General features: G+C 36.9%; 1 protein-coding gene across 1 annotated transcript; it reads right to left on the minus strand.

Moving 5' to 3' along the window:
- Positions 1-26,728: 26,728 nt before the first annotated feature.
- Positions 26,729-225,696, minus strand: SPOCK3 (SPARC (osteonectin), cwcv and kazal like domains proteoglycan 3). Its single transcript, XM_086746456.1, has 11 exons — positions 225,611-225,696; positions 225,175-225,354; positions 144,242-144,287; positions 129,216-129,330; positions 106,955-107,081; positions 85,528-85,642; positions 49,019-49,138; positions 37,024-37,245; positions 30,252-30,314; positions 29,471-29,608; positions 26,729-28,464 (listed from the first exon to the last, which is right to left on the minus strand). Exons 2-11 carry the CDS (start codon positions 225,352-225,354, stop codon positions 28,292-28,294), a joined length of 1,299 nt encoding a protein of 432 aa, XP_086602582.1. The 5' UTR covers positions 225,611-225,696; the 3' UTR covers positions 26,729-28,291.
- Positions 225,697-288,358: the final 62,662 nt, after the last annotated feature.

Consider the following 288,358-nt stretch of genomic DNA (forward strand, 5'->3'; position numbering starts at 1 on the left):
CTAATCTTTTCTCACCTCACAGAAAACACATATCTTGGTTAAAGAAATGCCAAATTCTGCTGCAATAGCTTTCATTCAATCATACTCAAGAAATAGGAAATATCTTAGCATATTTAAACCCATTTCTTCATGCAGGCGATCATAAGGTAAAATATTCAAGGAGACGGCCTACATTACTTGTTAGTAAACTGCAACTCAGAAAGTATTTGCTAATTTTACTTCTAAAGCCAGTCTGCCAAACGCTATCTGCCCGAGAGGACGCTTACTGTTGTCTGCTTGCAGCTGTTAAATGACATCACAAGATGCTAAATGATGCTAAATGATGCACTGAGGGCTTTCATAATATTATGTTTCAAATTGCTGCCATTGGTACACAAATTCACTTGGTGGTAAACACCAGAGGGGCTGGCTTGGGAGGTTGCCATTGTAGCCTGTCTGGATGAAAAGGTCTGTTGTTCCTCATTCCTCCTACTCTCTCAATAGCACTGAGTTGTATGTACTGAATTTACAATTGCACCTTCCAAAACACTCAAATTTTAACATACTAGGTTTTCCTGGAAGGAATTTAAAGAAAGGACTACAAACACCCACATCCCAGTCTGTTTCAATGTTATTATTTAATCTAGGAATATTTTTCACCCCAAAGATCTATTAGTTTTAATAAACCTTTAATGTTGGACAAAATGTCATTTTGTTATCTTAAAAATAAAATAAACAGGGAAAGGAGGGTGGAGGGAAGACACTTTTGCCATTCCTTTTTTCATTTCATGAACTAGGGGTCATGAAAGGGCTCTGAAAACTCTGGACTCTTTCTTTCCTTAAAAGTAAGTGTTCTATCCTCACAGAGCCATTAAATATTTTTTCTTGCACTTAGAAAAAGTGAGGAAAATTCTGCTGCAGAGAAAAGCCACAGTCTAAATCCAAATACTGGCAGGTGAAAAGGTGGGGGCTTTTTCTTTCCTGTTTGTTAGTCTTGGCAAATAAATGAAATTGCTATCTGAGGAGGATCACAGCAGTGTATTGCACTTTTCACACTTAGCAGAGCCATGAACATAGTGACTGAAGAGAGTAACTTTTTTCTTCGTAAAACATCTGACTTATTCTGAAAAAAAAATGACAGATTAATAGCTGGAATCAGGTTGAAAAAAAAACCCTGCTATACATGTTGGTTTATATTTTTGTTTTGTAACATTCAGCTCTAAGGAATGTCTTCCTTTTGTTGTACACTGATGGCAGATGGTTTCTCACAAGTTTTTTTTTTCCAACTAAATATCTGAAATAAATAGTAAATAATGTCATACCATTATGCAAAGTCATGCAAGGCATTTAGGTATTTGAAAGTACAACAACATGGCACTTTAAAAACCTTTTAGAGAGCTCACTTTCATCTACGCACCATGAAAACAAAATAAATTCTGCTTAAAAATAACATAAGTGATCTAGTAATTGAAGCAATCTTCACAATAGAGCTTGTGCAGTGACAGGAGAAAATGCAAGATATTTTTTATTTTCTGGAAAATGGCTCAAAGGCAAAGTGAGCGTAGCCCTTTGAGACCTGCAATAACCTACAATGAGGGCAACAGCCATCATACAGAAAATATAACAGATGGTAGCATGGTTGCCTTACTCTCAGATACAGGTTACTGAACAGATGCCTTTAGGGCTTAATATTATATATTTTTTTCCCTTCTTCTATGCTTTCTTCCTTCCCTTCTATGCTTTGTGCATATGTCATTTATAAAACAAATGTAAAACAGCATAGGGAAATTAATAAAGTTTCAAATAGTAAAACGTCAACAGAAATACAAATTTATGGAGGATAATGTGATTATCAATGTTTCTAATAGAGACTGAAACATAACCTTACCCTTTGCAGTACACTGTATCTATCACATATTATTTTGAGCTATGTTACCACAGTTCAAAAAGCAGGCATGTAAAATCTGTTATAAACCCTCCATTTGCTTTACCAGAAAGGTCAGGCACCTAATAGGCTAAAAGTCACCTGTCTTGCTTACCAGCTTTAAACACTTAAAAGCAGCAAGGCTAGAATAGGGAGAGAAATTGTCATACACAGCTAGCATGAGGATTTCTACAAATATCTCAAAAGTTAAATCACAGAGAAAAATAGGTCATCCATTGGTGAAATAGATAATAACAAGAGAGATTATTTCCAACTCCTCAGGTACCACAGAATTCACAACTTAACCAAGTGAAAAATACATCATCAAAATGAGTTAATGTATTTATGCAGATCAGCTTTCTAACACGGATTCAGTCTTGATGGATGGCTGTGATGCGTTACAAGACCCCTAAGGACTTACTAGGTTTTTCAGGTCCTGAGTATTTTTCAAAACTCCTTTTGTCTTCAATAAGACTGGAATTTCATCTTACATATGCATACAAAAATGCATGCAGGCACAGGCACATATTTTTTTCTAAAATACTTTTAGAATAAATTACAACTATGTTCAGAAAATGAAAGAATCTTCTAGTGATTACTCCAGTCTCCCTTTCACAGTGGGATGTTTCAGTATTAGTAATGGTGCATTCTTCAGAGCGTTTTAGTAAAAGTTCCTTAGTTAGAACTGTATTTGTTCTACTAAAACTGCATTCCTTAACAAGAATAGCATTTAGCAAAGAAACTGACTTCCTTGTTTTAAAACAATGCACTTTTTTTTTTTGGAGTAAAGAAGCATTCAGATGGAAAGTGTAGTGAGAAGTGGGCATTACTGTCACTTCCACCATTTTCCCTGTAGGAAAAGAAAGTGTATTTTTATTGGTCTAACTAATAAAATCAGAGGAAAGACAGAGGAATAGTGAAATACCTGAAAGCAAATATTATGTGTCAGAGAACTGTAGCTTACCCTGCTTTGACAGAAACGTGGTGTCAGAAACACCGCAGGGAACCTTTCCTAAGTTTCATAGAAATTTTGACATGATACATTTTCCTAGGGAAAGCAGGATAACCTTCAGCTGAGGATGAATAGAGATAGTTTGCTTTCATTTTACTATGACCTTACATAATCTATTTTCTCTGCCACAATTTTCCTTCAGTGTTGCAGCTACTTTTAAACTCTTTACTAAGTGGTTGGACAGTGTGGCTTTGAAGGTTGATGGAAATCCATAAGCAAGGCAAATTTCAAAGGCTATCTGAAAATACTTTAAGTGCTCCTGAGGAAATAAAGTAATCTAGGTTTAGGGAAATAGTGTTAGCAAAAGACAATTTAGTACATGAATCAGTGAAAAGAGAAGAACTTTCTACTTCTATAGTTTTTCTGGGATCACCAAAACATTAGCTTCTAAACAGAAGCCAATTTATTTCCCCGGAAGTCAATTATGGACACATCATCATTCTTATAATCTTATTGGACTTATTAAAAGAAAACATTATGGAAATAAACTATAAGAGAAAACCCATCCAACCTGCCCTACAGGAAATGTCTCAAGTAGCTACAGACTATGTTTCCCTCTTTTCTCAAAGTATTTCATTTCCATAGTAACCAGACTGACATTAACAGACTGGCTTGATAATAAAAGGCTTTGACTTAAAAAAATTCTTTCACCTAATAGACTCACAAGCAGAAAGCTTATATCATGAGTGGTTAATCTACATAGGAAAGGAGGATAGTTTATGGGAATCAATATAACGTATTGTAATGGTTTCCATCATCATTAATCATTACAATAAGGTAATAAACACCCCAGAATGATATATAAAGATTAAGCCAAAATGGAAGTGGACACAAAACATTAAAAAAGAGAAACAAAACAAAACAACTGAACTACAGAAAATCACCCAGTAAATTAAATTTTAGAGAAATATTAGCCACTTAATCTTTAGATAAATCAGGAAAACATATTCTATAGAAGTGACATAGATACTAAATGCAAATGTTGAAAAATAACTGATAGTTGAAAGAATTTTAAACTGAAGATATGAAAGTCTCACCCAACGTGAGCCAAAAGAAACAAGTGCACCTCAGCTGTAGCAGGAACACCATGCTTCATTTCCAAATACAAGAAAAGTATTGAGTAAGTGGAAGAGGAGAGTAATCTGTATGATTATCAAGAAAGAGGGAGAAGGAAAAAAACTGTAGAGAAGCTGGCACTCAAGTTGCCACGGTAGGACTTGCAATGCTCTCAAGAGCGCATAATATGATACTGTACGTATTTGAAAGATATAAATCCCAATGGGGTACAGCAGTAGTGGTATGAACACACCCCTGTAAAAGGAGCTGAGTTTGTCATGCGCTCGGATTTACTTTGAATGAGCAGATCCTTAACCAGATTGTCCACAATCCAGACACAGAAAACACAACTTCTTCTTGCCTCCTTTTGAATCAGAGTCCTCTTTCTTTCTATGCCTGTACGCAAAAGGTTAAAAATGTGCAAACTAACATGGGGAACTCCTTGATTTGACATTCAGACACTATCTTGCCTTGAGCCAGCAATATAAATAAAATTCAAGGTCTGTTCTCTAATGAGTAAGTTCCATGGTGGGTGATAAAACCCACCACAAATTACATGCCTCATCTAGTTGAAGAAACGTAGGCTGACTTTGCTAGCGAAGTGCAGCAGCTGACTTCAGCCTGCAGGGACAATTGATTCTACGTTTAAACTATGACAATGGCTATATTATAAACTGCAACACGAATTTAAGATGTTTACAGATTATTTTCTTCTTTCTCTCCCCATAATTTCTTACCCAAAGCATGTACTACACTGCAGATTGAAAATTATTTTGAAGAGAGGGAGAAACATCTGGCTAAAAATGATTGCTCTTTTTCCGTTTATGTTTACAGTCACTCATTGTGTGTTACCAGACTGTTTTAGTGCTCTGCTTCTAAAGAAAATAGTTTAGTTGTCTTCTGAATCCATTTCAGCTTTTCAGTGTTAATTGCCTTTTCCCCATATGTTCATTATTCTGTGCTTCACAGGTTTTAGTTTACTTTGTTTCTCCGGATTTAGGTTGTGTTGATTTAGTTTCTTAATTTGCTACTAGCACATAGGAGGTAATATTCTCAGTAGTTAGCCCTTGCCATAACCGACATATTTTTGAAAAGCCACATATTGGGCAGATCTTTTTAAAATAGTAACCAGGATTCTAAGACCACAGATTTTCTTTCCCTCACTTCCTCCTTGCCTCCCTCTTTCATATGAATGCTTTCAGACCTAAGAGTGGGTAAGCAAATATGCCTCTCATTTTCCTGTTCCAACCATGCCTTCTCTTATTCAGATGCAGTAAAAACATACCTGCTGATATTTTATTAAAGAATAATCCATACCATCAGGCCATAAACTAGATTAATTTGTGCATCCAGAATTTGTTTGAGACTATATTCCTTTTGTAAAGCAAATGGCAAGTGATAAAATGTTTCCAATAGCATTGGTTTAAGTAGAGGTGATAAGACCATCTCCATGACAGCATAGGAATGATTTGTACCTAACAAAGGCACAATCCCATCGTAGCGTTTCAGAGCTGTCAGGGCAGAGGACCTTGCCTAAGCAGCTTAACATCTCTGAGGCACACGCAAATGTACCTGACAGTTTCTGTGGTACCTCGCGTTCCCTATATGTGGTGCTATGATGAACACTTGGTGGAGATCTGGGCACTCTGTATATGGGGTAATACAGATTATTCTTTCTGGGCTCCTTCTCCTTCCTTCTACTTCTCCTCCTTCTAATTAGGAACAACAACAAAATCCCCAAGAAAATCTACCCAAGAGCCACCCGTCCACTTATAATTTATAAAAGGCAGCAATCCTGGGGCAGAGCGGCTGACCAGGTAGGCACAGCCATGAACAGACCACGTATTTCACTGCCTGAAGTTGAGTCATCACCAAGGTCAGTTTTTTATATCATGATATATCAGGGTACAATAGTAATTTGGAAAGACTGCTACGTCTAACTTCGGATTTACAGTACAGTTATAGTCCAGGGGCCATGAAAACTGTGCTTAATATTGCAGCTTTAGTCCTTGACATCCATGTGCTAGTTTCTATCCTGTGCTCAATATCTGCTGGTTATAAGTCATGACACAGAAAATTCTCATAGGCATTTTGCAGACATATCCCAGTGGTAGCTATAGGAATTTTGCCTAATTCATCAAGCTTATGCCTAACAGGTGTCATCACTACACACATATCTTGTAGGCTATCACCAAATTGGAATGTGATAACTGCATAAAAGTATTTGTGCTCATGTTTTGTAGGAAAAATATTAAATATGATAATCTACACATGTTCATATTTCCCAACATTGTCAGTTTATTACTGTCTAAATTCATTGTTCCATCTATTGGGTTTTCTGTTTTTTTTTTTTTTTTTTTCCTAACAACAGGCAACAGTATTATGTAAAAAAAAAACCCAGAGCAGAACTCAGGTTAATAGATTTTTAAGTCCTAAGGGATCTGTATAGTCCCTTAGTCTGACCTGAATAAAACAGAAGTTGAAACTTCCTCAAATTTCTGCCTCGAGTCTGAATCCTCTAGTTGAACTGAGCTGCTAGAGCAGGCAGCAGCCTGCCTCGACTGCAGCAGCTGAGTGGAGGAACTCCTTCATGTCCTGTGGCAAACTGTTTCAGCAGCTTCCTCTTCTCACTATTGACATTCTACAACATCAAGCAAGACAGAGTTCATATTGCTTGAGCTTCTGGTTAGCAATCCTTATAGCTTTAATTATTTACAGAACTTAACACTGGTTAAAGCCAGGGGCAAACTTGTGAAGTGTGATCCTTCTCAACCTGTGAGTCACCGCAACTACTGATGGCACATGTTATGAGGGGTACAGATTCATTCATCCTATAAATCACTTAGGCTGACAGTACAGCAAGGCCGTACAATGTCCTGAAGCTCATGGTTGGATACCCCAGACACATTGACATAGTCATCTTACTCAACATTCTACTATTTGTAAAACGACATTTACATCCATGGGGTGTTTGGCCACAACATCACTCTGTGATCTTGTCAGTCAGTGGTACAGGTGGAGACAGTTAGAGAGCTCCTTCTCCATCTGGACTGCCACAAGTCCATGGGACCGGACGGGCTCCATCCTAGGGTGCTAAGGGAGTTGGTGGGGGTAATTGCCGAGCCGCTCTCGGCCATCTACCAGCGGTCCTGGTTATCTGGGGAGGTCCTGGAGGACTGGAGGCTTGCCGATGTGACTCCCATCTACAAGAAGGGCCGTAAGGAGGATCCGGGGAACTACAGGCCTGTCAGCCTGACCTCAGTACCTGGGAAAGTTATGGAGCAAATCATCTTGGGTGAGATCACTCGGCATATGAGTGGCATCCAGGGGATCAGGCCCAGCCAGCACGGGTTCACGAAAGGCAGGTCGTGCTTGACCAACCTCATTTCCTTTTACGACTGGGTGACCAGACTGGTGGATGAAGGAAAGGCTGTTGATGTGGTCTACCTGGACTTCAGCAAGGCCTTTGACACGGTCTCTTACAGTATTCTCTTAGGGAAACTGACTGCCTGTGGACTGGGATAAAGAATTGACTAGGGGGCCTTGCCCAGCGGGTGGTGGTTAATGGAGTCAAGTCCAGCTGGCAGCCTGTTACAAGTGGTGTCCCCCAGGGGTCGGTACTTGGGCCCATCTTGTTCAATATCTTTATTGATGACCTAGACGAGGGGATTGAGTGTACCCTCAGTAAGTTTGCAGATGACACCAAGTTGGGTGGCGGTGTTGATCTGCCTGAGGGGAGGGAGGCCCTTCAGAGGGATCTGGATAGGCTGGATCACTGGGCTGAGCTGAATGGCATGAGGTTCAACAAGGCCAAGTGTCGGGTCCTGCACTTTGGCCACAATAACCCCATGCAGCGCTATAGGCTCGGAGCTGAGTGGCTGGAGGACTGTGAAGAGGAAAGGGACCTGCGGGTGTTGGTTGATGCTCAGCTGAACATGAGCCGACAGTGTGCCCAGGTGGCCAAGAGGGCCAACGGCATCCTGGCCTGCATTAGAAATAGTGTGGCCAGCAGGAGCAGGGAGGTAATCATCCCCCTGTATTCGGCACTGGTGAGGCCGCACCTTGAGTATTGTGTTCGGTTTTGGGCCCCTCACTACAAGAAAGACATTGAAGCCCTGGAACGTGTCCAGAGAAGGGCAACAAAGCTGGTGAGGGGTCTGGAGCACAAGTCTTATGAGGAGCGGCTGAGAGAGTTGGGATTGTTTAGTCTGAAGAAGAGGAGGCTCAGGGGAGACCTCATTGCACTCTATAGCTTCCTGAAGGCAGGTTGTGATGAGCAGGGGTTTGGCCTCTTCTTCCAGGCAACAAGCAGGACCCGAGGAAATGGCCACAAGTTGTACCAGAGGAGGTTTAGATTGGACTTGAGGAAAAACTTTTTCTCTCAAAGAGTGGTAAGGCACTGGAACGGCCTGCCCAGGGAGGTGGTGGAGTCTCCATCCCTGGCAGTGTTCAAGAGGCGGCTTGATGAGAAGCTACAGGATATGGTTTAGTAGCTGTGGCAGCAATGGTAGTGGGAAGACGGTTGGACTAGATGATCTTATAGGTCCCATCCAACCATGTGATTCTATGATTCTATGATTCTATGATTCTAATTATTCTTCACAAGACCTTTTCAGAAAGACTTCTGCCTAAGAGAGAAACACCCATCCTGTACATGATGGGCTTCTTTCTTTCTTCCCCAGATACATGGCTGAACTGTTGCATATGTTAAAATTATTGCAGGAAGTTTAAGTCAACCTAACTAGGGGACTCTGACTTGTCTTCTTCACTATTTATCACTCCATCAGTCTTTGTGTTGTTTGCAGAATTTCATTGGTATTGGCAAAAAAACTCCAACAAAGTACATACACAAAAAAAATAAATAGTTTATATGGGTCCCCAATAACAAAGAATTAATGGAAGGTGAAATAAGAGGTGCCTACCTGTTTGAGTCTATACCAAATATACTTCTATAATATCTACAAACTAATTTGTAATATCATCAGAAATTATGAACACTTTATTAAGAGAGTCACACTATTATCAGTGACACATTTCCCTCCACAGAAATCAATATTTGACTGGCAGGCCTATAATCAGGTTATGACATTATTCTTCTCAAATGCGGGCTCAAAACTTTTTTTCATTTAGTTAGAATGTCATTAGTTGTCCAAATTTTACAAGTCTGTTTTCTTAAACTTCTAAAAACAATTTAGTATTAACTCATATAGGTACTGCTACAATTTCTTTTGAGCATTGAATCTTTTAAAAATATACTCTTTGTCTTTCAAGGTTAAAGGGAAAAAAACATATTTGATATCTTTTATACAGATGAATAAATGAGTGATAGTGAGATGAATTACCAGATACATACAGAGGACACTGTGGGACTGAAGCAGAATCTATGTCAACAACTGCAGTTCTGTAAAAAAAAAATTTACTTCTTCTCTATACCATTTTGTTATTCCCAGGTGCATCAAGTCCTTTTGCAATGCTCCTCAATGACAGATTGAGTAAATGAGTATCTATCTTATGGTTTAGCCTGGGGCTGAATTCAGAAAACAGGAACTTGTTTAGTCCCTTCTCTTAGGACTTTAAATAAAAAACACCTAAATATCCCCAGAAATGCTCGTATTTCCCCTCAAAATTTTGTTCCATGGGTCAGAAGTGTAGAAATATGAGTATTGCCACACTAAAAATTACTCTGATTGATAGGTTCTGTAACAGAGCAGGGAACTGAAAAGGAATTTCTGGTTTCCAGGCAAGCCTTTATCACTGGACCACTGTATCTCTCCCTGGTATGATCCATGCAGCTTGTGAATTGTTTGCCCAATTCTCCAGTTATGGTCTATGGGCTTTTATTCTATGCTACCGTTTTTCTTCGAAGATCCCTCCTACTAGTGGCAGTTTTCTTTTGGTTTTTGTTCCTCCGCCCCCTCCGCCCCCCCCAATTTCAGTTGTGTAAATGCAGGTCCTCCAAACACACTGTCTTTACCTGTGTCTTTATCTGTTTTTGTGTGAATTAGCTACTGCTTTGGATTATTTTTATGCCTGCTACCTTAAAAAAAAAAAAGGTACTATGAGAAGGTGAGTTGTCTGAAGGTGAATTGCCTGAAGGTTAGTTTAAATGTGTTATGGCAAGATCCTTTGCTGACTTTACAGCCTGTATAACCCTCATGGACTGCTTCAGTGATTATCCTGAAGCTGCATCCATGCTGCTGAGATAAAAAAAAAACACAAACCAGTAACATATTCTGTGGTTTTATAAGTTCCATCATTGAAACATACTTCAGAGCAGCAGGTGTACTAATACGATGAAGACAACTTTCACTCATTAACTTCAGTGGTTTAAGTTAGGATAAGATTTGGCCGTAGAGCAGTATCTTATAGTCTCTGGATGAAAGCAGGAAAAGCTACTTATGACATACCAGTACACAGAAACAGATGTCAGCTGTTGACCACAAACCAAGTCTTTGATATGCCAAAAAAAAGGGAGTACTTTCCAGAAATCCCTAGTAACTCTCACTTTCGAGGGCATCTCTGACTTTGAAAGTGTCCACCTACTGACATAAGCCCAAAAATATATATATATATATATTTCATTCTGGGTTATATGTAAACTCTAACCTGTTTCACTTCAGACTGTACACAGATAAATCATTTTCTATGGTGAAGAATTTTTCAAACTTATCTTATTTAAGAGGTGTTATTGAATTTCAAAAGATGATGAGGGTATCTTCAGCATCAATAACTTCAGCAAACACTGTATTCTGCAGTTACAACTGTCAATTCTTTACAGCTGGTGTGCTTGTGCTGTCAAATATTAAAAAAAAAAAAGAAAAGTATGCTTCTTCTTCAGACGCTCTGTCACACACAAGCCCTTCTTTTGTGTTTTTCCTTCAGCTAAGATCTCATTTCGGGCATATAAATGGGGAATTAATAGCACAATCCAGTAACAGTTATAGGTATTTCATCTATATTTAGGGAAAAAAACAAAACAAAACAAAACAATTTCCTGTGCACACACACTCTTCAGAAGATATTTTGAGGAACTTTGTCAGACAGTGTATTAATGGACACAAAGAAGAGACAAAGTGAACCTGCATGAGTAGTTTAGTTCAGACCTGGAGTGCTTCCTGAGGACGTGCTAATTTGTCCTCAGCTACTGACCTGTGCCCAAAGGCAAGGTCTGTCCTGGGGCACACAAGCAGAACTTCTTATAGCTGAAGGTATATAACTGTATGCATTTTAATGTTAGGAAGTCTGCAGCTGCTGTACATTGTGGTGTTTCCCTACCAAATTCAGAAAAACATTCAGCCCAGTACAGGTTTTATTTGCTGACTACACTCAAAATTACATGTGCAAAATCAGTGATGTGCTGTACTCACTGGTCTCAAAAACAAGTTTGAAAGATGTGGCTGGACTTTGGTAAGAAAAATCTTTTTTTTTTTTCTTTCTTCCCATATAAACCTAGAAGCTTTTAACACACTAAAAAACTATGAAGCTAGAAGTAGGAGATGAAAGCCTCCACTGTGTGGAGACTCAGAACAAGTAGGACTGTTCTGACTTGGCACAAGAGTGAAAGCCGCTATTTTCTGCTTTTTCCATTAGTGTTAGAGAAGGAGCGAGTTTGCTTCCGTGCTTGCTGGCTTGGTGTGTTTACAAGGAGGCTCATCAAGACCTTTTAGTAAAAGCTTGTTGAGAAGAGTAACTTAATCACTGGCCACACACAGAATTACTGACTAGGTTTGAAGTGTTCATGCATCTTTTATGTTATAGATAAAGATTTTAATCACATGTATGTTTACTCTGTTTTCCTTTAATATTCCCAGATGAAAAAAATAACTAGAAAGGTTATATGATAGTGACAAAATAGACAGACACTGCCTAAATTATTTTCTGTGCTTCTTAAGTAAGGCAAAAAACTTTTTTCTAGAGGTTCTGTTTTCATCATTCACCCCTTGGATGGCATCTGCAATAGCTCATAACGTTAACAGCAGCCTGGCAATTACTTTGATACGTTTCATTTCTCTACAATACAGTTTTAAAGAATTTGCATCAGCAGTACTCTAATCTGTAGTGGCAGAGACCACACCACCACTAAGGTTCAGTGTGACATACCCATGTATTTCTCTGTGTTTTCCTCTATGCCTCCTAGGTAAGTACTGCTTACACATGCACCAGGAAAAGGTATAATTTGAGCCAGGGCAAAGCCATTGAGGATCAAGGCCATCAATAGTGAGTAATTCTTATCATTAATCAATGACGTAAAATATGGATCCAGGGGAAACAGTTTCTTAATACTAGGACAGAACTCGCCTGGCAAAATTAATTGTTATCCCCTTCAGCCCCATCCAGATTGATGCCATCTTTCCTATTACTAAAAGGATCCATACATTCTTCCGACCACCAGCTCTGACAATTCTGCTGAGAACTATTTTTCCCAGTACATAATTATAAGTTTGCCTTTAAAATGAGTTATAAGTATCTAAGCCTGAAATATGCCAGAACAGCAGTTAAGGAAGTTCAGAGGAAGAGAAAAAGGTGCTAAGCCTGTCAAGCTGAGGCAGCGGAGTGTTATGAATGCAACTACCCAGCAAATCAGTCACAGGAGAAAGCAGCACTCTTCTTGAACTCCACAGTAAATCTGAGTGTGGAGTATTGACTGTCCACTAGAAAAAAAAGTTTAGAAACTTTTTATTGAGACTATCGAAGAAATTATTACATGGTAAGCCCAAAAATGCCAAGGTCAGGTAATTATTTTGAAAAAAATTTCCAGTAAAATCGTCCCTACATGTTTATAAATTTGCCAAAATAGCACAAAATTTAAAGCTGCACAATGACTTCAGTTTGAAAAGTAACTGAGAAGCAAGGGATTCAAGTTAATGCAAATACTTGGTACCAAAGCTTGAGTCTGAATAACTGAGAAAAAAAACACATAAAACTTCCAGGATTTTTCTTTCTTCAAAACATAAATATTTGAATACACATCTCTTTCAGATAACACATTATCTCTAATTGGAAATGGAGGAGGTGAGAGTAACTAATGATAATTTTTTATTGTGGGTATTATTACTTGTATAAAATGAGTTGAAGTCTTCACATTAAACTAATGTAAATGGACAACTGCAGAAAACTTGTTTCAAGCAATCTCTTTGCTGATGGCCTCAGTAAACCTTTCCAAATCCTTGTAACTATAGAGAATACAAAATCATTTTACCCTGATAGTGTTTTTTGCAGGTAAATACATTTATACATGACAACACATTTTGGGAAAGCAAGCCTCAGCCTACAGATTAATCCCTTAGTCTCCCTGGGCTTCAAACTTCACTTACTAAAAAACAGTTGGAGGAAAGGCCAGTCAACATGTGAAGGGGAAAACATCTATCTCCTCAGCAAGTGAATGTCTGGTAGATGTTTCAGACCTCCCACAGTCATTAGAGAAGGACAGTTAACCAGTCTCAAGAGTTCAGCTATGCTTGAAGTTTGACTTACTGAGGCTTTCTTCTTTGTTTGTTTCAAAAAGAGAAAACCAAATTGGTCAGGACCACTACATTATCCATACCTGCTTTAGGCTGTAGAGAGAAAAAAAGTACAAATCTGCATGTTTTAGAAAGAGGATGGCTAAGGAGATTTTTCTTTCCTCGTGGTTTTCATCTAGAGCTAGAAATGCACAAGTAGGAAAGCGTGATCAGCTTATTACTATAACAGCAAGATATTGGCATTTCTTTGCGATTAAGTTCTCACTTTATACACCAAGATTGCAAAATTCTGAACGTGAAATACCTGTGCTCTCCCACCTTTCTACAGAACTAAATGTGATAAAAGAGGGCATTAGACCCTTTCAAAATTTTCAACTCAAAGTGCTCTAAATGAGAGATGAATTAGACTTCTGGCTTAGGGAATTCAAATAACTTCCCACTTGCACTGGATTTTTAACTATAATTGACCCATATATCTGAAACTTTTCACTACAGCAACAAAAATGCTGCTTTTGTCCTGTATTTCTGCCCTTGCACATCACTGTGCAGTTCCAAAAACACAGCTCTGCTGTTCCCTTGCTGTCCACAGTATATTTTCACAAGAAGAACTTGGAAGTCTGAAAATAAAAATATTTTCCAAACCTGCTATTCACTCCAAAGAGGAGTAGATCAAGCTTCCCATGCAATGTAACATCACCACCCTATAGCAGAGCAGCATGGGGGATAAAGAGAGTCCTGTTAGGTGTGGAGAGCTGAGAACAACCGTAGGGTTGATCTGTAGCTGAAGGGACTCATGGTGCCCATGGACTCCAGAAGTGGCATGTGATAACAAATATGGTTCACACATGTTAATGTCCATTTTGTATTTGACTTCACAGCATAGCCACCTTGTCACAGCAGGAATAGACTGAAATCATCCTGTAAGGGATATTCATTGCTTCTCTGTGCATATATTCTAGGCACTGCATAGACTCATTTGCCAGTAACTTCATTCCAGGGCATTTCCAAATTAATAGAGAAAATTAATAGAGTGATTTTTTTTAAGTTCTTTTTAGGCCAATTTCCATATGTTTTACAGCAATTCAGGTGTAAAAATGTGCAAACTTTCTAATTATTATGTGTTTAGGAGATTAGCTAGACTTCTTTTTCTTACATTTGACAGGCAAATCAGCTTCTCAAGGCTGTGAAGTCGTCAGTGGTAAAATGCTCCTGTGCGTGTTGTCATTAATTTGTTGGGGTTTTTTTTTTTTTTGGCTGCAAAGCAAAGGAAAGTTCCTTAGACCCATTAGGGGCTTTTTTCCAGGATGGTGGAAGAATTAAGAAATTTGCTCTCCTACCAGTCCAGTGGCAACTCATCAAACTACCATGGGGGAGACTGAAGTTCAAGAATGGCGTTAAAAAAAAAAAAATCCCACAGTGAAGGAATCTGACCTTAGAGCCAATATAACCTGCAGCACTTATCTAACAAGGAACTTTAATTAGTATATTCTGTGATATTTCAGTAATAAAACAGGACTAACTTCTACTCCGGACAGATTCTTCAGTTTTTTCTCAGGTAGAAATATAATTTACTAAATGACAAGGTATTACTTCCAAATGGTGTAATGGCTTCTGTATTTTGCTTTTGAATCACAAAAATTTGTGAAAAATAGGGAAAAAAATATCTGGCAGCCCGTAAATCATTCTTTTCACTGGAAATAGTACAAAAAGAGTTTCTTCTTTTATCCTTAAGCTGCCACATCACATTGTAACTACAGTCTTAATCAGAGATCTCACAGCGTGCTGCCAGTCTATCCCAGTCCCTGCTGTCACTAACAAACACATCTGTTTCTGTCAAAAGTGTGGAATGAAATCCCGATTCTCTTTATTGCTTAGCCACAATAACCTTTCTTTCCTGACAGCTAACATACAACAAATATTTAAGGTACCTAATAAACACAGACAGTAGGAAAAAAATAAATAAGTAAAGGTTTCTCTAGCTCTTGCCTTGGTACTGGCTAAGAACCTGCTATTGAGAGTTGTAGTGTCCAAGAAATACGGAAAGGATGGCTCTCTCCTGTCACAGCACTTCCCAGTGACATCTGCTTCAGTATTTCTGGGTGAATTCCAAATTTCTTTCATATGTAGCCCAATGAACCTACAACTATCTGTTCCTGGATGGTGAAATAAAATGAAGCTTTTAATCCCAGATTTGTTTTAAGGTCAGAGCTGTAGTGAAATAAATCAAGTAGCAGAGTAAAGAAGCTGATTACAAAAACCATTGGCAGGCAAGGTACGTAGACACAAAACACAGTGACATGGAAAAATTAGCAGTAAAGGCATGCACTCCACAAAGATGGAAATGCTAAAAAAAAAAAAAAAGGATAAAAAGTATCAATATAGTAACAATTACAATTACAATTTTGAATAAAGTTTTGTTGGACAGTAATGGTACATGGACTACAGTAATCCTTGGCAAATGCAGCAGTTTGCTTGTATTTTTTGAGTTTAAAAGCATAAATAGCATGTGCTACACAGAACATCTCTGTTGTGGGATGGGAGGCAAGTCCTGTAAGTTTCTTTATACCAGCTTTTGGCCCATTACTTCTCTTAAACTTCTTCTTTCTGGAACTCTCATTTCCCCCCCTTTATCTCCTGTCTTCACTAAAAAAAAAAAAAGGGAAAAAAAAATTCTCCTAAATCAACAAAAACAATGAAACCCCTACTGATGTCTCCTCTTCCAGGTCTTACACATTACTCAGGAGCACTGTCACTATATTGTCATAGCATTTAAAACATTTGTCTTCATCTTATGTTGTGTAAAATCCACAGCGCAGTCCTGAAATGACAGTCCCATCGACATTAACTAGATAGTAGGCTATTTGGCCAACTTGCATTTTTCCTGGGACACCACTCTTCATTCCAAAAATACAAAAACATTCAATTGTAATTCATATCTCAACCTTCAAAAGTTTGAGTCTATCTAGCTATCGGCATTTTCTAACTGGGAAGAATTGTTTTATTAATTCCTAATAGACATTATTCTCTGGAATTCACCAGTGGCAAGATAGACATTCACATCAAATAGCAACATGTGTCTGCTTTACATATGAAGCAGTAGATTATCCTGATTTGTGTCACAGCAACACATGGATGCCCTAGAAAGATCTTGGCTCCGTTTCAGTAAGCGGCATTTAAATAATGTGGGCCTTCTAGTACTTTCTAATAGGAAATAGATGAGGAAGAAGGGTTGGTATGTGCTAAAACCCATCTAAGATCAATGACAAGTGGTAAATAGAAAATGGCTTTCTGATTTCCATTTCACAGAATCACAGAATGGCTGAGGTTAGAAGGGACCTCTGGAGGTCATCTTGTCCAACCCTCTGCTCAAGCAGGATCACCTAGATCAGATTGTCCAGGACCATGTCCAGCTGGCTTTTGAATGCCTCCAAGGATGGAGATTCTACCACATCTCTGAGTTCATTTCAGAGCTCTGTTCTCCAGACACATTACAAAGCTCACTTTAAAAAAAAAAACGTAAAAAGGAAAATAAATAGTGATTTTAAAAATTTCTAAAAACAAAATTTTTCCCAAGTATTTTTGTTGTGGCTTTTTAATTGTTTTTAGGGCATTCACTGAAAGTCAAGATTTTGACAAGATTAGTAGTCTATACAAGTAGGAGCAGAACTCAAAGACAAATAGAATATTGACAGGTTTTTCCAAGCTACTGCACAGTACACATTTAATATTTAATACACTAACACTTACACAGTATTTTGCACATGTTAAAAGAAAAATGGGCAATTGTGCAACTATTTAATTGTACAAAAATCTGGAACATATGCTACATAATAAAAACTTTAATTACCACAATTACTACTCTTTATTTATTTCTCTGTGTAGAAACAAGGCCTTCCTTTTTGTGTATTGCAAAGGAGAATTTATGACCACTCTTTTCTAAGTAAAAGAAGATAAAATTTATCTTCTGGGTAGCAAACATACGCATGTAATATTCTGTTTGTTCTGTCATCTAGCATTCATCCAAGAGTAGTCACTACCATAGCCTTTCTGGAATCACCTCCTCATAGAATAAAATCCATTCTGAAGTTAGCAACCGTGGCGTTATCCTTGTCTACTGAAAACTTTCATTAGACATTGCCTTCACAGATGATAGTATACTGATCCTAACCTTGCAAACTCAAATAAATTAAAAGAATAATAGAATTACCTTTTAATTACATTGAAAAGAAGTTGCATACTTTTCCCTCAAAAATTAAGATGATAAAATTTTGTGCCTCAGAGATACTACAATCAATAGACCTAAATCTGCAGAGCGCAAGAAGACACTTACTAACACTTTTGTGGAATGACAGCTAAGAAACTTTTCTACATCTGCATGCCAAATCAGTGTTTTCTCATGGACTACAGACTAGCAACAGACAAAGAACAAATTCTAAGAACAAACTATTACAAAGCATCACTGTCACCACATGAAACACCTTTGGTCACTCCAAGCAAGCAAGAAAATTAGAAAAGGAAAGAGGCATCATCAGGGGAAAAAAAGTCTTCAAAGGAAATTAACAATTTCTTCATAGGTGCAGTCTTGTATCTGAAGAAACATCTTCCTAAAAATGCATACAAAAAAAAAAAAAGCAGACCTGAAGGCAGATCCTTCTTCTCTTCCATGCATCGACACTCATATTCAGTCTTATAAATGAATCCCCAAAGAAAAGAAGGAGCCCAAAAGTGCTAAATCTTACAAATTCTAGAGACAGATCTGTCTTCTTTCTCTGCAAGGTCCCCGTGGGGACGTAAACAGGATTTGACCCCAGCTGAACTTGGCCTTGTCCCTAAATACACGCTCTACACATTGAAGAAAAGCACTTAATCTGAAATGAGCAAGTGCCAAATGAGAAAATTTTGAGGTTTCACTCTAAGAAGTAAAGTTTGGCAGCTAGTGAAAACTTTTATGTCTAGAAATTGTAAGAGAAGGTTTCCAGATGAGATCTGCAGTGTTTCCTAGTGTTAGCAAGGCTAACAGATTCAAGTGATTTCTAACGTTGTCTGCACAGTCACTGTGGTGTTATACTACTTCCATTATGGGATGTGGCAGATGGCAGCAAGTGAAGTTACTCATAGACCTTTTTTTTTTCTTAAATTAAATTAAATTAAAGTAAGAAAGAAATGTAATTTTTTTTTGTATGTGTATACTTTGTCTTCTAGAAAAAAAAAGGGAGAAAGAAAAAGTAAGAAAATCTCTTAAAATTCCTTTAGTTAAAAATGCATTATATAATTTTTCTCCAGTAATAAAAAAGCCAAATAAATGAGTTTGAAATAAACTTTTAGCACTTATCCAAGTATGAAATAGATATCCAGGGTGACAAATGATCCTGGGGTATTAAATGATTCTCAAGAAAAAAATAATACTACATTTGAGCTGCTAGAAAGTTCTTTTTCTTCACAAGCATGTTAGAGTAAATTATCAGTGACTCCTTTATGCCAATCAAATGCTATTAATGTCAAAAAGCTTTGTGAAAGGAAAGCTTACTATTTTTACATCCATTTTTAATACCACTGGATGAGATCCTTAAGTAAGATATTACACAGAATACCAATTTCAGCCCATAGGTCATGCAATTCCATTCCATATGTGGCTTTCCCAGTCCTAATACTCAACCAATAAAAGGAAAGGGCAATAACTCCTCAGGAGCTCTTGCCTAACACTAGGTTACCCTTTGAAGAATTTGCAAAGAAGTTCAACAATTGCAAGATGTATGGCCTGATTATTTGGACTTTTTATAAAGCATTTGACAAATTTCCACTAGACAAGGGAAGAAATGACAGTACCTTGTCTAAAAACAGTATCTGGTCTGGTAAGATTCAGAAAGTAGGGCTCAGATCATCTCTACAATTAGGTCACACACTGAAGAACTTGTTGTTCCACTGGACAAACAGAAAAAGTAACTATTCTCATAACAATTAATCATTTTCGTATATTTCCTTCTTTACTATTTGCCAGGTAGTGTCTGCTAGATAACACCACTTAGGCATAATGCCTTTTCCTAAATGGCAAGTGTTATGGTCTTCCACAGGGTAAAGGCAAAATCCAATGGGCATCGGTGCCTTTCATTCAATGTGTACCATTTTAGATGCATTGGTGAGCGTATAGTGAGTGAGTCAGTACCTTTAGCGGCATGTGAAATGGCTCCTCCGGAACGCAAGGAAATTTGAAAAACTGATATTCACTTTCTCTAAGGCACCTATGATTCATACTCTATCATACCTCCACTTATCACCTCTACTCCAGGACTGAGCTTTTCATATGAAGGAAACTTACCTTTGATCATCCTCATCATCCTTTCCTATAACTTTTATACTCTTTGGAAACAAGGAAGACAAGATTAGCACAGAGACAGAGCAGCATGTGCTTCTACAGTGATATAAATTACGTTCTTTGGGTCTTATTCTCTATTTCTTTCCATTGCCTGCAAAACAATTCTTGATATAATTTATTTTCTATGACTGTCATTGAACATTCAAGTGATTTTTTTTAAAGAACTTTTTTTTTGTGTAAATCTATTCTAAGTTATTCTCCATTTCTGAACTGGTAATACTTAATTTAGACCTTGCCATGTATGTAAAGTTAGTGCCTAAACACCATTTTATATTTCAGAGATGGGAAAAAAAATTCAGCTTGCACCTTCCAAACATGTATTGTTGAGTGGAAAATTCAACAGCTACAGGCAGTCTGTGAGGTGGACTGTGAAAATCTGGAAAGGATTTCAGCTCTGACAATAACTTAAGCCAGGATGGAACATAACATTGTATTACATATCTCTGTCTAATTGTTGCTGATATTCTTGCTAAACGTTTCTTAACTTTCATTTGTGATGATTTCAAATTTAAAGTCTCCTTGAAACTGTATAATTCAGCTAATTTCTTAGCAACATATCTATGAAAAAAAAATTAGAGTGCTCTGGAAATTTCACTGCAGTGTTTTGATGCAGTTATCACTTGATGACACCAAGCTGAGTGGTGCAGCCGACATGCCGGAAGAATGGATGCCATTCAGAGGGACCTTGAGAAGCTTGAAAAGTGGGCCCATGTGAAATTCATGAGGTTCAGCAAGTCCAAGTGCAAGATCCTGCACACGAGTTGGGGCAACCCTCGGTATCAATACTAGCTGGGGGATGAAAGGATTGAAAGCAGCCCTGAAGAGAAGGACTTGTGGGTACTGGTGGATGAAAAGCTGGACATGAGCCAACAATGCCTACTTGCAGCCCAGAAAGCCAACTGCATCCTATTGGGACTATTGGACTCGATGACCTTTAAGGGTGCCTTCCAACCTAAACCATTCTCTGATTCAATGATCATTTCAAAAATCAACATTTTTGGGTCCTGGATTCCACTACAGGAAATTATTGGAAGCCGTTGCTTTCTAAGCAAAACACCCGACATGCTCTAATATCAGCATTCTTAAGATGAAAAAAAAAGACAGTAATAATTAGGTTTAAGACAATGATTGCAATGTATAATTCTCAACATGTAATTATTTTCAAAGTGTTCTTATCACAAAAAAAAAGGTGTTATGCAGAAGAAAAACTGCAGCTTTTAAATTTTTTGTGTAAACGTGCTGCAGTATCATTTCTTCCGTCACAAAGGAGAGTGACTGGAATTTCACTCCACGTGAAAAATTTGCTCCATGAGCAGGTGTAATCCCAGAAGTATGGGATAAAGCGCTGGCTACAGAATGATACAGGTAAAGATCACAAGACTAACAAATCCTTTAGAAAAAAGTAGGGGGGAGCAAGCATGGTGTGGGGCTTTCTCACCCTCACCAGATTACTATTTGTCAGAACTCTGCCTTGGCAGTTTACTATTTTTTAGACTTCTGCCTTGGTTTTTCTCCCTTTTGCTGTAATTTCTTTATTTTTCTAAAAATAGCTGGACCAAGAACACTAAAAGTGAAGTTAAGAAGGAAAAGTAGAAACAACCTCACAAGCACAATATTTATTTCTATTTGAGACAGGTAAAATGGTAGGGAAAAGCAGCTAGCTCTTCTGTGTTTACAGTCCAGCCAGGAGAAACAGAAAGTTGCATAACCATGCAAAAAGAGAAATATCTTTCCCCTTCTTTCACCACCCCCAGGCAAGCAGCAGCACTACTGTAAAGCCCTTCGGCTGATGCAATTCCCCTTCAGGAAATCTGTACTTTGTCACAGAGCTGATCCCTCTGTAGTCAGGTCTCAACAGAACTCCATCAGCTGCATAGGAGCACAGAGAAAGGTAACACAGAGATGAGACGTGCCAGGCGACAGAGGTTTCTGAACCCCTGTGCTGCTGACGATAGCGACACTCCCTCTGTTGTGTCAAAGGAGATGGGGGCTGCATGGCAAGGTTTCTATCTGCGCATAGAAAGAACAAGATCTATCTATCCCTGTACGGCAGCAAATAACAGGAATTTTATGCAATTTTATTCCTGCTATTGAGGATTAATAGGCCTTTTTCCCCCCCATTGTTATGTAGTGGTATTCAAAGAGCAGTGGAGTGGGAGAGAATTTTTCTTAAATTGACCCCTAATTAACAGTAAAATTCATGTACTACACATTTGAAAAGAGAAAGAAGGAGCTTCTTTCACTCACTTTCTCATAATAATTGAAATCTAAATATGGCCAGAGAACAGTTAACCAGGCAGCTTGTGGTGCAAGTCAGATTTATGAATCATAGGGGTGAACTGCAAATTAGAGGATCTACTCATTACCTGCTTGGCATACCTTGTGCCAGTACTGCTATTCCTTTTATCTTTACAAAACTGAGACAGGAAATTTACTTAGATGGCAATGCTTTTTCTGCCAGTATTGCAAATTCAAATGAAAAATACCATGCAGAGAGATAAAATAGTAATGCAATTTCTACTACATAAAAATCAAGCTATCTTAGTGGACAAGATAGACAACTTTCAATGCCATTATTCCACTTTTACATCAGAATCTAAGTAAATTACCATTTATTAACAACAACTCTGGACAATTCCCTGCACTGAGTCAGGCAAGCATTTCTAATGGATGTACTAGATTACATCTGGGCAGACACCTGCTATAAGCTCCTTCTGAGGGACTCTGTAATGTGCCAGTAACAGGTTCTCAGCCTCTAGGCTGGTCAGTGGTGGACTTGCCTGCAGACGCTTTGTGCCACGATGCCACTATGGGAGCTGAACTCATCTCAGCACTCCCATGTAATTTCTGAGGTGAATAGTATGCTATAAAGCTACACAGCCTAATGAAAACATATGTGTGGGGAAATTATGAGGGGAAAGAGCAGCACGAGCAATGAATTTAGAATTCTCACACTTTTTTATCTAGTGATAGGATCAGTCAGCTCCTCAAATATATAGATGCTGCCTCAACACTGTCTCATTCTAATTTTTCTCTGAAAAAACATGGACTGGTATAAACATCTTGTGCTGTTGTAGTGTCATTTCACATTGTATATTCTCTCATTTGAGTCATACTAACATATAAACTTGTAACATCTGTTTGGTCAAAATTAATTACAAGGAAGACACAGCCCAGTGACATTAGCTTTGCACAAATCTTTTCATGACACTGAGCAAGCACAAAAATTTCCCAGCACAGAATACATAAACTTCCATATAGATACAACTGCACTTTTCGCATAGCTGCCAAAGATGTTAGAGCAATACAAATTCTTAAGAGTTTTTAGCCGTTTCAATATAAATTATAAAATGCATGCCTCATATGAACCAAGCATGTTTTAATAGGAATTTTTTACTTTGGGTGATTTGTCTGGGATTTATACTGATGACATCTTTAAAATCATCTCTAGATTTTGTTTTCTTCAAGAATGAATGTTTACGTTATAAAACTGATAAACATCTTCACACAACACAGATTTTGAATCAAAGTGTGTTTCAGTTCCTTAACAGTAATGCAGCACAATGGAATATACAGAAGTGTAGTAAAACTCAGCAAGCCCCAAAGAAGTTTAGCATAATTCTCAAAACCAATCGATTTTGAATTACAGTACACTTTCAACTAATCACATTATTCTTGAGAAATAAGAAAAAAGAATCTCAGTGTTATGGCTGCAAAATTGGACTCCCGCTATTGATTGCTATTGCTGGGGTTTTTCTGAAAGAAGAGAAAACCTCAGTAATGTTTGCTAGCTTTCAAACAAAATCAATAAAGTGTTTTGTTAATCACTACTGTTCTACACCTCAAAGTCAGTAAAATTTGGTGTGGCCCTCCAGCCCCCTCAGGCACGTGGAAATCAATCAGAAACACTGCAGTTACAGTACAAGAGATTCAATCTCTTCTTCACAGGGACTGAAGTCCAGCAGACAATCTAATCTCACGAAAACGTGTCGGTACATAAGCCTGTGAGGTAAATAAACTATGAAAAGGGAAAGGAATTGAAGTCTTCCTAAAACCAGGTATCCGAGGTTAACAGCAAGACCTATAGAGCACACACACAGTACCCTTGTGCTGGGTACAGCCAGCTCCTTTAAAACGGCACTTGCCTTATGAGCAGTATAATGACCTGAGTTGAAGGGACATGTATTTTTATTTTTATTTATTTATTTTTTTAATTCAGCAGCCTGCAGAATATTCTATGAGTTTACAAAGGAGCTGTGAATGCTATGGGCAGACAGGGACAGCAGGGCACCTCTCTATCCATCTTGATTTGAACTGATAAATTTCAACCATCTTGGTAAAAATGGTTACAGGCACGAGCATGAGTTTTGTGGATACCTTTGCCCGAAGTTTTAATCCATCTTTTTTTTATGAGGTCACGTGGAAAGCTGGTGAAGAGATGTAAAAGGCTCTGCGCTATTGCTAACATTACAGCATGGAGATTCTTTTTAAAAAGAGGCACATACATTTCACTTGTAGAACTCACCTTCAAGAGGACAGATTGTGCAGTAGTCTTTTTTTTTTTTTTCAGGATTTGGTTCAACTAGCATTTAAAACACAACAAAAAATTCAAGCAGAAGTGTCATCTTTTAGGCTAGGTAACTCTGTTTCCCATTCTTGCTCTGGTTCCTTAACTTCAAAGAGTAATTTCTACTGTCATTTCACTAGATGAATCAACAAGTTAGCAAAATGCACACACCCTGTACGAGTTCAATGACACTGGGTTAGTGGAGACCTACTTATGACAAAGGGTTACCTTATTACTTCAGCACGTGCAAGATGATGCTTGCCTTCAAGTGGGTTGGTGTTTTTTTAAACTTTTGATATTTTAAATTTTAATTACTTCCCCAGCGATAATTGGGTAAGTTGGAGATTCTTCCAATCCATTATATTGTCATTTATGTTTATCATTATATTTTTCTTCAAACAGAGACTTGGTGACAAACTACTTAGTGTCCACTGAACTACCTGAAATAAAGCTGTGAATTAATTGTTACTAATATACGTAGATTAGTGGAAAAACAGTAAAAAGGATTATTCTATTTCAAACAAATTTGTGCTTCCACGGCTGTATTTAAATCCAATTTTTAAAAGCACTTAGTATTTAGAAATTGATACATAGTTCTAATTAAGACAACCTGTACAAACAGATATTTTTATGTTTCCTATGAAGCATAAAATTAATCCTCTTTCTGATAAATTTTTATTATTCCACCTGCACACTGGATTCTTTAATAATAAAAGAAATTCAGCTCTTGTTTATATGCACAAAACAAGTAAAAATTTTCCTACTATCATTATAGTCCACCTTCCTCAGTCTTGTACAATAATCCAATTTTCGTACAAGCAAATTGATGATGCTAATTCATTTGCTTTTAAACCAAGCATATCTATGTGGTTTGAGCTGAAATATTCCCGTCAAAGATGATATACTAATTGATTTCATTAAACTTGGTATTCCTTATGTTTCAATGTATATGAGAATAATAATTCCACACATTTTCAGGAAAACAGAAGGATTAATCACTGTGTTTGAAAATCTCCAAATTTATATCAATATCTTTGCATATTTATAAGTACTTCTACATATGCACAATTAAGATCAAGAAAAAACAAAAACAAATGACAGCGACACTGTCAATACAATGAGGTTTTAAAATCAAGGGCTCTCTACTGTTTTCTGCCTGACTGTACTCATGAGGACACACCTTTGTGCAAATTTTTGGATGGAAATAAAGAAAAAGCTTCTGAATGGTGTAGTTATTTAGTGATATTATATTATCAGTTTTTGCCTTTATTTGTTCTATCTGCTGCTGATTTCACACATTTCTTCAATGCTTCAGTGCAGTAGTTTCCAGTTCATTTGGCATAATGAAAGCAAATCGACACCATAATATTAATCCATAGACAAATGTACCTATTTTTAAAAAGGAAGGATGTTTTCAAAGGCAGTCTCACACTACTAATCTCTTCTCCGGCTTTTCCTCAGGAATGAGGAACACTTTAAGTGTTTGCTGCCGTTTTAGTTTTGTACCACCAAAAAAAAAATCTCCAAAACAACCTTGAATCTCCATTGATACTGTTCTTTAGTAAAATCTGCTATCTTGACTTCTGATTTTATGTTAGGTAGCTTTGGTATTTAGGGACTAAAACCCATGCTTATTCCCTCCTTTTCCAGTTCAATGGGGAATTTTCAGGGAAGAAAGAATACAAACTTATTTCGTGCTCCTTTGCATGACAGTTGATTTTAGAGTGGTCTTCATATTTTAATCCCATTAGGCTAAATATATTATGAATTCCCTTTCCATACTTTAATTCTCCTAATACAATAAATTTTAATTAAATTAATTTTTAGTTTGTCATCTAATGACCATTTGTCACATCAGAAAAAACCCAACACAACAGTACTTGCTACATCAGCCAATAATGACAACATTTTTTTCTTTTAGCTTCTTTATTTAAAATCAATTTATATATCAGTTAATTTCAGCCATAAGAAACTGTTCTCTGATAAAATCCCATTATATTGGAACGGTAAACTCTTAACTACTTTTATTTAAGAAAATAATACAACTGTGCCCCACAAATTATGACAGAGTTTGAAAAGAAATCTCTCTCTCTCTTTACTATGTAATGAAGACAATGTCATAAAAGTACATAACAAAGCTATAGAATATTCAGGAAAAATACAGAAAAATAAAAGCTCCCTATAGGTTTTGCCTTAGTCAAAAATTCTTTACTGGAAATAAAACATTAATAAATGGCTTTATACAAATAAATACATATTTTAATAGGTGAAATGTATCTGAAACATTAATTCTTCCTGTTTCAAAATTTCAAACTATTTCAAACTGTTCAGAATGATGGGCTATACTGGCCAAAGGTTGGTTACAAGAGTCTTTTATTTTTCAAACTATACAGAAACAGTAAAAAAGAAAATGCATTATTCTTTCAAATATTACATAGGGTAAACATTAAATTTAATATTTAATGTGTAGAAATTAATTTAAATAAGAAATGGATTTTCCTTTTAATTAACGATGGGAAATGAGTGAGCCAATTTTGAAATTATACAACCTGTATTATTACATTATACAGGTCACGTCAATTTTATTGCGGGCAGAAAGCAATAGATATGATATGAACAAAGATGGTGGAGTCCCAAAATGTCTACACAATTAACTAACATGCTAACATAAATACAGTGATTAAAGTAATTTTCTCTACAGTCAGATCTTAAGTGCTACTCTACACAATAATTATAATCTAGTTCACATGGTAATTACATAACAATAGGAAAAAAATTAAAATAATCAATTTTCTTCATTCCAGCAGCAGTACCTATACTGGTATCAATTTGGTAATTGGGTGTGCTTAGCTATTGCCTAAATCTTATACTGGTATGCATGCTAAAACCTCTCTATTTCTATTTTGCAAGGCACCTTACAATACGTTCTCTAAAATTCTGCACTAGTAACAGAAAACAACATGAGTTAAGATAAAGATGCAAAACTATTTCCCGAATTAAGAAAATAAAAAGTATCATTATACATTTATTAAAAACTACGTTGGGGCCAATGCCAATATTCTGAAATACAGTCAAGTAAAAAGGTAATATAAGTTTAAGCAAATTTTTCCCCATGTAAAATATTTTATGCTAATCTGATAAGAGAGAAATACAGAGAAACAACAAAGGGTGAAGCAATGTTTGAGTAAATAATGATAAAGTCTATATGACCTTGACATGAAAGAAAAAAAATTAAGGAAGGACAAGAAGACTTTAGAATTACAGAACCGGTGCTTGTCCATGCTACAGCTTTTGAAAACCTCCTTTTAATAACCTAGCCATTTCCTAATAAAAAATACAACTATAAATGCAAACACAAAGGAGGACTTTGCTTTAGTTTTCCCTCCTGATAATTTTTCTCCCTACCTTTGGTTAATTAAAGGCTGGTGAGATGCTATTCTTGCATCATTTTTTTTCTACTGTAGTACATTTTTTATTTATTAAATGGACAATTTGCAAGGCCCGTAGGGTCTAAAACACAGGCAGAACTAAAGTTAAGTTATAGTATGTGTTCTGAAGAGGACATGCACAGTTCCAAGTAAGGGCAGGTATCTTTTCAGTGGAGTTTTAAAGAGACTGGTTGTCTTCATAGTGTATTTTGCACATTTATATTCTCAGTAGCACATAACATTTCTTTCTTCAGGCTAGACTTCCAATGTGTTTTCTTCAGCGCAAAGGCATTTAAAAACTCAAAAGCACATAATATAATTATTCTCATTTAAACAAAAAAAAGTCTATGACTCCAGCTGCAATGTTTCAAACAATCATACAAAATATACATGTTTGTTAGAATCCTTTTGATCTTGGAGAGCAAAGGGATTTTATGAAATGTCATCTTGTGAATTTCAGAAAGGTACAATTCATGGACCCCCTAATATCATCAAATATATCCATCATGATCATCATCATCATCAACATCATCATCTCCTTCATCTTCATCATCATCTTCAATTTCGTCTTCATCATTCATTATTTCATCTTCATCATCTTCATCATCTGTCCATTCGTGGAAATCACCAGAGGCAAAGTCACCTGAAGTCTCTAAATCGACAGCTACAAAGGTATGACAGTTATAGAAAAGACACACAAGACACGCTACATATTTACAGTATAATATACATCAGCTACAAAAGGCACACCAGAATATTTGGTTTCAGGCCAATTACTTGTTTTAAACTACACAGTGTGATGCAGAAATAAAACATAAATAATACAAAAATTCTTGTCTTAAAAGAAAGTAACTTTCAATAGGGATTAATTTCTCAATGTTAACAAAAAGAGACAAATTTTATGGATTAGTAGAACTATAATGAGTGCCAGGAACAACTGAAAGAGATTTAAGTCCAACTTACAGATGACAGTAAGGACTACTGATAATATACACTGCCTATTGTTCAGTTCTTACATCTTATCTCGAACTATCTAGAAAGGATCATGGATTAGATGGTCAATAGGTCTGAGCTTGTATGTCAAATATTGTGTTAAATTCACCCTTTGTTTCAGGCTATGTTCTTCTGTTGCAAAAGAAGTGGAAAGGAGTAATGTAAGACTATTTTTTAAAAAAGGAAAATATTTTATTCCATTTTTTGTCTCTGGGACATCAAATAAAGGTGACACGGGAATTCTTGGAAGAAGTTGCACAGTGGTGCAGAGAAGGGAAAAATAAGGGAAGATTTAATGTGCTAGGAACTTTTGGCAATTCCGTCAAACATAAGTTGAAAAAAGTGTCTAATTGAATTCACTAGTGTGCTGATTACCCAAAGGGATTTCATCAAGCATTCTGGGGCTTGTCTAATGCTGCTCTAGATAATTAACTTTCCCTAGGTTTATATACACTATGCCAAGCACATATATGGGGTCTATTAATAGCTGACACATTGATAGGAGTTACAAAAAAATAATGAAGTAACAAGAGTAACACACTAAAATTTGTTCTTTTTTGTTTCAAAATCCACGTAGTTGGGTCCCACATCTATTCTTACTGAATAAATTTAATCTGGTTGGTAATCAGAGGGAATAACAGCTCTAAATCAAATGCCACAAAGGGTTCTTAACTTACCACATTCTGCTGCACCATTTGTTCTGGATCCTGTTACCTCATTACCGTATCTGTCAACACACCAGCACTGCCCTACACTTCCATGGCACTGACTTGGTTTGTAATACCCATCTTCATCACATAAGGGGATGTACTGCCCTGTGATATACAAATATTGAATAAGAGACACAATCAGGGACTTATTTTGTGAGGCAGTGACTTGCCTAAGGTTGAATAATCCACTGTTTTTCAGTTGGAACAAAGAGAAACTTTTTGAAAGAAATATAAAATGTAAGCAAATCACAATGAAAAAAAAAAACAGTCATATGAAAGCATTTTGAAGGGTATAGTTGTTAGGAACCATGCGTAGCAGAAATACAGTTTTGACGACTTTGGGTCAAGCCTTTTATCACAGTTTTTATAGAGTGACTAACTGTAAAACGAAGATTTTTCATTTCAGTAATATTGATACAGTATAAACTGATTCACAACAAAGACTTCAATTACTTGAAGAACATTACAGGTAAAGGATCAGTGGAGATACTAATTTAGGAGTGCCTTAGACTGTCCCCTCCATGACTGTAGAAATGTACATTCTATCAGGGTAATAAAACAGATGTAATATCTTTTGATAGGTAAGGTAATAAAACTAAGTTTAATAGCTTTCAAAAACTTCATAAATTTTGTTGCTGGAATTTACTGCGGTCTATCTTTGTTGGATTAATATTGATTTTATGTTGCTGTTTCACTAGGGTTATTTATGTAAGCAATAAAACCTTCAAAAGAATGATCTATGGCTCACCTAGGAGCTTCTTTCCTCCTTGCTGCTTCTGGATATTGCTGAGCTCTGTCTGGCAAGGTGGATCTAAAACGACAAAAAATGTTAAACAGATTACATGGTATCTAGGAAGCACAGCATATGACTCAGTTTTCAGAGTTTGCTACATTCTAACGTCACTCTAACTAGTGATCTCAAGAAACACACATGCATTCTGCATTAGCAGTCATGCTCTAAGCTCTGAAATAAAAGAATTACTGCACCTTGATACAGCTCCAGAATTATGAATTAGAGCAACACCATAGATTTGTGCAGAAGGCCACTCCCAGTTAACACATCTGTAAGTGAGCATCTGGTCATCAGTCTGGAGGACTGAGGAATGCTAGACCAAACCAGTAACTCTATCACACCCTATTTTATCAGGCTACAGGAATTAGAGTGTGGCTGTGAAGATTGCCTCACATATTGGTTAGAAACAGGATGGGTCTTCTAATTCTTTCCCTTTTGTCCTTGTTAGAAGTCATGTTCAAGTTTTGCATTTCACATACTGCACTAAGAAAATAAGAATTGTCTCCACTGGAGTCTGCAAGATTGTGATTCTATTGCAACAATTTAAGACTGAATCCCATGGGTACAAAGCCTCACGTTCAGCAAATTAAATTAAAAACAGTGGCCAAAGTTTAGATGGCTCTAACAGGCAGAATAACTATTAAAATTCAGTTTTCCATTCTTCAGAGTTATAGCTTACTCCAGTTCTGAATAATTTAATTTTCTACTGTCTATAAAAGCAGTATAGTATGCCCCATGAATGGGAAGGAAATAACACATGAATGTGTACACATTATTGTTGAATAAGTAAAAGAATCAAAACCAGCAAAGTACTAATCTTTCAACAGTGATATTGTGTACTACATTAGACCGTCAGCACAAAGGCGTTTCTCATTCGGAATCAGCAGTAGTATTACTGAGTTTACTCACATGTGTCTTTAGCTTATACTGTTCCCAGGCAATATTCTGTTAACATGTCACTAAAATCTCACATTCTGTGAATATGAAATGCATTTTGCAGTTTAGCAGACTCTGATTATTTAGAATACATCTTGGCCTGGCAATTAACTCAAGGCTCCCTTCTGAAATACAGTGAAACTACTTTTTTTTTCCATGCACACAGGAAAAACATGCTGTGCTAGTTTAAAGTTAAGAAAACTGGTCTAGCTTATTGATGAAGCACACACTTAGACCAGAAGCCAGTCACTGTGTAGGGCAATGGATAGGCCAAGATCACTTGAGTGGTGATGATCCAAGGCAGCGTTTCCTGAATTCCTCCTAAAGGAAAACAGAAGTGTTCACCCTTCACCCAGCTGAGAGCAGCACAGGATGCACAAAGGCGGGCAAGGAACAAAAAGCACACGTGTTACAACACATGGAGGTGCCTTCCTTGTGGAAATGCTCAAACGCTGGTGACAAATGCCTAGATCAATCAGGGATCAAAAATGTACTTCTGGTGAACATAGATTCTCTTGGCTGGTATAGACTACATATACCCAATAGGCCTTTGGTACTATTCATGAGCTCTTATCTAACAGAATAAATAGAAACTGAAGACCACGACAACCCCTTACTGAGAGCAGGCTGTTAATTTCTCTTGTCTTTACATTTTAAGTGCTATTTACATATCTCATACATTTAAAGAAGTTTATAAACGTTTAGAGTGGCCTTGACTCTAGTGGGACAGGTTTTCACACTAAATCTATAATGATTCTTTTTAGAGTTAAGGCCTTAAAAGTAGGCTCTGCTTTTAAAATACTGTTCACAGGAGTCTTAGTGCCTGAACAAGCTTTTCAAGAGATGTCTTTCCAGACCACCAAGCAATTTTCTGTGTGTGCTCTTGAAAACCAGAGACTTGACAACATTGAGTGGGTATTGGGTTTAAGTATTTAGTCTTTGAGTATTTGCTAAGGCTATATGAAGTTTTACATTTCTTGTTGGAAAAAGTGCTTTGATGATGATCACGCTCCCTATTATGCCAGAGATGTTCATTATCTTTCAAAACTAAGGTTTCTGTCTTTCCTGATATTTAAAGAGCTAAGCTCTTGTACAACATTCTGAGGTTCAATTATTTCTTAAACCAAAGGTATTTCCAATTATCTGTAACTAAAAAATTGTAGTCATCTATGCACACAAATACCAGAGGCTAGAAGGATCTTTCAAATACAGGAAATATGCTGAAGAAGGAGAACTAGTCTAACAGGAAAAATACAGGTATTTTGTTCTATGGAAAAAAAATTTCTAAATTAGAAACACAGAGTTGCACACATGAGCATTAACATGTGGAAATGTAAAAATTATGGACTCCGTATAAATAAATAAAAAAAAAATCTTCATTTACAGCTGTAAATCTTTGGTGGTATGATTACAAAAAAGAATACCGCTAACCAAAAAGCAAAAAGGCAATATGAGAAAGTTACTTACCCAAAATTCTTCTCAGAAGCTAGGTCTTCAAGATTCACACTTAAGCTTTGCTTCTCAGGATAAAAACAGCAATAACTCTTAACAATACTAAATCACTCTTGTGCTTAAAACTATCAAAGAGAATGGCAGGCTAGAAGTTCAACCAATTCTTTTTGGTCCACAGCATATCCTTTTTCCTCTCTCCCCAAATGATAATGCTTCCCTCTTTATTTTCCAGTTAGTTTCTGAGTTTGGAAAAGCTTTCTTTTAATTTCTGAACTTACTTCAATTAAAAAAGCAGTGTCACTGGACAACTTTTGGCAGTCTTGAGCCAAGGAGAAAAAATTCCTTTACAAAAAATCAGTGTGCTGGCTTCCGTTGAAATAGAAGAGAATCTGACATCCTGATAATCTGAATACAAATAAGAGACTTAATAATCTTAATTCTTAATCTACTTTCAGAGATGTGGCAGAAATTGTCTTTCTGATAATATCACTGCATTGCTATGAGTGATTCATGAACCACTTAACAGCAGACATCCACAGCTCTTCAGTGCTCAGGGTACTGATGTACACCAGAGTATCCCATGTTATTAATACTGGCCCTTGAGACACCAGTATTCAGTTGTGCCAAGAGGTGCTGCAAGGCTAGTGCAATTAAGCTTCAATTTACCAAAAAGAGGCACATTAACAGAGCAGTGGGACTAGAATTGGTAGATTTGACAAAGAATGTAGAGGATTTTTAACAAAGATGTCTCAAGGAGCTGCTACCCACACAGTGAGCCTCCAGCTTTCATAGATTCTCCATCTTATTCAATAAAAACCCAGTGATTTTCCATCTATCAAGTAGACCATATCTGGCAGAACTCTTAGCTACAAGCATATGGTCCACTGCAGATTAGGCTGTCATATCGTGCCTTGCCTGTGCTTGCGGTCAAGTGTTATAATTGTTCTTGGACAAGTGAGCCTTGAACTTCAGGGATTTGAAACAGTCAATACTGCACTTCAAGAAATCTTTCTGGGGAACTCAATTATGTGTTAAGACACATTACACCCTTCTTTAGAACAATCTATAAACATATTTGAAGTCCTGCAATCTGAAAAGACTGATGTAACAAATACGAATCACAATAATTATCATTCTTCTGTAAGATGGACCAGTTTTAAAGTCATAAACATGTCGTCCAGCCTTGACAGACAGAGCCTGTAAGAAAAAGGCATCTAGAGAAGTGCTGGACTAATAGATCCATGCAGAGGCCTGCAGTAAAGAAATGCTTAGGTGCTAAGCATTAATATTCCCAGCAAAATTGGGTACTCTCCTACTCTGATGCAACAAAAACAAGGTTGTAATAATAATGACGTGCTGGCAGAAAGAATTTCAGTCTGTAAAAAGGCCAACACTGCAAGTGTCTCAGTTTTTAGTTAAGCACTAAAGTGTTAAGCGTGTTAAGCTGGCGTCACAAAAATAAGAAAATAAGTTTTGAAGATGGGTACCGAAGCACTTGCATGAATTGTTGTTGAAACTAGAGGGCAACAGCGACCAAAGCATATAGGATGACTTGCAAAGAGCACCGGCAAATTGCAGATTTTGAAGTATTGCAGAAACGCATTGTAGTGTCTTGGATGTATCTCAGAAAAAATAAACTACACTTAAAGCAGAATAAGGCCAAGAAAAATTGCAATAACCACCACTGAGCTGTATATAATTGTTTAAGCATTAGTCAAGGCGGGACAGCTATTACAGAAAGATCTTTTTCTGAGCAAGAAAGATCTGACTTAAGCATTCATAAGAAGTTGCTTATATTGACTAACATTTGTGAGTAATGTGTAGCAATGGGTCTAGTGTACTCTAATGCATCATGATAGACCTCAAGCAGAAAGAAAGAATGAAGTTGCAAGAACTTCTCTGATGTGACAGTCTTGAACTGTGAAGATTGAAGAGCAAGAAGGCTTCTCAGCTAATGGCTTAAGCAAATAATATGTTTTAAAAAAGCACAACGGAATTTTTATCCCAGTATGATACGTATTGTTAACTAAATTTTGTATTGACTTTGAACATCATTAATCAACAGCAATGCTGTAAAACTGTAGATCTGCCCAGAAAGCACCTACTAAGCTCAGTGAATACAGAGCTGTTTACATAGCCTGAAGCATTCTGTTAGTATCAACTTAATTTATTAAACATCAGAAATAAGCCACTGAATTTCTCTATCTAGCCATCTCTTTGCTATTAATAGCAAAGGTCTAGCTAACAGTCTTATTTAGATTATTCAATCAAGTAAGAAATAACCAAACATGAACGTATTACAAGGTTTAGCATAAAACTGCAAATTCTGAATTGAGAACTCAGTGGGTTGCTCCTACACTAGGAAGTTAGGACTCTGACAGTTGTACAAGAGCTAGTAACACGAAATGACAAAAGACAAGTTTTTTTTTTTTTCTCCCTACGCCTTTAAAAAAGGAGAAGAGTACAGATTTTGTTGACAGTGTTAATTTGGAGGGATGAAGTGCATGTTTAATGTGCCAGGATTGCTAAAACTGAGATTTCACCTTATTTACAATGTTGAGGATAGACCTTTTTCACTATATGCTCAAATACACTGTGGTATCAAAAGCTATTCAGTACCTTACCACAACACCACGGTCAAGACAGTAAGGAAACTAGTAAAAAGTGAAGAAATGCTTGAGAATGTTGGATTCTGCAATAGGGGAGAATCAGCGTCACTTGAAAGCCTGATCCCAGATTTTTAGCCTTTGAGGTACCTTTAATATAATTCAGTAGTGTTTAGATCAGTCTTTACAATACCATCCTTGGGTTCTAACAGGACACTGAGCAAATATTTAGACAAACAGTATTTATAGGCTACAGAATGCAAAACTACTTGAAATTAATCTGTGCAAGTGCTTTCTCAATGCCCTGGTTATGCTGTACATGCATTATATGAAATTGGTGGAAGAGTCAATTAGTAGAAGAACCTTGGTCATGCTAGGCCACATGTTATGTGCTGTACTTTATCTGACAATTGAAAAGAATTATCCAAAGACTAAGGTTATTTACATATTAAGCTGAAATGATTGTGGTCGTGGTTTTTTTTTTTTTTTTTTTTTTTAAAGACAACCAAACAAAATATGTTACGTTCTTTAAGAACTACTTTACTTCTGGGATAGGTTATTTTTCATTTACTTTTTTTTTGTAGCAGTACATACATGCTTGTAGAAATGAAAGCCAAAATATTGTTCTACTGTAAAACAAACAAGGTGTTTTGAAAGATTAAATACTAACTTTTTAACTACAAAGTTATCAAAGAAAAGTCTGCTATCTAGTATGTATCTACAGAAGTATAGCTTTGTTTTTGTTCAGATTTACAACTGGCAGATGTGGCATGATAAAAATCTTTATTTCTGCAGAAATCAGAGTCAAACCATCGATGCTGAGTGCTAATGGGAATTTATCGGGAGAGTTTTAAGGACACAAGTGAGATTTAAAAACTGACATTAAAATTTTCAACAAGACTGTACTGGCTTTGCAAACTTTCCACCAAATCATTTTTATCTCCTCTACTGGCAGTAGAATTTGGACCCTGGTTGCTATTTATCCCTTTGAAAATATCCCTCATGTTAGTAAGAAAAATGAAGGGACAATTCTGCCCAGTTTAGTCAATATTTAATGAGTAAACATTACATTCATTACAACTAGTTTGATGATATAATTTATGTGATGTCTCACCTAGATCTAAAATTGTTATAAGATCCTCAGGAAAGCAATGCTTATAGGTTGTGTTTATTCGTTTAACCAAATCACATCAGGACGTTAACAAGAGATTCATTTAGGCAGTAAAAATCAACTGGTTTTATGTCCAAATGACTGCAAATAACTTTATTCATAATGTTAATTCAATTATTTTAATAGGCTCACAAAATAGAACATTAAGAAGCCCTACTTAAGCAATAAAAAAGTTTATTTTATAATGTAGGTGAAATAGATAGGGAAAGAAATAATGTAAGTAATTTTGCTCTTTATTTTGTTCTATTTCCTCTACATACCTGCTGGAATTTAGCATGAGAAACAATATTGCTGTAAAAGCATTAGCTGCTGTTTTGCATTTTACTTAGAATCCTTGAATTTCTAGCAAGCCTTTCTATTTAGCTTGGGTTGTTTGTTGTTGGGTTTTTTTTTTTTTACTTCATTTTAGGTATTCACAATAAGTCCAAAGCCTTAACCCAAATTCATGGTACACCATTTAAGAGCTTGTGGTTCACTGTAATCTTCTTAATACATTAAAAAAAGATAAAAGCATTACAAAAGTATCAGTCATATACATATGCAGGTTGTTCTTATCTTTTACCTTGCTGTCTTTGGAAGCAGTAGCACCACTCATTGTTAGATATCAAACTGTCCTTGTAAGTGTCACAAGAATTGAAGAATGCCCTGGTGCATGGCTCATTCTTGTCAAGGTAAATGCTTCCAAGTTCTGACTGGTCCAACAACAGGTCATAGTTTGTATCAAGCCTGTTAAACATCCAGCCAAGGGAGTCTTTGCAAATTGGCAAAATGCTGGTATCAAATCCTAGGAGGCAAAAAAAAAAAAAATCATATTGCAGGAAAGATATGCAGCTGTTGAGCTCAGCCACCACAAAAGAATGCTGCATCATGGAAATTGCTCCAGTGGTATGCAGATACAGTACAGAAATAGGGTATACTATTGAAATACTATGTATAAATTATTTTTTTAAAATTTTTTATTTTTAAAAAAATCATTAAATTAACACGCTAAAAAAAATTAATCCCCACCATCAGTCTCAAAGCACTTAGAAATATGAGTCTTCTTGTCAAACATTATACCTATAGCACATATACTATGTACAGTAATAAATGATCTAGAGTGATTTCCTGGAAAATAATTCTGTTGAGGAATTTTAGTGATATTATAAATCAGGAGAGTGAAGCTTAAGTGGTTTGCAGTATTTACATAACTAAGAAGAAAATAAATTCCAAGCAACTTCCTTGAGTTCATTTGTTTCTTCCTAAAACATATATTCAGTTCTATGAAAAAGGGACACAATACTCAAGCCTCAGCAATGCCTTTAAAGTTATGATATTTTATCTTTACCTGATGTACTTCACATCTTGGAGGAAGTCACAGAAAATAGTATTTCTAAGAGCAGCCAGGTGCCTAATACAGCTTGCATCTTTCTGAATTGTTGCTTGGAATAAGCGCCATCAGGAAGAGGCTGAGTTAATGATTCCTGTAGCCAGAGCTCAGACCTCATGTCTGTTTTTCCTGCATCAGCTGTAAAGTACACGTGGATGTGCATATGGACTTGGACGGAAAATTCAGAAATTGCCAGGCCTCTCTGCATTTGATATGCATACATAATTTTTCCTGTCCATGTCCTATGGGTCCTACCACAGGCTTATGGTGCACGTGGCCAGGCAGTTGAGTATACATCCTAATAGAGAATGAGACTTAGTGCTACTAAATACCATTCTTCTAAAAACCTTTAAGTTAAAACTGAGCACTGAAAAAATGTGATTGGTAAATATTGCTATAGAAAAGTGGACATGAGAGCACACAGGAATTTCCAGTTTCCACTGCTGTTAAAATCAAGCCTGCCTGCCTTATTTGTTGTTCTGAAAACAATAAGATACCTGAAAACAATAAGATACCTGAAAAGTGTTTCTATGCTGCTAAAACAGGTTAACTTGGATAACTAAGTAATCAGATTTAGAAATGTTCCTTCAGAAATATATTTATGTGGAAATGTCCATCCTATGGTAAAACGACCATTTCAGAAAGGAAAAGAAGAAAGGTAATAGCATCAAAAATTCCCTGTGGAAGTCAGACAACCACATAAATGCCCCTTTCCCAGCAATCCTAAATTAACTGTGACTTTCTATCAGGACAGTATCACTTTTTCTTGTTCTGTGTTGATCTGTCATATTCATTATTATTTCTGCTTGACAGAAAGAAAAGAAAAAAAGTAAAAAAGAAAGCAAGTTGTTTGATAATGATGATCTTTTTGATGTGTTTAACTCAATGTAAAAATATAGCCTAGTTTTCAACCAACAGGCTTGCTCTTCCTTCCTCTCCAGCCCCTGATGAAACATCAAAACAACTTCTTTTTGTGTGGATTAGGAAAAGCAGAGAGAGACAGGACCCAACAGAATGAATAAGGATATACAGTAGATATGTTATTAAACTCTATCTGTAAAAGATATCAACATTATTTAACAGATATTTATGATTTGAAAAATTCTGGAAGGTTCCTCCACCTTAAAACATTTTGTCTAAGGCTGAATGTTTAGTGTAATGTTATTTACCTCTAAGGCTCTGTTCCTGAAGGCCTCTTAACACACTTCCCAGATACTTTTTTTCTGCTAGTCCTGCTTTTAGCTAGAGACCCTCCTGAAGACCTTGGACTCAGAAAGTGGTAAATGTGAAACATACTGTTTCCTATCCTAACTTTTGTGTACCTGCATGAAGGGAGGAATTATTCTTGTGCTTACAATTTTTTTTTTTAATTTGTCATTCTGGCCAGCTCACCAAACTGCAAGACAAGTTGCAGAAAAAGAGCAGCCATGAGGAGACAGATTTTAATGAATAAGATGCCAGCCAGAACGGAATATAAGATAAAAGCCTTTCATATAAGACGAAAGATGTATTCAGGGATGGATTTTGTGGGCCAAAGTCAATAATTGTATCTAATACATCTGCATGTATTATTGAAAGAGGCATCACTTTCAAGCTTGGGACACTATTTTTAAATTAGTATTTGTGGTCCATGCTGGAAAGCTCACATCACTCACTACTTTGTATTTTAGGGCACTAGGAGCTAGTGTTATGTATTTAAAAAACTCTCCTAAGGAAAAGGGGAAAAAACCCTAACACCTGCTTATTATATTTCTCTCAGCCAGTTTCAAATTTTATTCTTAAAATAAATAAATGTATCTGAAGCACAGTGAAGGACCACTGAACATTTTTAGGGTTTTATGCATGACTAAATTACGGCTGTAGTATATGCCTCCAGAAGATTTTATCTCTGTTTTCATCTTAATTGCCTTACCTAGCATTAGCCTGTGAATTGAGTTCATGCTCTATTCCCATTCCTCGTTTTTTTTTTTTTCACTTCTTTCTATATAGCTTTTTGATTTTTTTTAGAAGTGTCACATAGTGATGTCCCACTGGATTTTAGTCTATTACATTTGTCACAGTTAAGGACAGAGCTTGAAATGAAACCATTTGCATTGGAGTCAGCAATATAATTAAAAATTAGATTATTTTATTATAAATCACTGATATCAACAGGAAAGCACCAGAAAAATGTCATTATATTCTAATAATTTCTATAAATCTAGGTAAAGTTCAACATAACTACAGTTTAATGTTTAAATATAGAGTCTGAAGTCTGATATTTATGATATAAACTTCCTAGTAAACAGGAATATATTATAACTGGCACATCGAATTAATGAAGCTACTTCAAACAGTAACATTTTATATAACAAATTTCTTTTGTTGTTTGCAAGCCTGAAAAATAGTGTTTACATATATTAAAGCTGTCATAAACTATCTATTAAATAGCATCATATAGTATGGAAAAACCACTGTGGGCATGAAGTGTAGCTTTCTACTAAACAACTGTTTGATGCAAAAATTTCAAAAACTGCTCATGCTTTATCTCGAAAGTAATTTATGCTTCTTTTTTCAGAATTTGCTTCTGAAGTAGTTTTACAGTTTTATTTGCAGCCCAGGTATATTTTGTTGTTGTTCTTACAGATTTTTTTTTTTCAGTTCTTTCTCTTCTCTGGTATTTACAGTTTTATTGTTTTAAATAGAGAAAATCACATCTCTTCTTAGTTTTTACTGGCTTGTTTCACCAAGCCAAACTCTCTCACGACCATCAGTTACTGCAGTATACTGTAAAAATGTCTGAAATCTAATCTAATATTAGTCTAGTCTAATACTAGTCTAGGTGAAACAAATAAAAATGGCTAATGTACTTCAGAGGTAAGCCAGGCACATGTTGACAGAGATAGAAGCAGCTTTGTTTGATCTAAACCGGAGCTGTCCACTTCCTCCAGAACTGCTACATCAAACAAAGATCATCACCTCAGTGCCATGTTCCCAGTACAAACCCTTAAGAGATCACTGTGGTAAAGTAAAATTCTTGGTTCGATTTTAAAGAACCTTTAAGGAACTGTCCAAACTTAAGCTTATCAGAAGCGCTTTCTCTCTGCAATGACTTCTTCTACTATAATATTGATGAAATAATCATAGAATCATAGAATGGTTAGGGTTGGAAGGGATCTTCAAAGGTCATCTAGTCCAACCCCCCTGCCAGAAGCAGGGACATCCCCCACTAGACCAGGTTGCTCAGAGCCTCATCCAACCCGGCCTTGAATGTTTCCAGGGATGGGGCAGCAACCACCTCTCTGGGCAACCTGTTCCAGTGTTCTACAACTCACATTGTAAAAAATTTTTTCCCAATATCCAATCTAAATCTATCCCCCTCTATTTTAAAACCATTACTGCTCGTCCTATCACAACAGGCCCTACCGAACAGCCTTTCCCCATCTTTCTTGTAGGCCCCCTTGAGGTACTGGAAGACCGCTATCAGGTCTCTCTGGAGCCTCCTCTTCTCCAGGCTGAACAGCCCCAACTCTCTCAGCCTGTTCTCATAGGAAAGGTGCTCCAGCTCTCTTATCTTCGTGGCCCTCCTCTGGACCGTCTCCAACTGGTCCATGTCCTTCTGATGCTGGGGGCTCCAGAACTGGACGCAGTAGTCTAGGTGGACTCACTCTTGAAGGTGCTATACTTTAGAAAAAGAGTCACGAAAGCACTTAAGTATATACCTACAGTTTAACAACTGCTAACATGGTTTGACACATTAGGGGGGTCAGGTGATCCAGAACTAAGAATCATGACCTAGAACTAGGAAATTAATTACCCCAAATCACAGACAACATATATTGTCACTTTGAGCACCAACTGGAATGCTGTTCTTACACATTTCACAGTTGCGACACAAAACAAAAAGCAGAAAGTAAAGGGGGAAAACTAGTATGGTTCACGGATAGTAATTTATTCTTGATGATGAAGTACCAGGACATTATACTGAGGAGAGTAAAAATTTTGTCTCAGATGTCTAAATCATAAAAGAAGATTTTATCTTTCTCTCATTTTAACCACTTATTTGAAATCTATTTCCATATACCATAATGAAATGAAATTTTATGCAGCTTTTTTTGAACATTGTCTAAAACTAGTGGAAGTGAGCAAAAGAAGTATTTTGTGTTTAGCTGAATTTCCCCTAATGCATATACTGCAAGGTAACTTGAGCCTGAAAAATGTGAAGTATCAGATTAAGCCCTTTTCCTCAGCCAAAAAAATACCAAGGGAAATATTACTGAAAAATATACCGATCCTCTATGGCTTACACACTAGCATTCGAAGCATTTCCTCAAAAGGAATCAACAGAAATGTTCCTGTGTTTCTGATTATTTCTTAGGGGAGAATTTCAACTCTTATTAAATATAATCTATTTTTCAAGGTAACACTATTGTTTGCCTGCTTATTAAGCTCGTAAGTAATGAATCCTTCTGTACTTTGAAGAAGGTAGCTTTTGACATTATGTGGAAATCAAACCAGCAGACATACATATGGCTCACATATAGCATTATACAAAAATTCTTTATCTAATATGCCAAGACAAGTAAAGTGGATGATTCTTTCCAATACTAGCACACTGTCCAGTACAATAAAAGCCATTGACAAATCATACATGTGAATAAATACACACGCACTCTGCTAGAGTCCCCACTGCCCTCTAGACCACGACTTTTACTTGTTCAGCCTGCAAGCTACATAGCAAGAAGTTTTTCACTTGTGATATATTTGTCTTATGTTTTGGCTATCAGAAAATCTTCAGTTAACAGCATCTCACAACTGAGACCTGCCATGCATAAGCTGGGAACAAGTTTTCCTTCCTCACTTAGTTTTATCAGGCCAGACATGAGCTGAAAGGACTAAACTAAACAGAGGACTAAGCAGACGTGAATGATTTTTGTCATATTTGCTGTTCACAGATGTGCTGATTTAGATGAGACTCATTTGGCTCCATACTAGTCCAAGAAGGAGAAAGCATTAAGGCATAACATTCTCTGTCACCTGTCTAAACTTGTAATGTACTCCTGCTCACTATGATTACACAGATAGGAGCGGAGTCTGGCTTAGGGCAAGACATGGGGAAGGTATCAAAGGTCTTGCAACAAACCTAGGATAACCAACTCTCATTTTACAACAAAAGACATGAGGGAAAGAAACAAAGCACAGCTGCAATGGCCCTTACACACCTGTGGAAGTTTGCATCCTGAAGTCTCTCCTTTTCTAGAAATTGTTTTAGAGAACTCTAAAACAGAATAGAGGTTGGGGCCAGGAGGGGAAACCAAGATAAATCCTATTGCTGGAGGCTACCAGTTTGCTAACAGATTGACAGTTCAGATAAAATGTATTCTGACAGACACCAGGCTGACCATTTTATTAATAGCAGTGACTGTTAAGGAAAAATAGAAGATACCTGATGAAGGAGAAATAAACTAAAAAGCTACAATAAACATTAAATGTATTTCATTGCATATAAGGATAATTCTGTACAAAAGACTGAGTCAAAACAAACTTCAGTCAACAATACTGATTTAGTTCATTCAAAGTCTTAGTTTTAAGCAAAGATGGATTAATTTAAAATTTCTCTTCAGAATTACTTCTAGGCTGGATTTCTTCTTCTAGACTCTTGCTTTAAGGATGCCTGGGCTTACACTAACACGACAGATGCAGAAACTCATTAGAAGAACCACTTCTTTCTAGCAAACTAGAACGGTGGTTCAGGTTTCCAGCCTGTACACCTTTGTGGTACAGCCTATGGAACATTTTCTGAGATAATCTTAAGAAGTAGTCAAATTCTCAGGCAGCCAGCATTTTCAAGACATCAAAAATGATGTTTAAAACTGCAATTCTTTTTATCTCTTGTAACTATACAATGGCTGTATGGGAGAGTACTGCCAGGAGTAATAAAAAACTTATTGTTCTACTTACCAGTTCTGTCTGTACATTGGGGTTCCCAAACGCAGAATCATTGAATCGTTTAGGTTGGAGAACACCTTTAAGACCATCAAGTCCAACCATTAACCTAGCACTGCAAAGTTCACCACTAAACGATGTCCCTAAGCACCACATCTACACATCTTTTAAATACCTCAAGGGATGGTCACTCAACCACTTCCCTGGGCAGCCTGACAACCCTTTTGGTGAAGGAATTTTTCCTAATATCCAGTGTAAACCTTTCCTGGCACAACTTGAGGCTGTTTCCTTTTGTCCTATCTCTTGTTACTTATGAATGAAAATCAGGGAAATGTAATTTATCTATGTATAATGTCAGCTGTGTGTCTTCACTGATAAGAAACCTAGGATAGTCAGAATGAAGTAAGAGCCTCCAAGCAAAGATCTGAAATTCTTAATTTTATTTACACTTTTCTACACCAAATCAGTCTTTTCCTTCTGCAAGTTTGTAAGGGTATTTGGCAATTTTAGTATAATAATATCTCACTATACTTGTTCTAGACAAGCCAATTATAAGCAATTTTCTTTCAGACTTCTTGTATTTTTCTGTTATTTTCAAAATTATTAGTGTATTAGACTCCAAATAATCATATTATTCCCAAGCCATAAGAAGATTCTCTGTTACCTTTGGTCTCGGGTCTTTCATCTGCTAACATGACAAGGTGCACAAGTATTCTTCAGAAATAGACTGTCTGTTAGAAGAAATATTTGTGGGACTATGGTATTTTTTTTGTCCTTTGTGTTTGATGCATTAATTTCCTAGGGTTTTATCACACAAAATTAATATAGATACAGAACAAGTATTTTAAAGGACTTTGAACAGGTACATAAAATCTCACTTTTGATCTCCTTATTTCCACATCCACAAGAGAATAATAATAGGGGCATTGTAGTATGGAGATAAAATATCCTTTTCCCCTTTGTGTCTTAGACCATAAATGGTCCAAGGACAAGATTTAAGTGTTTATATAGCATTTACAGTAATCATATTTAATTTGAATACATCTGGACACTAATGGGATTTTGGAAATAAAAATAAAACCCCTTTAATTATTTGAAATACTCTAGTCTGCACTACTGATAAGATTCAGCTTTGGAAATAAATAAGTGTCAATTAAACAAAATTATGTAACTCCTGTAAACACACAACAATGTAGGCACCTTGCATTTTTCACTTTTTATGAGTATATTGATGGCTGTAGCAGAACAGCTTAAATACTATTGTTTAGTTTGTTTAGAAATAATATTGTATGATTGTATGGATCAATGTGGATTATTTAATAGCTGGAACAACTCTGAAAAGCACCAGCAAGGCACTATAAACTTGCACCACATCTGACCGTGGTCAGAAGAACTATGGCCAGGCCTTTTAATAAATCCTGTCCCAAGTGCCACCACAGAGACTGAAATATGAAAAATCCTAAATGCAAACAGACAACCAGAAAGGATGTCACAAATTGCTTTTTTAAATGCAGAATGGTTTTTCAGTGAGGAAGGAACTTTATGACAAGAATAAAGGACAGCCTGGGGGAAAGTGTGCCAAAAGAGATTTTTAACTCCCCAAGGGTAATGAACAATTCCAGGGATCTGCTAGAATAATTAGGACTCTGAAAGGGGAAGGTGCATTCAGGTGGCTTTTTTGTTGTCGCTGTTGTCCTATATAGATCGCTAAGTCAAATGTGCTAAATATAAGGTTGTTACACATGATTAAGGAGTTCTTTGCAGAATTTATTTCTAAATGTAGCTCTCACACATCCCAAAAATAGGGGCTGGACTCCCTGGTATACTTCAAAATTCATGTGCCTGATATCTTGGACCTACCATGATTTTGGAGACTGACTTTGAGGGATTTCACTAGGGATAGTACTCGAGAGCTTAGCTCTTGAAGAACAGTTTGAAAAATTTCTTAACAGTACTAGAAAGGGTATTACCACATTGAATGGTTATAATTATTTTTGTTTCTTTGTGTGTTTACAAGGGCATAGGGACACAGTATTTTCCTCTAAACCACAGACATGTTAATTTCTCATAAGATGCAGTATCTTTTGCTGCCTCAAATAAGATATTTTGAACTTCAGAAACCTACATACCAGAAAAAAGGTATGATTGCATTAATGAAATAAGTTTTTAAACAATTTTTGCATCCCCAAATCCACAAATAAAAAAACCAACTACTGATTGTATAATAATTTGATCACTTTCTCTCTACAGATGGACTGCCTTTTTGCACTAGCCTATCAAATTAATTCAATCAAGTAAATATTGGCTATTTATAAAATTGAATGTATATTACTCAGATAGGATCTTTATTTGAAAGTAATTTTTTTTTCACAATTAGCTATATTAAATTTGAGTAACTGACCACAGTACTAAACCACTAGACTCTAAACACTTATTGTTCAAATGTTTTTTGTTAAACAATGTTACAATGTTACAGTGTTGTGAAAACTGTGGGTTTTGTCAAAAAAGAATCTTTTTTAAAGAGAAAAAGAAAACACGAAAAGGTAAGACAAACTGAATGTCTTGCATGTAACCATTCTCTACAATTTGATTTGCTTTGTTTTAGTAAAAAGAAAGTAAACATGCCAAAGACTATCATCAAACTTCCTTGTTTACATCCTAGCATTCCTGCTACAAACAGCAAACTTCAACATTCTTGTAACAATATTACCTCTGTTTTAAGGTTGATGAGGTATAACTCTTTGAAACAGAAAATCAAATTTAAAACTGGCATAGTAATCAATTAATATTTTGTACAACATTCTAGTTGTTTAGGATTTATTTCTGGTACCATGTTACAAGCGTAAGTCAAACATTTCTCACAGCACCATGTTCACAGGGAATTTAAAGTCAGTAGTACAATAAAAATAGATTTTTCCACACAGATTATATTTCCTCATCTGTTACTGAAAAACAGCCCTGAAAAGACTATTCTTAGCCATCCAAATCATATCTTGATTCTGTCTCTCAAAAAACTGGTAGGGTAGGATCCAGTCTAACTTGTGCCTAAAATTTCAGATACCTCCTAAATTACATGTGAATTCTTTGTACCATCAAAGGAGCGACCTTCATGACTTAGAAGGCTTTCAAAAGGAAATTCTGAAAACTGGGTCAGAAACTCATTTTTTTCCCCTTAATTGGAACAATTGTATTTGTAGATAAGATCCTCATCTGAAGGCTTTTAAAGGTAAATACATCTCTCTACCTGCCTTAAAAAAATTCTTTACTACTTCACATCAGGTGGGAAAGATCCCACAGATCCTAAAACTTTGGAGAAAGCTAATCAGAAAGGGACCATAACATTTTCTGGAGAAGAGTTTCTCACGCTCACAGACCTCACAGACCAAAGTGCTTTGTGCAGTTGAACAATCTTCTAAAAAACCCCACATATCTCACAACTACTCTCCTCTACATAATCTAAACAGATGGTTATTATCTTCCGCATTGTACATGAAGTGCCAAAACATGAACAGTTAGGATGTACTACATGTAAAATCAACATTAGGTAGACACCACTCAATCTTAAGAGTGTTCCTAATTTTATAGTAAGTGATCATCGAAGTCTGAAAATAAAACAACCAGTTTGGATCATATAACATGTAAGTCCAAAAATTGATGAGGTCTGAAAATCTACTCTTGCATTTTTAGACTCACATACTAAAATCTTAGATCTTAAGATTAATACAGTCTTTGACTGCTATTACAAAGTAAAAATGTAATATCTGTACAGTTGCATCTTTTATCATTGACCAAATTTATTTTCAAACTTTTACTGCATTATCAGGCTTCTAAACAGCTCTGCTGCTTTTTTCGACCTTACCTATTCAGTATGTTACCCTCAACAAAATAAGTATTCAGCAAGAAATAGAACCCTACACAATGTATCAGCTGACCTTTAACTGAGCATTGTGCCAACACTAGCTATATTATTAAATATATTTTATTTATTACTATACAATAAATGCTTACTTAAGGGCTGCAAACTTTGTATTTCTGTTGTTTTAATTACTGGATGAGAAGCAGATCACATGCCAGTTATGGGCATCAACCAGAATGTAATTTGGAAATACATGTTTCTAAATGTGTTTTTTTCAATATCAATAAAAAGTGACATTACTGTATTACTGCCTTACCTCAGAAACATTTTTCTCGATGTTAAAAGAAGTATTTCTAGATAACATAAAATCATCTTTAATTTATTGTGTTTTACAGAATCATTCGTATTTCCTCAGCCCTAAAAATTCACACAAAGGAATGCCATTTCCAATTAAATGAAATAAATGGAAAAAAGCAGAAGTAATGCTACAAATAGCAGTCAAACAAAAGTTAAAAATTCTGAAATACTTAAGAAGTTAATAATGAAGGAACTAAGGTAAGCAGACAGTGGTGGCCAACTTCTGCAAAACATACCCGGAGGAATTCATAGTTTGCTCTTCATATTAATGAAAGATAGAGTTTTACAGCTTACGAAATCTAATTTCACTCCCCTTCACAGTAGGAAATCACTCTTAAAAGTATTATTGCACACTTATTTAAATTGCTATTTTAAATAAGTGCTTTGATAATTACATTTTAAAACTTTACCCCCTTCCACAACAAAAAACCTATTTAAATACTTGAGGGGGTTAAAAACAAATTATGCCCCCTACTGTTTCCACTTCATTAGTAGTCCTGAGTCTTTTCCAATTTGAAGTATATCCTTGAAAATTCCTTCTTACTTACAAGCTTCTTTTCCACATGTTTTTCTGTACCAGTACCTACAGTGGCACCAACTAGTAAGGACAGGTCATACATAATTACATCTCCTGTACATTATTTCTTAGGGCTAGCCATTCAGCAACTCACTTTTTTTTCTATGGAAAAGTTACTCAAAATCCCTACTTGCGTCTTCTGTTTTGTCTCGTTATAGAGCAGCTAATTATGAAGGTCTAGCAAACAGACAATTTGATAGCATTCACAAATGAAAGCACTGTGAACGGTAGCTGCCGTACATTCTTACAAGCAAGACTCCCGCCAAATAACACTGAAAGTTTAAAGTGAACATCTTATATCAGTACTAAGCCATACATAAAAAAATTAACTTTAGAAAAGCACAAAGTTTTGATTTCATACACATCCTTATTTAAAGCACATGAGAATAAGGCAAGTCTTAACATATAGGAAATACAAAAGTACAAAAACGTGTTAAAGAGAACATCAAATAAGACAAGTAGAAATCTCTTACTGATTCTCTCAGGCCTTTGAACAATCCTAGCTTTCTTATTCTGAATTCCACTTTCATGAAGTGCCTTAAACCAGTCTCTCAATCTGTTTGCAACCTCCCTGAATTCCAGGTCACTGCATGCTGGAAAACAAAATGCAGAGTTGTTTAATGTTTTTCTCCTGGGTGCTAAGTAGAACTTTTCAAACTATGCATAAAAAATTAAAACATATAAAATAATATAAACAGATATCTTCTATAGCTTTCTTTAATTCATAAAGTTCGGTTTCATTACTTACATATGCCTTCAAAACCCAGGAGAAGGTTAAGGTCCTCAGAAATAAACACCTCTTGTATAGAGCAATTATTAAATTATGTATATCTAGAATTAAAAAAAAAAACATTCTTTCCAAACTACTGCAAGCTACTATAGACAGTACTAGCACAGGTATTTTCACATCTTACTGAAGGTAAGGCTGTGTGGCACAGACACACACGAGAGTCTTTTGGAGTTTCATTTCTACGTTCATTAAGGCAACAAATAAATTTAATTAGTATTAACAGAGTACATGAAACAGTTCACCTTGGAATAACTTGCTTCCATGTTAAGCTATAAACACATATAACCAGAAATTGTGTATTTTTTTGCATGTTCTTACATCAGGAAAATAATCTGGAAGCTCTTCTACAGCAGTCACATGTATGCATAGCAAATTGCAAAACTGAATATAACTGTAATGTTATATGGCAGAAGCCATATTGTACAAGTCTCCATTAAAGTGTTTTTGTATGGTATGCATGAATAGCTAAAAGCAAATTGCAGGGCAATTCAAGATCAATGTTATTCTTTAACAGTTTTTTGTACAGTTGTACTTAAGGAGTTTATGGTTTATAAGTTTATGGTTCAAACTTATTCATAAGAACAGCGGTTACCATATCCTAATATATCAGGAACACTGCTTGTTTTAATGTTGATTCAAGCCTTAACTTTTTTTTTTTTTTAATTTGGATTAATCTGATCAGAGTACTCAGAATCCCACAAGTGTAAGCGGCACATCGAGCAGTCATTCTCAAGTTCTGAAAACAGCATGATTTCTGACTTACAGGGGAACTACCATACTCAGATACAGTCTAGGGGGAAACCTTGCCTTAAGAACTTACATATGTAGTAAAAATTACCTGTGTTTCTCTATCAATCAGCTGAACAGAGATGTCTCAAGTCTCATCATCTTGCAAAAAGCTCAATTTTTTTAAAAAAATATTTTTTCAGGAAAAATATATTTTTGATTATAAAAGAAAAAAATTGGGGGACAGTAAGTCTGGGAAGTAGCACAGAAACTTTTTGGAAGGTCAACTTTAACATTAAGCAAGGTTAAATGAGACATAGGGAAGATTCACTGTTTTGAGACTTTTGGACAAAATCTTTTCCTTTTCTCTCCCTTCCTAAAAAAAATCCTCTGCTTTCTGCTTGTCCTCTCAATTTCCTATTCTTCCCACCCCGGAAAAGGCAGGGCCCAAGGTCTGGATAACATGCAGCCAATGTAAGAAGTAGGAGTGGGACAGGATGTAGCAGCTTTCTGTTCTCCTTCCCATCCCTGTCTCAGGTACACAAATGACTGTTTCAGGAAAGTAGCTGTCACTGTCACTACTCCTGCTTCACTACCTTAGCTCTTCCAGAAGAGCAGCAGAGACATCTCCAGAGAAACTGTGGGATGGGCTACTTGGGCTAGGATCCTGCTTCTGCTGCATCCTGCCACCCCAGTCTCTTCCTTCTTTTACCAGTACCTTGAACTGGGCTTGTACAGTAGCAGACTGATTACAGCACAATGGTGTTACATTGTGCATCAGGCTAGGGTAAGATTATTTACTCTGTAAAACATCTTATAATTTCGATGAACCAGACAGCCAGTAATACAATTCATGTCTGAAATTGCTTGAAAATTATATGGAAATTAAAATAGTCTCGGCTTAAATTTTAAAAAGTAGGAAGCATCCAACTTTCATAGCACAAAAGAAAGAAAAGACAATAAAATAAAACACACAAAGTTCAGATTACTTAACAGACAATTCATCACCAAAAGAATACATGTGATAAATATGGTAGTTTTATTTAAGAAGCATAAAGCAAGCAGAGTTGATAAAAAGTTAGAGAAACCTACCTCCATTTTTTCATAGGTTTTTAGTTAGTAAATTAATTGATGAAAAAATACATACCTAGAGGATAGCCAGCAATTACTTCATTGTACCTTAGTCACTATGGATAGGCAAATTTTTGGCAACAAGAGATATTTCTGCCTACATGAAATATGAGTATAGACTAACTGCTCACACATTCAGTCCAGGAAAAAAAAATACTGCATACACAGAAGTAACCCTAAAAAGTGCATTGATTTTTGCCACATGTATCAGTGGCCCATGAACATATATTATTAAAATTGCTGGAAAATAATAGAATTTGTTAGGTCATTCAAAGAATAAAAAATGGTCACGCTTAGGTATTAGTTTTATTTGTCATCAGCTCTTTGAGTATTTCTATATTAAATTAGTACATAGATTCCACATTACTTCTTAATATAATACTGTATTACTATGGCATTTTCCCTTCCTTTTTGTTTCACAATAAAGTAATATTTCTACACTGTAGTCAAAATGACTACGGTAATATTTGTACATTTTGAGTAAACTAAGGGCCTAAGACTAGAGAAAGAATCCCATTTAATATTCCCTGTATCTAGTCAGCCTTACACAGGCAGACAAACTGAAGATTCCTTACACGTGGATTATTAAAAAAAAAAGCATAAAATGGTTTCTGCCATATGTTAAAGGTATGATTTTGTATGTCAAATGGCATCAACAATGCTTTTTTCTAAAAGCACTTATCACACTTAAGATTTTTGTTCCTATTTTGACATGTAAAAAAAAGTAGCGAAATAACCTTTAAAATAGTAGAATAAACAATCTAATTTCCACTCACACAGAAACTTATAAATAAGCTGGGTTCAACTTTCCGAGAACATTCAGATGAACACAGAACAGATGGAAAAGACTTCAGTCTAAAAAGCAGCTTTCATAAAGGCCTAAGAGGCAGAGAAGAATATTCTTCTCTGAATGAGAACATTATCAGTTACAAACATAATTTTTCAGAGGAGCTGGGCTACACAATGTAATCCTGACTTATGCTTACGTAAAATCTTTAAGACCCAAAAGGATTCAGGTATATTTACTGAATATGTCTGCATTTGGCTTTGTGTCTGATCTGTATCCTGCCTCAGTACAGTACCTGCCTCCGCACTCCACCTTAATTCCCATGGATTTATGTGAATAAACCTTGCATTCTGTAACAGAGAGGATCAGCCTAACACTCCATTCACTAGAACGCTATTTACCATTGAAATGTGCTTGCTCAGGGTTATGCTATATGACGAAAAATTATATTAATTAATGAGTTGATGCATTCTAGAATACATTTAGGGACTTTTTGTCCCGGTGATCAGCTTCTAAAGATACACGCTACTGAAATTATTGTATGCATTTGTCTGTACTGATTTAAAACAGGTCAAGATGAGTTAATTCAGATCTATTCAGACTATTATTTCACCTGATAGACTGGGAGATGAATCTTTAATGGCGAAAGACAGACAGTAAAGGTTGTAGAAGGTTAGACAGTAATCAAAAAATGCATATTAAATCACACGAATCCACCCAGGAAACTGCCAAGAAGCACTTCTGGTTTTGTCTAATGCTAATGCAAGGCATTCCTGCTATTACAATCAATTCTAATAGCCATTAAGAGAATTAGTATGGGGTAAAATGAAGTCACCAGCTCAAAGGTTACTGGAGTCTCCTGTCATCTGAAGTAATAAATACTGACTGTCTTTTAAAACCAACATATACAGCTACGCAAAAAATGAAGGGATCTGAAAACTTATAGGTATCCAATCCAGAAATATCTTTATAATAAACATTATTTAAATGTTAGGTGAAACCAACTGTTCAATTTGTTTTCACATACGGTAAACGTTACAATTTGTTTTGGCATTTGATTATAATTTACTGATTGGAAGTGGAATATTTGAAAATGCTAATCAGTATGTGTTCTCTCAGTGCCTTTCAACTCAAACTAATTGATGAAGAAGTGAAAATAGTGCTACTGAAAGCTATAAAGACATGCAGAACATATTTTGGGACTAGCATAACAGACTGAATTCCCCAACACATTTAAACCAGTTTTAGCTTTCTGATATAACAGAAAATAAATTATTTTAACAGTGTATAATTTTATATGAACAGAGACATATATATAAAATTATTTGTGGTTTAACAAGTGTAAATCATTACCTTATGATATAATAAGCACACTGAAATACTGTAGCTTAAAGGAGTAGCTTTTGTTAAGTGAAGTGTCGAAAAGTGATTTAGGAAAAAAAAAAGCAATAAACACACCCCATACTATGTAGCATCATTCACAATAATATATGAGATCACAAGGCTGCAGATAGAACCTGTGTTTCTGTTTACATCGAGAAGAGATACTTTCACCTGCTTTTTCAGCAGCAAACCTCAGTTCAATATTCAATTCTAAGAGCAGAAAGTCTGACAATTCTGCAGGAAACAAATTATTAGCACACAATTTAACAGTAATTTAAGTGCAGAACTCACCCATTGATCTATCTTCTTTTATGCCCCTCAGCCAGAATATTCCTAAAGGCTTTACATAACATAACATGATATGACACTTTCATTCCCAAATCCAAAATGGCCAGTTAGCCAGAAAACTGTGATTTACTGACAATATGGCCAGTGGGATTAAGCTGTAGGAGAAAGATTAAGGCTTTGTTTCAAAGTGAGGTATGAAGAACTTTGCCCTGCCAAAAGGCACACTTGCATGATGTGGTCGTGCTTTTGACACAACTCTATTGTGTGTTTCAAGACACATGCTCCCTGCAATCAGAACTGCAGATCATCCCCAGCACATAGAATCTCATACAACTGGGCAGAACACTAATAAATTCACGTGTATAATAAAGTAACCAAGAAATCAATATACAGAGAGCATATGGACAATTGGAAGAACAGGGTATACGTCAACCACCTCCTACAGTAAACTAAGAATTACACCATGTGAAATGGGTAACTTAACAATCAGCGCATGCTGAAGCAAGACTTCTGATCATCCCAACTTTTTCTATGTGTTGGAATCACTACATAGCATCACAGAATCACAGAATAATTCATGTTGGAAGGGAACTCCAGAAGTCATTCAACCTTGCTCTCTGCTAAAACTACATCAGGTTGCTCAGGGCAGTGTCCAGTTATTCATGTCCTGTGATCACCATGCCATTCACATCAAGGTTCCTCACTATATGAAAGACTACCCCTCTTTAAAAGGAACAACATACTACTATCTACTACCTTGGAACTCTATATTGTTTTACCTGAAAAGTACAAGAGCATTTTCTCATGCTGTAACTTGAGGATGGCACCCATCTGTCCAGGATGCTAGACATCCAGAACCTTGGTTACAGCAGCAATTCTGACCCAACTGTGAGAAGGATTATGTAGAGCAGTCCACAGCTGATGCTTATATAGTTCAATGCCCTTTGAATGCATTACCTGCTACTCAAGTACTACTGTATGGCTGTGTACCAAATCTTACGCGTCTCAGATGCACTGATTAACTGCACATCCAGTACGTACATTTAAATTCATTTTCCAGAGGGCCCTGTGTGAAAATACAGCCACCCTAATACTGCCATTAGAATTCAGTGCTGCCTTTAAAGACAGTATCCCTTAAAGTAAACTCAAGCGTTATATAAAGCCTACCTACTCAGCATCAGTACGCTGTAAGGCTGCCATCCTGCATAGGCTCATGAATTTAGCCCCGAGGAACCGATTGCTCAAACTGAAAATTCTTGGCTCCAGACTAAGGGTTAGTCCCCATTTGGCTAACTCTAAATGTCTAAGAACATCAAAACTAAAATTGTATGCAAACAGCCTTACAGTTCCTGCAATATAAGGCAGCATTTCTAGCTCTGTATCACCTCTGTCACAAATGGGAAGAATCACATATGGCAAAAAGGAATACGGTCACAAAACACAATAAATTTGGCAGAAGGACAAAAAAGCCTTTGAACTTGTAACTAAAGGATGGGACAGTCATTTCACTTATCTTTTTACAGTCGCATGTGCATAAACAGAACTTTTTTTTAAAAAAAAAAGGCTGTAAATTGAAAAACTTCATATGTATATTTCTATTTTTATAAGCGTGTTAAGTTTATTAGCCATCTGTTACCTCTAGGGTCAACGATTTTAGGAAGATACCTTGAAACTAACAAATAAAAGCATTCTGATTTCCTTACTATTTAACTAAACATAATGAATTTTCTACTTCAGTTAGTCTATGTTACGAGATAATTAATATAAATGCTGCAGATACCATATCAGGGAACTGCAGCTGCTTATTTTACTGCCTCAAATTAATGTTCCATACAGACATTCTGCTCATGATTAATGTTTCATAAAATTTAAAATGATTTCAATTAAATTACATTTTCATAAAATAAATCTGATCTTTTTGTGTCCTCACAGTTTTAAGGAGTTCATATTTAAATAAAATGACCATTTCTGAATGCAGGAAAAATAGTAGTAAGTACAACATACAGTATTTATATGCTAGGATATTATTTTCTACTTCAAATATATAAACTTACTAAAACATTGCAATTAAATAAGACAGTAGCAATTCTTTAATCTGTCAGAAGTATCACAGAACTATTGTGGAATCTGTTAATTTATTTTTTGGAGGACAGTCAATACATGTGGCTTCCTTTGCTAACTGCTGCTAAACTTTAGTGTTGGTTATAATTTCTCATTGTGCTTTGTTATTCTGAACTACTAATTTCTGAGGATGAAAATAATGTTATTAATCTGTAAACTGCCTACTTATGAAGCTAGATAGTCAGCAAAAAAATAGATAGCAAGGAGACGTTCCACTGCAACGTGCTAAGATCTTTTCATTTCCAAATATTTTTATATATTCAGCTGAATCCAGTATTTCACATAATAGAAGATATGGAAAGTATCAAATAGGGACAGAACAGCAATTTTGTCAGTGGTGAAAGCTTTCCAGCCAACAGTACCCCAAAAGTGAGGTAGTTTTCCAAATTCAGTTCCAAGGGTTCCTGAAAGCACTACACAGCTCTGGTGCAACGGCAGGATACTTTCTTCCTTCCAAGGACAAGATTGACACAGACCCTCAAACAGCTTTTTACATTTGACATAAAAACCCTTGAGACCCAGCAGACAAGGATAAAAAGACCACCGAGCAATGCTCTTTATAAAGAAAACACACATATATATATATATATATATGATTTCAGTACTTCAAATCAGACATTTTCTGAAATCAGAAATGTTCTGTGCTGATAAGAAGCTTCAAAGCTCTACCACAGCAGGTAATTCTCCGCATAGAACCTGGAAGGGACTGATGGACCTTTCTTTCTATTGTGAGATAAAATTACCATTGTGCCTTGCCAGGACTGACTACTGGTTTGCACCTTTTCTCTTGCAAGGAAGGACAGTAGAATCGAACATTGGGCTGAACAATCTCCAATTAATAGAAATTAACTAAACTCTGTCCTGCAAGTGTCTGGCATAAAGGAATTTTACATCACATTGGATCTCACTAAAATCTGACAGATTTAAGGCTGCCATTGCAGCAGTTTTCTTCTTTTCATATTTAGATTGTGATCTGATGCTTTAAACCACTTTGGACTTACCATAACATGCATGTGCGTCCTTCTTGAATGCTTAATTGCTAACATTGCTTTTAATCACATAAAATTGTCCATTAAAGAGCACAGTTGCCTGTAGACCTCTCAGTGAGGACTGAGAGGGTGGAACCACTCCAATTTAGCTAATTATCTGTGTCTTTGTAAAGTGAGGACATCAGAGGCAGACAAGCTCTTTCTCTACTACTGGAGAAAACTATGGCAGTCAAACCGTTATATCAGTAATACAACAGCAGGACTCACTCCACGTGGCACAGGAATCACATGGACTGAGATGCAAAATCTACTATACTGTACCACCACCTCATTGAAATCAGAACTCTAGCTAAGTAAATGTAATCTGCAGCTGTGCCTCCACACCAATTCACTAATCAAAAGTTGGAAGGAGAAACGAGGAAAGCAATAATTTAAAAAAGATGATTAGGGTACAATTACCTGAAATGTCTACACATGCATACATGAAATATGTTAGCAAAGTGCAATTAGGTTTTGCTAGTCTATGCAATGAACTGCCACTGGATTGTTCATGAACGTCTGATGTAGATCAGATAATTTTTATGAGATGTATATGAATATTCATACAGATAAGAATTTATTTAGTCTTGGTAATTTCTAATGTGGTTATATCTTTTAAATAAAAAATACTGCATTACCAACAGTGACTCTACTGAATTACAATTATTATTTTTGGAGTGGAAGGGGAAAGTTGTTCAAAGTGCTGTTTTATAATTAAGTTACAAACAAGAGAGAAGCATGCACTGGTGAGGCATGTGGGTGTGTGAAAATGTTGGAGAGTACAAAGTCTGATATGATACTGTTTGCAAATTAAGGGACTGTAACTTTGATGCTTTTTCATTCATATAATCTGCAGGAAGAAGACCATGGAGAAAACTATTGCCAGATGTATATCTGAAAGGGGAACAGCTACTTTACCTCAGCAGAGTGTCAGCAGAGAACTTATGTAGTGTGGATAACCAACGACAAGAGCCAATGAGCTACATTATTTGACAGTGCAAATATACCCTTATGTGCTCTCCCATATTCCTTAATCCCAAGTTTGTGGCCCAGAAATGGAGACCATGTCATGCTCTGTATAAGAAGAAATGGCTCCAGAGCAACTTAATGGTCACTGAACTATTTTGCAAGGCATGACAACATTCAGAAAATAAATATATTTTGAGTGCTCTCTTAGTTTAAGGGACAGATTTAACACCTTTTCCTCAGAGGAGATACTGAACTGCAATGCTGAAGATGTACTGAGTATCCTAATAAACTGCTTCATCATAAAGCAGTTATTAAATAAATGTGTGTCAGTTTACCCTCAGTAAAGCTTTCAACTTTCTACAGGAGAAGAGAAAATATGACTTCCAGAGGTTGGTACTCTTCTTTCAAAATAATTGTCAAGATAGAATTGAGGAAAAAAGGGAAGAATTTCCACCAAGAACTTGTCTTTTTTTTTTCATTAAAATATTTGGGGTTTTTAACCTGTTCTACTGACTGATGTACTGAGACAATACAATTTTGTCTCAGCTGGCTGGATTCTAAGCCCAGGGTTGCTGTTTTCCCACTACAGATCAGGGTCCATGTATGTAGACACAATACAGATATCCAGTTGAACCCAGCAACAGCATGTGTTTTTTGGAAAGCTTAAACTATGCTTTTCAGCTCTAACATATCCTGTCAGTGAGAAAAAAAAAAAATACAAAGTTCCTCATTTATACAGCCTTTCGACTTAGATTGAACAAGGACTAGAAGGGAAGAAGTAGAAGACATTTGCCATTTAACCAGCTGCATTGAATAACTCTCCTAAACTCTTTTGAAGACCTCTTCTTCAACACAATGATAAAAAGTTGTCACCTGAGACAACAAAAATAGAAACTAAGTTATCTGAATTGGCAACAGAAGACTCTGTAGAAGTTTAACAAAACCAAAACACTCAGTGAAGTTAATGTGCAAGGCCATGAGAGACTTTGTAGCATCTGTCACTTGCAATAACACCAAATACAATGTTGAAGAAATCTACAGTTATAATAGTGCCACTTAAGATTTCAGAAATCTATAAACTTTCTCCAGAAGAATGAATGGCATTTCTTTTCTTAAGATGAATGCTTGGTCTCCACATGGCCCAGTGCATTCTCCTGGTATCTGTACACCTCCTATAGCATCTAGGAAACACATGGTGTTCCTTGGGAACACTGTAGTAACTGAACAAGAACCATGGTATGTATTACAATTTGAGTCCATCAAAGAGGAAAATCAAGCTTTAATCAGAAAATCTGCAAAAGGAAGAAAAACTAAGGAAATGACTGTACAACTGCAAGTGAATGTGCTCCATTAACCTCCCCTACAGTGAGAACAAGCTTACCAGACAGGAAAAGGACACAGAAGAAAACTTTGACTACAGCAAATACAGGAATGCAGTAACACTCCATCATTAAGAATGACAATTCAGTGGCTGCAGAGCCATACATGGCTATTTTGCAAGTACAAAAGTTTTTAAAAGGAGTTGCTTACAGCAGGCACAAATCAGCAGAACAGGAAAAAAAAAAAAGTTAATATTGCTAACAAGGAGCACTACATCTCTAAATTTCTTATGTTAGGGTATGTTCAGGATCCTGACATGTTTTCTGACATTTAGAGAAATTATTATCATATTGAAATCAGGAGTAAAATTCTTGCTGATTTCAGTACAGCCAGAATTACATCCCCCTTTCGTGCTGTTTAGACCAACTACTTGGTCCTTTGAAGAGGAAGAGAATGTTAACACTGATCAACAGACATCTTGGTGGTTGTTTAAACAATTTTGTTGGCATTTTTCACAATGAAAAGTGATGTTTCATAAGTTACAGTCCATTGAAAGAAAACAAAAAATATAACCTTTTTGCTTAAAGAAATATGACATTATTTTAAAAAAAAAAAATAAATCTATACAATAACATTTATTGTACTGTAAACAAAATCTAGGCAATAAGAATGCATATTGCTTTTCCATAGGGTGATTAAGGACCTTTCAAGACAAAGAGTATGGACAATTAGAGATGCCAGGCAGTAATTTATTCAGTTATAATTTTCCTTGTTAATCATAAAGCATGAAAGGTATTTGAACTAACTGGATGTGCTGATTATCAGCACCACTGCCTGCAACTGAAAAGAACTGTCAAATGTCATCAACTGCGAACCCTTTCACCACTGCATCTGAGACTTCGAAAAAACTATTATCCCTTATAATGGCATCACTGTTCTGTACTGTTTGCAGAACTCACAAAACTGTTTAAGCTGTCAGTGACATCAGTTCTTCTTCAAAAAGAATCTGAAAATAATGCATCAGGAACTGTGGCTTTGAAAGTAAAAACCAAAAGTAGTATTTTGTTATTTTAAGAAATAATCAAATGTCTACTGATAATGGTTTTGAAGATATCTTAGTAAGAGCAGTAAGAAATATTAGTAGCATGAAATTATTTAAATTTTTCACAGAATCTTCTGTTCTCTGTCAAAAGATTTTTAACATAATTTTCTAGTTATTATTCAGATAGCACTATATTTTATGTTATTGAACTTCAATTTCATGCATGTTTCTCTTCTGCCCTTTGTGCACTGTGCTGTTAAAAGTGTTTTGTATTTCTCAAAACACATCATTAACTGCAGAGAAATGTGGAGAAACAGATCACAGTGATATCTGAATTTTGGTGGTCACATAAAAGTAGCAAAAATGATAGCCTCAGGTCTTCCTTCAGCAATGATCACCATTAAGATCACCATGGCACTACACAGTCTTGAGAAACTATTATATTCTATTGGGCCAGCTGGATCACTAGGCTAGTCAGGTAGTTTTTAAAGATACAGGTATTGACAGCCACATGTGAACCAACTGTGGTCAAACCATGTGGTTTCTGCACAGAGCTCAGAACGATGTTGCTTTCCTGTCTGCACGACTCATTGCCTCAGTTTCAAGATGCTGATACTGCATCTCAATGCCTTGCAGACTACAGCAGATTCCTGTTTAGCAAGGTGAAGCTGAGGTACAGTAAATGTGCAGACAGAGATTACTGGATTCAGTAGCAGGTACCACCACCACAAAAATTTACTTGCAGAGCAACAGTTTAAGAGTTTATCCATAGCTCTTACTTCATTAAACAAAAAGAAATCTTGGTTCCATTTAGTGGGAGTGTTGTCGCTGATTTCAGCAAGGCCAGTTTTCCTTTCAATGAATATGAAAAACCTCATTACTCTATTGCATAAAGCTCACCTTCCCTCCTGGTTTGACAGTTGTCATTTGAAGGCTGCAGTGTGCCTGTTGCTTGAATACCTGAGTGGACTTGGCATTTTATTCAGTTGTTGCTGTCTGTATGTATTACAAACGGATATCGTCAATATATATCTCTAGTTTAAGAGCCAAAATTGCTGTTATTTCTTAATATGCAAGCTACTTATATTGAAAAATGCTGATTTAGTCTCATTTTATATTTCATTCCTGTTTTAGCAACAAAAAAATTCCTATGGCTGCTCATGGATTAATAGAAGTTGGTAACTATGACAAAGAATAAATATAATAATCCTATAATATACTGTACACAACACAGAGTACCTTTTTAATAATTTAAAGTCAATCTTGGAAGACTAATTTACGGTTTTATTGTTTTAAGAAGGACTGGATGTAGCAAGTACTTTGGAAAGGTCATTAAGTATAGAGAACAATTTTATTTAAAATAATACTATACAGCAATTACTGAACTACAGTATTAGATCAGCAGGAAATTGCTTTAAGTAATATTTGACAACTAAAATGTGACCACTGTGAAGTTTTTTTTTTTATTTAACTTGATTTAACATCTGTGCAAACTTGACTTATAAGCTTGGTTGTTCCTATAACGTTAAGACACTTGCAAGTTTTGGTTTTGGGTGTTGTGGTGTGGGTTTTTTTAACAGTTCCTACTGTAGCACCTAGAATACAAATCCAAAATGGATTAAAGATGTTATTTTAATCACAGACAGGGCCAAAGAAGAGCAGGCCCTACACGTACTGCTTTGCCACAGTGCCACAGAACAGCAGCTCAGCACATGCGGCAGAACAGGCTCTGAGTGTTCCTGGTCCTCTTCAATAGAAAACTCAATTAGTTTACATTTATTGATACTTTATGTTTAAATCTTATAAAAGTAAAGGGTATGTGACTCTGTGCAGAACCAGTGGAAGAACACAGCATTCCTTTTGTCTGCTCAGCCCTGACAGCAGCAGTAGAGAGTAGACACATTTAAAGCATCACCACTAATTCTGCAGTGATTATAGGACTGCAGTGTACCCAAAAAAAAAATTATAGCCACTTTTAAGCTTTTGCCAGAGTTGACTTAAGACCTGTTAAAAAGTCTGATGATACACGAGTAAGTGAAAAATTATAATCTAAGAAGACTAAATAAATTTCTTGCAGGACATGATGTACCATGGCCAGCAGTTGCCATTATGGTAATCTAGTTTAACTTTCTGTGAAAAAAATTCAGTACAACTTTAACCACTGGTTAATTTCTTAAATTAACCAGTAACTTGAGCTATGGAAAGATTTATTTTAAAAAAAAATGACATTGAATCCTATAATTTCCAAGTTGATATGAGAAGTTAGAATCTGAACAGACTGCCCACCAAACCCAAATGTATTTCCTTTGCTATCTAAGATGGTATCATAACCATATCATTGTTTAAGCCTCAGAATATAAAAATAAAACATAAAAACTCATTAATACTTTAAACTCTACAAGAAATTACTTTTCCTGTGCAGGCTGAGAAGAAAAAACATTTACAAACCACATAACAGAATTTGATTTTATTATTGTCCAGACACTAGAAAGTAAATTTGTGAATTTTGCTGTTGATGTCTCAAGACATGTTATACCATATTTTGGGCAAATCTATTAAACAAGAAAGTAAGTGGACAGATTCATAAAGAGAACTTACCAATAAGTTTAAAATAATGCCTACTGACTTAGAATATAATATAATACACTATTTCAGTTGGAAGGGACCTACAGTGATCATTTAGTCCAAGTGTCTGACCAAGTCAGGGCTGACCAAAAGCTGAAGCCTGTTATTAAGGACATTGTCCAAATGTCTCTTAAACACCGGCAGGCTTGGGATATCAACGACCTCTCTAGAAGCCTGTTCCAGGGTTTGACCATCCTCTTGGTAAATAAATACTTCCTAATGTGCAGTCTAAACCTCCCCAATGCAGCTTTGAACCTTTCCCACGCATTCTGTCACTGGATATCAGGGAGAAGAGGTCAGCACCTCGCTCTCCACTTCCCCTCCTCAGGAAGCTGTAAAGAGCAATGAGATTGTTCTTTTCTCCAAACTAGACAAGCCAAAGTCCTTAGCAGCTCCTCATAGGACATTCCTTCCAGCCCTTTCAGGAGCTTTGTTCACCTGCTCTGGACACATTCAAGGACCTTCACATCCTTCTTAAACTGCAGTGCCCAGAACTGCACAAGGTATTCGAGGTGAAGCTGCACCAATGCTGAGTGCAGTAGGATAATCCCCTCTGTTGACCGGCTTGTTATGCTGTGTTTGATGCACCCCAGGATGCAGTTTGCCCTCTTAGCTGCCGGGGCATGCTGCTGGCTCCTATTGAGCCTGCTGTTGACCAGCACCCCACATCCCTTTCCACAGGGCTGTTCTCCATCTGCTCCTCTCCCAATTTATACTTGTGCTCAGCATTACTTAGTAACCTTGGTTCTTTCAATACCAGTCAGCATGAAGGAGATGTGTCCAAATAATAACACTGTACAATACCTGTTCCATTATGCTAAAAAACACTCCCTCTACCACCATGACATTGCTGGATAAAATATCTGAATGAAGTAAATAGCTTACTAAAATAAAATAAATGAATACTGAATATCTAGTCACTGCTTTAAGCCCAAATATGTCAGAGAATTAGACAGGTATCTTAGTAGGAATTATTAAACAAGGAAACAGAACACATGACATTTTCATAAGACATTGACATCAATCACCTGTGAAGAAGATGTAGGCAACAGCTCCTCTGATTATTCAATCACTCAACACTGATGATAATCAGAAGAAACTTCCTGAGTATATAGGCAGTGATAACAGCCTGCAGGGGAGCAATTCACACAAACTCTCCAAAATCTCTCTGAAAGGCGGTCAACTAGGTACATTAGCTATCTAGATTTGATTTGTTTCTCATTTACCACACACATACACACACACACACACAAAAAGGTAAGCTCTTCAGTAGAAGTTAGGAATGTAAATACATGATTGAATCTAGACATAAAAAACCCCAGAGAGTTCCTCTCCTCTCTTCTTTCTACACAAGGCAGCCAAGCACCTGCCCGGTGGGCACAAAACTGCACTCCCGAGCCAAAGGTGTAATGGTATTCACATTTTCATTTCCACCCTTCTCCCCCTTCCAAGCTGTTTCTTTCTTTAGTCCTTCACATTTTGAAGTGTCAAGTGGCTAATGAGACACACATTTTAAAATACTTTTTTTTTTGTACAACACAATGAGGTGTCCCATTTAATCACTTTGGTCTTGAAAAGTTTTCTGTGAAATTAATTATTTCTTACTCTACACTTATTTCTGTATCAAAATACCTTTTACAATTATCATATTCTGACTGAGTGAATTTTGTTCTGGAGCAAAGTAATATGCATTCTTTTTGGAAAAATATTAAAATGTAAAATATTTTTTCACAGAAAGGCAAGATGCTGAGCATTTTAATCTAAATTAATTGATTGACACTTATGCAATTGCTATAAAGGAAACAAATGTAGATACGGATAATTTTTGAGTCCAGGTCTAACTGCGTTGCCTTACAGCATTGGAAGAAGCAAGGAAATAGAGTTTTTAGGAAAATATACATTTTTGTATGATACAGTATTTCACGGATTAAGTTTATTCAAAGTTTAAAAAAAACAATGCAGTTTACACTGACAGACTGATAGCAAAAAGTAAGATATCAGTGATAATCACTATTACCAAAAATAAATACTTCAAACTCTTTACTTTGGATTCTATTTTGTTTTAGGGTATTCATTTATATGTTAGTTCCTTGAAAAGCTTACATTCAGTATTTTCAGTTTGTTATACTGTGAAGATCACAACAGGCACTTTGTTTTCATAGTTACTCTTTGGCTTCCACTGCAAAAATGAGTTTTCATCATTGAGAATAATGTTGATGAGAATTTATAATGTTTGATAAGAATTTTTATTCCCTTTTTATTTTATTTATCAGAATGACTCGTGTCTGCCTCCATGTGATAAACTGGAACAAACTGCTCAACTATATAGGACAAGGGTTACCATATTTCAATTTTTTAGAATTCTGTTCTTTATCTACCCCAAAGCTCTGGGAATAAAAAAGGAATTTCAGACCGCCTCAGAGCAAGTGCATTACTTCTAATCAGGCTCAGCTTTCCCAGAAGAGTGTACAATTCATGTCTTGTATTGTCTGGGCTGTACCAGACTCACTGCATACATAGTGCAACTGATCTGCACATATGCATTGGCTATCTGCTTAGCGCTTAAAAAATGCATGCCAACATCATCAATCTCTTTGCAAATACCTTCTTAATGGATACATGCATTCCTATTTCCATTACAGAAGTCCTAAAAGGCATAAGGGGCATTCTTCCGGTCTGAAGAAATCATAGTTAGAGGTAGAGTAAAAGTAACAAGGAATAGAAGATTCGGCAATTATTTGATGACCTCTGCAGTAATGAAATTCAGTATAATTTTATCCTTACGCTGTGCATAGTCAACATTCTTCTAAATTTAAAAATTTCCTCCCAGGCTCCTTGTGTCCTTTGTCCAAATGTCAAGAAAAAATCATTACCTTATTAAAAAGCCTATGTCATATTAAATTGAATGTTACATCACTGTAGCTAGAACAGATGGAAAGCAAAGGCTATTTTGTAGGCTTTATTATTTGCAAACACTTTTTATGAGCTCATGCTCTAGAAAATATGTAAAGTTTCTAGACTACTACTAATAATCATACTTTTGTGTATATCTTGTACGTGTTACGTTATCCTCCAAAGTAAATTATAATACTCAGTTCCACAGAATAGTTTCAACGTTCTAGTTGCTACTGGAAAAGACTTACTTGTGTTTGGCATATAAAGCTGAAATTTATTTATGTACTTCTATAGATATATATATGAAATATTATAGACTTTGGCATTGTGTGTGCATGTAAGCAAACTATTTTTTTTTCGCAAGACATTACTCATAATTAGGAATTCCGATGTAAGTTAACATATAAACCTAGCAGCATTGTAAATTGTATCAAGCTTTCTAGGAAATGTATGGATTTTCATCACCACTTTAGAATGACACAGGATTTTTGGTGATAAACGTATTTTTGAGCTATAAATCACATTTTTGTTATTATATTTCACATTATACACTAAGAAACACATTTCTCAATTTGTTCCTTAGAAACGTGAGTTGAGTCTGTATTTCCTTCCCTATGTTTTGGCCAAAGGAGTGTCGTAGTTCAGCCCTGATCAGGACCAGACTACGCAGTCTGTCTCCCGCTCCCCCCACCCTCCGAGAGAATAGGAGGAGATGATATATGAAAGAAAAAGCTCAAGGTTTGAGATAAGGACAGGGAGAAATCCTTAAAGTTACCATCATGGGCAAAACAGACTCGACTTGGGGAAAACTATTCATTTATTTCTAAAATTAGCAGGAGAATGAGACAGGGAACAAGATAACCTCCCCCCACCCCTCCCTCTTCCCGGGCTTAACATTATCTCTACTACCTTCCCCTCCCGAGCGGCACGGGGGGGGAAAAGGGAATGGGGGTCGCGGTCAGTTCATCACGTGTTGTTTTACGCCGCTGTATCATCGTCGGGGGAAGAACTCCTTGCATTCCTCCTCTGCTCCAGCGTGGGGTCCCTCCCACGGGCCACAGTCCTTCATGAAACTGCTCCGGCGTGGGTCATCTCTTCCACGGGTGCAGTCCCTCTAGAACAGCTGTCCCAGCGGGCCCTCCACGGGCCACAGCCTCCTTCAGGCCTCCACCTGCTCCGGCGTGGGGTCCTCCACGGGCTGCAGGTGGATCTCTGCCCCTCCGTGGACCTCCATGGGCTGCAGGGGGACAACCCGCTCCACCATGGTCTTCACCACGAGTTGCAGAGGAATCTTGGCCAGAAGCCGTATTACTCCTCCCCCTCCTTCTTCACTGACCTTGGCGTCTGCAGCCATTCCTCACAACAGGCTGGCAGACGCCTCTCAGGATCCTTTTTACATCTTATTCACTTCTCATCTCCTCTCCACTTCTTGCAGCCGGGCCGGGCCGAGTTGGGCCCAGTCAGCTGCCTGGCGGGAGGCCAGAGGGTGAGGCTTGCAAGGCCCATGAGGCTCGCGCCTCCCCCTCTCTGGCCCCCGCTCAGCTTCTTCACATCTTCTCCTCCTTTTTTTTCCTGTTTTCCCCTACTTAAATACGTTATCGCAGAGGCGTTATCACGGGACATTCTGCTACCAATTGGCTCGGCCTTGGCCAGCAGCGGGTCCGCCCTAGGCCCGGCCGAGTCCACTGAACAAAAGGGGAGCGACTTCTAGCAGTTTCCTACAGAAGCTACCACCTTAGGCCCCCCCTCACTAACAAAACCAGAACAAGGAGGAATATATACATTTGCACACAGAAGCACAGTGAACTAAGTTTAATATTCATTAATATAGATACATACTCTATACTTGTCAGACCATTTTTTAAAAGCTTTGTCTCTTTCACAGGTCTCCACAGCTAACCAAAATTGTCCAAACTCTGTTGTTACAAAACACAATTGATTTTAAAGCTCTCCCAATATTCTGGAGAAATTTAGAAACAGTTACAATTACAAAAAAAAAAAAGAAAATAAAAGAAAAAGTGAACAACTTTACTTTCAATCTTTATAACATTAGGCATCACTTATTATAAACCATTATGTGAAAGACTGAAGTAACTTCAAATGATATAAACAACCTAAAATATCAAAACAAACAATTTTAGATAAGCAAATCATAGAATCATAGAATGGTTAGGGTTGGAAGGGACCTTCAAAGGTCATCTAGTCCAACACCCCTGCAAGGAGCAGGGACATCCCCAACTAGATCAGGTTGCTCAGAACCTCATCCAGCCTGGCCTTGAACATTTCCAGGGATGGGGCCTCCACCACCTCTCTGGGCAACCTGTTCCAGTGTTCTATAACTCACATCGTAAAAAAATTTTTCCTAATTTCTAATCTAAATCTACCCCCCTCTATTTTAAACACAATTAACCCTAGTCCTATTGCAACAGGCCCTACTAAACAGCCTTTCCCCATCTTTCTTGTAGGCCCCCGTGAGGTACTGGAAGACCGCTATCAGGTCTCCCCGGAGCCTCCTCTTCTCCAGGCTGAACAGCCCCAACTCTCTCAGCCTGTCCTCATAGGAAAGGTGCTCCAGCCCTTTTATCATCTTTGTGGCCCTCCTCTGGACCTTCTCCAACTGGTCCATGTCCTTCTTGTGTTGCGGGCTCCAGAACTGGACACAGTACTCCGGGGGGGTCTCATCAGGGCAGAGTAGAGGGGGAGAATCACCTCCCTCGACCTGCTGGCCACGCTCCTCTTGATGCAGCCCAGGATGCGGTTGGCCTTCTGGGCCACAAGGGCACATTGCCTGCTCACGTTAAACTTCTCATCTACCATCGCTCCCAAGTCCTTCTCCTCAGGGCTGCTCTCAATCCATTCTCTGCCCAGCCTGTATTTGTGCCTGGGATTGCCATGACCCAGGTGCAGGACCTTGCACTTGGCCTGGTTGAATTTCATGAGGTTGGCATGGGCCCACCTCTCCAGCCTGTCAAGGTCCCTCTGGATGGCATCCCTCCCTTCCAGCGTGTCGAATAACTTAATGCTTATCATTCACCCTAACTCTCTTACCCTAATTTACAAGGTTTAATACCTTACATTCTTACATGCAAAGTGTGTTACACAGTACGTGCAAAAATAGTAGAAAGTGGCCTACAAAAAGGAAAAAGACAAGGAAAATAGTAATGTATAGATCTTCAACATAAGAAAATTAGGATGTTCTCGGGAAAGGGGTCAAACTGTTATAAACCTGCTTAAAACTTCCATCTACACCTAAATTCAGATAAGGAGACAATCCCGCTGAAAAGACAAAACAGAAGAAAATAATCTTAATTACTTACTTTCCCTAAATCTGGGTTTACAACTCTCTTTTTAAATGTTTCATGCTCTCCTGCTATTAAGAATCTCAGGAATTTATGACAGATGTCTATTATACATAGGATAAATAATGCAGATAGTTTTGACAAGATTTATTATTCAGTATGTACCAAATCTAGGATTTCTTTTGACTTGCCTTACACTCTTATCAATGGTAAACAGAAGTTTTTCTTTTTCTACAAAAGTACATTTCAGTACTAGTAAATCACAACACAAACCTGTTTTTCAAAGCCATTTAATTCTAGAGGTTAGTTATGTTTTAAAGCTGAATGATTTTCATTAAGGATTCAGACTATTATAAAGGTGCCACCATGCTAATGATCCAAAGCTCACAATTTGATACAACTGAACAACTGCTGACGCTTGCATGCAAGGTGGCTATAGCACTTGATCTTGCAGTATCAGCAAGAACAACAATTAAAACAGATGTCACAGTTAATTTCATGGATCTTGGTGCCTTCAGGGAAGAAGTTGGATTTTTCCTTTTCCATTAAGACTTTAATGTTTTATTTAGAGGATTCCTGACATGTCAAGTGGCCTGCATCTGGGATATAAAATTAAGATATCAAGAAAAAACAAAAATTAATATTGTATTTTGTGAAGTAGATAAAAAGCAACACAGCTGGGCAGTTATGATACTTGGAGCCACAGAGTATCTAATAATTTTATTAATATATGTTTTCATAATGCTGACTCATCAAGAGTACACAAAAAAACCCCACCTATTTTTTAATTTACAAATAAAAAAAAAAATCTGCCTTCTTGGTAGTGAAAGTACTGGAGATATAAAAGCATATCACCTGAAATAGATTTAGATCATGCCGCTACTAGTGAATATGCGTTTAACTTTTCTTACCAAGACTGAGTAAAGCTATAGGAACCTACATGAAGACTCAAACCTGGCAGGACTTGAAGAAAATTGTAAAATTATAATCAGGCATGAACAACAAGGCTGGGGTTTTTTAAAGGAAGAGGAAGATGTATTTTCAAAGACAAACACTCAGAAGCGTGTAAGGATTGCCCTGGAGAGGAGGCACATTCTTACATCTCTTTTTAGCACTGCATCATATTTTTGAACTTTTAGAAATTATCACAACTTGAAATTAGGATAATCAGATGATGTGAACATGGCCTAAGTGTCATCGTACTTTCACTGCACAGATAAAATGTTTTCAGTGCATCAGTGAATATGCACCAGTCACATAAACTGTTCCATTAGTGCCTCAAAACATTACAGCAACAAGAACAACACTGGTTCTCAATTGTTAGTGTTCAGATATTTATGCAAAGAAAGTAAAAGTGAAACAATAAACCAATATTGTTCTTCTCTCTGTATGCTCAGGAGAGGTGAGCAAGTTTTTTAGTGAAAATTTGTACTTTTATGTGTAATATTATATTTTAATTATTAGAAGAAAGAGCAAAATGTGTACCCAAGTAAAGGCATGCTGATACCAACTGCAATTATTTTCTTCCATAATAAGTTATTGGCATATTTGCCTAAAGCTCACTTAAGTAGAAGTTCATTTTCATGGTAGAGGTCAGCTTCAGAAAATAAATGTTTAAAATTTTGCCTGAGACCCAACATGCATCTTAAAAAAAAAAAGTAACAAAAACCAATTCAGAAAGTGACATCACTGTAACTAGCACATTTTATTTCTGTCAATGTCAATGTGATAACTATAGAAACACTAACAATAGCTGCCAAAGGCAGACTTTTTAATCTCTGGCTTTTAAAGGACTTTGATATTTTAAAGAAAATATCAAAATTCTACCAGCTGTTAAAACAGTCATTTCAGAAAAGTGATACTGCAACTATTTAACAGGGAGCATAGATAGCACAGTTGAAGTTGTACAGTAAACAGGAAACTAAACTACTAAAGATTCAATTACTGTTATTGAGAACTGCCTGCAAAATGAGTATTGCATGTTGTTTAAATACCATTTGGTTTACATCCTACTTGAAGACAACTCAGTGAAACTCACTGATTCAACACTCCTTCAGAGCACTACTGAATCATCATCAGTCCCTTCCTGAGTTTCCTAAGGCTCTCAAGTAGCTTCACTATCCAATAAGCTCTGACACACTTACAGCACAAAATAACTCAGCAGCGGGTTATACAATTAGCACCACATGTTTTACTTTCCAAAAATAAGCAGGAGGGGCAAATGAACTAGTTTAAAATAATTATCTGATAAAGAAAATATTTTTCTAGCAGTTACCTCCCATTGATGAGCGATGAAACACTTCTAAATATAACTGCATATTGATGGTATAAAAATAGTATTGGTAAAAAATATTGCCATCACATCAGTAATTGAGACACAAACATAGCAGCATCCTGTTAGCTTATTCGTACATTGCATGCACAGAAAGATAAGGCTGATCCAGATACTTAGCATATGATCTGCATCTCTTTGGTTATTTATTCTCAACAGAACTACTGTGACACAATTCTAAAGCCTTTAATGTATCATAAGATTGGCAAGGCCCCTTCATTTACATAATTAAGGCAATTATAGCCATTATAATCGAATGTAACACCATTTTAATGGTCTGGACTATATTTAAGCTTCCAGCTTTATAATCCATAAAAGCTTGTTGGCAGAGAGCAAAAGAAGATAATGAACATATCCTAAAAAAAACCATGCTCTCATGACTATCTAAAATAGTTTAATAGAATTTGTTGTGCTACACAGACTAAACTTTCTTAACAATCTGGATGTTCTGGGGACTCTAGGACTGAAATTGTTCATTGTTTAATGACCTAGGTTAATATTAATGATTATCATATATAAAATCCATATATAAAATAATGAAAATCACATATATATATAAACAGCATTAATTATCTTCTTTCATCTCTTGAAATTGCAGCAGCACACAAAACCACAAGATGATACACTGAAAGTAACATTTTTGCCTCTAAAGACCTATTTATCATGACTGATTTCTCATCCTGCACATACTTAATCTTTACCTAAAAAGAACCAGAGTACCTAAACGGTCCTGAGTGTCTGAACAGTCCCATAGAAATCAAGGATTAAAAATAAGGTGATGCATCCTAAGTCTTAAGCGTATAGTCCATCCCATGCTGTAAGCTGACTCTCACATACTGATTTGTAGTGAACTAGCCAGTTTTGCTTTAGATGAAATTTGGGAAGTTCACCCTGAAGTTGCTCCCTATGCACAGGACGGACAAGGCAACTGAGGAATCCCAGCTGTGCTTGTCTCCTCAAACACTCGTTTTCAAATCTGCAACCGGCACAGGACATACAGGCCTTTGGTGTCCTGGGATAAAAATATAGAGTGAGTAGAGATGCAGCACTCACATTATTTTAGACCTATAGAAATTAAAAACTATTATTCAAATACTTTTAACACAGGGCCAGATTGGCCAGTCTCATGCCCATTTGCTGGTAACAGAAGAAACATGAGAAGCACCTTCTCAAAGTGCAGCCCACCACAGCAGGCTAGAACTGCTTTCCACAGCCTTGACATCCAAGGAATTTTCCACTTAAATCTAGATTCGAGGACACGATATATCTGGATTTGACAAAGCTATGTAGATTTGAGTATCCAAGACTGCCAAAAGCAGCCATAAAAAGTGGAAGGACTTGGAAATAACAAAGCAGCCCAAAGGAAAACCAAGGAGGAAGAGGTTCTGTGAAACAGTGCTGTTGCAAAGACGCTTTGAACCGTGAGCAAAGAGCTGTTTCCAGCAATAGGTATGTAATACTCCAGCTTACCTTACAGTGTTACAGCTCTTTGTAGCATTGACAACAAACACTTAGCTAACAATCCTTTCTAAGAATTTCACTTAATCCTGGCAACAATAAAATGTTCTTTTTCACAGCATTCTTGAATATGCTGTGCAGTGTTATGGGGGTTATTTCTCATAAATACAGTGTAAACACTTTCCTGCATTCTAGCCTTTCTTATATAAACTATACTATTATGGAACGGTAAGCCTCTCCTTAATCCTTCAGTTCTTTCTTCTAACAGTCAATTTCAACGGAATTTTAATTTGTTCTGCAATTATGACTTCATCATAGAAAAATTAAAAAATATAAACCACTGTTCAAGTACATGCTACCTTCTTTCTTTCCCCCTTCTTTCTTTTCCCTGCGAGCTCCACTGATTCAAATCATAGCACACTTTTTACTGGAATGGCTCTGCTTCATTGCTGTACTTGCATTTGTGGTATCACTTATTTTCTGCAAGATGTATATTTCTATCCCTTGTTCCCAAATATTTTAACCACTGTAAGAACAGAAAGACACAGCAAACATTTATTTTTAGCCAAAAGATCACCTATTAATGACTAACCAATTCCAGTTATCTTTTTTGAACTATAAGGGTGTTTAAAATAAAATGAACGCATCCTGTTCCATGCAAGAGAAGTTTGAAATTACAGGAGAAACTCATGCATTTGAAGCAAAAGTGACAAATGAAGTCACCTCTGCAGCCCAACAATAGGTTACAGAGCTACATCTCCTGGTCTTTTAAACAAAGCCACAGGCCCTTTGTATTTCTCACACATTTTACCATTTAGTCTCAACCATCTGACTAAATCGTGGGGTCTTCAAAGCTTCCCATCTGCCAAGTTCAAGTGTGCTTTTCCACCTCACACATGGACAACACCTGTCAAGCAGCCTACACACCCCTCATTTCCAACCTCTCCCTGGGTTCCAGGGGAAGGAAGCCTGGGTATGTGGTGTGCCCTGGCTAAGCCCCAGGCTAGACAAGAGGACCAGGAGATTGTGGGCATGCAGGTCAAGTACATCTTCCCATTCCAAACATTCTCTGTTATTCCACATGACATTAGGTTGCTACCAATCACACTACATTAGATTACTACTAATTATGATGGAGAAGTCTCTTTTTAGGAAGTCTTAACATGGAGTTTGATTAATGAAAGAAAAAACTGCTGACAATTTTACTTGGCTCAGCATCACTCAACCAAAAAAAAAAAAAAATTCTGTTTAAGAATCTACAAAGGATTCATGCAGAAAATTTATCTTAACATTGAAGGAATAAACGATAAAATTGGCTCCATTAAGTTTGTGTTATTACACAAACATAGGAATGAATATTAAATAAATGTCTTTTACAAATACAATAACACAGTATTTTTGTGCTAGCAAATTTTCATTCTGTCATATTCTATAAAATACTTTACAGATACAAATGAATTCTTGCTAAGATTAGTTTGCTATCTTAGAAAAAACCCTAACATCTATAAACTATAAAGATACTAAAGCAATAAAACGTGATTAAACAATAGTATTTCCTACTAAAAATAAAAAAGTGGTCTATAATTCACCTTATATACAACACAGAGAAAAAAAAAAAAGACATTCTTAATGAATTAGCCTGACTGAATTTCAAAGCATAAAAATCTACAATGCATAAATTTTCACTTTACCTTCAAAGTGCTTCTGTTTATACACAATGCATACTTACAGCTTAACATTACTATAAATGTATATAATGAATTAAACAAAGTGAAAAACACTATTTTAGCTTGTATGCCTGGACAGATAAAGGTCAAAGATGAACAGTTTTGAATTTTAGAAGTGAATACAATGTACTATAGTATAAAAAGCAATAAAAGCAAAATGGACATTTACTGCTAAGTCAATACCCTCTAAAGAACTAGCATCGATATACTATAATACGTTTCAGTTTTGTAGTGTCTTTAAAACCACAAAAGGTTTCAGAAACATTAGTAAAGTAGAGTTCAGAAACATTAGTAGAGTAAGAAAGCTTACCTATAGATAATGCCTTTTCCTCTAACAAGGAAACTGAGTCACAGTGTTAGAGCCTACTTACATTTAAACCAATAGCAAGATTCATATTGATGGCAGTCATAAAGGCAGGAGCAGAAATACTAGCCTAGATCTGATTTTTGTGGTCAGCCCACAGTGACATGAATCTCAACCAGTACACGCCAAAACAGACGAGACAAATTCCTGGTTTTGAGTGCTTCCACCAATAGGTGTGCACTTGTATTTCAGGGTTCATCTAAAGACTATTTTGAGAAAAATCAGCAAAGTTTTCTAATGAAAATTAAGCAACTAAAAAGCATAGAGGTTGTTATTTAATGTTGCATTCTATAGAATTGCAGTAGCAATTACATAACAAAATGTTTTACTGAATCATAAATATATGGCTAAGAAAAATAGTAGACTAGAAAGCTGACAATTACCTAACACAAATTTAACTCACATCTATAAAATATTGCTACTGTTTATATGCCCAAACTAAGATCTCCTCCTTCCATTTACTGTGCATATTCTTCAGAGAAAGCTAACAACTGAGAGTAGTTTCTCCATGACAAAAACTCACATGCTTCTCTTTGTACTTCTTTTATAGGCAAGTCACTTATTTTCTGTAGCAAGCATGTCAGTGTAAAATTAGATGCTATCATTAGATCTTTTGAGAAGTATTTTAAAACAAACTAATATATTTGTAAATAAACCTCAAACAGCACTATAACATAACAGCCATTTTCTTTGGGGAGTTATTTTTGTCTTGAGCTTTGAAAGTTACATTTTTATCTTTGACCACACAGCATTAACTTCTTCATCTTATAGATGGGAATTTTCCTCATTGTCTCATAGAAATGGCTTTTCCTGGCTACCCCGTAACTGATCTCTGATAATATTAGGCCTCATTGGTCTAGTATATGTTGTTTTGGTTACTGATTTTATTCTATTCGTCTCCTGGAGTCAATCTTGCAGAAGAGAAAAATTACAAAATAGTACAATCTGTCCTTGAAGGTAATAATACAAAGTACAGATTAAGGAGTTAACACAAATGTTATTTTTGGCCCTAAATAACTTTATTTGCTAAGTCTGTACATTCAATGTTCTCTGTGAAAGCAAACAAAACAAAAGCTCATTTTTGGCATCTATACTCGTATTATAGAAGAGTGGCTGAGGTCACGTATTGAGAAGACGCTGATATATAAATAAAATAAGAGGATTTGGGAGAGTGCTGTTTCACTGTTTATTTAAAAAGAGTCCCTATATTTGTTTTTCAAGCACTGATGCACACAGAATGAAACAGAATCCATAGCGTCTTTAATCCTACTGTTACTTAGCTCTCCATAGCAATTAACAATTCGGCGGTATTCAGCATAAAATAGGACGCAGCTGAATGAGCAGCTATGTTCTGTGGTTAAAATCTTTCAGATAGGTTAACTGAAAACACTTTAAGCTTGCAATGTTGCCTTTTCTCTTCCTTCTGGCACATGTTTAGACTCAAAGAGCATGACATTTTATAGCACCTTCCTGTGTTACCTATTTAGTCTTCAGATGATCAGATAAAGAGAAGCACTTTTTTTTTTCATGAATATAAGTCCACCTTTGTTAATTTACTGAAAATATCAAGTGAGGTCTTACCACAGGATTTATCAGACATTAACTCAAAAATTGTTGAAAGCAAATTCTTCTATTTTGGTAGCTAATGAAAATGGATATTTAATACTTTACCCACAACGTTACAGCCTTTACAATCTAAACTGCAGGATCAACTGATTCTGAGCTGTCGGTATGACTGCATGTCTGGGCTGCATCTTGACTCTATGTTAGGGCAGAATGGCAAACTGGTTTCTATGAAGAGGATATTCAAAGACAAAATCCAGGAGGATTCAGTAGCACACATCAGCCAAATCTTTGAAATAGACTGTTTGGGAAACCAGGATCCTGGGCATGTCACAGCACACATTTATCACAGTTTTAGCGTAGCTCAACAAGGACATAAACCACAGGAACTCTTGTGAAGCTTTTTGGATTTAAGGATAATTAAACTTTGTACATACTCATTAAACAATGTACATACTCTAGAGTAGAAGAAATTCAAGCCAACTGACAGTGGCTGCTTTTCTTAGACATCTTTGGAAGGTCTTTGACCACAGTTATGTGTTTTCAGCCATACACTTATCTGCTGCCCTGGCATTCAAAACATGTTTAGTGAGAATCCTCCCATAAATGCAGAAATGCCATGCCTGTCTTCGTTGAGCATATTCCTTTAAACTGACATACCCAGTAGGATCTTGTCAACTACATTGCCAAATGCCTCATACTAACGTGCTGTGACAAAGAAGAGAGACACATCCCAGGTATTTGGTCCAGGCCAGGAAAAAACAAACAAACAACAACAACAACAAAAACAACCAAAACACACCAGAAGCATCATCTTGTGTCTTGAAGGTTTTAATTGTTACTAATATCTTATGCAATTTTTTTTTCAATTTAGTCAATAAACCTCTACATAACCTATATGACAAGTAAAAGAGAAACAGAAGGAAACACCTGCAATGATGCAATGAGTGCAGTATCATTTAAGGCAGTAAATAATCTTTCTATCTCAGCTTCTGAAGGGACGTGAAACAATTTTATTTCAGAGACTGACATAGTCCTACCTCTGCATCATTCTGTAGCTTTTGAGAGATGTTAAATTCCCTAGCTGATCACAGAGAAGGCTGTTGTCTGGGACCTTTTTTTTTTTCTGGAAGGTGGGGTATAACACTAATTTTTTTTTTCCTGAGAAATACTTACCAATCTAATATAATTAATTTTTCATGTCTCAACTAATAATAAAAAAGGAGCTTCTCAACTAATAGTAAAAAAAGGAAATTCAAGGAAATACTAAGACCAGAAACAATGTAAATTTCATACAGAAAGAGATTATAGATGAATCCAAATCCTGGCTCATGACAGTCCTACCCTGATTCCTCAACCAGTATCCAATATAAGGCAGAACTGTTCTTTCAGTCAGCTAGAAAATGTAAGGTATTATACTGTAAAAAAAAAAAATACATATATATATATAAGCCTCATATATATTACATTAAATGATATATAAGAAGTAAACATAGTTAAAATTTTATATCCTTATTTCCAGTGCATATATTCCACAGACTGCCTTTTTTCTTTATGAAGAAAAATCAGACAACATGGGTCTTAACCTGTACCATGAGAATTAAATAACAGTACGAAGTGACTTTCACTGCCCCATCTTTTTTTTTTTTCTTGAAATGTCTTGGACTAATATTTTTTGTTATTAAAAACTCTAAGGATTTTGTTGCTGGCATTCATTCCTCCTTCTGAATTAACAAAACCTCTTAATAAACCTGGCCTTGTAGACCCTGCAAGACACAAACTAAGAAGGCACACGTATTTTGCAAACTAAAGTAAATAAATTTTTAATGCTTGCCACACCCAAACATGAAAATATACAAAAAAGTGAAGACATTTCACCCACTTAATGCAAAAATAAGTTGCTTGGTAATTATGTAATATATTGGGCCAGCAATGCGCCCCTATGGCCCAGAAGGCCAACCGCATCCTGGGCTGCATCAAGAGAAGCGTGGCCAGCAGGTCGAGGGAGGTGATTCTCCCCCTCTACTCTGCCCTGGTGAGACCCCACCTGGAGTACTGTGTCGTGTTCTGGAGCCCCCAACACAAGAAGGACATGGACCAGTTGGAGAAGGTCCAGAGGAGGGCCACGAAGATGATAAAAGGGCTGGAGCACCTCTCCTATGAGGACAGGCTGAGAGAGTTGGGGCTGTTCAGCCTGGAAAAGAGAAGGCTCCGGTGAGACCTGATAGCGGTCTTCCAGTACCTCAAGGGGGCCTACAGGAAAGATGGGGAGAGGCTGTTCAGTAGGGCCTGTTGTGATAGGACAAGGGGTAATGGTTTTAAAATAGAGAGAGGTAGATTTAGATTGGATATTAGGAAAATTTTTTACAATGAGGGTTGAACACTGGAACAGGTTGCCCAGAGAGGTGGTGGAGGCCCCATCCCTGGAAACGTTCAAGGCCAGGCTGGATGAGGCTCTGAGCAACCTGATCTAGTCAGGGATGTCCCTGCTCCTTGCAGGGGGGTTGGACTAGATGACCTTTTAAGGTCCCTTCCAACTCTAATCATTCTATGATTCTATGATTCTTATCTTCCTTCTAACTACAGCTTGAGCTACACACATCAAAAATCAAATTCTGACTTTATTGGGTGAGGCAGGTACTCAAGTGTTCACATCTAGTAACTTTCTAATTAAGATGAATGGTATATAATTTTTTTCTCTAGTATATCCTAAAGGACATTCAGGATCATTTTTCCACACTTATATAATAAGCCACTGTCATGGTTTTGTTTAGTGAGGGGGGGCCTAAGGTGGTAGCTTCTGTAGGAAACTGCTAGAAGTCGCTCCCCTTTGTTCAGGGGACTTGGCCAGGCCTAGGGCAGACCCACTGCTGGCCAAGGCCGAGCCGATTGGTAGCAGAATGTCCCGTGATAACGCCTCTGCGATAACGTATTTAAGAATGGGAAAACAGAAAAAAAGAGAGAGGAGAGAAGATGTGAAGAAGCTGAGCGGGGGCAGAGGCGCAGAGGGGGAGGCGCAGGCCTCATGGGCCTTGCAGGCCTCACCCTCTGGCCTCTCGACAGGCAGCCGATTGGGCCCGACTTGGTCCGGCCCGGCTGCAAGAAGTGGAAAGGAGATGAGAAATGAATAAGATGTAAAAAAAGATCCTGAGAGACATCTACCAGCCTGTTGTGAGGAATGGCTGCAGACGCCAAGGTCAGTTCAGAAGGAGGGGGAGGAGTAATGCGGCTCCTGGCCAAGATTCCCCTGCAGCCTGTGGTGACGACCATGGTGGAGCAGGTTGTCCCCCTGCAGCCCATGGAGGTCCACGGAGGAGCAGAGATCCACTTGGAGCCCATGAAGGACCCCATACCGGGGGAGGTGGATGCCTGAAGGCAGCTGTGGCCCGTGGAGGGCCCGCTGGGACAGCTGTTCTAGAGGGACTGCACCCGTGGAAGAGATGACCCACGCCAGAGCAGTTCCACGAAGGACTGTGGCCCGTGGGAGGGACCCCACGCTGGAGCAGGGGAGGAATGTGAGGAGTTCTTCCCCCGACCATGAAGCAGCGGCGTAGAACAACATATGATGAACTGACTGCAACCCCCATTCCCTCTTCCCCCCCTGTGCCACTCGGGGGGGGAAGGTAGTAGAGATAATGTTAAGCTTGGGAAGAGGGAGGGGTGGATGGAGGTTATCTTGTTCTCTGTCTCATTATCCTGCTGTTTGTAGTAATAAATGAATAGTTTTCCCCAAGTCGAGTCTGTTTTGCCCGTGATGGTAACTTTAAGGATTTCTCCCTGTCCTTATCTCAAACCTTGAGCCATTTTTCCTTATATTTTCTCTCCCTGTTCTCTCGGAGTGTGGGGGGAGTGAGAGAGAGACTGCGTAGTCTGGTCCGATCAGGGCTGAACTACGACAGCCACTTATTAAACTTTTGTAGAAATTCACGGAAGACTACAGTTAGTAGGTGACATTACTATGGTGTAACACTATAAACAGTGGGCCAGACATTTTCAGAGTAATTTCACTACAGTTGGAACAGCCAAAGTCACTAATCAAAGTTGAACTATCCCTAAAGTAGAAAGCTTCGTGTCACTTTTACAACAGCTTTTTTTTTTTGCCTGCCTTTTTCAATCATGCAGAAAGAGAGAGAAGAAAAATGGAACTTTACATTATATATCTAGAAGCTTTTGTTACAAACATATTGCTAAGTATATCTTCATTCATTAAAGGTTTTCATCACAACATTTGAATTGCATCACATATAATGCAAGCAATGAAGCAACATCTGCTATCTCCTGAATTAGTACCATTTCAAATATAAACTCAGAAAATATAAAATGTAACAGGTTTCAAGTCCATATGGCATGTTCAGTAAATGGATTGTAAAGAGTTATTTGAGAATAAGAATACACTGCTATAGAGAGATATATTTTACATTTTGTTAAAAATTCTAACTAGTAAAAGCAACAATAAACCAAAAAGACAATTCTTCGGGGATCATGACAAGGTATCACTGAGTTTGTTCGGCAATTGTAATGGTCATTAATGATGTTCATTAACATCAAAAGAAACTCATGCACCTGAGAAAAGTATTTTGAATATATTAACCTGCAAAATAAAACATTATAATGAAGCAGAAAGTTCAGTTGTGACTACAGTTCACGCAACTTTTTGTTCTTGCTGTTTTACATCCTTTAAGATTACAAAATGAATTTTTTTTTTTCTAATGGTATAGTAAAATTCCTGTACCAAAGCCTTTAAATCAGTTAACAACTTGAAAGAAATCTCCCACAACCTCACTCTTTCAATCAGATTTTAAAACTTCAATTTTTATTTTCTTTGAGGAATGCTGGCAATATGTACTTATGTTACCATTTGAGTGTCTATTTATAGATTTCAAATAAATTCAGTACAAATCAAACATGAATCAGTACAGGACTAGAAAACTGGAAATTAAACTGAAATAAAATTCACTCTTACTTAAAATATTGACTGGAAAAAACACAGCTGAAAAAAGAATAAGTTAAAATTACCAAAAAGTGCCAAATGACAGAAGAACATTCGATAAAGTTATTTTTGTTTTCAACCTCACACTTTTAATGGAAACAAATCACATTAAATAAAATGAAAATCTGTCAATGGGAGAAGAAAACATTCCAATAGAAAAGTCTTATCTTCTTCACCTCTGGTTCTCTATTACTAAGTTACCTAACTTTTTCCAAATAAATTTTGCTGTTGGTATTTTAATGTCAAGTTGGCTGAAAGGAAACATGACTTAAATAAAGTCAAAATAGCCAACTATCAAAAGCTTTATAATACTCTTTAAATTACTGAAAGAGTAGATGTAGGTTGGTGAATTGTACATTACTAAATAAACGTAACACAACTTCAAATAAATGTGCTATTGCAGTAGGTGAAAAAATAGTTTAAAATGTGAATATTAACCAGTAGCAAGTAAGTCTATGTGTGTGCCTACGTGTGTGCCTACGTGTGAATGTCTAAAACTGAGCTTTTGAACTCTCAAGCATCAGGCCGCTACTTGCTAGCTGCAATTGGTATGGACTGGTGCAAATTTTGGTAAAACAGAAGTGGCATTTCCTGAGTTACCCATTAAAGAAAGAGACATGGGACAGAACTAACAATTAGGAGGCTGATCACACATTGTGCCTCTGCACACAGACTCTTTAGATTAGGAAAATGGGGGCAGGGGTTATGGGGGTGGCAAGGACTGAAAGAATGGGTCCTAGCAGAAGGGTGGCTTCCCAGGAAGAAGAAGGGGTCCCTGAAAGAAGACAGTTTAAGAACCTGGCTGGTGGAAAGGTGGTGGAAGTGAGGAGAAATGCTGGAGATCAGTAAGATGCATTGAGACAAAGGCTGGAGGACTCCCAGGGACTGTGGCCAGTAACACCTGATAGGTAACTGCATGCAACTGCACAGCAGAAACCAACATGATTTTTTGCCTAACTGTCCCAGGTCAGCAGCAACCTCCCTGCTTGGAAGGTAAGCCGAGATCTAGTGAAGGCAGTGCTGTGTGGTCAGGTGACAGAGTGACTGTGAGAGATGAAATCAAGTTGAGCAAAAGCTCTGATCTCTTAAGTTCTTAAACAAACCTCAGTATCCAGATGCACCACAGATTCTTGTCTACTTTGTCTTGCCTGTGATAGTTACAGAACACAGAAACTTCATTGCAAATAGTAGGTATACATGTTCCTATTCATTTTAGATAGCTGAATATGGAAGTTAAGTATGCTTCATACCCAAAAGAGAAGCAGAAAAAGGATTGATCTGGTGCTTGTTTCCTAGGCAGTTGGGGATGGGTGATCTGAATTGCCAGAAGGTAAAGCAGATGAGGTGTGCAGAGGTAAGTGTTAAAAGTTAACAGGACTTGGTATATCCTTAAAAATGAGTGCAACTTGTGCATTTACTCCATTGACTGGTCTCATCTCCTTATCCCAGTGATGCAGTTGGTAAGCCTACACTGTGTATCATGCGTATTTTGCTCCTCTCCATCAGACTGAAGAGCAGGACTAGCTCCTCTACAACAGCTGAGGGACAGGACTCAGTATGTCTCTGAGCAAAAAGATCCTAACTACTATTTGAAAAAAAAAAACCAGTGCCCAGACACTGCCAAGGGGACAGAAGTCTCCCCCGTCTTGTAAAATGTGCAGTGCACAGAAGCCTTCCTAGTTTCTAGTTCCACTTAAGCACTGGAAAAAAAAGACTCAGAAGAGCTTCAGAAAACAAAGACCTGTAGATTCCAGCTCAGTGAAATCCCTACATTCACAACTGTGCAACGCAGTATGACCTAGATGCCTCAAATCCTGGCACATACTTAAAAAGGAGATTAGGGCAAAAAGAGGACATGAGGCAATGGCTACGCCTGGGAAAGTAAGATAGGGTCCTATAAGTGCTTCCTCACTTGTCTCTTAATTAACACATCTCTCACTAGTGGTGGTGCCTCCCATTCATTCTGGTTTATCTTTCTTTCTCATTCTGTTTCTACACAACTTCCTAAGCCATCCCTCTCTTCCATACTGCCCGTCTTCATCTATTTCTAACTTTGTGTGATCCTACCCTCTAACACTGCCTCAAGTGCTCTTCAGATTTTCTCCTGGCCTTTGACCTTGCAAAGAAATGATATTCACATTTTGATGTTGCAGGAAAATGTAGCAGTTGGAAAAGCCCTGTATTTTGCTTGCCCTGACAATCCATCAGGACAGGATTAGTGCTAATTCCCATACTTCTATAGGATCTTTTTTCTTTCTCTTTTACATAACTATGCACAAGTAATCTTGATCCCTTGGCAGTATAAATCTCCAAGAAGTGTTCATTCCTAGGAGTTCATTCCTAATTAAAAACAATTCCATTTTGCTGCAGCCGTAAAATCTGTGTATAGTTTGTTTTCAGTGTTCAAGTACAGGAGTACCAAAAATAGAACATGCTTGAAAGAACACACACAAAGACAAAAATAACTGCATCAGGTGAAAGAGCTTCCAGCAGAGAAAATGCTATATTTATTTTGGTAAAAACTGAGAACAATGATACCATCTTAAAAAACTAACACTGGAGAATGGTAGGCCTACTACTCACAAAGATGCTTTTTGGCTCATTATCTTAATTCCATTTCATGCCCACTGTTAAGCAAATGTCCCCATATCTATGCTGGAGATGCAGAAATTGTTGCTGGTGAAAACTGCAGCCACATTAATGCGACACTATATGTCTTATAAAAGGGGCCACATGAACCATATAAGGCTGGGTCTTTCAGTGTTTTTCATTCAGGCTGGCAATGTGAGCAGATAACAGATTTATCTATTTGTTTACAGTTACTATATTAAATTGAAAATTAATGCTTAAAAAAACCTCAAAGCCGTATCATTTTGTAGAAGGGTGATAGCATACGAAATACTTAATTACACATATTCAACTAATATACAATTACACAATCAATGATACTGCCGAAGACCAAAAAAAGTGACCTAAGGGACTTTTTCAGAGCAGTTTTTTTAATTTACTTGTACGCCTGAACACAGCTCAGTGTTTACAGTGGTCATCTCTATTCATTGTTAAAAGATCATTAATTCTTTTTTTAAACGAGGAATAAAAAACAGTTTTGGCACTAGCTACAGCTTATCATGGAAACGATAAGATTCTCTTGCACAATAAATTTGGAATAGTGCATCAAACCATAATGAAATACCAACACTAATATAATCCAGTAATGTAATGCTAGTTTCTTTTATCTTTATAAGGTTGCTACAGGAAGAAAAAAAAATCTTCAAAAGCTAATTTCAGTGTATTTCCAATGGGTATATAGGACACTTGTGTACAAAGATTTTAGCTGACTCATTAAAAGTGCGACTATCCAGAAAGAAGAAAAAAATACCTCTAACAGAGATCAGTCTAAAGAAATTAAAAAATTCAGACACCCAGTCGTGCTGCTCTGGGTAAATTCAAGTCCATGATGGCCTAAACTTCATGCTACGACAGCGCTCTATTCAGAAGCATCAAAAACAGTATCCTGTTTTGCTTAACAACAACATTCCAAAGTCACCTGGAAGTCACTGAAATACAAATAGGCTTAGACACAATTATTTCTTTTCCAGTTACAAGAAGCAGTGCAAAGTAACTGCATTTTTCAGCAGCCTAATCTCAAGCATGGCCCGAAAGGAAGCTAATTTATTCCTATCAAACAAAGAACTCACTTTTATATGATAGGACAGTCTTTCCTAATGGTTCCATAGTTTAAGTGCAACTGCTTGCTCCTATGAGCAGTAACAAGGACTTTTAAGTTTCCTTTTTTTCTATCACACTTCACTTTCTTGAATATTCAGTTGAAAACACTGAGGAGCAAGGAATGAATTTTTCTTTGTTTTAAGTACAGCCACAAGCATCTCGAGGAGTATTAAAGAGTAGAAAAAGAACACCAATAACTCATACTACAATAGCTGCCCTTGAAAAATACAGTGGTATTTCACTATAGGCACAATTTCAAAACCTATGGCAAAGAGAACAACCTTCAATAAAAAAAAAAGATGGTTTTATTCAAGAATAATCAGCGTTTGTGATCACTGTACTCTTCTGTGAGCAAAATCTTATTTCCTTCTAGAGACAAGCTGTTAAAAATATCACACAAATTACCATCACTCACCTCTCCTATCACTTCTGCCTGCAATTGTGGATTTGTCAGAAGGGCAAGGGCAACGTCCTTCGCATTTCACTGAGATTTGTTTTCCTGAGACACAGGCTTGATAGTCTAATTTGCACTGTAAGGAGAGAGAATGACTATCATTAATATAAACATCCTTTGTAATAAAAATGATAGGTCTTTAAGTATTTTGAAGCAATCTTTCACAAAATGCTTAAATATTTGCAGACGTAGGTGCTAGGAAAAATTTTCTGTAGTATATTCATATTTTAATACCTTTGTACTAAGAATTAGATTAGATAAAGGTACAAAGTTTTTGTTCACTGATCTGACTACAGTTTCAGGCTCAGTTCAAGCATGAATACACTTGTGGTGTTAGACAGACTTGAATATGCATACAAAATGGAAACAGACTGCATTAGTTTTATTTGCATTATACAAGCAAATAAACAATGCAACAATATTAATTATTGATAGGAAACAACTCACAGTGAATTATTATAGAATTTATCACTTAATTTCTACCTTGATGGTGACAGTATCCTAGTAAAAAGGCAATAACAAATAAAATGGAAAGCTGTGCCTGATGCAACTGTGCACAGTGCCAGTCTTTTCTGATATAGAAACAGATTAATTTGTGTGGTTCTGATCTGTGGTTCTGACTCTCACAGCTCCAATTCAGAAAACCTACAAAAATTAACTAAATTTAACCAGAAAATGGAATTGTTGTTTCAAACATATAAAATAACATACTTAAAGACCACATACATAGAAAAAAACATTAAGGTTAGCATTGTCATTCTTACTCAAAAGCTGAATTTTACTGCAAAAAAAAAAGTTCTTGACATACAAATCTTTCTTGCAGGACGTTTTGACAATGTAGTATCAGGAAACACACAAATCAAAACAAAGGAAGAAAAAATAAAGTTAAGTATCTACAAAGAGCTTTTCCAGAAAAGGAAAGAAAGAGGAAGATAGTTATGGTGTACACTTCATCCTTGAGTAAAAGATGAAAGATATCTCATCAGTCAGGTAAGGGACATAAAACTTAAAAGCGTAAGAGTCAGAAAACTAGTTCAAGTAACAAAAGTATGAATTTTTTTCTATGCATCACAACCCTTCAGAAGAAAATCTCAACAGAATTTGTGCCTTCTACTCTCTGACTCATCTTCTGTTTGGATATCTAACTTCAGTTTAATGCAATTCCCTTTACAATTATCAGGATTTCTGGTAAACCCTAAAGTTGAACTTTCTACCTCTCTCATAAAAACGAGTAAGGGGTGGGAGCGCTGTAACTATGTGAGAATAAATGAGCCTCCTGAAAGACTGCACTTGTTCCCACTACCGTGCAGATATAAGCACAGTGAATTTACAGAACTTTATCAATCTTTCTTGTAGTCAGACTTCTTCTGTCACACTGTAGTCTAGTTCTCTACCTAGCACAAGCTGAACTGCATCGCTGTGTTGAAATAGCACCTTCTTGCACCACTGCCAATACCCAATAAGAAATATTAGAAGAGAGAAAAAAGAATACCTCAAATTTTGTGTGTTTACATAAAATCAACATTATAGTTCAGTTCTGAATGTGCTACCTTCTGTCAAAAAGGTATGGTTAAAGGACAACGAGGCTAAAAGAATCTTCTAATTCTAACTAAAAAGAACAACAGATTTTCTCCCATTGAAAGCAACAGGAATAGCCCTAGTGTCTCATAAAGGACCAGAAAATTGAAGCAAAGCAAACAGTTCTGCCCATGTTGACTATGAAACAACTGAATAACTTTTGTGTCCCTGCAGAATTATGTTGGCTGTACAGGAGAGTGCTTGCATTAGCCATGATGCCCATCAGACATCTTCCCAGACAGGGCATGACCTCATTCATATTTTAATACTTGAAACAGTCTCCAGAGTCAGGAGAACGGATCATAGCCCAAGTTTAATATGTGTTTCTGTCAAAAAGAGATATCCTCCCTTTTTTAAGATCTGAGAATTTTTATTGTTCAATCTTAGTAGCTTAAGAGTCAAACTTACAAATACCTGTGCTTTAAGCTTTGATCACTCCTGTTGGTGACTGAACTTAAGGAGACCATAATTTAAAACTGGAGATATAAACCTGTTTCAGGTTTGTTTTACGGAGAATCAGAATATGAAGAGTGCAAAACAAATAGATTTTTTAAAATTATTTTTTAAAGATTTCATAAATCCTTTCCTTGAGAGATCTTTTACAGACTGCAGTACTTCTATTTTGTTTCACTCAAATGTTGCTGAAGAAACTAGTAAATACTTCAAAGCTGCTCCAGCTAACATACCGAGTTATGAGTTTAGTCCTCTTGATTTCTTTTTCTTTAAAGTTGTCTACTCAGTCCTATTTGCAAATAAATTGCCCTTTTAAATATTAAGAAAAACTTAATGCTCAACACCTGCCACAGGCACTGATACCTGAGTCAGTGAGTGCAAGGTCAGCACATAACACTTCAAATCAGTACTCCCATCCACAAGTATGCTAGAATTCTACTCTCACTGAACTCATTCTATGGACAGGCAGGCAGCAGAGTTAGATTCCTTGTCTCTAGAAATGAAGCAAAATTATGGTCCTTTTATAAATCAGAAATGAACCAACAGGCTATCCTGATAATTTCAAACCAGCAGCTAATGACAGCAGGAATATAATTCTGGTTCAAATCTCTTGTCCTTGTTCCCCAAATAAACAATGCACTCCGATATTAAAAAGGCAGCTCAGCTAAATAAAGGCAGCTCAGACTTCCCTCAACTTTGCTCTTAAACTGGTAGAAGAGCAAGCAATGTACCTGAAAAACTCCATAGGAAAAGAAATCTGTGGCATACAGAATATGAAGACACAATGAGAAGTAGTGGTACAAAGGAGAGGTAGAGCTGGGAACAGTGATGAAATAATTAGTTTTGTGGGGAATATATCTGAATAGCTTAACAGCAGAAAAATATGGGAACAATTATATATATAGCATTAAAATAATTCAAATTTATTTGGCTTTATTAGTGACTTTTCTATATGGGGAAAACATGTCACAAAATTTTCAAGAAACTCATCTCTTGGATTTCATAATACTCCTTATTTATATTGGTTTTATAAACTGTTAACTGCTTGTGCTACCTTCATCATAATCCCTTATGTGCATAAAAAAAAAAAATTACTTCTGAATATATCTAGCATTTTATCTTCTGATCTTGATTGCCCTTTCTTCTTAGTGTATCAGTTTTCTACACTTTTTTTACCATGTCTCATTTGTATGTTTGATTCTAAGGATGCTTCAACTGTTTGAATTTTCATACTTTTTCTTACAAGACAGAATAGATATAGTTCTAACTTCAGAGCAATACACTGTACAGTGCTTAAAAAAAATCATTTCAATACAGATAAAGAATATGCACCCTGTTAGGGTCACTTGGGAATATATTTCGTCATGAAAAATTCCTCATTTCTGTACCATCAAGTGTTCCATAGAAAAATGCAATTTGTTTACACATATTCTTCCTGTTTAAAACCTGTTCAGTCTTAAGTGGACTCAACATTCTTTAACATTTGCCCAAAGCAGTTGTTTAGTGAACTAGAGACAAATAATTAAAATCTGTGGGAAGAACAACAAAGAATATATGTAATCTTCAGACATGACTCACACAGTTTTACTTTTATTACAGTAAAGATGAGAACAGTTGTATTTCTGGAACAGCTACTACAGTGCATGTTATTTTGATGTACGTGAGCTCTGCTCTAAGAATTAGTAAAAAGAGTTGGAAAGATTAAATGACAGTAATATATTTCATCAAGCTCTGCCACCTTCCATTCAAAAGTAGCTACCTGTCAAAGGCTGCCGAACAGATCTCTGTATACTGTACATATAAAGAACCTACTTTTACACTAAAATGGAAAAAACTCATCTACTTTTCTATGGCAAAATAATGAAAATACAAGGAAAAAAACCCTAGAGTTTTTGTGTGCTTTTGATTGGCATGAATACAAGCACAGGATACACCTTATTTATTACATAAAGATCCAAACCATCCCAATTTCCCTTATATTTTTAAACCAAGTTCCAGGTAAATATCATACATTTCCATATATACATGTCTGCCTTGACCATCATCCTCCTGTGACCAACTGATCTAATTTTTCAAGTGTGAATGACAGTATGCATGTCATTAATACACAGGGAAGACACTGATAAAACCTGTGACTTGGGAAAACTTTTTGATTACTTCAAATACACAGGAAACCACAACAGAAGAGAGTAATATGTCAGCATGAGTGCCACATATTCCTCTATGTTGAGGAAAAAGAATATGCAGAATATATTTATGCAGTCTAGAAGTTTTCAAATTAGTTGAATTTGATATTTACATCCTTGAATACTTGAACTGGCTGGGCAAATTTACAGCCATTGAGAAACTGTGAAGGACAGAGAATGTACTATCAGACTGGAAATGAGTGAAAGATGAAGAAAATAAATAAGAAAGGAAAAGATGATCTCAGAAATTATAGAAAAACCAGCTTTTAACTTTGATTTCTGGGCACCTAGAAAAAGAAAGGAGATGGACCATAAGGTTTTATCAGGTAAATTATAATAGATCTAGTCTTATTCTATGGATGAATTTCTAGAAAACAGAGATATATTAGATTGTAAGTACCTCGATTTTACCAAGACTTGTCATACTCTTTTAGATTGCCAGCTAGTAAGCCATACTGGGAATGTTATTTGTGTGCTGATATTGTAAGATGAGCACAAAACTAGGTGAAAGTGATCCTCAGAGAGTATCTCATGGTTACGATGGAAGGCTGTGCTGAGTGGACTTTTGCAAGGGTAAGTCACAACCCTGGAACTATTCCATCCTTTCATTAATGGCTTAGGAGATGAAACAAAAGATCCCTTATTAAACATGGTAGAGGTTGGAATAACTTTATAAGAATATAATAAAAAATACTCATATTATTTAAATAGGCTAAAATATAATGTAATTCAATAGATAAAACAGCTATGTTCTACTCTTAGAGAGACATAATAATCACATTTAAAATATAAGCTATGGAACAACTGGCTAGACATCCATTCCAAAGGAAAAATAAAAGCCTAGTGAACAACTGAATGGTGTTTAAAAACATTACCATACCAGGATATATAAACAGGACCGCAACCTACAAAACATGTAAAATAATTCCACACAGTTCTGGCAATGCTTAAAATGGAGCACTCCGTCCAGCTTTGTGATAAAGTTTCAAATAAGAAAGGAACTAATCAGTAAAAGTCAAAAAAAAAAAAAAAAAAAAAAAAAAAAAAAAAAAGAGTAACAGAAATGATCAAAAGCCTAGAAAGCAGTCACTGAGAAAGAGGACCAAGGAGTGGCAATGTTCAGTCTTGAGAAAAGAGGATTCATATAACAGCTCTCACTAAAAGGCACAAGAAAGATACCTGAAAAGAATACCATGACAAATGTTACAAGAAATAATTGGCTTAAATTGCTGCAGAAAAAAAATCAGATTAGATACTAGGAAGGTTTTCTAATAATAAGGGTAGTGAAGTACTAAAATAAATTGTTGGAGAAGTTTATTGAATCTTAATCATTGTCTTTACAACTAGGATTAGATAAATTTGTCAGGAATGGCACCTGTGTCATTTATATTGCTTTGAGAAAATGGGTGGACCAGATGGCATCAAGCTTATTGAATGAGAAAGTACAGGATAGACCTCCTCTGGGAATGAACCAGTGTCAAGATACTATTGCTTACATAAATCTTGTTCATTTGCTGGAGAGATTGAAAGATGTGTAGTGAATGAACTAGGGAGATCGCATGAAAGAAAAGGAAAATAATGGTTATGCTGGTCCACGGATCTTAGATAACCTACTTGAGCAAACTTCTGATTGGTACTGAGTGTATTTGTGTTCTCCTGAGATCTTGAAAATGTGAGATCTGATTTGGGAACACGCAAAATATTTTTAGATAAACTAAACCAAAAATAAATTGAACACATAATTGCTTTGCAACATGAAACACGAAAAAACGAATCCTTTAGTTGGACATCCAGATCTCACAAATAATTTTTTTTCTTCCATCTATCTGCAGAACCACCTTCTATTTGTAAAGCAACACTCACATACCACAGAGAGGGACTGTGCGTGTGAGATAGTGTAAATTAGTTACTATTTGCAGACATTCTCAAAATCTACAGGGAAAAAAGACATACTCAGGCAGATGAGGCATTTAGTTTAACTGTATGGTATAATAAAAGACGTAGGATTATACCAAAAAGTGCAGAGAAAGCTAATTACTGATTAAATACAAGAAAGGTCTGTCCATTCTGTGAGTTGTGAGTGAAGAGCCCTGTGGAAGAAATGGTAACAGAATTAAGTTAAGATTGCACTATATGTCTACCCAAAAGGAAAGACAAACAGTGCTTGTGCAACATTAACTTTGGCATTTCTCAGCATTTTATCAATTTGCTTTTTCTCATAGACTTAATTCTCTTCCTTTTCAAGAATGCTACTACCTCAGTGGCAAGGGAACATATTTTTCCACAGTAGTACTGTCTCACCAGGAATAGTGAGTGGCTTTTAAACACACTAACTAAAGGTAAGTAATGAGGATACATGAGATTTCTCTCAAAAGTAAGGAACAGAAGCTCATGCAGGTGCAGCCTGCAGCTACTCCTCCAATTCCTCCTTTCCTTCACCTTATACATATTGGACAGCTGGAAGCAGATCTGGTACACCCTTACAGCATACAAGTCAGCAGAAGTTAGCTGCCGGGGCATTCATCTAGATCTCCAATGCATACTGCATCCATTATGTGCTTCAAGCTCTTGATACTGAATGACTGAAGTTAGGCCAGACATGTCAACACACCCTTTGCTACCTCACAAACATAATTTCACAATATTGGATTAAGTGTGAATTCAATGTGAATTAAAGTCTTTTAGAAACTTTCATGTGCTGAGGTATATGACACAGAAATGCTTTCTGGAACACCATTACGTTTAATGTTGAGCATTTACTAAATTACTTTTTAGACAAGTAATAACTAATACTTATGCAACTGTAAAAAGTGTTTCATCTTTAGTTGTACTTTATCTCAATAATGAGAGCTCTGTAGAAGTCCATGACATTTTTGTGCATTTAAAATTAAACAAGGCAGGTTATCTAATTCTAAGAAAAAACATGAATTTTTGATGAATAATTAAATTCAGATTAATCTGATAATTTTTAGTTCATATGCTATAAATACTAATTTGAACATATATTTCCATATAGGGAAAAAGTTAATAGGGTTTTTTTTTTTTTCTTACTTTTACTGACTGTGGTCACGGAAAATGGTTCTGACACTAACCAATGAGAGAGAAGAGAATAAGAGGTGCTCCTGTGTCTGACTCCTCAACTCTTCCAAACTCCTGTTCACTCACCTCTAACCAACCTTCCAGTGTACAGAAGAGAAGTGATTTAGTGCAAGCGAAACTAGGGATATGAGTAGGCACTGGAGAACTCCAAGATCTTACCACTATAGTCTACAAGCTGTACACCACAGCTTTCTGTGCTGCTACTTAACAACCGAACGGTTCATAGGTCGAGCAGAGAAACCTAGCTGTTATAGTATAAATAAGTAGAATGGCTGAGAGAAATTGGTATATCCTCTGAAATTTACATGTTCCTACCAAAAAAGCTCACAGTTCTTCCTTCCCTATCTATTTTCTAGATGATCAACAATGAGTGGTTAGGAGATCTTTGTATGATCCAATCAACAGGATCTCTGATAAAAGAGCTCTTTGCTAGAGTCCCACAAAGTTAGATGCTGAAGAAGAGAATGAAATGTTAAATATGTCTTCCAGTATCATGTGTCTTATTGGTAGAAACCTCTCCTGTAGAGCTCCACATTCATGCATCAATATAGATCACTGTTTTCTCTCTGTTTTTAGAATGTGTTATCTCTGACAGCTGAATAGATAATATCTGATTACCAGTACTCAGTACTGTGTGCTTTCAACTTAATTTCATGTTATTTTGCTTATTCATGTTCCTCATTTTCTCACTTTTTCCCCATTTCAGAAAGCTTACATACATTCCTCTGCTCAAATTTGCTTTTACTGTATTTTATGTAAACTACCATGTGAAATTATAGCCTCAGATTTGAGGCTCCTAAAGTAAAATACGTAAGAAACCAGAATATGCTTTAACCGCCTTGGTGATTCCTGTCACCAATCATGATGGCAGGGTGGGTAGAGTGAGTGTTGATCAGATTATGTTCCAGGTCCAGTTCAACACGGAGCATTACTTGGTAACGGAATATGGAAGAGAGGTAAAGGACTGCTTGATGCAAGGGGCTGATTCCAGGCAATGGCTAGTACTGCTTCTTTGTACAGTCATGTCACTTTAGGTTGGCTTAAAATAGAAGTGAAAATATGGCCAGAGTTAGTGACATTAATGTGATAAACTTAATTTTGACATTATTATCCATTTTATAATTCTTTACAAAAAGTAGCCAAGAAAGCACAACCAGCTAGACATAATGTTTAGATATCACATTTTTAACTAATTCAAGCTTTAGAAATTAAAAATTAACATGCAAATTTAGGTATGAAGTGTCATCCAGATCTACAGATGACCCTTTGTCCCATCAGTAACCTGTTAATCATGTGTATAACTTAGTTAAACAATAGGAGTATGATTTAAAAGCTTTTCAGCAAACAAGTACTACTATTTAGAATGAAAATAACATTTAAAAAATATTAACCATAAAGAAATTCAACTAGCATTTTGACCAGAGAACAAAAGGAAATGTGCCTATTGAATCAAGACCCTAGCAAAGAGAATCCTTCGTGGTTGAAAGAGAACTGATGAATCGTTATTTATAAAGCTATGAATAAGAGAAAGTAATTTACATGAAAAAAATGAAAATCTGTTTGCACAGGTTTTTTTCCTGTTCACCTCTCTAGTTCTTGTCTATTTTCTTCAGCATTCTGCAGCGTAATGACACGAAAAGAAAAGCATGAAATCAGATCAACTAGTTGTTCAATCTTTTTCGGACATTCTAGAAAACATATTAAACACAGAAACATGCAGATAGATGCCTACAGGGATAATTTAAATTAGGCACCTACCTGTATTTGCTTTCATACTTAAGAGGCTTTTAGAGAGACACAATGCTTATGGAGCTTCTGAAAATCCTTTTAGGGACCTATCTGCTTTCTACATCAGTCATCTGAATTTTTAGGCATCTACTCAGTTTGGTAAATATATACCCCACCATTTTATTCTATACATTTAGCAAATGGGTAAACTAATATTTTATAACATCAAATGAGAATGTAAAGCTTAATTAATGCTAAAGACAAAACCCTGTGATATCCCAACCTGAATCATCTTACTTTTGTAAACTAAGAAGTATTAATAATAATGTCTCTAGTCGCTTTTTCTGTAAAAAAAGCATAATGCAATACTTCATGTCCAAATTAATATCTCAATATTCCTTGATGAAAACAAATTCTGTAAAAACCAAAATATTTCAAATATTAAAACAAATTTTAAAATTTAGACAGTTTTTTTAAAAAAACAGATTAACAAAAGGAGTAAAAACATATAACCATATTACTCCTACCTATATTATTCCTTCTGATCTTGGCTTATTCCAAAATTATAAACACTGATCTAGTTTAAAAATACACTAACAGTTTTTTGTAAGCACGCTTAATAAAAAAAAAAAAAAAAATCTTTCTGATACACACATATACTTGTCTATAAATTCTAGCTCTTATTCAGAGCTTTCATCCATGTAGTCCAAATTTCAGCACTTCATCAGGCTCCTTGTTTCAAACTTCATCATTTTTACCAGACCCAGGCTACAGACGCACAGAATGTCACCCATCACTGTATGCACATGAGATCCTTGGTGCACCTCATTGCTAGCATTCAGTTTTGTAATGTGGAGAAAATTTCTTGAGAGATAGAAAAAGGAATATTGCTCAGACAAAACTGACTTAACATTTTTCAAGTTCGCATTTCAAATTTGAAAATTAATATTCAAAGAAAAATTTAAAATGTGAGCAAGAACATTTAATTCTCCTAAACCATCATCTTAAAAACAGCTGACTATTTTGGTTCTAAATCAGTCAGGAAAGATCTTCACTGACTTTCAGCTGACATGCAAATTTCTGAGTAATGGCAATGGTAAAACAAAAGTAATGGTAAAGATATAAAGCCTTGTAATAAGACACAAATGACTTGTAAAACCATGGAATTTTTTGTTAAAAGAATCTGCTTATTGCTTATTAACATGCATTATCTCTGTATTTTTAATGTGATATGGCTTCCTAAGCCATGCTGGCTGATTGCATTACTAATTAAACAAGTTCAATTTATCTAATTATATCTAAGTTGAAATATTTATAAAGTTATATGTGAACTAAAATGGCATCTAAAGGACGTGCTCATTAGTCTTCAATTACAGCAAAAATAATGAAAATAATAAAGTAATGTGCATGGACCTAGAGCTAGTCCATGCTGGGCTATCCCATCCAAGTTTCTAAGACATTTAAACTATACTACGTCAACTGAGAAAAAACAAAGAAAGCAAAAAAGAAATTCTGCATAGTTACTTACATTTAGAGCTACAAATTTTGTTAAACAAACTCTTATTTTTCTCTTTCAGTAAGTCCATCGTGGCCTACGATGATTCTTTTTTTTTCTTTTCTTTTTGAAACTTTGCTATGATGCTGTGGACCTACCTCTGATACTCAGTCATATTTTTCAGATTCCCATCTCTCTCAGTTCTCATTAATGTCCAGATCTGTTCTTTTGGGACTTAAGTTGTTTTACTATCATACTTTTTTTCTCAAGATCTCATCCAAGAGTTTGTTAAGAAATACTTTGTTTCACTTTGATCTCAAGATTAATGTAGAAAAACAAGCAAACAGAGCAAACAGCAATGTCTTAACTTGTGGAAGAAAGATCTATTATTATTTGCGGCTTCAAAATTTAGCAGAAAGCAGACATTGGACACGTAAATAAACATATTGGACAGTTCTTCTCTTTGCTAGAAATTACTGAAGCTAGGTTAGATCACAACCACACCCCGGAAGAAAGCTGATGAAGGTTAAAGAAGGTTTCTTGAAGGACTCCCTATTCTCAGGAGAACCATAAGGATCTGAGTTGGCTAAAATATTTTGAACATTTCTGAATATCAACTATTCATTTCTTCAAGGTTTCTTCTTCTTTGGGTTGTTGGGCTTTTTTTTTTCCACCAAGAAACAAGGTGGTAGGTGTATATTAAAGCTTCAAAGAATCTTGAAGTGAACAGGAACTTCACAGTAACACACATCGTTGTGAAATTCTCACAACCCAGAAACTTCTGGCTCTGTGTTTCCATATGTGACTTTGGATATTTTTAAGTGACACGATTTGGAGAGGGAAGTGAATGTGGTTACCAAACATTCCATTAGAAAAACTAAATCCCAGAGTTTTCTGTGGTTCAACTGAAGAACTGTATTATTTTACAGCCATAAACAATACGCCTGAGCTGTGATAACATGTATTTGTTTAACATCACAATGTTGAATGCTAAATGTGTCTTATTAAAGCCCATTAAATAAGATTAGGATGCATATAGCGGAAGACCACACAAGCATAATCCTCCTTTCAATAATAATTTTAAAATTCTAAATGGCAGATATATTCTAAGCAGAGAATCTAAGTAAATAAAAACATAGTATACTGGCATTAGAGCATCAGAAATACTAAAAACTTGAAATAATATTTGAACAATCTTAATATGTCTGAATTTGTTTTCAGTGAAATATCTAAATAGTAATTGGTTCATGTTTACAATATTTAATTATGAACTTTTCAAAATTACAAATTAAAAAAAGAGTGAGACTTAAAATACGATTCTTTAACGTTACAGATATTTTACCTCATGGACATCTAAATTACTATGACTGAAGCTTTCTTTTTCTCTGGGACAGCATAATCAGTTTATATCACTGCTGGTCTAAATTTCTGTTATGATGTCTGATGTTACTACTTGAAACTTCAAAGTATCTCAGTTTCTTGGTAAGTGCAACTGTGACCTACATCAAGAGTGTGTAAGAATATCTTTTTAGAAGCTAAACACTTTGTTCTGTTTGATTACTAAATATAATGGCAAGTTCTAAAAAAATTTAGTTTGAATAATTACATTTTTTTCTAGTCATTTTCACTTCATTTGCAGTTCTGTAGCTTTTCAAACACTCACTGTTCTGTTAATTGCTAAAGAAACCTGTAACAGTAAGTAATGTTAAGTACTTCTTTTGTGCCTGGTAATGTTGTTCCAAAACTCTTCTATAAAAGAAAAACAGAATTAATTTTAAGAAAACTAAAGATACAGAAAAAGGGAAATAAATTAGAACCAATTTACATTTATTATAACTCTCCATTAACACACAGTACATGGAACAGGCTGTATTTTAAAGCAACAAAATGATCCAGGGGTTCACTGCTACCTGATAAGCATATAGTTAAATTCAATTGTGACCAAAAGACAAGGAGAGACATTTAAGAAAAAGAACAAAAAAACAACAAAATCCCACGGTTCAGTGCATGGGGAAATGATGTCTGGTTTAAATATACATGAAAAAACAAATGGTGCATCGGAATTAAGACACAGTAACAGAGGGGAAAAAATATAGCAAGTATTTATGTTAGAGTTTTGAGGGTTTTTTTTCTTTTTATTTTAAGGTATGATTATGTAGTTACATATTTTATCCAATGGGATAAATTTAAGTAAATAATCCCTTTTAAGCACCTAAACTTACTAACTTCCATGGCACACTGGTGATAGGGAGAAAAAGAGAACCTGCTTTCTGAAACAAACAAACAAACAAAAAAGTATAATAATCCCATTCAAATAACTATAGCAAAATCAGAAATGTCTTTGTTGTTACATTTTCTTCCATTTCATCATGTATCTGGAGTGCAAGGACAACTTAGGTGGCCATGGGCCTCCCTTGCCCCTGGGACATGGGAAGGAATGTTCCAAGGAGAAGGGAATTACATGCCCAGGTTGGGATGTAAGGATGTCAGAGACATGAGAACTGAAATACACCACACCCCACTAAACGTCTTCCTTTCTAGTAAGTTGTTCTGGTTTTGTTTAGTGAGAAGGGGCCTAAAGTGGTAGCTTCTGTAGGAAACTGCTAGAAGTCGCTCCCGTTTGTTCAGTCGACTCGGCCGGGCCTAGGGCGGACCCGCTGCTGGCCAAGGCCAAACCGATTGGTAGCAGAATGTTCCCTGATAACACCTCGGTTATAACGCATTTAAGAAGGGGAAAACAGGAAAAAAAAAAAAAAAAGAGAAGATGTGAAGCAGCTGAGCGGGAGCAGAGATGGGGAGGCGCGAGCCTTGTGGGCCATGCAGGCCTCACCCTCTGGCCTCCAGCCGTTCGGCCGACTGGGCCCGACTTGACTTGGCCTGGCTGCAAGAAAGTGGAGAGGAGATGAGATGTGAATGAGATGCAAAAAGGATCCTGAGAGGCATCTGCCTGCCTATTGGGAAGAATTTTTCTTGTGAGAGGAACGGCTGCAGACGCCAAGGTCAGTGAAGAAGGAGGGGGAGGAGTAATGTGGCTCCTGGTCAAGATTCCCCTGCAGCCTGTGGTGGTGACCATGGTGGAGCAGGTTGTCCCCCTGCAGTCCATGGGGGTCCATGGAGGAGCAGAGATCCATCTGCAGCCTGTGGAAGACCCCATGCCAGGGCAGGCAGATGCCTGAATGAGGTTGTGGCCCATGGAGGGCCCGCTGGGACAGCTGTTCTGAAGGGACTGCACCCCATGGAAGAGATGACCCACGCCGGAGCAATTTCACGAAGGACTGTGGCCCATGGGAGGGACCCCACAATGGAGCAGGGGAGGAATGCGAGGAGTTCTTCCCCTGACAACGCAGCAGCGGCGTAAAACAACATGTGATGAACTGACCATGACCCCCATTCCCTCTTCCTCCCTGTGCCACTCGAGGGTGGGGGAGAAGGTAGTAGAGATAATGTTAAGCGTGGGAAGAGGGAGGGGTGAGGGGAACTTATCTTGTTCTCTGTCTCATTCTCCTGTTAGTTTTAGAAATAAATGAATAGTTTTCCCCAAGTCGAGTCTGTTTTGCCCGTAAAGGTAACTTTAAGGATTTTTCTCCCTGTCCTTATCTCAGACCTCGAGCTGTTTTTCTTGTATTGTCTCCCCCTGTTCTCTCGGAGGGTGGGGAAAGTGAGAGAGAGAGACTGCGTAATCTGGTCCTGATCGGGGCTGAACTACGACATAAGTGCTTGTATGTATTTTCCATGCCATCTCCTACACTGGCACAATCTTTGGGGTCTTCCTTCAGAGAATTATTAATGTAATATTTTAATGTTTTCACTGGACCAAGACCTGAGCCAGTTTTCTTGTTTGCCACTTGTCACTTTCAATCTCATCTTCTTTAATCCCATTCTTATAACAGATTGTCTGCTACTAACTCTCAAAATTTGTTCCCTAGGTTAACATCATCTTGTTTCATGCCCACTGTCTTCAACTGCTCTCTCTCTTCCTTTATAAAAAGGTTATTTTCCACTTATTTTTTTTAAAAATGCCCAAACAAAATCCTCCCAAGATTATAAAAATCCTCTTATCCCATCTACCTACCTCTTCCATTACAACCTTCTTTATCCTCCACTCCACTGAAATGACGCTCACTAACGAGCTTCCGCTTTTTAAATCTGAGACAATCTTCTCTTTTGATCCCCTTCTTGCAACCAACACAGCTCATCATTATTTTCTCCACTGTTTTCTCAGGTGCCTTAATGTTTCAAACAGCTACACAAACCTAAGAACATTATTTATTGTCTCTTAATGCTCCAGACTCATCTTCCTATTGGTCTCAGAACTGTTTTCTGCTCCCCACCATCACTTCACAAGTGAGTCAGTTCAGCTCCTATACATTTCTGCCTGCATATGATGTGGACACAGTTTCATGGAAAATAATTATTATGCCAAAATGACTGATTATTTTATCTGTAATTCTAGTTGTAACATTTTGAATACTATTTTCAAAAGATTAAGTTCTGCTGGTTAAAGCTACCATCCAGAAGGAGGATTGTTGTCCAGATAAGTACGGATGACTAACATAATCTAGCAGTTTAAGAAATTTGAATCTTTAATTACTTTCTTAACTTCACTTTAAGCAATTTTCTTTAAGAATTTTTTCATTTTTTTTCTTGTTTTACTGTCTGTCCTGTTTGACACTTAAGATATAAATTTAGATTTTCATCAGTAGGTTCTGGTTCTAAGTTCTTTCTACATTCGTTATTTTGTATCCATATATTGCTGCTGTGATACGAGTTACTTAATAAACACCAGCAATTGTTTCACTTTCCCCTGTTTGTCCTATTCTTTTATTGGTTTGTCCTTCCACCCTATATTGTTTATATTCCAGAAAAAACGTAATATTGTTTTAAAATACTGTGTAAAAGCATTAAACAAATAAAGGCTTATGAATTTTTTCCAGTCCATTTAGCAGCATTTTTTAAACTTTTACTGAAGATTTAAAGTTTATGTATATTTTAATGTAAATCAACATATGATATTATATTAAACACACTATTCTAGAATGAAAAAGGGAACCAAATTCAATTCGTGCTAGTATAAATACATCACCTTGTCTAAGAAATACTAAGCTGCTCAGAATTTCAAAATATTGAAGGTTCAAGAAAGTAATTTGTCATCTAAGCTACCATCTCCATTCTCTACAGCTTTAGCAGCTATTTATTTTGAATGCAGTTGATAAAAAGAGATCAGTTATATATAATCTGGAATTTTTAGTAAATCAGTCTATTTGGAAACCAGATTAAGTAAAGTGAGTCACTCTTCTGACATTTCTCTGCCTTTTTTTGAATATCACATTCTATCAATTTAAAAGTTCCAGATGAAATTTCAGGCATTACTGCCAAAACTCGTTGATGGCAGAAGCTAGAAAACCAACCTCATTCCCTGATTTTTTTTATTAGCTGTCTTTTTTTAAGTATTTAAACAACAAACAAGGAGTTTCCAGAATTTCTGTAAAGATCAGTTTATCCCGATAAAAGTATATCCAATGGACGAACCAAGCAAGATACATTTTATCTCACTGACTACTGGTCAGTCTCAAGAAAGATTTCTTACAGACTTTTTTTTGTTTGTTTTTGTTTGTTTGTTTGGTGGGGTTTTGGGTTGTTTTCGTTTGTTTGTTTGTTTGTTTTGTGGGGGGAGAGGGTGGAATGGAAGGAAGGCTGATCATGGTTTGGTTCTGGTTTTGGTTTTTTTTTTCCATTTGCCAAAAAGTTTATTTGCCAGTTTACCTCAGCCACAAGCCCTTCACTGTAACAGTCCAATGTATATTTGGTTTGCAAAATACTTTAAAGTTGTCCACTTGAACAGGGTGATTTTGGCTGGGTCTTGCTTGGGAACTGGATAGAGACATGAAACATAGTTTTGAGAGGCCTCTTTTGACAAAACCTACTTTTATTAGAAAACCAAATTGCTGCTGGCATAGCACCTGGAAGAAGCTGCTTCTTCCAGCTGCAAAAATACCGACCAGCATGTTGTCAAATAATTTATTTCAGAGAGATTACACTATTTTATCATTAAAGACGGCAGGCAGTGATTTAACATTATTATATCTGGCTACGTTTCAACTGACAGTTAAGTCTACAACAGATTACTCAGTAGCAATGCAGACAAAAAACGAAAGGCATAGTGGATTCGCCCAATTTAAAAAGTAAGAGTGACAGATATTGAATCAGGTTTGTGAAAATTACTTCCATTTATTATTACAAAATACATATATACATATATTTTGTAATAGTAAGTCTATTTCTAGCAATCTTTTCTGAAGTAGAAAGGAACTGTCAACAGCTTAGGCATGTGACCTGAAAACTCACAATAAGTTAATAAATAAATTTAAATTAATTAAAATTTTATAATAGGACAATGTTTAACATAACATCAAAAATTAAAAATGTTAATACTTATGTTTTATGCTTCCTCCAATCTGTCTTACAGTAAACACAGTGCTAAGAGATACAGATTAAGTAAAAGTCTTTAAAATATCTGAAATGAATACAACTAGCAATGATTTTTAAAATAAAAGTGTTAAATATGGGATACTCTGAGAATAAAAATATAGGAATTTAGGCTCATGTAAAATTATAAACAACATTTGGATAGAGTAAGCAACCAGTACCCAATTCCCCACTCCACACAGTGTGATGTTATCCACTGTCTCTCTTTCATTATTGTAATGACAATGGAATCATAATTTGGGAGACTAAAGAAAGCATTTGAATATTAAAAAAAAAATCAAAATTCTAACACCTACCTATCTGTAAAGTATATCAAAATTCATATCCTTTTTCTGACTCTTTGCTTTTCTATAGCTTTTCCATCTTAGTCTGAGAAGCTAGTTTAGACCCATTATTTTTGCAAAATACGAGTTTTATTGTTATTTATATCTATAGGGATGTCATCAATCACATTAAGTTTTTACAGGCAGGAGAAAAAATATTTCATAAAAATTCACCATCAATACGAAACAAACTTGAGTAAATTATTGCTAACAATAAAACTGATCTAGGACTTCCTGCCAAGACGACTCTGGAATATAATCACAGAGCAATGGGCATATTCTAAGGATTAATTTATTTCTATGGTGTTTTCCTTTCAAAATACTCAAAGCGTTGCTCAATGATCTTATTTAAGGTTAGATTTTGTTTAAGTTGGACTACTTGCCAACCATGTTCAACCTAACAGAGAAAACTTCTGCCTATTGTATCAGACACCACAGCTGTAACGTAAAATATGTAAAAACCACTCAGAAGACAATTCATCTAATGTGTGACCATATTTTTTTCCTTGTGGTCATGTGTCAGAAGGCTCAGTTATAATACAGCACAATGTGGGAGAACTGTTCCAACAGAAGTATCCAAGCCTGAGCATCATTATCTCATCCACAGTTACACCAGTTTTACCATATGCATGCTGGACAGCAGCGAGTTGCATCCCTAGGTAAAATAAGGGCAGGAGATGGGTTGCTGCCACAAAACATCCCACCTGAGCTGCACTCCACGAACTTTTTATTTCCTTATTAATCCCAGCAAAGATGATGCTAGAAATAGGCTGCAGTGACTGTATTTTTCCTGGAGAATGGATGGGGCGTCAAATATAGGGGTACCAAAGCGCTACACTACAGCACTGCTTGAGAATTCCTAGAGTTTAATGAACAATGTACTTACAAGTGCCAAAGTTTAGAGAAATGTACAAGGTAAACTAGACTAATGAAGTGTAAAACACATGCAGTATTATTTAAAGGGTATTGACTGAAAATTGTAACACCACCCTGGTAAGGAAATGGCAGGATGTCTTTATACTGAATTTCTTCTCACATAATAATTAATGTTCACTTTGATTACTCAATATTTCAGCATGTAATATTTCTTTTTCAATATTCTTGTAATTCAAATAATTAATGTCTTACACCTGTTATTTTTCCTTTACAATGACTGCATGAGATTAATTTTGGGCTGAGAGCATAGTAAACCTAACCTGGTCTGTTAAAATGAATGGGAAACAGAACATCCTTACCTGACTCTGGCTAAGCTCATTTTACAGGTTAATCTTTCTTTCTACATTGTCTACCCATTATGTAATCTTTCCCCTCCCTACCCCACAGCAAAAAACATGTATGAAATAGCTATAGTTATATAATTTAATACAAACATTTGTATGGGCTTGGCCTGAAAAGGGAGGGCATATTCCCAAAGTACTGTCCATCCGATAACTGTCAGCTGCCTGGTTGTGTTCTGCAATACTATTGCTATTTACTGACTTATTTTCAGCAAATGTATTCTACAATTTGCCACAGTCATTGACAAATGCATTCTAAATACAAGAAAATTGCTATATAAACTCCTATGGGAGCTTGATGATGCAATGAAACAAAACTTTGCCTGGAGTAAAGGAACACAAATATTCATCTTTATGTCAATTTTTAAAATGACTGCTCCTGAAATAAACTTGCAAGGACTTCTATTTTGATGCAACTGCACTATAGAATATGAAATCATAACATCATGGAAAGGAAATAAAAATAAATATAGGCTAACATAGATCTTCCCTGGTCATTAACTGTTTTCTAGCATTTTGCTGCCATAAAACTAGATTTGAAATCTACCATTACAAGGTAGTGGAAGAAAAAAGCAAAACCCTGCAAAAGCTCTCTAACACTACATCACTTCTGCATTACATGCATGTAAGGGACATAGAGGTTGGACAATACGTGCTATTGCACTGACTGCAGCTCTGATAATGCACTGGAGTGGAAGCAGAGTGCATCTATTTAATCCACTCATTTCTCGTCATTCTGTTTGAGAAGCGCACCCTCACCTTTAACACATGAACTGGTGTAAAAATATCTGCATCTCATCACTAGTTATAAACTTCTGTACATCTACTTCAGACTAGATGACAAGAGGCCCTAAGGGTCACTTCTGTCTATAGGACTATTTAGAATACAGCATTCCTATATGACAAAATAGGAAATAAACAACGAGGTTAAAGCTCGCTCTGATGTTTCGATTACATTAGAAAGAATATAGGGAAAGATTGCAATGGATAAAGTATACAGTATTTTAAAAATCACAAACAGTTGCTCATTCAGTATTACCTACATCAAGTTATCTACCTTGTCTACTTAAACTGCAAAATAATAGAGACTACATCTTTTACATCTATCTGCAGGCTAGAGTTGGCACTTAAAGATTGATTGAACCTTCACATGGCACAGCAAAAAAAAGCTAAATGACAGTATCATCTAATGCCTAGTAAGATGCAAGCACATTTCAAGCTCTTTATAAAACATAGACAGGAGATTACTGTGAATGAAAATAAGAATATTTTAAAATTCCTAAGTTAAAACTTTAAGTCATATCATCACTGGAAAGGAATTATTTTTCTGCTAAGTCAAAGAGTTCAAAATTCACACGTAGGGCCTCAGATATCCTGGTGTGAGAGTTAGAATTTTTCTTTTTTTAAAGGAAAATTAAGATTGTTCACAAGTTCCCTATAACTAAATATTCAGTTTGTAAGAAAAACTTTTTCTAATGTAAAATTTAGGATAAAAGCATAACAATTATCAAGGTTGAGGAAGCACTACTTCTGATGTTTTTATTTTATGAAGAAGAGAATACTCTTGGAGAGGATACTTAGTATTCAATCCAATAGACAGCCACTTCTGAAAACTCCAATCCTTTTTTTTTTTTGTAAAATTCAGACGTAGTTTGTGATTGCAGTAAAAAACAAAAGAAAATTCAATATAGCAAATACTAACTCTAAGATCTTTAAATACTCGGAAATATCCTAAAAATATTTTGCTTCAAATGCTATATGGATTTTTTTCTTTATAAGTAATGAACACAGAGCTTCTCCATCTCTGTCAATTTAATCTACTACAATCAGCATTATCATTATTACTATATTTCACTTGAAGCACTGGATATTATCTAATATTAGAAAGATTTTTTGAAGGACATGATGCCAGAATGACAGAATACAGTAGCTCCTCTTGCACTACTGAACCGCATGCCGTTTCTAACAAAAATGGGTTCATCAAGAGCACACATTTGTTTCTCCTAGAGAGGATTCAGTTGTTAGCATCTGCTGAACACTCTTCTACTGAATGTTTAAGAGAGGATGCTAAACAAATTGATTTGTTTTCAGTATTATGAAGTCACTGTATCTCACAAGTTCCACCTGAGCACTGTAATAATGCAGTCCAATGGTTTCTGGAGTCAAGCATGACCAGCACAAAATCTTTTATCCAAAAAAGACTGGGTAAACTGAGAGAAGCATTTCTTAATTACTATTCTGTCTCCAAATAAGTATGACAAAAAAGATAGGAGGGTTCTGGAATACAGAATGAAAATTTGATTATGGTCTTAAAATACATAAAATGCTATTGCAACAACTACTTATATTACTGCATTTTTTATCTGGATGTATTACATTTATGTTTGGTGCCTGTAATGTGAAGCATCCACTCAACTGTTAACCGGAAAATCTGACTTAACATCTTTACCTGACCCCAAATTGGGGATACACAACATTTATTTCCTTATTCAAAACCCTGCCTTGGTGTTTGTCTATTATATTATAGAGCACTCTTACACTGTGCTGCTTTGGGTACTACTGTTTCATGCTGCTTAGGATTTGCTAGCATTTTGCTTTCTTGTGTTACAATATACTAGAATTGCTTAGGCTGCAGTCTGTAATATATATTTTGGTCAAAACAAATAAATGTTGATTTGTGTTACAATACCGTATTTTATTTTCCAAGAGCTGGAATTGACTGGAACAAAGAAAGAATAATTTAGTTCTTTATTTGATTCTTACCTGAGAAGAATATGTGTGACCATCTGATCCACAAACAGGATTGGTATAAACTACTGGACACTGCTTGCAGTTTGATGAAATGGGACCACCCCTCCACTGTTTATGGCCTAAACCAGCCTCTTTCATACTGTAAGTAAACAAAAAGTATGTAATTCTGATAAGCAGTAGTAAAAATAGAACATATTCAGGGTATTTTAATGAGCCTTTACAAACAGTAAGCCATACATAGTTTCAGTCATAAAGTTTTCTTCCAAGTAAAGAGCTGCCACAATCCTTGGTACACACTCGTTCACCTTTGTACATTACTCACTGTAGTGATACTTGATGCCTGCATATTATTACACTTTCTAAGACATTTTAGTAGAAAAAGATGATTAAAATGATGCTTTGGTGACTATTACACTTATTCATCAGTGAAAGACTTTTTTTTTTTTGTTGTTGTTATTAAATTGTATGAATGGAGTTGTATTAATACTCGTGTTTGAGGAGGTAACATTTAACTATTAGAAAATTATATCAGAAATACTTCTATAGAAACAGGTAGGTGGTCTTTGAGTACTGTTTGCCCCACTTTGACCACTGCCTTTCACAGCTTGCTTTTCATAAAATTCAAACTCTAGCACCCAATGCAAAGTTCAAAGGAAAAAATAAGGGTAATCCACTGGAGTACGGAATTTATCTGCATAAGCATATCTGTGTATGCTTATACAAACAAATAGATATAGCAAGAGGGATCAATTTAACCCAGGAAAAAAACCTACACTGAATCAGACTAAAAGCCTGAAATAAATTACTGACACGTCCTCAGAATACTCTCCTAACCTTCAGTAATTTGTGGTATGTGGCCACCATCAGACAAACATATTTTCTCTCTGTAGCTTTGAATTAATTTTTATTTGTGAATTTTTCTAGTTGCTTTTTGCAACTATGAAAGCATTTAGCAGCCATTGTATCCTGAAACAGCTGTTTTATGAGAGCTGACTGATTCATACACTGACCTACAATATGCTTTATATATTAACAGCTTCTAAATAAATAAGAACATAGAACAATAATGCATGAGTTTTATATTGTGCTTTCTGCTTGGAATCTTAATGAGGGATCTAAAAATGATTATGCTTAGAATACAGGAATGACTTATCAGGACACTCAAGTAGTAAATGCTCAGACTTATATAAAACTCAAATCAAATCTTTAATGCAGCAGAACTCTTTCAGCTTGGTTCACCTACAGATAGTCAATAACTATTTTGCTAATTAGTCATGGACCACTGTTTGAGAAGAACATGTCTAGAGTAATAAAAAGAAATTAAATTAGAAAAAATTCTCATCCTCTGGTTTTATGTTGCGCAGAGTAAAAGATTAAAACTACATACCTAACTGTAAACTATTGCTGATCAAAACCAAAACTCTGTTTTCTCAGCTATGCTAACATTTTCATGCTGTTCATAATTTTAACTGTTAATGTGTTCTTTAAGAAAAAAAAAAGTTATATAAGTTTACATTCGGATTACACTGTGTGGCTAAATTTTGAAATGCACAGATTTTTTAAAGTGTAAACAGGAATCTAAAATGTTGTACACAGAAGTTATCAGTTACTGCTGAAAAATTCAGTAATAGCTTCAATTACATGTAGCATAATGAGTGGTAAAATATCCATACAGGAAGTTTTTACATCCATCAGGAAGTATAAAAAAAAAAAGCAAACAATTTAAACATACCACTAATTAACAATGAATAACAATCCTTTCTGCTGAGTTGCATCATTTGAAAACTAAGCACAGACCATTTCATTTCTATTACAGTAAAGAAAAGCTAAGTTGAACTGTATCTTTGCTTATGTATAACATATACTAATAATCTGACTACTCCTGCTCCTCTCACTTGACTGAGAGCTTTTCAATCATCCACATGAGCTCCAACATAATTAGATTATTTAGATGGCTGCATCTTTCTCTTATTTCTTGTTACTATTACAGCTCACAATTTTCCAGAAGTGCCCCAGTAGCCTGAGGCTACTGACAGGACCAGAATTCCAGCTATCAATCTGGTGCAATTTCTGTTTATCACAGCTATAGTAACTTTGAAACACTGCATAAGTTGATTGCAAAAGCTACAGACTTCAACAGGGAGGACTTCATTGATACCGGCAAAAAAACAAAAATTGGAAGTAGGATTTGTGAGACACACAGAGGCTGTTGAGTGTAGATGCTTAAAACATATCAAAGAAAGGAGTAGTGGTGAATACAGGGGTTTAGCATATCTGCAGCCTTGTACATACCCTCAATGAAGTTTAAAGACAAGACAGAGGGGAAGAAATAAGGAAAAAAAAAAGAAGAATAAAGCCCTTTTAGATGGAGGAAAATGGCTAAGTAAAATCACCTAAAGGAAGAAAAAGAGAACGATGTCAAGGTAGGTGGACATTAAAACAAGCTCAGGGCACTGAAATCACAGGTCTGAGACAATCAGTGGAGAGGTATGAAGAAAATGGGAAATATTTTATGTAGTCAGATAGATTATCTTCTCTCAACTAACCTTTATTTTGTCAGGCTTTTAAATGCAGGCTGTCCCAGGGTACTCATTTACGGTGAAGAGAGACAAGTTTCCTGTTACACACAGAAATCACCCGAGACCTTCAGCAGATCACTCTACTCAAAATCTTGGTTTCTATATAACTAATAATAATTTTCCACAAAACAGAAATATCTGTATCTTTTCAAACTTGGAATGGAAGATATAAAGACAAATATTTATAATAAGTTATAAATAATGATACTTTGAAAGTATCAGTCCAGAGATACCTGGTCATGGAAATGCTTTGGATGGACATCTGTCCAGAAGCTGTAGCACAGTGATATACAAACTACATTCTGTATTATCAGAGCTGCCAAAGAGCTATTTTTTGATTGTCAGTCACTGAGATGGCAGGCAGATATGAAAAGTCAATTTAAAATATTTTTAATATTAGTTATGGTAGACGTGCATTTCATAGAATATATCAATAATGCCTTTTACTTATGTATTCAAACATTTCCTTTCACCATTATTTAATGGCATCAGATTTGTTCCCATCGACTACTTCTTTTTTACCAGGTATTGCATTTTTTTTTAACAGCTAGGCAATGAGCGTACATACAAACTATTGATATGGAAATAACTGAGAAACTACTGTGATGATGTAAATCATCTTGAATTAAGATCATTATTGTATGTCCACAACATTATGAAATAAGATACAGAAAGACCACTTAATTCATTTACTTGAAACGTGCAGATAAAGCAATATATTTTTACATTTTAAAATGTTAGAGAGGAAAACAAATAGTAAACACATAAATCAGTTACTTCACTATAAGAAACCGCTTTTATTTTTCTCTTCCTTACATTTATTATTTTTCGACTCAGTATGTAAGAAGAAAACAAAGATCACTGTAACTTGCAGTTACTAAAATTCTGCCACTTAATTTTGTGATTCTACTGCAATCACTATAAACATTCTTGCACTTGGTAGTATTATGCCACAATAAATAGATGATGCCACATAAAAGTCAACCTCTTCCACTGACAAGTTTTACACTTCTAAATTTCCTGAAAAGGGCTTTGGGATCTGTCTAGTAATAAAATAACTATTACTGAATACACAAGCTCCACCTTATCTGACACTGTTGACATCTAAACGGTAAACTTAAATATACAGGTTTCATTTCCCAGCAATGCTTGTGATTGCACTAATTTGCATACACCAAATTGTGCATATGCTTTTAGATTGCATATGCAACTGCATGTCTAGAAACATAATTAGCCAATCTGCCCAATTACTCTAGCCTATGTACCTGTTTGCATACATAAACTTACCTTCCTGTATACACAGTGATCGTGCCTGCAAGTACTTTGAGACTGCTTAATGAAACCCATTGAAAATTTACCTGCAAGCAAGTCTTTGGCAACATGACTTATTTAATGATATCTAAAAAATGCATGAGTGTCCAATTCACTTGAAAAAAATATTTTATAGCTAGATTTGAGACTCTTCAAACACAGTTCTTCAAATACAGGCTGTCAAAACCAAATCTGAGTTACTAAATCCCTAATATTTCAAAGAATTCATGTAACTCCTCTCTGATAACTACATTTGCATTTTTTAGAGATTTTAGAATTATTCCAGTTTAGAGACTGCCTGATTATGTTTTGCCATGGCCTTTGAGGGACACAATCACGCTGTATCAGATTAACATAATCAGAAAAAAACCACTTGTATTGCAAAATCTAATTTGCTTTTGTTAGAATTGACTGGATTTCCTTCAAAGTTCCCTTTTCATGGGGAAGCATCCTGGAAGAAAACTGTAACTGTCAATATATTGTTGAGAATATTCTTTTAAATATTAAAAGAAAACAAGACATTACTGCCAGTCTCTTTGTATGTATGTCTATATTATTTTGATTTCTTTCATTATTTTGCGCTAGTCCTAACAAATCCATTCAAATCTCTCAAGAAACTAATAATAATTGAATAAATCTGAGAGAAATAAAGCAAACATTAAGAAAGTTAATATGAGAATCAAAATACAATATATTTTAGCAAAACTAAATTAGCAGTGTTGGCAAGATGTATGTATTTGTTGACGGACCATCATAATATTTAGCAGGTTCATGTGAGATTATATAAATTCAGCTATGATTTTTCCCTAGCATCTGCACCCAGGACATTAGATTAGAAAATCATGTATGAGCTACCATTTTTGTCAGGATCACTAAGCTTACATACTTAGTATTATTTCAGAATCTAGAAGAATATTTCTTTCCGTGCATGTAAAAAGAAAGCGCTATTCACTCATTTGCAACAGAGAAGGAAAACAAGTAGATATCTTAAGGATACAAATTCTTACTACCCCCTTCCACCTACATGTATTATTAAAAAGATAAAAGGTGGTTTCTTGCCTTTTGTCATACAGCTCCATTATTTTCAGTACTGTTCTGCCTACTTTTGCCAAGCAAAGAAACCAGAATTTTATTCCAAATGTCTATATAATAAACTAAAATGTAAACAAAGCAGTCTTATGCATTTAAAAAAAAAACAGTTTTAAGTAATGCTGCTGAAATTTCCTGGAATAGTATTTGCTCCATTTTGATTGAGTGAAGTTAGCTAGTATAGTATTTTAATGAGACAGAAAAGCGAAGAACACACAGCAACACAGAAGTGACTCATTATTTCACTTACCTGGAGTTGCTATTAGGGACCTAATACATGAACACCTGAAGGCAGTGTTCATGCCAACCATCTTCTCCATTAGCCTGGCAAATGATACAGGCATTTCAAGGAGTAATTTGTTAGAAATTACTATGCAAATCACCAGGGGATAAGGATGGTGAAGATTTGAAATGTTAAGTCTAAAAAGTGCCTATTGGAGATATCAATAGTGTTTTTTTTTTTTTAAAAAAGGGTATCAGCACAAAGTAGACTGAAGTTTTTTCTTAGGACCTCTCAAATTCCCATGTAATTTTCATAGTTAGGCACTGATTTGCATATACTTTTCTAACACGCTCAAAATATAACTTAGAAAAAAGGAACAAAGTCAACAAAGCTTAAGTCAAAATCATTACATGCTATCATAGTTTTCTGATTAGAACTGCTATATGGTCAGTCACATCTTTAGAAGACATACAGCTACCAGAAAGTCATAAAGAAAATCCAAATTACCTAAATGAAGAAAAAAAAAAATGAGACCTAAGAGTATGCATTAAACTATCTATGTATTGGTTGACCTCTAGTATATCAATATATTTTTCAGTTCATGCTGAGATGATGCAATTCCACTCAGGAGAAAAAAATAACAAAACCAAACCAAAACAAACAACACAGCAACCAACAAAACCCTTTCACACTTTCCTATATATTCTTTTTGTGGATTTTTTCACACATACACCAATGACTGAAAAACTCTCAGCTAACTTTAAAGCTGTTATGAATATTGATGTGCTTTTATATTACATATAAAAACACTAATATCTTTATTTTAAGATTAAAAATTACATTGTATAGTCAGAGCAGGTAATATTTGGGACTGCCTACTGACAGCAGCATGATCTCAGACCTGCTTTATTTTCAGATCATGGAATAAAGAAGAGTCTAAGATCATCTTATTTAAACTGTGGTAAAATTCAGCTTTTTACAAAAAGAATCCAAGGACACAGTAATCAGTGAGCTAATAAAACAGTAAACACCAAACAGCAGTAAACACCTGAGGAAATGGTTTTAGCCTTCTTTTAGAATTTCTGTTTCACATTTGTTAATTCTCTCAGACAAATGTATTTGTTATTCTTGGCTTTATAATGTCAGTCCAATCTGTTTAAAAAACACCAATTTCACTAAAACCAGCTTTACTTGTCAGCACAGGAAGAAATCAAATGCATCCTGATATGACCCAGGACACTTATCAGTGAAGACATGTAAAGAAGTACGAGTTTCTACAAAATCAAACTGATGCTTTTCAGCCTAAAGTAGACTGGGGTAGGGAGAAGTGGAATATATATATATAATATATATATATTTTTTTTTTTTACTTAAAATGAACAAATACAGTTCAACAATAGTGCCATTACGTGTCAGAATGGTTACTCATACTTTCTACAATGTTGTGACACTGAGGCAGATGAATGAGACAGCAATGTCATCAACTTTAATAAGATCATCTTTTTCTATTTTGAATAACATTGATAATCCCTGTATCCTCACTGTTCGTCAGTAATGTGAAATGTTTGTACCAATATTGTCTCAGTCCTGCGATGCCTCTTCCCACACAGAAGCACTTGTAAGAATAAGGCTTCTGGCAGGGAATATGAGCATATATTTTCCATTTACACAGAACTTACAAGACACTGTCTTCGTATCTTATAATTTATTCTCAGTAACTAATTTACCACCTCACTCATTTCCAAACTGTGTATTTTAAAATGCCTCTACAGCTTTTGCAAAAGCTGACCTACAATAGCTACAAAACAAAGAACACTTTATCCCATCTTCATACTCATACAACATTGATAAATGCATTTTTTGCAAACAAGATTTACTAATCCATTCTTATTTTTGAACTTGGTTATTTCTGGACTTGCTAATGGAATTTAAATTTTCTTCTTCAATTTTTTACCCTTTCTTAAGGACAACTTAAAACAACAACAGAGGCCTATGGTCCAATCAGCATTGCTGCTAATTCATATGCATTTTATTGAACTCATTTTTAGTAGACAACTTTGTTGTGAAAAGAACATCAACAGTATCAAAGATGTAAGAATCACCATCACAATCAAGGGCAAAAGCCTAGTTCTCAATAAAAAATGCTACAGTTAATTATAATTAAACACAGCGTATCATCACAAGGAGCTTGCTGACCATCCTCCTGTATGGTAGACTTTGCGGTCATGAATTGATTGTAAACTTCAAAGCACACTTGGACACTTCTCAAACATATTTGGATTTGAGATATCACCATCATCAATGTAAATCAGGTATAAACAGCTGAATACAATACACAAACAAATCAGAACATCTGGTGATAAAGAATGAGGCCCTTATATATATTCTTATCATCTTGACTTCCACTTTACAGAGTTCATTCCAGAAAAACTTCATTATGGTCACAGACATTAGTTTTAAAGTTTTTTCATACAGCATGCTTCTTTCTTGTGTTTACAATTTGATATATTAATACTAAAATGTATATTAATATGTATTGAGATATACACACATGGATGCATTTATATTGCAAATCCACTTGAGTTCTGTGGTCTTGATTCCTTAGTGCACAGCTTGTGATAATTTTTTGCAGTTACCAGCAGAATACATGCTATCTCTGTTCATATATCTTGCTTAAACAACAAGTCACCGATTTATAATGAGCAAAGCAAAAGTTGACTCTTCTCCATCACATACCAGGTTTAACTGACAAAATCGTGAGACTACAGGGGAAAACAAATGAAAACTAATACAGTATGGATATATTAATGGATGCAGCTTGCACTTGTACAAGCTTTCTCTTTCTGTTCCCTTGCCAGAAGCTACCATAAAAATTCCTCAGTTGCCTTTTTTCCCCCTCCTCCATAAAGCGAAAATGAAGCATATATTTTAATAACTGTTCAAGTGGCAAATTGATTTGCTGCACTATTTATCTTTGAATGTTTTACTCTATTGATACATTTTCATATTTTATTGTTTTTAACTACATTAGTTTTAGTTTTAGCACTTCCCTACAAAAAGAGTATGGCACAATATAACTTCCTGAGTATTCTAAAACCAGCATGTTCCACTTGAGACTCTTAGCTCTGAATTTAAAACAAATTTGTATTGCATTCACTACAGTTGCTGTTTGTCTCTCCTTTTCCACCTTATTGATATTGATGACATTTCCACCCTCACCATGTCTTTTCTCACATCAGCTGAGATATGGGGAGAACAAAAGAGAGTAAGTTGTTCTTCAGAGGACAAAATTCACCTGGAATTGTCTTCTAACACCACACACAGAAGCGTATTTCAAGCTTAGCAGCTTATTTTCTTATGATGTATATGTAACATAGAACTATTTTGAGCCAAAATTGAAAAATTCAAGGAAAGGTATAAGGACGTATCTGCCTCTTCACACTGTATTTAGCAATTCCAAGCTCCTCATTACACCTGCGAGGAATAATAAGACACTTTTACAAAGAATACATCCAAAGTATTCCTCTTCAGGGATCTGAGGATCCCTTAATTGCATAATCAAGGTTCCTTCAGAGTCTCTTTATGGCACACAACCTTGCAGCCATCCATTTTAATAAATGTTCTTTGCTCTGTATCACAGCTTTACAGTGAGTATTATTTGTTTTTTGGTTCCCCACCCCACCCCTGCTTTGGCTTTCACTCTACAGTCCTTAACTCTATTCATCAGTGTGTTCCTCTGAGTGGCTGATGCTGCTCAACTTCTTAAACGTACCAGTTTTAATTTATTGTTCTCCCCATCTCCAGGAGTACCCCATCTGTTTTGCTTAAACAGTAAAAATTTATTTTCTTTTTACATTAATCTGTGCTATTACAGATACTGTGTAATATAATTCTGCCTACACAGGACACTTTTTTTCAATTAAATAGCTTTGAACTGGACTCATACTAATCTAAATCAAGAATAATTCTGCTAAACAAGAAAACCCCATAACAGAACTAAGCCTCTTTATATACTATCTACTGCCTGGTGCTAAGAAGCAATAAGGCTTGAAATGGGCCAGCTGTCTTGATAATTCCAGTGCCAGTATTACTTGCCCTTTATTCTACAGCCAAAGTGCTAAATCATTATCATCCTAAAATTATTTCAAAAGCATCACAATATCATGCCTGTAGTTATAGTTCATATATGTATATGCACACACTTGGACAGAAAATTGTCTTATGTAACACTGCTCAGGATTACAAGTAATCTCTATATGGTATTTACATTAAAAATGAAGTAGTATTAACTTGAACTGATTCGGCTGTTGTGATTACGTTAACTCACTTGTGACAAAGGCTGTGATGTTTTTTAGATGATGTTGTTAATCAGGTGTTAGAGGAGCACTTGCAAGCTGCAAACAACACTGCTTTATATCATCAGTTTTTAAGAGAATGATGTATGCCTGTGTATCAGTGCTTCACAAAACTGAATGTCTGTATTCTGGAATTGGTTAACAGCTATAGCATTTTTATGAAAAACAGAATTCCTTTAGATCATCTAACCAACTGTCAACTTATTGTAATCTGCCAAGTGCTCTTTAGACATATGGAAGTACGCGGATCAGCACCACTTTTCTCGCACCCCCAGAGGGAGGGGAAGAAGAGAAAGACCAAACAAAGAAGAGACAGAAAAGCTTTCAATTTGGTATTATCTTTTCTATCTGTCAGCACGGTATCTTCTGAATTAATGAATGGTGTCTGATAACATCAGAAAATGGGAAGACAGAGCTGACAATCTGATGTAGAGGTCTCCTCAGAAAAAAATATACAGCAACAAGTGTATAGTAAGATGATAGTTGAGCAAAAATGAGTGGATCATCTGCTGAATTGTACTATACTATTCTATTGATATTCTTTTACATTAAAAAACTCAATATTTTCCTTTTTTTTTCTTTTTAATTTTACTTACTACTGAAGACAGGCCAAGTTTCTCATCGGTCGAGTGTTTCTCCTTAAATCTCAGATAGCTAATTCATCTCAGAGTCTGCCTACACAATGAAATTCATATACACACATGGCAAGCCCGGAGAAAAGAGTACAATTTCTATTACACATTCACTGTGCAACACATCTGTACACTGCAGTCAACCATACTGCCAAATATGCAGAAATTTCCCCAACGAATATCAAAATCTGTGTTAACCAACTCTGATAAAGAAAAAAACCAACACGATAAATATAAAATCTAATTCAACACAGCACTGCACCAGCTAAACTACTAAAAGAAACAGTAACACTTGTGCAGCATCCATTTTGGCCCCATATTGCTCGTGTTTGTCCTTATTCTTTGAAACTTAACCCTATTTTGCAACAATATTAATGCTCTTCAAAAGATAGCTTTAATTTATAATACTCTTTTCGCTCTCTGATCAAATTCAAGGATAAACAACAGTGAAGCTCATACTAAGAGAAAAAAATGTTCCCTTCATAGTTAGGAAATAATTTAGCATTTTTTATATACTGTAAGTGCGGAATTTTACAGCTTGAAAAAGTTCAAATTTAAATTAATTCATAGTTGGTTTTATTTATTAGCCTGCTTTTGTCATAGACTTATTAAACCCACAGAGATAGACAGGGATATTGCTGTATTGGAAAAAAACCAAACAATTTAAACCAAAACTTTGCTATTTACATTGGTATCTATAAATAAAGCTGTTTTTAAAACATAAAGTATTATTTGTGCTGTTGCTTGAGGCAAGAAAATCAAATACATTAAAAGTGTGAGGTTTTCCTGGCTGCTGATTCATACATACAAATAAAATAGATCATTTTAAAGATGAAAAATTAATATTAAAGAGATATCCATGATGAAAGATCTGTGCCAGGATATGAAAGAGAAACAAACTGTCACTTAGACAATCAAAATAAGTTTAACTAACTGTAATGTTGTCTCACGTTATTTAGTCTAGCAGAACAGAAGTTCTCTTTTATGTGTGTCGGCATTATATTGCCCATTATGTTTTTTAAAAAAAATCCCAACTTGATTCCATGAATAACTTGGTAGCCAGAAAGCTAGATATAACTTGTTCTTCAGTCATTAAGAAAGTTGGTAAGCTTCCTACTTTTTTTTTTTTTTCTATTAATGTACATAAGCATCCTCAGTCTGGCCTCTTCCTTTTTCTTCCTTCCTTCCTTAATTACTCTCATGTGGGTTCTACAGGTACCTACAGGATAACACATAATCTATTCCTTTTCCATTCAAGCCCCTGTAAAGCATCTCTTACTAGGGCTTATTTCAGGTTTGCAGGCACGACTGCATGAACATCAAGTCATGCTGAGAGAAAATATGAAGTACTGTGAAAGAGCAAAGTAGTACATAAAAATGGAGAAGAGTTATTTGAAGACAGAGAAGAACAGTAAAGAAAACTACAAGAAAAATGTCAAAGGATCAAATCTTAAAGAAAAAAAAAACATGCTATAAAAGGTGAAATAGCAATAATAAATATTTATACAAAGGTAACACCAACAAAATTGTGGTTCAACTGTCAGGGTTTTGTTTAAACTTTGACTTTTTCATTCTGCATCATGCGGAGCTTGGCAAATTTCCTAAATATTTTGAAAAATATTTCAAGCTGTTCAGAAAAACTGCAAAATAAGATACTTCATCAGGCCCCAGCCTTTGCTTTGCTCAGTTGCTCCTAGAGGGCCTCCATCTTCATACAACTAGGGCCCTTGCTGGTGCCTCAGCTAGGCACTCCTGGTATTCTGCATACGAAAACACATTTATCCTAGTTTAGCTGCCTAATTTCATCTTCAAAGTCATGATTCTGCAAAAGAATGAATTTACCACTCAGCTTCAGAGCTGAACATGTTTCCAAACACTTTATTTTAAAAGACCAATCACAAATCCGGCGTTAAAGTCCCAAAATTGCAATGTTGTCAGAGTGATAAAAAGGCTGTGGCTACACAAGGGAAGGAAAAAAGTAATCTATTGAGAGATGACATAAATGGTATCACATATTTTCTGCCCCCACAGTGCAGCACCAAAAACATTTCTTAATTTACTTGGAAAAGCATCTGTTTCCACAAAAGCATGACTTTTTTGCTTTTAAAAATCCTTAAAGCAGACAGTGCTGCTTTTTCCAGCATTATTTTTCTCTCTGTAAGTCATAGTTTAGCTCAATTTCTATTACTATTGCAGTCTTTATAGGTCCAAGCATATACAGATGACTGTATCTTCTGGTGTCCTAATAGCTTTGGTAAGTAAGTAAATTGTGGTATCTAAGTGTACTAGTGTCCAGTCTGCTGATCAAATATAGCACCTCCTGTTAGACAGCAGCCATACTAAAAATTTAACAGTAAAGTGACTAAAGGCAAAACTTACACCTATGTTGGCAAGAACAGCTTTGCCACTGTCGTAGTTCAGCCCCGATCGGACCAGACTACGCAGTCTCTCTCTCACTCCCCCCACACTCCGAGAGAACAGGGAGAGAAAATATAAGGAAAAACGGCTCAAGGTTTGAGATAAGGACAGGGAGAAATCCTTAAAGTTACCGTCACGGGCAAAACAGACTCAACTTGGGGAAAACTATTCATTTATTACTACAAACAGCAGGATAATGAGACAGAGAACAAGATAACCTCCCCCCACCCCTCCCTCTTCCCAAGCTTAACATTATCTCTACTACCTTCCCCCCCTGAGCGGCGCAGGGGGGGAAGAGGGAATGGGGGTTGCAGTCAGTTCATCATACGTTGTTTCAGGCCGCTGCTTCATGGTCAGGGGAAGAACTCCTCACATTCCTCCCCTGCTCCAGCGTGGGGTCCCTCCCACGGGCCACAGTCCTTCGTGGAACTGCTCCGGCGTGGGTCATCTCTTCCACGGGTGCAGTCCCTCTAGAACAGCTGTCCCAGCGGGCCCTCCACGGGCCACAGCTGCCTTCAGGCATCCACCTCCCCCGATATGGGGTCCTTCACGGGCTCCAAGTGGATCTCTGCCCCTCCGTGGACCTCCATGGGCTGCAGGGGGACAACCTGCTCCACCATGGTCGTCACCACAGGCTGCAGGGGAATCTTGGCCAGGAGCCGCATTACTCCTCCCCCTCCTTCTGAACTGACCTTGGCGTCTGCAGCCGTTCCTCACAACAGGCTGGTAGATGTCTCTCAGGATCTTTTTTACATCTTATTCACTTCTCATCTCCTCTCCACTTCTGGCAGCCGGGCTGGCCTGAGTCGGGCCCAGTCGGCTGCCTGGCGAGAGGCCAGAGGGTGAGGCCTGCAAGGCCCATGAGGCCTGCGCCTCCCCCTCTGCTCCTCTGCCCCTGCTCAGCTCCTTCACATTTTCTCTCCTCTCTTTTTTTTTTTTCTGTTTTCCCATTCTTAAATACGTTATCGCAGAGGCATTATCACGGGACATTCTGCTACCAATTGGCTCAGCCTTGGCCAGCAGCAGGTCCGCCCTAGGCCCGGCCGAGTCCACTGAAGAAAGGGGAGCGACTTCTAGCAGTTTCCTACAGAAGCTACCACCTTAGGCCCCCCCTCACTAACAAAACCACGACAGCCACATATCAGAAAAATTACTTGGCTTACATGTATGCTAGCTTAGAGGACTCTTCTAGCTTTCCAGACACATTTCTAAACCTTCCTTGTAACCACAGTGCTGACCAAGAGCTCTGTGGTAGTAGTGTCATGTCAAAATTAAACAGTTTCCTCAAATTTGTTTTGAATCTGCTACCTCATCTTTGCTACTATTATCTTTGTCATTCTTTACAAATTTCAATAGCTTTTATAACTATGGTATCTGCGTACGTTTTCTGATCTCTTCATAATGGTGATTTTGTGCTTGTTCCTCTGTAGAACATATAGACAACATTCATTCTAACATAAATTACCTTGTTTTACAATTGGAAGATAGGAGAGGTGAATTAGACCATGACAAGTCTTGCAGTGTAGACAAATAAACCCTCAAAGTACAAACCAGCATTTGTACTTTGAAGTAAACAGTTATACGATGTCCATAAAATGACAAAAAAAAAGATATATTTTCTTTTTAGGCAGTGAAGATTTGATATATATAGTAGTCTGTGGAAGAAGCCATACCTGTAAGTACAATACTTCTGTTCTCTTGTAGCAAAGTACAGTGAAAAATACCTGTTCTGATAAGTAGAACAGGGAAGTTCTGTTTAGGTCTCTTATTTCAAGATTGCTTTTATCTCCTAGAAAACATATATTACATACCAAGGAAAAAAAAATACATTAAAGCCTAAAAAATTTCTATTTTACACTTCTAAAGACACAAGTTGGGGTGGGGAGGATGATTTTTTTTTTCTTACTTAGTTACTTAGAGAGAGAGAGAATCCATTCCATGAGAAGATCCTGTTTTCCTCTAGCTGTGTATCCATAACTCCCACTAAAATGAATGGAAGAAACACTTGAACAAGAAAAGAATGGGCCCTGACAACACATGGAAAGTGTATGATGCATAGTGTTAGTCACCCTTTTTCCTTCTCAATGTAATGAAAGAGCTAGTAAAGTGTCACTTTTTTCCCCTTAATAAATTAAATTGCATTACATATAAAAATCTTAAAAATATTCGCATTTTCACCTCTCTCTTAAGCACATGAAAGTCCAATTTATTCTCTGAACAAGCTCAATTAAGCTATGGCTAAGCATATTTCCTTTTCAGTACTTTGTAGAGTGTAAGTATGATCACAACGGCGTAGTTACACAATAATTGGACTAATCAAAGCTATATAATGTTAGTATTGTGAATGAAGTAGTGTTGCTCATTAGCCTATTACAAAAGAATTACTGTAAATTCAGCCTACGTGCAGCATCACTTCCTGTGCAAACAAATATAGATAATGCAACAAGCTTGAAACACTGCCAAGCTGGCAGACTGGCAGCACAAATTATGCAAAGAACCAGAATGCCTTCAGTGGATTCAATAGAGCTTGGAGCATAAGAATGATTAAGTGTTTCTGTGTATAACTACAAATCACAGTAATGAATCAGACTAAAATTTCCAATAAGGGACTTAACTGCACCAGCTGGTCTTCTTCAGCAGCATTATAATGTGAAATGATGACATGCTAAATAGTAGTGTTTGCAACTTTCACACAATCTGCCCAATGCAAATCCTTTGTTTTGCTTCGGTTTTTTGGAAGTGTTTTTTTTTTTAAATGATAATAAAATGCTGTAGCACCTAAAGGTATAGAAAAGCTACAAAGCTATACTCTTCCCTCTTCTCTACTTCTTTTCCTTTTTTTTTTTTTTTAATCAAATGAGAGCTCTAACAGGCTCTTTCAAAACTGCCCCTTACTACTTAATACAACTACAGATTTGCAATTATAGCTTTTGGGTTTTTTTTGTTTGTTTGTTTGTTTTTTAAATCAAGTCTAAAATGAAAACTCTCTTTCTTTTATTGTAAAATGAGAGGGATAGTAAAATACCTCAAATTCCAAAGTATGGTATTTTAGAAAGCTGAGATACATGTGTTCATACGATATGAACACAAAAAATACATACACATGTGTTCATATTTATTTATATCTATGCACATGCAGGCATGTATGCACATACGTGCACGTATGTATACTTTTGCTTTTTTTCATTGAATGGGCTTGTACTTGGACTTGGTCACTTTTTATATCTGGGGACATAATTTCAACCATGCAGTACCACAGCATGGAAACAAAAGAGGTTTTGGTTTGCTTTCACAGCAGAACCAGTGTTAAAGTTCCACAGCACTTGAAATTTACTCTGGGTTTCTGTCACATCATCCATAACAGGAAAAGGTTAGCCCTTCTTATGCTTCAGGGCCCAACACTGATCACTTCAAAGCAGAGATGAAACATTTTCCTCATGTTATAATACTACGGTGAATACACCTAGGGAGGAACTTCTGATAATCCAGCTCATATTAGAAAGTATTTATACTGGTTTTCCACATTCTTCAAAAACACTTTAAGAAGGCAGGAGTTCAAGGCAAGATAATGCACTAGATGACCAATGATTTGAACCACATCACCATTTGGAAATGTCATTTAACTCAAAAGCCTAAAAGGAAGTTGTAATAAAATTAAGTGCTAGCACAAAATCTATCAAACTATCCAACTACTCTACTTTAGTAAATTATATTGATTAAGTGATATAACATTTTTATCACTACCAGCTCCTGTAAGTCTATAATAAAGTGATGTTTTTTTAACATTCTTTAATATTGAAATCATGGTAACTTGAAAATTTCACCTACAGGCAGAAAAACCAGAAAATTTTTGTTAATCCTTACATTCAGGTCCTATTCTTCACAAGCTTAGAGGCAGGAAACAATTCTCACTAAACCTAGCTTCATGTCATAGAACTCTTCAGAAAGAGCAGAGGAAACATTTTACCCAGATAGCACTCACCACTCTTGCCTTAATTCTTAAAATAATGAATTCTGTATCATTAGGCCCTCTATAGTGCTCACCTCCTACCCAGCTTCACATTTTCTAAAGGTCTAGTCCGAATACTTCTCTGGAACCTGCCCTGTGGAGCTCTAATATAAAAAGAATTATAATTTTTTGTTTCTTTGTTTTAACTTAGTTAAATGCTTACTTGTTATAACCCTCTACCCCAAACTAGTGAATTCCTGTCATTTTCTAGGTAAATCATGATCTGTAACTGAAATGCTTTTAGCATTGTTAAGTCACCTCTCCTACCTTAACCTTTACTTTAACCAAATGGGTTACTTTTCTCAGAATTGCTAGTATCATCAGAATCTATTGGTTAGTTAACATTTATTGGGAATCAGTTACTCATAAAGAAGAAAAAAAGTTGCACATCTCTACAACAAGGCAACTTTATTCCCCTTATGAACACCTTCCCTACATTGTTAAAATGACATTGGTATAGGCTGCTAATATAAACAAGAAAGAAAAAACAGTACAAAAATAAGACGAAGGGATTGTAAATGACTGTAAGGCATAATCTGCAAAAAGAAAGAAAATAAATCATAAATAAAAAGATGTGCTACAAAAGGAATGATCCCTTATTTCTAAGAATCTCTCTGATGATATTTCCTATACCCAGTATGTGAAATAAAAACCAGATCTAGAATACCTGAATTGTGTTACAATTGATTCCTACTCTGAAATCTAAGAATAAATGATTGGACAGGATGAGAAAAACAATAGAAAGAAAAAGTACGTTCAAGATCCTTACAAAAGTAATAGCTGTTAGTCTATAAACATTTTAGTTCCATCTTAACATTCTTTGGATATAACATGGCAGAGACGTGCAATCTACTTCTTCCATAGCAGGGAATTGTTGTGTTGATCTGCACATTTTACATAAACAAACCTATAAAAAGCACAGCAGAACCTTGAAGGGGGCATGATGTATGGTGGGGAATTCATAAAAGAGACCTTTAAGCATTAGGCCTTAAATATTTGTGCTTTGACAAACATGCAGTAGCAAAATTAATTCCAGTAAAAGTAATTCAACTGAAACCACAGGCACTATCCCATGTTTACCATGACACTTACATTAGAATTCTCTGTTACAGCCCTGCTCCATTTTTTCAAGTTGCCTAGAGTCCTGCTCTTCACCTGCAGCTAACCTACTTAGAACTTCACCTATACACTGCTTACTTTGAAACAGTTGCCTATGATTCACAGAATGTTATTTTTAGACCAAAGTTCATGATGTGTCACTTCATATTATATTTGTCTGTTTCAAATCTAAGGTGAAGTGAACAGACAATTTATCAGGACCTGCAAATCTATGATAGCTTGTTGCTGAACTAACTTTTCAATTTTTCTGAGCCTGGTTAGCTACCAGCTTTCCATGGCCTTAATTAGCTCCTACATGTTGTGGTGTCACCATAAAGTCTTTCTTTCTTTCCTCAAAGTGGAAACCACAAGTATGTGAAGATGTAAGAATTTATCTTCACCACCTGCTGTTCCACATATACAAAGACCACAAATTCCATTACAGGTGTTCTGAAATATCCATTACCATCTACAGCCCTCCTCCTTTGACTAATCTCTTTTTATTACAATTCTCTGTACAATGTACAATTCTCTTCTGGCTGAACATCCAGGAAACTGTTTTCCTTTTCCCCAAGCTCACAGAGGTGAACTAATAGTTCCCAGAGATTCTCAGTACCTCAGATTCAAGTAATCAAATCTCCAGAAAGTGAAGTGATTGAAAACTAACACAAGTAGACAAATTTCTATCAGTATGATGAATATCCTGCTTGTCACCATAACATTCACATCACTGCATCATAGTATTGGCAATACTGTATTCCAATATTCTACAAGTTGTATTTGTAACTGAATGAAGTATGCTCCAAATTATTTCATTGTTGCATGTACAGACACTTTACAGGTTTTCTCCCTCACCACAAAGCCTATCACATAACCAACAAAGATAAATTGGAAAGCACAAAGGGATGGTAAAACACCATTTAGGGAAAAGGAAAAGTTAATGTCAATCTCCAGAGTTTCAAAGGATCAATGAAAAATTCTATTTTACACCAGACTTTGAATTATTTGCTTATCATGCATTCCAGTGCAGACAGCTACTCCCTTCCCACAGCAGTTCACATGGAAGTTACTTAGATAAATAACATTAATATATACCCTGCATATTTTCCCCTCTTAAAGGACTTCTTCTTTCTTTCATAGGGCACAGCTAAGAGTATAGCACACAGAACACAGCTTCCAACACAGTTATAGCCAGCAGACATGCAAGTACTGTTACCTGCTACCAACAAAAATCTAGCACCTCTAGCCATGCCCCCATACTTTCTCAAGCTCTGGTACTCTGAAATACTCTCATGACCAACGATCTACAACACTTATTTCACCTTTTTGTCAAATACTGTTCAGTCTTTCCAGGACAGTACATAAAGGAAGCTCCTGGATCAGGATGCTGTGGCATTGCAGAAGTGTGCTAGAAGATGACTTGCTATCTTGGCAGTCTCCCAAAAAAGGAAATGAGCCCTGTGTGCAGTACCTCCAGACTGAGGGGAAGCCAAGATCTCTGCTGGCATAGAAACTGGAGAAACAGCAAAACCATAGGCTTGCCTGACCCACAATACCATGAAAAGGACAGTAAGATGCAGTAGCTGGTTTTGAAACCAAGCAAAGGCCAGAATGCTGCAGCAGGAGCACAGTGCTGAGATCTCCAAGCTAATACAAATTTTAATACTTCTGAAAGTACAGATAGAATTATCACATCAGTAGAGTGTACTGTCACGTTAATTAATCCTGTTGGGGCCGTGTCATATCGTGTCACTAACTGCCTTGCAGATGGCTAGGATATCCACCACTCACATGCCTCACTGCACTAAGGTACCCTCAGTAATCCATACAGGGCTACAACAGTTTGGAAATTGTACTGTACAGATAAGAACATCTAGGAGAGCATGAGCTGAATAACAGAATGTCCATGTCTAAGTGTTTTTCCTGAAAGTCAATTTCTAACAAAACAACAAAAGAAACTACTAATGTGATTTCTCCATTTGATACCATTATCAGCCTTCACTGAGTAGCAACCTGTCTATGCTATTACCTCAGAGTGACAGAATTTAGATACAGAAATCTATGAACAAAGTAATAGGGCTGCTTGGAAATGCTGCTTCTAATAACAGAGAATTTAACTGTAAATCTGAGAATTTCAGCTTCATGACATGACAGAATAATGTATTCAGCTATAAATGTATTTCATGTTTCTTTCCCTAGGGTAGCCCAAAGGTGCCCATAAACCTTTATCTTGGAGGTATGCAGTCTCCTCTTCCCTGACTGTCTCTTGAGGATAGTCTTTGTCACTGTATCAGTTCACATACTTAAAACTCCTTTTCCTATGCAAGAGTCTTGGGAATAATCATCTCTGGAACATCTATGGATCTATACCACAAATGTGAATCTATGGGCAAGTTCTTTATGAAGAGTTCCCAGTAATCCATGAAAAAGATTTTCAACTGTATTTACAGAAGACATCAACTGTCTTTTCTTTAAATAAAAAAAAAAAAGAAAGAAATTATTCAAGTTATCCAGTCTTTGAAGAACACCACATGCACACGCACACAAACAAAGTGGAAAGGGAAAACTACTGGGATGAAATTTTGGAGATTTATTCCCAAAAGACTGAAAACACACAACTGATATATTAGAAATGGATACAGGTAGATAATATAACCTGACAGTTGATAATACAACCTTTCTCATCTAATTTTTAGTGAGACTTATAAATGAGGGGACTAGTCTTTTGGGAACTTGAAAAAACAGATGGCTCCAGTAAAATCAATATGCAAATTGTAGATACCAGTGAAGGAATGAAATCTTGGGCTAAATAAATTAACAGTAGTGAAGATACCAGCAGACATGACTCCTTGTGAATATGCTATTGATATTCTCATCTTGTCATAATACAGAAAGGTCAAAAACTGCTTGAAGAAAACCTCTTTAGAAAAAAAAAGCATAAAGCAATAGATTTCTCCTTGAACCTGTCAATCAGAGGGAACAGGAAATGCCTGTCCTGGCTCAGGACAGGTAGATAGAGAATGGCTTCATCTAGCTTACAAGACTAGACTTGCAATACTTATTACAATCACCAAGTTACTGCCATTACAAAGTTTCCCATTATGAGATTGTATTATATTCACACAACCTTTGCCTCTTAAAATATTACCTTTCAAAAGGAGTGCCCAGGACTGTGGGAGGAATAATACAGGTATGAAGGCAGAGGTCAATACATTTTATTAATTCAATCACTCTATGCACTTTCACCTAGTCTAAAAAAGTTTTCAGTCCTTACCTGTTGCATGCATACTCAACTTAGAGATGTCATTTTTTCACTGTTTTCAATAATCTGTGTAATACATCTCAGAAATTTCAAATGATCGTGCTGTCTTTTCACAGTTGACACTGATATATTCCCCTGACAGTTCACATGCAGTTGAAATTAGACTACTCAGCTTTGTCTGGTAGTAATTCTTGCACCTTATATAATATAATACAGTTTAGCTCTACAAATAATGTAGAGCTTTTTTGTTAATTAACTGCAGCTGTAGATCAAGAACAGTTTAAACTTTTCCTTTCACTATGTGCTATCTTGCTTGTTTGAAAAGCTACAGATGTGTATATTTAACATAACTAGACACTCAGAAGAACATTCCTTATATCATTCATAAAACTGTACTGGCTCTCTTAAAAAGCTTGAAACAATCCTCTTACATCAGAGAAGAAAGTCTCTTATTTTCATTAGCTCTTTTCAGCCCCTACTGAGCAAAGCACTTTAAGACACACTTATTTCAACCAAGTTATTCAAGTTTAGCCTTTCTTCTATGCTCTGTTTCCCACAACAAAGTGAAAAAAAAAAGAACAATCTCAAGTCAAAAACGTAACTTAACTCCAGGTCTTCAGCAAACAACAATCTCATGGCTCAACTAAGTGTGTGGTTCAGGTCCCTACATATTCACTTTCTGCTTAGATAAAGCCACAGAAGTACATTAGTAATTTGCCACACTACAACCTATGTAAAAAGAGCATCTGGAACCACTCTCCTAAAAACAGGTAAGAACAAAAATCACCTACATTTGGATTCCAAAATAACTTTATCATACACTTGTTCCTTATAGTTAATCAGTCTAGAATGCAAAGAAAATTGGAATGCATTGTAGAGAAGAGGTGCAACAGATTACACTATAACAGGCCATTACCTACACTTTAACAGGCAGTCTTGATTTCTCTAGCTTCATATAAAAAGTGACGAGGTCAAAATAATGTACAGCAGCAGGACATCATCATAATCATTACACTAATTTGATACCAGCATAGTAGGCATTTCCTTAAATGTACTTGTATCAGCAGCTTGCAATATTTATATATGTCTAGTTTACCAGTCTAGTTTACCAGTCTATTTTTTAAAATCAAATATTAAATATTCTAATCAAATTATACATACATAATTACTTCTAACATCCCCTCCTACACTGCTCATATATTGTTAAATAACTAGACTAATGACAGTGTATTTATGGTTTACAGTCAGTCATAAACACTATGAAAAAGTCTATAGGATTAACTTTTAAAGTATTTACCTGTGCGTAAGCCTTCGGTGACTAATGCAAACAGCAGTTTGTTGATCCTGTGCAACACAGACCTTATGGCGACTACATTTCATCTTTAAACATGGATCTTTAGCCGGATCTAAAGCTAAAAATAATTTTAGAAAATTATTAACAGTTATCTAGAAACACACAATTAAAAAAAGAAACACACTACACATAAAACTCACCAAGTATGAGGAGGGAGGTTGGCCTGCTGCTTGTACAGCATGCCAGACTGAAAGGCACTGATTTTCACCAGGACAAAATGCAACACAGTGATAATGCAAGAATGAACCTGTGCAAAATTCCTTACCAAGGAAAACAGATCTTCATGAAACATGTATACTTCTGTATATTTTTACACGTTTCCAAAATGAATCATTACCTGGGCTAGACTGGGCCCTCTCTTATGAAAGGTTTATATATACCACATGGACTGGAAGCCAGGACACAATCAGTTCTGGAGTCTATCCAGACCTTAGAGTATCAAATTTAATCTCCCAGTATTTGCTGATTCAGTGGTTATCATGCCCTGCATGAAACTGTCAGTCATCTCAGCTGTGGTGTACATTCATTATATGGGAAAAACGGCTACGGAGCCATGTTAGTACATTGGCTACTATGCAAGCAGAGTGAGTAAGCCAGCAGAGTCATGGGTGCCAAAACCACAAGACCATCTTTAGATTCAATGGCACGTTCAACACTCATGGTCTTGCCATCGACATTAACTCACTTTATCACCCAGTGATCTGCTGGATTTCTTGTTCTCTGTCAGCTACGAATCCCATGTAGAAGTCCTTTTTCCTTATCTTACATGTGATACAATGGCCTCACTTTTTCCAATACTTTTTTTTTTGAAAAAAAAATATGTCTTACTAAACCAGTTTTAGTGATGCAGAAACAACAGAAGAACAAATGATTTTGGACACGTTATTTGAAAAGTTGCAGTATCTTACAACAGCAAGAGAGAGACCAGATAAATCACTGATATAAACATACTTATTTTTTTTGAATGTGAAAAAGTCAGCTACCCTGAAGGGTCAATGTCTGTTTGGACTGAGACTATAGTTTTGCAAGTCAGAGGATAAAATACATAAAGAAATGTTGCCAGAAACTGTGAAAAGCAGTGCAAGTCTTTCTCTTTTTCCTTTCAAAATCACATGCTGTAGCAAACCCCATACTATGAAGTACATAGGACCTAAATTTTATTAATCTATTTTGCACAATCTCACAGCTTTAATTTTAACCTGCTTTTTTAAAATAATAAACTTATGGATTGTTTTAGTGATTTTCCCAGCTTTGAAGGAAAACAAAACAGACATTTATGAAAGCATGGAAGTGGCTTGTTTGTTTTTTTAAAAACCTGTTTTACTTCATACCTGGAACAGATAAATGGACAATTTTCATGAAAAATGAAGGCTAAACCACAAGAAAAACATTTTCCAAAACCATAGTCTGAAGTTTTCATGCTTGTGAAGAACTGAACTCCCCTTACAATGCAGGGACATATCTGACTATGTCCAGACTCTACATGGAGTCATCCTAAATATTTTAAACTACTATGAAAATGCATAAATTTATTCCAGGAAAAGTACTATTGATTTCATCTAAGTGTATAACTCAGTTAACTCCTGAAATTTATGCATTGAGTCTTTAATTCTTCACTGCATCTTCTAGTAATTCCTGACAAAACATCCCTGCTTTACCTCAGCTCACTCAAGAGTATGCAGACTGGCACTGCAAACACGACATACACCCTTCCATTTCTGCTAAAATAAGCAGATATGAAACAGTACAGTGTTCACACCACAAATATCACAAGTGTCAAAATCCCACTGTGAAGCCATTTATGTATCCCTCGGAGCTATTTTCTTCAGCATGAAACAGAGATTTATCTAGGACTTTTTTGCTGATTCACATTTACTAACTTTTCTTCATAGTTATGAAGGCTAGAGGCTTTTTTTTTATATAATTGAAGTGAAAATGAACATTTTACAACACAATTATATTGTCATTAAAAATAGGTGACTGCTTCTGCTATGGTGACAAGATTATAGACATAAGCAATATGTTTATTTAAGGCTTGCCCAAAATAATTTCACTATTAGTGGCTATAACGTATCAGTTGACTTCCTAGAAAGTCAGATATAAACAGCTTCTGAAGATGCAGGTCCGATCTTAGCTTTATTAACTTCATAGTATTCAGCTTTATTTAGGTCCTAATATTCAGAAAAGCGTGATTGTATTTGCCTATATGCCCACTTTACATTTGTCCATATATTGGCCTAAATAATATCAAATGTCATGTTAATTAAATTTCAACAAGCAGAAAATTATCATTGTCACTAAAAGTATTACAAAAGTATAAAATTCTTTGTAACGTCGACAAGTTCTCTAAGAACTTGTATTATAAACTAAAAATAATTCACTCTCTGCTTATGAAACAGAATTAGGATCACTTGGTGACTTCTATAAATGGATATGGATTTGTTATTCTCACATGCTAAGGAAGCAATTAATATTCAAAAGATTGATTCAATTATTACAAATGGATCTATTTATTTATAATTCAAATTTGGAAGAACAATTCAACAAAGCTTCCTATCATCTCTTCTATAAGTTAATTTACAGCTGGCACTCCCGGAAACTGACATTAGCCAGAACATAATTTTTATTGGGAATATAATAGGAAATCTACATTAGCAAGAGATAACATAGGAATCCTCTTAACAGGAGCTCTGTGGCAGAAGCCACAGTAAATTACCATTATTTCACAATCTGCTGAGTGCACTCTGACATGTTCCTAATTTTCCATTCCCATGAAAATGAAAGGGAGTGGTTAAGGTTGAAGTTTTCAGACTTAAATTCTATTTCCCTCCTCCAAAGTTTGTTATTCATTTCTGATGGCAAAATAAGAACCAGATAGACATTTTGCTTTACTATCCTTACCAAAACTTAAGCTATGTTTTGAGTATCCCATGTGTGGTTTAATTCCTCTAGTTTAAGAGGCAGGTCTGACTTCTTTGCCTTCAAAGTTTTCACATTTGATAAAGGGGGGAGAAAAATACAAGTTATCTAAAAGTTTTAAATAAAATAATAATAATTAGGTCAAATGCCTAGATTACAATCCTAGGCAGACAGACGCCTAGAAGAGAAAGACCCATATTGCCTGCTTTGACAGACTACAAAATTCCTGAAGATACCTAAAGACCATCAGTGTCTTTACTTCTCCATTTTGAAAGATGTTGATTTCTCATCTCCTAAAGCAGAATTTCTCACCAAGAAATGTATTGGTTCTACAGAGATGAGCAGAATCCCAGTACCACAATTTCCAGAAACAGTAAGGAGGAGAAGCAAGGCAGAGCACATAAACACTTAGTTGATAGTGTCAGCTAACATGGAATCCAGATAAATGTTTAATTACAGTTATCGGTGATAGTGGTTATTTTTTACCTAAATTGTACATTGGATCTGCATCCAAACTTTACATCCGTGCATATAGGCTCTCCTCAGCCACAGATGGTTTGAATTAACACTGCTGTGAATTCATAGCAAGAGATCTCTGTCCTGCTATGCAACACATCTACTGAGAATAAACACCTTTTAACTTCAACAAGAAAATGAATCATCATGCAGCTAACAATCTAAGATTCATGAATAAAAACGAGAGCATAAACAAGAAATAGCCTACCTCAGTAACCTTATGGGGATGTTCTGAAAAAGAATAATCTCAAACTTTTGTTTCTTCTCGCAGGGACTGTATTTGCCATTTAAGATTCACTATATAAACATGAAAAGCAGAACCGGTAGGAAGAGCTGGACATTCACAAGATAAATCATCTTGTATATTTGTTCCATCTGGCCACATGAATCTACAACTCCAGCAAGAAGGATAGAGAGAAGATTTTTCTCTAGGTCGCCAGGCAAGTAATTAGGAATTTAGATTCAAACCCCTGAACGCTATGGGCTGTCTAGAACTCTTGTTTCCAACTTGAAAGTAAACACTTCAACAATTAAGGTGGCTATGTGCATGGAGGTTGCTTCTACCCAAGAAATATCTACTGTCACAAGTGCTCTGAAGTCTCCATACTGACAAATCAGGGACAATTGTGTAAAGTCTCTTATCGGGCGTCTGTTCAGATGCATCGTTGTGCCTAGAATTTTACAATACTAAGCTCTGGTACATTAGCACTGAGTGTGAAATTGTCCTGCAACTAAAGCTTGACCTCTTCTTCACAATTTCAAAATACTTCACTCATTCTTTCTCCACTCCCTTTACAATAATAATCTTCATTGAGCCACACTTTTTTTTTATTCACTTGTGCAGAAGTGCAAGCCTTATTTAGAAGTCCTAATCCACACTCCCCATTCTAGCTCAGAGAAGAGGTATTTGTGTCCTGGAGTGAAGGGAATGAGACACGGACTCCAAGGCTGTTGGGGAATGGAGACCTTTATTGTTCTTGTTCTTCTCATTATATATTTTTTCCCTTGTTCACATGCTGAGCACGCATGTTTATGATTGGCTGTTGGCCCTGATCCTCCTTACATCTGATTGGTTATTGATGCTTTCATCCAGTTTCTCCTCATAGTTTCCATTTCCTCATTCTTACTCGATTACAGCTTCGTTTTGTGCCTTTGAGTACAGTTTTCGTTTCCTGCACCTGTGGTTGTCCTTTTCCTGACCTTATTTTACTGCTGTATCAACTAGGTTCATGTAGGCCTCTGTTGAATCTCCCACACTGGAGAAGGGAAGCTGCAAGGGGCGTTTCACCAACAGCTACTTTTCTATTGTAGTTTCCAACAGAGGAACTTTACTCTCAGCAAAACCAACAACATGATATGAGGGGTGAGCAAGTTTTTCAAGTGGGCAGATCTCCAGATGAACAGCTAGGCCAGATAATTTATATCATAAAAAATATGTCTGTGTGGGTGCATGTACCTGCATGACTAAATGTGTGTAAAACAGCTAGTAAGCATTTGTGTCCCACTTGTTTTCTTTTTAAACAGAACTGTTTAAATAATCATACTCAAAGTATTGTACTGCTGATTGCCAAATAACCAGTATAACATTTAAAGACCTCTCAATTTTCTTCTAAAATTATATTTTCTAAATCTTTAAAATGATAAAAAATGCAATCTCTTCGGACAACTTTTGCCCAAGTTCCGCATTTCTGGCCTACACATTTTCTCTCAAATTCAAACTGTGTGCTTAGCAACATCCAACAATGCACTCCATCATCTTTCAGGATTGTGGCAACCAATGTGCATTAGATTTCTCATCTATGAAACAGACCTGCTGCAACTCTTCATATACTGATGCTTATTAAATGTTTTGATATGTTTACTATTAAACTCTCACTTGAATTATTTAGAAATTAAAAGATATTACACTACTATAGGCCAAAGGTTTCCTAACAGTGTTTTTACCTGAACGAAGGTTATATTTAATCCTACTTATTTACTCAGGTTTCAGCAAGGGTGAGAATGGCTGGGTGAGTCTGGGAAATATGAAATCTAAACTTTCCTATCAAGATTTTTAGAGCAATTACTGAATCCAAATTTCTAAAACACTGAGTTTATCTTCAGACTTTCAAAAGACATCTGAGCAGTTCTAGTCCTATGATTAGTAGTTTCATTAAAAAAAAAAAAAAAAAAACAAAAAGATTCCCACCAAAATTAAAAAATCCATACAAAACTAAAACCACACACTCTCTTTTGGCCCTCAAGAGGTAAGGCACCCCAAAATCCCTAGTTACCTTTGACAAACTTTGCCCAGGCCCATAGCCAGAAGTGACCGCATTTTTCTTTTTTAAATAGTAGTAATGGCTTTGTAATTTCTAAATTATAAGAAATTCTCCCCTTCACAAATGTCTATCAGCTCTGCTTGAAAAACATTCCCATAATTTTGTATTCTCTCTTGAGTATTCCTTGAAAGTTTACAAGAGAATAGCTAACCCATAGCTCAAAAGCTGATGTAGATGAGAAAGTCCACAACATAAAAGTCAAATGCCAACCTTACTTCTATCTGTGCAAATTCAGAAAACATTCTATTTATTCAAATTGCTAAATAATAGGGTTACTCTGGACTCAGACCCGTGTAAATGACAACAAAATTAAGATGCTTATACTCAGTTTCTTCTATACATAAGGAGAAATTCTCAAACATTCTGCAAAAATACACAAAACAGCTATGACTAGTAGAAATGCATGTCCATACTTGGCTGGCATTCTTTAAGATTTCAGTAACTTTAGTGAACCACTTTTTTTTTTTAAGTCACAATGCCCACTTCCTTGATTTTGTAAAAAAAAATAACACCTTAAAACTACTTTAAAGTTCACATTAGCAATATATCACTAGCATTATATTATCTTTTCTTAAATATACTAAATCATAATTTAGAGACATGCTAGCTATGTGAGAACTGACTTGAGGGTTCTCCAACTCGGACAATTAGGGGAAAGAAACGTCTGTATATCTAGCAGCAGAAAGGCATCTCCTTGAAACATCTCACATCTATTATCTGACATGCCAAGATGATTACTTTTGCAAAACAACATACAATAAGATATATTTTAATTATTTCAGTTTCTTGGAGTAAAGGTCAATTTCTGGATTTGATTATGTATTTGTATGTTAAAATAACACAGTCATTTAAATTAGAAAATTTTTAGACTGTAATCCACTACAGCAGAATCTAGTAGGCCATTCATATGAAATATCTAATACATCAGCAATATACATATATATGTACTTTAAAGAAACCTAGCATAATGAAAATAGTCAGGAAATGTACTTGTGATAAAACTGAATGAAGATCTCCACATAAAATATGCTCTGTAAAGAAGTCATAAAAGTTGAAATCACATACTGCACCACAATATACAGAGCACATTAGTTTGAGTCAGTTAAGCTTCTGTACACATCCTCGCTCAGACAAACCATCTATGAAAAGTTCTTCAAGCTTAAAATACTGAAATTAATGGCAAACCTCAAATGCTTCAGTTCTCTAAACATATTCCATTGTTACATGCTAACAAGCACAACTATACCAAACCTGTAAAAGTTCCAAGTAGATTTAAGTGGCCATTAGAAAAAAATAAAAAACAAACAAAACAAAACATAACAATTTATCTTCCATAAAATTATAATTTTAAAGAAATTGGACCTAATCCATTGAAAATTCACTTCAAAATGTTCATTCCAGGGTTTCTCTTGGATCCCTAGATTCATGTTTGCATGAAACATTTCTGGTCTCCAGATCGAGAGAACCGTGTAGTTTGGAAATACAGACAGAAGTACAGGTGTTCTGCAGTTACTAGCCTGTAATAAAGAAATCCACAATTTCAGTCACTTTTGGGTATGCACCTGTGTCCAGACTCATAGCTATCAACATCTGGCATACTGAATAGGAAGAAGCTGTGTGTTCCCTGTATGTGGAGAGGATGGAGTGGAGAGTAGCTCAGAAGGAACAACAGAGATAAGTCAAGTGAGGTGACTTCAGAGCAGCAGAGCATGCAATACTTCAGACAGAGCGTTCCACAGCCAAACTTGGCCTTTCTTTCCAAAGGGTACCTTGACTCAATATAACAATTTGACAGCTTAGACTTACTTATTGTATTAACAGATAAATGCAGGAAAGTGTTTCATGAATAACACTGAGCATTTTACTAACAAATTGAGTATTTTACTACCACAAATATTTTTAGTATTACCAATATTTATCTTTTATCTGACCTACAGATATTTTTTGCCCTTTTTTTGAAATTTTGGGGTGCCTATCCATCTCACAGCATATTTCAATACATGAGGCAATCTGCTTGTTTCCATCCATGAACACATTTTTATGAATGACATGTTAGTTTAAAACTTGTTACTTGGAGATGGCTTACAGGGAGAAACTCTAATTTAAAATGAGACCTAGGCTGAATTAAAAAATAAAGCCTGAATGTATTTAATTTTATATTATGTAGTATATAAAGCAGAATAAATGTTCTGGAAGTGTATGCTTCATTTCCTTTCTATTATTATTTAAAACACTTAAAATACCCTCTCTGATAAAAAAAAAAAAAAATCATAAACATATAGCTTCTGGATCTGTCCTTTAGTCCATCTCATTGATTCTCAAATCTAATATATTCAAGGTCCAAATAATAAAATTGTTTTTATTTACTGCTGGCCATGCAGATTCTGACATGAGAGGTCAAGTCAGTTTCCTAAAGTTTCATGGATGATAAATAAAAGCATAATTTCTGTTAATCACATAAGATCTTCAGGCACAATCATGAAATCCTACTGTTCTCTCACAACCTTGTCCATCAAAATGCAAGAACAATGCAGAGGTTACTAAGAGGAATTTGACATGCCAATGTTACACTGCAACTTATTTGTCCTGAGATGTGTGTTCTTTACCCACTGTAATTTAAAAATTGGTAGTTTTGTATACATTAACAAGAGATAAACAGGATTACAGAAAGAGACAAGAAACATCTTAAGCCACAAAATAAGTAAGAAAACAGGTTTTTAAATATGAGGTGGTTAAATAAGAATGGGTCAAAAAGTCAACTTTTAACATTTAAAATGTGCTTTAAGAACTGTCATTCTTCTATTGAGGTTCAAGAAAAACTATGTACAGTCTTTTTTTCTCTTTATATTTTTTCTTTCGTTGTTTTTTTAAAAAGGGCTTTATTAAACTATTTCCTTTTTCCTCACCACTAAACAGTAATCTGTGATTTCAGATTTCTTATTCTTAATGATGACCTCTATTAGCTATTTTACAAGCTTTCTTATTAAATATCTGTGGCAAACATAAGAAAGTTCATTAGGTCATTAAGTGAGTCTGCAAAGAAGCAGCAGTCCTAGTATACACCAAAACATTTCAAGCACACAGCTCTCAGGGAGCAATGGCACCCGTGACTCAAGACAGTTAACTGGGACATCCCAGCACAGTAGGCAGAAGTAGAAGGACTTTAAAAATGAAGAGATTTACAGGACTGAAGTTTAGAAGGTTTGTGAAATGCAAACAGTTCCACATACCCTTTTGCTCAGCATGCTGCCAGCCCAAGAAGGACTGACACTCTGTCTCTCGTCAATCACTATAGCCCTATGTCACATTTCCAACTTTCTCACGTTAACTATTTGTGGGTCTGAATGGCTACTTGAATCCATGATTTAGCAGAGCTAAAAAAAAAAAATAGAAACTTTTTCAGTTTATCTTATAACAACTAAAATTTGGTGACTCTACAGACCTAACATCAGGGCATAAAGCAAGGGTGGCAGGGGAGCAGGAATGAGGAGTTGAATTGCTACTGAAGGGAAGCAAAACCTCGTATTATGGCCTGGGCTCAGCCTCACTAAAAATCTTTTACATAGCCTTTCTAAATATAGGTGTAAGAATTTAGAATCCATTCAATGATTCTACAGAAACAATTTGAGATCCACAGCTAGAAAAGCAGATGTCTGCTAGCCAGTGAACCAGAGTTAGGAGCCAAGACTGTGAACCATATAGTTCAAGGCACTTTTGTGGTGTTACTACAGTAGAGAAATTTATAAAACAGAGGCACTAAAGCACAGCATCAGATGATGAAGAAAAAGCACCACTAGAGTGTTCCTCAGACATCTATTAAAGATGTTTTCAGACAAGGGCTGGCTGAAAGTAATAAAAAGAAGTGAGAGTCTGTTTAACACAGGATTTGGTGTATTTTTTTTGGTGAGCAGGATTCCTAAACATACCTAAATACCTGAATCTGGAAACTGTTAAAATGTTGGCTCAGTTGGTGTCTTCGTAGGAGGACATTATGAATTTCAAAAAGAAAGAACTGAAAAGCTGTTAAAAATATTTCATGCTGATTTATGAAGACTAAACTATATTTAAAGTGATATGTGACACATTTTAATTGCAATCTACTACAATCAAAAATGATAGATATATATTTTTATTTTAAAAATATCAATAGTTTTGCTATAAAAAGTAGATCAGGAGCAGAGTAAAATCTACATGACTGTTTTCAGTCTTCAACTAACAGATCTTCAGTAACTACCTTATTACTTCCTAGGGCTTGCAAATGAGTGACTCGATTTTATGGACTATGACTCTAAATGGTTTCATTTCATAGTACAGAAAAGTATTCACAAATTATAGAAATGTGTTTGCATGTATTTGCATAGTGTTAGTTACCCAAATTATTACAGAACTAGGTAGATGAAACAAAGAGCTAAAAGGCAAAGACTCAACTAAAATATAAGTGTTTGAAATTTTCAAAATCTATTTCTGCTATAAAATGGTACTTACAATATTTCTGCTGTAAACAGACATCTAATATAACCTGATACTATAAAAGCCCAAAATAATTCAGTGGAATAGTCTACAAGAAATGTTACAAACATATCTACAAACCAACTGTACCTTCAGATTGTTCATCCTCCATGGAAATGTCATTTCATATTTTTTCCATTACACTAAAATACTCCACTGTTCCTCCAAGGTATTTCTATTAAGCAAAGGAAAACACCACTTCTGCTTTAAAAAATTACACCCATGTCTTTGTGTATGTAATTTTATGCAATAGCTACACCCTCCAAGCTCTGCTAACATCTGTAGTCTAAAAATAAAATGTACCAAAAGCATCCTGTATATTTTTATCTGATTCAAAAGTGGTATATGAAGAAAGCATGTTAGTAAGTATTGGTGTTTTTTTTTTAATTTGAGAAAATATTTATAAAACATATATTAAAGTTACTAAAATAGGGTTTTATGGAATAGTCCTAAACACAAATCATCCTAATTCCTTGTTTCTAAAACTACTCAAAGAACAAAATCTGCCATTTAGCAGTAACTAAATACAATTAGTAGAACATTCAGATTTATTCCAACAATACCTACCCCACATGATTGTTTATTAAGAATTTACATTGCGATATTTATAGAAATATATAAACATTTATGTGTGTGTGTATGTATCATCTACAGTCAAAACATTTCTTTAAATATGTTTTGCTATCTTACATGCATATAAGCAAATGAGAGTTCAATGGGAACAAGCAGTCTTTGGATAAATGTCAGATGTTGCTTTAAGGAATGGCACATGTGGATTGCAACGCAAGTCATAATACTTTTCCATCTTTTAAAATAACTTAGATTTTGGACCCTAGGAGTAAATATCATAATATATTTTCATAGCGAGGGCTAGCCTCCTAGAACGCTTGCACATATTTACCATATAACTGCTCTTATTAATACCAATGGAATTATACACATACATCTACCTGAGAAATTTTGACATACTTAATTATATTAACATAAGAATGCCTTTCAAAATACACTGCTGTATAGAAGAGTGAATTAAGACACTATTATGACACCCATTTTATTATCATATGCACGCCTATTGATTTCTTGAACCACAGACATTTCAAGTATTTCAACAAAATAGTAGCACTAAGATCTGTGTTCTGATTAAGGATGCATTTGAAAAAATTATAAAGAAAAATTACCGATACACAGTAAATCTATGAAAATACTACAAAAGGCTTTAATGGTCATATAAACCTTAGGAAAATAATAACTATGTGTAGAGTAGACCTCAAAGATATGCCTATATGGCAAGCACTGGTTCCTCAAAAACACTGCCTGCAAATTAATATGGGTGTTGGCTAAAAATAATTTGAAAAAAAGTCCCCATATATTGCTGATTTTGAGCAGAATATGTATATACAAAACAATCAATGTAAATAACAAGAACTCATTTGTCTGACTACTAGTGATATTGTCAAGGAGTCATGCATGCACCAGGTACAGCCTGGTCTTTAGGTACAGCCTAAAAGACAAAGAGATGTAACACAGTGAGTATTTTTTAAATTACAACTAACAGTTTGAAAACACAGACATAAAGCTAAATAGTCCACCATCACCTCTATTACATGTAGTCAATCTGGGGTTTATGCAGTTTAAAGGTACTAATAGTTTCTAAAACTCCCGATATCTATTTATAGTTTCATCATGTAAAGTTGCTATAATTCAAATAGAAAAGAAGAATATTTCCATAAAGGCACTAGTAATTCATATAATCAAATATTTTCACAGTAAATAGAAAAAAATATCCTGTCTAGTAGACCCGGACTTCATATCTTTCAAGGCCAAAAAGATTTCTCTCTTATTCCATACTTTCAGAGATTTACAGGTAAGTTTCTGAAAAGCTAAATATTGATAGAACAAATAAAATTAAAATAAATAAAACACTGATAGAGAGAAATTAAGGATATTATTTATTTCTGTCCTCAAATAACTTATCTGCTTGTATCTTCAGCAGTATTATTACAAACTTTAACACAACAGACATGGGAAGTTGTTACTGCTCCTATTTAAACATCATCTTTAGTGAGCAATTTTAGTCTCTTACTGCAGATTTATCTCTACATATTAAAAAAATTGTCCTCCACATGGAAGTTTCTTTTTTTTATTTGGGAGAATATTTTTTTATGGAATGCTCTCACTTGAGAGAGTAGCTGCTGCACAAACCAGAATGGCAATAACAGAAGATGGAAAGGGAAACCCTCGTACAGATTGTCTAACACAAATTGCTTGCTTGCAACAAGGTCACAGGTCTCCACAGCAGTCATTCATGATGCCCTCATTTATTGTTTTGAATAGTTCACTTTGGTAAAAGAAAAACAAAAAAAAAAGATTAAGAACTCATAACTCATAAGGTTACTGAGGTGAAAAAGCTAATTAATAGTTAAACTTTATTTGTTTTAAACTTAGTAGTGAAGTGGTACATAAATGGAGTGGAACGGCGCTGGAGCAGCATTTTCGGCACAGCCCTGAAATGCCACTCACAGAGACTGTCTAAATGAATGTTTAAACACCTAAAACTTAGTTTTTATACTCTACCAACTCTGACAGATATTCTTTAAATGACAGATTGACAAATTAAGACACTGGGAAAATACTTTAATAATAAAACTTCAATGTTCCTCTTAATATTAAAAAGTGTTCCCAACTAGCATTATTTGTTATAAATTACTGAGTAAATTGTAGATAAAACTACTCTGCAAATGCTTTTCACTCTTAATTATTAATTTTTAGTTAACAAGGATAAGAAAATAGAAAGTCAAACTCCGTAGGCATGCTTTTAAACTACTCACTACCGAATACACAATGAATTTGTCAAACAAGGTATGACAAATAACCTTAGCATGTTTTCTTAGTTGGTTTGTTTGTAAATTCAGAAAAGTATTCTCCAAGCATTAGCATCAGGATCTCCAAAGAACTCAGAGCAATAGATCAAGCAAGAGTGTGTAAAAGTGTAAATGTGGTGGAAAAAAATAGTATTTCAGTATATATTCTGAAAAACTAACAGCCAATTAAAAAAAAAAAAAAAAACAAAAACCAAAAAAACCCACCACACCAACCCCAAACATATCAAGTATGCAATAACAAAAAAAAACCTCATGAGCAAAATTTACAGTGTATTCAATTCAATGTCTTCAGATTAAAGATTTTGCTATCAGTAAATCATTCATTAAAGTATAACCTATTCCAGTTCTTATACTACAAACATATTTTCAGACCATGTCCCTCTACCAAAAAACAAAGAAAATGAATAGACTAAAAGTACTTGGTAGTGAAGCGATAAGCCTGCTTCTTATTTGAGGTACTTCAACAAAAGAAAATAATCTTTTTCTCTGAGGAGTCAGAAGACTAAAGTCAAGTCCTTTTTCCTAATGTATTAGTACATAATGGGAAGAGACACACAGTCTGCGAAATTGTCAGGTTCTAAAATATTCAGGCCGTGCATCTAAATTAACATTTAGTAATTTCCACCAAATCAGAAGAAAATCACCACAATTCACAGAGTAGTGATAACATAGAATAATAGAATGGTTAGGGTTGGAAGGGACCTTCAAAGGCCATCTAGTCCATAAATGTGGCTTTTTTCCCCTCCTTCTACTCGTCTCTCCCACAAACTATCAAAACAAGCTAGGTGCATTCATTTAAGAAATTAAGGGGCTTCCTCTCACAGGCCTACTAGAGTAATCCTGAATTAAAGTGACAAAGGCATAGAGCATGGTGGAAAGTCCATCTCTAAGAGATGTGGTTGTAATAAAATACAATTCATTACAAACCTCCCTTAAAAGTCACTATCCGTTATGGAGAAAGTTCTTTAAATTGAGTAAAGATTATTTTTGCAACATACTTTTATCTCAGTCTCTTGTGTACAAGAACCTACACTGTTTCTTCATTGCATTTGTGCCTTTGGTATTTGTGCCAGAAAAGACAAAGTCTCTGAAGTGCTACTTGTAGCAATGGAAAAAAAAAAAAAAAAAAGTGTATCAAGAATCTCAGTAGTTTCACAATGTAAATCATACACTTTGAAACACCATACATGAAGTGGATTATATTGGCAGTAAATATTAAGTTCCAATGCCTGAGTAGGGAATGTTTAATGTGAAAATTTGCTACATTTGCTCAAATTATTCTAAGGCTGAAATTTTTGTACTGTAGCATTCCCAAAGCTCCATCTCTGTTTTGCCTCAAGACAGATCACTTGAACGTGACAGAGACTTCAAAACTGTTTTTCTAGATCTTCTTTTATCAGCAAGATACAAAGAGACTTCCAACATTTGAATGAATTTTTTTTAACTGCAAAAGACAGATATCAGATTGCATGCCTGTTTTTCTTCAAACATCCTATTGAAAATGCAACAGTGCTTAACTTAAATACATAAATAAAACAAAATAAAACCTTCCAAACCCCATGAACTTGTTTATATTAGGGAAACTTTAAGCAACTTTGGAGGTTCCTAATGTTCCCATCTCTATCTCTAATCAATAAAAGTTTGAAAAAATCACAGATGTAAAATGATTTTTAGGCTGAACTTCTGGCCCTCTTTAAATCAATAATTTGAAGAGGGAGAAAATGACACAAATTTACAGAATTCTGTAGGTATTCTAGAACACAAGCACAACTATAAATGCTTAAATGTTATCCCATACAGGTAACTAGTAGCAGAATCTTACCTTGATCAAATGGTTTACCCGGACTCCATGTACGAAAATAATCATCCTGGAGAGGGAGAAACAACCTAGATTTAGTAAAATATAAGAAATCAATGTACACATGAAAAGCTGACAGAATCATAAAAGACAGAAGATGTATACCAACCTCTACTTCCTAGAAAAGGCAAGCAGTAAAAAACAAATGAGAAAAAGATTACAGTCATCATAATGGGATAAATTATTCAAATCAAATAAAAGTGTAATTAAGAGGCCACTAATACTCATTAAGTAAAAATGCTACTCAAACAATGTTACATACTAGCACTTAAAATAGAGAAAGTATTTCTCACAGTATTTATATAGGTAATGTTTCTAACTTTGCTTTTAAAACATTAGAATACTTTTCCTGTACTTTCTAAGATATTGAAAAACTTGATTACCTTTTCCATTAATGTTTTTTCAAAACCAACCTCTAAAGTCAGCATATACAACAAAATATAATTACATTTTAAAGAATGATACATAAATTTTAGAAAACTAAATATTCTGCTATGTAGTTTTCAACTGCATCAGTAAGATCTGTCATTAAATAAGTCTAATTAGCTCAATTTTCTATAAATCATCTTCCTAAACATAAAATATCCTCCTAATTATATCATCAGCTGTATTAGGCTACAATTTCAAGAAGGAAAAACTGGAATTAAATAAATTGCTTCAACATTTTAAGAAATTTGATAATAAATTACAAATTCATAGCTAGGACAAATAGATTGAGCTACACACCGCAGATAATAGGTGGAGGAGAAAAATGTCTAAAATTATTTTTATTATGTTTTAATTTAACTCATCATTGTCTAGAACAAAACATTTAAAAGACTGTACCAAACATTTTAATGTTTGCAGAAATTAAGGTTCATAAACTGCAGTGTGTGTATTGTCAAATCCAGCAGTTCCATCCCACTTGCTAAAAGATCATCGAGGAAACCTCAATTTATAAAAAACTGAACTACTGGGAAAATGTGAGTCTCATACGATTGTCAATGCCACATCATCACATTTTAAGAATGCTCAGGCATCAAGTACATCTTTACAGGAACCAGTCTTTCAGGTTTAAATAGTCCAAAAGTTTTACCTCAAAGGGAAAAAAGAAAAAGAGTGGTTGCAGCCTAAACTGTATTTCACTGATGATGTTTTATTAGTAAAAATGTTGTTATGGGAATGCATGCTTTGAAAGAGGAAGAAATGAGCAGAATCTGAAAGTCCAGAATAGAATCCTAGTTCTGTGTCAATATTTATGTATTCCTTTACTCCGATGATGCACAGATTAACAATTTATGAATCAGTCTATGCTATTTACCTTTTTAATTACTATTTTTTGAAAGTAAATAAATACAGACAGGTATATCTTTTTTTTTTTAAATCATGCAAGAAATTACAACTATTATAGTGTTTTCCAATTATATCCCTCCTAAGAATAACTACAGAGATGTTTTTCCTACAGTGGTGTTCTGAACAGGCTCGAGCCAGCTTTAACCAATGCTGTTCCATGAATCACACCGCATTCACAAAATTTTCAGTTCTTGAAAAAGCATGGAGGTGGTAGATTGTCTCTCCACTTTTACTAAATCAGTGATTTTCATCCAGAATGAGCCTATTCAGGCATGTTTATTATTAAAATGCTGAAAAGTTAGAGTAACTGGAACATAAGGCTACTAGAACAAAAGACCAGTCATTCTGAGTGACACGAAAATCCCTTCTCAGGCAAAGCATCCTGCATTATGCTTAAGGAAGAATGTAAAAGTGGGGTTTGTATAAATTACATTCTCAAGTCGGCCTCAAACCAATCGGACGATAAATCAATTCTTGTTCATCTCTATGCTGCGGACAACTTCACAGATCCCAAATATAATATCCCTCGGGCATTTGTAGAAGAGTCTTAGCTGACTTCTGTCTACAAAGCCACTTCATACCTTTCTTGTTACTCTTCTCTGAATCTTTTCCAAGTCTATTTTTTTGATATGGTATGACTAGAGTTGTGCTGAGCACTTAAGATGAAGCAGCACTACACATCTATGCACAACACATTAACACTATTTTGTTCTGTATTCTTCTCCCCATTATCTCTACCTCTCCATTTTCTTTTTACATTGCGGGGGGTGTTATTTTTTTGAATTGTACTATGGTTTGAATGGATTACAGTTTGTATGGAATTTTCCATCTTAAATCCAAAATATATGTCTCTATATACCACATACACCTATACTGATTTTCCTAAAGAATTAATTTTTCAAATCACCTGTTACTTAAAGAAAGTCCATTATTGGATATGTTAAACAAAATCTTTATGTGCCTCTAAAACCAAAATGAAATAGTTAATTGATTCTCAGATTAAGAAAGAAAATTGCTTCAATAAATTGCAGTTCTACACTTTTACAAATATTCCTAAAGCTATTTAACTTATCACATGTATAAGAACCTGGCCTCCTGTTACATTCAGACCTTTTCTGATTTTCAGTCAATAAGAGTATGATTATTATAATGCCCAATATCCTCTTCAGGATAACACCAAGATGATAGCACAATTTACAAAGCCACTTTTTTTATAATTTTAATATAAAATTAAAAACAGAACAAACAAATACACAGTTTACAGTGAAAGTTGAGTAGCATCACAGCATCTCTAGCCAAAGTGTACTTTAACAACATAAAATGCAAAAGGCAATGTCTTGTGACAGAGCCTATGACTTCTGATTTTCTTCAATGGCTTCCTTGCCTTAGTCCTGAGCATGTTAAAGGGCAGGTTGCAAAAGTGTACAGAATAGAGTCACAAATCTGTCACAGTAACCACACTGCTCTTTCAACATTATCTAGCTAAATGTATCCATGAAATTTAAATAGAAAATTCATCCTTACTGCTCTACTTGAAATTACATAAAATTTCAGTAACTCTTTCAAGTCTTTCTTGGTCTGAAAGACACATAAAGCATTTCCAATGTCCATGGTGTGATGGATTTCAATGAGTTTAATATCCGTGCCTTAAAATTATGCATGTGTAAGTATTGTGCTCAGTCAAGGCCATAGTGATGAAGTATTTCTAAGAATTTAACTTCATGCTAGAATTACATATGCACTTTGAGACTAATTATTTTTTTATTTTTCCTGAAAATGGCTTACCTTAAAAAAATATCATCTATGCAGTCTGAAAATCTGACAGCCTTAAGAAAAGGATTCAAATTGACCAAAAGCAGCTTAATTAGAAAAGCTTTAAAAAACAGAAGGAAAAAGAAAAAAAAAGGTATTTTGCCTCAAATACTTTTCTTGCTTCTTTTTAGACTTCTATACTCTTCTATATGAATTCTTCTCATTCTTAAAAAGCAGTTGCTACATGAGTTTTAAGAAATACACATTTAGGTACAGTGAAAGAGAAAAAAATGCTCACTGGAAAAAGTAATATCTGAAAATGTAGTCATGCATCAGAAGTTTTCAGCTTTCAATAGATATACAAAAATATTATCCTGTTAATTTTCTATCTTGTGTACAGTATTTGTTACATCATTTTATTGATATCTCCTCTGCAACATGTTCTGTAGATGTTGCCATATATTGCTGACATCACTTGAATTATTACCCAACAGAAATCTATATAGCTAAAGAATATGATGATACATGGTAGATATGACAAGTCTGACTCAGAAAACAGCAGGTCTCCTAGAGCAAGAAGGGCAGCCTCCTCACAAATATTTTCAGATCAACATTGACCTGAAAAAAAGGACAAAGCAAATCCAGCTCTTGTTTCATGTTCATACTTTATCTCTAGTATGGTCTATGCATTAAAAGCCTATATATTAAAATCAAAGCTGATTTATGTCAGAGAATCCACTGATATTGAAGTAATTTTCTGAATTTATAATTATCCTTATATTTTAACCAAGTATAACTTCACTGCTACAGTACAGGTTGTACAGCAGAGATATTATTAATTGTATGACTTATAAATCACCAATTTAATGAAAAGTTTAATAGGCAACTATTTAATGTGAGGTACTGCTCCGTATATAAAGCCTTTTCAGGAAACAATACTTCTAACAATTACCAAAGCAGGAAAGATACAAGACTTCCTGAACTTCATTCAACGCCAAACTAAATTCTACCCATACAAAACTTCTCAAGTTGTATACAACTTATCATAATGCTAAAAATGACATTTTACTGCTAGCCTCCCTATTCCTACATAGGGATTTCTTTGAAGAGCAGCTAAATACTCCAACTTGCAGATGAACACGAAATCATATTTTGACAATTTCAGAAACAAAAGTCTTTCAGGCTGCACATGCTCCCTAATATAACTTAAAACCTACAGTATTAGATTTAGATTTTTTCCTTGCTGTCATTAGCTATGAAACTATTTTGCTGGTTTTAATTTCAAGTTCTTAATGAGTGTTCTGTTCCATTTCTCATATCTGCATCTCAAGTACATACATCTGCTTCTCATCTGATCTGAAAGCTCTTTACCTCTTTTAGACTAGATCTTTGCTATTTGGTAGCTATGTTATTTTCAGACTCCATTTCAACAAGACAACTGAATTGAGCCAACAGACCCACATCACATTCCTCCACTTGCCGTAAGCTTTATTCTGCAGCAAACCTGAGCTCACCACATATCTCCCCTTCATCCCCTTCAAAGGGATTCACCTTTCTCAATGAGGGAAGAGGGTCTTTGCACATGAACTAGCAGGGCACATTGACAGAGCTTTAAACTAGGCTTGAGGAGGGAAGGGGATAATATCAGACTTGCCTGTGACAAGCTGCGGGATGGCATGCTAGGGTTAGAGAGACAAGATAATAGCAAGAGCCCTCAGCTCGTTGCTCTGAGACGTGCTGGGTACACTGCAGCACACCTGCAATCTTACAGGGATGAGCCAGGGGCTCCTGAGGCAATAGGAGCCAACAGGGAAACACCAATGAAATACCCCAAGGGAATTAAGGGCTGCTCCTCCAAGAAGGTGGCATGGCCAACAGGCCAGCTGAAGTGCCTCTACAATGCACACAGCACTGGCAACAAACAGGAGCTGGAAGCCACCATGCTGCTAGAAAGCTATGACCTAGTCCCCACTGCAGAAACCTGGTGGGATGAATCCCACAACTGGAGCGTGGCTATCAATGGCTACAGGCTGTTCAGAAGGGACAGGCAAGGAAAGAGCAGTGAAAGTGTTGCCCTCTATATCAAGAGATGGACAGAGTGTGAAGAACTGTGTTTGAAGAATATCCACCTCTAAGAATAGCCATAAGCAGGTTGAGAGAGAATGGGTGAGAATGAGAGACAGAGGCAACAAAGAGAACCTGGTGGCTGGTGTTTACTACAGGCCACTTGATCAAGGGGAGCCTATTGATGAAGCCTTCTTACTTCAGCTACAGGAAGCATCACGCTTGCTGGCTCTTGTCCTGCTGGGGGACTTCAGCCACCCCAGCATCCGCTGGAAAAGTGGCACGGCAAGATGTATGCAGTTCAGGAGACTCCTGGAATGCATTGAGGATAACTTCTTCAGCCAGGTGACAGACAGCCCTACCAGAGGGGATGCCATACTGGACCTGTCCATCATCAATGCAAGTGACCTAATTGATGACATCAAGATTGGAGGCAGCCTGGGCTGCTGTGATCATGCACTTATGTGACACCACATAGCTAAGGGCCTGCAATAGAACTAGGAGTAGAACTAGTTCCAGGAGGGCAGAGACTATGTGTAGTGAATTTTTTGGCTCTATACTTTCTTCTCAACAGGATCCGCCTCTCATCACCAGTTGAAATACCTCTTATGCTTCCTTTGAAGCCATCTTTGAAGATTCCTTTCCAACACTCCAAAGAATGACAGAGCAGGAATCCTTCTTTAGTGAACCAAAGTTTAAAGAAAAAACAATCAGATTATTACCTGGACTTAAAAAAATAAGAAAAAGCAAAGTCTAGAAGATTTTTAGAGGCTAGCACAGAAAGGTGACTACTGCCAGATTTTACTCCTTTTCCCCAGATTAAGTCTCCCATTAGAAATATAATTAATTTAGCCAAAATCACCAGAAGTAGTTCAGTGCATAAAACACCTCAGACACACATAAAGGCAGTGGCACTTCACATTCAGTACTTCTGGGAATCAGGTAATCTTAATGATCAGTTCAGTAAGTCAAAAAGTCAATCTGAGAAAACAAACTCCAAAATAATGAATGACACAGAGGTAATATCAGCATTGCTTCTGTCGTAGTTCAGCCCCAATCGGGACCAGACTACGCAGTCTCTCTCTCACTCCCCCCACCCTCTGAGAGAACAGGGGGAGATGATATAAGGAAAAACGACTCAAGGTTTGAGATAAGGACAGGGAGAAATCCTTAAAGTTACCGTCACGGGCAAAACAGACTCGACTTGGGGAAAACTATTCATTTATTTCTAAAATTAGCAGGAGAATGAGACAGGGAACAAGATAACCTCGCCCCACCCCTCCCTCTTCCCGGGCTTAACATTATCTATACTACCTCCCCTCCCGAGCGGCACAGGGCGGGGGGGAAAGGGAATGGGGGTCGTGGTCAGTTCATCACGCATTGTTTTACGCCACTGTGTCATCGTCGGCGGAAGAACTCCTCGCATTCCTCCTCTGCTCCAGCGTGGGGTCCCTCCCACGGGCCACAGTCCTTCGTGAAACTGCTCCGGCGTGGGTCATCTCTTCCACAGGGGGCAGTCCCTCCAGAACAGCTGTCCCAGTGGGCCCTCCACAGGCCACAGCCTCCTTCAGGCCTCCACCTGCTCCGGCGTGGGGTCCTCCACGGGCTGCAGGTGGATCTCTGCCCCTCCGTGGACCTCCATGGGCTGCAGGGGGACAACCCGCTCCACCATGGTCTTCACCACGAGTTGCAGAGGAATCTTGGCCAGGAGCCGCGTTACTCCTCCCCCTCCTTCTGAACTGACCTTGGCATCTGCAGCCGTTCCTCACAACAGGCTGGCAGACGCCTCTCAGGATCCTTTTTACATCTTATTCACTTCTCATCTCCTCTCTACTTCTTGCAGCCAGGCTGGGCTGAGTTGGGCCCAGTCAGCTGCCCGGCAGGAGGCCAGAGGGTGAGGCCTGTAAGGCCCACAAGGCTTGCGCCTCCCCCTCTCTGCCCCTGCTCAGCTGCTTCACATCATCTTTTTTTTTTTCTGTTTTCCCCTACTTAAATACGTTATTGCAAAGGCGTTATCATGGGACATTCTGCTACCAATTGGCTCGGCCTTGGCCAGCAGTGGGTCCGCCCTAGGCCCGGCCGAGTCCACTGAACAAAGGGGAGCAACTTCTAGCAGTTTCCTACAGAAGCTACCACCTTAGGCCCCCCCTCACTAACAAAACCAGAACACTTCTCTGATAGTGAAGGACCTAAACACCTGTAGATGAGACTAAGTCTTGCTGCAAAACTGCTTTCTTAGTTGTTTGGAACCTAGCCTTCTTGAGTGGGGTGCTGGAGTGACAGGTGAAAGGATGACAGTTTGTTGTTCAGTGCCAGCCTCCAGGGAGGCTGATGTCAGCTTGCTCTGCTGCTCCGGACTCCTGGGCCATGCCACCCTCGAGGCCTGTATGCACAGGGCTGGCAAAGCACAATTAGAATCAATAGCTGCTTCCAGCAACTCTGGCACTCAGCTCCACACACTCAATGTTTATCCCACTCCCTTTCTTTGCCTCACACTTCTGGTACCGTTGATGAGGCTGGGCTAAGAGCCACCACTTTTCAGCCCTCTCTCTCTCATTCACAGATCTCATTCAGTAAGATTTCTGTGGAGGGTGTCTATTTGGTACTAGCAGCATTAGTAACAGCAGGTTTGAACAGCACAGTACTGAAATCATTTGCCAAGAAATAACAAATGCTTGCTAAAGCTTATATTCAGAAATACTGAGAAAATACCAAAAAATGTTTTGAAAAGGAAGGAATTCACATTGAAGCACAAACACTATAAGTTTCAAAATCTCAATAAAATTTGAAGCATTGTTTCTTTAAAAGTGCATCTCATATTTCTCATCATTAATAAAAAAATAATGAACTGTCTTTTCACTACAAACACATACAAGAAGTTTTAGCCATGCTCCTCCTATTATGCTGTCAAGACACAACTTGTGAGGAGGGCCTTAAAACAAATTTGTTAGACTACAGGAGCTGTAAGTCTAACAGAGTTGACAGAAGAGTTTAAAACAGATGACATATGTAACGTAGAAGGCCATCTGTGGGACTTTGACACGCCTGTTTAGAAGGGTTGCTGTTCAATTTCCTCAGGCGCCTCTTCACTAATGCACAAGCCCTCGGTAACAAGAGCAAAGCTTATTCCCTAACCTCTGCATACAATGCCACAGTCTGGAGAAGAGAAGAACAGCGAAGAGTGCCAGAACAGTAAGAGACTATACAGAGAGATGAGATCACATCAACACGGCTGGAGGGAATTTACGCAAGTGTGTTGAAAGGGATGGTCAATATGATTGTGAGGTTATGGTTTATATCTACGAAAAATGTTGGACCGTATCAGGGAAATACCTGGGAACTGGAAAAAAAAAAGCTAGCATCTTAAAAAACAAATTTTAAGAAAATAAGATGCAGGGAGCTACAGGCTAGGCAGCTTACCCTCACTCCCTGTAAAGAACAGTGGAAAATGTCCTCTGAGTCCTTTTCCAGGCACATGACAGACAAGAATAAATACTCAGTACAGACCCACCAAGGACTTCCAGTGCTTGACCAGTCAGACTGCCTTTGTCAATGAAATAACAGGCTCATGCACAAGGGGAGCATGGTGGGTACAGAGTACGCTCACTTTACTAAGGCTTTTGATAGTCCCCCACAGTGTGTTCATCTGAAAGCTGAGGAAGTAAAGGCTGGACAGTTAAGTGGGCTGAAAATTGATTATTACATCAGTAGTCAACAGTTTAACATCCAACCAGTGTCCCACTAATGGCCAAAGCACCCCAGAGTCAGTTCTAGGGATCATTTTGTTTAATCTCTTCAGTAACCTGGATCATAACACAGAGCATGCCATAAACAACTGAACTAGTGGAAGCAGATGACAGAACAATTAGCAAGGGCTTAATCCAGAGAGACTCTAGGAACTCATGCAACTCGTCTGGCTTTTTTTTTTCTTCTCTCTCCTCCTCGACTTTTTTTTTTTTTTTATAAGTGGCTATGAAAATTGTTGTATTGTGTTCAGGACAGAAGCCCTGAAAGATGTGAAGGACACATGGAGGGTACACAGACAGAAAAACAGTCTAGCTTTTAAGGGTCTACTTAGTGTCTAAGAAAGGCATTCGCAAAGCCCTTGGCTCTCACTCAATTTCTAGAAAACATTTTTTTCCAAACATATCTGAGGACAGGAAGAGGAAAGAAAATTGCTACTCAGCCTTCTTTCAGGAAGCTGAAAGTTTCTGTATTTTTAGCACGTCAAGGAGAAAAATCTGAAATCAGTTACAAAGCAGATATTATACTTTTGCTGCTGTTGTTTTTCCTTGTTTGTTTTTCAGTCTGGAGAAAACTCATCACAAAGATAATAATGAGGGCTATCATATCACGCCAGTTGCATGGTCAGGATTTTGGTGTGTTTTTCCCAACAGGTAGTCTCTTATGCCAAGGCTCCAGTCTACCTCTCATTGCCATGGAGACAAGAGAACACTAGTGTGAAAACAGTCCAAAATGGAAGAAATTAAGGAATACAAAAGATCATGAGAGAGGCATTACAGCATAATTATCATTACAAAGCAAATAAGAACAGATGTGACAACAGAAAATGGGATGGAAGTGAAACCACAGGTCTACTAAGGACAACATATTTGCAACATAATAGAAGGAAGAAGTTAAATTATTGGTCTCCATTCAAGAATACAGCTGCACAGATTTTAAGAAGTCAAAGAAAGCTATGTTGAAAGAATAGAACGTATTTTTATATGATCTTTATAATTTTTTTTTTTCTGAGAAAAATATCCCTTTTAAACAAGCTGAAGACTTCTAAAAACCAACAAATACCTGAACTTCACTATCTGTGAAGGTAAATGCTGCGCTTCAGAATCTGTTATCAAACCAGTGACAGAGATATTCATTCAACATTCTATCTGGATATTAACACTGGATGGTTATTTTTATATATATTTATTATAGTCAAGTCTCTGTAGCTTGTACCAGATGGAGAGAAAAAAAAAACAACACCAAAAAAACCCAAACAAACAAAAAGTTAGATCCACAGTAGATCCAGTAGATCCACAGACACTAAAAATAGAAAAATACAAATTGTTAAAATAATATGAAACAAATCTATATGCATATATATCCATTAGTTCAGAAATTCAAACATTATACAACTACACCCTGGTAGATGTTATTTTTGTCAAAGCTATTCATAATGTAAGCAAACTACTCTTTGATTTGAGATGGGATTCAAGATTTCTCAAGAGTTATGTCCTAAATTTATCAATGAAAAACATCAAGTTCAATGTATTTTTATGCCTTCTTGCTCCAAGTGGCCCTATTGTAATTATGGAGCTTACAGATATGGTGAGTAATATAGAAGCTCAAAAACATTATATGAATCATCAAACCTCATTAATATATAATGCTGAGCTAAACAAAACAAAAACGTAGAAAAAAAGCAGTCACTACAATTTGCCTATGAAAAACACTACGGACACTTTTAGCATACACTGTCTTTTTATTGCCATTGTATTTAATATTTTTTATACAATCAAACAATTAATAATACACCAAGAAATGCTTGCTGTATCATTTGACATATGCCATTAACATGTTTTACTGATGCTGTTGGGGAAAAATAGGTTTGTAAGATGTATAAGGGAACATAATTAAATGCTCATGGAAGTTCCTAGATAAAAGATTAAAAAGGTAGTTTTTTAGTCAACTGAAAATATAAAGAAAAAAAAGCAATATGTGCAAGTGTACTGTGAATTTCAGCGAGATAACTAAACTAATTTGAACAAGATCATCAAATACCTGACAATAAAATTTGGTCACTGATGTACCATATCTGGATTTTAGTGGTTAACGTACCTTTATAATCTTTAAGTTATCTCATTCCAGTTATTCAGAAGCATTGCCTTAGGTATCCTACTCGACTCTGATATATCTTGCTTAAGTGACAAATATCTTCTCCAAGTTTTTAGGGAAGCCATTTTGTCTCCTAGCAACTAACTAGTAAGAAACTACCCAATCACTCCAGCACATAATGAGATAACTGATACATCTTATTATAATTTTTAACTTTTGCCACTATACTTGTTCACGTCCCAATGCTTCCATTGTGGGTAATAAATCAAAAACAATGAGGATTGTTTGAAAATGTCTTATTTGCAATGTTTTACACCTTTTCACAGAATTTACAAAGAAAAGGCTAGCATTTCCCCCATCCTGTTTGCCACCTCTGAAACCTGAGGTGAAACTGCACCCGTCTGCAGACCACTGCATATCCTTAGAAGCCAGGGCAGAGGTCACATCCTTACTCATTACAGTGCCAAAATGAGTGAATTCTATTTCAATATCCCAGAAGTTGATATATGAATGCAAAAGGTAACTAAATAGTACTTTCTCTAGAAAAGTAGATACTTAAAAGTATATTGTAAGCTGTATGCAAGTCCTACATCAAACAAGGTCCCATGCTGAAGGGCAAACTAAGTTATATTGTTATCTTTTATATTGTTTCCTCTGCCTTTAAGAGAGCTTAGAAAGTACAAGTAACAAATCTGACTAGATAACATGAAACTAATGCTGAGTCTTGTATGTGCTGCTTTACAGATCTCCAGAACGTAAACATTTATTTCACTGTGTGCAAAGGCTGCTTTAAGAAAAAGAGAGAACAGTACGAACAGTGAGAGGACTAACTAAATAGTTGTGATTCACAGTGCAGAAGGAAATCCATTTTAACAACTGGTGCACAAGTCCATGGGACCTGATGAGATCCATCCACAGGTCCTCAGGGAACTGGCGGATGAAGTTGCCAAGCCACTGGACATTGTATTTGAGAAGTCATGGTGGTCTGGTGAGATCCCCAACGACTAGAAGAGAGGGAACATAACCCCCATTTTTAAAAAGGGAAACAAGTAAGACCCAGGCAACTACAGGCCGGTCAGCCTCACCTCTGTGCCTGGCAAGGTCCTGGAGCAGACTCTCCTGGAAACCATGCTAAGGCACATGGAAAGCAAGGAGGTGGTTGGTGACAGCCAACATGGCTTCACCAAGGGCAGATCATGCCTAACCAATTTAGTGGCCTTCTATGACAGGGTGACAGCATCAGTGGACAAGGAACGAGCAACGGATATCATCTACCTGGACTTGTGCAAAGCTTTTGACACTGTCCCGCACATCTTTCTCTCTAAACTGGAGAGACATGGGTTTGATGGACGGACCACTCGGTGGATAAGGAGTTGGCTGAATGGCCGCACTCAGAGAGTGGTGGTCAACGGCTCAATGTCCAAGTGGAGACCGGTCACGAGTGGCATCCCTCAGGGGTCTGTGTTGGGCCCAGCCCTGTTCAACATCTTTGTCGGCGACACAAATAGTGGGATAGAGTGCACCCTCAGCAAGTTCGCCGATGACACCAAGCTGTGTGGTGCCGTCGACACGCTGGAGGGGAGGGATGCCACCCAGAGGTACCTTGACAGGCTGGAGAGGTGGGCCCGTGCCAATCTCATGAAGTTCAACCAGGCCAAGTGCAAGGTCCTGCACCTGGGTCATGGCAATCCCAGGCACAAATACAGGCTGGGCGGAGAATGGATTGAGAGCAGCCCTGAGGAGAAGGACTTGGGAGTGCTGGTGGATGAGAAGCTTAACATGAGCCAGCAATGCACCCTAACGGCCCAGAAGGCCAACCGCATCCTGGGCTGCATCAAGAGAAGCGTGGCCAGCAGGTCGAGGGAGGTGATTCTCCCCCTCTACTCTGCCCTGGTGAGACCCCACCTGGAGTACTGTGTCCAGTTCTGGAGCCCCCAACACAAGAAGGACATGGACCAGTTGGAGAAGGTCCAGAGGAGGGCCATGAAGATGACCAGAGGGCTGGAGCACCCTTCTTATGAGGACAGGCTGAGAGAGTTGGGGCTGTTCAGCCTGGAGAAGAGAAGGCTCCGGGGAGACCTTTTAGAGGTTTTCCAGTACCTCAAGGGGGCCTACAAGAAAGATGGGGAGAGGCTGTTCAGTAGGGCCTGTTGTGACAGGATGAGGGGTAAGGGTTTTAAAATAGAGGGAGGTAGATTTAGATTGGATATTAGGAAAAATTTTTTTACACTGAGGGTTGTAGAACACTGGAACAGGTTGCCTAGAGAGGTGGTTGATCCCCCATCCCTGGAAATGTTCAAGGCCAGGTTGGATGAGGCTCTGAGCAACCTGATGTAGTGGGGGATGTCCCTGCTCCTTGCAGGGGGGTTGCTAGATGACGTTGGAAGGTCCTTTCCAACTCTAATGATTCTACGACTTTCACTTGGGATATTATTGTTTTATTTGCCCTCTAAGGAAAAGCTTATTTAATTATAATGCAGCAGTTTGCAGCTCATGAATTTACAAAGCCTGTCACTAAGTCATAAGGAATTTACAAATCCAGTAGTAAAGTGTGCAAAATACATTTTATGGCTGGATGAATGACTTGAGTAGGTTATGACATCTGCCTTTGGTCAGTCTGTCATAGAAACAGAGGTAGACACAGATATGTTCCTAACCACTGGCCGCAGACAAAATAACAAAGCACTAGATTGAAAATATTATTAGTTCACATAAAACCATTATATACTTTAAATGAGAAATACTACCAATATATGGAAGTGTTCAAAACTTCACAAGACTGAGGTGTTAGGAATTACCTTTTATGCTGTCAGCATGCAAAGCATTTTTCAACATAAGCAGTTATTTAGCTACAAAATCTGCAACTGGAAGAAGATCCTGCAGGCTTCCTTGGGATGTTGCTTTCCTGCAAGGTGGGAAAGGCTTAAACCAATTTCCTGTATCTTCTGTGACTCCTTTCTACAGTCATTCTGTATCTTACTAAAATCTTTTGCCCCATCAGTTTGGCACAGTCCCAGAAGCCAGTAGCAGCTAACATATGAAATAACAGGATGGGAAATGTACTTTGCTTTCCTGACCTCAAAATTGATTTTATGTCTTGTACTTGTTTTGGCAAGGATAGAGTTAATTTCCTTCACAGTAGCTAGTATAGGGCTACGTTTTGCATTTGTGCTGGAAACAGTGTTGGTAACACAGGGATGTTTTAGTTATTGCTAAGCAGTGCTTACACAGAGTCAAGGCTTTTTCTGCTTCTCACCTCACCCACCAGTGAGTAGGCTGGGAGGTGCACAGCACAAGAAGTTGGAAGCAGACACAGCTGGGACAGCTGACCCCACTGACCAAAGGGATATTCCATGTCACATGACATCATGCTCAGCATATAAAGCTGGGGGAAAGATGAAGTAAGGAAGAGCAGGGGGACATTTGGAGTGATGGTGTTTGTCTTCCCAAGTAACCATTACACATGATGAAGCCCTGCTCTCCTGGAGGTAGCTGAACACTTGCTTGCCAATGGGAAGCAGTGAATGAATTCCTTGTTTTGCTTTGCTTGCAGAGCGGCTTTTGCTCTACTTACTAAACTGTCTTTAGCTCAACCCATGAGTTTTATTTTTATTCTTCCAATTCCCCCCATCCCACCAAGGGAGAAGTGAGTAAGCACCCAACGTGGGGCTTGAAGGGTTTGAGATAATGACAGGTTTGATTGGAATGTGCTAGATCAAAGTTGTAGCTGTTATTGCTGTTTACCTATTAATTGGCAAGCTCCCATATTATTCGCGAGACAGTATATTAGAGTCTAGTGCTCATTAGTGGCTGCTTTTTGCTTTCTCTGCTTGCTGTAGTGCTGTACTGCTTATCATCTTACTCTGCTGTGACTGGGAACATTTTGATAACAGCAATGGCAAGGCACCTGGGCATTGCAGATGGCCAGGGCATGTGCTGCTGTACTGTACAGGCTGGAACTCTAGTGTGAACTCGAGTCAAAGGGACTGTGACCTGTGGATGAGTCTACACAGGAGCAGGACTTGCCAAAGTGTCTGCGGCTAAGTCCACATATCTCAAAGTGTCTGTGGCCGTGGTTAAGTTTGTGCTGCAACAGGTATACTTCTGAAGGGATTGTGACCCAAGGATAAGTCAACTTTGGAGAAGGTACACCTCAAAGTATCTGTGGCTGTGGATAAGCCCATGCTGCAGCAGGTATACCTTGAAGCATCAGTGGCTGTGCGTGAGGTCCTGCTAGAAACCTGAATGCATGTGGCCATGGATAAGACCATGGCAGGGCAGGTACACCCCTGAAGGAACTGCAGCCATGGGTAAGGCCATGTTCCAAGCAGATTTACTTCTGAAGAAACTGTGGCTGTGGGTAAGGTGACACTGGAGCAGGTATACCTCTGAAGGCATTGTGGCCCATGGAGAAGGCCACGCTGGAACAGGTGCACCTCAAAGCAACTGTGGCTGTGGATAAGTTTATGCTGCAGCAGGTATACCCTAAAGAGACTGTGGCTCATAGATAAGACTCCACTTGGAGCAGATACACTTTTAAGGGACTGCAGCCTGTGGATAAGTCCAAGCTGGAGCAGGGGCAAGGGGGAGGAGTTCATTACAATGTTAAACCAAATGTTCTGGTCCAAAGGGACCCAGGGAAGGAGATTATAATGGAAATGTCTTTACATTGTCATAACTTGGAATTTGAATTGCATGTTACAGGAATTACTATAGCAGGAAGTCCTTGTTGCTAGCCAGGCTAGGAATTCATTGCAATATTAAACCCTATAACCTGTCCCAAAAGGACCAGGGATGGAGATTGTAATGGAAATACCTTTAAAGCTTTGTGACACATGATCTGAGCTGCATGTTATAGGAATTACCACAGCAGGAATCATCTGAACCAACGGAGTACAATATGGCTTGGGAAAATAAAAAAAATATTTCAGCAAGTAATGCATACTTGAATTGGGTTTCATTATTAGATACATTTGAAAAAGATCAGCTGCCTTACAGAAAATAAAGTTACTCTATAGATGAAAGAGGAATTTCACAGCTATGTCTTTCTCTGTTTGTTTAAAGAAAATCAAGTCAGCATTCATTTCTTAGAAAAATAATTGCAAGCGTATGTCCACCATGCTTAACAAGAAATTGACTTCACAACTACAAACTTCTTTTCAAGAACGTGCCAGTCTTTGTAACAAGAACCAGTAAGGTTTGGGCTCATCCAACCTATATTTAAAGTGAAGATTATGTCTAAAATTCATAATACCACTAATTACTTCACCTACTCTGAACTTTGTCTAATCAGATGTAATGTTTCCTTTCAAGAAAAGTTCTGTGTTCATTAAAAGAGATTAATACAGCACTATGATACTTTTGAGATAAATCAGTTTCCCATTTCATAAAGCTTTCTGATGTTCCAATTTCTCAAATGCTAGTTCTAGCGTCACCTTAAGTGCTTTTTACTCATCCTTTAAGAAACACTTGTCTTATGACATTTTTTCTTTACTCTACTTGCAAATATTAAATAAAAAAAATGTTGACAACAACAACATACATTCTTATTACTTTTTCCCTTGACAAAAGCTATGCTAAAATGAAGTTAAGACAAGAGAGTTTCAACATTTTCAAATAAAATGCATTACAGTGACACCAGGTCTATAAATATGTCATGAAGTTTAGGCTGAACCCTACTGACACTGAAGTGACCCAAGGTTTATGTTTATAATTAATTCCATAGGTCCTATACAGAAGCAGAAAACTACACACACATCCCCATAATAGAAACAATGCTAATTTAGGTGGAAGGAACAATGCTAATTTAGGTGGAGTTGAAGAATAGAAACATGTGACTGTTCTGTTCTCTTCAAATGAAGAGGTGCACAGTGGAAGTAGAAACACAAGATGAAGGTCAGAGAGGAGGAGAATCTAGTGAATCCCCTGATCCAATCACTAAAAAGTCCTCTAGGTATTACTATCATTATAGAGTAAATCTGTAAAAAATATTGGTCTAATCCTAGAGTATCCATGGTTTCTCCACACCTCAAGGACATCAGCAGGAATGTTACCACTGACTTCAGTGAGACATGGTAAATTTTCAAATGCTTAACTCCCATTCATTGATTCTACTAATGGATTAGCTTTGTTAAAAAGCAAGGTTTATCACAAGTTTAGTTCTTACTTGCAAACTGCCAATACCAAATTTCTGCTAACACACACTATTACGATAGAACACCAGAATCAACACAAATGGTTATTCAATGGTTAAAGAAATTACACTGTCCTACTTTTACAATCTCATTGCACCCCTAATATCATCCTCCTTTCCCATCCACAAGAACATTCTGTTATCGCAGTCCCTCAGGTCCTATGCCACGTTATTATTGCCTTTAATCTCAAACCGAGCAGATTCGGACCTTGCCAGGATGACTGACAAAGGATAATCCCAGGTGCTGCAGGAAATGCTGCTGATGCTTCAGTACATGACACACAAATTCAGCATTGAACTCTCAGAAAAGTAGTGTATTAGAAAGGACTGTGCTGCTAGGACCATTTTTTTCTTCTATGGGACTTAATACTGAAGACTTTACTATTTTACTTTGGCTAAATTCTTGGCAGCTGTAATTACAATCGAAATGATTCTTTCCACACACACATATATACAAAAAATAGAAGATTAGCTTTTTTAACGTCCAATGAGGAAATTACATTCTGCATTCTTGAGGTCTCACTATGCTTCAAAAACAGTGAGAACCTCCAATTTGCCTTAAAATAGAATTATATTGCTGAGCATTAAAATCTGCTGTATCCTGCCCCAGAATGAGATTAATTTCAGTGTTACCAAATGTTAATCATTTGTACAGCATACAGTGGAATGTATTTTGGGATCTTTCCAAATAGAAGGCAATTTGTGAACTTCAGCCTCTTCCTTTTTTTTGCTCACTTAGTTTCTGAATTAAGCCCTTATGCAGTGCTCTATACTGAGAATGAAAAAAACCACAGCTGTCTACTCTTCCTTACCAAACAGTGCTGTTTCTTCTGTTCAGAAATTTCCTGTAGTACTTTATGGAAGCTTATCTTTGTTAAAAGCCTTAACTGAGCTAAAAGGATATAAAATCAAATTAAACACACTTTTTATAGTATCTGTAACCTCCAATCTATATACTCACCTCTATTCTATTCCTGTATGAACCTCCATAGCATTATGTGGAAAATTTCTATTGAACATCACCTCACTCCATTTTCCTTTTACTATATGAAGTTTCTAAGCCTAGCTTTCAGGAACATTTCCCCAAAGACTTGACCTAAAATCCACATAAGGCAATAAAAGCTTTTCCAAAGATTTTCCTCACCTTGGGACCAGGTTTCACCATTACCTTAGTTACTATTAGGAAGAAAGAAAGGGAAAAAAAAAAAAAAAAAAAAAAAAGAACATGAATGAAGAGTTCACACTTAATATATGCAAGAAGAAAGACTTTGAAAGTACAACTATAACAAATTGCTGAAATGGTGGTTTTCACGCATGCAGCATCTATCCAGTTGCATTTTTCATACTATCCCAAACTGTAACACAGAAAAGAATTATTGATCTTTTAAGAGCAGAAATAAGATGAGTACTATTTACTACTACTGGGAACAGGTTGCCCAGAAAGGTGGTGGAGGCCCCATCCCTGGAAACGTTCAAGGCCAGGTTGGGTGAGGCTCTGGGCAACCTGATCTAGTTGGGCATGTCCCTGCTCCTTGCAGGGAGGGTTGGACTAGATGACCTTTGAAGGTCCCTTCCAACCCTAACCATTCTATGATTCTATTTAACAAAGACTACCTTTATTTGGAGTTTACTTCATTAGGAAATACCAAGTACCACAATCTATCTTATTAAAAGACTGTCATTAAATTATACTTACATAACTAATTAAACGCATGCTCTTCTTTCCATTTTACAGTGATGTCACTATGGAAATGAATTATTTTTCTAATCAAGGTTTATTAAAGATGGCATACCAAATTCAACAAGACATTGTATGCGTCTGCCAGTATAAACCTAGATTCCCTGCCCAAGTAAAGCTTGGTGCAGAGGAGACTGCTGTAGGAGAAAATAGCTGTGATTTCCCATTTCCAAATAGGGAAACTGGAGATCGCAAAGAAAACATTATGGATAACTCATTATATTAGTTTACTTCTGCTTTGATTCTGAAAGAGGTACATTATATAAGTGGAAGAAGAATCAGACTTTCTCAGTTTGTGTGCCCTCTTTGTTTGACCTTTCCTTGAAATGTTGACATTAATATTTGATTCTGATTTATCCTGTAAAAAGCACAGGTTTTGCAGCTATCAAGTAGTTTGAAAGAACACAACAAATAAAAACAGAAGGACTTAACTAGTTGTTCTGGTTTTGTTAGTGAGGGGGGGCCTAAGGTGGTAGCTTCTGTAGGAAACTGCTAGAAGTCGCTCCCCTTTGTTCAGTGGACTCGGCCGGGCCTAGGGTGGACCCGCTGCTGGCCAAGGCCGAGCCAATTGGTAGCAGAATGTCCCATGATAATGCCTCTGTGATAACGTAGTTAAGTAGGGGAAAACAGGAAAAAGAGGAGGAGAAGATGTGAAGCAGCTGAGCGGGGGCAGAGAGGGGGAGGCGCGAGCCTCATGGGCCTTGCAGGCCTCACCCTCTGGCCTCCCGCCGGGCAGCTGACTGGGCCCAACTCAGCCCAGCCTGGCTGCAAGAAGTGGAGAGGAGATGAGAAGTGAATAAGATGTAAAAAGGATCCTGAGAGGCGTCTGCCAGCCTGTTGTGAGGAACGGCTGCAGACGCCAAGGTCAGTTCAGAAGGAGGGGGAGGAGTAATGTGGCTCCTGGCCAAGATTCCCCTGCAGCCTGTGGTGATGACCATGGTGGAGCAGGTTGTCCCCCTGCAGCCCATGGAGGTCCACGGAGGGGCAGAGATCCACTTGGAGCCCGTGGAGGACCCCACGCCGGAGCAGGTGGAGGCCTGAAGGAGGCTGTGGCCCGTGGAGGGCCCGCTGGGACAGCTGTTCTGGAGGGACTGCACCCGTGGAAGAGATGACCCACGCCGGAGCAGTTTCACGAAGGACTGTGGCCCGTGGGAGGGACCCCACGCTGGAGCAGAGGAGGAATGCAAGGAGTTCTTCCCCCGACGATGATACAGCGGCGTAAAACAACGCATGATGAACTGACCACGACCCCCATTCCCTTTTCCCCCCCCGTGCCGCTCGGGAGGGGAAGGTAATATAGATAATGTTAAGCCCAGGAAGAGGGAGGGGTGGGGCGAGGTTATCTTGTTCCCTGTCTCATTCTCCTGCTAATTTTAGAAATAAATGAATAGTTTTCCCCAAGTCGAGTCTGTTTTGCCCGTGACAGTAACTTTAAGGATTTCTCCCCGTCCTTATCTCAAACCTTGAGCCGTTTTTCTTATATCATCTCCCCCTATTCTCTCGGAGGGTGGGGGGAGCGAGAGAGAGACTGCGTAGTCTGGTCCCGATTGGGGCTGAACTACGACACTAGTAAAAACAGCTATACTTGTAGAGAATGATGGCTTAAACCAGCAGATGCAATGCTAATTGCATTTTAGAAAACCTTGACAACCATAAAGCTTATCCCTGAAGTACTGCACATTATTTCCTTTCTCTGTCACTGATGTTCTGCAACAAAACTGTATCAAGACTGGGGATCAAATCCTTAGTGCCTTCACTGTGCATCTACCTACAAGCACTGTATGTCAGGTTGTCTTAGTTACGTTTGTCATAAACAAGCAGTAGCAGAATGTCATGGCTGACGATGTGCTAGTTACTGTCATTTATTATCTCTGATGCCCTATATGTCCCATCTTCCTTCTGCTGAAAAGAAAAACAACAGCCTGAAAGGGCACTTGAGTACATTAACATTTGAGTTCATTTCTTCTCAGTGATACTTTAAAGATAGATTGAGTTCCCATTTTCAACTACTCATAATTTTGCTAGGATCAGTTGTAGTTCCCTGCGGTGATAAAAGCAAAAAAGAAAGTGTTTTCCAGGTCAACAGCTACGACCTACTGCATTGGAACAACAATCTTAGCCATGAAATATTTCAGAGAACCTGTCTGCTTTGGACTATGAGGTCGGCTGGGATCTGAAGCCTTACTCCGAGCCTCTGCATCCCGACTCCTGTTTTCTCTACAGACCTTAAAGAACTGCAGGAAAATCATGGTGCCTGTGAACACAATACATTCTTCCAAACCCTCTACCATGCATCTCTCTCAGGTTTTCGGAGAGGTACTTCAACAACACTGTTATATGCAAAAGCAGATGAGACTCCACTAGCCCTCCCTCAAAAAAAATTCTGGGCCTGAGATTGTGTTTTCCATCCCCCCACCACGTCACTATGAAGTGAAATTTAAAGAAAACAGAAAAAAAAAACACCACCAAAAACAAACAAATAAAAAAAATCAGCTGCCTCAGCAGCAGCAGAGAAAACAGTTAAAAGGAAAAGTATGTCTGTAAGCTGCTCTGCTGGAAAAGTCCTAACAAAAACGTACTGATATAAGAACAGTGGTAGAAGTAGTCTACTCTTCGCTATTAGGATCAATACACAGAAACAGGTATCTTTACCCTCACGAGACAGGGAAATTACCAAAACCACTGTGCATACAGATAAAGGGAAACACAGGTCATAACAGATAGCAAAACTTGAGCCAAAATGCCCTGAACAAAAATTAGAACAGAAACCTAGCAGAAGGCAGGGGGGGAGGTTTTCCACAAAAATTTTAAATAACAATACTTACTGCTGCCAAATGACATGAACAGAAAACAACCAAAGATATAACTATTTGCCTATCGTGTGCTCTATATTCTTTTTAACTAGAGACTAAAAGCAGTTTCTCTGTCAAACTAAGAACTTTAGCAACAACTTCTGAATCCATAAACCAGTGTATACATCTATTTATGTGTAATATACACATATATATGCATAATTGTTCTAAATTTTCTGCAATTTAACTTCTGTAACTATGTATCATTTGTGTTATATCTAAAAAGAAAATGGTTTATTTATTCTATCATTCTCCCTCAAATATTTCCTATACTCTGTTGGTCAAACAAGCTAGGAAATAATGGATAAATGTAACACATTTTGAATTAGGAAAGGACGGAATATCCTGTAAATTTCCTCAGTAGAACAGTATCAGATCTAATACTTGAAGCTTCCAATTTATATTTACAAATTACACAAACTATTTTCACAAACTGTTTAGTGAACCAAGCTGTAATAATGTCCTTGTAAGTTATACTTTGTAAGTATAACAAAGTCTCTTAACTGATACTAATTTCCTTATAATTGTAAAATAATATAGGTTGGAAATAACGTCTGGAGGTCATCTAGTCTAATCCCTGCTTAGAGTGTGTCCAGTTAGAACAGGTTGCTCAGAGTCACACCCTATCAAGCCTTGAGTATCTCTAGGACTGGAGATTCCAACTCCTGGTCTGGGCAACCCATTGCAGTGTTTTTGCACTCTCGTAAGATTTTTTTTCCTTTTGCTTAATTAAAATTTTGCTTGTTGTAATATGTCCTTTACCTCTAATCCTGTCCCTGTGCATCAGTGAGAAAAATAGTCTGGCTCCATCTTCTCTATACTACCACAAAAGACAGTTGAAACTACCAAGAAGAACTGCCTTAGTCTTCACTTTTTAAGGCTGAACCAACCCATTTCTCATGCAAACACTATTCAAGTACATTATAAACATTTATTAAGAGATAATAGGGGGGAAAAAAAGTAAGTATTCCATGCTTTTTTATTCTATGACACTGGATATTTGGTGTTACAACAGATTTCCAAGTTTGGGGTTAAAAAATACACTTAGCGCATAAATGCGGATCACAATCTATAACATAAGTTTGTTATCCTCTGACTACAATTTAAAGATTACCAAAAAAATAAAAATACAGATCTATTTTCTGCCTGTCAGGTCCTAGAATATACTTAAGCCAGCTGCTCTACACCATAGACTGAATACTGAAGCTGAGCCCATGAATATCCCACCAATTTGAGTTGTTACAGTATATTAGCATGGATTTCCAGCCACAAACAACATTTTCAAGAAGATCACTGCCCAATACTTTTTTTTAATAAAGTGCTTTCATGTGTGATGTTTTTGTATGATATCTACTGACTATTACTGCTTAGCTAATAATAAAATGACCTGTGAAATAACAGAAGCACAACAAATATGCCTGCAGCAACAGGACATGGGGTAATGGTTTTAAACAAAAAGAAAGTAGATTCAGACTAAACATTGGAAGACATTTTTCACAATGAGGATGGTGAAATACTGGAACAAGTTACCCAGAGAGGTGATGGATGTCCCATCCCTGGAAACATTCAAGGTTTGGAAGAGCTGGGAAGCACGAAGATGCAATAAAAAGAAAATGAAAAAAAAAAAAAGGTTGGACAGGGATCTAGTGGACGATGTCCCTGCTCCTTGCAGGGGAGTTGGACTAGATGATCTTTAAGGTCCCTTGCAACCCAAACCATCCTACGATTCTATGAAATACTTTCAAACATATTAATGCCTTTTCTTATTTTTCAAATTATCTTGGGCAAAACTGACCATCTATCTTACTGAAGTATCTTACTACAATGATAATATTTAATTGAAAGAGTAAGACTAAGAGGAGAACCATTCTATGACACTAACTACATCTTTATTACAGATTTCTACTCAATATATGGAAAGGTCTTGATTGCCTTTTATCATGAAATCTATTCAATAAAGAAAACCACGTATTTCCAAATTGTCGTGGAGTGAGTAGTTTTCCAGACCTTCCTGAATACAGATTTCTTCTTTCATCGTATTTAGGTGGCCCATCTGTTTTTATATTATATCATTTTACAAGAGACTGGATTCAAAATGAAATGTTAGAATTCTAGTGATAAAGAATTTCCCATAACTGTTCACACTATCCTGTGTGGAAAAACAGACCATCAGGTCTCAAACTTCTCTCAGTGCTCTAAATATACTGTTTCTGCCAGTAAATTGGTTATGAACACGAAGTCCAACTCATGTCTTGCATTCTACCACTCCAATCCATTTTTCTCCATGTATGTGAATCAGATTATTGCTGTTATTCAAAAACACACATACTTAACCCCTCTAATGGCATTTCTGAAGGAATAACCTCAGGATTTTCCTCAAATCTGCAATAATTTTTTCAGTCCTTGCTGAAACAAAACTTTGAGTGAAAAGCCAAATGGAAAAGACATAAATGTTTCAAGAAAAGGAGATTCTTTCTCCAGAGTGTCTCTAAAAATAAATAGGAAATGTGTAAGTGGCTCCAAATACAGCACTGAATATTAATCTGTAGCTTGAAAGAAAATGCCTTTGTGCAAAGAGTAATAACAGTCACACGGCAGAGGAACATGATGTTAACAAAGCCTCAAAGTCAGTATGGTGTACAGTCCTGCAAGCTGAGTGTAGCTCTAACTGTGCAATTGCAAAGAAGCTCCTCTCTGACATTAAGTTGTGATCACTGTTGAGTTAGTTGTCTGTAAACATGCTCGAGGGTCTGCACACGTGAGGAGGTTTGGAAGAGCTGGGAAGCAGGAAGATGTAATAAAAAGAAAAAATAAAAAGGTTGTACAGGGCTCTGAACAACCTGATCTAGTTGGCAGATGTCCCTGCTCCTCGCAGAGGGGTTGGACTACATGACCTTCGAAGGTCCTTTCCAACCCTAACCATTCTACAATTCTGTGATTCTAATAAAAAGAACTATTCTATGATATACCACAATAGAAAAATCTTATTCTCACTTGTGCCACAGACATGGTTTCAGCTGTTTCAGGGTTTAGGGCAGGCATAAAATTGGAAAGTGTCTTTCTGAAATAACAGCTTTGTGCTGTATTAATGACATATTTGAGGCTGTCAGAGAGCACCTGATCCCAAAACAATAAAAGTGGATTTCCTATCGTTTGATCCAGCGGTATGAACTGCTATTTCTGATGTTTCGGTTTCTAGCATTTGTGAGGTATATAGCTGAGGATTGTATTGAATGAGCTTTTAGGTCTTTTGTAAAAGCTACAGAACACAGCTTTTACTCAAGATACTTCAAGAAGAAGTAAAGATTTTCATGTTGAATTGAAACAGCCTACTGCAGTCCAAACAGACAGTACTAAGGCAATGAAAAAAAGAAGAGAGAGAGGGAGACAAAAAAAAAAAAAACAACCCATCAACATCCTCCTTCATCACAAGAATTACATAAGTTTCATTTAACACTGTGCATCTATACAGATTTGTTGCTGAGAAAAAGCCTGAGAATCCATGCAGAATTCTTTTCTTTACTGTCAAAATAATAAATTACTATGAAAAATATTCATCACTTGCCAGCATTGAAAGGCAACAGATTCAGCACATCCTACTCAATGGGCCTACTGAACATTAGCAATATGGTTCCAGTTTCAAGAATTTCAAGGTTTTCTAGTCATTCCTTGTCAAACTCAGAGTTTACTGCTAACACTATAGATTTTGCTCAAAATCTGAAGAAATAAAGCTAAACTATGTATTTAAACAGTTAGCTGGCACATGGGTAAAAATGGTATTTGTAAAGTACTGGTAACAGTTTGGCTGCAAAGACAAATATGCTACAAAGTAGTAATATGCTATTTTCCTCTTCATTTTGTTACACTGTCTAAAGGTAATACTGATGTTTCTTATTATATATGTTTTGAATTCTAACTTCTGAAAAACACTACCATGACATAGACTTAAAATTATCTAAATCACATGAATAGAATACATACAGTATTGCTCTTTAAGAAGTCACAGAATCATAGAATAGTCAGGGCTGGAAGGGACCTTTAAAGGCCATCTAGTCCCATCCCCCTGCAAGGAGCAGGGACATCCCCAACTAGATCAGGTTGCTCAGAGCCTCATCCAACCTGGCCTTGAATGTCTCCAGGGACGGGGCATCCACCACCTTTGGGCAACCTGCTCCAGTGTTCCACCATCCTCAGTGTAAAACTTTTTTTTCCTAATACAGAGTCTGAATTTACCTTCCTCTATTTTAAAACCTCTCGTCCTATCACAACAGGCCCTGCTGAAGAGTTTCTCCTCGTCTTTCTTACAAGCCCCCTTTAGGTACTGGAAGACTGCTATAAGGTCTCCCCCTGAACCTTCTCTTCTCCAGGCTGTAAAAATGTTTATCTTCATTTCTGAGTCAAAATCCACAATATATGTGAGATCATTTGAACAACTATTCATATATAATCCAAAATAACATAAATCTCAGTATCATTCTACTCCTAATTCTTCCATATGGATAAAAGTATTTCCTCAATCTATTTTTGTGTCTCCCCATACGGTCAAGTATTGGATGAACTCTTCCTTGTAAATAAAATATTCATCAACATGTTCTGCTTAGTATGATATGAGGTGTCTTGCTGGTATTCTTCTATTCAGTAAGGATCAAAATAATTTAAGAGAGACATTGGTAATGGTGTCATACTTGAGTTTTAGGACTTCTCTGGTCTATAACTCCCTGGTCAATATCTCCTGGCTCCAGGCAGCTTTTATTTTATCTTGTTCAATTAGAAAAAAATTATTCACTGATTGAATCTTCTCTTTCCCTGTGTCTAGAAAAAAAGTTAACTACCTTGAAGCTCAATCTTTAGAATGCACCAGAACTATGATAAAACAAATTAGGAAATCAGAAGAAAAGTTTGACATTAATCACATCCATTGTTAATCACACTAATACAATACTTGAATACTTCTATGCTAGTCACCAAAACTTGCCTTAAAAAGTTTCTTCCTAAGTACATCAAAGCTTTTTGCATCACTGCTGAAACTCAAAATGTACGGTGAAAAAACCCCAAAGAATAGTTACAGGTTTTAACTGTGACTCTAGTTCACCCAGAGGATCTCTCATCACTGGATTTATTTCATGTAACAGCAGCCAAAAAGCATGGATTTGCAGCTGAGGGAAATAAAAGCCTCCCTAAATTGCCAAAGAACAAAACTAGGTCAAACAAGAAACAAGTGAGATTCACTATATGAAAAATGGTAAGAAGGCTCAGAGATCTTATCAACATACACAAACACCTGAAGGGAGTGCGCAAAAAAGACAGAGCCAGGCTCATTTGAGTGGCGCCCAGTGCACCAGTGCCCAGGACCAGAGGGAACGGGCACAAACTGGATCACAGGAGGCTACCTCCGTACATGAGGAAACACTTTCTTTACTGTGAGGGTGATCAAGCACTAGCACAGGTTGCCTAGAGTGGCTGTGGAGTCTCCATCCCTGGATATACTTAAAATCCATCTGGACATGGTCTTCAACAACCTGCTCTAGGTAGACCATCCTGAGCAAGAGGGATGGACCAGATGACCACCAGAGGATCCTTCCAACCTCAATCACTGTTGTTCTGTCAAAAAAACCTTCCAAAATCAACTAAGTAAGCTAAAGACTTCCTTGGGGATAAATCCCTACTGGTTTTTTAATGCAGATGTAAAAGTACTTTCTATAAACTCATTGTTGGTAATTGGAAATCTCCAATATCCTGGAAACTTGGTATCACTTAAATTAGAAGCTGATATCCTGACTCATTTCATGCCTCTGACAACTAGTTTTAAAAAGTTTACATAGATAATCTCCTTATAGCTGTCATTAAAGCCAAGAAATCACTAGACACCATCAATGAACTACACACTTGGGTGTGTCGGATACAGGATAAATCTCCATTTTCCAGTTTATACGCATAACTGCCAAATGAAAGCTAAAATATTATCTCTTGGAAACACCAAATATTAGTCTTTAAATATATTTATTTCAGGGCTTCTTGCAACATTCTTCTCCCAATTCTCTGGACTTACAGAAGCTAGATGAACCACTGTCCCAGATAGAATAGCAAATTATGTACTGCTGTTACTGACAATAAAGCTAGTGTAGCCTCTCAGAAATTAGTCAGAGTGAAGCCTCTATGGTATGTTTATTTCTGGTTACAATCAGACCATAACTGAATTCTGAAATGTACAGTAGAAGCTCATTACACCTTTCTAGCTGCCCCTTTCTCTGCTCCCTCGGCTAGAGTTTTGTCAGTGTAATTCCATTCCTTGGATCTGCTACTCCCTCAGCCATCATACATGGCCCCTGATCCCCAAGCAATTGAATTCACTACACCATCCACCTTTAGAATAGGAGGCTGTGCCACAGCTTCTCTCTTCTTCAGTACTTTGGGATTATGTAAACAGTTCCCAGAGGTAACAAACCCCTTAGTTTAAATTTATACTAACTAAGGTCATCAAGTGTGGTAGAAATACCTTATACTATGAACTGCAAAAGCTCAGAAAGCCCCATCCTCGGCCTCTGGTCTTACACTGAACTACTGAGTTTTTATAAATGTGTGATTACTGTATCAATGTAATTCAGTGACTACTAACTAAAAATTGTTCTCCATGTCTGCTATTAATGTTAGGTTTAAAACTGTGTAGATTTTAAACTATATTAGAGTTGGTAAATAAACTGGAAGTTCAGCAGGTCACTATTCATCTGTACTACATCTACTATCTGTTTGGACACTGCCCACTCAAACTGGTCTCAAAAAACTGGTAATTATGGTAATATGCACAAGCACTTCCAACCATTAGAAACAACTCAAATTCAGATGATGTAAAACACTTGTAAGTCAATATTTATAAGGTATAAGCCATAATTGTTAATAACATGCATTACAAGACTTATACTTTGTAAAGCAGCTGGTTATAAGGATGAGTTTTAAAATAAAACTGGGTTTAAAAATTAAAGAAAATCTATTACTTTGATCTTCCTAAACAAAACTTCATGTAAAAATGAAACATGGGACATCAAAAGGAAGCAAAAGTGTTCAAAAATTATCTTAACAAGAATTCTGAAAATCAGAAATTAATGTATTCAAAGGGAAAATTAAATGAATGTGCTGAGCTAATAATATGTTTAGTAGTGTGCTCTGATACAGAACGATATCTGACAGCCCCAGAAGTGATTCATATTCAGTTTTTCCAGAGGCTTTTGACAACCTTTCAATATTACATGAAAGGCATTCAGGTTCCATGTTGACGAGCAGTAATATAAAACTCTAAGTTATAGTGCTTATCTTCAAATCTGTCTCTTTTAATTGATTTTCACAGGGATTATTCATTCTGTCAAGTAGAATACAGGTGGCAGATTCCTAATATGATTTGCATGTTACAGTTCACCTTGTCCTTTCTGGCTTGACAGCACTGCTTGCAGCTGTATCAGGACAAATGGCTGCATCCCTGTTGTAGTTCAGCCATGATCGGGACCAGACTACGCAGTCTCTCACTCCCTCCACCCTCCGAGAGAATAGGGGGAGATAATACAAGAAAAATGGTTCGAGGTTTGAGATAAGGACAGGGAGAAATCCTTAAAGTCACCGTTATGGGCAAAACAGACTCGACTTGGGGAAAACTATTTATTTATTTCTAAAACTAGCACGAGAATGAGACAGAGAACAAGATAACCTCCCCACACTCCTTCCTCTTCCCAGGCTTAACATTCCCCCCTTGAGCGGCACAGGGGGGAAGAGGGAATGGTGGTCACGGTCAGTTCATCACACATTGTTTCATGCCGCTGCTTCATTGTCAGGGGAAGAACTCCTCAGAGTCCTCCCCTGCTCCATTGTGGGGTCCCTCCCATGGGCCACAGTCCTTCAGGAAACTGCTCCCGTGCGGGTCATCTCTTCCACTGGGGGCAGTCCCTCCAGAACAGCTGCTCCAGCAGGCCTGTGGCCCCAGAGGGCCATAGCCTCCTTCAGGAATCCGCCTGCCCCAACATGGGGTCCTCCACAGGCTGCAGGTTGATCTCTGCTCCTCCATGGACCTCCATGGGCTGCAGGGGGACAACCTGCTCCACCATGGTCACCACCACAGGCTGCAGGGGAATCTTGGCCAGGAGCCATATTACTCCTCCCCCTCCTTCTTCACTGACCTTGCATGTGCAGCCATTCCTCTCACAAGAAAAATTCTTCACAACAGGCAGGCAGATGCCTCTCAGGATCTTTCTACATCTCATTCACATCTCATCTCCTCTCCACTTCTTGCGGCCAGGCCAAGTCGGGCCCAGTCGGCTGCCCGGCTGGAGGCCAGAAGGTGAGGTCTGCAAGGCCCACCAGGTTCGTGCCTCCCCCTCTCTGCCCCCACTCAGCTGCTTCACATCTTCTCCTCCTTTTTTTTTTAATGTTTTCCCCTTCTTAAATACGTTATCACAGAGGTGTTATCATGGAACATTCTGCTACCAATCGGTTTGGCCTTGGCCAGCAGCAGGTCCGCCCTAGGCCTGGCCGAGTCCACTGAACAAAGGGGAGCGACTTCTAGCAGTTTCCTACAGAAGCTACCACCTTAACCCCCCCTTCACTAAACAAAACCAGAACAATCCATTTGCAAACTTCAGTTCTCCTGTCACCCTCCAGATCCCATTGCTGTGCTTCCCCTGAAAGCAGAGAGCAACATACTTGAACTTAATCATGATACTCTCTTGAGAAGATGCCCTTACTCCTAACACTCCTTTGTCTTTTTACCCCAAGCTGCTTTATACTAAGCTATCTTTAAGTTTTCAAATGACAACAGAGAATAAGAGAGATTGGATCTTACTTGCTTTGGCTTACAATGAAGAAGGAAGAAGAAACAATACCACCCCCTCAATTTGTATGCATATGTGCATACAGATTTAGCATCTGAACAGCTTTGGCTGATGTTAAATAATTTTTTATCTCTGAGCTAGAGTGTTCAGTTCCAGATTGTGAAGAACACACAGGGGAAATGTGCTTTTCAGTTCCTATCCTTCCACTATCCATATCATTAGCCTCATTGCAGCTTTCCTACTTACACTGAAATATTAAGACTACTCTTGGAATGTTTACAGCTGTCTGAATTAGGGCAAGTACTTTTCACTGAGTTCTCCAAATTCTCCCAAAAAAAGTAAAATATTGAGGAATTCCTCTCTATACTATTGCCAACAGCAAGAAACAAATCTTCACTAGAGAACTGTAGTACTTGCATTACAAAAAGTTACATATTTTGGAATAATATTTCATATCAATTTTATAATGGCATGTTTTGTTTTTCACTAGGAAGCAGACTGTCTAAAAAGGCCACTAAAAACTACTGTACTTGCTGAACAGTTGATGCCTTAATACGCACAAACACAGAAATTTAAGAAATTGCTTTCTTATCTACCTGTTTATAAGGTGTTAAGTCAGTTATTTTCCAGAAGTATACTGAAACCACTTAAGTCCTGTTTAAGAATTATGTACTGAAATCCATACATATCTTCATTATGCTTACACAAAGAAGCTTCTCTTTCAATCTGTTTACTTAATTCCACAGAAAGATATGCCAGATTAGGCAGTTTTGTTATGAGGTACACAAATACACACACTAGCAACATTACTAATATGAATTCAATAATTTTTTTTTTCTATGTCCATCTATGCAGGTCATGTTATGCTTTATTTGTTTTAAACAATTTGCATTTTAATTTGTAAGCACTATATTTAACTAGAAAATATTTTTCTAGAAAATCTGAGGAATATGAAAATGAAGCAGAATAAACAAATTAAGGCTTACATTAAATCATAAGCAACTGTCATCATCTAAAGGAAAGTAATTTTAAGCATAAAGAGTAAACATTGCTTTGTAGCCAAGTTCAATCAGCTAATTTACAACCTCTCCAGAAGAAAACACCGCATTTGTACTTGAAACTCAGTAAATCTTTGAACTAGTGCATTACTACCACTGAATACATATTTCTAGTCATATAATAATATGCAGTTTAATCAAAATAGATTAAGTTTAAGTAATATAGTATAAATTGACACTATACGATAAGAAAAGACATACTAGAAAAACTTTGAGCTTGCCACAACTTGAATTGCATTGTTACACAACATATACAGTACGTATTTTCCAGCTACAGGAAAGAGTCTACTAAACATAGACAGAAACAGAATGGCCAGAAGAAATACAAAGACAAGACAATGAAGAAACACAATATTCGAGTCCTACTGAGACAAAAGAACAAACTACCACAGGAATCAAAATATCTAAATACAGTCCTGAGTAAAAATAAGGATGACATTACTTCATCTTGAACAATCTAAGTCTGTAAGAAGGAAACTATGACAGAACACAGAAGTATATTTTTTTATTCTTTACAAACAAAAACATTTGTAGGACAGCACAAACCAGTCAATTTTAAGACTTGTACCATTTAATTTATTTGTGTGTGTACACGTAACATACATTTGCACTCCTGTCACTGCAGTTGCAATAGAACACTTCTTCATCAAAACAAGAGTTGCAGGTTACAACTGTAGCTGGGACATACCCAAATGCCTTTGCTTAATAATCATAATCATAATCCAAAAGCAAATCAACAAAGAAAACCCACAGACAAAAAACGCACCACCACAAACTACCAAAAGCTAAATACAGAAGACATTTAAGGGTTTATCAACAGCCTACTGTAAATTGCTGACTTGAAAATAATGATTGATAGCTTCATCTGTTCATTCAGGGAACTATCAGAATCTGCATTTCACAGAATCAGAGAAACAAAAGTTCAAGTTGGGAGGAACCTCTGAAGACTGCTTAGCTTCCACCCATGCTTCAAAGCAGGGTCAACCAGAGAAGGTTGCCCAGAGCCACCTTCAGTTGAGTTTTTTATTTTGTAATTCACTAGGACAAATTGCATGAAAGAAGCTTTATTGGAACTTTATGTTTAGTTTCTGCAACAAAACATGCCAGATTAATCAGCTGCCTTAAAGTAGCAACAGGTTTAAGAATTTAAACTGATTTACCGGTATACTAACTCTGGGAACATGCAACCTTTCTTTGAGTTTCACAGAGAAAGGTTGCATAATGTCCGTTTGGGACCTCCCTCGAAAAATCCTTGTGTGACATTAGTCAGGCTTCTAAGAGTAACATTCTATTCAGGTATGAGAACCAAGTGTATGTTCCATTAGACATGACAATGCTACAGTACTGATCCATCACTTCTGTTTCACAAAATATTTAAGAGCTGCTTTTGTGCAAAAAATTTACTTCAACTACTTTAAGTTACACTCAGAACATTACTATTTCCTTCAAGTTAGAAAGCTTGAACATTCAAAAACTGGAATGCTTATTTAAAAAATAAACATGGAAACAAGAGATTACCTTCCTGAACACATGACTTGAAGTATCACCAACTACCTTTGCCAGAAGTCCTTCCTTTTTCTTCCTGCAGTTCTATGCTTTATTCAGCACTTGTCCTGTACTCTGAAACATAAGTATAATGACTCAAAGCCCTTCAAAAGACAAGCGTGGTTCATCTCCCTTTCACTTAACAGGTAAAAGATATGAGCAGGCAGTTACAGTCTGTATCACACTGCATCATCAAAAAAAGGACCGGTTCAGGTATCAGGTCAAAAGTTTAATTCATAATTTCTGAATGCTTGACATTATAAGTTTCATATTCTAAGAATGAGACAGATATCTGTAAAATAGAGTGAGAGTATTAAGGAATTATTTATTTTTTCAGGGATTTGTAGTGAAATTATTTGGCCTATAAAACACAGGAAGTTAGAATAAGTAAATATTGATTTTTATTTTTTTTCCCCGGCCTTAAAATTATGAATCAAGAATATTGCTTCCCATTCCTTGAATATTCTCTGTGAGTCTACTCGTCATATTTCAGGAACAGTATACTAAAAATTAGAGATTGTCACATTAAAAAAAAAAGGGTTACATATTTAGAAATACTTGGCAAGGCAAAACTTGGACAGATGTTCCAAAGTAAATCACAAATTATCTATATACACTGCAAAGAACTAGGGGCAATATCATTAGCAGAGCTTGACACATTTCAGGATGAAAACATTCAGTTATATTAGCAAAGATTTTTGAAAAATCAGCAGTATCAATACTTGTTCTCCAGGGAGTCAAACTAACATTGTTAAGGGCACCACTAATGCAGGGCCATTGTAAAATTCCTTTATATATCATGCCCAAGTCCCGCCACATTAGTCAGACAAATCCCTGATAAATATATGAAGGAGGACTTTTTTTTTCCAGTTTCAACTGAATTAAATAGCTGGTTTGCTACATTTGTTTTATATCAATGTATCATTCACTACATGGAAGATGACATCTTGTTCTGCTACCTATGACTTCCTTATTTTCAGACAGCTGTTTTCTAATCTTAGACACTTTAATGCTACCTTAGACACTTTACTGCTACCGAAGTTTTCCTCATTTTCATTACTCATTTTTGGTTTTTTCACCAGCTTTTTTCTAACCTAAGACATTTTATGAACCACATGGATGGCACTATGCAAATTCAAAAGCAAGTAAGACTTTATAAACATGATGCTGTTTATTCACACTGTGTTTAAGGGGCATTATCTTTGTGTACCAAATAAAAAATGCATACTTAAAATTCCACTGACCTGACTCAGAATTGCTTTATTCCAGCTTTACCAGAGAAGTATCAGAATAACACAAGAGTAATACTTTTATGGTTGGACTCAATAATATTAAGGACCTTTTCCAACCTAAGTGATTCTATGACTCTAAATAAGTCATCCAACAGAGTCTTAAACACTCCACTCCATCTCCATTATGAGGTAGCAACTTTAAGCAACAGCTGTCCTACATACACCATCAAGCAGATGCAAATCAAGATGCCAAAATATTACAAGATTTGCTGTTTATTATTCCCACAAAATTCTCCAAGAGAGTTTAAGAAAGAAAACAGAAATTATGGCCACATATGGCCCAAGCTCATTCAAATCAAAAGGAGCAAAACTACTTGAAAAAAAGGGAAAAAAAAAGCATGTTTATTATCATAAAACTATAGTTTTATGTATTTTCTCTGCAATCTACCAAAAAACAACCAAACAAACAACAAAACAGTTATTACAGAATTGTTACAGTCACAAACAGGGTTAGGATATATTTGGTATCACTGAAATAACTGGCAAACATAACAGTCACACAGTTCACTTGCTCAGCTCCTCTCTGCCAGGAGACTACTTTTGTGAATTCAGCTTCCTGTCACATCTGAAAGTTTCAAGCATTTTAGGGCTTGGGTCAAATTTACTCTGAATCTGGCTATATAATTCCTACAAGCACAAAATGTCCATACTTTGACTGACAAAGTCAATTACTCATTCAGTTACTGCATCCAATTCAAACACGTGTACCAGGAAGAAATTAATTCTTTAGGCAATGTACATAATGTATGCCAAGTACCAATCCTCCCATCTCTCTGCAATAAGCTTCAATGCTCATCATTCAAGACCCAGTTTTTGACATTGCACTTAAATTTAGCTCTGCCATGATGTACTATTTGCCAGGCACAATGTTTCCTGGATGACTCTTTCTCCAGGTTATTTCTGTTTTTCTCTTTTATGGATATCTGGTACAATCAGTAACAGCAACAGGATTTAAAAGACCACATTTCAAAAGCATCACTGCTTGCCGTTCCAAAATGCAATGTCCACTCCTCCAGTCATACCTTCCCAGAAAAAAAAGAAAATCATCATCAGAAACTAAGAAAAAAATCCAGCAAAAATGCTTAGAAACTCACGTAGTAGAAAAAAAGTCACGTCAAATCCTACTCATGCCATGTAATGAAAGTCCTGAAAGATACTAAGTTCTCAATGACAACAAAAAGCAATGTGAAATCACAGAAAGTCATCCTTACCCACATCAGTCACGAGCTGGTGCATTTTTTTCAGCAGATTCAATGAAAAGTACCTCTTTTCTGCTCCCAAAATGCATGGTGTCTGCCAAGACTGAGAACCCACTAATGTTTCCATTACTTATGCCACATAGATCTTTCCTGTTTTCTTTGTCAAATCTATTCTAGTGTCTTCACTTTTAAATTTCAAATTAATCCATCTTGTATTCATTCCATTAGATTTCCTGCACATTCAAATACTTCCATTTACACAGTAAACATTTCTGGTTTTAAAAAAATCTGCCAACTTCATCTCCAACTGGAGCCAAGAACATGTAGGTATGATCTATTATTGAACAGAGACAGACTGAAAGAGATAGAAGTCTTTAGAGAAAAAAAAGCAAAGCAACAACCCTTAGTCACCATTCCTTCTCCACATTGGAGAGTCCTAAATATCTCTCTCAATGAGAATCTGCTCTTTTTCATACTGTTTATCACTTCTTTTGCTCTTAATATTTCTTCCAATTCTACTATATCTGACAATATACACAATATGCCCCATAGAATTATACAAGAACTTAACCATATCTTCTAATTTGTTTTCTATTATTTTACAATAGTTGTTAACATATAATTTGACTTGTTTTTTTGTGGGGAGTCAGCTGGCTCCTGTTAGTAATAATAATGTTCCGTAACTCATCACCTGAATTTTGGATATATACTAACTGGACTACTTGCAGAAAAAAACTCTACTCAACAAAACTAAGCAAAAACTTTATGCACAGGAATAAGTGGTTCTACTGTTTTGCGCTCTCGCCTTTATTCCATGGAATTATACCACAAGGTCACAAGCAAGAGAAAGGAGAAAGTAAATGCAAGAGAACACTTAAATGGAACTTCAACAGCATTGTGTTGTAATGGTCATTAACAACAAAAGCCTTAGATCTCCAGTGTTTTCAGTTCATTGACAAACCACAACTTAAAAAAAAAAAAAATTAATCAATACAGTGACACAAGAATCACAGCTAACAATGAAAAAGGATGAAGTCTTCAATATTGCAGTCTTAAAAGGATCCTTTGCAAAGAACCAGAGCGCATAGTACCCTTAATACATAAATACATGGTCAGGATGAATTCCTGAAGCTGGTCAAGCACATGACTCTGCAACATGTTATTCATTACAATAAACGTTCTATAGTACAATTTCTGTGACATCAAAGTCTATGTAAACGAAGAAGCTGCCAAGTATGCCAAAAAACAAAAGTCCCCTCCTATACTCTGATGTGCAGTAACAAGTATGAACATCTGATAGCACATATGGTGTATGCGGATACATCTTACTTGTCAAAAAAAGATCAAAGAAAACTTACTAAAATCTTCATGTATACCTTATCCAACAGCATAATTTCAAAACCGCATGAAGAGTTAAGTCAGCCATTCTCAACTCAATTTCAAGAATTCAGCAAGTTCCCATACAGAAATAATATATTTCACAGTGTTTCTCAGATAGCTTGGCTCATTACAACTCTAAAATGCCTGAGTCATGCTTTGTTTTGTCTGTTTGCCAAATCAAAGTGCTTATTTTGCATTAGGGAAAGGACAATAATAATTTTAAAAACTGAAAGTATAATTAAGTTCATCAAAAGCAAGTTTTACACATGTATTTAAGTACATACAAAATGAAATATGCCATCTGCCTTGACTCCAGCTATTTTGGTCAAAAAGACAGAGAACATGTAGTTAAAGAAGAAAAATAAACAGTAATGCAAACTGAGTAGGCCAGAGGGCTAAGAAAGTACTCAACTCAGTCAACACTGATGAAGTGGGTAATTGTCCTTTTAAGAGAGGAATACATGTGGGGGAGTAATTCAGCACTAATTCATCATGTAATAGTTCTAAATTAGAAGCTAAATTGGAGTCTGGGAGAAGCAGCTACCTCTGACTTCAAACATTTATGAGCAATGTCTGATTACAGAAGCAAATCAAAGTTTGAAAAGTGCTCTTACAGATAGACTGAAAGCAAATTACATGAAGGTCTTGTCTCTCACAGCAGGCTTCATAGCAGGATAGTAGTGGAAGTAAACATAGAAGAAGTAAGGAAGAGGCAGGACTCCGGTAAGACTGAAAGAAGCACTCAAAGCTTCAGAAATTTTATTTAGCTTTGACAGAAGCTGTGCAAGATAGGAAGTGGCATCATGGAGTACTGTGGCCAGGATGGAATTCCTTTTCATTATAGCAGCACAGTGTTTAGATTTGCAACCAAAACAGTATTGGTAACACACTAGTGTTTTAGCTATTGCTGAACAGTGTTCACATAGCATCAGTTAGTCCCAGAACTAACCCAAAACTAAAGCTTTCTCTGTTTCTCACTCTTCTCTCCCAGCAAGTGGGCTAGAGGATAGGAGGGGACACAGTTGGGACAGCTAAACCCAATTGTGCCAAGCAATAATCCATGCCACATAACATCGTGGTCAGCAGTAAAAACAGAAGAGAGTATTTCCAAGGTGGCTGCTGCTCAGAGACTGCCTGGACATCAGTTTGCTCTGTGGAAGGTGGCAAGTGATTGCCTTTGCATCATTTCATTCTTTTTTCTTCTTTTTTTTTTTTACTTCACTTATTTAATTGTCTCTATCTTGACCCATGAGTTTTACCTCACTTTTGCTCTTCCTATTCTCTCCCAAATTCTGCTGAGGGGGAAAGGAGGGCCCACACAAGAATGAGAAGCAGCTGGTTGAGGTCAACCCACCACACAATGGGATCAGTAAAGGGGCTACAGCTGTTACACATTTGCTTCCAGACTTAAAAATACTGTGTTTGTTTCTTTTTGCCATTATCTAACCTGACACTAAAGGAAAAATTGAAGTTATTAGTATGTACTACTCCATTCTCCAAGTCCATGTTTGGAAGGTACAAGCCTAAGTATCTGTGTACTGCTACCAGTGGACAACATCAGCCTACCCATCTCAAACACAGGTAATTATTGCATAGGTAGGTGCAATCTGCATTTTCTTCCTAACAATATTTATGAAGATTATTTATTTGGTTCAAATATAAATCATATGTTTATTTAGAGTACCAAATGTATCTAAATTAAAATATCCATACTCCCAAACCCAGCATACATCTTAAAGGAACAAGGGATCATAAACTGAATTCGTCCTGTTTTAAACCTTTTTTTTTGATGTTACAGTGCTATCATACACAGGTTATTATACCACAACTTAATAACCTACACAGTTTCTATGGTACCTTACACAAACTCAGGGAGCTGGGATGAAGAAAAAGAAAATTCACATATGAAGACACCTTTGCCTTATAATAATTTGTCTCCTATATAGCAATAGGTGAAAGAAGTAGGGAGGGGAAAAAGAGGAAGGAAAGAAAAAAAAAAAAAGAGACACAACACTGTGAGAGAAAAAAACAACAATCTTGAGTCTGTGACCACAAAGAAAACTTAAAATTGTACGATGGAGTAGCTAGTTGCAATGTTCAAGCAGGCTCTTAGCAAATTTTTAGGCATGTAAGGCTCAGGTAATGAAGAATACTTGATGCTTCCTTTGAAGACTCCTCAGTGACAGGAGACCCGCATAAGCTCTTAGATCACAAAGAAACTCAAATGTGCTATCAAAGTATACGGCAAGTAGCAGTTTACTTCAATGACTGAATGTTAAGACAACCTCACTTTTTACTATTAATGTAGCTCTATGGATTTAAATATATACATATATATAAAATACAAATATTTCTGTACGAGATTATATAAATACAGCAATATTTTTATTAACCTAAAAACGTGCACATGCTCACTTAAAAGTAGTAAAGCTCTGGCACATGCCTACACATTCTGGTTTTGGCATCGTAGGATCATAGAATGGTTAGAGTTGGAAGGGACCTTCAAAGGTCATCTAGTCCAACCCCCCTGCAAGAAGCAGGGACATCCCCCACTAGATCAGGTTGCTCAGAGCCTCATCCAACCTGGCCTTGAATGTTTCCAGGGATGGGGCTTCCACCACCTCTCTGGGCAACCTGTTCCAGTGTTCTACAACCCTCAATGTAAAAAATTTTTTCCCAATATCCAATCTAAATCTACCCCCCTCTATTTTAAAACCATTACCTCTCATCCTATCACAACAGGCCCTACTGAACAGCCTCTCCCCATCTTTCTTGTAGGCCCCCTGGAGGTACTGGAAGACCACTATCAGGTCTCCCCGGAGCCTCCTCTTCTCCAGGCTGAACAGCCCCAACTCTCTCAGCCTGTCCTCATAAGAAGGGTGCTCCAGCCCTCTGGTCATCTTCATGGCCCTCCTCTGGACCTTCTCCAACTGATCCATGTCCTTCTTGTGTTGGGGGCTCCAGAACTGGACACAGTACTCCAGGTGGGGTCTCACCAGGGCAGAGTAGAGGGGGAGAATCACCTCCCTCGACCTGCTGGCCACGCTCCTCTTGATGCGGCCCAGGATGCGGTTGGCCTTCTGGGCTGCAAGGGTGCATTGCCTGCTCATGTTAAGCTTCTCATCCACCAGCACTCCCAAGTCCTTCTCCTCAGGGCTGCTCTCAATCCATTCCCCACCCAGCCTGTATTTGTGCCTGGGATTGCCATGACCCAGGTGCAGGACCTTGCACTTGGCCTGGTTGAACTTCATGGGGTTGGCACGGGCTGTAAGGTCAGTCACAACTACAACAACCCACAGTTTTTTGTTTCTTTGAAAAGAGATTTCCACACACACACACACAAAAAAAAGGCAACTAAAGTACCACAACATTACCTAATGAGAGCTAAGTTCAAAACGACTATCAAGTTTACCCTGAAAATACGCACCATAATATTATTCATTACTGAAGGCCAAAGACTAGATGATAGAATACATGAGAATGATAGGAGGGTAGGATAGGAAAAGCTATGGTACTCAATTAAATTAAATTCTCTGGTAAATTGTTGCTTTATCTTATCTGATAATCTGATGATAAAACAGCACCAATAAAATTCAAACACCTTCAAAATTTCTAAGTATAAATGATAACTTCCTAATTTGAAAGCACTGCATCTAGTAAACGAGAGAGCTGTTAACTAAAAGTAAAGAAAAAATCATCAGGCTGTTTGTAGCTCGATCAGAATATTTTTATTGGTATATAAAAAAAAACTCAAACAAGCAATGCAAGTGACAACTGAGAATCCTTTAATAACATCACTGATTTCCAAATCCCACAGCCATTCATAACAGTTAAAAACCTCTTCAGCATAAGAGGAAAAGATGACTTTTTTTTTTCCCCCCAAAGTTTTCAAAAGTAGGAATAGAGGTCACTGATAGCCACAGATACAAATCAAGTACTGGGAAACCAAAAATAACTGATGAAGAGGAAAAAGAGAGACATATATGGTTAAACTTAAGGAAAGCAGGAGTAATCCTTAAAGTAATTTAGGCTAAAATACAACCCTAAATACGTTTTTCCTTCATTATCCAATTGAAATGTTTGTTGATTTACTGTTGAAAATTCAAAGTCAAAAGTATCCAATACACTTTTTGTTCCTTGTTTAGGTAGAAGCCAAATCACATAGTCATAGCTGATGAAATGCCTTCTATTCAAAAGTAACACGATACCCAATCTATTTTAAGCAGAAGGTCAAATCAGCTCCTGGTTAAATTCTATGGAAATATGGATCAGATATGGTTCATGTGATTAAGTTATGTGGAGTGTTGTTGTTGATTTTTGAAGTATCTGCATGGGACAAAGTTTAGAATATGAAAGAAAACCATTATCCCAGCAATAAGATAGTAAATTGCATCAAAGGCTGCAACTGCAGCCATGAAAAACAAAACAGAACATAAAGGGAAGCAGCTATATCACACTACAGAAATATAGAAAGATAGCATAGCAATACAGATTTTCACAAAATAAATCAGTACTTTTAAGAGGACGGAAAAGCAATTTCAGGAAGGATCTTTAACTGTTCCTCTGCTTTTATCTGCTGTTTTAGACGCCTATTATTGGCAACTATCAGATAGAGGCTGCTGAGCTAAACGGACATTGAGCCTGACTTGTGTGATGTTCCCACACATATTTCATACAAATAAGTTATTATGTATGTATGAGATTTATTTCTTGTAGGATATTATGAGCATTAAGTTCCTGATCATATATAGTTTCTCTCTTTTCAATATTTCTATACTAAAAAAAAAAGATAAGAATATAGCCAAAAACAAGAGCAAGAAAGAAATAATGCATAAGGAAATAGGTAGCTTAATATCTCTATAGCTGTGCATCATTGGCTTGCCTTCTACAAGTAAAAAGTATATGTTTCAAAAAAGTTTCATACAAAGCCGTAAATCTATGAACAAGAAGTACAGTTCAATTCAAATAGAATAGCTATAGCAAAATATATTAAAAAGTGAAACTTTAAATGGGAAGACAGGGGTCACAATACAAACTTGTTCATTTGTGATGTGGGCATCAGAACTAGACACACTATTCTAACAGCAACCTTGACAAGCAAGAGTTGATTGATAAAATATCATAATTCTCATAGACAAAACAAAACAATAACTTTAGACCTATAATTTGCTTGATACCGTGGATACCATTTTGGTGGATGAGGTAAACTTTTGATTGCTAGCTATTAAGTGCTTACATAAACTTGATAATTGGCAGATGAAGGTTACAAGCTGGCCCAAATAAATACAAATACTGTTTATTACTCAGTGGCCTCAAGTCAGTCAGAATGTTTCAAGGAAAAGGTACTAAAGACTGTGTAGGGCTAACTTCGTCTCTATTTCTAGTCTCTATTTGTATTTCTTTCAGAAGCATAAATGATACTCAGATTTCACACTGCAAATAAATTTGCTTTTCATACTTCTCACCTGTTGCTTACCTTATGAAAAAGTTTATATGAGGACTTGAGATGGGATGTACCTGCCTAAACATTGCATTACCTAGGAGATTCTACACATCTGTATGAGGCTGTTGTATGTGACATAACATTTAAGGGAAATCTGTACTCCTGGACTGGCAGGTGGAGAGCAGACAATAATGTATGGCACCTAAATGAAACTAGATATCTGTGCTTAGGTAACCCAGTTGTACGCTGTAGTTCTTAACTTTGGTCAACTTTTGTCTGCCTAACGTACCTTGCCCTTAAAATATATATAGGTAAACAGCTTTACATCATGAATATGTCACCCCAAAGTCATTTTCCATCTTTTATGTCTTGTACTGCTATTGTTTCAGAGCCCTTTAATACCACATATATAAGTCATACACTTCACCTACTCTTTAAAACTTATTTGATTATGAGAGCAATACTGAAGGAGAGAACTGAAATACAGAAATCTGCATGCAATTTTATTAGATATATATGTAACACTTCAATTCTGATGTTTGATACAGGGATTGAACACCTTGGTTCCAAACAACATTTTTCTCGCATAACAAGGAAAAATTTACCTTATTTCTTCTCTCAACTCTTCTACATTCATAGAAAGTATTCAAAACATTAATGTAGTTATTTCAGATATTATTCTGGAGAAGGATCATATCCAGTTATCTTTTATTAGAAGTAAGATGGTTGCTAAGTGACTCCTGAAAAACTCCAGATTAAATTCAAATGTGGAAGAAATATAAAACAGACTGCTAATAGCCAGCATCGTAAAAAGCAACAGGCAATCTTGCACACATGTGGGTTTGTCTATCAATGAAGGAATTGTGTTTTTTTCCCCTAGAAGACCTTAAACTTTAAATCCCCACAAGATCAAATAGACCAACTGGTTTATTTATAGAACAATTGACTTAAAATATCCTAGGAGAAGAGACACGAAAAACTGAATGGATGTAACTACAAGTTTGATTGCATTAACCAGTAAAAGACAATTATTAAGTGGCTGCAGACTCCTCTTCCCATAATAATTACTTCATTAAGGTGCAGTCTGTAATTCAATAACTGCACATTACTGAAGCAATAAAACACTGAAAGTAAGAGTTTTTTTAAACAAGCAAAATTACCTTCCAAAAATGCTGTATCACGTAGTTATAGAGACATGTTCAGAATGATAAAACAATAAATTGGTTATGATTATCTGAAAATATCAAGTTTTTAAAAGAACTCTACCACAGAAAGAAAACATGCAACCTAAATCATTAAGGTTCAAGTTGTCAACAGTGTATTTGATACAGTTTTGGCTCAATATGAACTAAAGTCATCATAAAGAACACAACTATTGAAAAGACATTTTTTTCTTTCCAATGTTCCGTCCTTGAACTGTCACTCATCTCATACAGAGGCAGCAAGAACTTCTGTTTGGAACAGAAAAGGCAGAGAAAGAAAAGTCATCTGTGTCAGTTTTTTCTGATGCATCTGGAAGTTGATGCGTGAACAGAACATTTTTGGGGAATTCATTTGTCTTAATAACTCAGTTGATACATTATGAGTCACCTCCCTTAGAGTTGCTCACTATACTCAGTTCACAAAACAAATACTACACTAAAATACATCAAGTTCCCATTTTCGCAGTCACCTTCCAAAATACTTCCTCTCTAGGAGTCATGTGGAGAAGATTTTCCTACATCTGTTCAAGAAGAACATGAACAGGTAGACCTGTAAGTCTGTTTGAGGGACAAGTAGGGAAAGGGAAGAGAAATATATATTATTAATACAGATAGGAGTTCAAACAGGACTAGAGTTTGTTGTAATGCCATGAAAATAACAATTTCTAAATGAATTCTAAAACATGTTTCAATATTTAGGAAAGAATCTTGCATAATACCACAAGCATGCCTCCTTCAGTTGTACATCCCAAAACCAATGTTCCAGTATTAAAAAAAGAAATAAGAAAATATTCAGTCCTGTTATATTATTAAAATTGCAAAATTTGTATTAAGGCATTAAAAAAAAAATTATCTCCCACATTACTATTACAAAGTTATGAAAATTAATGAAGACTGTTGTTCCAATCGTAACATAGTCAATTCTTTCCTATAATGCAAGGTTGCATGCTACAGAACAGCTCTGGGGGATTTCATGGCAATTTAGTAGGAATTCTTAAATAATGCTGCCAAAAATTCCTATTAAAATAAGATGTTCAAGGTTTTAAAAAGTATATATATCGGGAGCATTTACTAGGTTGGGGTTTTTTGCACTTTGAAGGGTTTTTTGTTGTTATTTAGGTTTGGTTTGGTTTTTTGGGGTTTTGGGTTTTTTTGGTTTGGTTTGGTTTTTTTTTAATCAGACTGGATCAGAACCTATGAATAGGTTATGAATCCAGTTAATTCTGGATTATCTTCAGGTGAATCTCCTTCAAACCCAACCAAGTTTTGTTCTGAGTAACAAAATTTGGTTGAAAAAGCAAAAAAATATTGAATGTTATCCAACGCATCTTTAAGTTGTTTGATCTACGATAGAGGCACGACACAAACAAGTATTTTACAAAAATCTTTGGAAAGTAAAAGACAGGGAAATGTCATTCTGTAGAAATAGTTTCTGAAAAGTTTACAATTCCAAGCAAAAAAAATTCTCTTCATTCACCTTTCTAGCTTCCAACATCACCTATTGAAAAATTGAGCCACCAATAAAAGAGGAGTTATTCTGCCTATAGGCTATTCTTTCCCTTAACAGTCATAGTCTCACTTTCTCGCTTACATGTGGTTTAACACACACACATTCTCTAGAGCTGGTAAGTGGAATAAATGTAGGTGAATAATCAATATTTTTAACTAAGTAACTAAATCCTGAATAACAATGCTGGATGTTTTGATTTCCATGTTATAAGCAGCAACACAATTTCTAAAAATATCTGCCATTAAGATCACTTTTTTTTTTGCGCTGACTTCAGGGGCCACCTCCTCTTCTACAGACTCTTGAGAGATTGTTCCTTCCTTCAGCATTAAATTGCACTGCTCCAGAAACAGCATCCAACCTCTGGAGTCACATGATAAAAAGGAAATGCACAAAAACTGTGTATGAAGTCAATTTTGCATGTAGGAGAATGTACATATTTTCTTTACAAAACAAATGTGGGAAGCTTGTTATTTTTCTGTTGTAAATTTATATTTTTTTTGTTTATTTTCTTCATTTTTAAATGATTCAGGGACACATCTCCACACCATGACATGTTCATCTTGCCCATTCACTCTTTCAGAATCATAGAATCATAGAATGTTTAGGGTTGGAAGGGACCTTCAAAGGTCATCTAGTCCAACCCCCCTGCAAGCAGCAGGGACATCTCCAACCAAATCAGGTTGAAGATAAGCTTTATGTAGTATAAGGGATATGGTCAAGATCTGGAAATATATCAAACTACCACTAAAAAAAAAAAAAAGATCCTTTACTGCAATTCATTTTAGTAGATACATGTATACAGATGTGAAAGTTCAAAGTCTCCCTTTACCTGACAGAACAAACACATAATTATGTTACAACATACTGTCTACAAAACACATCCACTTAAAAGTTGTCAAATACTTAATTTACTGTCAGAATCATCTTCTAACTGTTAAGTGGCCTCATTATAAAATCAGCAATTCTAAATGAACTCAATCCAAAATTTCTAGTCATATGAATCCTAAAGAATAAATACAAGAGATATAATATAGAAATGTTGACAAAGAACAATAGATAAATTTTATGATAAACATAGTGGACATGTTAATCATTGTCTTGCAAAGAGAGCTAAAATTCACAAGGATTAACAAATCCAAAATTTCTGCAAATCAAAGTTACTCTATATAGAACCTGTCAAAGCATTTCTTTCTATCCTGAAATACCTCACCTACCTTCACAGTGGTTTGATCCAGGCCATACTGAATTTTTGATTAAATAAAACTAACCATGGCTAAGAAGCTTGAATTCAAACAGAAACAGGTATATGTCTCAGCCAAAACTTTCCTAAAATTCTGTCTAGTAAACTGGTTTGATCTAAAGAGAATGTAAATTATAAAGTTCTATTAAAGTGCAAAAGGAAACCACTGGAACAATTTTGAAAATTCTGTTTTGAACAGAACACCAAAATTTTATCTTGTTTCAAACATATGGGAACTTCCCTTTGAATGTCAGTGGTTGCAGTATCAGGGAAAGGAACTTCAGAACAGTTTATTCTCATCTTACACAGCTGAAAACTTCCCATTGTATACAGAATAGCCTCTTTGATAGCCTTATACTGATTAATGCTCTTTCAGATAGTGAGGCTAAGCAAAAGACTCTCAGACTATCTTCTGCTTAGAGATGCCATCAAAACACATCCAGCAGTAAGATGTATAAGTAGTATATTCATGCTTTATATAATTCCTACTGAACAGCTATTTGCTGTTTTAGAGTTGGTCTTTCAGGTTATTGTTGCCACATAATGAACCAAGACAATATGACCTCTTCAGTGAAAAAGAACATTTTTTGAAAAAAAAAAAAAACCCAACATTTACAGTTACTGTAGAGAAAAAGCAAATACATTGACATGAACAACTGCAGCTGATTTTCAAGAACATATAGAAGAGGGCAGCATATACGTTTAGTTTGCCCTCTGGTGGCCAATTCCAACCTTGGCTATATTTAAAGGAGAGAACAAGAGTGCACGCTGGGATCAGTATAATTAAAAGGCAGTAAGTATGTTACAATTACTTTTTCAATTCTTTATCTAATCCTTTATATATATTTTACAACATAACTGTAGCCGTTAACTTAGTATCCCTCCTACATTTTCTGGCTATATACCTTTGAGTGTCTACCAAATCACTGGTATAAATCCAGACTTTGGCTAGATTTAAGATAGCTTAAAAATGAAAGAATGTAAACTCTTTAATCTCCTGGAGAAAGGTGTAGAAGGAGGGCAGATGGTTTTGGAGGACAGAAATAACAGGCTGACTTATGCCACTTTTCTTCAGCAAACCAGAGAATAAAAACAGAGATCTCCAGAGAAAAATACCGGAGTTTCTCAAAAGCACCTGTGAAATTGTCTGTATAAATAAGTGACAACCACCACTCAAAGGGAGATTGTTGCCACTATACACCTCTAAGCGTAGAGAATTTTATTCAGTTGAGTATTTGGGAACATTTCTTGCTAGAGTTTGAAGAAGCAGGACATAGGAGGACAGAACAAACCTGAAATAAATAGTGGCTACTGAATTGTCAAATGAGAAGAGGTAGGGGATCAGGTCTGTCTGTGCTGCACAGAAATATCACACTAACAACTCCAGTTTTCAATTCTAGATAGACACTTACTCAGATAGGCATTATTTTAGAATATGTGATTCTCTGTGACTCTGAACAGCAACACATCAAGTTGACCAGGACACCAAGTTGTTTAAAAGAAAATAATTCCTTTCCACTTTCTTGTCCCTGCAACAGTCTGAAACAAATATATGCAACCATATAATTCTCATCAGATCCACGTCTGCTTTCACCCTTTTTTGAAATCAATTAGCTAGGTAGATTCTCAAAGGAGCTTTCTTTTGCACAGAGTTTCAAGTATAGGAAAATTAAAAAGAACTCAAGATTTCAAGAGTTGGCAAATAAAGCCCGTATCTTCAGTGAACATCAATGACGTTAACAGTTTATCCTGATGAAGATTCTAGGCAATCCTGCAGCCTCATTATTTACTACATCTAACAAAATTATTCTGATTGAAAACATTCAATAAGGTGCCAGTTCTCCCTCACACATTAAATAAATGCACACAGGCAGCTGACTGAGCTTTTGGAAAGACCAAAAAGCAAGATGAGAATGTCTGTTACCTTCTAATGACTGCCTACCAGCTAAAGCAACAATTCTCAATATTTGCTTGTTGTATTCTGTATAATATAGCCAAGTAAAGGGACTTTTATGTGCAACTAAGTGGAAAAAAATATAAAAACCAAACAAGATTTCCAGTGACTTATGCATAACAGGACACATTATTGCATCTGAGACAACTACTTCGTTTAAAACAGCCCACAATGAGGACAGTGCCAAAATTACAAAGTCTTTTTGAATACCTTTTATAGATTAATCGGGGAATTGTGGACAGAGCAATGAAATAATTATCTTCCCTAGTTGCAGTCACTTTAACTATACTGGAGAGGAGTAGCATCTTTTGCCTTATATCACACTATATTGTCAAATACCTGATTATGTTGATTATATAGTAAAGGAGTTTGTGGAGGAAAAAATTTATGCAATGCTGATGAAGTCTGCAATATTACTTGCTGCTCTGAAGTGCCTTTGTATCATTTTGAAATGATAGCATTATGCCTTTGTGGCTTTTGCATTTCTATCTGAAGTAATTTTGATACTTGAGTACATGGTGGAGTAAATGGACAGCCTTTTCTCATATAAGAACAGATTTTTGGATACACAAGTCACAAAAAGCCTTCCTTTTCCAGGTATATCTTTATTACATGCAAACAAGATTGCAAGCCAGTCACTTACCAGCAATATAAGCTACTGAAAAGAAGAGGAAAAAAGCACCTAAGAATATTTGCCTGGTTTCTCTTCACACAGTTCTGTAATCTAAAGATCTAACTGTCAGCAGAGAAGGCATTTTACTAGTCCTGATTCAAGGCTTCTTTACCAGTGGTATTAATTCTATCATCAGAATAACTTATTTGTTTTTTAAACTACCTTCTGAAATTGTCCATACATTTCTCTCCTTTCAGGAGAAATCCAGCATTGTTTTCCTTCCTTTCTATAGGGCTTAGTGATGTTCTTAAAAAAAAAATTAAAAAAAATATTTAAAAAAATCATTTTCTTCTTGAACAGATACACTCTTTTCAAGAAAAATATACCTGCGCAGATAGTCAAAAGCAATCTTTTTTCTTTAGAATTCAGATTCATCTACAATAACCTAGAATAAGAAATAGGCCACTGACATGAAACGCAAAAGTAGTACTGGATTCATCTTAGCAATACTAATTTTCTTTTAAAGATTAATGTAATTTCCTATACATTTGCTAAAAATAGACAGAAGGCTGATAAGCGTACCGTGGATTTAGTTCATAAATTTCACAAGTTTTTTTTTTTTTTCCAGAAAATGTCTCCACAATGTTGTAAGACAGTATAAAAACAAATTATACACTCGTGGTCAGAGCACTTCTAATTCTGTTATCTAAAAGTAAATACTCATACTCATCAATAAACAAAACCACTAATGCCAGCAAGCTCTTACTTCAAATGGTAAGCCACTACATGTACATCAGGATTATTTTCATAGAATCATAGAATGGTTACGGTTGGAAAGGCCCTTCAAAGATCATCTAGTCCAACCCTCCTGCAAGGAGCAGGGACATTTTTATACCATAAATTTCAGTACAATGAAACACAACTGTAAATAAGATGTGTGCATTACCTCTTTAACTGTTAAACTTAGAATTTGTGTCACTAAAATTGAAGAAAAGGCCTTTGTCCTTCACAAGAAACAATTAAAACATTTACTGAAAAGATAGTTTAATTCTGTACTTACCAAAGACTAATTACATCTAAAGTAATCAGAGAATTATTCCTGTTTATGATCATTTAGAAAGTTAAGGCCGTCCTATAATAGTTTCATAACATCCTAGTCATTAGAGTACTTTCTCTATAATTAACTTAACAGGAGAAAGAGCTCTGGAAAAGCAAAATGAAAGCAGAACAGTATTAAGAGGCTTAATTTCAACAAAACTTTCAAGAGCAGTCAAGTAACCATACCAGACTCTTGACTCTAAAGGACAGTCTGAGTTTTATTGAGGATACAAGATACACCTTTTTCCTCTAAACCAGCGAAGATACAAAACTGAACTCCCAAAGACAGTTACATATCGTTCAGTCTATAAAGAGAGATAAAGGCTTCATGTCTAAATAAATTAGGCTTTCTTTCCCAGGTTACTATTAGAGGATAGGAGCATTTTAGATTAAAAGGACTGCCAAGGCTCTTCAGAACACAAGTTCATTACTTTCAAAGGGATTAGAGAACATTTAGGTTCAGTGGACAAAGCATACTTGCAGAATAAGAAATAAAACTTATACCACCAGATGGTCACAGCTGTGTGACAAAACAAACTCTGCAAAAAGAGCTAAGGGCTTGCCATAAAAAAAAAAAAAAAAAAAAAAAAGAGTACTTATCAGCCCTGCTCAGGACCAAGCTACACAGTCTCTCACTGACTCCCACCACCCTCCAGTGGGGCAGGGAGGAAAACTGGTAAAGAAAAGAAGGCAAAACTCATGGGTTAAGAGTTTAAAAAAAAAAAAAAAAAAAAAACCCCACACCTTTAAAAGAACAACAGAAGAAAAGAAAACAGAGATGGAAAACATACAAACAAAACCTAGTATCAGAAAATATTGAAGCGTGTAATTTACAGCACAATAGCTCACAGGGGAGCCTGATGCCCAGCTCCCTCCCGAGTAGCAGGAGCTTCCCCTTAGCACCCTCCTCACTGATACACTGAGCACAATGTCACAGGGGATGGAAGAGCCCTTCGGCCAGTTTGGGTAACCTATTTCAGCTGTGTCCCCCAGCCACAGGGGTCACCAGCTCCAGCTCCTCTCCCAGCTCAGGTGAAAATTAACTCTGTCCTAGCCAGAACCAGGACAGCATCTTTATGCTACCCCAATACAGGTAAAGTCACAAGTCTAAGGCCTAAGAGTACATTCAGTTTGATTTAAAAGGAGTTAGACCCAGGAGTAAAACTACTTTGCCATATGACATTAGAACAATGTATACACACAAGAATCGTTTTCCTGTTAAGGTGGATTAACTAACCACTGTAAGGACAGCTGTAATTTCAATTATTTTAATTTACTACTATGAAACTACACTGGAGGTTTTAAATAAGCATAATTTCTGAAAGAAATATCCAATACAAATCCCACTTTTTTTTTTTCCAGTTTCACTGGAGAAAATAGGAAGATAAGACTAAACCTACTTATTTCCTCCTCTACACTTGTTCCCAACAAGTGATACTGCAAGAGCACTGAAAAACAAACTGGTAAGAGTATCCACTTTAACTGAAACTCATATAGACCGACGGATCAGTATCTGGAATTACCACTTCCTATCTCAGTAAGATTATTTTGAAAAGTTTGCTGCAACACTCAAAAAAAATAGAAGATATATAGCTTATCTGAAGAAAAAAAAAAGTAAACTCTAAGATTTTCTTCCAGTGTACAGTAGCAGTTATCCTTTGCTCTCAAACCTAAAAGCAACGATGATCGTGTCATCATTATCTTAATTCCTCTGCACAATACAGACCAGCATTTTTAATTCTCAAGAACTTTTAAAAGCATTACTCTGTATTCAAAAGCAGCACTTACTTATTCCCAGCTGCTCAAAATTTCTTTGCTTGCTTCACTCCATTAAATAAAGCATCCATTTAATGCACTCAAATGACTTATAAAGAATTTTACATAGCCTATTCATAAAACAGTCTACTTTCGATTCTTCTTTCCAAAATGTTTTCCTGAGTATATCCTGTGGCCCAAAATCACTTGAATTTTTTATAAGCTGAAGACAAGAGTTCTCAAGTCCATAATAACATACATTTTTACTAGCTAGAAAAACAAATTCAATCAATGAATGTTTTTAAAAGAACGACTTGCAAACACCTATTGACAGAGATCCTCTTCTCTTTTAGCTGAAGGAGAAAGAATGCCTTTAGTCAGGATGTTTCAGGTGTTAATAATGAGTCATCCAAACGCTATCTTAGCCTGATGCCCACACCCCTCCCTTTTAAAACAAAGTCCCTTAGGTTAGACCCTACATTTAGAATATTTTTACTTTGAACTGCCATTGTCTCTCAGGCTAAGGCTATGTGGGACAAGAAAAAAAAAAATGTTTATAATGAAAGCTGTGTCATTTCAGAAAACATGCTGAAAACAGTCATCACATCCATTTTTTCAATGTTTTGTGTATTCTGAGGTAAAGTCCCAAGCTTTTATCTCCGCATAGGTAATTTAATACATTGTGCATTCTATTTTTCTTTCTTCATGCTCAACACCAAACAGCTGCAGAGCAAAGCTTACAGTTTTCACAATTTTTCTTTGTATGTACAGTAGCAACTTCATAAAAACTATATAGTGCATCCCTAGATAACCAGTGTGACATCTAGTATATACAGATGTTTTCTTTGTTTCATTTCCTGTTTTCAGATTTTTCCCCTTTTTTGCTGAACATTTTTTCCTATGCATGCAGATATCTGCATGTTATACCTCATATTTGTGTCATTTTCATTTCATTTATGAAGCTGGGTTTTTTTAAACATTGACCTCATCTGCTTTCATTTCCTTTTTTCCTACAGAATTTACCACTGATCCTTTGGGTTGTTGCTCTGATCAACAGCTTTTGAAGGTTCTCCCTGAAACTACTGAAAACAAATGGATGTGGTTAGTGAGAGAAGAGCAATTCACAGCTACACTTCCTTAACAAACTATACCACACGTAAGAATATTCTTTTTGTATCTCCCTGAAGAAAGCAACACCTCTGCTCTGCAGACTGCAACACTACTGCAGAAACAGAAATCTTGACAAAATATATATGCCTAAACCTACTTCAGAGAAAGAACTTTACCATACCGCATGCAGGGCAGGGAATAAGTGTGCTACAAGACATTCATATCCACTGAGTGCATTAATCAGCACTTCATCCTCAAGGTCCAGCCCACAGCACGCTGAAGTACTCTAAAGCTTTAATTTCCAAGAATTTCAGGTCATGCTCTTTATCAGTCCCTGCACCATACAGAAAATACACTGCAATATTTCACATTTTAAAAAGCTAATCTGAAAATCAGCCACTTCTGTGAAAAATCTGAGAAATAATTAATTAAAAGTAGATAATGCATCTTCTCTAACATAGGTATTGTCATAAAATGTTATCTACTGTTCATAAAAGGTTATCTGTTCATCAACAATTTTATTAAAACTAAAGAATATAAAAGAAATTTAAATCCTGAAAGGTCCCTGTAGGGAATAACTCTGAAAGTCTATCTTATTCTTAAGGAATAACCTTAAACTTGGTTGGAAGTGGAAGGATGTTGAGATAAAATAATTCATTTTATGATTCAGTAGACATTTGGAATAATAGCTTTCAGAGAATGGTCAGCTAACAACATAATAACTACATATATCAGGGCTAAATTTTTAACTTTTTTAAAATCAGTATAATGCTTCACTGACAAAACTAAAATAGTCTATACATAAAACAACTCTAACGTGCAGGTTCTATACTTTATTACAGAGAAAGGACTTGCCTTTCCATCCCCTTGTATAAAACACCTATAATTTGGGTCTCAGTCTAATACAGACTAACTGTATCTAATTTTAGTCATTTAAAAACTAGCTGTTTCATCAGTACAGAGCAACTAGGACAGTTATCCTTCCTAACAGAAAAAGGTGACCACTTTGAAAGGGTGATACAACATACACAAAATTGGAATTAAAAACTGTTCAAAGCTGCCTGCTCTCACTATAGAGGAAGTCTGCAGAAAATGAGCTTATGCGAGGCTTCTAAACTATGACAGTTAGGCAAGATGAGTCTCAGCTTTACCTTCTGAACTCCTGAGTTTCACATCCCAATAGTTACTCAATTAAGCAAGAAAACACTGATTATCGCAAGACACACAAATCCAGTAGTGCTTTACCTAGGATAATGAAAAAAATTGCTTTGTTTTCCAAAATTTACCCAAAGATAACTAAACTTTTCCAAATGTGGCTATTTCTGGTAAGAAAGAAAGAAAAAGAAAAAAAAAAAAAAAAAAAACCCAGCTCACTACCAAACACACACACACCACCAAAACTTTTCCTTGACATTTTTTTTTTCCTCTTCCAGATGCAACATTGTGACATTTTAAGTCTACATAGCAGTTTTCAGCTGTAAATATTAAGCAACTCCAAACAAAAAGAAGCAATACTGACACTGACCTACACTAGAGACATGGATTTGACAGATGGACTGCTCGGTGGATAAGGAATTGGCTGGATGGCTGCACTCAAAGATTTGTGCTCAGTGTCCAAGTGGAGACCAGCAGGTGTTAGTACGGAGACTACCCCCGTGGTGGTCTTCATTAGCAACATGGACAGTGGGATAGAGTACACCCTCAGCAAGTTCACCGATGACATCAAGCGGTGTGGTGCAGTCGACATGCTGGAGGGAAGGGAGGCCATCCAGAAGGACCTTGCAGGCTGGAGAGGTGGGCCTGTGCAAACCTCGTGAAGTTCAATCAGGCCAAGTGCAAGGTCCTGCACCTGGGTCAGGCCAATCCTAGGCACAAATATAGGCTGGGCAGAGAAAGGATTGTAAACAGCTTTGAGGAGAACAACTTGGGGGTATTGGTTGACGAGAAGCTCAACACGAGCCAGCAATGTGTGTGTTTGCAGCCCAGAAAGCCAATTGTATCCCAGGCCGCATCAAAAGAAGCGCAATCAGCAGGTCAAGGGATGTGATTCTGCCCCTCTGCTCTCATGAGATCCCACTTGGAGTACTGCGTCCAGCCCTGGATCTCCAAACAAAACAAGGACAGGGACCTGTTGGAGTGCATCCAGAGGAGGGCCACAAAGATGAACAGAGGCCTGGGGCACCTCTCCTATGAGGACAGGCTCAAAGAGTTGGGGCTGTTCAGCCTGGAGAAGAGGAGGCTCTGGGGAGACCTTATTGTGGCCTTCCAGTACCTACAGGGAGCTTGTAAGAAGGATAGGGAGAAACTCTTTAGCAGGACCTGTTGTGACAGGATGAGGGGTAATGGTTTTAAACTAGAAGGAGGTAGATTTAGATGAGACAGAAGGAAGAAGTTTTTTTACAATGAGAGTGGTAAAACACGAACAGATTGCCCAAAGAGGTGGTAGATGCCCTGGAAACATTCAAGGCCAGGTTGGACGGGGCTCTGAGCAACCTGATCTGGTGGAAGATGTCCCTGCTCTCTGCAAGGAAGCTGGACTACATGACCTTTGAAGGTCCCTTCCAACCCAAACTATCCTATGACTCTATACATTGCTATCACAGATAATTCAACCTCCATCAGAATTAGCTTTCTGCAAGTGACTAAAAATAGTTCATTTACATTTTTTCTTTTTTCCCTGAAACAAAAATTTTGAAGTTTTTTAATGCTGACATTTTTCTAGGCAAAAGGAACTAGTATCTCCACTTATAACATGGCAATATCTAATTTACATTCTCCACTGTTCCTAAGGAAAGACAACTTACATGTCTAGCCTCAAGTCTCGGTGAAAATAACATTCATAATTTCTAAGACTTGAAGAAGAGAAATAGCAGAAATGTAATGACAGAAATTAGGTAAGGGAAATAAGGGGAAAGAAATTTCTGATTTTTTACGGAACCATGGTAAGTGTGCTGGCACTGAACAGCCTTCCTAGTCCAACAATAGCCATGGAAGTCACCTTCTAATTTTTTTCTCACCCCATAATAATTTTAACAGAAAAATTAATAGATAAACATACATGAACTGTCCAAAGCACGTCTCTCCTTAATAGCTACCTAATTCTCAGGGTGATAGATGTATCTAGTCATAAGGAACTCCATGATATCCTGATATCCTTGAGAAATAGCACTCTTCTCAGGTGCTAAGAATTTGTGTCCCAGTGGCAAAGACAAAAATTATGACAAAAGTAGATTTTGTGGAGCTTAGAAGGAGGGATGATGTGTTGCAGAAAGTATCAGTGTTTTTCTTCACTTATATTTCTATTACCAAAACCATTCAGAAATAAAAATTAAAATATCCTCTATTCCCTCCTAGCACAAGAGAAATGCAATGAAGTTTTGAGGTATCTGACATTTGTATTAAAGCAAAATTCTTCCATAAGGACTATGTTCATAGCTACAAAGAAAGGCAAACACTAGTAATGCAGTAACTATCTACAGTGGAACTGATCCTGAGCAATCCTTCCTAGAATTCTTCAGCACTAGAAAATTTTACACATAACATATTTCTGCCAACTGACTGTTGCTATATGTAATCAAGTAAACAACAAGAAAAAAACTCAGCATGCAAAAGATGGAGAAAAAAAAAAACAGGAAAAAAATAGAAAAGCAGGAAAAATAGCAATATTGGTCAAATTATCCCCTAGAAAATGTCATATCTTGGTATAGTAGAAGTCAGCCAAGTATTTACTATTTGCAGCTGCAATAACGTGCACAGTTATCAGACCAGGTTACCGGGGTTAGTGATGTACCAACACATAGCACAGACCTTGCACACACCACACCTTCTGATTTAAGACAGAGATGGTAACAGCCAGTCAGCAAAACTAATGTGGTCACCTACAGAGCTTGAAGGCTTTTCATTCTTCTAATGATAACGTTAGCAATTTACCCCTGCCTGGACTGTATTCTTAATGATTAGGATGGAGGGAAAAAGAAATTTACGTAAGGTTTTAAAAGGCTCAAACAGGGGGGTGAAAAACTGAGAAAGATCTCCTGAGAAGGAAACCCAGGCACTTGGGAAGCAGAATTTGTACTGATAGCAGATTTGCCCTTTTAATCAAGTGTAGTACCCATTAAGCTCACTCCTCTTTTGAACAACTCTTCCTTTTAATTACAATTCAAATTACGTGGAAAAGGGATGACCTTTCAGGAGTTGGGAACTTCTGCCGAATTTCTCCCTCTCCAACTGTCACTCTAATCAAAGCTGAAAGGCTTAAAAGATAAATGTCTTAGTAATTACTCCATTTCCAGAAAGTCTCACAATGGAAAACAGAAAATAGAGTCTAATGTACAGGAACACAGTTAACAAAGTAAAAATGTTACTGTAATATTAACTAGTAAGTCCTATTCTAATATCAATTCTGTCAAGACAATCACAAACACACTTAAAGTGTCTTAGGTTTGTCTTAAATTCTGTAATACTCATAAAGCTGTTACGGAACAGTGATAACAATATCCAGTATCAATCACATGCTTTTGCACATGAGCATGACCTTTTATTTTGGTACTTTGGGGTCGGACTCCTAATCTGTCCTTACAGGAAAAGGGAAGATGCAATAGTCTAAAGTAAATTAAATTACACCCCTAAAAGATATTTGAACACATATCTTTACTTCTCAGAGGCTGGTTTATCTTTGAGAACCTTGAAGCAACACATCACTAGGAAGAGGCTTCTCTCATTTTGCTGCTAAACAGGCAAATTACTTAAATATTATGTGCATACATAGAAAAGGACATAAGCATCTCAAACAATACTTTCACTCAGTTTGTTTGAAATTTTCTCCTCTCTCCAAACACTGTCCAAACAGACAAGGAAGAACCCATCTCTCCCTTCTAAAATTTTCTGTGTGTATACGCTTATTTTCCTCTCTCAATTTAACCCTTCTCTTTGCTCTCACTCCTTTAGTTAAGAGCTGAGGTTAACCATGGCTGAAAAAACGCCTCAGGAAATTCTCCCATAGATTAAGAAGTTTCCTCCTCTCATACCTACTGCAGTTGCTATAACAAAAGGAATAAAAAAAAAAATAAGTACTCTGAAAATAAAGAGAATCACTTCTAAACCTCAGGGGTCCTCAATTGAGTCTCAACTGAAGTATCAGAAATGCTATAGCAGTACAGTTGATTTATGATAGCATTTGTAAACAGAGTCACTTACCTCCACAGAGTTTTTCTCTGGTACTCGTAAGAGAAACCAAAATTTCTGAAACATGCCAAATATGTATTTTTTAAAAATTGTATTTTGTCATCTTTGTTTGAATTAAAATGTAGTTACCAAGTCAGGAAATTAGGCACACCAACAACTGAAATATTTTTCCAAGTTTCAGGTTTAACAATTCACAAGCTAAATATATTTGGAACTTTTCCAATAAGTGCAGTGATTTTCAGTCACCTCCAAATCACCACACATCAGCAATCTACTTTTACAACATTGCCACTGAACTTCTTTTGTTTCAAAAAGCAACAGTAATACATATCCTGCTGCTCTCAAAACATTACTTGTTTTCAGTGGCTGTTGTTCAAAAATAAGCTCAATAAACTAACTGCTGTGTACAAGCAAGCCAACTAACTGTTCTACAATAACTTATCAACTGGACTTATTAAAAACTAGTTTTATATTAAGCTACTCCATACAAAGGCACTTAAGTATTTTGTTGTATAACCATACGTTTTGTTCAAAATACCACATAGACATATCCAAATCATCTCTGCACACTAAATTCAAATACCAAAATGAATAAAAATGTGAGCCTGTATTGCTTTTTGTAGGCTTTGCTCAGAAACAGGATAAATTTGCTTGCTTGGTGCCTTGCATTACTCGAGCTATACTATTTCCAAATTATTATTATTATTACTTCCATATCCTCACTCATTATATATATATCTCTTGAGAACATTCTGCCATGTAGATGCACCTTAAGTGCACTTTCCTTCACAGGAAGGTGAATTGCAATTTTTTAATCAGTACTCAATTCAGCAGATTATTGGTGTCTTTAGCAAAATATTACCTGAATTGGGAGCTTAAATAAGATAAAACTCAAAGACATATTTCCATCAGGGATACAAAAAGTGGTCCATAGAAATTGATACCCACAGAAGTGACTGATGCCTTGGTGACAAATACTTTTCTAAGCAAATAAAGAATTGTAGTAAGACCTTCCATTTTAATTTGAGGAGAAAAAGTAATTTGAAGCTTGTCTCTATGCTCACTAAAATTGAGATGGCAAGCACAACATACTGTCCATCTATCACAAACTGATTTAATTCTTCCTAACCTTCTCAACTTAAATGAAAAAAAACTTCTATATGAGACCACAGGTTTAATTGTACACATAACAAAGTTAACAAGTCTGTATTTTTGCAAGAGTCCTTCTAAAGTGAAATTATAACAGGTTATAACAGAAATTTTATCTGCAAAAGAGAGAGAGAAAAAAAAAGCTTTTTGTTTTCGTACAAACTTAATCTATGCCACATCATATATGGCAAGGCATCCAATAAAAAGAACCTAGAACATCCTTTCCTGAAGCTTAGCTCTGTAATTAGAATTAAAGAAAAAGTAAAATGAACATCTGGTCTCACTTGTTTTTTCTTCTTGCAGTCTGCAAAAAGATAATATTAATGTCTCAATCCTATAGTTAATAGTCATAGAGTGGTTTTGGTTGGAAGGTACCTTAAAGATCACCGAGTTCCAACCTCCCTGCCCTGGGCAGAGACACCTTCCACTAGACCAGATCACTCAGAGGTCCATACAACCTCGCCTTGACCTAGTCAAAGGACTCCTATGCTGAAAAAAATCCACCAAAAAAAACCCAACCCTGCTCCTGCTGCGAAGAACCACATATGTGCCCTGTTGTTTTGCTTCTAAATAAATCTAAAACGTAACGCTGACTTTAAAAATCCAGTTATTAAGAAATTACCACACTGTTGCTGTATTTTTTGACATCAGTAAGAATATCCTTCTGGTGCTTATGTTGTATATTTATCAATATTTTATTTTGCTGTTTCCCCTAGAAAACCTCTCAACTTCCTTTGTCCATTAGCTATCTAATAAAGCAACAGGAAAGTAATCACAAGACATAATGATACGAAAAATGTGGTAGTAGAGCAATAAATACAAATGAGAAAGTACGTAAAAATGCAAAGCATGTGAAATAACTCCTTAAAAACAGAAAGCAAATATTAAGCATACTTTGTCCCTTTAATTAGACTATGTATGCTAAAGAAAGAATTATTCACCAAACAAATCCATTAATACGACAAATACTAACAACAACTAGAAAATTTAATTACATACAGCAGGTTGGTTTTTTTGTGTGTGTTTTTTTCTTGTTGTACTTTTTTTTTTTAAATACAAGGGTAACAACTACATATACCTCTACATATAGTCAATCACCAAAATCCATCAAGAAATATAATGCCTATTGTGAAATCATACTGGATTATCATGTTGTATGCTTTCATATTAAAACTGTGATACATGGACAACGAGAGAAGAATACATACTGACAGAAACAACCAAGAAAAGCACAGATTACAAATAAATTTTAGCATTGCTAAACAACTAAGAATTGGGAGTGCATAATACCACTGGATTCTAAGTAGCAATACATGACACACTTTGTTTTCACTCAAGAGTTTTTATCATGTATTTCACAAATTTTTTTTCAATAGAAGGATAATGTACATCATTTTCATTCCTATTTCAGAGTTCTACCTTGAATTCACCACAACCCATGAGAACCTTACAGATATAAACAGTACATCTGGTGATTTTTTTTTCCAGATGGTGTTATGTAACACTTAATACTGCAAGCCTTTGAGCATGCAACTTCCCATACCAAGTTTCTCAAATAAATGAAATTTCATTTCCTACAAAAAAAGTCTTAATGAAGACAGATAGACTGTTTGCAGTTTCAAACATTTCAGTGCAAATCATCAGATCTGATGAAAATAACTATTTTCACACAAGAAGTCCAAATTGCTTTTCTTTTTTTTTTTCCCTCTTTTTCTTTTTTTAACAATTAAAAAAACTATACAGAAATGCTACTGGATAAGGTTATTTTCCATCTAAAACCAACTGCTTTCTACATGTGTTCCATTTAAAGTTACTTTCATCTTCTGCTGAATTCATCAATGGTCCTATAGAACCTGAAACAATTCTTTACCAACACAAAACTTGCCAAGGGAAGTCAAAAAACATACAAATCTAATTCAGAACAATGTCTTCAGAGCAGCAGCTCTAGCTGTAACGAATGCACAAAAAAAAATATGGGATTTGGTTACTAAAGGAAACCTAGTCTATAGTTCATGACGTTCATACTACACTTCATACAGTAAGTGCTCCCTAGGATGTAAAAAAAAATTGAGGTTATGCCATTGATTTCTGCTGTACTTGATTAGTTATTGCTTATTCTGGGAAAGATCTACAAGAAAAACACATTTACAGAAAAACAAGTTTACAAACAAGGCAAGTTTCTAAAATCGCTGTCCTGCAAGACAAGGTGCAAAATAAACTGACAATTCATGTATTACAGAAATTTTCTACTTTAGAAGAGCTAAGTCGTGGGCAGGGTGAGGTGTGTCCAAACATGAAGGAAATATCATAGAACTTTCATGCACAGAAAAGTACACTATAAAGACAGGGTATGCAGGTGAAGTTGCAGAAACTGAGTGACATCTTAAATTTGAACACAATCTTCCTTTCAGCTTTACTGGTAAACCTAAAAATATCAAAGTTGTCCCACATAAGATAAATTACGTAAACTACTGAAAAGACTTTGCATTTCTTCATGTACATCCCTCTTGAATAAAGTTTAAAATACTGAAAAGAACAACATTTACTCAGGATAGTTATAGCTGCAAATAACTATGTAAATTAATCTACAGGCTTCTACACACCTGATCTGATATTAACTAGCACTAGTATTCACAGAATCATAGAATTGTTTTGAGTTCGAAGGGACCTTAAAGATCATCCAGTTCCAATCCCACTGCCATGGGCAAGGGCATCTTCCACTAGACCGGGTTGCTCAAAGCCCCATCCAATTTGGCCTTGAACACTCCAGGGAAAGGGCATTCACAGCCTCTCTGGGCAACCTCTTTCAGGGCCTCACCAACCTCATATTGAATAATTTCTTCCTTATATCTAATCTAAATCTACCCTCTTTCGGTTTAAAGCCATTACCCCTTTGTCCTATCACTACAGGCCCTTGTCAAAAGTCCCTCTCCAGATTTCTTGTGAGCCACCTTTAGATACTGCAAGGCCACTATAAGGTCTCCCTAGAGCCTTCTCTTCTCCAGGCTGAACAACCCCAGGTCTCTCAGCTTGTCTTCATAGGAGAGGTGCTCCAGCCCTCCGATCATCTTTGTGGCCCTCCTCTGCGCTCGCTCCAACAGGTCCACATCCTTCTTACGCTGGGAGCTCCACAGCTGGACACAGTACTCCAGGTGAGGTCTCATGAGAGGAGCGCAGAAGGGCACAATCACATTCCTTCACCTGCTGGCCACGCTTCTTTTGATGCAGCCCAGGATGCGGTTGGCCTTCTGGACTGCAAGGGCACATTGCCACATCATGTTGAGCTTCTCATCCACCAGCACTCTCAAGTCCTTCTCCTCAAGGCTGCTCACAATCCTTTCTCCACCCAGCCTGTATTTGTGCCTGGGATTGCCATGACCCATGTGCAGGACCTTGTACTTGGCCTTGTTGAACTTCATGGGGTTGGCACGGGCCCACCTCTCCAGCCCATCCAGGTCCCTCTGGATGGCTTCCTTTCCCTCCAGCGTGTCGACTGCACCACACAGCTTGATGTCATAATCAAACTTGCTGAGAGTGCATTCTATCCCACTGTTCATGTCTAACAAAGATGTTAACAGCGCCGGCCCCAATATCGAGCCCTGAGGAACACCACTCATCACTGGTCTCCACTTGGACATCGAGCTGTTGATCACAACTCTTTGAGTATGATCATCCAGTCAATTCCTTATCCACTGAGTAGTCCATCTGTCAAATTCATGTCTCTCCAGTTTAGAGACAAAGACAGGTTTTTTTTAATTATATTGTAGTCCACATACAAAAACAGAGTTTCCAAACTTTATTTACCTCTTTTTAAATGGTAGTGGCACCAAACCCAATGTTTGGTAGTTAATAAAATATATAATAAAAGAACCTTTGTCTGAAGGGGGAAAATACCTTCTAAACTCAAGGGAAAAACATCAAAACCTTAAAATTACAAACAGGAAAATTAAAAGTTTCATCCCTGGTAGCCTAAGCAATATTACCTTCATTCCTGCTTCCAATTTCAGGTTTTGCAATTGAGGTCTTATGGAAAGTGTTCAGCAAAGGAACACAGCCCCTAATAACACTGTAGCAAGTCTTTCTCCAATAGGATGTGCAATACTTCATAGCAGTTAGACAACTTTTCCACTTGAAGAAAGTACCCATAAATTTTTTTCATTATATGTCATCTATGTTAAACCAACTCCGTTTAATTAAAAAGCTTTATGGGAAAAATATTTAATGAGTAATAAATTTCAAGCCCAGCAATAATAGCATTATTTATCTATACCAAAAGCAACCAAAATCAACAATTATATCTACAGAAAAAAAACCACCAAAACTATTGGACTGAACAGCAGAAAAAGAAACTGTCCAGATAGGGATGATCATAACACTAAGAGTCTCACTTAATCGAAACATAGCGAGTGATTTCAAAGGAAACATACTCATAAGGCTTACAATAATGATAGCCCTAAACTCTTTGCTGCATAGAGCACAGAGCACTCAGGACATGAGAAATTCACATTCATCATGTGGAAATATCTACAATCCCAGTAGCCAGTAACTAAGCATGACTACACTGTCAGTTTGATTCAACTTAGAAATCAGAGTGTCAGAACTCATCTAAGACCGATATCAATTCTATTGATCAACAGCCCTGGACTAAAAATGATTTTTTATGTTTAAATGCTTTATTAACAGATCTGTTTACTAGACCATCTCATCATTCATATTTAAGGATGCAATAACTTGTGTGTTCAAATATTAATGATAAATGTGAAAACTAAGACTTGGCACTCAGTATTATTTTCATAATGTTACTAAGAGATTTTAAGGAAACAAGCACATAATTTTTCTAGTGTAGTAAAACACAGACTCCTAGAAATAAATTATGAATCTGATATAGGTAAAAGAATCAGATAAATTCCACTTCTCCAAATAAGCACATACAAGTTGCCTATCTAGGATAACTAGACATCTAGGAGATAAGAACTCTGGGTACCCCGATGCCTTTGGACAAATATATTCTCAGAAATTGTGCTGTTCTCTTCTCACAAGAAGTCATGAAACAATATTTCAGTCTTTTCATGTAATCATACAATCATTAAGAACACTCTAAATTATTCCTAAGCTTTCTCCCTAGAGTGCTGATTTAATTGCTGTGTGTAAGAAACAAAATAGAGAGGAAACAAAATAAATTTAATATGGACATTAAACTAGGAGAGGAAAAGCAAATCAAAAGGACAACATGGAATAGTTCTTTCATATTTGTGTTACCAATTTTTAACGTTAAAACAAATGTTATTGGGATGGAGTAATCTATCTTATATTTAACAAATAAAACACTTAGAGTATTCTGTCATTCCATAAGACTTCAGATATTTTCTCAAACTTTTCTTAGAAAGCTAATATGTAGTGTTTGAAGATTTCGGGATTCTCCCATGTCCTGGAAATCTACTCGGCAGCAGAGACACTGGCCATGGTACAGTCACTACAACTACCTGTTCCTAACAGCTCAAGCCAAAAATCACTCAAAGCAGCAATGTACAGCTAAATTACAGTATCGGGTCCTCAACTGATTTTATGTCATTGGAGTGAAGCCATTAACTTCCTCTTAATTGCATATAACTGGATCATTTCTTAAACTCTTTCCCCAGTGAACAACCTAGACTGTCTTCAGGACGTTTTCCTTGCTGAATTCCCCTGGTTTGTAAAAGAAATTAGGTACATTGTAACTCCTAAATGAAAAACACAAATCTATAACAGTAACTGTACTTCGAAAAGCAGAAAGTGTTATCCAAGAGTCACAGTCAAATTCCACAGAATACACCGACAAATAAAACACATCTTTGTTATACATGCTTAACTTGAGCAAGCACACCATTCATTCAAATCCTTCTTTAAGAGACTTAAACTTGCAGGAGGCAAGGAAGAAGACTTCTAGATTCACACAGTCTACTGACAGAAAGGACAAAAACATTCCAACTCTGAACTCTCGCTGAAGTTTACATCCCAAACAGAATGATAAAAAATTCTTCCAAATTCAGGCTGTAATCAATGATAAGATCCGGAATTTTGATCTGAATTGATACTCAAGTTTGTTACAGTAGCTAAGTTCTATTTCTGATACAATGTAACTGTACTGAGCAACTTTCTCCTGATCTACCTTCAAAGAGGGCAGGGAGTTACATGTTTACTAACAATACTCCCCAATGGTTGGTGCTGTTGACCTTCAGTTTTAGAGTTTATAGTCTCATGCACTTAGATGTTCAAGATCTCTTCTGTTTGAATCAGTTTCCAGGCTGAAAGACAAGGGGTTCTTTCTTCACCCCTGTTTTTCCAGTTGCTTTACATCAGATACATTAAAATAATCTCAACTGGTGTAAAGAAGTCATAAAAACACTATTTCTTGTCTGGAGCCTCTGAGCTAGGACATTGATGCTGAAATGTTTATAGGTATGACCAGGGACTTGAACTTGGTTTTACATTAAAATAGGATAGACCAAGGGCCAAGCTTGGATAGACAGGGACATTTATCAGTGTGACCATTACCAAAGAAATCTCCATACAAAGAAGGTACATGCTGCAAATCCCTATAGTTGTCAATACAATTTTGATTTTCATTTCATCGTCCCCTCGTTTCTAATTTTCTGGTGAACCTCAAAAAAGGAAAGTGATGTTTCGGGTTTAGAGAAAATATTAAAACATATACAACACTTTATCTCTGTGTTGCCTAGGCAGAGCAACAAAATAACAAATACTTTAATAGATTTCTGAATGAAGATGAGGAAAAATACAAATGTTGGAAACATCAAGTGACCCAGTAACCTTATAAGAAAGTAAAGCTGAGACAGGTGTTACAGAACTTAAGAGCTCTTAAGGACAAATGAAGTAAGCAGGATATACCATAATAAGAAAAGAAAAACTACAGACTTCAAAAAAAAGATAGCCTGAATTACACTATGGTATATCTTACTTAAACCGGATTTTTATTTACTCGTGTGAGATTTCTGATACAAAAAGAAACACCATATACATGTCACATTAAGATAAAGCACTGCCTACAGATTTGCGCCTCAGTTTGGACATCTAAGAATTACTGTACTAGATGATCAATCTAGTCCAGCATTAGATCCCAGGGCATGAGGGCGGAAATAAAATAAAATCCAGTTTCAGATAAAACAAACAAATACTAGGTAAATCCATCTCACTGCTTAGCTTTGCCAGAAACTGTTATAATTGCCCACAGAATTAAGCCATGAAACAGATGCTTTAATACCTCTCTCAAAATAGGTTATTCAGCTTTAGTTTTTAATAGTATTATTATCCATAAAAATGGCCTTTCTGATACAGGATGAAAATCTTGCCTCAGTAATATTGTCTTGCTATGCACTGCACAGCTTTTTTTATGCCTGTCTGATTTTCTTTTTTTCTACTTAATAATTGACACCCTTCCATTTAATTGAATCTCCACACTGTTTTGCACAGGGCAACATGGAATTCAGCTAGAGCAGAAAGCCGAGTGCATCATACAATATGCAATTCATTGTAGAAGCCTGGCATGTAAGGCAGCACAGAGGCACCTACCTACAACCCCATGAAGCAATGCAGCAAATGAATTGGACTATAAATAGACAAACAGAAACCCTCTCAGATGAATTAGCCAAAATGAAATATTTTGATTCAGGTCAGTGAAACTGAAAGATTGTTTTCTACCTTCACCTCACAAATGGGGAGAAGGGGAGCAGAATAAAAAAAAAATTAAAAAAAAATCAGTAACAACTTATTCAGGAAAATAATTCCTTTTAGAAGAGAAATAAAATGCCTAATCAAATCCAGTAGCTTAAGGAAATAAAGAAACAAAGTTTTCATTGAGCTTCAAGAAGTAGTAACGAATTAAGGACTTCCTTAAATAAAGCAAAAAGAAATTTAAAAAAAAGGGGGGGGGGGGGAACCAAAACCTCAAATACACAACATTCTTGATATGTATTCTACTTTAGACCACTAGAGAGGATTTTCTAATGAAAATAAGTTATCATTGCATGGATGACTTAGTTTGTTGTCCAGTTCAAGTCTGCTTTCTTTCCAAAGATGCAAAGTGTGTTCAAAAGTCTGTTTTGTAGACTTAATGTTCAAATAATGATTTTAAATAAGTAGACTAGGATAATTAAAGATTTACTCCACCTCTCACAAACATTAGTGAACATATTCTCAGCAACTTTGATTAGACAAGGAAAGACTGCACACAAGCTGGACTGAGATCCAGTCTAATACAATATTATCCCTGTGAAATCCACAATGAAGGTTTGATAAAGACGGGGGAGAAAAAAAAAAAAAAAAAAAAACTTCAGCAGAAGTACTTCACTTCCTACAAAACTCCTTAAAAATACACTATTTGAAAGAATTCCTATAACAATTCAGGCATTAGAGTTAGATGACTACACATCACTAAGGTTTTTCAAATTTTATGATAGTAATTAATCCAGTATTACAAAGATTTTTTTTTCTTTTCTTTTTCCTTCTTTTTTCTTCAATCAAGCTCTTCTTCTGATAAACGCCAAGCATAAAACAGTAAATCACAATGTCTTTTGTTTCATCCCTATGCTTGATTACTCTTGGCAGGTTTTTTGGTCTAATGAGCAAGCTGTTTGTCTAAAGCTACATAAGTTAAGCAACTGAAAAATTCAGTTATCAAATCTGAAAATACATGTACTTGGTTTTTAAGCTTAATTTTGTTTTATCACAGTCTAAGTAAATTATGAACATATTTTAAATCAGTTGTACAAATAATGTGTATAATTTTATGGCTATAGAAATTTTAGGTTCAACTAGCACATTTATCCAGTAAAAAAATTCCTTTCTGATAAAACCAAGGAAAAGACAGATCTCTGTATGCCAGAATTAAGCATGTGCAACTTACTAACCTTTATCTGTATTAGAATAAAGCTTAAAAAGCAGAAATATCTGGGGGAAAAAAAAAAAAAACATTATATAGATTTTTTTTAATAAGTTGAACTTTTTATTATTAATGTTTGACAGTAACTTGCAACATTTTAAGAAAGTTTCCTGACATTCATGCTGTTGAATAATCCAGCTACACTCAAACTGGGCTGGAGAGTTATAGTCTAACTCTCTGTGGAAAAAAAAAAACAAAAAACAAAAAACAAACACCTAAAGATTCCCATACTTCAGAACTAAAGGAAAATCAGTTTTACAAGAAAGAGTTTTTAAGAAATGTAGACTATGTAAGATACTATCACATTTTACAGCCACATAAGCACTGTTAGATTGTAAATTCAGTTTTGCTTCACAGAATAATTTCACAAATTTTATTAAAATATTTTTGACACCTTCTCCTAACTTTCTTGGGAAAACTGGAGTTCAACATAAACATTTTCTTGAAATTATAGATGTTTGTAGCCTTATTTGTCTTGTTCTTATGCGATACTTAAAGCATATTTCTTCCAGACAATGACAGGAAAGTATTGTATATCACTGCCTCGCTATTTGAGATATAAGAATTGTTATTTTATTCTGCACACCACAAACATTGTTAAATCCATGTCACTCTCAGTATATACCCCAAAAAAATGATCTGCAATCAATGGGACATCAAAATCTGATTGTAAGGTAAGATGTGTAGACATGATGAGGTCAGACCTACTAAATACTTCTAATATTCTGTGAAATATTTTGCTCCCAAGCATGAAGGATGGGCAGAGTAAATCTCTTTAAATTGTTATTAATCTGTGATAACAGTTAGCCTGTGCATGAGTATGCACTCACACATGCACAGGGCATGCATTCATATTTATTATAAAAAATACAAGAGCCCAACTTTTCAATGTGCTGAGCATCAAATACTCCATAACATTAGTACTTTAAAACCTTCTGGGGAAAAATGTTATTCATGTCTTCAGCTTACAGAAGCCATGCTACAATCCAAATCTAGAAAAACTGAAGGAAAAAAAAAGTGAGAGTTTCATATGCCCCAAGAAACTACCATTTTTATGCAGGAAAGGAAAAAGAGTAATTGTAAACATTCCACGTACGTGAAAAGTAAGCAAGGACAGAAAGGTATGGTAGCTTTTGTCCAAACCAAGCATAGAGGTCCCTGAAGATTAAGGCTGTGTAGAATCCAGTTTATAAATACACATTCAATCCTAGTGAAGAACATTGAAATGTTTTGAGGTTTTATATGTCTAAATTAGTTTAACTCACAGTACAAAACTACATAGTTAAGTCTACTTCTGCACATCCTTCCTTCTCCAACCTTATGAGATGACACCTGCAGATCTCAGAGTGAAATCTCATGATTCATCATCATTCAACTTCATCAAGGTGTTACTTACAGTAACTAATGAAATTTTGGCCATACATCCTTGCATTCTTTGAGAGAATATTTTCTTTTGAGGAGCCCATGAATATCACATCACAGGTGGAACCAATTGCCTGTTTTCCAAACATAACTGAGTCTTTTTCTCACCAGCGTAAAGAAATTCTGTCCATTCATGCCGCAAGTACCAGAGTTCACCAAAATAGGTTACTGTAACTGCCTACCAAGAATTCCTAAGTAGTTAAGATGCATTCAAATTTAAAATAAAATAAGCATATGGATTTAAAAGTAAACAGTTTAACAGTTTAGCAGGAAATGCTGGATTTAGTAAGATTTAGAAAAACTGATATGCACTAAGTGTGCTTTAATCCAGTTCACGTAAGAAATAGTACACACTATTTGCAGTACACTGAGCAATCGGATAGCCCTTTGCTGGCTTTGGAATGTAGGAACCTACTAAGCTATTTATGTTCATGCTTTTCGTCCCTGAGTGTTCAAAACAAGACTCCTACTTACACTCTGGATTAAGACAACAAATATATATCTCGGTGAATATCTTCATGGAATTTCAGAAGCCATTTCTCCATCTTCCCTAGAATTTGAACTGGCTTGTATTCCAACGTTATTTGTGATTTTTTTCACATAGAACTGATTGGCCACAATTACTGACAATGCACACAAGAAAACGTTCTGAAGATGGAAGAACAAAATTTATTTTAAATGTCAAATCAGCATAAGAAAGATTAATCAAGCATCAGTCCTAGTCATTGTCATATTTGGGCCACAAAGAAGGAAACAATCCTAGATTAGATTCGTATAAACTTAAAAGGTATTCTTCTTTATTCTGCTGCATAAATTTGCTGCCTAGATCCTCTGGGAGTATTGCAGATAATTAATTCCCTCACATTGCAGGGCTTAGAAATCAAGGTCTCCTGAAAATGGAACTGCTTTTGCCCAACTAGAATTTTTGGGTTTAATACAATCTGTCAGGATAAAAGTTAATGAGCCACTATATACAGCCAAGCATATTATCAAATTCAATGGTCTATTTTGGCTCTAAACTTTATGAATACAAAGACCTCCAGACTTTCACCTGAGCTTCCTAAATCTGACAAAACTGTTTAACTTATTCTTCTGCAAAAGGCTGGAAGAGCACTTTATACAAGGGATTCTTGTCATTGCTGCTTTACATACCAGACAATTGATTCTGTTTGTAAGAATCACTGTTTGGGTTTTGCACTAAAGTGATGTTTCAGTCACCAACACAACCACCACCAAATCCCATGCTCAACCTTGTGCTCACCAACAGGGAGGGGCTGGTGGGGGATGTGAAACTGAAGGACAGCCTTGGCTGCAGCGACCATGACATGGTGGAGTTCAAGATCCACGGGGCAGCAAGGAAACTACATGGCAAGCTCTCTGCCCTAGACTTCAGGAAGGCGGACTTCAGCCTCTTCAGGGACCTGATGGGCCAAGTGCCATGGGAGGCGGCCCTGGAGGGAAGAGGGGCCCAGGAAAGTTGGTCTATATTCAAGGAGCACCTCCTCCAAGCTCAGCAGAAGTGCATCCCGGTGAAAAACAAGTCGGGCAAAAAGGCCAGGAGGCCGGCGTGGATGAGCAAGGAGATCCTGGACCAACTGAAAGTAAAAAAGGAAGCCTATAGAGGGTGGAAGCGGGGACAGGTAGCCTGGGAGGACTACAAAGAGGCTGCGCGAGTGGCCAGGGGTAAGGTAAGGAAGGCCAAAGCCCTGGCAGAACTGAATCTGGCCAGGGATATAAAATGCAACAAGAAGAGCTTTTATAGGTATGTAGGGGACAAAAGAAAGTCCAGGGAAAATGTAGGCCCCCTCCAGAAGGGAACTGGTGTCCTGGTTACCCAGGACATGGAGAAGGCTGAGGTTCTCAATGACTTTTTTGCCTCAGTCTTCACTGACAAGAGTTCCTGTCCTACCACCCAAGCTGTAGAAGGTGCAAGCAGGGACTGCGAGAATGAAGAACCGCCCACTGTACTCGAAGAGCAGGTTCGGGATCATCTGAGGAACCTAAAGGTGCACAAGTCCATGGGACCTGATAAGATCCATCCGCGGGTCCTGAGGGAACTGGCGGATGAAGTTGCCAAGCCACTGGCTATCATATTTGAGAAGTCGTGGCGGTCTGGTGAGGTCCCCGATGACTGAAAGAGAGGGAACATAACCCTAATTTTTAAAAAGCGGAATGAGGAAGACCCGGGCAACTACAGACCAGTCAGCCTCACCTCTGTGCCTGGCAAGGTCATGGAGCAGATTCTCCTGGAAACCATGCTAAGGCACATGGAGAGCAAGGAGGTGGTTGGTGACAGCCAACATGGCTTCACCAAGGGCAGATCGTGCCTGACCAATTTGGTGGCCTTCTATGACGGGGCGACGGCATCGGTGGACAAGGGACGAGCAACTGACATCATCTACCTGGACTTGTGCAAAGCTTTTGACACTGTCCCGCATGACATCCTTCTCTCTAAACTAGAGAGACATGGGTTTGATGGACGGACCACTCGGTGGATAAGGAGTTGGCTGAATGGCCGCACTCAGAGAGTGGTGGTCAACGGCTCAATGTCCATGTGGAGACCGGTCACGAGTGGCGTCCCTCAGGGGTCCATGCTGGGCCTGTTCAACATCTTTGTCGGCGACATGGACAGTGGGATAGAGTGCACTCTCAGCAAGTTCGCCGATGACACCAAGTTGTGTGGTGCCGTCGACACGCTGGAAGGGAGGGAAGCCATCCAGAGGGACCTTGACAGGCTGGAGAGGTGGGCCCGTGCCAACCTCATGAAGTTCAACCAGGCCAAGTGCAAGGTCCTGCACATGGGTCATGGCAATCCCAGGCACAAATATAGGCTGGGCAGAGAATGGATTGAGAGCAGCCCTGAGGAGAAGGACTTGGGAGTGCTGGTGGATGAGAAGCTTAACATGAGCAGGCAATGCACCCTTGCAGCCCAGAAGGTCAACCGCATCCTGGGCTGCATCAAGAGAAGCGTGGCCAGCAGGTCAAGGGAGGTGATTCTCCTCCTCTACTCTGCCCTGGTGAGACCCCACCTGGAGTACTGTGTCCAGGTCTGGAGCCCACAACACAAGAAGGACATGGACCAGCTGGAGAAGGTCCAGAGGAGGGCCACAAAGATGGTAAAAGGGCTGGTGCACCTCTCTTATGAGGACAGGCTGAGAGAGTTGGGGCTGTTCAGCCTGCAGAAGAAGAGGCTCCGGGGAGACCTTTTAGTGGTCTTCCAGTACCTCAAGGGGGCCTACAAGAAAGATGGGGAAAGGCTGTTTAGTAGGGCCTGTTGCAATAGGACGAGAGGTAATGGTTTTAAAATAGAGGGGGGTAGATTTAGATTAGAAATTAGGAAAAAATTTTTTACGATGCGAGTTATAGAACACTGGAACAGGTTGCCCAGAAAGGTGGTGGAGGCCCCATCCCTGGAAACGTTCAAGGCCAGGTTGGGTGAGGCTCTGAGCAACCTGATCTAGTCAGGGATGTCCCTGCTCCTTGCAGGGGGGCTGGACTAGATGACCTTTGAAGGTGCCTTCCAACCCTAACCATTCTATGATTCTAAATCCTTAAAGATACACACATCATTAAATATATATCCCACAGTCTTCATATTAGTAATTCCCTCTATTTCAATAAATAGCTGTTAAAACACAGGTCATTTTCAATACTCAGACGCATATACTAAGGAGTAAGTTCTGTACTTCTCATTGCAACACAGATTTACCAACTGAAATGAATTTAATCGTCAATGCAAGCTCAAAAATGCCAAAGGAGTTTGTTTTCAGCTGTACGCAAGCCCCAGTGTAAGTGCATTACAAAAAATTATTTGATGACTTGTAGAGAGATGCTGAACAAGCTGAGAACTGAGTCTCCTTTGAGGCGATGATTAAACATCTCTTCATAAAATAAAAAACTAGTTCATAAGAATATTCTGCAGAAAAATGTCAAGCACTGGATAGCCTTTCATAACAACATATTAAGATAATACTCTCTAGAAGTGGGAAAATACCAAAAAGTTTGGATGATTTACATCTTTTAAACCCATTCTCTTATTGTGTTCTCTTAAAGTAGTCACTTGTAAAGATAACAACAGAGCAGTGAAATCACATCCTCATTGTAATGTGAAAGTTTTGTCATGGGGTACAATTTCACACTGCCTCTCCTTCTGTCCCACTCGAGGATGCTACCTTACACTTCACCACCTTTCTTAGGTAAATCATTAATTCCTACAGTAATTTTTGCTACTGTAATCTATCAGTGTGAAATGAAGTGAAAAAAAGCAAAAGTGAAAAATCATTTAAAAAAAAAAAAATCTAACAAGTAACTAACAATCAATTCACATTAGGTAAGAATGCCCTGTGAAGCTCTGAACACTGATATTACTAGATACAAATGTTCCTCTTTCAGAAATTAAACTTCAAGATGAAAATTACAAGAACTTTTAATACAATAGAGTATGTTAGCATTTACTATCATTGCCTCCATAACATTTGCTTCTAAGGTATTTTTAGCATTGAGTATACTCAGCAAGACTTAACACCAGATGCAGAAAAATAAGCTGTCCATCTGTAGTTACTAATCATTCAAATATATCAGATGAAGAAAAATACACAATAGTAAAAACACCAATGCAAACTGAATGTCAACTTTTTAAACGGTCTACATTAGAAAAAATATCTACAAAGCAAAACTGAAGCTATTTTACTAAGAAATATCTTTCATGTAACGATAGGAAAAAGACAGAAATCCCTTGGTTAGAATAAAAGTTTCCTTATGCTTGAAAACTTAGGAGTTTCTCTTAGGAGTTTTGGGTATCAAAAAACAACCAGCTGTTCAAAGACTTCCTTATTTCATTCAGCTCATCTTAAGGGGTGGGGGGAAAGACATGGGATGATATAGACAGGACACACGACTATTTAAACTTAAAAGTCTATTTAAAGGAAACAGTTACGCTTGAAGACTGGCCCAGACTTGCAAACATATTAAGCCAATCAAGCTATTATTTCTCCTTTCCACAGCCAGTTACTTCAAATGCATCAGTGATTATGAAGTAATAGAGATGGAGGAGACAGGAAAAAAAAAAAAAAAATTCTAATTCTGCTCATATTCCATTGCTTCCCCTTTACAATATACGTCTTGTTTCAAACATCTTCCCTTTCTGATTGTAAAGCCAAGACAGCCTATGCAGTTTCTGTTACTGTTACCACCTATTAGCGTATTACAAAGCTATTTATACTACACTGTAATAAGCACAGATGGCTAGAGTCAATCCCAATAAGATTTAACGGTAAGACGAGAGAAGACAGGGTATCCATATCCACTAAACAACCTACAGCAAATAAAATAAAGATTATTCTTCGGAGAAAGGAGATAAAGATCAGATGAAACAATGTTATCAGCTTTACTTTAGATTATGAGGGCAATCTAAGGAAAAGCACATTACAGTTTACTTACCTCCTAAACGTTAGCTATATAAAGAGCTTCCATGCTAATGCCTTCCAGGAGAGTTAAGAGTTCAACGTTAACCAATAGCTTGACATTAGTAGCCTCTGCCTTTGCAGACAAAAAATACATGTCACTAGAAACAAGCAGCAAAAACAGACCAGAGGAAAAGCAATCAAGTGAAAGAAAAAAGGAATCTATACTTGAGAACAAACTGAAAGCTCATATAAAAATCAAAAGCCTTTTTCTACAATACAGAAGAAATGAAAATTTAAGATTTCCATTACTCCTTCCATTATAACTTCCCATGTTCAGTTTAGAAGTGCTGAACAATTAAATAGCTTCTTAAATTTCCTTCATTAATTAAAATTAATGCAAATGCCTAATATTTTCCTGTATTTCAGTTTAAAAAACAGTGGTCAAGTCCTACTTTAAGAGTTTCATTTCAAAGGTAATAGCTATAGGTGTAGGTACAAAATACTCATTCTTCCTGTCATATCTTCCGGTTTCAAAGTTTTTCCTTCACCAGGTTTATAAAAATCAAGATCATACAAAATAAGTCATGAAAAAAAAGAGCACGATTGGTACCACTTTTGAATAACTGATAAGTAGTTTCAAGTAACAAAGTGGCATGTGGAAACCTGATTAATGCTGTAATCCAAAAAGTAACTTTAACTTATTTGCAAGTTCTTCCTTTAACTTAGGCCTAGGACAACTAATAAAGTAGTTCATCTTTCCTGTTCGGCAGTTCCATTTTTTCCTGATGGCATAGTCATAACTTTCTATGAAAACGTATGCACACAGTAAAAGAGCTGCCCTGCCCGCTAATAAGAAAAGAGGTATGTTTTATTTACCCTGAACCATAAAAAGTACAGGACGAATAAGCCTACTGGACCTATTTTCACAGGTAATGAGCTAACATTAGTGAGGAAAGACTGTTGAGTGCTGCAGTACCCAGTTCTAAATACTGACTTCCCCCGAAGTACATCCACAATCCTCTGTGATCAAGGAGGGATTCTAGCCTATTAATGCAAAAATCTCGTTGACCAGAAGTCCTTCTCTTCAAATAAGGTTACAAGTACTACACTCCGGAAACATGAAAACCTTCCAAATATTGTGTGATCACCATGTAAATAAAGTGCTAAAAACTTGTGATGAATCCTTTTTAAAGGAGCCTTTGGCTTTCTTGTTGTACAGAGATGGAGTTGCATGGATGTACAGTTAGGCTGAGATGTTTTGCTCACAACAGTAAAGAAACACCAGGTATGTAGTTGGTGGAGGACTTAGTTGAGGAGCAACGGGATGCTCGTTTTTAAGAAGCCTTAAACCTCCACACAGACAACTGAATTGTTATGGAGACCTAGTATTTGATTCATCTCCTTTCCAAATACAGATGTTTCTATTTCACTAATGCTGAGAAAACACATTACTTAAATATCTTCAAAAGACTCAAGTGAGAGGCCAGTATGACCTGCTCAAACTTGCCAAATATTTTAGAAGGCAATATAATTGATGGTCAATGTGAGAACACTTCATAGTACTACCTTTTGCTCTGCTTCACTACCAGTGCAAATTTCCCCTTCATAGCTGATAGGTTTAAGGTCTATTACTTGAATTTTGTTCTACCTTCTTTACCTTTGACAACTGTATTAACATGGTAGGATGCAAATAACACTGTGGTATGAGGCAACTGATCACACCAATCAACTGATCATATTATTTCATAACAATACTATGCCATAGTTGAGTTGCGCAGAGTTTATTTCTATACTACGTCTTTCACTACATAGTTCCTGATGAATCTTAAATTTGCAATACAGGAATTGCTCAAATTATGATCTCTTTGAAAATAAAAAGTAAAAATCACTAACAAGCAAGTTGGATCATAAATAATTCTCCTTAAGCGGCAACTAAAATTCACCATATAAAATATGATTATTACACAGTCCTTTTAATGAACACAAATGGACAGGACACTGTTCGCAAATATGAATGACTAAAATTAGTTACTGTAAAGAATGTTGCTTCATGGAATTTTACAGAAATAAAAATTAAAGTTTCTGAAAGGCTTTCAGATAGTGGTACAACAGTTAATTACAGTTGTGGGAAATTTTGTCTGAATGGCTGTGAAGACCACATAAAAGACAAAGTGATTACAAATGACAAAGTCACTATGTTTTGTTCTAGGATTAAAAATAATATCATTATTTGGAATCAAGTCACAAAGACAAAGAACTATTCCTATATTTTGTTTTTTCTCCACAGATTTACAGCATTATGAGTAATGAAGGTTTGATATATAAGATTTAGGATGTTCTAAGCAGGATAGTATGAATGTAATGCCATTACCCAATTACATTTTTTTAAAGGAATAATCTTCATTTTAGACAAACTGCAGTTTATATATACATTTTTATCAAATATCTGGTGCAACCATCATAAACAAGACCATTAGCACGAAGCATGATAAATATAACAAAATATGAAGATTATTTCCCTAACTTAGCATCTACTAAAGAACCTCAGTTCCCAAGCAAGAAGTACATAAAGGGTATGTACACATGGGTAGGACATCCCAACATCATGACATCATCGGCTGTTGAAGCAGCCTAATCAGGCAGCTTGAAAAACCTTAATAAACACATCAACCCTGAGATTTATTTTAGTGACAGACATAAGAGCTGAAGCTACTCAGCAACTGGACTGCAGCAGCACTATGAGTGCATTAAAAACTCTTCCTTCCCAGGTACTGCAGGCTAAAAGTAAACATAACTTCGTATATAACCCAAAATGTTTGACTCACACATACAAGTTGGGGGAGTTGATATTTGACATATGAATAATATACTATTTCTCTCCCTCATCTTTAAGATGGAGAGTCTCCTACTTAAGAAAGAGCCTGCTCTCAATTTTTGCACAAGAAAAAGATGTGAGAAGATAGCCTAACACACACCTAGCTTCCCACTGTTCTACATTAATGCGTAGTTCTTGCCTAGACCTATTTCATTATTTTCAACAGATTTGTCAGAATGATCAAGATCTTTCAAGAGAATTGAAGTCAGTTACTGTTTTGCCTGTACAAAGAACTGAAAAGACCTCAGCTAATATTATCATGTTAATAATAACCTTAACTGACAAATCTGACATTTCAGAGGATGTTAAGAGAGTTACAGTTGGATTTTTGAGGTTTGTTTTGGTTTTTTTTTTTAAATAAAAGATGATATCCTGGTTTATTACATTTTGTAAGGGTTCCCTTTCTGAATGACTGTGTTCTTTCTCACTGTGATCTAAAACTCTAAGAAACTGAGCCTATGAGCCAGGAGTCAGGGTCATTATCTTCCACATTAATCAGTCCTGTCAGTTAAGTCTTAAGTTAAGCCTTTAAATACTTCTTTTCACACTAGAATTCCATCTCACCCTTACATCTGTTGGGTATTTAAAGCCTGCAAAAAAATATGCTACTCTCTCACTAGAGAATTAAATTAAAAACACAGGCCTTGCATACCTTTATTTTGATTTTAACTCTGCAAGACAGTTACCCTTGCATATGTTTAAAATGCAGTTGTGCTGTTCCTTAACAGGAGGCAACATCTGAATCACTAATTAAATTGCTAATCACAATTTCAAAGCCAACAAGTTACATTCATACAAGTAAATTTACCAATTATGTAAAACTATAAGATGTTAATAAAACTTCACCATATTATATTTAAGGATGATAAGTGCTTCTTATTACTAAAGAAATTTTCTAATGCATTCTTGTGCAGGTAGATTAACTCTTTTTTTTTTTTTACAGTCATATCTTACGAATTACTGAAAACCATCTGTGCTTTAAAAGGGAGAGCCTTGTGACATATTAGGAGCATCCATAAACATTCCTGATTGAGTACCAATCAATAGGATATAAGCATCCTGCACAAGAAGTAAAAGCACCTCACTGAAGTACCAGCCTTCTAAAACTTAAACAGTGTAAAAAAAAAGTGTATTTGTAAGTTGCCTCAGAAGAATCAGTATGCAGTACTTCCTCAAAGCAGTCACTCTTAAAACCCTTGGGGACACCTACTTGTCACAGAATAAATTATCTGGCTAATATCCAATATTACAGTATACATCATTGGGCACCCAGGAGACAGACATTAGAGAGCACTTAGCTTCTTCAGCCTTGCAGGGTGGTCCTTACATAAATGACTTTGCCCAATCATAAAACATAACTGATGTACTTACTTTGGAGTTTTCTAGCAGCACCCTTTAATCCTAAAACATTTACAGAGCACTGCCTATTTTTTTCCCCAAAAATCGCAGGTCCCAAAGTACAGCACAAAAGAAAGTACAGAACAGGTTTTTTCTTTTTTTTTTCACATGAACATAAGGTTTTAAGATATTCAAAGCAAATAAAAAATATCTGAACACTAATTTGAGTGTTCTCCAACACTAAAATTATGTTGTTTTAATAGAAACTATTGGTGAATTCAGTTCTCCCACAACTCTAACAGGAGCTCTTCTATTCCAGTTACTTAACATAAATAGCCAAGTTTGCATCCCACATGCAACACATATATAAAGCTAGAAAATACATGCATCACAATTACACTACAGCTCTCTGAAAAATAAGAGACTTCTCAGAGACATTCACTTCAGTTCACTATAGCAAATCACAGTCACTGGCAAGCTGTAGCACGAGAAACCTGTTGACTCTGAAGTTGCAAACCAAATCAATGCTTTACATTAAATCAAAGAAATCCAGTAAGCGATATAGTAAAGCTAAAAAGAAAATTCTTTTGCATGCTTGGAATTCAGATTTTTTTAAAGCGACATCAAAGAATGCATAATATTGAGAGATCAAGGAAAATGTCTTTCATTGAAAGAAATGTGAAGGATTTCTGAAGACTGACAGGGTTTCACTCAACTTGCAACAAACAGAGAACGAACGAAGTGCAGAAGCGGAGCACTCCGGAGGACAAGAGCCACCTTACAGCGGCAGGTTTCGTAACTGATGAGATTCGGGTCAGACTGGGTCTGGTGTTCACGCACTCCGCGCAAGGCGCTCCGGACGCACCATTTACACAACTTACCGCCTTATTTAGCGGACCTTCCTGCCGCGACCCGCACTCCAACACCTCCCACAGAGCCACCCGCTGCGCCCCCCCGCTCCCCCGGCTGTGAGGCCCTGCTCCCCCTGCCCGCCCTCTCGGCACTTCTGACAGCGGCAAGGTGAGAGCGGGCAGGCCCGCCCGGCGCACGGTTCCCGGGGGCAGGAGGGCTCTGCCCCAGGCGGCACCCGCGAAGCTCCCCACCCCCGCCACCCTGGGCTGGCCTCGCCCCGGCTTCAGCGGGGAGCGGAGCCCAACGGCCGCAGCGCGCGCCCCCACCGCAGCCCTTCCCGCAGCCACTGCCGCTCACGCTGCGGGGCGGGAAACGGGGAGGAGGAAGGGAGAAACGCGATTCCCTCTTTCACCCCCGCCACCTTTTAACGGCTGGCGACCCGCAGGGCGGGAATCAGCTCCCGCGGCCCAGCCCGGCGGGCCCCGGAGGTGCGGGCCCGGGGCACCCCGGGCGGTCCTCGCCGCTCAGCGGCGGCAGCGCACCGGGAACTGCCCAGTGGGAACTCCCTCCTCCCGCCGCTGGGAATTAAAATAAACATTAACAAAAATTGGGAGAGAAGTGAGCTAAGTTGAGGCTGCAGCCCAGCCCCGGCCGCCCAAGGGACGCCCTCAGCGAACGGCACCACCCCGCCAGCCGCGGGGCTGCCGGGGGAGCGGGCCGGGCGCGGCTGCCGGTTGGCAGGGTTGAACTTACGTCTCGGAATTTGTTCCACTGCCCGACCTCCTTGTCGTACTGGGAGATGGTCGTGAGCCATTGTTTATCGTCCAGAAAATTGCCGCTGTCCGGTCTGCCCCCGGCCGCCGCCGCCGCCGCCAGCGCCGGGCTGCACCAGGCTGCTGCACACACGCACACGAAGGCTGCTACCTTGAGCATCTGGGCGAGAGGAGAGAGGAGGAGGAGGGAGGGGGGTTACCCACACCGCAGTCAAACCCCAACCCGGTGGCAGCCGGCGGGGGACCGGGACAGCCACCCGCAGCGGGCCCCCTCGCCCACCCGAAAGCGGCAAGGGATGCGGAAAGGGCAGCGGGAAAGAGAGCGCTCGGGTGGAAAGGGGAAAAAAAAAAATAATAATAAAAAAAAAAAGGAGGTGGAGGGCAGTGAGGGAAGCGGAGGCTGCCCAGCCCGTCACCTTGCTGCAAGCCCCGCAACCGCGCTCACTCGCCGCGGCCGGAAAGGCGGCCCGCTCCCTCCCGGCACGCGCCGCCGTCTGCAGCCCTCCGCCCCGCGGCCCAGCCCCGCGCTGCGCTCCGCCCCGCCCCCTCGCCCTGCCCCGCCCCGCCCACGGAGCGATCGGCCGCCGGCGGCACCGCGCCGGGGCTTAACGGCCTGCGAACGGGCGGCGGAGGCCTTCCTCTGCCCAGCCGCCTGTCCCGGAGCGGGCCCGCATCGCCGGGCAGTGCCGGGGCAGTGCCAGCCTCTGCCCTCCTGCCCCCGCCGCCGGGAGCGCCGGCATCTCCAGGTGCCGGTGGAAGCTGCTGGAACTTTTCTACAGTGGTGCTGGCACCTCGTACCCCAAGTTAAGCCTGCGAGAATCCGTAGGCAGATACGATCTTTAGAAACTCCCGGTAATTTCCAGATAAAACTTCCGTTACGGGAAAGGAGGCACACAAGCTCTCAAAGCACCTCTCGGTGCTGGTTTAGGTGCCTACTGACATTGCGGTGCCACCCGTGTTGAAGAGTCTCTTTTGCAAGAGTCATGCGCTTTTCCCCCTCTGTCTGGCTTTTTGTTTTTTAAACTGCAGCTGCATGTTAACTCAAAGCCGTTGGTGACATTGTGTTTCTTTCCCAAATTAGTTAAATTTAATTTAGAAATGAGCAAGGTGCATAAATAGTTCAATTACCTTTCCAGCATGGCTGACTCCATATTTAATTTTGAATTCCATCTGGCATCCCGTTGACCTAACTCATCTAATTTTGTCATGTTAGCTTCATTCCCTAGACTTGAGTAACACTCTGCTATTTAGGCATGTGTTGGCTGTAGGTCGCAAGGTTTCGGTAGTAGGAGAGGGACAGGGACTGCAGGGGTGGCCTCTGTGGGAAGAGCTGTGGGGCTGCCGCGTGTTGGGGACAGTGGGTTCCTGCCAGCTCCACAGTGGGAGTGCTGGCACTGCGGGCCACAGGTGAGCCCAGCAGCAAAGCCAGTGGTGCTGCTGTGAAAGCATCGCTCAGAAAGGGCAGAAAATGCTGTGTGGAGACGGGAGGTGGGAACAAAGAGAGAAAGAAACGAGGGAATGCCAAAGTCAGAGAGAGGAGGAGGAGGAGGAGGAGGTAGAGGTGGAGGTGGAGGTGCTCCTTGGCAGAGCACTGAAGGCCATGGAAGACCCACGCCAGAGCAAATGGATATATCCAAAGGAATGGTGGTTGAGCCCATGCCAGAGCACATTTTCCTGAAGGACTGCAGTCAGTGGAGAAGCCATGCCAGAGAGAGGAAAAGCATGAGAAGGAAGGAGCAGTGAAGAGAAACCTTTACATAGTGACTGTACCCCCTCTCAATTCCCCCTGTCCTGGTCAGGGAGGGGAGTTTAGAATGAAGTTGAGCCTGGGAAAGAGAGGAGAAAAGGTGTTGTTTTAATATGTGTCTTCTTGTTTCCCACTACCCAAGTTAGCAATAACATGTTTATTTTAATTGGCAATAAATTAATCTTCTTCAAGTCAAGTCTGTTTTGTCTGCAATAGTAATTGGTAAGCAATATCCCTGCTTTTATCTTAACCCATGAGCTTTCTCATTCCTGTTCTTCCTATTTTCTTCCCTTGTCCTAAGGGTGGGAGAACTGAGAGCAGCTGGGTGGAAGTTTGGTTGGTGACGAAGGCTAACCCACCACAAGGTTGCTAAGTATGTTAAGAGAACATCACACTCCTAGCGTAGTATCTGAACGTATTTTCCATGGTTAAAATTGAGAGTTACCTTCAGACTTGAAAGTAGGGCCAAGTCCATCACAAGATTCTTAGATCTGACAAGCAGAAAAATGCCACTTCATGCGAAAAGGGAAGTCAATATGAGATTGTAACTGATCTTAGCAAGTTTTGAGTTTGGTTGTAAACTGTTAACTACAGACAGATGGTAAAAGTATGAATTAAATCTGCTAACCTGCACCTTCACTACATAATACATGCCATTTTGTCCCTAAACCTGTATCACTAAAATCTATAAGAATCTTGTCACCAGTCTGACAGATAGAGAGGTTGATTGCGAGATTAGAATTTATGTGCCTGACTCTGAAAATGCTACCTATCCAGAATGATATTGTATTCTCTAATAAATGAATCATAAAATTCAAAGCAAAGGGATAGAGGGACTGCACAGAGGCTAAATAAGAATCAATAAAACAGTCATGTTATTCTCAGGGCGGGTTATAGAGTCAGTCCCTTATACAATCACTCTCTGACAAGCCAGTTTGTGTTTGTCAGTCTTAATGTTAATTTCCTACAAATCGCTTTGCCCTTTGGCAAAGAAGAAATTTCTCTACAAACCTAATGTTTCACTTTTTTTTTTTTTTTAAGAATCACTTATTTAAACTTTTAAAAAATCATCCCAGTCCCCAAATTCATAGTTTCATTTAGCTAGCAATCAAGGTAATCCCCTTTGGTTTTGCTTCATCTGTGTTTCCCATTTTCACCCAGACAATATTATTCAGTACTTTTAACTTCTGGTGCATCTTTCCATACTTAGAAAAGGGGAACAAAAGTGGCTGAGATTTGCATTCAGAAAAAATCCTTAGAAAAGGGAGCTCTGGTATGGGTTGGGTTTTACAAAAGTTTCACTGCGGTTTGTTTAAAAAGTGATCTTCCACACCTATGACTGCAGTTTCTACTGACAACACATACTAAATGATCAATTATATGTAATTTTGCCTGAACCAAGCTATTCGAAGCCTTTAATAATTCTAAATGTATTCCTTATAATTTTAAGCACTCTGATCTCTACATAATTGGTTTAAGAGCCTCATTCTGATCAAGGACTTTACACGAGTTGGTAGTTCCATTTATTCAAGCACACAAAAAATGATACTTGATTGAAATGGCATTTTGAAGATATAAAACTAAGACGTTTTCTTCTTTTCCTGAATAATTTCACTGCTCTTCAAAGATTAAATTTATGTATCATGAGAATTATTCTTCCCTTTATTTTCAACGTACATACATTTCTCACAGAAAATGTATCTGTATGGTTACATACCAATGTGCCTAACAACAGCATCTTTAAGATGTGACAGGGAATCCAGTGCTGCAGTGTTGATAAGAGAATAATACTTGGTAGCAGGTACATAACTTTAAACTGGGAGTTTAGCAACTCTGACTAGTAGCCCTTTTCATCATTGTCCAGTTAAGAAACATTGCTGTTATCAATTAAAAATTGTCTTTCTTCTCAATTTCAAAATATGATCTATTTTCCAACTTTTCAGTAACATACATTTTTCAAATATTAAGACTTATTAGCTTAAAATCCTAACTATTCAGATTGATTTACCTCTGACTAACTGATGGAGCCTACAGGGAGATAGCAAAGAAGATGGTGTAGCTGGTAATATACTTGGAGAAGGTTACAAGATTGTCATAAACAATATGGATGTTGCATAAGGAAAAGGATGAAGAGATGGAAAAAAAAAGAAAGAGTATACATGTAAATACGTATTTTGTATATACATCTGTATGTTGTATGTAAGGGTGTTGGAATTATGTAATAGATGCACCAAGAGATACATTAGAAGAAAAGTTTGTAGGTTAGTGATAAAACAGAAGGGACTTGCTGAGAAATTACCAGGAAGTACAAATGAATTTATACCCTGAACACTGTGTCTCAAAAGTGTTTTGCCTGCATCCTGCAAATGAAGAATAAGTTCATTCAGGGCACTAAAGTGCGGAGTTAAGTTTGTTCAAATATAATAACACAGCCTTTGCACTTAAAATAATTTTTAAAAATTACGCTGAAGGGAATCCCAAGGGAACATCTACCTATCCCATTGCCCACAAGCAAAACCAGATACACCTTGTCACTCCTGGCAGATGTCAATCTAAATTTATTTTTAGAGCACAGAGTCACCATCAGTGGAGTCTCTGTCAGTGATGGAAACTCCACACTAATCTATATCAGTATCTTTTACTAGTCTAACTTCAGAAGAGGTTTCCAATACCTGAAACAAGTTTTTCTTGTTGCAATTTAAGCTTATAACTTCTTATGGTGAATCGTGTTCACCAAAAGCATGAAGAACAAATTACTGTCTTCCTCTGTTCAGCAGTCTCCTCTATATTGTAAACTATTGTAACTCCATGCCATATTTCCTCCCTGTGATATATTTATCACCATATTTTTAACTCTATTCTTTTATTCTTACACCTTGATTTTGAGACCTCTGATCACTTTCTCTGTTATCTTGTATCTCCCAAATCAGGCTACCTGTTTTTCCATCTTCAGTGCCTAGAACGCTGGAACACCTTGTTTATGCATTCCCACAGAGCAGAAGGATTACTTCATATGATATGATTTGTTGTGTCAAATACATGCTGACTGCTATGCATCTTTTTGGTATCTTCTAGACACTTAGTAGTAGCGTACCGAATTACCTGTCCCTGTATTTTTTGGAAATTGAGAGTAGGAAAACAGGAGTTTCATTTTCTGACCCTTTTTCAACCCACTCTTTTGAAGGTCTCTTTTTTAAAAAACCCTTTACATTTGCCTTTTTACAGTCATCTGGTACCCCACTTGTTCTCTACAGTTTCTCAAAAGCAACTGCTCTCAATTCTGAGATCCTTTCAAACAATTTTGTCAATGTTCAGGGGCAGAGTTCATAAGATGATTAAAACAGTGACATTTTTACAAAAAAAAAAAAATTACAAAATTGAGTTGTTAGAGTTGTTACAGACAAAGTTTTATCTAAGCCCTTTCTTTTTTCTTGTCATTGTTGTGATAGCTGTGCTAACCACATACATGCCATTGAGGTTTAGTATATAAGTTTTAAATGATTGTTTCTTCCATTTCTCTGCTTACTATATTCTTCCTCCACAACAGGGCACTTCCCTTTCTTTTACCCTCTTTATACTAATACATACTATGTTCGTAGTAATTTCTCATTAACCTTGATGTCTTTTGCTGTCTGCATCTCAGCTTCCCCCTGGTTTTTGGCACTTGTGTCTTGAACTGCTTTGAAATAGTCCTCTCTCACAATCTTCCTTGACTTTCATCTTCTACTTCAGGCTGTTGCAGACTTCAAGATTTAATAAACTTCTATGTCTTCTATGACTTTCCCTATTCTTCTGCTATTATTGCAATTTGATCCTTAATATTTTTCCTGCGGGGTACATGCTCCAAGGTGTTCATACTTCTCATTCTGCATGAATATGATTAGATTGCTAAACATCTGTGGATCTCTGCTGACACAGCTGCTGTCAAAAAGCCAGAAATCACAAAGATCCAGAGAGCATGGGGGCTCAGGTGATCAGCATTAACTGCACGTCCATCTGTCCATCGCATGTCCATCTATTGACAGCTTACATACCCTTCAAAATAAGGCATTGATGAATGGGCTTGTCCAAGGTCAGAGGCAGAAGACCATCTGAAGATAGGTCTGAGCAAAGTCCTCACAAGCTTAGAACTTAAAAAGGGAACATCATCTTACTGGCGTGACATCTCTGACTGACATCTAATCTTTTCGCCATTCTATATAGCCCCAACCATCACCACAGATGCAACGGGAGTTCATATAGATAAATCCCAGAACTCAAGCCTTTGAAAATAGGAGAATTTCATGAGGTTTGAGTTCCTCTTAATTCAAAGCTTTTAAACACAAAAGAATCCGGCTTTTCATATAATACAAGCTGCAGAAATTTAACTTCCACACCAACCTCAGCAGCTCATGTTTGACCTAGCCTATTCAAGAAAAATACCTTGTCTAGATAGGAAATCTTCATTTTTCACTTTGACTATTGAATATTTTCAGTTGTTGTCATTGTCAAAGTTAAGGTTATATCTCTAGGAAAGCATACAATGAAATTTTGTATTTCCCGATGTTCAAAAATTCAAAACTCTCTTCATATCCAGTGAACAATTAAAACTGTATGTTAAAATTTAGAACACAGTAACATGCAGGGTCTCGATGCCAAGGACAATCTTCTATGTCTGCATGTCAAATCTTTTAGATGCAGTTTATTCATTATAAACTGAAAAGTCTTTTCATCTGGCTCTTCTCTGAAGTTCCATAAAAAGTCAGAATCTTTTCCTACCCAGGAGTTTTGTCAGGCATACATCATAGCTTCCAGAAGAAGGCAAACATCTCCCTGTGCCCTAGTCCCAGACACACCCTTTAAAAAAAAAAACATTTTATGCAGTAGATATGCTGTGAACAGAACAGCCATAACATTGTTAAGATGGATGGACCCTTCACAATCTCCTTGAAAAAAACCACCATCCTAGTTTTGGCATCTCTAGCTATTTTATATGTGTGTTATACAGAAGGATTCACCTTCCATAGCTGAGGTTGGATTTTCAGATTTGACTCCATTTAAGCACCAAAAAATATCGGGCAGCCAGTAGAGCTTTGTGTGTTGGATGGTAACCTGTTTTAACCATCTCACACCATAAAATCTCAATAGAAGAAATTTAGAAGTTGGGTAGGACATAGGTACCCTTTGTGCGCTTTGACTTCTCTAAATTTCTTTCTTATTAATAAGATAAGAACATTTGTGTGTTCAGGTTCCCTTATCAGTAGAGTGCACTCAACTGCCACCGTATTCCCTTGATTCTATTCTGTTACTTATCATTCAAGACATTCTTTGGAAATTCATATTTTTGGCTTTAGTGAACTTTGTCATTAAGAGTGTATGTATTATGAGCTGTATGATGTTTTTATTCAGTTGTGTGATTTTGTTCCTTCAATCTCAAGAGGACAAAAACTGTTTACTTGACAGTTTTCTATAATTAATTATCCTAGAAGTTTGAGTAGGTCAGCAGTTCTCTAATTCATTCCCCCCTGTTTTCCGAAGTATATAACCGGATAAGGTCTTCCATGCATGTTTCTCATTCTCAGGCAAAAATGAGAAATAAGTATAAGCAAAGAGAATTAGCTACTTCTGCTACTTTTACCCACTGAAAATTTCACATTAGCCCAAATTCATTGGTCAGAAATACAGAGGTACAGTTTGAGTTATGCTCAGCAAAAGGTACTGTGGATCAAACTATGAAGTGAAATGTATATTGTTGCTGAGTGACCTTATTTCATCATGGATTTTCAAGTCTGAAATAAGTTATAAGAATCATTTTACCATCAATTTGTATAACTTATCTGAACAAGTGTTTCTAGTGCACAAAAGTACGTAATGAAGTACGTAATGAAGCTGACTTTTACAAATCCCAACCCAGGTAGTTGTCACCCAGGTTAGGTCTTCATTTTTTTGAATAAGAATGAAACTAACATGGAAAAGTATCCATGCTACATATCTGCAGGAATTTTTTTTTCTTTTTTCATTTTCTCTTTGAAACAAGCTCTCCTGTTTTTCCTTACTGTGGAGATCACCAGGATCTCTTAAGAAATATCTCTTCATCATACAGTTTGAAAAATCCATGAATTATTCTCATCATTGTGGTTGATTAAACAGGTAGGGGTCCTTTTTGATTCTTCATTTCCCACTTTTTCGTCCTCCCTGACACTTCTGCACAGCTGGAGATTTTCAGCCCATTGTAGCCTCCTCATCTTAGTAAAGTTCTTTTGGCATGCTAATTAATCTCCTTTCTAATGTTTACTCTCCCTGACCACAAGCCATTGTCTGCTTTTACATCTTATTTTGAAGAGACAGGGTTCTTAAAATTCTTGAATGTCTCTCTTAACAATAGCTCTAGCCATATATGTGACAAGCAAGAAAATTATTTAATGACAAATAAAATTCTAACATTAAGACATTTTTCATTTTTTTTCAACATTCTACATGGCTCTACTTTCTTTTTTTTTTTGTGCAAAACTAAGGATTTTTTTTTCTATTTTACCACAATACTAATCAAAATGGCAAAGTTTACTTAAATAATTAAAAGATTTCAAAATCAAATTTATCAAATAGAGAAATATTCTGCTTTATATCAGTTCATATTTTAGCCTTTTTTGAAATCTCATTTATTAGGAAATGAATGCTTTCCTGTGAAATGTTTTACACATGATACCCAAAGCACTGGATACAATACAACATAGCTGGTTATTATATGTTGGACACTGATATCTATAAAGCTATGTCTTCTGAATATAACACATATTATGACACATTTCTAATGTATCCACTTATATATTATTGAGACTGTTACAGAGGATTTAACAAAATCTAAAGAATTGTAATAATGTCTAAAAAAATGTTGATAATAAAGTGTCATTTGTGAAAAAAAAAAAGAAGCTAATCTTTATCAAAACATTTTATGTGAGAAATAAAAGAAACTAGGCATACGTTTTTGGAGAGCAAAGATGGGTAGCTACAAAGTACTAATAGTTACTGATTTGGCCTAATCACATGTTTCTGAAAGATGGAAATAGAGACCATAACTATTTAAGGGAATCAAAGTCTTCACAAAAGCAAAAGCTAAGCTAATCAAACATAAGAACAATCTTGCCTCTTTCTTCTGTCAACAACTGGACAAAGGCCTTCCCCCACAAGCATTCTGAATCTTATAATGATGACAGGTTGCCTTGCAATACTTTATTGACTAACTGTAGGCTGATTAATTAACCTATGGAATTAGCTAGCCACAGTGATGCAATTTTTAGAGTTTGGTTGAACCTACCATGCATCATCCACCTAAAAATAACTCTTTACCTTGATGTAAATCTGGAGGACTGCACATATTAAAGACAGTTTTGCTCTGGGAGTTGGGGAGTATCAGTATGAAGATTTATTGATACAATCATAATTGAAAAGAAAATTTTTACTTTGTTTAATTATCATGTAAGATTTTGGAGCAAAGTGTAAGCATTAAAGGAATCTGTGTTACAACAGGAGAAGAGGAATCTTACTTTTGCAGTCAGATCACGAAACACATCTATTCTTTGGCTCTGTTTCTATCCCTACATCAGACATTTCAGAATTACATGGGTTTACTTCACTGGCATATTTTTCTTCTTCAAAACTAGATCTTCTGTTGGAGCCAAGTCCATTTCTACTCAACTACGTAATTTGACAAGAGTACACATTTGTGCCCATTATATTAATTTGTTTTGGGCCTGTAGGCATTATTACACATGCTGTATGTCTTACCTTGTTACCAAATCATTTAGAGGCAAGAGTTGTGTACAATTTATTTACAAATAACCTTGACATGCAGTCTACATCTTTGAAACTATCTCTTTTTTTTTCTTTATAAATTTGTGCTGTAATCATTAAACTTTCTGTATAATTTAGAAGTAAATGAAATTCATCATAAATCTTGCAAAAAATAAGGTAATATTTTTAGGATATAACTCAGAAGAGGCTCTGCATATTTCAATTTTGAAATATGAAAATGTGAAATTTGTTGCAGGACAAAACATTTCACTGACACACTGCTTTGGAGGCCCTGTTTACAAATATTTCATTTATTAAAGCCATTTATACCTTTCTCATCTTTCTGTCACTTGCTGTCTTTCAAAATCACTTGCTTCCAATTCTTTACCTTTTATATGATTTTCAGAATACAAATACCTAGTTTCTCTTCCACTTACTCCTTTCCATCTTTTTCTTCTCTCCCTCATTCTCTCACTTTCTTCAGTTGACTGCTTTGGCTGTAAATTTAACTTAATAAATAATCACATATGTGGTCTCTTTCAGAAGGGGAAAATTTATGTGGAACAAGAATAATATAACACAAATAACACTGCTGTAGAGTATGGTTGGCCGTCCAGATTGCTGGGGTTGATGAAGCTAATGGCAGTAGATTGGTACAAATTTATAAATTATTGCAACGTCCAGCCAAATCTCTCTATACTAAGCTGGTCATTTTGAACTGGCAGCAGTGTTTCACAAGTGGCAGCTTGTCTTAATCAAGAAATCTAGGAACTAAATTAATATTTTGTTATATGATCATTCTTGTTACTATTTTATTTTTTTCAGAAACTGGGTTCCAAAGGATGAAGGGAAAAAAAAAAAGAGAGAGAATATACACTTAAGAAACTGAGGAAAGGAACTCCAGTTCCAGTTTCTTGGTACTCCAGTTAACAGATAATCCAGTTAAACAGTTAAAATGTGTTTCTGCAAAATGTATTTTTGTCCTGTGGGATTCTAATTCTGCTTATACAGTGTCCATTTTCACATTGCAAAATTAATCAATTTATTCAACCAAATGGAAATATTTCATTTTGTCAAAAAGTAACTGAACAGTAAGTTTTTGGCTGCAATTTGTAGTTCCTGTATTTCAAAGACCAAATTCCTCAGAATCCTAGTCTCTGTGGGCCAGACGTGTGTCTAAACCTCAAAGGAGACCGTGATGAATTGTAAAAGATGTAGTTTTGCCACAGAGCCAGGTGAGAGACCTGGAAATTTCTAACCATCTGACTTCTTAGGTAGACCATAGGAGAGAAGAGGAAAACAAAGCGTTGTGCATATGAAATTTTCACCTTGATGCCTCATCTCTGAAATTGTTCTGAAAATTATGCATAGAACTAGAACAACAGAAGCAAATTATATCTTCCATGTAGGACATTAAATGAATAGACTGCATTGATCAATGTATACCACGTCACACTATGTGTGCCAGAAGTCTGCACTAATCACTAAAAACTTGAAATTATGTTGGAATATGATTATCCCTGATCCTAGGCCATGTATGCAGAGAATATAAAAAGACATGCAGTTACAGAGCACGCAATTAATGCTTTCCTCTTAATAATAAACTTGGCATTTAAAATATAACTGTCCTTTCCATAGCTTGTTCACTGCGTTTTTCCCAATCTTAAAAAATATGTGTACGTATTGATTAAAGTGCCTGTTGTTCTAATCTGGTATTGTAGTTTGGAGTGAGGTTTTTTAAAAGGTTATACCAAACTAAACTGAAAAGTAAATACTGAAATCTATGAGGTTGGATTTATAATATTTTTTCATGTTTTATAATGCCAGTACTCTTTTTTTTTTTTTAATGGCATATCTTTCTCTTCTTTTTCATTTCTCCATTTCTGTGATTCTGTTCAGATCTGCTCACTTACAAACTGCTTTATGCAGCTGCAAATGAAGTGGTTTTGTCCTATATACAGTGCCAACCTACTCGCAGGGAATCAAATACACACTTGTGTTAAAGGTCTGAAGAATGCTAACAGCTAACACACGCTGGGCGTTTGGAAAGCTTTTATCTTTTGTTCCTTAAAGTCAAAGAGTATTAAATTATAAATTTATTCAAAAGTATATGAATAATGAATAGAGAATTATTAACTAATGTTAAGTTAATGATTACAAACTGACCATGAAGATCAAGAACATAACAGTCTTATGAGAGTATCTTTGAGTTCTAAGCAGGAATAAGATATTTAGTAGCAATCTTCATGAATTGACACAAATCAAGGAGAATAGATTAAGCATCCCTGTTCCTCAAAACAGAGTCATCTTTTTAAAAAAGAAACCAACATTTCTAGACTCATTTTTAAATTTAATTTAGTCAAAGATTCACAAATTCAAGAAAAGTGACAAAAGGTTAATTACCAACATATTCTTACCTTTTAGCATTTACTTCTAGTATCATAGAAAACACTTTAAATAGACCCATGTGCATGTTCTTAACATCTCAACGAGAAAACCCCTTTGTACTTACGTACCGTTTGTGCCTTGTTATTAATGTCTTTAGGAGAGGAGTGCCCCCTAGTGATAAATGAAAAACACCTTTTTTAACATGTCAAGGTGTCCTAGAGATGCAAGCTGTCATTACAATTCATGTACTTACTGCACATTGCCCTAGCAATAATTTTTCCATTCCTTATTTTATCTTAAAATTAAAATATTTTACTTCCCATTTTAATTATTTCTCTAATTAAATGCATGTTACTTGACAATGGGAGTGTTTCTGTTTGTTTCCTACAGTATAAGTAGCTATATCTATAGGAAATCTTGATTCTGGAAATTTTGCTTTCAGATACGAGAACTGATGCCCTCTACAGTTATCCTAAGCTTTTTTTTGGCACCCCAGTGTGATGCACATGGACTTTAGGACTGCTGTTCTTTTGAGAAGCTAATGCAAGAGGATCAGTAAGAGCCATGCACCCTTCTGATTCTCATAGCAACTAGCATTTTAATGTCAATAGAAGTTATTTGCGTAGATTTGTCTTTAGAATAATTTGTATTTCCTCTCAGCTTGTCATTTCCCTGCTACAGCACTGCACTAAGAATGCGAGTAATGCTATCACGTTGCTATAATGCTATGCTAGACACACAATTCCCATAGCCTCCTTTGTAAATGTGTGCTTCCTTAGAAGACAACAGAAGCTGAAATTAAAGTACTGTGACATGAGCAGCTCATTTTCTTCTTTGGGTGCTTGAAAAGCATCTGCAATTGTTCCATGGACACCAAGGAAATCTGACAAGTTTTTCAAAGTGTAAGCCTATCACAAATTAATAACTCTGTACGTGTGCAGAGTTATTTGGCAAGGGGAAGGCTGCCTCCTGTTAATGGAGAAAATATGTGGGTCATAATCAGACACTGCTATTATTGGCAATTTCATGCAAAATGACTGAACATTTTTTACTACTGTTTCCTACAGATAACACTTTGTGCAAAAGATTTAAGCAAAATCAAATTCATTGTTCATAATTAATCCAGTTTCAGGAAAACAAAAGGAAAATTCATGTACAGGTCATAATTCTGACATAGCAAAGGAGGCAAGATGCTTCCTGGAGAAATAGCCCAGCCCAGAGATGTAATGAGAAGTGGAACAGGATAGTATGTAATTTTCAGGCAGCAAACATGAATGCTGCAAAAATACCCACAAAACCTCCACATCTGTGGAAATGTTCATACTTCCTAGGCAGTTCAGTGTATTTCAAAGCCATCCGTCCAAGCCAAGACAGCCATCTTATCTCCACCACTTAGAAAACAGCGCTACAGATCAGATGTAGTAAAAGGTTAAGCAGAAAGAGCACGTTCAACTTTTTTAAAATACAAAATTTAATTATGGCTACTTTTTATAAGCTTTGAATGTTACTGTTAGTGCGTTCGGGTTTTGCTAAAATGTTCTAATGTAGTTCTAATAATACACTGCATCAGAGCTCTAATTTAAAATGGGCTTTTGCAGATCATTTACTATGTGTACTTGAGCCAACTACAGCAAACAGTTACAATAACTACCCATTTTTGACTCTGCTGGAGCTGCATCACAATACATGATGGATGCCTGGCACTCTAAGGCGTTCTTTTAAGTCTCCCTCAAGCCAAGCACACCAAATGAAAGGCTTTTGTAACTTCTTCTGTCTAGCTATTGAAGGAACAGCTTGCTGTCAACTTTTTCTTCCCAACTTTATATTCATTCTTTCCACTTAACATTTCCAATTTTGTTAAAACAGTCTCGTATTCCAGAATTGAGGAGGAGAAATATTCCATAAAAACAGTATCTGTATCAGAGAAATCCCCCAGTGATGCGTTAGTACTCCCAAAGATACTTTGTACACACAAACAGCATTACCGAACGACACGTTGAGGCTATCCATCAACACAGTTCTGGTACCCTGGGATGTGTTATCTCTTGTTTTATACATTGTTTAGATTCACCTTTCTGTAAGATTCAGTATCCCCATCTGCATAACTATCATAACTTTTGTAAACCACTTGCACACTAACACATACCAGTAGGGACCTGCATGTTTCCTTTCTATTTTCAAAGATGTTCCATGTGTTTCCGTGCTGAGAGCCTCAGATGAGGCAAGCTCATTACTTGGAAATTTTGCACACACACAGTTAATTGTTGTATCTATATCATAATACAGCCAAGCTGCTTTTCAGAAATTTAGAAGCACCAGTTCACAGGGTGCAGAACTAGTTGGCGAGTGTCTGACACATCCTGAAACAATTATGTGTTTTCATTACTTTCAAGTTTCTAATTGTCAAGGTAATACATAGTGTTGTAGTACCTGAAATGCTATAGAAACCATGCATGTTGTTTTTAAAACAGAGATGGGAACACTGTTAGCTGTATGGGACCTACCTTTCAGAGCAGAGAGCAACCTTGGAGGACCATGGGATTGCAAGGAAGGCCCAGACGATATGGGATCATAACAAAATTGTAATAAGAAAGGGAACTACAACTCCTTGGACTGGAGCACTCTGAATTCTCCACGTTAAGTGCTTCTACTCTACATTGAGCAAGGTGAAGTTTTGGGAGGCACAGGAGTATCCACCTATCTGCTGACAGAATTTCTCTGTAGGAGGACATTTGTAACAAGAAAAAAGAAAAAAGAATATAACATTTAGATGAGCAAATGTTTTTGTTACCTGTTTGCTGGCAGAGTGGCTCCGTGTAGACATGGCTGCAAAAAGAATTTTTAGAACTTGGGAGAACTTTCCTGATGCCTGTTTGGTTTTCTCTGGCTGAAGGAAGCAGGTCTTGATGGATAATAGCAAGCTTGTATGTACTATGTTCTGTTGTAGTGCCTGTGTTTTGAAAAACAAAAACTATGAACTTACCACATGAAGCAGTTAGTATAACATAGATTTTGCCTAAATGTGAAATGGCAGTCTGAAGCAATTTCTCTTCATTCTCCTTGTATTAGTGCTTTACTCTGTCCTTCAGGCTGCCAGAACAGTACGAGAATTTAATGGGTGTATCTTAATGGCAGAAAGAATCCTACCTGTACATCAGTTTCCTTACACTAGTCATACCTCTTCCAAGTATTCAGTGACCTTATTATCAGGGTACACTTTCCCCAAGCACCATTGGACAGCACTGCGGTGCAAAAAGAGGCAATGTGTCCTTCCCCTCCCATTCTTTCCCCCCTGAATAGCATGCTGTATGGAGTTTCTAAGATTGTAATAACACATACAGAAAGTTCAAATAGTCCTCAAGAAACAACTCCTTCTTCAAAACATTCACAAAATGCAAAGCATTTGTTACAAGCATACAATTTATTTTTGCTGCATAAAGTGTTTAAATTTTTGCCCTTGGTGATACATGTAACACTTTCAAGAAGCTCCACTAATTTGTCTATAAAACAGACTCTGACTCTACAAACACAATATTGTTTTTAAATTATGTAATTTTAACTCCATACAGTTTTCCTTCTTGCCAGTTAAAACCTCAAAAAAACCAACCCAAACCCTGGTGTTCAAATAGGCAATGCAAAACTTAGCTTCTGCATATTCTGGAAGCAGTATTAAGCACATAATTAACAGGCTCCATCCCCACAGATCATAATACAGCTACTGGAAACAGAGTACGTAACAGACTGAGCTCATCTTGTAGAAAGCCACTTGCAATGCAATCAGGTTGAGTGGACCTGGGTTTCTCCACTGAGGCACAGCAGAATGTTGGCCTCTTGTTGAACTTCTGTCCGCAGCTATTGGTCTCAAGTACCTTCTTGAGAGTGGAAAAAATACATCAGCAGTACTAAGCTACTTTTTGTCTCCCAGAGAAGCTGTGCTATGTATACTCCTCTCTGTTCCCCTAATCCCTTCAGTGTCCCCCCTAATGCAGTCTTTCTTGATTGGACTTTATGAAATTCCTTGCAAATGAACATCAACAGAAATACGCAGAACGTAATCATTTGTGAGCAATAAGACCTTATCTCAGTCAGCTTTCTTGAATAAAAAGTGGGTGAATTAAGGACCTTTGCAGAAATATTTTTGAAGTGTGTTTGTGCCAACGTACCAGATCTTCAAAACTTTCCATTAATCAAGACTTATGGTTTAACTGATGTTCCAAATTTGATCTAGTAGAACTGAAAAGCAGCAAATCTCCAGAAGTACTGATCCACTGCAAGAGCATTTAGCCTTCTTGCCATTAACCTTCCTGTAAGATCAATTTCAGCACACAAAGACTTGGCCTTCAGTAGTTTCTTGCCCCCAATGGTCAAATACTGTGTAGCATATCAAGACTGTAAAAAAAAGGGGAAAAAAGATACCTTGCAAGATGATGTCAACTTAGAGAAAGGCTACACTATTTTTTTTTTTTGTGATTACTATTTTGATTTAGTGATTCTCTCTCTCTCTTTTTTGCTATTGGCTTACTTACTTTTTCCTTCCTCTGAGAAACTCTCACTTTAAGACAAAGGAATTCCAATACTACCCTCCAATTCAGGAGGAATGATCTTTCCTTTCACAGTCAGTCCCATGTATGTCATTGCCTGAGATAACAGAGTCATCTGCAAGGCAAGGACAATGTAAGTTCTCTTCTTTAAGAGGCAGCAGGGCAGAGATAGAAGAAGGGAAGTCTGAAAGTTGTCAGCAGAAATAAGAGATCTGATACTTTCTTTTTCTTACTGCAACTGGAAAAATTTTACTTAGTCAAGTAGTGAGAGAGATTGAAACAGCATTACACTCTACAATGACTATTATTTAAATTTAATAAGAATTTTCATTTTCTGTTTTCTGTACAGTGTTTGGAAATGGCTTAAAGCTAGTATAAATGTGGGTAACCAGTTTGATTTCCCAGTTGGGTTAAATTTCCTCCTTCAATGTCAGTATTTCATATTTCAAAACATGTTGTGACATCTATATTAACAATATGTAAACTTATGCCATAGTTAAAGTATGGATTTAGATGTTTCAGACTTGAAGTCAATAATGTACATAGAAAACGTGCATATTATTAAGAAGATGCTCAGGTTTTCCAGATAACAATAATTCATAAAATTTATGCTGCATGCTTTCCCTGTCAAAATAGACTTAAAAAAAAAAAGTTTAGAGCATAAAATCAGTGAGATCTCACATTATACAAATCAATGTTATTCATTTTTTTTTCATAACACCATAACACTTCTTAATCAAGTATTTGCATATCTGTTGCACAGAGAATTCAGGTAGAACTGAAAAAAAAAGTCTAACTTGTGGTTGAGAACTAGGTGTATGTTTTATTATTCACATACTGGTAAACACAATATTTGGTAAAAGCTGGAAAATGCAATTACATGTTTTCACTGTTTGTCCAAGCTGTTGTATGATTAAAGGACACTTCATGGACATTGGTAGTTCATTTATACTCTTTGGGGCTTTTTTGTTGTTCCACTTCTAGTGGGATGTTTATGTGAGCAGTCACTTTTATAAGTACAGCAGCTGAGAAACTCTGAGATCATTTCCACGGTAACAACCACCTTTTCACTGGAAATACCAGTTAGTTTGAAAAGTCACATATATCTATTTTCTCCGTCAGCAATTTTCTGCATACATGTAATTAAGATGGAGGTATGAAAGCATGTAATGTTGTTTTATTAGAATTAATGTGGGTTGATATTACAGTGGTATGAAATTAATATACAATGACATACAGGCAAGAGTAGCAGTTATTTAAATCTAAATCCTATTACTAAGGCTATTTAATTTCTGACTGAATAAGATAATTATTACTAAAGGATGCTTTCATGGAAATAGTCTTTTTGTGATTATTTCTTCTGGAAAGTGTAGTTCATTACCCTATTTAGTACTGGAAAAACGAATCAAATATTTCTCCAGTTAGTGGACATATATTGATAGATAATTCATGCACAAACTATCAGAATGCTATATTATATTTGCTCTTTTCTTTAGTTTCTTTAGAATCTATGTTTTAAAATTAAAAATCCCTTATAAAACACTTCTAAAGACTATATTAATCTCCAAATGTCTATTAACCCTGGTGCAAGGCTTCTGTTTTTAATAGCACATTCTATTATTTTCTCTTTTATGCCATATATTCTTCTTAGTCACACTATTTCACTTCCTTCTCTATCCTTTTATTTCAAATTTTACACAGGCAGCAGTTGGCAGAGGACAACACAACATCCCTTCCTGGACAGGCAGACCAAGTGAAACTAAGTTATGAGTTTCAGTTCTCTAACCACTGCGTACACATAATCACTCACAACTTTTCATTGTGACTTCAGTGGGCATCATTTGGAAACTGATTAATTGATGGTAAAAGGATATTCATTCAAGGCAGTTTGTTCAGCTGATTCTTTAAATTACATTTAATACATTTATTTTTTATTCTGCTATTTAAGTCTTAGAATTTGTCTGGATTCTTACAATAGGTTAAAGTTGTCAAGCAACCTCCTGCACTTAATATACTTTATAGATCTTGTAATTTTTAAAAGTACACTTGTGAAAAGCAAAACAGTTTTGATTTTCAATATGTCTTTTAGACTATTTTTTGCCAAGAACAGCTTAATGTTAACAAATCTTAATTTTTCCTTTAAAAAAATTGTAGCAAAAGTATGAGTCTCTAAATGACAGTCTTTTCCACTGACTTTGATCATGTATGGCTATGACCTTGCATTCCTGTAAAAGATACTTGCGAAACTGTTGGAGTCAGTTCCAAAGTAAAATGTTTAGTTAGTGTTAATTTCACCTGCACTTTTCCATAAGATACATGTCTTCTGATACCTGATGTATACATATGCTCCATATGTATACATAACAAAATGGGACTTGTGAAAGTTAAAATACAAATTATTCTAGGATCCTCTATCAACTCAGGAGAGATGATGAAGGAAAAAGGCAGACCATAATCCAGAGCTAAAACTTATTTCAGTCATTAAAATGACAGAAAGCCAATTAGAATGACCAAAACCCCAACCACCACCACAAGACCAACTGAAAGGAGTCCAAGCAGTCACAAGAACTACTACGAGAAAGTGAGTACTTTGCCAGTCTTAAAATATGATTTGTTCGCAAAAGTAAATCTATAAAACATTAGTGCAAGAGAATCAAAATAAGCAGGAAAGGTATTGTTCAGAATTCAAAACGAAATGAACAGAAGATTAATCAATATTTTTTTGCCTCTGCAATAGGCTCCTTGGAAAAGTTTATTGCATGCTGAGTATTTGAAGTACCTAATGAAACATGCAGAATATGCACCATTTCAAAGGAGGCAGCCTTCCCCACAACAAAATCAAATCAGAAAGAGAAGTGAAAATATTTCTGTGTAAATTAACTCTTAACATGAAAAGTGGGACAACTGCCTAAAGAAATATCACCACCTTGGAGAGAATTTGTGAAAGTTCAAATAATAAAAAAAAAGCTTCAGCATATTGTCTCATAGTGAGAGTGGACCTACTCAGATTTTCCCCCAAAGTTGTGAGGGATATAGGTCAGATTTTAATTTGTGCTGCTAGTTGAACATTTTGTTTTATTGTTATGCAGGTTGTAATGATATCCCATGCTCCAATCAATTCTAGCTTTGCTATATGCCATATTTCTTTCTGCAGCTGAATGGCCATTAGCTCAACTCAAAATGGATTTTTCAGAGCAGAGGCTGTGTATGGCAAACAATGAGTACTGTTATCTGATGTACAACTGGAAAACTCATTTTGAGATAGTTTTTGGAATACCTGGTGAGTAGGTTATAGTCCCTGAAAGTCTGAAGAAGGAAGCATGTGGAATTTTTCACCAAGGTAAACAAACATTAAGTTTAGCCAAACAGAACAAACTAGCAGTTAGATCAGTAAATCACTCTGAATTGGTCCACTCAAGATGTGGAGTGGGGTTGGATCCAAAGCAATTTACTTTCCTTCCAGGAGCTAGAAGGCAGCTAGGGAAATAACTATGATTTGCAGAGTAAATAGTCCCATCTTTCTCCATTTGTCATAGAATTTAAGCTAACAATTTGATCCTAAAGGTTTTGTTTAATAAATAGTTGTGGAATGATGTTCTATACAGGCATGTTTATCACAAGGTTTAGAAATACAGTACTGAGAAGAAATCTTGTGTAGCACGTTCCAATATGGACAGTTACTGGGCTGTGTGCACCATCTCTTTATAAGCTATGATATTCTGACTTTGTTTGCTTTCTCCTTTTTTTACAGCTTATTTTTCTTTGCTTTAGCTCTTTTCTTACAACAGAGCAATAAGAAGATAATGCATAGAGAGTTTGGTATGATTTTATCTTTTATTTACTGCTTCTCTTTTTACTTTGTCTTGCTCTGCTTGTGACTTCTTTTCATTAGCTTCAGTTAAAAAACAAGAAGCCCTCCCAGGAGTGTAAAAGGCAGCATTTGACTCATTATTCTAATTTCCATACACTACTGTAAATCCAAGCAGAAGTGACTCAGACTGAATCAGTGAACCTATGCATGCTTTAGACTGATCTAGTTGAAAGATAAATCACATCTACTGTTCCACGTCATTCTAGTCCTAGCTCTCCATTTTAAATGGCTGAAATCCCTCTCTCAGAACAGCATCTAACACACAGCACCGGTGATGAACATCTACAATCATCATTTACCCATACACAGTTAATAACCATGTTTTAAACCAGTAAAACATCTTTTTTCTTACAAATCTTCAATGGAAGGTTACACTCATGGGGGAAGGGAAACATTACTTTCAGGAAGCAAAAAAAAAATCTATATTTAATATGGTGAAATTAAACTGCTAAATGACTATTCATAAGCTCAAGAATAGCCAGTTAGATACAACTAAACATTTAATGTTCCTCCCTGACATAACAATTATCTATAAAAATGCTATAGCAGTGACCTCACTTGTGAAAACTAATGTGTCCTGTATTTTTAAAAGTTCTTAAGACACTGGTATTTCTAAAAATTCATATAGATGTTATCTGAAGTCTCTAACAGCCATTCACTAACTTTATTAAATAACTTTATAGAAATGAAATTGTCCTGAATTTAATGTTACATACACACCAGTGAATCAAGACTGAAAGTGAAAATGCAAAACATGAAGTGAAAAAATTATAAAACTCATTAAGCTTATGCAGCTTGTTCTGCCCTTTTGACTGGGACATTAGATTCACAGGCTTTGTCATTTTGCATGATTTTTGTCATTTTGTCCCTTTTTTTAAATGGTCTTTCCCTATTTGAAAATATGATTCATATTCCTCAGGTATTTAACACTTTTTTTTTTTCCTTGGATCGAGAGCAGCCCTGAGGAGAAAGACCTGGGAGTGTTGGTAGATGAGAGGTTCAACATGAGTGGGCAATGCGCCCTTGCGGCCCAGAAGGCCAACCACATCCTGGGCTGCATCAAGAGAAGCGTGGCCAGCAGGTCGAGGGAGGTGATTCTGCCCCTCTACTCTGCCCTGGTGAGACCCCACCTGGAGTACTGCGTCCAGTTCTGGAGCCCCCAACACAAGAAGGACATGGACCAGTTGGAAAGGGTCCAGAGGAGGGCCACAAAGATGATCAGAGGGCTGGAGCACCTCTCCTATGAGGACAGGCTGAGAGAGTTGGGGCTGTTCAGCCTGCAGAAGAGGAGGCTCCGGGGAGACCTGATAGCGGTCTTCCAATACCTCAAGGGGGCCTACAGGAAAGATGGGGAGAAGCTGTTCAGTAGGGCCTGTTGTGATAGAACAAGGGGTAATGGGTTTAAATTAGAAGGAGGTAGGTTTAGATTAGATATGAGAAAAAAATTTTTTACAATGAGAGTTGTAGAGCACTGGAACAGGTTGCCCAGAGAGGTGGTGGATGCCCCATCCCTGGAATCGTTCAAGGCCAGGCTGGATGAGGCTCTGAGCAACCTGATCTAGTCAGGGATGTCCCTGCTTCTTGCAGGGGGGTTGGACTAGATGACCATTGAAGGTCCCTTCCAACTCTAACTATTCTATGATTCTATGATTCTATGACTACAGGAACAGCAGGCAGAGCTGACCTATTGGCCAGAGTGTTCTTTGAACACCAGGAACTGTTCCTGTGATGTGCTGATATTTCCCTATGTCTGATCTGATTCTTTCATTATTTGTTTTTTTCCTTCTCTCTCCATGGCAAAACTGGCTTTTCCTCTTCTCTGCTGGCTTCTTTGACCAACTTGTGTTAACTGAGCCTTTGCACAGAAGACAGTGTGCATAAGACATTGATGATCCGATTTAGCCTTCTACTCCAAGCCAGTCAGATAATTTCTTGCTATTATACATGTTAGAAGGACATAAGGTCCTCTTGGATGATTTGGAGACAAGATACAGAAGGTTGATAGATGCTTCTGGGGGTGGCAGAGAAAAGAGGAAGAGGTTTAAAGTGATCATATACAACTGACTGATTCCTGAGTAAATGTCATACATTTAACTAAAAGATAATTTAAAGGGAAAAAAAAAAACCAAACCCTGCCACGGGCAAGGGCATCTTCCACGACACAAGGTCACTCAAAGCTCCATCCAGAGTGGCCTTGAACACTTCCAGGGATGTGGCATCCACAGCTTCTCTGGGCAACCTGTCCCAGTGGCTCAGCAGCCTCACAGTAAAGAATTTCTTCCTTATGTCTAATCTAAATCTTCTGTTGTTCAGTATAAAGTCATTACCCCTTGCCCTATCACTACAGACCCTTGTCAAAAGTCCCTCTCCAGCTTTCCCTTTACATACTGGCAGACCACTATAAGGTCTCCCCGGAGCCTTCTCTTCTCCAGTCTGAACAGCCCCAGCTCTTTCAGACTGTCTTCATACAAGAGGTGCTCCAGCCCTCTGATCAACTTTGTGGCCCTCCTCCGGACTTGCTCTAGCAAGTTTATGTCCTTCTTATATTGGGGGCTCCAGAACTGGACGCCGAACTCCAGGTGGGGTGTACAACAGGAGAACAGAGTAGAGGGGGAGAATCACCTCCCTCGGCCTGCTGGCCACGCTGCTTTTGAGGCAGCCCAACATGTGGTTGGCATTCTGGGCTGCAAGTACATGTTGTTGGCTCATGTTTGGCTTCTCATCCACCAGTACCCCCAAGACCTTCTCCTCAGGGTTGCTCTTAAACCATTCTCCACCCAGTTTGTACTTGTGCTTAGGATTGCCCCAACCCATGTGCAGGACCTTGCACTTGGCCTTGTTGAACTTCATGAAGTACTCAAAGGCCGACCTTTCCAGCCTGTCAAAGTCCCTCTGGATAGCATTCCTTCCCTCAACCATATTGACCGCATCACATAGCTTGGTGTCATCGGCAAACTTGCTGAGGGTGCACTCAATCCCACTGTCCATGTTGCTGATGAAGATACTAAACAGCACCAGTCCCAATAGTGACCTCTAAGGAATGCCACTTGTCACTTGATGTTCACTTGGACATCAAGCCATTGACTGCAACTCTTTGAGTGTGAACATCCAGCCAATTTCCTTATCCACTGAGTAGTCCATCTGTCAAATCCATGTCTCTTCATTTTAGAGATGTCGTGCAAAACAGTGTCCAATGCTTTGCACAAGTCCAGGTAGATACAAGTCCAGAAAAACTAATCAACTGCTGAAAAGACAAGTTGTTATAGAAAAAAAAAAAGACAATGAACAGGAAGTCCATTCTGAAAATGTAATTCTAAATTTTAACATGCCTTTCTCAGACAGTCATCATGTGGTAGTAAAGTAATGCTGAAAAAAGTTTTTACTCACCTGCAACAAAAGTTTCAAAGCAGCACAATTTGAGCACAGAAATATACTTCAGTGAGTAGAGCATACTATATTAGAATGGTTTGAGAAATTTCAGAGATATTAAATCCAGACCAAAAGGTTATCTGAAAGGTATCTTCCACATGGAAATCGTTCACAATGCTTCCTTGTATTTGAGTTATTTCATCTTTTGATTTGCTTTAGCAAGGCTGTTGTGGAGCAAAGAGATTGCAGAGGAGGGAGAGAATGCCACACAGCTTCTCACAGCTCTTCTCAAAAGATCCTGTTCAGAGTCAGTATATGATATTGCTAGCCACTTATCATCATAACATGATAGCGTTGTAATGTTGTGCACTGATTCTGTCACTCTGTTGAGGTAGGTCGCTCATCCACCACTTAATACTTAGAAGGCACTGATGCATTTGTTTAATTAAAATTGCATTTGGCCCTCCTTCATCTAGGTTTATACTATCTGCAAAGAATTTATCCCAGAATTTGCCATAAAATTTGCTTTATCTTGCTTGCAATTTTCCATCACTAAAAAGAAAAGATTCTGAAATATGTGTTTTCCCTCATTTCCTTGGGGTTTTGTTATTTAATTATTTCAATTATTTCAAATTTTCTTTTAAAATTCTTTAATAATTTACTCAATAAGTTTTTATTCTATCCAAATGATTTTTACTTCTTTCATTTATTTTTATATAGTTAGAGTGATTTGGTGTTTATTACATGAATTAATAACATAGATTAAGAGATTCCTCTCCTTCAGTGATGATGAGGCATTCAAGGACAGGAGAAAGTCTTAATACTAGATTGGATTATGCTGTATAAGATTCAGTTCTGAATTTCTAAATTTTATAACAATATTTGGACCTCTGGTTTTATTATAAACATTTGTAATTTAAAGACAGGAAAGGTTATCTATCAGATATGCAGGCTACAACATTTCTTAAACTAATCCACCATCTCCCAAATGCTGAAGAAAAAAATGAGCGCATAACCCCATCTCCTTCATTTTCATGCATACACACACACCAACTCTTGACCTTACACATCTCTTGCATGTTTAAAATGCTCATCTTGCTTTTTTTCCCCACTTTCTCTGAAGAAGGAGCTTAATACCTTTGTTTTATGGGGAGTGGGGTGGGGTGGGGAAAGTATTTTTATTTTTCAAATAAATTAAAGAAACTTCATTGACCCTCATACAAAAACAACTAGCTTCAAGTCTCTTCACTTGTCCAGCTTCCAAATGCTAATCATTCGTGTCAGGCACTACACTCCTCTTACCTACTTCAATTCTTTGGGGAGCAGTTCATGCATCATTCACTTCCATTTAGCAATATGCTATTCTCCAGAGAAAGACCCGTTCTCTTTTAATCCAGTTCACCTACTAAAGAGGCTCGAAAACACTGTATAACCTTTATGAAGGTTATACAGTGGAAAGACCTACTGTTTAATGCAACACAACATCCTGAAGTACTAAAGCAACTAAAAGGTAATAGGAGGAAGAAATATAAACGAATGGAGAAGACCTGAAGCTCTCCCTTATCTATGTCCTGCAGGCATTAGGACTGGAAAAAGATGGTCTTTCACTTTTTATTGCTGAATTTGGAAGATGTGGTTATAAATGAGCTGCTCTTGCTCCCTGTTGCTTTATGTAATAGATGGGGAAATTTTAATGAGCTTACTGATAATGTCCCAAATTCATTTAGTCTCCCAGTGATCCAGTTGAATGTATTTCCAAACTGTTGAGATAGCTTAAAAATCAATTTTGATATCTCTCTAAGCTCTAGCAGTGTTTGATGAGTTCTTGTTTGCTCTCCTAAACCAGGTGGGAAACAGATAGGACAGCAACCGTTCTCCCATTGGGGTAGAGAAGGAGAAATTTCTAATCAAAATGCTTTAATTTCTTTATTTCCTGTAGCATCTGGCTAGAATTAAGTGCCACCATTTCAAAAGCACAGGGCATGACTCAGGGAACAAATGATGCGTTCAGAAATCACACATGTACTCTTCTCAACTTATTTTCTCTTTGAAACTGTTATTACGCCCTTGGTATCTACACCCAATGTGGTGGCAGATAAACACTGTGAACAGTCTGACAGCATCAGGTGCATCACCTGCAACTATTTAATGAGTCACCAACATTAGTAAAATCATAAAGAAAAAATAATAATGTTACCTATCAAACTTAAAGCCAAAGTTACTGGTACCTCAAATGCTGAATGTAATTATTAAAAAAGATCACAGAGCAATATGGACATCTCTTTGCAAACTAGGATCTTAAAGATAAAGTAAGAATCAGTTCTTAAGAACCCAAAGACTAGTAAAATGGCAAAAGCTTAATCTTTCTACCCTCTTCCTATGAACTTTTGTAGAACTGAAGGAGTTTTCACTTACCCTTCACTTAAAACTACATTCTCATATAAATTCTGTAACGTTAAATGTTTGGTGACAAATCAGACTGCCTATAGTGTACAGGAGATACTGTTCTCTAGGTATATGTTCCTCAAATCCAATAGCAAATCTGACTTAATATAAATATTAAAAAGTTATTAAATTATATTTTCTTTTAGTCCAGATATTTCTAATCCTAAATCTGTAGCTGACTTGTTTTATGAATCACCTTACTAACACAACACAGGAACCCACAGAGAGCAAAATTACAGAGATGTCAAATTCTTTTGATGATTACTACTCTTAAGGAGCTCTAAACTCTTAGATTACATTTCCAGAGGTCTTGCTACATGAAATTTCAGTATAAATAGCTGGTTTCTTCAAAATTTTCTGCTGGATTCTTTAGGGATATATTATCATATCAGCTTTAATTCACTGTATACTGCTTGAGACCTTCTCTCTGAAGGAGGAAACTTTGTGCTTTAAAAAGTGCCCTTGAAATACAGAACAGGGTGGGTTACTATGACCATACTAATATTTAAATACACCAGTCAGAAGAACAGTTTTCATGCATAACTCTTCACATTTCATATCTGACAATAAAAATTAAAGTACAAAAAGGATCCCATTCTGCATATTCTGTGTTTTTGTAGTGTTGAACAAAACCAAAAGCTTATAGCAGTTTGGTAAGACTTAACCCACCAGATATTTTTTTTTCCTTTACACATTAAAAGGTATTGAGTACAAGGAATCTCCAGCCATGATTGTTACATTGCCGTGTTGATAAGTTTCCTTGCGGAGCAAAGAAATCTCTATCAGGCTTGATGAAAAGTACATAGTCATTATTCTGAACAGCATTTATCATCATCTTCATTGTAAACTTCCTGTTTTCTTTTACCATGGCCTGTTTTCTTTAAAGTCTCCCGTTGCTGCTCATTTCCTCACTCTGCTGCAGAACTCCATTTCTAGGCAGGGATCATTGCAGTTAAAAAAACCTCAAGAGACTGTTGAATCACTAAGCTTCCCCCTTTGCAAGGCAAAAACCCCATAATCAGTATGTATAAAGCAAAGCAGGCACATTCTCTTCTCAGTTCCAGGTTGCATGTACTACCCCTGTTACACATTGACCAAATTCAAGATCATTCCAGGGCAAAGCAACATACTAATTTCCTTTGTATTTTTGAGAGGAACACTATGACAAACAACTAATCAACCCTTCTCCTATACTTAACTTGGATTGTACAATGAGAGTACTGCTTTGCAGAACATTGAGAAAAAAAAACAAAACAAAACAAAACAAAACAAAATCCCCAAAGCAGACTGCAAATCCTCATCCTGACTGTATTCTTGCAAAGGCTGGATGCCACCCTGAATAATGAATTTACATTTCCACATTCTTCCTGTACTACATGCAGTTTTATACATATCTCAAGTGAATCAGCCACTCAGTGCCACTCACTAACCAAGACACCATCAGTACATGAGGATACTACAAGGTATCAAGATACCACTAGAGAAGGACAGATCACAAGAATGTTCACGGGGAGGAGCTGGCGTGCAAGTTAAGGCTCAGAGCTAAGCTGCCGTGTCCGACCCTAGCCTGGACCCTAGCTGAGCTTTCCATATGGTAACCAAGCACAGGAGCCCTCTGCACTTGGCCTGCGGTCAGGCTCACACATCTGAAGGCCATCTCTAAAGGTCTAGCTTCATGCAATTTACTAGTTTCTTCAAGCAACATAAAAAGAACATGTTTTGGTTGCTATGAAAATGCCAATTAAAAATGTGACAATGAAAAAAAAAATTAATAACTTTTTCACTGATTAGCTGATTTTTACTGGTTGATCAGTTTTGTTGGGTTTGTGACTGGAGGGGAAGGGTCTTTCATTTTACAGCAATGTACTAATACTTTAAAAAGTAGTTTGATTGTTGTTATTGTAAATCAGAGTTTAAAACTGTCGTGGATGTTAGTATACAAGATCTAGCCTGGATTCAGACTTCACTTATATGGCTATCAATATGGAACTAATTTGATTTAACGAATTAGCTCAGAGTTACACTAATAACAGAACTGAATCTCACCCTCCACAGCTGAAAGGTTCTTTAATATGCTACATTACACTTGCTTTCAGCAGCATTGCCAGAAAAATCTTAAAATAGTTCCTAACTAAATCAAATTAAGTATATTATGCAACAGTTAACTATAATAACGTTTTTTTTCTAACTTCTCATATAGTGTTTTTATTGTTGAAGTCTCAGGTACATTTCCATCTGCAGGAAACAAGACATTTTAAAAGCTTTGCATGTAATTGCCTTTCTACACCATTCTGCATGCTTTGCCTAAACAGTATAATTTTTTTTCCTGATCTACTCTAAACCCCATGAAATGAAAGAAACAGTAAAACATGATTTCCCGTATGAATTATCACATTTCTTGTGATTAAATTTTGTGTAGTTATAATGTTATCTGTTTCTTTTGACAAGTGCAATTATTGTTGGCATGTGCACCCAAATTGTGTTTCATTTTCTGAAGCCACAGCTCATTATGATCGGTGAAGCCTCTAGTAAAAGGAAGGCATGGAAAAAGTACTTTATAAATATTGACTTACTCTTACTACCTGTCAGCAAAAATGCAAATGACCACAAATCACAGCTGCAGAGGAAATGCAATAAAACTCAGAAAGAGATACTACATACACTGCAAGAGTAAAGTGATTTCCGGACTCCCATATGTCTGAACTGGAAACACTTAGACTAAACAAAACAAAGATGCTCCAGATGGACATTTTTGGCCATAATTAACATTACATCTATATGCATTCTGTATCATTATAGGATACAATATTTTATGTCAATATTAGCTTTACAAGATAGCTCAAAACCAACTTATGATACATAGTTCATATTCTGTTCCTTTCCTGGCCTGTGGTGAATTTGACTTATCACATTTGAACACAGTAATACATCTACATTATCTTTTGTCCAGGCTTTGATCATGGCCAAATGATAAGAACTAACCCACATTCATATCGTTCAAGTCACATTAACTGTGTCCAAATTACATATTTTCTGGAGTATACAATGACACCATAATTATTCTGTAGTGTTTGTTCCTTCATACATACATAGCTGTAGCATGTAATGTGCACTATGCTCGCAGCCCTTCTACCTTGGGCAGCTAATACATGTTTTATTTAAGTGGCCACACCATACATGGGTCAGACATTTAAAAACTCATGACGTAAGAATGCAGCCTGATTTCTAATCTGAACCCTCCTGCTGTTGCTACTTGTCAAGAAGCAAAACCTTTGTACGGATGACACTGAGCAGTGGATCCCACCCTCTTGAAGGAAATATCATTCCTGGACCTTCAGAGAATCTCCGTACCAAATATCTTGCTTTCCTGAAGCCTTAGAAATAAGCTTACTGTTCCAGCAATAAGATTGGTAGCAAAGTGTAAAATTTCTGAGGTCACTGTGGAAGTGTATTCTTTTTAAACTCAGAATTTGGGTTTACTGACCACGATAGTATCCCTATGGTCACTACAAAAGACAGTTACATATATGTAATATCCATTCACGGCTGAGTTCCTTTCCTATGGATTAAACTGATTTCTTGAATGTTTATTGTAACCACTGTGTGTCATCAGTGTCATTAGTTGCAGTATCTTACTACAGTTGACATTAATTTCCCCATTCCTAGTTCCACGCGTACACCCAAGACAAATAGGAATGGCTCCTGGCTCCTTAGATGAAACCTTGGCTCCATTGAAGTTGGTACAAGTTTAGCACTAGGATCACAATTTTTCTGTCTCTGTTGAGTCTCTACTTGATATATTTTTCACTTGTGGGGCTGATTAATCAAAGCAAGCTAGAGAAAGGTATGTTCTGCACAAAAGTGTTCTCAAGTACATGCAATGGTTATTTCTATAGAAATCCCTTAATTAATTTATTATTCAAGTCTCAAGTTGGCTCATTGTTTTGTTTCTGTTATGTGGGTTTTTTTTTAAAAAAAAAAAACAACCATACTGATACAGAATTAAGTGGTTTAGTGGTTCATAGATGTCCTATAGAAAAGAAAAAGAATTCAAACTACTACTTGATTCCATTGCCTTCTGCTTCTAGCTTTTTTTCCCCTTCTGAACACAGAAGCCAACTTCATATACATTACTGACACAAAACAATTTAAGTCTCTTCTTCCCAGAAATGGCTTTTTGTTACAGGACAGAAAATAAAATGCTTCAGTTTTATTTGTTTTATTCATAGCAGTTTCAGGCTTTTACTGTGGCCATCATTGCAGAAGCTTAGCCATTAAAAACAGCTCTCAGAGTTTTTATTAAGTGGAGTAATTTATGCTTTTTCTACAGATATAAGCCTTGATATGCAAGTGTTACACAGATAGCAAAGACTGGCTTGATTTTTTTCCTCCATGAAGACACCTAGAAAATACAGATTATTTTTATTTTTTAAAAAAAACAGCAAATGACACATACACTTTTCTACCTATCCTACCCCCTCAAGTATATCAAAGGTTGACTGAAGGACAAACATCATATGGAATTAAAAATACCAGAATGTAGATTTTCTCAAATGGATAGCAAAAACCAGAGCAGGAAGAGGGTCAATGGTTACAGTAAAGAATAATAGATGATAAGATACAGGGAAGTAATTTAAGTGTTCATTTTGCCTGTTGAATGAATCATGTATGGATGTATCATGTGAGCAATCTCACTACACTCAGATGTATGGCTGTACATCTGTAGAACAGCAGGAGAGGTTTCATGGGATCTGTGAAAAATGCAGATGTACTGCCTGGGAGAAGAACTGTAGCTTTGGAACATAGAGATTTTTCTAGGGATGTCTACAGGAAGCCTCAACCGTGGTCCTAGGTAAATCAGAAGGATTTCTACTATTGGCTTTAAAAGGGAGTGGGATTGATCCTTTTGGTTTCCTGACAAGGCAATGTGGAAAAAGGCTATCCATTAACTTGTATGCCAAATCAGAAAAAGTAAAGCAGGTAAATTTGATATTAGGGAACACTTAGCTAAAGCACTGTTATTCAGTGTAAACACTCAGGAGTGTAAGTACTATCACAAGAAACAAAGCTATTTCCTTTTAATATAAGTAGCTTGGAAAGAATCTAAAATACTCTAAGGAAATGTGATAAAAATTTGACAGTGTGACTGAAGTCTAGCAAAAGAGAGCACAAAAGAAATAGGAGATAACTGAAATTCATCCAGGCTGAAGTTAAAAGGAAATAAGGCAGCAGAGACTAATTTTATCAAGTAAGACTGAATAATTGAGAACAATAGAAGCAATAAGAATATTTTTTAAAATTGACTAATCTGAAAAATGGAAAGGAATTTGACGTCCCTAGGTGAATCAGAATCAAACTAAAGAGTAAGAAAGAGGCTGTTCCTCTGTTATAGGAGAGGAGAAAAGGGAGATATACACACAGAAATCTCACTACACTAAGATCTTTGATTATAGTTTGCATATCTAGTTCTCTGAAAGACAGTAAATTGACTGTATGTAGCTATCCCACCTTTCAAGTAGCAATTCTGTCATGAGTCTGGATTAAGTGTTCTTGTAACTACTTTTTAAGATCTACAGTCTTAGACTCTGTCTTTGCTCTGTACAGAATATATTTCTGTCTATTGCTTTGCTTGTTTGTCAACATTAAAATATTTTCTTTAAAGATCTGTGATAGCCTCCCCACTTGTATCCAGCCTGTGTTGGACCACAGGAAGCCTGATTCATGTCACATACTTGCTATTTGGTCCTTTTTATGTCTGAAAAAGATTACACTATGAGATCCAATGAAGAAATATATTTTTTTCAGCTTAACTAGGAAAGCTTTTCTTTTTTTATTTTTCCTATTATTTTGAAAATGTAAAAGATAAAGCATTGTATATTCCTTTATGTACTCTCCCCTTGCCTAAGAATAAAATCTTCTCCTAGGTTCCCTGAAGCATAAGACTGGAGCTGCGTGTCATATTATTGTGCTTACTTTCTCAAGATTGCTTATTCCTCTTGCTTTGGCACTCAATTCAAAATAAATTAGGGATTTTATATCACTCCTGGATTTTGAAGTAGACTGTAATAGCAGCCAGCAGCAGTACGTGTTGACAGTTCTATAGAAGTCCTCCACAGGTTTCTTTTAATACTTTCTGGGTATTTATTTAAGCAAAATAACTAAATATCAGCCATGTGTTTTCATTTATTAACAGTCCCTCAGGAGCACTGGCAATCAATGTCTTAATTTGGTGGGGTTTCTAGATTGCCTTTTAAAGTTTTTTTTCAGTCTGTTGCTATGTATTTATTCTAGCAAGGGCATAGTCTAAGGAGAGGAGAAGCTTGCAAGATTTGTGATTGTCCAAAGTCTCTGTTTGTCTAATCCATGGTCTCAAGCACAGCCTTAAGAGTTTTACTGTCAACAGAAATGCGACTTAATCCTACATAGGAAGATGCATCATGCCAGTTTTCCAAAATAGGCTTTATGCTGCAATTTTTGAAGATCTTTTAGATATCTGAGAACTCATGCTATGGAGTTCCCTCAAGATGAAGAGAGGGATCTTGAACTCACTTTGATTTTCTCACCCGAGTCTGAGGAGTAGGAGGGATAGGATGGGTCAAATATGTTCACAAAATCTTTTTTTGCTGATGGGATATACTTTAGGATTCTGCATCAGTTTATGCTTCCTAAATGCTGAAAAATTTCACCACCAAATCTGAAGATCTGGCTCAACAGAAACTCCAGTTCAGCAATGACAAGTACAGATAAGCAAGACCAGTGATAAATGCTTTCTTGCAAATCCTCCTGATCACACAGCTCAGACATCAAGTTCAGAAGGCAAGCAATACATAGAAAACTAAACTTCAGTTAGGTTACAGAGTGTTCTTAAGCTTCTTTGATGCAGTGAAGAATAAGATGTAAAACAAAAGTGTGATTAATAAACAAGCTGAAAGCATTTGTGTTTTTCCTTTGTTTTTATTAGCTAGAACCTTTCTATTTCTTAAAGGCAAAAAAAAATTCTTGTCAATATACATAAATAATCAGAATCACGAGTAGATTTAGCTGCTTTCAGATCCTCTGCTAACAAGATATTTCTACTATTATAGCCAAACAGTAAGAGGACACCTGGTAAACCTGTTGTTGCTTAGCAGGAAATCAAAAAGAATTCATTGTACCAGTAATATGGCACTAATGCCTCATTAAAAATATGGTCATCCTTTTGACAAAGAAGAGTTGCTGAAGAATGTAGGACAAGCTGATCTTGCTGGAATTCAGCCCTGAATTTGTTGCCAAATTCTTTGTGTTGAAATGCAGGAAACTTTCTTGGGTTACATCTCTTGGATTACATGAGGCAAAATGAAGAGGACACTATCCATCCCAGGTGCCTGGGATGAGTTCTGCAGGGGTTGGAGCTATGCATGACATTAACAATTTCATCAAGATTTAGTGCTCATTATTAATAAAAAAAAAATATTAATTCACTATAGAATCCTATTGCTTTCTGTACTATAAAAGTTAGCTATCGTCCTGTCTCGGTTAGATGACCAGCCAGCCCTAAAGATAAAACTACTAAAAATGCAAATAGAGAATTGGAGACTGAGATAAAGAAATGGCAGATTTATTAAGCAATTACTATCTATTTTCTGCCTTTAGATGAAGAAAGAGGATTGATGGACTGCTGCATACCATATTCCATGGTATAATACAGTTTGCAATTGTAGTGCACAGATAGCAATGGAAATGGTTCTGAAAAGATTACTCATATTAAAATAGACAAAGTACTATGTCTAGCAATATGCAGCTAAGATACTGAAAGGAAATTAAGATGGAAATGAAGAAAGTTTTTTTTTGTCACACTAGTCAAAAGATTGGAAAATATTAGAACTATTCAGAAAATAGCCATAGAAAAGACTCCAGTCACTTTACCAGTCTGACGCAAAATGATCATGACAACCTCTGAAATCATGGCCAGGAAAAAGAAAAACCTTTTTGTAGAATAAGCTTCCTCGCGCTGCCTGAAATAGCACAATAGATGTGCATTTGCAATATACCTGACAGAGGAGCGCAAAAATCAGAGGCCTCCTGTGCTATCATGGCACAGGCTAACTTACCCTGCTACTCAGGCAGGTTTTGGCGCATCCACTGCTCTGTAGCCTACGGCAACAAAACTTCTGGCTTCTGAATGTCCTGTTACTGCAGAGCTGACACATTCAAACCATAGTCTGGCTTAAAGCAAAAGCAGAACAAGGAAAGCTCTGTAGTTAGGTTTTCTTTTGCCTTGAACCTTCAATATTGATTTCTCCATACGATTACTTTGACTGGGAAGTACATGCATGTTTATGGTATTTAATAGTATAAGCTCACACCATGTATGTTAAGATTCTCTTGGTACAAAAAATAATGCCTCTCTCCTGTAAATGGGAGCAGATACAGTTTAGGAAAGTGTTCCTAGAAGGACAATGTCATTTTCACCGTCCCCAAACAGGTTCAGTGTGTCTACAAAATAGGTGAGCACTACTGAAGGAGGGTGGACAGAGCTACGGACAAGTTAATTTAATATCAGTTTTCAGCATAGAGGATATATGCTGAACATGAGCCGGGGTCATGGAAAATGTGTTTTGACAGAGAACCAACATGGATTTAAGAGATTAACATCATAACTAGCTTGCTGGAGATCTTTTAAGATCTTACAGTTCTGGCAGGCATGTGGAAATATTGTATACTTCGCTTTTTCAGAAGTAACTGATAAGAGCATACCCTGAAGACCACCTAACAAAAGTTAAAACAAGAAGCAAGCTTAACAAATGAGTCTAGCACAAGTACACACCTGTGGGGTAAGAGCAGAGCTGAAGCAAACAGAAGCCAGTCACAGCGTTGCAGGCTGTGCCACAGGTCCTCATGAGGAAGCACAGGAGATTTTCTGCTGGTTTCCTAACTCCTGCAAGCAGGGAATGACAGATTCCCTGTATGTGAAGTCAAGGGCTTCTGCAGCAGAGTCTCACTTTTGCTCCCAGACAGGGAGGTGAAGGATGAGCTGACATCAGTTAAGAAGAAGGGAGATGCAAGATACCCCATGAATAAGAATGATAGGATTTACTTCCCCTCTGATGCTAAGCAATAACTGAGTTCTGATTTGGAGTCCCAGCCTGATCCCTGCTGTGTGCCCGGGCTGCACACTGTCATCCCAGGGCTCGCTGAGTTGTCAGAGTTCTGAACAGAGCTGCACCAGACTTGCCAAAGATGGGTTTATAGGATCAAATACATTCCTCATGTGAGCAAGATGGCATTGCCACAGTATGCAACAGAGTAAGTAGATTTCGATAAGAAGAGGATTAGAATAAGGAATAAACCAGGCAAAAGGTATCAGGATTTCCTGGGAGCACATTTTCCCCTAGAAACCCTATCAAATAAAGTCAAGTTTTTCAAATCGAAAACCTTGCACAAATGCATGAAAGTAGTATCTTCCAACACCTTACTCTACACTAGTTTTCCCCACATGCTGTTAAATATACAGGTGGATCTGTTGTCTTACATTGTTTTGGGAGTTAGAATATGTGTGGTGAATGAAGACAAGGGCTTGCACAAAGACAGAAGCTACTGCTATGAACCAGGGACTTAAATGGCATCATGCAGAGCTGGATTCCACTGCTGCATCTCACAGGACACATCTGCGTAGCACAATGCACTGCTGTGCTGACTCCACTGAGGCTAAACAAAGCAGTTCCTTATTAACCAAAGTGGGAATGTAATGCTAATGCCGATCTGCTGGTCTCAGTATTTAAGCAGAGATATAACTGTACAGCAATGCACTAACGTGAAATGTGATAAGTCTCTGATGTGATGTTAGAATAGTCATTTAAATCAAACCCCTCAGCTGGTTACCAATATATTTTCTACTTACAAACAGTCATCTTGATACTGGAGTTTGAGTCACAGAAGTGTCACATCTGTGTTTAAAGCTGACTAGAATTGTGCTTTCAAAGCATGAAGTTTGCAATGCTAGCCATTGCAAAGAAGAAAGCCAGAAGCTGCTCCAGTGTTGATTCTATTCAGTGTCCTGGGTTTTCTATCTGGGAAATGGAACTAATGGAAAAATGTTCCTTTTCTCAGTCTCATGAAAATTAGTATAAGCACTTGGATAGCATAATGAAGATTTACCGAGAAGCCTATGGGGGAAATAATTTTATATTTATGGTAGGTTTAGAACAACGAACAGTAGATAAAGTTGAGCACCATATACTGAGCAATAAGATTAAAAGGTAGTAAATACTGGATGTGAGCAGTGCACGTTCTGCACATTGAGCAAGCCTGGGGTCTGGCAGGGGTAAGAGCCTTGTGTGACTATGTTAAGATTGTTGCAACTCCCGTGCTCAAAATGGCAATGTTAAAGTGATCCTGGCATCAACTACTTTTGAGTATTTGACTTTGCAGTCCTAGTACCAATGTTAAACTCTTTAAGACTCCAAGCTAGGCCTTAACTAATGCAGAAAAGCCAGTCTCCTTCCTTATACATTTTTTTCTGATGCTCTTTTCCTCATCCTCTACCCTAGCATTTTGCCAAGGAGCAGAGATTTCCCCTCAAGTCCAAAATATGTAAATAACCCAAATGCAACACTATCATTTTCCAGACATACAAAGATCTAAAAAAAATGCATCATATAGGCAACACAGTAGCACATCTATGGCTGATAGGAAGGGAAAACAAAGCTTATGTTGGGATAAGAGAGATGCATAGAAGATCTGATTTCAGGATCTCTTTTTTTTCCTTGTCTCCATCTAACTTCAATGCAAAAATAAATAAGTGAGTCTACTGCTGTTCATGTGCATAACAGAACACATCACTAGTACTCTGCTCTCTGCGTCCTGCCCCTCACACCACTGCTACGGGCTCTTCTTCTAGTCAAAGCCATGAAGAAAGAGGCTCTGATGTTATGTTGGATCCAGCTTCCACATGGACTAGCCCCGAGGTGGTTTTACCACAAGTGCTTGAAAAAGCAGTCATGTTAGTAACAACCTCTATTCGTGTATGCTTGGGAACGTGTTAAAAAGGCAAATCCATTTCTATCAAACTTTCAGTCCTATAGATTCTTATTATGAAGAGATAATAGTACAATTATACCGTGACTGATGAGCTTATGACCATCACTCAATTATAATTTCAGGCTACCCTTACTAACAGATGACACAGCTTTTACAATCAGTTTAATCACAAGAAAATTATAATCTCATCACCCATCAGTATCAATTGTGCATGGTGTCAGATCAGTTTGAAGAAATAATTAGTTTCTGCACTGAATTCCCTAGGTAGAGGATATTAGCACATATATACATAGTTTTCATTTAAACACAAGCCGTGTAAAACCATAAACATATGGGAGCTGAATAAAGTGTGCAAGATCCAGAAATAATTCAGTAGCTTCATGCACCCAGATCTTTTCGGTACCTTCCTGGCAACCTGTCACAGAAAATACACGTTTTCTTCTCATTATTTCATAGGAAGGTTACCAAAGAGAAAAACACAAGGATTATTTTAATATTTTGCAGGGGAACTGTCTATATTGTCTGCTAAAATTCATTTTGGGATATGAAATCTTCATAGATTTCTGGTGTGCTGTGTGAGAACACAAACAAAGCTGCAATTTAGGCTCCTAGGCATGACTCCAGATACACAGGGAAGACGTCTTTTAATGTTGCAAAACTTTAATGATCTTCTCAGTCCTCCATTTAAAAGTTCAAATTGATGCCTTAGCAAATACATAGTTTTTCAGCACACCAACATTCTGGTTTGAGTCCTTAAATGTAGAATTTAGATGTGCTGTAATGAACCTATATTTATCTGTAAACGCTTTCTATCGCACTGCAATGTTAAAGAGATGAGGCATTTAAAAACACCTAAAAAAATCAAAGTTCAGGATCAATTCCTTTGCTGGTATAAATTAATGAAGCAGTGTAATGGATGTAAATGAATGATTTTTCAGCTTTTTTTGATGAAGGAATACGTTCCTATATTGCGAACAGACACTAAATAATAGATTTAATTTACTGAATTTCCTTTTTTGGACCCTTTAGAAAGAGTTCAGGAAGACCTGAAGGGCCCATGGATGGGAGGTTGTAAGCTGCTATTGTAGCACCCTCCCTTTGTTCCCTCACTATTACAAGCCAGAGAAGGTATCTGAAGTTTGCACCCTGAGGTGCTTACTCCCAAAGGCAGCTCAGCTGTCTGACAGGGAAAAAAAGAATCTGTCTTACCTCCTACATAAGAATGTTACTGTACTTAGAAAAAAAAATAAAATAAAAAAGATAAAATGCAAGGCTATTATGCATAGCCAGTGTTTGAATGCATGAAAGGGGAGACACGTCTTATGGAAGCTTCTCCAAGAGCAAAGATATTCTTCGTAGGGAAGTGTGTGGGCTCCACAATTCAGTAGACTTTGGGGAAAAAAAAAATATTATTAATACACTTGCTAGAAAAATCAAAAGCTTTACTAGACATTTAAAAATTAAAAAAAAAAAAAAAACAAGCAAGCTTTTGGCATTGGCCCATCTGGGTAAAATTTTCAAACAATCCATCCAAAATGTAAATTCTAAATCCTGTTTCCAGGAGAGTTAGATCCAACACAGGATTTCAGCAGTGCTCAACTTCTAGATGAAGGGTCATTAGACCCAGAATCCAGATGGAGGTATCCATTCAGATCCCCATAGGAGTATCCTGTTATTTGGATGACTGCTCTGACTATGAGAGTACAATGTAAACAGCAAGCAACACCACTGTCTTTTCATCTGCATCCCGTCAAGTACGGAGAAGGGAGGAGGGTCACCACAGTCAACATTTTGAGGGTCATCCCTAGAGCAGAAGTGCCAGAAAGGTCCTCTGAAGGACTTAAGCAGTAGTTGAACTAATCTTCAGATCTTTGCAAAGCTTAGGTAAGAGTCAGCTGGTCAGATTGAGGCAGCTGTGTGGGTACATCGAGCAAGAACCTATGGATATGCCAGATCAGGTAAGGAGGAGATACTGGTCAATTTAGCCAGTTTTAGGGAAATGTGACTGCTGAACGGGGCTTCTTGAACAGAAGTATGGGCTTGAAGTCTGTTTAAATTCTATTTTAATGTCCAATGTCCTTCTATATGACTTGATAAGACTTTTAGACGCCTGTGTATTATTGAAAGTCAATGAGAAGGAAGTCCTGAGTCACCAAAGTACTTTTTTTCTTTATTGTTCTTTCCATTAGTCAGTGTGATGTAATTATTTATGTCAAATACTACAGAGATTTTTACTGCAGAGACATCTGAGACTTTCATATTGACATTGTGAGGGTAAAAATGCAATGCTACATGAGTTTTATAATCCTAGTAGGAAGAAGAGTTAAATGTTCTTCTGGACCCTTGCAGCCATATAAGCTAAATGAGAATATTGCATTCAGTGATTAGCCTGCAATGTCTCTTACTTTTTCCTCTGTGTACATAATTACTTTTTGAAAGCAACAGAAGTGATTTTTTAAATTATTTTTTGCTACGCATCTTTTGTTCATTATTATTTGGCCGTACTTCAGCAAAAAGGATTTGTAAGCCACAATTGTTCTTTGAAGCACATCCAAGTTAATTACACAAGCAACAATATAAAAATAACATAACTCAAGTGATTTTTAAACACACGTTCCTTTTTTCTTTATAAAAACTTTCTTATTTGTATTCTGAGGACATAATAGTCTGTAGGAGAAACAGGATTGCTCTGCTATCTTAAATGGTGTGCAACTGTTGGTAATACACACTTTGGAATGTAAACCAAGGTGTGTTACCTAGCAAGGGCAACTGCTGTTCTGTGTGATCTCCTCCACTGGTCAGAGATGCCACTGAAGTGCTATAGCCTTGGTACTGCTAACTGCAGGAGTGCAGACCACTAAGCTTAGATATCATGCACTTCAAATATATATTTTTTTTCTTCCTCCAGTTTGCTAGTGGAGAAGAACTGCAGCTTTGAATTACTAACTCTAAAGCAGAGGGGAAAAGTAAAACACACATTATGATAAGTATCAAACATTTTCTAGTTTTGTACAACTTTTGGAACAAAATAATTTTCAGACCCTCTTCCCGAAACTGAATCTACAACAGAAGACAAACTTTTCTCAGCAGTCATCCATGGACTTTGAGAGTCAGCAAGCAAGAGGTTCAGCTGCAGAATCAGGAAAGCAAAGCACCCGGCATGGTGAGTTTTTTACCATGGTGCAGAAACAGAGTGAGGTCTGCTCGGGAAAACTTAGTAGATACGAAAGAGTATATGAGGAAGGATAATAGGAAAGGGAGAAAGAAAAAGTGGCTAGGTGGCTTGCTCAATTCAAGTATCTCCATCTGTCTGTCTGGACCCAGCCAGCACAGGTATTTCACTGCTTATTTTCCACTGTGCATAGAAAAGAGATACCCTGCTTTTCCACTACAAGTACTTCACAAACTATAAGCTCAACTGCCTCAGAATACGGCTCCTTCAGGAGTGATGCCATGATTCTAATTTACAGAAGGACACCCACTTGGAAGCAGCTTCCTTGGAAGTGCTTTTCCCCAGGAGCAACCTTCTACCGAAACCACAGGAGCTGTACACAGGCTCATCAGGCATACCAGCCCAACGCATCTGCCACCTCGTTCTCAGGTCCTGAAATCTGACCAGACATCAAAGCCTCCTACACCAGCATTAAGGTAAGCTGAGAGGTCTGGCAGAGGCATGTACCCCCTTTCTAACAGCAAAAGGCTGAGCCTAACAACAGCAAAAATGAATGGATGAATTGCGGGCTCACATTTGCAGAGTGATCGGTGCTGCCTTAGTCATTAAAACATATGTTATTTGCTAATTTTGTTGTAGCTTGTATTGAGTAAACAGCACCAAGTATCTGCCTTTGCTCCTATTACCAATCAAAATAAGAAGTATTCACAAATTAGTATGCTTGCAGGTAGAGGTGATAATGTACAATGTATTTCTGCAGCACCAAAAAGGAGAAAATATCACAGCTAGCACTTGTAAAGCACTCTGCAGAGATACAGGTCTAGCTAGGAAATCAAGATGCCTTGGATGTACAGAAAGACTTGGCAGACCCTTCACATATTGAAGTGGATCCCAGTGCTGACCTGCAGAAGCGAAACAATCACTATTCCCCTGCAACAGCAGGTAGTGCAGAGACAACCACCTCTGCCACCTCTCCGTGCACTCAGCTTATTACACAGCTGTGGCTTCCCTTGCAGCGTGGAGGCAGCTTGACAGCATAATAGACAAGTCAAGCTGAGAGATGAAGAGCGGTACATCCTTCATAATGTATTAAGTATATCCTAAAGCTTAATGCATTCAATTTAGAGACTATACAGGTGCTCCAGCACCTACCACAGCTGCCAGATCACAGAACTTGCCAGGCAGCTCTTCCACTCTAAACATGCTAGATGTCAATGGGGGGGCTTCCAATTCTTCAGCCCCTATTACTTCTTTGAGCAAAGTCCACTCTAGCTCGGAAATCAGGAAACAATTTCACTTTCCAATTTCAGGACAAAATTTAAATGCATGTCAACTCTTAGAATAAATTATCTTAAAAATTGCCCGGAGGTCATTAGGTTTCTCCTTTTCAGAATTGCTTATTTTGGTTCTATATGACCCATTTTTAAGCTTTTGTTTTATTTAATCGATTGTTGTTTGCATCTGGTTTTGAATTGTTGCCACTCTTGTCCTTGTTACATATTCTGTATTCTTTGATAACTGAAAGAGCCTGAAACCAGAAAACAAAGCACTTTGAAACAGAGCAGGTTACCTTTCAATACTGTGGATCATAGTCACACATTTAAGTTCAAAGACTAGTGTGTTCAGTTAAGCATCTAATTACATTGATCAATGTCCTTGTCCATTTAAATACACATGTCCAGAGTGAGGTCAATTTCTGTTTCTGTGGTCTTTTATTTAGGTACACAATTAATGATTTTTTTTTTTTTAAAAAAAAAACAACCTTCATGATCACGAACTGTATGTGATATTTCTTTCCACTTTCCTATTTTCTTAAGTAGCTCTATTAATACTTCTGCTTTCCCAAGTATCAGGTATTGAGACTATTTAAATGTAGAGAATAATTGAGTGCCCAGTTAAGTGCACAATAAGCCAGGCAAACAGGCAGTTCCACACATCTTTTAAAATTTGTCTTTCAAGTAACATGCATTATGTTTATAAATTACTAGTTCGATAAAAATGACTTTGCTCTTATACATTTACCTCTGTGTTTTCAGTCATTTCTAGCAGGTTCTTGGGAAGAAATGGATGACTAAGTCATGACAAATTCCACAATGCATAGATGTATATAAATCAAGAAGAAAGCAAAACTACCAGTGTTGCATCTTAATTTTCTAAAAGGACAGAAAATTATGGCAAGTAACTTTTATTCTTATGAGATTTCCATGTCCTATATTTATGTTGAAGGCTTAGTTTTGTTTTGTTTGTTGTTTTTTTTTCGGTTGGTTTGGGGTTTTTTGGGGGGTTTTTTTGGGGTTTTTTTTTTTTTTTTAAAGTGTCTTCCCCTGACTCTGTAGACGCTCCTTATTTCAAGAAGTGGTATTTGTTTGATAAAACATCAAAACAGAACTATATTTGATTCATTCAAAAATACTAAAATCTGCTAACCAACATGATTGCTAAATACTTAAACCTCCTGAAAGTGAGATATCTTACATACAGTGCGTAACACATGGTTATGTGAATCTGAATACACTTCACTTCTACTTCACCACAGCTTAACAGTTTTGGAAGGTATCCATTCTATGTTTTACATGTAAAAATTAAATTCTACATCACTCAAGGCAAAATATATGGACAATCCACACCGTGGCTAATCTTGACTAAATTCCTCAGCAGTTTTATGGGTTCCTAATAATTTAAATAAAAGAAAACCATGTATTGTGATAGCCTCAAACAAATATTGAGCTGGCAATATTAAATTACATCTTAAGTTAGTTACTTGGGAAGCATTTCCTACTACAAGCTTAATATGAATTATCACATGACAGACTCAAGGATTCTTTTTTAACCTGATAAAACATCATATTTTGTGGTTGTGTTAGTGTGTAAAAAATACCAGTTCAAACCCTTGCTTTACATAGTAATCCCGAGAGGAAAAATCTACATCATTAAATTCCTACAAGAAACATGTACACATACACTAAAAGGAAGCCATGTATGCATGTTGGATCCTAACCCTATGGAATACCATCTGTAGGCACTAGATTATAACATGCAACAGGGAAATGGATGAGAAACAAAGTTAGTCATTCATTTAAAAAGAAATAGTTCAACACAGCCTTCTCTCATGACACATTAAATATGATAGGCAGAAGTGGCAGGGTGCTAATTACTCTAGTGATGTGATCCATTTTCTAAGTAGTGAGAACATCAATAATTCATCAGAAGTGGCTGTTAAAAAATTTAGCGTCTGACAATCCAAGCCTGGCAAATAGGAAGATAATCTTTTGTGTCTACTAGTTGGCATTCAGAGGCTTTCTGTTCATTATAAAATATAAATGCATTGTTCCTACTTGAGGCAGTTTAGATTATGAAAGATGGCAGATGTACAATGTGTCTAGTTTTGATTGTTTCAGGTAGGAAGGCAGAACCCAGCAGACAGAATGTAGATGTCACAAATTTAATGAAAATTAGTTTTACAAATACGTTTAATAAAGTCTAAATGGTTTCTGCTAATAGTAGCAGCCCAATTACATGGAAGTGAGTATAGCTACATAAAAATAAAAATATGGAGTAGTCAGGTGGTTTTGCTGGCTGAATATTGCACTTCCAGTTAAGAAAAATTCCCTGCTTACTCAGAAGAGCGTAATTTGGCTCTTAATGTTGGCATCAACATTTCACGAAGAGAGCATTAACGACTACAAAGTCAAAGTACATTGCAGAAATGGACTGGTAAAGCATCACCTTTGCTTACATGAATTTCTAGCTTTTATATTTCTGCAGCAATGCAGACAAAAATAATAAATGATAAAAGCCTTTCTGTTTAGCCTTGGCAGAATGTAATTTGCAGATATGTATTATTTGAATAGGAGAGGTTAGAAGAGTGTTGCTGTGACTCCCCAAAATTAGAACATAATGTAGTGTATAAACTACAGCTCCAAAGAAAAGTACTACAGCTCAGCTATTCAAAGGTTTTTAGGCACTTAACTCCCATTCTGTCAGATAAGTTCTCTCAAAATCAGTGACAATTAGGTGTTCAAATAAGAACTAGGTTGATATCCACAAAGCCATTTGAGAACCTATGTCCCAGACTGAAACAGGTTAAAAGCTTCAATTAAATATAAGTGGATCATAATCTAATAGTCCAACTACAAGAAAATGGGTTTAGCAATGCTCTTTCTTTCCTTAACTGCTCAAACAAAATTTTAATGAAGGTCTTATAAAATAATCTCACCATACACAAACTGCTTAAACCCTCAAATCCTTGAATCATCAATATTTCAGTCCTCCTGGCTTTTCTCACCATAGACCAACAGAGAGAGCTTTATGTTGTTTTGTAAGTCCCAAATGTAATTCTTCATTAAAATTTAGATTAATCCCTAAAGAAGATACTTCACACATTCTTGCCTCTGAGAACTGATAATTGAATTTTATCGGTTATATAAGTAATGTAGATGCTGAAAGTGTGCTTGAACTATTTGCCACATGTATGATGTACATGGTTTTTTGTTTTCTTTCTGTAATTTCTGTAATATTAGCTGCAACTCTTGGTTTCTGCCAACTCAAATTAATACTTTTCATCTTATCATTAGATTTATTCCTCCCACAAGTGCAAGCTTACCACAAGCAGAGAGTAGCATTAACTCAGGACTAACTAGTATCTACAGATTCCAGTGATCTTAAATGATTCCATTTTAGACTCTTGAAAGGGAACTTATTTCTCTTATTTACCTACCCAGAACACTTCCACAGTAGCTCAAGCTGAAATTCAAGACACTATACAAGTAGTCACTTCTCAAAACTTCGGATTGAAGGGGAAATTATTTGTTATTCTGAGAATGGGACCATGCAAATCCAGAAATATGTTTTTTGAAACTTAGCTTATGCAAGAACATGGGTGGTCTTGTAACATTTATCCACTCTAGAGCCAAGACCTAAATGAGCTGCATGCACATCAGGAAAGTTGTATCCATGAACTCTGCTGGAAGAACAGTTCTCAAGGAACTGTAAACCAGCAGAAAATTATGCCAAGAAAACTGTAGAAGAGATCATTCCAAACTCATCTTGTATAATGAGATAGGGAAAAACCCACAAAAACCCCACTAAACTTAGTCTACCTAAATTATTCTCAGCAAACTATTCTCAAAATCTTACACCATGTCTGAAATATTAAAAGAAATTAATCCACACCATTTGAACAGAGATGATACTTTGCTTAAACTCCTACCAGAAATGCCCATCCTCAATAATTAAAGGCCGACTTTAATTCTTTATCTTCTGTCTGAATCGTTTAAGGTTTATTAAATACTGTCGTTAACAGTTAACCAACTTTTATAATTGCTTTTCTCTGAAAAAAAAAATCAATTTTATTTTTTTCCAGTCACTAAATCAATGTCTGTGAAAAATGAAGTTATATTTTCATGCCTTCAGATTTATTATATATTTTTATTCTTTACAATAATGACCATTCTCCCCACATACCATTTTGTTGACAGTCCAGTCCCTAAATATTACAGATTACTTTGTGAAGGCCAACTGTGTATACCAATAGGGGAAAAAAAAAGCACTGAAACTCTAGAGATTATTGCATTTCTTCACTAGGGAATCAGTCCCATCTGAATGGGAAATAAAGAGGAGAAAAAAAAAAAAAAACAACAAGAAGTAAAGATATTCACTGAGCCATGTACTATGACTTCATCACTTCTGTCAACATAAGCCAGGTCATGAAAGGAGAGTTCACCCAAAAATGCTGGTAGTTCAGCATGCAGTATCTTTTGAGACTTTATTTATGGCTCATCATGTTTTCAAAGCAAAAATTAATCAATGTCCTCAGCTAGTGTTGGAAGAAACGCATTTTTGGAGGTACAAACTTTTTTCACTGAACAAAAAACCATGAGTTCTGACTGCAGCCATCTTGAGCATCAGATTTCTAGGAAGAAGGCCAGTATTTCAGAAGTCAAAGATGAAAAACAATTAAAAGTGTAATTCAGTATCATAGTTTAGCTCCAACTGGGACCAGACTACACAGTCTCTCTCTCACTCCCACCACCCTCCAGTAGGACAGAAGGGAGAACTGGTAAACAAAAGGCAGCAAAAACACGTGGGTTGAGATGAAACAAAAAATAAATTTAAGAGAGGTAATAGAGTAACACAAAACAGTGATGGAAAACAAATACAGTACAATGGCTTACAACAAAATCTCAACACCCAATTTTTTCCCGCATAGCAGGAGACCCTCCTCAGAACCTTCCTCACTTATATACTGAGCATGATGTCACAGGGGATGGAACAGCCCTTTGGCTAATTTGGGCAAACTTACCCCAGCTGTTGGCTAATTAGTAACCTATCCCAGCTGGGTGCCCCAGCCAGAGGGGCCACCAGCTCTGGTTCTCCTCCCAGCTCAGGTGAATATTAACTCTATCCTAGCCAGAACCAGGACATTCAGTAGCAAAATAGAATTAAATTTCTCAATAAAACGAATGATTCCATGATGACAGAATTGTACTGCATTTTATGTAGACATATTACATGGATTTATATTGATATATCTGCATAATATTTCCTATGTCTAAATATAACTGGATTTTAGCAGAAAATATAGTATCCTTAAAATGAAATATTTTTATTTTTTCCCCTTGAAAAATGACACTAATATAGACTCAAAGCTTAGTAAACCGGTGTCCTGTATATTAGGAATGCCAAACTTTATTCTGTACAGTATTTTATGGAAGATTTCTGTAAACATGGCTTCCCATTCCAAGTTAACCTAGAAAATTTTTCAGAAGACATTTGCTAGTTTGCATCAGCCCAAATCACCGTCACCTACTGTACTTCCAGCTGCTGCCCTGAGGCTACTCTAGCACAGATTCCTTTTGTCTGTACTGCAGTCATTACTTTACACTCCTTCCCAAAGTCTTAGTAACTTTTTCTTTAATATTTAATAAAGTTTTGTTTAATATTGTTCTTTTGTCAATGTGCAGATGAAACACTGTGTGTGCCTGTTCAAATTCCTGTATATTTGGTATTTTTTGAGGTATTCCTTTGTGTTATTACCTACTGAATATGAATATAAAACATATCAAGTTAACTTTGAAGAACTGTCTAGTGCCCAGTTTCCAGCTATCATATCATTTGAAGACTTACCTAAAGCATTTTTTTTATTATTTTTCCTTGCAGTAGTTAAAGCATTTACTATGTAAATATCTGCCTTTTATTCCTCAGCAGGTGGTTAAAGCTTCACTTTTGTGATAACTCTAAAGGTCATCTTTGTCAGGCAGCATTAAAGGAAATAGTCTTTCACAGATGTTTGTTTCCATAGCAGACTACAGAAAAGCCATCAGAATGTTACTGTGATTTTGTTTCCTTTGGGGAGCGTTTATTATTTAGTTGTCATCATTAAAAATTCAGAGCAGTGGATTGGCGAGGCAAGCTTAAACAAGGTACTCCTCCCACTCACATTTATGGCTAAACAGTCGTGAAAAGAGGGATTTTAAAAAAAGTGAAGAGAGGATAGAGTGCCCTTCAAAACAGTAATTTTAGGGACCCTGATAGCTGCAAAATTTATTTTAAAAAAGCCACAGATTAGTGATTTTTTTTTCCAGAAACTTTACTCTACATAAACCTAGGTAATCATAATAAATGGCACAGAGGCAGTGATTTGAACAACATATTAATTTGAACAGCAGCACTGGGTTTTCGGGATGACTAAGTCCTTTTGGTTGTTTGCTTTAAAAACAAGAGTTCTTCGTTGTGCACCATTAAGGCACCATCAAACTCTTTGCATTGGTGTTGCTCTTCGGTGTGGTATCCAATAATATATTCGGCATGACCAAACCTTTTACTTTTGCTACAAAAGTCCTGTAGGAACAGGTTAGGGACTTCAGAGTAATTTCAGTGGTTTGAAACCGAGATCAGCTTCTGGAGATACAGCAGGTTGGATTCTGCTTATCTGTCCTTTTGCCAATGTCCACAGCTGCTTGAAGATGCTGAGAGAACAAGAGGCCCAGAACCACTCTTCCATCATTATCACATTTCCAGAAGGGACTCTACAGCCCTGCGCATGAGCTCCATGTCAGGTGCTTTTTTTTTTTTCTGTTTTTTTTTTTTTTTTTTTTAATTCAAAACTGAATTTACAGTTAATTTCCTGTATCCTACAAATTTTTAGCAGTAAGCTGTCTAAAATGGCCAGCAAGAGATGTTAGAAAGAGGGGTGTACCTGAAATCTTGCCCTTTCCCAGGTTTAGACACTGGTTTATAGGATGTAGAGAGGGTCCTTCTGTGAGATCTTAATCTTTTGATTAAGGCATCTAACAGTATTCCTTATTAAGAGAAAATAAAATAAAAGCAAACAAGACAAAATATAAACCAGCCATCTCTGTTCACCTACCTCACTGTTTTGTGTTCAGTGTTTAAAGGATTCACAGAAAAAGCAAGAAATCTGAATTAAGCCAGAAAGACTGAAGCCTGCTGCTAGGGCCCACAGCCCAAACCATGAGCTATTCAAGCATAGGAGCACTCCTCCTGGAGCCATGATACGGCACAAGAAAGATTGTAAGGCATTTAATTTAGTCATACCTATTAACCAATTAGCATGTAGCTAATAATTTGCAACCCATATCTAATTAAGTCTCTCAAGCTGAATGTAGCCACCTAGACTCCCTCTGTCATCAGAGGAACACAAACAGCATCTTCATCTATAAGAAGTCACTCCCTGAGGGCCTGTCTCTGTAGCACTGTAGTGTACAGAGGGAGGAGAGGACAAGTTCTCCTTCAGCTTAAACATCTCCATTGGATATCTAAAGTTTATAAGGATGAAACTGAGCTAATAGGATCAGTAAGCACAGAGAAAGACAAAGTTTTATTGGGCTGACTGAGCCAACACCACCATTTGTCTTGTTATCTAGAAATGTAGCTGAATAGCAGGCCAAGTTACATCTCTTCCTGAGGAATTTGACAGTGTAAGTGGGAGAAAATTCATTTATTCAGCCACCTTGTGAAAACTAGTGAATGACCTAGTATAGATGTGTGTGACATAAATCTTTTGTTGACTTGTTTTTGTAATGCACCTGCCAGTCATGTACAGTATATTATAAAACTTGGACATCTCAAAACCAAATATCTGTTCTTCATGTGAACAGGAAAGGACACCGCCACAATCTATATCTGCCTCAGAGTTTATCAAGAAATATGAAACCTATAAAACATCCTTGCCTAAATTTAAGGACAGAATCAATTCACAGGTCATTGACAAAGAAATTAAAGTATTCTGCATATTCAAAGAAGTGTGATGCTTGAAGGTTTGGGGGTTATTTAGTTCCACTTGGTATATACTGTTAAAATCCTGGAGTTGCTAACTAGCAAATTCTATTGCAGGGACAGGAAATGGTCCATCTTAGACTGTGTACAAGAGGCTGAACATTATTTTTTCCATTCCAGATGAATACCAAACGGTCAGCTTGATAGGTAGAAAACAAGGCTTCTTTTACAGACTGTATCATGTGCTCCAAAACATCGTTCCACTTTTCATACCATTATTGAACACTCTGATACATGCTCTTTCTGAATTCATCAGTCATGAGAGAAGCAGGCACCAAATTATTCTGAAAAGCCCTAATTAATGCTGCTTTCCACCTGTAAAGTTTGAGTCTCCTTCCCCTTTCTTTCTGCAGTCAGTTCTGCTGCGAGCTTATGTGGAGGTACACTTGAAGTCAATCAAGTCTCCCTGCAGGCAGCAATAATACATCACTTAATGCATGAACATGTTTGTAGGCACATGAGGCAGTGGTGTATGGCTGAAACCTTACACATGTTTACCATTAACGCCTCTCATTATAACAAAGGCTTTGATTCCTCCCTCCTACTTCTGAGCTCTTGACAACTTCACTCCAAGCAAATTGGAGACTGTTCATGGCTCCTATTGTCCACTGAGAGAAAGGAAGAGAAGGAGGTGACACAGTTCACCTAGGATCAAGAATACCCTCTGAAGGTGCTTATTTTTCTCTCTAGAGAAATAAACTCCTAATTTAAGCACCTCAGTCAAGTGCTTAACATTAGCTCTGTGACAATCAGCCACATCAATTATCCTCTTTGCTTTTCAAGTTATTATGAACTATAACCATATACATTTGCTGAGGAAGCAGTGGTCACATCTGACAGATTACCCCCAAATTAAAAAAATGTCGAAAGTAATGGAAATACAGAGCACAGCTATTTGAGATAATTGTACTGTTTAATTTCAGTAATGGCATTTTTTAAATGAATACTGAAACACCAGTTGAAAAGTATCTCTACTTTCCTATTCCTTCTTATGGCTGCCCATGTTGTTGTAGTTGTTGTCTGGCAATATCTTCAAATTACAAAGCACTGGAAAAGTTATCTATTATTGTCTGACAAGTTTTGATAAGGGGAAACTCACCCTTTGCTAGAAATACAGTTAGAACTCCTGACTTGTGACTTTATTTGTAAAATATGCAGAAGAGAATAACACAGTTAAAATCTACCTTGTTAACTCCTTTTATTGCTTAAAATCCTCCTGGAAAGTATTTCCAAACACATGAAGAATGAGAAAGTGATTTGGAATAATCAGCACGGAGTCAGAAAAGGGAAATCATGATTGACTAGCCTGATAGCGTTCTACAATGAGAAGGATACCTTAATGGATGAGGGAAGAGCTGCGGATGTTGTTTACTTCAACTTTAGTAAGGCCTTTGACAGTACCTCCCATGTCATCAGTAGCACAAGGAGGCAAGTCATGAGTGCTGTATCACAGGGTTCACTACCAAGCACAATACTGTTCAACATCTTCATTAATGACCTGGGCAATGGAACAGAGTACATCCTCAGCAAGTTCACAGATGATACAGAACAAGGAGAAGTAGCCAATATACCAGATACTTCTGCTGTCTTTCAGAGTGACCTGGACAAGCTGAAGAATGACTGACAGGAACCTCACGCAGTTCAACAATGGCAAGTACAAAGTCCTGCACCCAGGGAGGAACAACCCCAAGCACCAGTACGTGCTGGGGGCTGAGAGCTAGAAAGTAGCTTTGTTGGGAAGGACTCTAAGGCCCTTCTGCTGCTGAGAAGGACCTTAATGGGGACAAGATCATAGAATGGTTAGGGTTGGAAGGGACCTTCAAAGGTCATCTAGTCCAACCCCCTTCAAGGAGCAGGGACAGCCCCCACTAGATCAGGTTGCTCAGACCCTCATCCAACCCGGCCTTGAACGTTTCCAGGGATGGGGCATCCACCTCTCTGGGCAACCTGTTCCAGTGTTCTACAACCCTCAGTATAAATTTTTTTCCTAATATCTAATTTGAATCTACTTCCCTCTATTTTGAAACCATTACCCCTAGTCCTGTCACAACAGGCCCTACTGAAGAGTCTCTCCACAAGCCAGCAACACACCCCTGAAGCAAGAATAGCCCAACAGTATCCCAGACTGCATAAGGAAGGCCATCACCAGCATGTGGGGGCAGGAGAGCTGCCTTCTCCACTCAGCACTGATGAGGCCACATCTGCAGTGCTGGGTCCAGTTCTGTGCTTCTCAGTACACGCAAAACATGGGTTTATTTTGGTGAGTCCAACACAGGGCTGCAAAGATTATTAAGAGACTGGAGCATCTCTTTTATGGGCTGAGAGAGCTGGAAAAAAAAAGTAGTCTCAGAGGGGATCTCATCCATGTGTATAAGTAGCTGATGAGAGAAAACAAAGAACAGGGAGCCAGACTCTTCTCAGTAATGCTCAGTGACAAGACCTGAGGCAATGGCCACAAATTAAAATACATGAAATGCCATCTGAAAATAAGAAAGCACTTTTTTACTGTGAGAGTGGTGAAATACTGGCACGGGTTGCCCAAAGAGGTTGTGGAGTCTCCACCTGCAGAGATATTCAAAACCCAATTGGACACAGTCCTGGACAGCCTGCTCTGGCTGACCCTGCTTGAGCAGGGAGGCTGGATGACATGATCTCAAGAGGTCCCTTCCAACATAAGTGATTCTGCATTTCTGTAAAAAGTTACAGCCAAGAAATCTCTGATTACTTCTGTTGTTACAGAAGCCCTTCCTGCGAACTAAGATACAAATCTTTCATTTCCACATACAAAGAAAATGGGATTCAGATATTCAATTTACTACAAGTCTCCCTTCTGATTGTTTAGTCTCTCTTCAGTTTTTATCTGCATAATTATCTAATCTACTTATATGGTTTTAACTACTTAAAATATATTAATAATACATGTTTAACTAACTATTAATGTCATAAATATATATTTTTTTTAACCTGAAGAGCTTAAGTGAAATGTGTATCTAGACAAAATTCAACAGACAAAAATGAAACACTCCCCAGGCAGGTAGATGAGGTGGAGCAGGGAGATGGAATCAGCTGAGTGACAGTAATTCAGACCAGCTAAGAGTCTTATGCCTGATCTTAAACAACTTAAAGTTTTCTTTTGTGGATATGTACAGAAGAGCTAATACAGTTCATAGAGGTAAAGAGGAAAAGGGTAAGGTAACAGAGTAAGCCAAATTCTATCACTAAATGGCAAAAGACATTACATGGAGCACCAGAACTCCCTGGGGCCAGTAAATGCAGGGTCAGAATTGGGACCTTGCTAATGTAGCTTAAAAGGGTAGAGACAAAAAAAAAAAAAAAAGAAGGAATATAAAATGGGATAAACTCCTTTAAGTCAGAATGCATCTTTTAAGCCACGTAGCAAAGTTCCTTTATCAAAATCTTGCATTCAAAAAATACAAGACCTGTTGTCTCCAGTGACTCTCTGAAAAAAAAATTCCTTTAACTGGTATTCTCATCCTTGTAAGAGTCTGCTTAATCCATTCTCTCCCAACTTCAGTGTTACACTTGGAATTCAGAACATTTTTGTCCTTCTGTAGGGCTCCCTCTTTCTATGCCTCAGTTTCTCATCTGTTACATGGGCAAAATCACATTTTCAACCACAACAGCAATATTGCTATTAAAAATTGACGCTTTTAGATATTGTATTGATACAGACTATAAATAGTTATATCATCTGGATTTATAAACAGAGTAACGGAAAGAATAATACACTTATCTTTGAATTCCACTTTCAGAAAACCATGGTGATGTTTGTAATTTGTTTACTTTATTCCCATGGAAAAAATACCATCTGTAGTGCAAACTACAAGAAAATAAACTAAAATACTACCTTTCCTCTAGCGCTCTCATTTCTCTTCTATCTGCTCATATGCTGTATTTTTTAATTCTATTCATCCTATTTGCATTCAAATTCCTCTTCATCCTGCCAGGTTCTCCAGTTCCATTCCTTAATTTTAAAATAAATAACAGAAAATGAGATGTTTTGGGGTTAGGGGATGCCATGGTTTAGCCTCACTCAGCAGCTAAAATACCACAGAGTCACTCACTCCCCCCTCACCACCCCCACCATGGCACAGAGAAAAGAATCAGCAAAGAAAAGAAAGCAAAACTCATGGGTTGAGGTTAAAAAAGAAAACGGTTTAAGAAAACAACAGAAAAAAAAAACAAAACCAGAGATAGAAAACAAACAAACCAAACAATAACAGAGAATCCTGAAACATGTACTTTACAGTACAAGAGCTCACAGCAGATCCTGATGCTCAGCCCCCTCCCAAGTAGCACAAACCTCCCCTTAGCCCTCTCCTCACTGATATACTGAGCATGATGTCACAGGGGATGGAACAGCCCTTTGGCCAATTTGGGTAAAATATCCCAGCTGTTGGCTAATTAGCAAACTATCCCAGCTGTGTCTCTCAGCCAAGGGGGCCATCAGCTCCAGTTCCTCTGCCAGCTCAGGTGAAAATTAACTCTGTCCTAGCCAGAACCAGGACAGGGGAACTGGAAGGGTTCTGCCCACGAGCTGATATCATTGCTTCTTATTAGAATGTGTTCTCAAAAATGGAGAAGCATGGCTGAAGAATTTGGGAAAAATACTCCTGCAAAAATGCTACAAACCTAAAGCTGCAGCCATCTGGAGCAAGAGATGAACTTACATGAACTTACATACCTCAAACTCTGAAAGATTTTCAAGCTGAATGAATTAACATCTGTTAGAGAAACAGGCAGACTTTTATGCAATGGAATGCAACATGGCAATTCAATGCAATTAAATTTATAATTAGAGAGTCATATCTAGTGTGCTCACAGTAATCTGGGATCAAATTTCTGGTACAGACAGAAATGAAGGCCCAGTCTAGAACCGAGATAGATCTAATGTCCACTCATAGCTTTTCCTGGAGAAGTCATCCCTTCTCTAGGAATGGCTCTTCCAGCTTGGTATGGCCCCAGGCACAGCCAGCTATACGTCTTTACCAAATAATGATACCTTCTTTCCAGCTTTCCAGCCTAGATTGCCTCTTGATATACAGGTTATATAAAAAGCAAGATGCGTTTTGTTTGTGAATGCTGATATCCATTGGAAATCCAAGTCAGCCACATACTCCACACCTGCTTTGTTTAATTGGGAGTATAGGCAGATACTGCAGGCAGTAACCAAAACTTCAGCCTAGGAGTCTGAACCAGGACCTCACACTAGTGAGGCAAAGCTACCCACCGCATGCACGTTCAGCAAGTGGCCAGATTTGTCATGGGAGAGGGAGTAGGGTGAAGGGGACTGTAGTCTCCCCCCAACATCAGCTGGCATGCTGATCACACAGTAATGAGACAGGGGACTGCATGGCTAATGCTGTTGTAGGGGCCACACGCCCTATACACTGGTTCCATGCTCAAACATCCTCAATGAAGAATTACATTGTTTTCAGTGTACTTTATCATCCATGATTCTGTCTCTTCTTTCGCTTCCTGAGAATTGTGATTTGCTGCGTTAAATCTTTAGATTTAACATATATGAAAATGAATAAAGTATAAAGTTCAAAGACTAAAAAGCAGCTAAAAATCCATATTTTACCTATTGCCTTTTCACAGCAATGAAAATTGATGTTTATTTATGCCAATCTAAAGTAAAGTAACAGGTAAAGCATTCAACTCTTTTCTTTAGGAGATTTTAGGAAGTATAATAATTGTGTTTCTAGAGTTTAGATATTTAATTAAGGACAGATTTTAACTATTTCAAAGAATCTAATCAAATTTATCTACCTGCAAGAAACCTAGTATCTTTATGAAAGCTTTGGCTTTAAAGATATGAATGCCATTATAGAAGAGCATGGCACAGCCTTACTCATCTTGATAAGTTCAAGGCAATGATGGATGATTTTTGAGAGAAAAATCTGTTGCTATGGTTTGTGTAGTACTGAAGGGAAATGCCAGTAAATAAGCCACTGAGTAAGTGTTCAGAAACACTGTAGTATTGTTTGCATGTGTTATATAAAATGATTTTAATAACTGTCATCAAAGAACACTAAGCTCATCAACTGTCATAATAGAATGACAATATATTATGCACAAAGGTGTAGTCTTATAATTTTAAAACTGAGTCTTCAGTACAGGAAAAGGCAGGAAATTAAAAGTAAATATATCTTCTGAATTCCTTTTTTGTTCCCAGGCAGACTTGCATAATATAATTGCATCATAATACAACCAGGATGCTATATAACACCATAACAGTTTAGCAAGAAATCAATTAATTACCACTATGTTTAAATTATTTTCTATGCACATTTTGTGATCTACTACTTTCATTATTTGACTAGGAAGACTAGGATTCTTTTGTGGTAGGCAAATCTGTAGGAACAGAGTTGGTACAAAATGAATACTCTCTGACTGTGGTTTTTTATGTTAACAGAAGACTATCAGAATGGTCCACTGGCATAAAGAATAACAAATGCCCCCAAGCTGAGTGGGAACATCAGCCTATGTCCTCTGAGCTTCTCCCCTAGCCTCTAAACTGGGAAGTAAAATACATTAGCTGAGACTTCCTTAACTTGCTTTTCAGATAGCTCACTTCACTCTGCAGCTGGGATAGGCTAAGAGGATACGTGCTAACTGCTCTCAGCTGACAGACAAGGACCTTGTCAGGCCACAGCAATGCACCCAAGATGTACCACAGGCTTGGATCCCGCGTTATGTACAGGTTTGCTTCTAGCTCATGTATCCTGTCTGCTGCAGTCAGAAAGCCCAAACGTCACCCACAGCAAGTGTGAATTAGCTGATGACAACCGTGTCCTTTGGCTAGGGTCACAGGCAGTTATAACTTACTTTGAAACCCATAATTTTTTTCATTCAAGAGTGACCTTATAAAATACTGTAAGCGATTTACTTTTTTTCAATGAGCACATGGCAAATTAAGGAGTTCAAAATGGTTGTTTTATGAAAAATGTGTTTAAGTGCCTAGCTGTCGTGAAACTATCATCAGGAAGAAGAGCAGGATTTTCAAAAGCATCTTTGGAAGTGACTCCATTAAGAACATGTGATGCTTTTAATCCATTAGCTCCTTCCTTCTGACATGAATTCCTGACTTCTTGAAGCTGGTGGCAGAAACTCCAGGCACTTCAGAGAGGCCACAGTTTCACTTCTGACATGAGTAAGCTTTTCCAGTTCTAATAACAATAAATTTACTATTTACATACTGTATTTTTCTCCATTTCTCTCATTGTGTAATCACTACATTTAAAGAAATTATTACATTGTATACGGATTTTACATGTATCTCTATATTAAGAATATCATCTTTCATCCAAGCGTTTTGATTATGGCAAAGAAACTAGTACCAATACGAATTATGTACATACAAGTGAAAGCGTTAACTGCGTAAGAGTTTGGAATTATCGCAGAGCTGAAAAAGATATTGAAAAGCTGAAAATTTATTGAAAAATACATTGACTTAATGACAAATACAATTCACCGTAAATGGTGCTTTTTCAAAAGTCATAAACTGATTTACAAGATGGGTCTAATGATAGTACACCTCAAATCAAAAGTAACTATCAGATCGAATATAAAGAGGCTGAAAAGCGTAATTTGGAATGTAGTGTTCAACTCACCATAATAAAGCCTCTCTGACGTGCAGCTTCCAATTCTGCTTTGAGCGAGTCTCCCCAGGTACAGCAGAGAGATTGCGCTATCAGTTATGTTCACTTATTGCTATTTGTGCACATTATCATTTAAATAAGCCCCAATATGTTGTGGTCTTGAAAAATTGCTTAAAAATAGTTTGAGTCCAGTTGCATACACCCCCCTTCTTCAGAATAATTCTCAGGCCATCTATTACTCCTCTCCCAAAAGCTACAGGTACCAGTGCCATGGTCTTTCACTGAATTATGTAACAGTAGCAGCTGGGGCGCAGTCATCTCAGGACTTTGGAAGACAAATTTGGAAATACACCTTCTGCATTGTTTTATTCAATATTACTGTATGCTCTTCTGATCCATGCTAATGGCCACAATAACACCCACAAACATGTTAGGAGAAAAATGAACTCGGCTATTAGGAAAAAATTCACTAATGGGCATATATGGGTTTTCATACCTACTTCATACAAATTTAAAGACCAAAGCCTGTCTTCAGTGTAAGCTAGGGGATAATTTGGCCAAAGGCTATAAAACTCTTGTACTAACAATAAAAATACGACTATCAATATTAAGTCCTTATTATGTTTCTGGAACATGGGGAATGTTGTATCAGCTGAACAGAAAACAATCATCAGAAAGAGACCAGAAAATCACATGGGGAAAAAAAATTAATATTGCTGAAAAGGAACCTACATCTAAAAAGCTTTTTGAAAATACTATGCAGATTTGCTTTAAATGTATAACGTGTATATTTATTTATATAATAATAATATTCAAAATACAAGTATGGTAAATGGTGGACACATACTGAAATCAGGTTTGTAGAGTATCTGCATTCATTGAAGTCGTATCTCAGTAAACCCTTACACCTTGCTGCCGGGAAGGAGTCTGCTTGGTTTACAGCAGTCAGTAGGAGACTCCACATAAAGTGGCCTGTGCAACAAATCAGGGATGCAAAGTAAGAGTCTTGAGTCAAGTGCAGCAAGCCTTCTGAAACACAGTTTAAAGGCTGCCACAACCAGTGAGGTGAAGTGCTTTAAAGATGAGTGGGTACCTTACTGTGCTACCTTGAATTATTGTAATGGACAAAAATCTAAGGCAGAAGCAAAGTATATGTGCATATTTTTAGTTTCATAAATACAAAGTTACCAAGACTTACAAAGGCAGGTGTTTGAGAGGAAAGAAGACCAGACTACATATTGCAGCAACAGATCCAGAGATCTCCCCTTCTGTCTACAGCTGACAAACTCCAGGTATTTGTTATATAGGTAAAGAGCTGGTCCCAGAGCATAACCAGCCTTTCAGGGTTGCATTTTGTGGAGTATGAATGTTAGGGCCATGAGCTTCTTACAGTCAGCTCTTCTCTTTTTTTTTTGCCCCTTCTTAGTCCAAATGTCATCAGGAGGAAATATGACTTCTGTTTTCAGAAAATGATTATGCCAGCGTTAGGCTAAACCCTAAGCAGATTCTTAGCCCATTTTGAAAACAAGTAGAAATTTTCACCAACACAGGCAATAGTCTAGTCCTAAGACAAAGCTTTCATTTTACATGTTACCAGATTTTTACTGAGCTCAGATATAGAATCATAGAATCTTAAGGTTGGAAGAGACCTCCAAGATCATCAAGTCCAACCGTCAACCTAACACCTCCATGCCTACTAAACCATGTCCTGGAGTGCCACATCTACACGTTCTTTGAACACTTCCAGGGATGGTGACTCTACTACTTCCTTGGGCAGCCTGTTCCAGTGCCTGATCACTCCTTCAGTAAAGAAGAGTTTTCTAATACAATGATAACCAGAAAATTTGAGGTGATTATGGGCTTAGATTTGATAATCCAAGGCCTTCTCTTTGAGAGGTAGAATGACAGACTGTTGTTAGCTGTTGTTTTCAGTTGTTATAAAGATGATGGTTTGCTGAGGAAGTGCACAGACTGGAAAGTGAAACAAATTGAATTTTATTTTATTTAATCAAAATTTAAGAAAAATATTATTTGGAGTGGAAGTTATATTGTATTTATTCTGAGAATTTTAATTTAAAAAAAAAAGAGTACTCACTTTTTGGATTCTAATTCTTGTGTGCTCAATAAAGATCTTATATATACATTTAGAAAGCCTGTAGGCAACTTGCACATTTTAATAACCCAGAAGCAGGTTCCTATGGGCCGTTGTGGAGTGACACCTCTCTGTATCTGATTATCCAGGCATTTATTATGTGCACTACTCCTCCAAAATTTTTCAGGCTAAAACTTACTCCATCAGAGTTTAAGGTTCAGCAGATCTACAGACTGGACTCATAAAATACCTCCATTCAGATAAACATAAAAATAGAACATATGACTAATTAGAAAAGATCACCTTTTGAAATACTCCCTTGGCTATCCAGCCAAGCCAATTTTAATGATCCTTTTCCCTGTAATTTAAGAGAATTGTATTATTACCATTCTCCAGTGATTCCATTAAAATAGATTGATCTTGTCTTTCAGACAAAAAGGAGGCCTGAGAAAATAAGAAAAAGCCACTTTTTTTTTTTACCAACTAATTTTTTCAATAGTTTCGATACTCTTCTTAATCTTTTCTGTATGACCATGAAAGAGAGAGAAGCACTGACAAGCTTTACAAAGCCCTAGAGCTCAGCGCACCGTCAGAAACCAGCTCCAGACCCTATGCTCAAAGTTACCCACGCATCCCAGTGAGATGAATGTGATCTGTAAGTAAAACCACAGCTTTAACCAGAGCTCTGGTTTTGCTCTGTCAGTGTTACAAGTTAATACTCCCAATGAAAAAGGAAACACAGTTAGCAGTTACCCCTCTATCCATTTAAGCTGCCAGCGTTGAGAGGCATCGCTCTTTGGGCACCAGACACCCTGATCGGCTGCTGGTTCATTTCTAATGAAGCTGTCCGCAAGTGTTTGAAAAGTGATGTCCTTGAGACTAGCAGCTTCAATGTGAACAAGCAATTCCTACTGATTTTTTTAATGAGCATTGAGTTTGTTTTTCAAGGAACAGTATAGAATTTCTGCATGATCTTTGGCAGTTCTTTATACACATTCTGCTATATATTTCGCATTCCCTTAAACTAAAACACTGGAAGAAATTCTTTATTTCTGTTTTGTAATGGGTGTGCCTGTCTCAAGATCAGGGCTATTTAGCTATTCAACAACATTATGAACAACATTTTTAATAGGCTTTGCTTAAGCTTCTCATTATACCAGGAAGGAAAAGGATGCTTTTTAATTTAATGATTTAAAAAAAAAAATTGTACAAGACTATTTCCATTGTTATTTTACTTCCCATGTTCCCAAGTTACAATTCCATTTTATTGTAAAGTTGCTATTGCCAGAAATCAGTTGAACAGCAGTACTGTGAACTCCTTCAGTACAGGGAATTTGTTACCTTGCATGTTTGGAGGGACACACAAAGAGCTCCTAAAACAAAGAATAAATAAGATTTTTATTATTCTTACTGGTAGATTGTTGCTGGGGCTTCTCAGTGGCTAAATAGGTCTTACTACGTCAACAGTTTTAGGAAAAAATTGGTAGGAAGTAGTTGCTGCAGTGGAAGTTTAGTCAAAACAGACAACAGTTTGGAAGAGAAAAAAATAGATTTGGAAATTATCCTACACATATAAAGCATATTGTTGGGTACTATCAGAACAAAACACAGCTAAAGTGTGAGGAAAACTATATAACTAAAAAGAAGTAACAAAATAATATCAGTATCAATAGAAAATGTTATATGCATTAAGCAAGCTGAAGAGCTACCTCATAGTTTGTGTCAGCACCATGAAACATTGCTGGACCAGCAGTTTTCTTTTTGCAGATGTTTTCCTTTGACCTTATTGGTTTGGCTTTTACAAAGGCACGGCTGTCAAATTCACAGCAAAAATTGAAAAAGTGTTGATCCTATCATATTGTTCACTAGTGCAGGATCTTCTTTTCTTAATTTTTTCCATGTCAGCACTATTTTATATCAAATTAATATTTTGGTATGATTTGTAGAACAACAAAAGAATTACTACAGGGGGTAAAATCAATACAATAATGTAAATTCCTATGAATACTTGTACTTGAAAAACTATCCTTTTTATTCAATTTTGAGCTACAGAATCCTATTTTCCTCATTCCCAGTTGTCTTACAAGACTTCCTACAAGATTACATAATTCTTTCACGTGTATTCTTATTTTATTTAGTTTTCAATACTATTATCAATAGTCACTACACTGCTCCAAATACTCTGTCTTTATCTGAAATTACCCAAAAGAACACTAACAACTGTTATTAATAGGAATTATGAAGTGAGTCAATCCACAGACAGATAACAGAAATCCCTAAAAGGTCTATCATGGTCTGGAAAGGAGATTCAGATTTGGCCTGTAGGAGAGTGTATGTGTGTATGTGTGTGTAGCCGCTAGTCAGCCTGCACTCCCACATTTTAATGTTTTTTTTTTTTCTTTCTTTAGCAAATTTTATATCTCTATACTAGCATACCCATAGACTCTTTCCTAGTTATTATCTGCCATTGCTCTAAATGGATACTTTTGAGTCATTATCCTTAACAATGCTTCAGGAGTCAATTTTTAATCATGTTGCTTGATGGTCTAAATTTACTTGTTCACATCCAGCGTAGATACTTTGATTATGATTAAGTTGCCTAGTCTTCTCTGATACATCCTTGAGGTATAATCACCCACATGAACTTGGTGAACAGGGCAGAGAGGACTGACACTGTTCTGCAGTGGTGGCTGGAGGGCAGGCAGGATGCTCTAATATGTCTAAACTGTCACCAGATGCCAATGTTTAGGGCAACTGAATTTGACCTTTAGTAATGAAAGCAAAGATGGAAGAATAAAAGAACTTGACCTGCTCACTCACCTTTAAAACTGATCTTTTCCAAATGAGGTTAAGGAAGGCAGAGTACTGAGTCCCTACTAAGGCAAATAGAAACCTTGGCTGTGCATCTCTGGCAAGAGCTGATGATAAGTAGGAAAGAGCCTGCGAGCATCTAGAGCAGATGTGTATCAAGGGTATGCATGATAGCGTGGGAAAAAAAAATCTAGTGTGATGCAGGGACTGTAACGGAATGCTATTGAGAAAAGAGAAATTTAGAACCTATATTAGAAATATCTTCCTGATAGCTATAAAAATCAAGTTGTTGAATAGCTTTTCAAAAGCTGTCTTTGATTCCTATCGCTTGAAACTCCTGACTAGACATAACAAGGAAGATTTTTTAACAAACATCTTACGGAGAACATACCTGCACTAGAAGAACAGAGACTTCCGGACCCACTAGATTTTTTCCCATTGCTACCCACTGTGTTCTGTACAAGAACATCCACAATCAGATTTTTTCCAACACCATACTTCATTAAAAACGGGATTCACTTTCACATTCTGTTTAAATTGTCCTCTGAGTTTTGTTCACCGTTGTTAAGGTCAATGGGGAGTACATAAGGAGATGCTACTTTCAAAGGGGTAAGAGCCAGTGGAGGAAAGAAAGCAAAACACATTCCATTTAGAAGGGATTTTGTACATTCTCCAGTATTCATGTGAAATACTGGTAGAGAGAATGGTATCTCATAGGACTGAACTTTTGGGCAGTCAGTAGCTTCTTGACAGATAAACTGTTTCATTAATGTACCCTCAACTTAGTAAAATTATAGCCCATAAAGACAGGCCACACAGAGAATTCTGCTTCTCGTATTCACCTCAGCTTGTCATTTAGGAATTTTTACTAGCTGGAAGACAAGATTTCCCCACATGTGAGGCACATATCAAGCAAAATATGAAGTACACTGAGTTGCAGGTGGTATGCTTCAGCTCCTTATAGAGGGGCAAACTGACTCTAAGAATCTATAGATTTTAGTAAGATACTTACCTGCC

Source organism: Chlamydotis macqueenii, chromosome 4 (genome assembly GCF_036417535.1).
Source record: "Chlamydotis macqueenii isolate bChlMac1 chromosome 4, bChlMac1.mat, whole genome shotgun sequence".
NCBI lineage: Eukaryota > Metazoa > Chordata > Aves > Otidiformes > Otididae > Chlamydotis > Chlamydotis macqueenii.

What these genes read in the sequence shown, in the direction of transcription:
- SPOCK3 (XM_086746456.1), bottom strand. Translation starts at nt 225,354, where the DNA reads ATGCTCAAGGTAGCAGCCTTCGTGTGCGTGTGTGCAGCAGCCTGGTGC. An exon ending in AGTGGAACAAATTCCGAGAC is followed by an intron (nt 144,288 to 225,174) that starts GTAAGTTCAACC and finishes CTCCCTCTCCAG; the next exon opens with GATGATTATTTTCGTACATG. An exon ending in CTGCTTCCAAAGACAGCAAG is followed by an intron (nt 30,315 to 37,023) that starts GTAAAAGATAAG and finishes TTGTCGTTTTAG; the next exon opens with ATCCACCTTGCCAGACAGAG.